The sequence below is a fragment of the Pelecanus crispus genome, chromosome 13 (assembly GCF_030463565.1).
Source record: "Pelecanus crispus isolate bPelCri1 chromosome 13, bPelCri1.pri, whole genome shotgun sequence".
NCBI lineage: Eukaryota > Metazoa > Chordata > Aves > Pelecaniformes > Pelecanidae > Pelecanus > Pelecanus crispus.
Window position 1 is genome coordinate 23,650,864 of NC_134655.1, and position 278,881 is coordinate 23,929,744.

The window sequence follows — 278,881 nt, forward strand, 5'->3', positions numbered from 1 at the left end:
TCTTCCGTTCTCCCCCCCCCCCGTTGTGCTCAGACGCGCCAGGGTGAAGGTTCCAGTGGGCAGCCCCAGAGCCAACCCTGCGCTCTGCCTGGTGAAAACTGGCGACTGAACGCACGCATCGGGCTTTTGGCACGGAACCCGACTGCCGAGGAGCCGAGAGGCACCTTGAACTCTCCACAGGGGACTGCAAATGCAACCTCAGCGTTCAATCTTAATCCTGCTTCAGAGCAGGAGCTCCGGGAAGCTCTCCCCTGCCTAGGGCAGCTCCCTCCCTGCCATTACTCGGAGGTAATTACCGGGGTGCTTGCGCAGCCCCTCGCGCTGAGCTCGTGACTGGCTGTGGGCTAACAGGAAAGAGCGGATTCTTTCCCAAGACACGTTCAAACCTTAGGTAGCTTAATTGACAACGCAGTAATGGGGCTTGTACTGGCCACCACAGTCCATTTCATCCTCCAGAACTGGAGGGACAGATGGGTAGTTACTGATTCCCGCTGGGAAAACAGGTCCAGCAACATCCATTTTTTTTCTTTTTTTTTTTTTTAAGCAACTTGCAGAATAGAGACCAAGAGTCACGAGCATCGGAGCAGCTTTAGTTTGTCAATGAATAACTCCCTGGCCAGGGAAGCAGACTGGCAGAGGTACTGCTTGACCTTTTGGAGCGACGGTACAGCCCCAGAACGCGCTGTGTTGTGTTAAGGCACGGCAGGTTACACCTGGGAAATGTTGAGAAATGTACTGTACAGCTCCTCTCCCCGAGCCTAACTCAGCCAGCTCGGTACAGGCAGCCGTGTGCTCCTGGCCCCATTCAGTCCTGGCGCTGAGCGGGGCCGGCGTGCTTGGATCCACACGGTCGCTTGATGAGAGAAAAGGCTACAAACCCAGAGATTTTCTTTAAAAGCTCCCCCCACCCCTTGTTGTAAACCACTGGATGAGCCTGCGCAGCACCACGTAACGTTCCTCCCTGCGGCGAGGCTAGCGGCATCCCTTCTCCGAACCGCCGTGCTCGCCCCTCTCCGCCTTCACTTCGGATGGCGGCGAGGGAGGAAGCGCGTTCTGCTCGGGGTCCGGCCAGGGGTTCATGTTTGCTTCGTGCTGCTGCTTCTGGGCAGGGTATTTCACACAGGCCTTGTGCGGTTTCTTTACCATCTGATCGGGAGCAGGGAAGCACAGCGGGGAAACAACCATGGAAGCTTAGGAAAGGTCTTGGCACATGTCTCATCTAACGCTCATCTAGGTGTTAACCTACTCTGTTTCTTTTCTGGCTGCGTAGGAGGGGCTCAGGGCCCACTACTGAGAAAGGTAGGAGGCCAATTTAACTCCTTGTGACCATCTTCTGCTTGCCCAGATCCCCTGACGATGCCAGCTGCTTTAGAAGAGTGAAACTGAAGTTCCTGTACAGAAATCCTTCATCCCTCTCCCGCTCCGGCAGCAGAGAGCCCTCCAGCACTGCTCTGCCACTCAGTTCAGGATCTCCGAAAGCTACTGAGCTTCAAGATCCTGCTCAGACAGGGTATGGACAGTGGGGGTCAGGCAGGTTCTCGCACAAGCAGAGACCAGAGTCATCGTGTTCTTCATAGCCCTCTAGCTTTGGAAACAAATCAGTCAGCTGTCAAGACTGCTAAGGCTGGCAGAATGTGACGCCACAGAGATGAGCCAAGGTGCCCACCCCAGCGCAGCGCCATGTCCTGTTCAAGACACCATCCCGGACTCCTACAGCCCGCAACCAACCCTAGGACAGCGTTTTGCCCTTAACGGGACCCTCCAGTTCCACGGATCGCTGTAATGGGAGGGCCTTCTAGCCCTGCCTGCTCTTCACTCACCCGAAGTTTGATGGAGAAGTTGGTAACGGTGCGATGCCCATCCTCAATGTGCCAGCACCGCAGTGTCACCACATCCCTGCTCTTCAAGGGCTTCGGACACTGCCCTAAACAAGGAGGAAAGAGTTGTTCCACCTGCCTGAACAGCATGTGGGGCCCATGGGGACGCGCAGCCACTCCAGAGGTTTCTGCTTGGCCCAAGCGTCCCCCTCTAGTTCACGGTGATCTCAGCAGCTCCTCCAAGCAGCACCGACCCCTCACCAGCCCAGCTGGTGCTAACTACCTCTTGTAGCAGAGGTCCCAAGCGCTGTCCTGTACCCGAACACCTCTCTCCTGCCAGGCAGCCCGGACGGGGTGGCCCCTCTGTTTAACACAACCCAAAACTTCTGTGGATGTGAGCCAGCCTCATCCCCTGTCCCCCTCAGGCCTCCGGCCCCCACTCACAGGCGTGGTAGCCCACATCAGCGTTGGCAGCCAGCTGGGTGACGTCGTGCACGTCGATGACGTTGGTGTCCTGCTCCCGGCGATGCTCGATGTTGTGCACCGTCTCCGCCAGCACATCGATGCGGCACTGCGGGGTGCGCTGACGGCTCGGGACACGTTCTCCCACCCCACGCCCTGCACCCCTCCCAGGAAGGGGGCCCCCCATGACCAGCAAGGCCGATCACAGCCTTCGGGTTCCCCAAATGCCTCGCGCCCGAGGGGAGGAAGGGGCTGGTGAGGGCATGGGGAAGGGGGACCCCCTACACCCCCTCGAGCAAGGGAGCAGTCACCAGCGCTCCCGCGGTGCCCCCACATCAGTGACAGCCCCTCGGCCAGGCAGGAGCAGGGCGAGGAAGGCAGGCAGGCACTGAGGGGAGGCGACCCAGCCCCCCACCACCCCAGGGACCCTCCGGTGCTGCCTCCTACCTTGAGGCTGACAGCAAGGCCATGGTTGTCACCTGTGGCCCCTGGTCTGCTTTAAAGCCCTTTTCTCGTTCCACTCCCAAAGCCACGCTCACACCCGGTAAGCTCGCCCTTCTTCCACCGCACCCTATGCGGGACAGACCCGTTCAACCTACGAGTAAAATAGGGAGAGGCAGCAGAAGGCCCCTCTCCAGCAGCACGACAGCGAAGGTGTTGGTGAAATAACTTTATTTAGTGTGATACACGGCTGTGGTCAGACAGTCCATATTCATATTAATAGTCACTTACTCGGCTAACAGCTAGGAGACAGCAGGGCCAGACACACACTCAATATTATACACATCCATAGAGAAGACAGCGGGAAGTGAACTATTTTATTTCACTAGTTACCCCCCCCCCGTTACTTAGGGTCTCCCCCTCCCTCCCCCCCGGTCCGTGACTCAGAACAACACGACAGCAGAGCAGCGCACACCTGCCTGTGAGAAGGGGACAGCAAAACCTGTGCTACGGCAGACACGGACACACCGACAAAAATCAGCAATTCCCACACGACAGGGGTATGTACAGAGGAAGGGGCTGAGCTTCCCGCCGGCGCTGGGACCCGGCTACGTCAGCTGGGACTGGGGGTAAAAGGGCGGGGGGGACACTCCAGTGAAATGGGAAACGACATCCCAGCTTCCTCCTGCAGGCCAGCTCACCCGGAGGGGAAGGGACAGGGCTCGGGGGTACAATGGGTCGGTCACCGGCAGCGAGGTGACTTGCCGCCAGTAAAGCAACGCGGGGACTGCCAGCTCCCGTGCCCCTTCCCCTCCCCTCGACGGGCCACAGGCTTCCAAGTGCGCACGCTGCGTCGGTGACCGGCGGGCACCCTGCTCGGGGAGCGTCACCAGCCCCCCGACGCTGTCGTCCCCACCCGTCACACTGCGGCCAGTCGCTCTCCCGCCCGCTAGCATCCCCCCCGTCAGCATGACATCGGCCAGGTGATGAAAAGAACAGTGAACGGCTTAGCGCCAGCCGACTGTTTTATTCTCCTCACTGTCAACAAACCTACAGACTTCTGGTTAGGACAGATGGATGAAAAACCCCCAGTAAAAACCTCTGAAAAGCTCCATTAACGTAATTAGAAACCAGGGGCAGGGAGAAGAGGAGGTATTTCCCAACCTCCAAGGTCGAGAAGCGACACCAAAATTCCCTTCAGCAGCATTCATGCCTCCGTCCCTCCTCTACCCAGGTCTGACAATAAATTCCTGCCGCTGCTCATCTCAGCTTTGGCAGTGTTACAGCTGAACACTGTTCCAAAAGTGAAATGGCTACCAGCCATCCCCCAGAAGTCTACTACAAAGGCAGAAGCAGCTACGTACGATTTCACCAAGCAGCAACCCTGGTATGAGAGCAGAACAGCTATCGCCGCCCTTCCGCCTGCTGTAGCTCTCCTGCTCCACGTGAAGAAGCTCCCAGTCTACGTGACGATGAACAGAGACTAGGAAAGGAGCCTGAACAGCATCCATGACTCCCAGGGCAGGTACTGCCCCTGTAGCCATGGATTTCGGGTAACTGTTTACTTTCGCTGTTGACAGACACGACCCAGGTCTCTACAAACCACCCCGAGGATCTCTCCCCACCCAGCCTCACGCTGCAAAGCTTCTGTGCCCTCTCCCTTCCCCACATCTGACCGCCAACACTCACCGAGCGCCAACGTCCTCTGGATGGGAAGATATTCCAACCGAGGAGGGCAGTCTGCGGGATGTCTCTGCTACACAAACGGGAGCAACAAGGCCAAAGCTATCAGAGTTTGGGGGTTTCCAGTGCTGTGTGTAACACGAGGGGCAAAACTCAGAAGTCGTGAGCAAGAGTTAGCCAAGATCATCCACAGAAAGGAGAAACCGAGGAGCTAATATTGTGTGTGCCCTGCAGGAAGCAAAAGCCTAGAAACATAACCTGTATTGTCCAAAAAGGCAAGGCCGAGTCAAACTGACTGGTTTAAAAGGAGCAGCCTTTCACCAGAGGAAGTGGGGATGCAAGACAAAGACAGGGCTGGAGTGGACAGGGAACTAGTTAAGATGCAAGGCAGTAAGGAAGGTGGAAAGCCCACCCCCAAGCTTTATTTTTGTCTTCCCTAACTTGGTGGCTTTTCCATTGCATTCACAAGATACATCTGAGCAGACAGGCTCAAGGTGGGGAACGGGGGGGAGAAGGAGAGGAAGAGAGAGAGAGAGTGTAAAGGGCACCACAGTGCCAAAGTGCAACAACATAAAAAAATAAAATAAAAGACAGGACACTCATTCTGCACTCAGGGCTCATACCATGCAGTAAGAGGGGCGGCCGGGGCTGCTCCCCACCAGTAAACAGGGAGTTCGCTCGCTTAGTAGATTGGTTTTTCAGCCCACAAAGTAGGGTTGCCTAGCCAATGAGCGGTGATGTTCTTCAGTGAGACTGGCCGGTTGGGGAATGTGCTGCTACAGAACAGGCCTGTTAGCAGGAGCACCCGCTCTCCGTTACTGGCTGCTCGGGAGGTTTCTCTAGTTTGATGTCAATCACTGCAGGAGACAAGTTAAGGAAATCACCCGGCTCCAGGAAAAATGAGGAGGAGAGAACAGAGAAAGGGCTCAGTATCTGGAAAGGTTGTTAGCTGTCCCTCCTTCATAAGGGTCGGTGTTTTAGCAGAGCAGAACACAGCTGGCCTGAACAGAATTAACTGCAAAAGCAGCCGACAGGGTCTGTCAAGGCCACTTAGAGGCTAGAGCCCAATCAGACAGGCCTGCACACAGACAGCCCTGTGTAAAAAGAGGAAAATATTACGGTATTTTAAAACTATGCAGATTTTATCCTAAGCTTAAGTGGAGAAAGCAAAACTTGTACTTGCCGTTTTAAGTAGTTGGGTACATTTATACCTAGACAACAAGCAGGGTCTTCAATTTATGCCCACAGGTAAGCACCACGCTATACTGGCTCTTTCAACTGTATCTCTGCAAAACCCCAGCAAGGCCCATCCCCACAATGTGCCAAAAAGTCAGAAAGCCCAACGTAAAAAAAGATAATTGCCAAATTCTGCGAGAACAGGAAAGTTACTGATGGGAAAAGCAAGGATACTGTCTTCTTTGCTCTTCTCTGGTGTGCTGTCCATCCCAGGTAAGGCAGCAGCCACGCGACGGAAAAGCTGAAAAGTAGCAATAGGTAAAGGTGAAGGTGTGTCAGAAAAAAAAAAAAATGCACGTTAAAAAAACCCAACATCGCTTTACAGCAGATCTTAGAGTCCGAATCATACAAACTTGTTATGTGGGTACTTTAGCAAGCAAAGCAATGATCAACAAATGCCATGAGAATTTTACCTAAGAAATTTAACGGGTTTTATTAAGGAAGTTATTTCAATGCCTACAAAACAGACAGTTTTATTTTCCTTGTTTCTGCTTGAACACAACATGGAATTCGTTAGTAACAGTCCTAGGGTCGCATAGAACAATTCCCTCCTGCACTCGGTAAGCATGTCATCTACCATTTCCAGCCTCAACTGCTTTTGCACACAGCAGTGCTACGGTGCACAACTCGGGATTTCTGATGAGCAACCTCACAAGAGTCCAAAGGTTTAAGAAGTTTATGGAATAACAGGTTTTACAGCCCAGCCTTTCAGTCCAGTCCTGCTGGAAAACAGCCATTTGTGAGCAGAACAGCTGGCTCAAGTGAGTTGCATTTAAGCTATTAGGGATGTGCTAGAGCTGGGAAGGACTATTGGAATCCCATAAAAACCAGACAATGGTTTTGCGTAATTTTTCAAGTCAATGCTTAGAGCTCCTCCTGCTGACATTAATGCAGCAGCTAAAGCAATACGGACACTGCTAGGCAGTCTGGTGAAAAGTGCTGCATAAAGGATCAGAGGAATCGCCAGCTAATGATGATTTTTCTCACAGTAGCTTGGCAAGGGCTTATCATCCACCCCTCCAAATTGTGTTACTTGGAAAATCAAGCCACTGAGGTACCAGCAAGGTGCTGCCGTTACCATCCTGTTAGTCACAGAAGTTCTCACTGCAAAACACCCATTAGGCAAATAAAGCAACAGTAAGTTAGAACCAAAGATTAAAGCCGATTCAATCCAGAAGAGCCAAAAGAAAAACAAAACCAAAGTCTCCTAATCCCATGGTGAGGTTCTCCTAACCAGCTGGAGCGCAGCAGGCTGGTAAGTACGCTTCCCAGCCGACACCGGTGGTACTTATGCTCCCTGCAGATCCCTGGACATTATGGCTGCCTTACTCCCCGAGTTCTGCCACGCTTCAGAATGATTCCTGAACTAGCGCAGAGTGGGATCACAAGCTTATTGCAAGAGGCAATGGGCACAAGCTGAAATACAATAAATTCTGTTTAAACTTAAGAAAAAAGTTTAAAGGGTTTTTTTGGGGTTTTTTGTTTGGTTTTTTTTTTTTGTATTAATAGTCAAACACTGCAACAGGTTGTCTGGAGAGATGGAGTCTCCATCCTTTGAGATATTCAAAACCCAACTGGAGTCAGCTCTGGGCAGCCTGCTCTGAGCGTGCGGGTTGCACTAGATGATCTCCAGAGATCCCTTCCAACCTCAACTATTCTAAGATTTTCCTCTGCGGCTTGCAACAGAAGCAGGAACTTTTACTCTAGTGCATCAGCATATGCAATTATCCCGACTGATGTCAACACCCATTTTAGAAAACAGCATTAACAAAAAACCTGTTAAAAGCAAAGGGAATGTACAAAATTACACTTGACTGGCTGCACAAAATAGCAGCATTCCTATCCCTCAGCACATTCTGGTTTTAGACTCTGCTTTCTTTCCAGGTACGTCTGCTTAGCTTTAAGAGGAAATCATTGACTTGACAGGAAAGGAGCTTCCACTAGATAAAGCAGCAGCCATCATCGGGCAAGAAGCTTTTCAGTGGTTGACAGTAAACAAGGCAAGCAAATATCTGATAGAACACGAATCCTAAGCAGAAGCTTAATCCTCCCACATACAGAGCAGTAAAGTACAGATTTCCTGTCTTTAGAACAGAACATTGTCTACCTGTTTCACATTGTATCCAGTCTTTGCACTGGTCTCAATAAACATCACATTCAGCTCTTTGGCTCTCTGTTCACCTTCTTCTGTAGTGATTTGCCTGGACAAAGATGCAAACAGAAGCAGAAAGACAGAAAGGAAGAACAGACAGGAAGAGTTAGAGACGTCTGTGGCTGAGACGCTCTTCAGCGGAGGGCCGCTTCACCACCCCTGACAAGAGCACACAGTCCACCAACAGAGACCTCAGGACCTCTCAGTCTTTAATTCCCCCAGGTCCTCCAGCTAAGAATGTAACAACCTCAGGTAAGTTACCCAGGGAATGCCTGGACTTAGGACTACTAATAACAGACGACCAGCACAGGAATAAGTTTGTGCAGTACGTTTGAGTCTCATTCACAGCATCCTCCAAGGAAGGAAGAATCCCCACATGCTGCACCCGATACAAAAAGCAGTTTCCCAAAGTCAACAGAAGGGAACTCTGTGAGGTGACAGAAAGATGTCGGAAAGGCTCCAGCAGCAAGTACAGTGCAACAGCGGGTGCTAGGCTGCTGCTTGCGAGCAAGCACCTGCAAACGCATCTCTGATCAACACCCTGTACATACCTGTTTCACCTTATACCCTGCTTTAGCACTGGTTTCAATATACATCATATTCAGTTCTTGGGCTTTTCTCTCACCCTTCTCTTTAGAAACCTGTCTACAGCAATGAGAACAAATCGCAGAAAAGAAAAACCAGAACAAAGAAAAATAGTCTAAAAATGATAAAAAGAAAACTGCAGGAAAAAACCAGCCACCACCTGAAGCAACATTAACAGGAAAGAAAAACTTAACAGGCTGCACCAAGTAAGAACAGCGCTATTTTTAGTTCAGCTTTTTGGCCTCAGAACTTCACTTGCATCATCACTTGGTTTTTACCATAGGATGAATGGCTTCCAATGTGCTGTATTCTATTTCAAAAAATGTGACCAAGCTCAGACTGATACTGTGGCTTTGTCCAGCCTTAAAAGGCCCAGTATTTCAGCCTAACACAAACCTAACTTCCTTCTAAAAGAAAGGCAAGGCAGCTTCTTTTACTGATACCTGGATATACACCACAGTTCCAAATTCTAGCCTAGACCAGGACTACTGTCACTTACATTAAACTTCTAAAATAAGAATTTCTAGTCCTACATGAACTTCAATCGTAGCTATGTTTCAAACAATTTTCTGGTATTTTTAATTCTTATGGCAGTGCTGGGCCAGCTGTCCTGCACACACACTCTACTTCACTTATGTATTCCAAGGCAGAAATCATCCCATTGGGTTTTCCAGTGCCACATGAAATTGGATTTTGATAGAAATTCAAAAGCCTCAAATCTAAACACCAGATTACTCAGTTAGGGAGCTGTGAGTATTTCGCACTCCCAGGAGGGCGTAAGATGTACTAAGTGGTCAACATCCAGAGCTGGTTCAAGTAGAACATCTCGGATTTTGCTCAGTTGCTTTTGTGAGCTGATCTCAGAGACCAGACTGATCTGAAGTCTTGCCACCTGGAATTCTTAATCCAAATCAGCTACAGGCATTTTTATCATCTTTCTGAAGCTCTGAGTACCAAGGTTTACCAATATTACCAAAGTGCAATGCACAGGACCCTTAGACTGGCCCCCTCACTGGAAGCAGGAAAAGCCAAACAGTTGTCAAGACTAAGGTGGTCTGTGGGGCGGACACAGAACACATTTCTTTAAGAATCATCAGTACGAAGCCCACATAGCGCCCAGCTGGAGCCTAACTTTATCCTTTTCCCCACTAACTCAAACCACTTGCCAGTATTAGAACTGTCTATGCTTTTCCTGCTAGGCATGGCAAACTAAAAACTAACAGCATGACTTGCACAGGGACAAAAAGCCTCTCCCGACACCGTACTGTGCAGCCAGGGATGCTGGCTATTGTCTCATACGAGCATTCGGACACCAAAACCACAAGGGAAAAAACACATCACAATACATTCTGCAGCAATACGTACACTGCAGGAGTGAGTAAAGCAAGGTTCAGAATTTAAAGTGTGATAGCATCCAACAATGAAACGGTCAGATCCCCGTTAGGCCCATCATCCCGAGAGAGAGAGTAAACAAACAGGCAGTTCAGATAGCAGTGCGAGATTTTTCTGAGAAAACATTTATGTTCCACCTGTAAGGCTTTTCAAGCTGTTATCTTTTGATCAGAAGTGTCTCGTGAACAGCCAAAGGATAAGGTTTTGATTTCATAAGACCTCATTTTGTTGCGAGATCCAGCTGTTTCCCAGTTCTGCCTTTTTGAGATGCTCTCTTTTGTATCAGGTAAAAATTCTCCATCACTTCAATGCTCCATACGTCCTATGACATACGAAGCACACATTTTAGAGTACCTGGTGTATGTGAAGATGGTTCAATTTAAAGTACTGGAACTGTAAGGAGCTGCATGGCTTACTCCATCTTCCCTTTGCCAACTACTACTGACAATAACCATGAAAATAAAAATCTTTCCTTATCCACACTCTTTCTGATGTCTTCAGAAAGAATGAAAGTCTCTGAAAATGTTAAACAAAATTTTTGCAGCATCAACAATCCAGAGAAGAATTTGAAATAGAAATGCAAAAGCGCGAGCCTGCGGTCTAAGCAAGCTATTACCTTGGTTATGTTGGTTGAAGTGGCATTGTAAGATTGAGAGTTTTAAAAGCAAAATGCTTTATGACATGTCCCAAAACATTAAGTCTGCGTGATTTTAAGACTCTAATTAACTTTTTACATCTCTCGGGGAAGTCTGCTTTTGCTCATCAAGTTTCCTCTCGCACATCCACAACATCACAGTTTGTGTTATGTATGATACGAAGCTTACGCTCGGAGGGAAACATTCTAGATTTATACTGTATAATCTCACACTGCATCTTGGAACAAGAAGAAACTTTCCTACAAATTTACAGCTGCATATCCAGAAAGCGTCATGTAAACAGGATTATTGAAAAAAAGGCAGATTTCCTTGCTTTTGCATGACATCTTTTTGGCTTTATCTCAGCATGAAAAGAAAAATCAGACAAAATACGCAATTGAGAAACATGGTATAGAGATACTTAGTTTAAGCACAAGGAATTTTTTTAGGTGTGTGGGTTTTTTTAAACCAAAAACTATTTGTAGAATAGCAAAATGGAGTAACTTTGCATATTCTGAAACCAGAAATCTGAATTTCGTGACAAGCTCTTTATGCTTCATTTAAGATCAACAATTGTTTTGAAGACAGACTAGCCGGCCAGTTCCTTGCTCTTACTGCTCAGGGCAGCAAGGCTGCCAGCTCCCCGCCATTACCTCTTGTCTGCCAGGTCAGTTTTGTTCCCCACCAACATGATGATGACGTCGCTTCCTCTCTCCGTCCGAACATCATCAATCCACTTGGAGGTTTGCTGGAAAGAATTCAAGTCTGTAGGGGAGAATCAAATGGGAGCGCTGAGGATAAAACTTCTTTTCAGAGCAGAAGAATGCTATGCTTGTACCCAGGTGCTTCTCCAAATCTCCCCACACCACATGTAAAGGACCCATAAATCGTTTTCTGCTCAGACAGAAAAACAGGGAGGGGAAAAACTGTTTCTGATGTTAGTCATCTTTTTGCAGAACTTTTGGTTGCAACATATTAGTTCCGCTTACATGTAGTATTTCAAATAATGAGACACCAAAGCATCACTCACTTGTAATGTCATAGACTACCACAGCAATAGTGGAGTCGCGGATGTAGCTGGGAATGAGACTGCGGAACCGCTCCTGGCCTGCTGTGTCCCAAAGCTGCAGCCGAACCTGCTGGTACCAGGCCAGGGAGAGCAGAGAGAAAAAGAGAGAGAGCAAGGGAGAAAAGAGAGGAGGAAACTGTCCTTTAGAGAAAAGGCCATTTCTAGAATTAACTGTACGCAGCTCAGTCTGAGAAGCTGAGGCTGACCTTGTAGTCTGGCCCCAAATATCCAAACACCACAGAGGCTGGCTTTTCTGACTCTGTTCATAGATAATGTGCTTTAATTACCTCCTTTGCTTGCCCAGGGATTCTGCTGTTTCCCCAGTCACAACCCCCCAAGGAGCTCTAGGTTACGGCTACTACCACCAGTCACTGCTGACAGCGGTAGCTAACAAGTAATACAGAGCTGGTCGTCCTGGTTAGACCAGGACTACATACGGGGTCTGCACAGGACTCCTAGCCTACAGCATCTCAGATCAAAGCTTTTTGGGCAATTCCCACATGACAGACATGCAATTCCCTCAGCCCAGACACCACATAGTAAACCAGCATCCGTTCTCCAGCACCAAGCATCCAGAAGATGGCAATGGGGATTTTCATGCAAGATTAAGGCAATCAATAACTTAAGTTCCAGCAGAAACAAAAGCTTCACGTGACACAAAGGGCATCGGGTTCGCCCTTTCAGACAAGCACAAGGGTCAGAAACAAGCACAAATGCTATGAGAGGTACAGTTTGATCTCCAGAACTATGCCCAAACACAAACTGACCTATTATATATGATAGCTCTAAGGTCTGGGACCTGCCTGTTTGAAACAGCAATGGTCAAAACATGCCCAACTACCACAACGCTAAACAACAGCTTTTCACAACTGGGAGTGATACCATTTCCTTCCAAGTCATTACCCCACACAGCTAGCTGTACAAATAGCGCTACGCTGCCAGAAAACAAGATCGCTACTGGCATTCTCAACAGGCACAAGTTTCACAGGAGGGCAGATCCTGGTTCCCAGCTTAATTACATGAATTGGTGAGATGTGCTCACAAAGCCACGTGTTCAGCAAGGAGGGAGAGCAGCTGCTTATGCACAGAGCAGCGGTTAATAAGGCAGCTTGCAGGAGACTGGCTACAAGGGAGAAAGCAGTTGCAGAAGGGCCAAAAATTGGCTTGTTTAGAAGAGAAACAGAAGCCGGGCAGAGCACAGGTCTGCAAAGTGTCTTGCTACAAGCAGATTCAAAACAACATCGTATCTACATCAGGGTATGTAGATCTGATGCCCCGGCGCTTAAGGAGATTAGGGCTTATAGTTAAAGCAATTAGCTCATGCTTCGTTATGAAGGCAGCCTTGATTACACTAGCAAAAGTCAGGGCTCTTCACTACCCCAGGAAACTCAGGGTGACAAACTCCAAGCACTTGGACAACATGACACCAGTGCTGGAAGATCAGATGGATAACGACAGCTTCTGGCTCTTGCTTCTAGACTTCACAACGAGCTTCCACACAGGCCCCAAGACATTGCTGCTACACCAGACTATTCACCCAGAAAGTCTACCAAGCTGGTGATTTAAACACTCCAACCTTCAGACTCACAGTCAAAAAGGCAACTAGAGGCAGGACCACAGAACTGGGGAAGAACGGGCCCTGGTAATGTTGTTGTAGTGAAGGCTAACGCTATTTGAGGGAAGGCCTTCAGCTAGCATGCAAGCACCATGCAGGCACCCCTGAAGTGACCTGAGAAAGTTAGCTCCAGTATTTCTGTGGCTTCTTGTTTCTAGAAGTCAAAGTTTGTGTGCACCCATTTTGCAGGGGAAGAGAAAATATAAATAACCCACTCAAATATGACAGCGTGCTAATAACCCTACCGGTCTGGAAAGATGAAAGGTCCTCAACCAAGAATTAACCCAGCCTCCTTAGAAACAAGGTAACTTGTTCAGGAAGGGGCCCAGGTTGCAGTACGGACTTTCACCATGGATCTCTCCACAGGCCACTTGCATTTCAAGATGCCCTGTAGATTAACAATCACTAAGCAATTTCTCTTTTTCTTCTCAGCCCACCACATGCTAGCTAACAGTTTCTCTCTGCTAGTTAAGAGTATCTTGGCTGGCACTTACGTATGTCCTAGGGGACTGGCCCTATTTTACGCTACCATGACCAGCATTCCCAAACACACCTACCACTAAAGACAATGCAAATATACAGCTCTTAAGAGTGGCAAAGGAAACTGTGTTTTCCTAATCCCACTAGTGCCCACCATCATCATGCCCTCAGAAGTACGGGAGTGTGTTCCTTCAATAACACAAGAAAACTAAAAGCCTCTCAGTCACCGAGAACAGAACAAAGAGCAGTAATGAAAAAAAAATGAAATTATCTGAAAAGATCAGACCATTACCAAGGCATGATGAGATCAGCTAGCACTTAATTATTTTTGACACCTCTGGAAGCTGTTAAGAACAGCCTAGACTGTGGTCAGATTTTTCCAGCAGCTTGGATAAACAGCATCCTGTACCTGCCACAACAGTGGGGAGAAAAGATGCCAACCGATGCAGCCTGCCATGCTGTCTCACCCAGATGTGTTCCCAGCACAGAGGCACCACGCATGCATCTCGGCACTCCTCAAACCCCAGACAGATCACTTCAGCTTTACATTAGTTTGCACCAAACCAGAAATCCTCCCAGAGCCAACTACTTCAGCTACAGAACTGGGAGAAAGACCATGTAATTACCTGCCCTCAATATGCAAGATAAATCATAGCAGAAGTTTACTACTTGTTAAGCACTTCTGTTAACTACAGCGAAACAAAGCCCTGGTCTGTAAAGCCTCACTTTAATCTAGAGTTTGTGACAGAATAAAGGTGGGCCAGAGGTTTTTCATCTGTGCTACGTTCTTTACTTAGGTTTTGTCCACATGGTGTTGGCTCACTGGTGTATATCCTGTCTAGATATTTATGCTGATACTTTAGCTTAACTGAAAAAGCCAGATCAAGTAGAATAAATAACAAGGAGTTATAATGAAATAATTGTATTCATATCTTTGTATCTTATACTAAAACATTCATGCCAAGAGCTACAAAGAATTTCCCTCTAAGCTTGTTTATTCTTTATAAATTACAGTAGTTACATCTCCTCTCTTTCAAAAGCTCTCCGGTTACTCACATGAATCACCAGCTCTCTTCTTCAATGAAACGGGAGTCTTGAATCCTTCTAAGTCGCTACATAGCTTTATTTAAATGAGCGTTTGACTGTTTCACCTACTCTGATAGTATTCCTTTGGCATTTGAAGCCGTTACTTGTATTACCTCACTAGTTATCCAGAAAGGAAAAAAAAATTCACTCTGAGGTTTAAAAAAAACCCCCACAAACCCAAACCAGGAAGAGTAAAAAGCTTTCCAAAGGCTACCAACCACCTTTCATTCCAATCAGCACAGACACACGAGAAGTCACAACCCCTACTCACCTACCTGCCAGTCCTCTGTGTATCACTTCCATAGTTTGAGCAGACCAGAGTTTTCCAGTTCCCCAGTTTCTGCATTATGGGATGGAGTTACCGTTGGTTGTGGGGGGAAGATGCTCTGCTATTTCCCCTCAGCTCACAAAACACCTACAGTCCTGGGGCCGACGGCCTATCTTAGCTCCTTTCGGGTAACACCACCACTTCCAATGCACAGAAGGTTCATGTTAAAAGCAAGGTCCCTGCAGACGCTCCGGCTCAATACCTACTTGTAACGTCAAAGACAATGACAGCCACAGCAGAGTCACGGATGTAGCTGGGAATGAGGCTGCGGAACCTCTCCTGGCCGGCTGTATCCCACAGCTGCAGCCTGATCTGGGAAACGGAAAAGTGTAGGGGAAGAGGGAAGGGGAAGAGCAGGAAAATGGAAAACAAAACCAAAACTCAAGTGAAATAAAAATTAAAGGAAAAAAATTGCGAGGCAAAAATAATGCAACAAAAGGAAAGTTAAAATGGAACAGAAACGTTGAAAGAGCCAACAATACTTCTAACCGCATCCTCACAGCGAGCTCAGCCTAGCACGCCTGAGAAACCTCCCTCCCTCCACAGACCCATTAATAACTTGCACACACGAACACGTTCTTCCATTTAATCACAAAACCAAGATATCCCTAAAATCCCTTCTCGCACCATCTGCTAAGGAGGGAAATAAGCATGCATACCTCAGCGCATCCTGCCACGTCAGAGCTCTGGCTATAGCGGCCACACAAGCAGCCTGCAGCCTACGGCTAGCTCGATGCGGTCCCTCCTAACCTAAGGACACATCACCCCGCTCCCGATGACTCCACTGAAAGCCTGGAGCCAAGTACTGAAACACAGTCGTGGGGTACAAGCCAGGACAGCAAACACCCTCTAGACTGGCTTATCTCGGGCTTAAATCCAACAAGTCTGGGAAGATATCGAGACACAGTAAAGGAAATACTACTCGGTCTTTCAAGAATGAGGTTGCAGCTGTAACACGGAACTGTCAGCCTGACTCTCGGGACTGGGGAGGGGGCTTCTCGTGGCCCCAGTTCACTTCGTGCCACAGCTCCCAACATACTGGGAGGAAACGTGCTGGAAATGGCACGCTTACAGTTGCCCTCTGTGGGAGGCTACAGGAGATGGTTTTGAAGAACCCAACTCCACATATATTTGTCCCTTCTGCTGGCCGGTATGTGCTACCCAGGCCATATTTAGAGCCAAGTGGTCTGGCACAGGCATAATTTCAGGATGTATTATTTGGTGTAAGGACGTATCAAATATGCCAAAGCATACGCCGCAGTTCGAGGCTTAGCATTCTTCATTTCAAGCACAGCAGTCAAAGCCTATTGAAAAACACAGCATTAGCTGTATCTGAGAAAGTATTTCAATATCTGAATTCTCCCAGCTTGCGTTTCTCCCTCCTCTTATCTACATTCAACACCTCTCTGTTATTTAAACAGGCTTTATGGGCTCTGTGGACCACTTACATAATCAGGAAAGCTAACAGCATATCCAACACTGGAAAGAAAACAGTATTTTCTGGATAGCAGGCCAGCGGGTGAATGACATCCTGACCTACACAACCACACGAAATCAAGACTACACTGCTGCAAACAGCGCACAAGCATTCCAACTTGCCTTCACAGGCACCAAGCAGAAATCCCAAGATCTTTTTCTTCTTCTGCCATGGCCAGTACCATTAAAAAGAGTTATCCAAGTAGTCTCTCCCGAACAAAGATTAAGCTAGGTCTTTTCTAATACTGAATCACTGGTAAGATGGCAGAGAAGCACTCAGGAAACTCACCACACGCACTGGGCTGAGATTTCTTCAGAAGCAACAGACCCAAAGCAACAGAAAGGAATTCCATGGCACCGCTGCCCCTTCCTCCCCGCAGCAGTTTCACACTTCTTAGCCAGCAGTAAGACCAGCAAAAAGGCAAGTACTAGCAAAACATGAACTAATGAAAAGACACATACTGAAAGACAGGAGAGGGAGCTGAGGGAACTCTTTATGCAAAAAGGAATCTCATGCAAGCTAAATCCAAAATTGCTTTATAACGGTACGTCAGAACCGTGTTACAAAAGGAGCCTTTCTATGAGGAGGAACTATGCCACCACTGGTAATCATGAATGACTTCAAGACTTGGAACCGCCTGGGGTCTGCTCAGACCCATTTACACTGACAATCTCAGAGGCAGAGCCGCAAATTCTGGGAGCAAACTACGCCTAAGGTACACATAGTAGACAGCCCATTCCCTGGGATACGGACATTAGCTTGCCCCAATTTTGCATGAAAGATTTTGACTTCATTCTAGAGATGTCGGATATTAACAAGTGTCAGGAAGAGGAGAGCGGGTCAGTGATTTGCTTCAACAAAGGCTGTTCCTCTGAAGGCTGCTGTGGGATTTCAGCAGCCATTGGAGAAACGGCCAGGCGAAACAGCACGCACAGCAACTGCTGCTCCCATGACTGCAGCTGCCATGCTATCACACAGATGCCTCACTTACCGTGCGATCTTCAAGATACATCGTTTTTGACAGGAAATCAATTCCAATGGTCGCCTGAAAAGAAGAAAAGCATTAGAAACTGCCACTTGCCTTCCAGCATCTGCAAGTCCGATCTTTCTATACAAACTCTCAAAAACGTTCACAAACTTATAATTAAGCCGTTGAAGTCATTCGCCTTCAATATAGTTCATAAAAACGAAGAAATCTGGATAGCTGCGCCGCCTTCATTTCACATCATTCTTCCAACACTTCTCAACTGCACAAGGACCTCCGAGTCTGGATTCTAGCCGCAGACATTCATGCATCCTAACACAGATCATAGCTGAACTGGCATCTTTCTGATCTACCGCAATTCAGTCTGGTAAGAAATATTAGACCCATTTACACTGACAATCCCAGAGGCAGAACCGCAAATTCTGGGAGCAAACTACGCCTAAGGTACACATAGCAGACAGCCCATTCCCCGGGACAGGGACATTAGCTTGCCCCAATTTTGCATGAAAGATTTTGACTTCATTCTAGAGATGTCGGATATTAACAAGTGTGAAAATATATTAGAAATATATTAGAAATAACCAAAAGGTAGAGCAAATGACATATATAAAAAGCAGGCAACTGTGCTGAAAGCTGAAAAGCAATGCTTATTCAGGACCTTCCAACAGAGAATGTGCTTCCTTTCCAGTGACATTCAGAAGCTTCATTCCCCAGGCAGTCCTTTCTGTAAATCTCCTTCCCCTCACGTTTCCATTGCTGTACAGCAATTCCAGTACAAAGACATTTAAAGTCATTTACTAAGTTAGATACGCTCCCAGGCACGTAAATCAAGCAGATGTCCTAGCCCACCATAACCTGGGAGGCAGGTTCCTGATGTAACAGAGTATTTTAGACGGATTATCTCCAGTCTTAACAAACACAGGCAGCATAACGCGTTCTGGAAGGTCTCCATCAGAGCGTGAACCATTTAACATTAGAAGAGACCACAACAGTCAATTTCTGTAGGTAGCACTTATTTCTGGGAGTCCTATTTTCTGCAGCCAGGACACAGTTTATAACAATTACAATAAGCAGACAAATCCACGAGAGCACCTTACAAAAGGCAGGAAAAGAAACACAGAAAGCACAAGAGGACCCAGTTCCAGTGCATGACTTGTCCTCAAAAGAAAACAATCTTCCCTTCCTTTTCCAACTTAAAATGACGCCAATCTAAAACAGTAACTCTTTCTGGCCTGAATTAAAAGAGAACGCTGCACTCTCATCCTCCTCCAAGATATTTGTTATTCCCTTGAAATAATGCTAAGTGCTTTTGATGCAACTAAGCCTTCCTCAAATCTTCAGGCCTCTTACACATCTTCAGCTTTTCACCTGCAGCCTCTTCATCCCTACCCTACTCTTTCCCTGCTGAGATTTCCCCAGCTTTTTTCTATCTATAGCATTTTAGTTGGAAAAAAAAAATAGTAGTAATTTAAAAAAAAAGATAAAGAGAAAATATACCATGCTGACTTCTTACAGATCTATCTATACACTCTGGACTCAGACGCCAGAGACCAAGAACTATCATAAGCACGTTCATATGTTATTCTTTCTCTCTGTTTCCTGAGGCTTCCATATCCATCCACAGGCATCCTGGCCATTCTCTCCTCTGTCAGCCAACCCTGTAAACCAGTGTTTCTCCCTGTCTTCCTCAAGCTTCTCACGTATCCAGACACGATCTAAACCTTGCTTCTTTTTTTGTACACTGTATTTCCTGACATCATACTAGATGCTTGGGCTTAATGATAAAGTCTCATCTCCATTTCGAGGCCCAGTACAACCTTACATATGATATTGAACTGGTATCTCATGGAGAAACGTGCTCACCCCTAATAGTTCTCACAGGCATATATTTTCATAACGGGGAATAGATTTATCCATATATATATATATATTAAAAAAAAAAAAAAAAGACAACTACCACATACCTGGTAAGTATTGTCAAAACTGTCATACATAAACCTGGTGATCAGAGAGGTCTTCCCAACTACAAAAGAAGAGAAAAATTACTTTCAAGCAGCAGTGGAAAAAAAATAGCCACTGCTTTGGGAGTGACATGCTGGTAGCGCTGATCATCATATGGAAGTTGCCAACCTAAGGCTATTTCCCTGCTTACAGCCTCATGTGAAACAACCAGCTAAGAAATTCATTCACAAAATGACAGAAGTACTTTAAGCCAAATCAATCTCAGTAGGTCAAAAATTAATCATGATGAAAACTTGGCCCTCAAAATTAGGTACAATGTGATGCATATGACAAAGAATTATTTGTTTGCTTTAAGCAAGCCATAAGTCTGCTTTGCTGCTCGTATTTTGCTACTTATGTAATCACCAAGTCTAGGACTTACAGGCATAAACATCAAACAAGATGCTATTTAGCTGCCTCTGGCTGCACAGCAAAGCAACACTCAAGACCTACATCCTTTCTTCATTACAGGATTTTTAGATAGAGAGTAAACTTCGGTGGCTCGCTTAAAAAATTTAAATTTATGTCTCCAAATATTATCAAGGGACAAAGCGCAGAACTGACAAGAAACAGGAACCAAAGACCAGATCTCCGATCCTCTCTCAAAGGAAGCCAAGAAAAATTCAAAGGACATGGATGGAAGAGAAGAGGGAAGAGGAAGACGTTGCCTAGAAAGGCTGTGAAATTGTGAATGCTGGAGAGGGTTAAAAACAGGTTAGAAAAACGTCTGTCAGCAGCAATGTTGGTCACGCCTTGGTAAGGCAGGGGAATTAGCTTCTGGAAATTCCTCCAACACCTACAGTTCTGGGACCGAAGAGGAGGAAAGCAGTAAGAGATTTAAAGAGAGCAATACAGCAAAGAATACCACAATTTGGAGAAAAAGATGCAACTCATCCTTACGTTATGAGGAAAGGGGTACAAAAGGGAGGCAGCTACCAGGTTGAAAAATAAAAATAAATGAAAATAGAAAGAAGATGGACGGGAGGCAAGGGCCACGCTGTCGGAACAGCGCTGCTTTGCCGTTTGTTTGCTCTCTCCAGCGTGTGCCGCACCCTCGGTGCGGACGCGGCCAGGACACGGGGGCCGGAGCCGCAGCCCGGGCGCCGCCGCATTCCCCGCAGCCGCCCGGCCCGGCCCGGCCGAGCCCCGCCAGCAGCGCGGCGGCGGGCGCACTGCGGGCCAGCCCCGGGCGGAGGCCCGGCCCCGGGCAGGCGGGCAGCCAGGCCCACCGGGCACGCAGACCGGCTCAGCGCCGGGCCCGGGCCTCCCCCGGCGGAGGCCGAGGGCCGGAGCGCGGCGGGGCCGCCCCTCCCTCGGGCGGGCACCCTCCGGCCGACGCCCCCCCGCGGGGGCCGCGGACGGCTCCTCACCGCCTCCCCCCCGCCCCCGGGGGCAGAACGGCTCCGCACCCCGCGGCCCTTCACGGATCCTCGCTCCCCGGGAGCCGGAGCGGCCCCTCGCCCCCCCCCCCCCACACCCCGGGGCCCTGACGGCTCCTCTCCGCCGCCGCCCCCCCCCCCGCCCCGCTCACCGCTCTGCTCGCCCAGGAAGACGAGCTTGAACTTCCGCAGCGGGTTCCCGAACTCGCCGCCGCTGCCGGGGGCGGACATGGCGGCGCGGGGAGGCCGAGCCGGAGCCGTGACTGAGGAGAAGGAGACACCACCGAGCGCCCACCGGCCCCGCCGCCGCGCCGCGCGTCACTTCCGCCGGCGTCACCGGCACGTCACTCCGCCCCACCTTCCGGGGCGGGCGGTTGCCATGGCGCCGGGCCGCCCCTCCGCGACCTGCAGCGGGGCGGGGGGGGGCGGGGGCCGGCCGGGAGCGGCCCCAGCGCCTCGCCCCGCCGAGGGCCCGGCTCTTCCCCGGCACCCCCGGCTCTGCCCCCGCACCCCCGGCTCTTCCCCGGCACCCCCGGCTCTGCCCCGGGCACCCCCGGCTCTGCCCCGGCACCCCCGGCTCTGCCCCGGGCACCCCCGGCTCTGCCCCCGCACCCCCGGCTTTGCCCCGGGTACCCCCGGCTTTGCCCCGGCACCCCCGGCTCTGCCCCCGCACCCCCGGCTCTGCCCCGGGCACCCCCGGCTCTGCCCCCGCACCCCCGGCTCTTCCCCGGGCACCCCCGGCTCTTCCCCGGCACCCCCGGCTTTGCCCCGGCACCCCCGGCTCTTCCCCGGCACCCCCGGCTCTGCCCGGGTACCCCCGGCTCTGCCCCGGCACCCCCAGCTCTGCCCCCGCACCCCCGGCTCTTCCCCGGCACCCCCGGCTCTGCCCCGGCACCCCCGGCTCTGCCCCGGGCACCCCCGGCTCTGCCCCCGCACCCCCGGCTTTGCCCCGGGTACCCCCGGCTTTGCCCCGGCACCCCCGGCTCTGCCCCCGCACCCCCGGCTCTGCCCCGGGCACCCCCGGCTCTGCCCCCGCACCCCCGGCTCTTCCCCGGCACACCCCGGCTCTGCCCCGGCACCCCCGGCTTTGCCCCGGGTACCCCCGGCTCTGCCCCGGCACACCCCGGCTCTGCCCCCGCACCCCCGGCTCTTCCCCGGGCACCCCCGGCTCTTCCCCGGCACCCCCGGCTCTGCCCCGGCACCCCCAGCTCTTCCCCGGCACCCCCGGCTCTTCCCCGGCACCCCCGGCTCTGCCTGGGCACCCCCGGCTCTGCCCGGGTACCCCCGGCTCTGCCCCGGCACCCCCGGCTCTGCCCGGGCACCCCCGGCACCGGGCACCGGCTGCCCGCTCCGTGCTCTCCCACAGCCCCCAGGGTGGGCCCCGCGCCCCGGCACCACCACACGGAGCCTGCAAGCGGGGGGCCACTGGGGCGGGTTTATTTATCACGGTGTCACAGAGCATTGCATCACGCAGGCAAATGGCAAACACGCTGGTGGCGGCGCTCGGCCGGCCTCCGGTGCACCCTCCCTGGCCCCTCGCTCGCACCCATGGGCGCAAGGAGGTGGGAGCACCGTCCCGCGCACAGGCCAGCTTTACCGGCACCGGCTGGCTCCCGCCACCGCAACCGGGGCTTGGAGCGGGTGCGAGGAGCCCGGGGGAGGATGGGGGACCTAGGGGAACACATGGCGCCGCGCGTAAAGGGCTGCGGTGTCTGCACCGCGTGCGGGACGGCGGGGAACATGCTACGGGCATCTACGGCCCAAACCGGGGCGCGTGGCACCGGTGGCTCTCCCTGCGAGCAGGCGGCAGGTTAGCTGTCCTCTTTGTCCGCCTCCTCCTTCTCATCTTCGTCGTCTTTCTCCCCCTTGAGTTTCTGGCGAGCGAATTCCTCGATGACGATGTCCTCGTCGCTGGAAGGGAAAGCAGAGCGTGGTGAGCCCGCGGGCCGGCTGCCCGGGCTGCGCCGCAGCGATGAGGGCGAAATCCCCGCTGCCGCCCGAACCCTGCTCCCGCTCGGGGACAACGGGGCGCTGGCCCCGTCACCCCACGCGCCGCGGGGAACAGTCACCGCGAGCCGCGGCCTGACCCGAGCACGCAGACCCAGGACAGAGCGCTGGCTCGACTGCGAGCGTGCGTGACCGGAGGAGCTGGGCTCTTGCCTGCAACTTTTGGCGTTTTTGAAGACAGTGCTTTGCATTGTCAAGGGAAAAAAGGGAAGGAAAAGAAATTAAAGTGGAGACAAAGAGATTAGTTACCTCCTTGCGAAAGGCGAGCGGCGGATGACATCAAGGGAGAGCCACAAAATGAAAAGTGGGGGGAAGAAAAACGGAAAAAGAGAGTCAGCAAGACCGATTCCAAAAGCTTGCGAATGTGAAACGACTTGGCAAAACCTACAGGGAGCGATGGTGGGGACAGGCCAAGAGATTTCTTCCTCTGGAAGTTTAAATAATCCTCCCTGAGCTGGGGAGCTGACAGGTTTTGGTGTGACAGCCTCGCAGTTGCAGCCCGAGTTTCCAGGCTCCAAATCCCAGTGCTCGTGTCCCGTTGCCGGGTGTAACCAGACACAAAAACAGCTTTTGGGGGCTTTGCAAGCCAGGGCCAGCTGCGGGGCTGGTTGGCGGCCGCGGCTGCCAGGCACGGCTGCCAGGAATGGGTTTGGCACGCTGCGGCTTCCCGGGGGGGAAGCAACCCCAGCTGTGGCTTCAGCTGGAATAAGCTCATGTGGTGGGAGGAGAAGCGGGCTCTGGCACTGGGGAGCGTGCGGGGGCACGGGGCTGCGACCGGGGCCGCTTCCAGCGGCCGAGGGACCTCAGCGCGGGGCGGACGGGGACCGGGGCCGCCGGGGACGTTGTGTCCAGCGGTGGCACTTGTGATGGGAGACGCAGCGCTGCTGGCTGCTTCCGAGGGACAAGGCGAGGTCTGGGCTTGCAGCAGGAGAGGCTGCTGTGTTTGCAGCAAGGGGAGTTGTAAAATAAGCCCTGGAAATTTGCAGAACACGTGCCGAGCCCAGCATTTGAATCCTCCCAGCCTGTGCCCCATGGAGGGTGTCATGCTGTCTGCCGTGACACAGGGGCTCAGGACTTTGAGGCCTGGATGACTTCATCCAAGGATGTAATCTCAAACTGGAACGGGGCATCACATCCATCTGCGATGGATCTGTATGGTTTATGTGTTACAGGAAATGCTGGCTTGAGGTACCAGGAAGCATGTCTTTACCTTGGCTTATCTGTAGTCCATTGATAAGCAAAGCACAGGGAGGCAAGGATTGAGAGAGACACACATGCAGGTTAATAAAGAAAGGACATTTCAACTAACATCTCTTAACGCTCAGGTGGTTTTTCTGGGAAGAGAGATGTTGAGATGGGTGGCAGCCAGTGCGTCACGGGGAGGAGAGCTGCTCCTGCGGCCGGCCGCAGACGGAGGATGGCTGCCGCGCGTCTGGAGCCCCTCTGCCCGCCCCACAGCCGGGGGTGCTGGGGCAGAGCGGGGCCCTTCGCACGGAGGCAGCTGCATCAGTGATGCTTTTAGCAGTTCCCTTCTGAATGGGGACTGCCTCTTCCTCCCCCGCGTTTCAGCAGCACCCCAGGCGCTACCTACCATCCGCAGGCTTCTGGTGCATCAGGATGACAGGCAGCTCGACGCCAACGTCGCTGGAAGGAAAAGTGCTTCTTTCAATAAACCTGACCAGCACCGCACTGTGCTCGGCCCTGCGGGCAGCTACCTCCTTAGAATCATAGAATCATCGAATTGTTTAGGTTGGAAAAGACCTTTAAGATCATCCAGTCCAACCATTAACCTCACACTACCAAGTCCACCACTAAACCAATTAAGGGGAGAGGAATAATTTCATGTTTCCTGGCTTGGTGGCTGGATTATTTTTTAATGAAAGTAAAACTAGGAATCACTAAGGTTGGAAAGGATCTCTAAGATCATCAGTCCAACCATCAACCCAACACCCCCATGCCCACTAAACCATGTCCCCAAGTGCCACCTCTGCCCGTTTTTTGAACCCCTCCAGGGATGGGGACTCCCCCACCTCTCTGGGCAGCCTCTTCCAATGCTTGACCACCCTTTCAGTAAAGAAATTTCTCCTAATATCCAATCTAAACCTCCCCTGGCGCAGCTTGGGGCCATTACCTCTCATCCTATCGCTTGTTACTCCTTACCTGGAAGTGAGATCCCCCAGGATGCTGCGGGAGAGAAGGGACAGAAATCAGACAAGGCAGAGGAGGGGAGGCGTTAGACTTTGCTTTGTAATAAGGTAGAAGATGATTTATAATAGGGGTGAAGGGCAGCGGTGATGGGGATGGAGGTGTGGGAGTCAGAGAGCAGCCCAGCACCCGGCCGCCCCACAGCCCGGGGGAGCAGGGCAGGGGCGAGGGGATCCGCGGCAGGAGTCCCTTCGTCATCTGCCCGGTGGTACAAGACCCCACAGCACGGTCCAAGGGGACGGTCCCCGCCGCCCGCGCCCACAGAGCCTCACCCTCCTCTGGACACCATCAGGTTGACCTTCACTTTGTAGGACACCAGGATGCCCAGCACCTCCTTGTCCATGCCGGGTCTCAGGCTAGGAGAAAGGCAGAGCAGAGCGGTGAGGCGGGCAGTGCTGCTCGCAGACCCCGTCCGCTCCCCCCACAGCAGCTCCCGGGGCTGTCTCCATGCCCCATTTTGTGTGGGGTGCCCTGGGGTGTAGCAGGAGAGGACAACACAGCGCGGCAGTACAAGAGAGGGGAGGGCAGGTCGCTTGGCTGAAGCCACAGCGCTGTTTCTGGAAGCCATTTGAGCTGCCTGAGCTGGGATTTACTCCTGAGACGAGACCCGAGGCAGCTCTGTGGAGGGATACAGGGGCTTTGGACGATGGTTGGGACTGGGAGGCTACATCTCCTATGAGATGGGAGGTGGCTCTGTGGCTGTCTCACAAAATCCCTGCATTTTCCAGCTGGATGGGGTGGGCACAGGAGGTGTGGGGGACCCTTGGTGGGAGCCCAGAGCACCCTGAGCAGCGGGAAGCTGTCGGAGAGGGGGGAAGGCACGGCTCCAGCCATGGTGGGCGGCGGGGGAAGCCCACCCGGCTCTTACATGGTGGTGGAGGCCAGGTTGGTGTCCTCGTGCTTGAGCTTGCCGTCAAGAGCGAGGCCTCGCTTCTCACGGTTGGCCGAGAGCATGGGAGTGACGGAATACGTTTTGGAGAAGGTGGAGTTGGCCGGCACGTTCTCGCTGGAAGGGGTGGGGGAGGAGAGCTCAGAGCCAGCACCAGCCTGGCGGGCGCTCAGCACCCACCGGGGACGCTCAGCATCGTGCCAGGCACCTGGGCAGAGCCAGACCCCCCCAGCCTGCCCTCCCCACGCAGCTGTCTGGGGCCTGTTTCCTCCTTTCGTTCTCTTATACAACCACTTCTTTTTTCTACCCCCCGCCTTTGCTGCAGCCCTCCTCGTTCTCAGGGGCACAGAGGCTGCGGCCGGCCTCAGAGATGCAAAGCGAGGAGAGGAAGCAGCCCGGGGCAGGCAGCTGCGCACCTTCCCCAGGGACCTTCCCAGCCGACAACACCAGCTTGCGCTGCGGGGCACGGTGTCCACAGCCTTCCCTCTCCTCTGCTTCCTCTGCATCTGCTCTTCTAACCCTGATATTTTTGCTGCCTGGTGTAAAACCGTCTTCCCCACCCCCTCTCCCCATCACTCTCCCCTCCTCCTCCTCCTTTCTCTTCCTCCCTCTGGCCGTGATGCCATGCCACCCCCAGCCCCTTTTCACTTACTTTATCTCCTCGGTGCACACAGTCTTCGTGTATTTATCCAGCGAATAGAGGACCACATCTGTGATCTGATCAACTGAGGAGAGACAGGAGGGCGCAGCGTTGCTGACGCGGCAGAGGCACGGGCACGCAGTCCCCATCTCCGACGGGGAGGCCGGGATGCGGTGGGTGCCGGGATGTGCCCCTCCTGCCCCCTCTCACCCGAGATCTTAATTTTTTTCACAATCTTGTTGGTAGTGTTGTTGATGTTGACGGTCACATTGATGGGGTCTCCGTGGTAGTAGACCTGCAGCGGGAAGAGGCTCAGTTACGTGACCGGGCATCCCGGTCCCCATCCCTGGGGATGCACGCGGTGGCACGAGCTGGGCGACAGCCCCCGTCCTGACCTCCTTATCCAGGGAGGCTTCCAGGTGCAGGGGCTTGTCGGACATCATGAACTGCCGGGTGGTCTCCGACTTTGGGGGTGGCCCCGACTGCAGGGGTGCAAACTGGATCTTGCGGATGATGAGACGCACCGAGTTCCTGCGGGGCGAGAGGTGGCGGTCACCCCCAGCCCCCCCGGCAGGATTGTGCTGACATGGCCTTCAAGGGGGACTCGTCGGCTGTCTTCAGGGACATCGCAGCGTCTCTAGCCAAAGGATGCAAGCTGCAGCCTGCTCGTAGGACGTGGTGAGTGCTGACATGGCGACCACTGCCCCTCCTTTGGGCAAAGTCCCCCATCCCAGTGTGGCACAGGCTGACGGCAGGTCCTCGGCCCGCCCCCTAAGCTGGCCACCCCAAAACCATCCGGTGGTTTGTTTCTAGGGCCATGGGGCAGGAAAGGGATCCCCTGCAAATACCTCTTGTGAATTTTCTCCTCCAGATTTTCAGCACAAAATCCTTTGACCTCGAAGTCCACGCCGCAGGCCTGGGGGGACACGTATGGTCACTAAACAGGAGGGGCTCAGAGCTGCCTGAGGTTTAGGTTCATTCCCCTCCTTCCTCCACGGCATCCCCGCAGACCCTGGTCCCAGCTCCAGCCACCCTTCCCCTCCAACCCTCACCCTGCGGGCCAAGTCCCCATGAAAGAGAAGCGGCTTTTGGTTTTGGCACCCCACAACTTAACCCCCTGCCAGAGGGAACGGGTCCAGGGGACACAGGCTGGGGACAGCAGCTCACCTTTCCCACATCATCTGGTCCCGGCTGGAGGGTGACCGAGCAGGGCAGGTTGGTGGCAATCTGGGCAGAACAGGAAAAGAGAGAGAAAAGTAAATAAAGAACGTGCCCAGAGAGGAGCCCCGGTGCGCACCACGGAGGCGTGCAGTCGGGAAGAGCTGAGCAGCCCCTACCTCGAAGGTGAAGGGGTAGGCATTCTCCCCAAGCTTCTTTGTCAGCTTCTCCTGCAAGGGAGTGAGGGTTTTGGGTGCCTGGTCTGGCACCGGCGGGAAGATCTGGGTGGTCAGGACATAGAGGTCCTTCCTGAAGGTCAACCCGATAACATCAAGGTCATCTCGGCCGTAGCGGAATGCGCAAGTCAACGTCACGTACACTGCAGCCGGATGGAAACGGAGAGGAGCAGGGTTAGGGGAAGGGTGAGATAAAGGGAGGGCAGGGGGTTGAGGAAAGAGGAAAGAAAGAAAAACTACTTCAGTAATTCTTTAGAAGTATGACTCTTATCAGGACCCAGACCTCAGACACCAAGTTAACATCGCATCGTGCTGCAAGGCACGGGTAGCTTCAGAGCCAGTGCCCCCGGTAGAAAAGACAAGAAGAAAGAGGCAGCTTTCCTCTCGGGTCAGCCACCGTGGCACTGATGTACAGCGAGCTGTAGATGACCCGTTGCAGTTTTAACCTGACTACAGTCCCACGTTGCTTGTGAGCTTTGGACTGGTTTCCATCCCTTCCCCTTATAACATGGGATTTTGTGTCTTAATACCTTTTCTGTCCTTTAGGTACTCGGGGTCGATCAGGCAGACGCCATCTGCAAACAAGCAGAGAAGAAGGGCCAGTGAACTCGGCTGCCCGGGAAGATCCTTGCAAAGATACAGCGCTTTTTAAGGTCAAATAATCCGCTCATCAGCTGGGAAGGTGACTGAGGGGAGCTGCCGGTCAGGGGGACGGCGATGCCTCCTCCAGCATCTCCACCGGCAGCGTGGGCAGGCTGTTTTGCAAAGGGACTTTGTCCCTTTCCCCACCATTTTTCTGTAAGGGTTTTTGCAGGAAAACAGGACATTTGCTCCTCTGGAGCTGCCCTTGCTCCTCCTGCTCCAGCGGGAAGCAGAGGCAAGCAGCCGCCGGCACAGGGACTGGTGTGCCTGGCCGCTCACTGCCCGTGTTTCCCCCTCCACGGCGGGCACGGCCCCACTCACCTACGGAGTCCACCGACTCCACATGATCCACGAAGTCTCTCCTCCCCAGGTAGATGGACAGCTGGAGGCAGCACACGGCGAAAGGAGAGAAGCAAACAGGTCAGTGTTTGCCATGGAACTGGCTGAAATTCTGAAATTTTCAAGCCCCGGGTGGTGTCGGGGGACTCGTTAACCCTGCTGTTAGCGTGCTGGACCAGGCATTGCATTTAAGGATTCATATAGGATTGGTTTTTTTTTTAAATTTCTATTTTGAAAAGCGAACCCTGTGGTGGTATCGTGGCAGGTATAGCAGGAATCAATCAGATTTCAAAGCAAAGGGAAACCCAGCCTGCGCCCCGTTCCATGGGCAGAGCCACCCCGGAGGAGCCCCGCAGCCCCTCCACGCTGGCACAGCCTGCACCTTGGGCTGACCCGCACCCAGGGACGGGTGCACGGTCCCGTCTCTGCGTGCACGGACTCACCTTGCCGTTGGGGCTGGTCTTCTTGAACACCCTGCAGAGGAAACACAGACAGTTGGGTTGGGAACGCCCTGGACCAGGCTGGATGCGACGCAGCCCGCTCCGGGCGCAGGCAGGGAGCAGGTGACTGTTCATCTGCCCGGGGCGAGGAGGGAGAGGGCTTCCCGGCAAGCATTGTGCATCTCCAAGAGCTACACCAGAGCGTGCACGGGATGTCCTGGCCTTGGGGAATGTGGTGTCCTGCAACTTCAGAGCCAAACCTGCCCCGTCTGGCTGCCCTGGGGGGTGTCATGCTCCTAAGCTCAAACTGTGACCATCAGGGAGGGAGTGCATTAGCTGGCTGCGTCTTACGGGCAAGTGAGAAACACCAACACGCAGAAAAAAAGAGAAGGTGCTTTGCTGGCCCCACAACGGCTTGCTCCATCTCGCTACGGCGAGCTCATGTACCCGCAGCGGGTGAGGGGAGCGGGGGGCTCACTTTCTCCTTCTGCTCCTGCCCCGCAGCGCCCTGCTCCATCCCAATTTAAAAAAAAAAAAAGAAAAAAAGACACTTACTTTGCTCCTTCTGCCATTTCAAGTCAGCGGCCGCGCAGGCGGGGATCTGCGGGGAGAGAAGGAGGGGAAATGCTGGGCGAGGCGGTGGGGAAGGGGCAGCCGCCGGCCGTTGCCAGCCAGCGGGACGGAATCATTCGCATCGCAGTGAACCGCAGGGCTGCAGCGCTGCTGGGCCTTTTGCCTTTGCAAAGCTCGGGGTTCAGCTGGGGCTCCCCAGCTTCGGGATGGGGCACAAGGCACGTGCTGGTGGCTGGCGACCCGGCGGGGCAGCCGAGCTGAGCAAGCCCCTTGCCCTCGGCCAAAAAAGCAGTGAAGAGGAGGTGGAAAAGGAAAAGGGAGAGCGATGCCCCAGGCAGGGCAGGCTTCAGAAAATAGAAAGCGGTGACTCCCAAGGGAGCGAGTTCAAGGCTGGGAAAGGCAAGAAAATGGACAAAAGGGCTTACGGAGTTTCAATTTTATGAATTTTTCTTGTTGCAGGAAATTGGCTGTCATGGCTTAATGGCAGGGACGGGCTCGTTCTGTCCCGTTGCTCACGGGAGGGCGATGAAACCACCGGCACAAAGGTCGAGGGCAACTTAACCGCCCCGCGGGCAGGGGGATCTCAGGGTGCACGGCCCCAACCCACCGCCCCTCCGTCCCCGTTCCCGGCCGGCAGTGCCAGAGCTGGCTCTGGGAGGGCAGCGCTGGCAGCCCTGCCTTCACGCTGGGAGCCTGCCTGGGGCTGCCCGGCCCTGCCAGACCGCTGCCTGCGCTTTGCTTGCTCAAGCCTGGCATCCAGAATTAAACCGTAAATATCGCGCTGATCACCAGCTGATTCGCCGGGAGATTAGATGGGATGAGCTCAGCTTCTTAAAGTTAGGCAGCTCCGACATTAGCAGAGCTTAAGCCCAGGCAGGATTTTAAGCCCCAGGGGCATGTGGGCAGAGTTGCCTCTTTATGCAACCTCAGGGATGCTGTGGAGAAAGAAGAAATTGATATGGGGGGAGGAGGTGATCCTCTTCCCTGTGGAAAATGAGGGATTAGTCCCAAACACAGGATCTTTGATGCCCTCAGGTGCTGCGGGATGTGAAGCTCGGGCATCCTCGCCCGCAGGGTTTCGTGGGCAGCAGCAAGAGAAGGCACGAAGGGAGCGGGAGCAGAGCGGTGCTGCGGGCTCGGCCCTCTCCAGAGCCTGGGAATTGGGGATGAGGCGATGAAGGGTGGAGGAGAGAAGAGCTGAGCTCCTCCTCTGCATCTCTCAAGCCCCAGAGAGGGGACTCGGACCCCTCCTGGCTTGGCTAAGCTCTCCCACGCTCCTACCCGACCCCCGCACCCGTGCCCTCTGGCTTGGCCACGCTGAAATCCTTTTGGCCCCATTTTTCCCCTTTCAGCCCCAAACCACCCTCCTTCCAGCCACAGTCCGGCACCAGCGTCCCTGCCCCCAAGTGTTTTACAAAACAGCAGAATCCGTGCCCCAAAGCACTGGCAGGGCCCAGGCAGCACTCACCTGGCCGGTGGATGGACAGACAGACGCCCTCCTCTTCCTCTCCCAGCGCGTCCCACTGCCACCCAGTCACTACGGGCTGCTCCCAGTCCTGCAGGTTCTTATATCCCGCCGGCGGTCCCTCCCCTGGCATCTGATCTCACCCGCTCGGCTTTGGCTGGAGATGCATAGAGTGCGTGTGTATGTGTGTGTTTGCACCACAGGAGAGGTACTTTCGGGAAGAATCCTATTAATTTATTAATTGGGAAGACACTTCATGAGTAAGAGTGGGCTATAAATACGGCTGCGGCTGGAGCCCTGAGAAAGCAGCTTATGGAGATTGGCAAAGCGGGCTTAGGAGCAAGGTGACGGTAATTGAGGTGGAAGCTCTGCTCCCGGTGGGCAGGGGCGTGGGCAGGGGCGCAGATTCCCACGGGGGCTCTACAGCTGCTCCCATGGCAAGTGGAGCCGGGCCAGCCTCGGGCACGAGGGCGGATGGAGATGGCAGAGGGGAGGGAGGGACCTGCCCGGTTTTATCCCTCCCTTACGCACTTTGCTGAACGGCTGACAGATGGACAGGAGGTGCAGGCAGCTTCTTGCATGGCCAAGGTGCCCATCTGGCTGGTCACCTAGAGGTGACCTGCTGTGGTCCAGGGCACACGGGACACCCTTGCCACAGGGATGCTGATGTACGAGATGATGGGGTGAAGGCGGACGTGAGGCTCGGGGCTGCTGCGGCAGCTCCCACACCAGGCTTCGCTCCCCCTAAAACAGGGGGGAAGGGCTGGCCACCCCTGGGTGGTGGGACACAGACCCACCACCATCCCTCAGCACCGCTGGGCAGTCTGCTCAGCCCCGCATCATTTCATAACGCCGTGGGCTGGCCTCGCCTGACCCAATTAGCACATCATTAATTCAAGGTTTGCTGCTGCAAATAGAAAACTGTTGAAAGCGCAGAATGGATTTGCCTTACAGCCGGCCGGGAGAGAAGCGCTCCCTGCTACTGTCCTTTCTTGGCCGCTGCCGGCGCACAGGATCCCCCTCCCGCAGGGGCAGCTCCGGGATGCCTGCATGGATGCTGTCTCCAGGTTGGGCACCCTCAGATCACAGACCCCAAGGAGAGCCCGGGGCAGCCTGCAAAGTGCTCCGGCAAGGCCCCACTCATCTTCCTCACCTCCAGCATCCCTGAAGCCCTTCCTTGCTCGGCCAGACCCTTTGCTTTGAGCACGCGCTTGGTTCTGGCTCAGCCCCCAGGGCTGAGCACAAGATCAGGATGTCCCCACTCACCGCTGTGCCTCCATCCCAGAGCTGCCAGCAGAATCCTCCCAGCACCCTGGCTCAGCACAACGACTTTCAACACCTGGGTACCAACCCCTCCCAAACGCAGCCCACCTGTGCCCCTGGCCCCATGGGCCACTGGGAGCCATCAGGAGCCAGTGGGAGCCACCACGGCACACCAGCCCCGCCAGCCCTGTCACCAGGGCTTTAGCTGTCAGCACACGTTGCCCGGGGCCGGGACTTGTGATCTCTTTAATTGCACACAGGAGAGCTGCTTAGTTTGCAGATTAGCGGGCGCTATTTCTGCCAAGGTCAGGGGGGACACGTGAACTGTGACCTTTCCACTGGTGAGTGCAAGAGGAGGAGGAGGAGGCAGCCCCACATGGACACCCGCTGCCCGGCCAGGGGGGCCAGGGGAGCAGCCGCCTCCAGCGCCGTGCCCAGGGCATCTAATCCCTAGCTCTCTCTTTGCCGCTCCTCGTTAGGCTCTTAATAATGCCTCTGAGACCGGCGTGGTTCACAAGGGCCATGGCCGTAGGGTCTGCAGAGCTTGGCGAGGATGGAGAGCAGATTTCATTAAGGGTGGCTTCAGCTCAGTTTAATCCCGACTGAGTGGATTCAGCCAGAGAGACCTTTCCCAGGTTGGGGGGAAGATATTTCCCCCCCCCCCAAGAAGGTGGTGAGACGGACAGACCACATCCCTTCCCGCGCTCACACCGTGCTCCGAACCAAGCACCGGGGAAGGAAGCTGGGGGATGCAGCGCCGTGTTAAAAATAATAGGGAAATGAGAGAGGGCTTCTTCCTTTTTCCTGTTTAATAAATGGCCAAAGGCTCCTCTCATCTGCCTCGTCCCACCCATCCCTCCTGGCCCATGTGCCGCAAGAAGCACAGCTCCGTCCGCCCCTTCCAGCGGGGCAGGACGCCGGCAGACGTGGGGCTGGTGGAGTGCGCGGGGGGCCGGCTTCATCCCTGTCCATGTCCTGCCTCCCTGGGGAATGGCCACGGGGCTTCCCACGTCCTCCCGCTTTGGTGCCCTGGGCCGCAAGGTCTGCCCTCCAAGGGGAGCCCGGGTGGAGCCGGAGCCACCCAGCAAGCTGACACCGGGCAACCCACATTGCCTTCCAAAATCCGACTGTCCCTAGGCGCCGGCGGCGCTCGCCGGGTGCCAGTGCCGCTGCATCTGGCAACGTCCCGGCTCAGCCCCCGGCACTGTGCACCGCAGCCGCCTTATGTAAACACCCGCAGCTGGCACCGCTGATGTCTCAAAGCCCCTCGGAGCTCCAGGTCTTCCTCCCCTGATCCGGATTAAGCGGCGCAGATGGCATTAATCCGAAGCCAGGCGCCTCCGTGGCTGCGGGGAATTATTACCACGCTGTTAAGTAATGGGAGGGGGCAGCGCTGGCAGGAGTGGGTCTCCGGCAGGATGGGGGTCTCCGGCAGGATGAGGGTCTCCAGCGGGATGGAGGTCTCCAGCCGCCGTCCCTGCATAGACCCGCCATCGCTGCACGTCCCCCATGGCGGGCGCTGGTGCCAAAATCAAGCGAGCTGCCCAACTTCTCGGTGTCCCCGGCCACAGGTTCCTCTCGAGGCCAGGAGCCCAGGAGGAAGCCTCGGCAGGGGCTTTTGGCAAGTCTGTGCCAGCGGGCTGGGGCATGCGGTGGTGTGGTCGGTCCCCTTGCGTTGGGCTCATGGGGGACGGCTCGTGACGCCAAGGGCGACAGACAGCCGGGAGCATGGCTCGGTATGGCACTCCATCCTCATCCTCATCCTCCTCTGCAGGAATCCACCATCCCACCTCCCCCCGGAGCAGCCCTGGTGCTCCCAGGCACCCTGGCAGCAGACGCTGGCTACCACTCATCTGTAATTAACTGGTGCTAATCACCCTAGCGCAGCTCAAACCAGCCACTTGCCCAGGCGGCCGCTGGCACGTGCACAGCCCGCTTGCGCTTGCCACGAGGAGCAAAACCTCTGGGTCTGTGCCTGGGAGCTGCCTGGTGCTGTTTGCAGCCAGGAAAAGCCTCCCACCTTCCCGACCCCCCTCCTGGGAGCTGCTGAACCCCGCTTCCCTTCTCAGGGCACCCACAGAGGGGGTGACACGAATAGGATTACGGGCACCCAGCTCGCTCAGCTGCCCGATGCCTGCTGCATCTCCGTCTCCTTGCAGCCGGCAGCAAACGGCAAAACTCAGCCCCGGTGCAGGCAGCAAGCTCCCCCCAGAGCAGGCAGCTCGGTTGCTGCCCGCAAGCTGCCCGCCTGCAAACGGGCAGTGGGGAGTGGGGTAGAGGCAGACCCCCTGCTCCAGGACTGCTCCTGCCTGCACCCGGCCATGCTCAGCCCTGCGTGGCCGCAGGCTTCCCCCCCGTAGCGGGGCTGGAGCGGGAGGAGGAGCGAGGAGGCTGGTCCTGGTGGCAGCGAGAGCAGAGCGTAGAGAAGGAGGAAGAGCACGGCGGCCGCCGCGGTGCCGAGCGAGCGGCACGGGACGCCGAGCGGGTGGGCCTGGCCGGTGGGGCCGGGGAGCGGGTGCAGCGGGGTGGGTGCTGCCTGACCCCACAGTGCCACCCCCGACGGGCAGCGTGTGCCAGGCAGGGCTGCCGGCGTGCCCTGCGGGAGGAAACCGAGAGCGGCTGGTGCAGCGTCGCGGCTCCGCTTCTGCTTGGCTGCACCCCGAAAGCTCATCTCGCTGCCCCCAGCACCCCACAAGAGCTGCAGGAGCCCCGCACCGTGTCTGCGAGGGACGGTGAGTGTGTCGGGTGAGGTCCGGGCCTCCGTGCGCCGCCGGGATGCCAGCACGGCCTGTCCTCGCTGTGCACCGGGGCAGGATGGTGGCCCCGGGACTGGGGCGGCAGCACGGGGTGATACGTTCGCTGATCTGCCCCTCTCTGCCTCCATGCACCCCGCAGGCTGGAGCCCCCTGCGATGAGGAGCGTCCGGACCCCCCGCCTCCCCCAGCCACCCCCCCGGTCCTGCTCCTGCCACGCTGCCTGGCCGCGGGGGACCCCTGTCCCCATGAGCATCACCTCGGTGGCCGCACATCACCTGCGGGGACCTCCGGCCGCCGGCTCTCTCGGGTACCGGGGGGCCGGTCCCCACACACTACCCCCAACTTCTCCTTCCCCAAGCGACTCTGTGGGCCAGCCGATGGCCAGCACCCACCGCTGAGCCCCGATGCGGGGCTGGGACGGGGACACAGCGCAGCCGGTGTCCCGCCACTTCGGAGGATGGCGGCAGCAAGCTGGTACCACCGGGACATCAGCCGGGTGGTGGCAGAGGAACTGCTGGCCAAGGCTGGGCGCGACGGCTGCTTCTTGGTGCGGGACAGCGAGTCGGTCTCGGGGGCATATGCCCTCTGCCTCCTGTGAGTCACCTGCCTGGTTTCTGCTCGCGGCTTCTCTCTCTTGTCCCTTGCTGGGGTCCCTCCGTCCCTCTCCCTGCTCCGGGCTCCAGGCACAGCAATCCTGGCACTGCCCCTCGGGCTGGCACTGCCGAAACCTTGTGGAAAAGCCTTCTGCAGGGATGCCGGTGGGGCACACAGGGTGCAAGCTCTCTGGGACGGGGGTTTTCGGGTGATCCCCGAGTCAGACCAGGGCAAAACCCCGTGTCCTTGGGAGCAGGCAGAAGGCTGGGCCAGCAGCCCTGCCCAGCACCAGGGCTGCTGAAGGGAGAACCCAAAATCCAGGGCATGCCAAGCCCTTTCGGGCTGCCCGCCATCCTGGCTCCGTGCACGGGAGCGGGAGAAGCTGACTCGCATCACCCTCCTTCTGCAAAAACAAACATCCCCTTTCCCTCCAACCCCCAACGCGGCCGCATCCGGACCGCGTCGCCCACTGTTAACATCTCAGATGCCGGGACTTCGGAGCTGCATCCCCTGCCGCCCACGGGGCCCCCTGCCACCTCCACACCCGGGACGGGGGTTTACAGCCCCCGAGGGCATTGCCGCTGGGGCTGCCTGCACCCTTCCTGCTGCCTGCACCCTTCCTGCAGCCGAGCGACACGTCTGCAGCGGGGAGCGTGCGGGGCGGTGCCTGTGCCTCGGTGGGTTTGGCAGGATGCCACCCCCTTCCCTACGGCTGGCCTGGCCCGGCGCGCGGGGCAAATTGCAAACACATGGTGCTGAGGGGTGCTGAGGGGCGCGGGGCACGCCGGGGCTTCAGCCAGGAGCCACCCTAGCTCTGCCAGCATCCCGGCACCGAGTCAGGGATCAGGGCGATGCCAGAGGGGACGGTGGCACAGGCAGGGATGTGCAGTGGCCTCGGAGCGAGCACGACCGTGCTGTCGCAGCCACGGGGAGCATGGTGCCGGGCTCTGTCTGGTCAAAACCCCTCGCTGCCACACGGAGCCACGGGGCTGTAGGTGCCCCAGCGAACGCTGGCAGAGACGTGGCCGAGCCCCTGGCGTGCCATGGCCGTGCCGTGGCCGTGCCCGCTGCAGGCAGGGTGCTGTTTGGAGGCAGGGGGATGCTGCACATCCTCCCCTGCAAACAGGTATAGACCCAGAGCTGAGGGTGATGCTTTTATTTTCAGAAGTGAGAGCTCAGTTCCTCTCTCTGCAGAGGGGACGGGGCGTTTGCATCAGGGCTGGGTGCCAGGCACCCACATGCCTGCAGTGTCATGGGGGGGGGGCATGATGGGGGACCCTCGTCTGCTCTCTCCCAGGTTCCAGCGGCACGTCCACACCTACCGCATCCTCCCTGATGACGAGGGGCTGCTCTCTGTGCAGGTGGGTGCAGCGGTGGGTGCCCAGAAGGCTGGGTGCCGCCGGGGTGCACTCCCCGCCCTGGCTATCCCCTCTGGGCACCGCGCCATGGGTGCCACCGGCTGCAAGCCGGGGCGCGGGCAGGATGCACGTGTGAAGGGTCTGGGGTGCTCGCCTCCCCCGCCGGCGCCCATGCAACACCCGGAGAGGTGGCTTCTGCCTGCCTTCCCCGGCACAGCAGTGCTGCGAGCGAGCCGTGCGGTTTGCTTTTTGCACGAGCTGCCTGCAGCGCCCGGCACGGCAGGATGCGAGCGTTTTGCAGCCGCCCCTTCGGCATGGGGCCGCCTGGGAAAGCTGCCTCCCCGCCAGCCCCATGGCTGCTGCCAGCCTGCCCGGCAAAACGCTTGTCCCCTTCCTGCCGCTGTCCCCTGCCCCAGCCTGGGGACACAGGCCCGATCCCCGTGACGTCTGTCCCCACGATTGTCCTGGCTGCCAGCTCGGCCTCGCTTCCCCTCTTTGGCGTCACTTCACGGCTTGTCCCTGTGCCCGGCTCTCTGCAGCCACCCCTTCTAACACCCTAAAAAGAGGATCCTGAGGGTCCCTAGGGAGCATCCCCATCCGCTGCCCGAGGCAGATGTCGCTGCGCTCCTCTCCTTGCTCTGCTGCCCTGCCAGGGGCCGGGGTGAGCTCCCCATGGGGCTGGCATCCAGCTGGCGCTTACAGCTCACCATGGGCACGTTTTGGGGGACAGACCCGTTCGACACGGCCAGCTGGTCTGCAGCCCGGCGGGGGGCTGCCTGGCATGCAGAGCTGGCAGAGCGGGGAGACGTGACAGTGCTTGCCCCCTCTCTGCCTCCCCAGACCATCCAGGGCATCCAGGCCAAATGCTTCCGCACCCTCCCCGACCTGATCGGCGCCTACCAGCAGCCCAACAACGGGCTGGTGACGCCACTGCTCTACCCCGTGCACCGGGCGAGGCAGGCGGCCGACGAGGACTCGGGTGAGCCGGGGAGGGGGCTGTGGGGACCGCACCAGGCTGAGAGCGGGGAGGGGGTCCCGCTGAGCTGGCTGTCCTCTGCCCACAGACGGGGAGGACGGCCGAGGCGGCGGGCATGCGGCGAGCGCGGTCCCGTCCGGGGGAGCCGGGGCGGGCGCATGGCTCAGCGCTCCCATCGCTGGCCGGACCCACATCTCGCAGCAGCTGCACCAGAGGCTGCAGGAGCAGGTCCACAGCAGGTAACACGCCCTTGCCCACTCGAGGCTGACAGAGGCGATGGGATGGGCATGGCCAACCCACCCCTGCGATGGTGGCATGCACCGGAGGGGGGATCTTTCCAAAAACACCCACCCGCCCTTGCAGCCCAGCCAGTGACTTCATGGGCTTCATGGCCGAGTACCTGAACCATCACCTGCAGCTGGACCTGGAGGCTCTGCGCCACGGGCATCCGCAGCTGCGCCATCTCAGCACCGCGCTGGTCACCGCTTGCCGGGCGCTGCACAGGCGAGTGGCCAGCCCCGGGGCCACCATCCCCGTCCCCTCTGTGGTGTCTGAGCATCGCCGCCGAGGCTGGGCGGATGCCTGCGCTGGCTCTCACCTGCTCCTCTCCTCCGCAGTGAGATCGACTTCACGCTGGCGGGTCTGGAGACGCTGGCCAGGGTGTTCGACCCCCCTGCGTCCCCTCGCAGCCCAGCCAGGGAGCAGGTGAGCCCCGAGCTGCCTGCGGGCGCCTTGTCACATCTGGCTGGGCACAGCTGGACTGCAGGGGAGGCGGTCGGGGCGGGTTTGGTGCCTGTTGGCACCCAAAGGTGCTGCATGCCCCGTGGTGCTGCCGGTCCCTGGGTGCTGTGTGCGCCAGGGTTCCAGCAGCTGGCAGAGGGGATCTGGCTCCCCGTGGCCCGGGGACAAGCAGGGACTCATGCCTGCACCCAGCCCAGGATGCAGCAGGGTGGGAAGCTGCTTCCCTTGCCAGACCCCAGGGACCCCCACCTCTTGGCGTGCAGCCTGGACCCACAGGGAGGAATCCACATGTCCAGTGCCGTCGCGCTGCTCCAAAAATGTCCGCCCTTCCCCTCAGGGTCTCCTCACCAGCGATCCAGACCTTGAGCTGCTCCTCAACAAGATATCTACCGTCAACCATCTCCTCTCTTCGCTGGAGAAAAAGGTGCCTGCCCCTGCCACGATGCCAGGCTGGGGAAGCCCGGATGGGTGCAGGGGGAGTGTGGTCACTGCTAACCACAGCCGCTGCCTGGCTCTGCTGGTGCCCCGGGCTGGGGAACCTCACTCTGCTCCAGCAAACCCCTCACCTAAAATTAAACCCCCTGGCAAAGCAAGCTGCTGGCGGTGGCACAGCCCCGGGGTGCCCCTCAGAGCAGGACAGACTGTACCCAGGGCTCGCAGTCAGCCCAGTGCCCCCAGACCGGTGCCCATCTCTCCGGCAGGTGCTGAAGTCGCTGCAGGAGACGGTGTCGAGGCACAACCTGGCGCTGCCCAACGTGGCAGCGGCCCCCCCCGCCAGCCGCCAAGCCCCTGGCCGTGCAGAGCTTCGAGGTGAGGTGGGGGGGTGCGGCGGGGCCCCGGCGTCGCTGCTCGGGCAGGGCAGGCACGGGGCCGACCCGGGAACCGCGTCCCCGTCTGCAGGTGAAGGTGGGCAAGTCGCAGCGGGCGTCCCTGACGGTGGACGTGGAGTCGGGCACGGTGGCCATCACCAAGCGGGGCAGCGGGTCGCCGGAGGAGACCATCCTGCAGGACAAAAGTAAGGGGCTGCTGCCCCCCCCGCCGGTGGTCAATGGGGTGCTGTGGGGCTGTGGGGGTCCCTGGCACAGGCCTTGATGCCAGGGTGGTGGGCTGCAGACCCGGTCGCATCCCCGAGCCCCCATCCCACGCTGCCTGCCGCCCCTATGGTGGGACGCGGGGGGCCACCAGTGCCCCTCTCACACCCAGCGTTCAGTCCTGCAGCTGATCAAATACCAGAGCATGCAGAGCAAGGTGAGGCTGGTGTACGACCGGGAGCCGCAGAGGAGCCTGAGCAGAGACTTCGTCTTCCCCAGCGCGCGGGTAAGTGGCACCGGCTGTGCTCACCGGGTGTCCTGGGGGAACACAGAGCGGTTACGTAGCAATGCAGCAAATGAGTGGTCTCAGGGTTGAGACCACCCCTGCAAGCCCGCTCCTTCGCCTGGGGGTGATGTCCCCCTGATCCCACCACCAGGACCTTCTGGGGTGCTGTGGCTCCCAGCTCCCCTTTGGGACCCTAAGACCCCCGTATCGTCCCGCAGAAGCGAGAGGCCTTTTGCCAGCTGCTGCAGCTGATGAAGATCCAGCACTCCAACCTGGACGAGCCTGACCTCATCTCGGTGTACATCGGGACATGGAACATGGGTAAGGGGCCAGGATAAGGTCGCATTGTCCTGGGAGGCTGTCATGGCTCGTCGTGAGCCTGGGTGGGTTTTGGGAGGTGAGGGCTGCAGGGAGCTGCCCCAGGAAACCTGAGGTCCGAGCTGGTCCTTGGTGGGAGGAGGAGGCTGGAGAAGACCCGAACCTGGCCACTTTTGGGTTTGTCTGTCCCATCATGATCCACTTGCCCGGAGGCTGTCAGGGAAACGGAGGAGCTGGGGTACTGGGAGGGTTTTGGGTGGTAGCAGTAAATCCCAGCATCAGTCTGGGATGCGCATGGGTGAACCATGGGGCTGGCATGATGATTCCCATCCCCAGCAGCTCCTGGAAATGTGTAGGGTCTGGGGTGGGAGAGGAGCTGGAGGACCCTTGCATGCTGTCCCCCCACCCCAGTGACCTGCTGTCCCCTGCCCGCAGGCAGCACGCCGCCGCCCCGCTCCCTCGCCTCCTGGCTGACCTCGAGGGGCTTGGGGCGCACGCAGGACGAGACCACTGCCTGCATCCCCCACGACATCTACGTTATCGGCACCCAGGAGAACTCCCTGGGCGACCGCGAGTGGGTCGAGTTCCTCCGCGCATCTCTGAAGACCCTGATGGCCATCGACTACCGAGTGGTAACGTCGGGGCGCAGCCCAGACCCCTCCGGCGGTGCCTGGGGAGGCACCCGGTGCTGAGCAGGCTAAAGACAACCCCCGGCAGTCTCAGGGGGCTGGTTGCCAGCAGCCATCGCCCCAGGGCTCTTACTCCCAAATCCAGGGTCCTCTCCCACCCTAAATGCAGCCCAGGGAACCTCCTATACCCCATGGGCTCCATGCAGGGAGTGCCCTCCCCAGGAGCCACCTTTTAGGGATGGGTTGGCTCACCTTGCTGCTTCTCCGCCCCACCGCAGGTCGCCCTGCAATGCCTCTGGAGCATCAAGATCGTGGTGCTGGTGAAGCCTGAGCACGAGCGGCGCATCAGCCACGTCCACACCTCCAGCGTCAAAACCGGGATCGCCAACACGCTGGGTAGGGATGGGGATGGGGGGGATGCCCCAGAGTGCAGGGGCAGCCTGGGGACCATCCCAGGATCTCTGGCCCCCACCCCAGAGCTCAGTGCTCACACATGCCTGCAGGGAACAAGGGAGCTGTGGGCGTCTCCTTCCTCTTCAACGGGACCTCCTTCGGCTTCGTCAACTGCCACCTGGCCTCCGGCAGCGAGAAGACCCACAGGTTATGGAGGGGCTCGGGGCAACAGGGCTGCCCTGGGGCAGGCGGGCGTCTCAGGGGGCTGGAGGAGCCCTGAGGGGCTGTCCCTGTCCCCCTCCTGTCCCCACCTGGCAGGGGCAGGGTGAGGATGAGGTGTCCCCAGGGTGGCTCACGGGGTGCTGCCCTCCCCGCCGCAGGCGTAACCAGAACTACAGTGACATCCTGCGTTCCCTGGTCCTGGGCGACAAGCGGCTCGGCGCCTTCGACCTCACCCTGCGCTTCACCCACCTCTTCTGGTTCGGGGACCTCAACTACCGCCTGGACATGGACGTGCAGGTGGGACCCTGCAGGCACCGTGGCTGGGGACGGCGGCACGCTGGCAGCAGCACCGGTGCAGCCGCGGGGGTGAGAGGAGCTGGGGCTCACTGTGCCTTCCTCCCCCGGCACAGGACATCCTTGCCCATATAACCAAGAAGGAGTTTGAAGCCCTCCTGGCTGTCGACCAGCTCAACCTGGAGAGGGAGAAGAACAAGGTGTTCCTGCGATTCAGTGAGTGCAGGGGCAAGGGCACTGCTCACCCCCACCAGGACAGTGGCACCCAGGGTCCCTGCAGAGCTTTGCCTGTGCCACCTCCAGCACACGGTGCTGCCCTGTCCCGGCACAGCCCTGCGCGAGGTGCTGAAAGCCTGCGGGACACCAACACGCACCATGAACCCCCCCTGGGGCAGGTCCCTGGGTTCTGCATCCCAAAAGCGTGCAAGCATGGGGACAGTCAGCGGGCCCAGGGGTGCCAGCCATCAGTGAGAGCCCTGGATGGGGACCATGACACCCCATGGAGCCTCTCCCTGGCTGGTTGCATCTCTGGGGACAGGCGGGGATGCTGGCCCCTATGCCACCTCCGTGTCTTGGTTCCCAGGCGAGGGTGACATCTCCTTCCCGCCCACGTACCGGTACGAGCGGGGCTCCCGGGACAGCTACATGTGGCAGAAGTTCAAGCCCACGGGGGTGAGTTCCCGGAGCCTCCCGCCGAGCTGCAGGACATCGCTGGGGGATGGGGACGGCAGGCTTGGACGGCGCTGGGCGGGCTGCACGGTGATGTGCAGCCCCCATGCCTTTGCCAGCCCGTTCCCTCCCCACGGGGGTCCGGGCAGAAGGGAGCTCACTTTCTGGGCTGCTTTTCTGGGCTGGGGGGGAGCCAGACCCGAGGGGGCACTGAAGCCAGCTGCTTTCCCCATTTTTAGATGAGGATCAACGTCCCCTCATGGTGCGACCGCATCCTGTGGAAGTCGCACCCGGAGACCCATGTGGTCTGTAACTCCTACGGTGAGTGAGACCCCAGGGCTGGGGGGACCCCGGGGTGGCCAGCGCTGCCCAGGACTCCAGGGCTTGGGGACCATCACCCACCTGCCCCCTCCCACCATCCAGGCTGCACCGACGACATCGTGACCAGCGACCACTCACCCGTCTTCGCCACGTTCGAGGTGGGAGTGACGTCGCAGTTCGTGCCCAAGAAGGGTAAGGGGTTGGGGTCTGTCACCCCCGGCACCCGGTTTGGGGCGAGCCCTGGCCATGGGTGCTCAGCCGGCGCCCACCGACCCGCTGGTGCCTGCCCGCAGCTCCCGGATCCGGCCCCGAGGCCCTGGCCTGCATCGAGTGGGAGAGCATCGAGGTGATCGTGAAAACCGCCAGCCGCAGCAAGTGCTACATCGAGTTTCACTCCTACTGCCTGGAGGGTGAGGTGGCCCTGCGGGGCCGGGGGGCTGGGGGAGTGCTGCGGGGGTGAGCCGGCCCCGGCTGGAGCTGTGCCCCCCGCTCTCCCCCGGCAGAAGCCCAGCGGAGCGGGGAGAACACGTCCCAGAGCTGTGACATCCCCGGCTTCCTCAAGCTGGGCTGGTCTGCGAAGCATCTGCCCGTGGTACGCACCAGGAAGCGGGGGGCAGAGGCTGCCCGCCCCCCCCCCCCCCCAGCCCTCAAGCATCCTCCTCTTCCCCATCCCTCCTGCTAGCTCCATACCCTGAGCCCCAAGGGGTGCCGGGGGCTGTCACCGTCCCCCACAGACCAGAGCCACCCCTGTGCCACCCTACCCTGCGGCAGCCCCCCTGAGCACCCCTCTCTCCGCATGCAGCTGAACCCCATCCTGCCAGACCTGGAGTACCTGGGGGACCAGCATCTGCTCCTCAGCATCAAGGGTGTGGAGAGCTGTGAGTCCTACGGTGCGTGCGGGACGGTGGCGGGTGTCCACCGTGGTGGCATGGTGGGTGCCAAACACAGCCCCCACAGGGCTCGGGTAGCAGCCTGCCGGGTGTAAGGTTTTGCAGCTGGAGCTTGGCAGAAGGGACCCTGGCACCCACCCCACTCTGGGGTGCTGCTACATACGGGGGGCTCTCCTGCCCCCCGAGCTGCCAGGGGGGGCTAACGCAGGCGTGCACTGTGCCTGCAGGCGAGTGCTGCATCGCCATGAGGTCAATGATCGGCAGCATGGCCCAGCAGTTCGAGACCTTCCTCTTCCACCGCGGTGAGGAGACAGGCTCCATGCGCGGCTGGATGAAGGTCCGGGTCCCCAAGGACCGGCACAGCACCCGCGAGAGGCTCTACGGTAAAGGCGGCCGCGCACCAGCCCCGCTCCATCGCCCTGGGCATGGCATGGCCGAGAGCTGCCCGTGCCCGTGCCGCCCTCCTGGAGCCCAGCCGTAGGCAGGGGCTGTGCGGTGCCCAGCGGGGAGAGGCCAGACTTCGGTGCCTTTGCAGAGTGGATCAGCTTCGAGGAGGAGGATGCCGAGCCGGCGGCAGACACCCCGACGTGCCCCAAGCCACCCTTGCAGCGCCTCAGGTACCCCAGCCGGGCTCAGCCCCGCCACCAGTGCCGGCCATGGGCGATGCTGAGCCCTCTCCCGCTGTGCTTTGCAGGAGCCGGCCCCGCAGCCTTCCAGAGCCGGCCGCTGGCTACACCAACCCAGCCTACTTCATCTTCGAGGGGGTCCCCAACACCTGGGTGCCGGCCCCCAGCGCCGGTGAAGCCCACGACAAGCAGGTGGATAACCCGGCCGGGGGCCAGCGGCGCCGGAGCCCCCTCGGATCACGGGTCCCTTCACCCTCAGAGAAAGAGCGGTGGGGCGGCTGGCCCCACTGTGTGCCCGGGGGCCTGTCCCCTGGGTACCCACTCAGCCCCCCCGGCATGGGCCGGCAGAAGAGACCCAAATCAGCCGTCCTGGCGAGGGACACAGCGGGGCTGGGCGACTGCTCGCTGACGGCGCTGCACATGGCCACCTGCCTGAGCCAGCTGGACCGGGTGCCCCCCGAGCGCGCAGGGGACGGCCAGAAAGCCCTGCTGCGCCAGACCCACAGCGCCCTGGAGCCACCCCCGCGGCCCTGCCGAGAGGTGCCGAAGTGTGCGCCGGATGCTTACCAGCACGGCCGCCCCAGAGAGGTACTGCTGCGGTTCCCGTGGGGTTCTGGAGCTCAGCTGGGAGGCTTGGGGAGCTGAGGAAGGGGAGGGGACCTCCTTTTGGCCACGGGGCCACCAGCAGACGCGGGGTCCCATCCCCATGGCTGTGCTCTGCCTGGTGGAGCCGTTATGGCGCAGGCAGTGGGATGCGTTGGAAGGTGGAGGAGCAGCAACGTGCCCGGTTCATGCGGGGTGAGGACGTGAAGGTGGGGACATCGTGGTCCTGGTGTGATGCTGCTGGCACGTGTCCTTGTTCTTCTTTCCCCAGTGGCCCTGCGACAGGGGTGAGCAGTCCCGCGGCGTTGGTGGGTGCCTGGGCCACCTCGGCTTGCAGCAGGATGTGGAAGGGCTGCAGGAGCACGGCTGGGACCACCTGGAGATCTTCAGGTACCCCCAGGCCCTGGAGCTCGGAAAGGGGGGCACCGTGCAGACCAGCTCTTGTGGCCCTAGGGTCCCTGGCAGAGCCCCACACCCCGGGGGGGAGGAGAGGTGAGCCCCAGGATGGGGCTGTGTCACGGCAGGGGAAGGAGCACATCAAGTCCCCAAATCTCCATGGATGCCTCGGGGCTACAAAGGCTCCCCGCTGCCTCTTGGTGGCTTGCCCAGCACATGCTCCCCCGTGCCCCACACGCAGAGACGTCACGGAACGGGACCTGCTGGAGGCTGGGCTGCTCAGCCCGACCCATCCCCGGCTTGTCCACGGCAAGCTCGGCGAGGGCACCACGGTGAGCCTGCCATGGAGACCTGACCTCGGACCCAGCGCCTAGAGCACCCATCCCTGCCACAGCACCCGCGCGTGCCCCCCTCTGTGGAGGGGTGGGCAGGGAGCTGCTGAGGAGGACCGGGCAGGCAGGCACCCAGGGCTGGACCTGTTGCCCTCACTCCCAACTTGTCTGGCCTCACCAGCAAGCGACTGGTCAGCTGGAAAGTCTCAGGAAGCTCCTGTGGCCATTGGGATGGACACTTTCGGGGTCTCACCACCTGTCTCCATCCTCCCTCCCCAAAGCGATGGAAGGACCGTGCTGAGTGCCACCAGCAAGGAGGGATGGGGACAGGGGAGATGTTGAGGCCACTTGGGAAGTGGGGACTGCCAGGTGCTTTGGACATCGAGGCTCAGCCTCTCCAGGTGGCTGACGTGCAGCCTGTGAGGGCACGGCAGCATCTGTGGCCAGCCCAGCCCTGCACACCCTCGTGCCTTCGGCCTCAGCGGCTGCTCCCTCCTCCCCGGGCTCAGCCCTGGTCGGACGACGTTCCCAGAGGACTTCTCCTACAGCAGCCGCTCCTGAGGCTGCGGCGCCGTTTCCTTACAAGATGCCCCTTGCTATCCCCATCCAGAATAAAATCTCAGGGACACTGGGGTGCATGTGTGCAACGCCTGGTTCTGTGCAGGGGCAAGGAGCGAGTGTGCCAAGCCGAGGTGAGCCAGGCAAGTCAGGCGGGGAGCACACCGGCTCCCGGTGCCCCGGCTGCTCCAGGGGCATTGCCCCCCGCCTCCCACGTTTAATCAGGGACCTTGCAAACCCCAACCCTCCAGGCTGCCCCTTACCTGGTGTCCCATGGGGCTCCCACGCAGGGCTGGGCTGGCTCTGCCCTCGGCGGGTGCCTGTGGTGGCACGGTTCCCCTCTGAGCGTGCCGGCTCTGCCTGCTCAGCCCTGCACACCGAGGGTCCCCGCGCTCTCCCGCTGTCGCTGAGCATCCCTGGCTGCCCTCGCACCTCTGCTCCCCTGAGCCGGCTCGCTTTTGGCCACGGTCCCCTGCATCTCGGGGTGCACCCGTTCACCCCTGGTGTGCCCTGTTCATTGCAACACTGACGTGTTTGCACAGCACCCACCCTTTGCCCAGCTGCACGCTCGCAAAGGAGTTAAATCCCCCAGACCAGCAACAGCTCTGCAGGTGGCGGGGACACACGCATCCCCCAAAACACAGGGACACACCAACCCAACCTGAGGTGGCCCCGTTTTTGGGGACACTATGCCCAGGCTGGCCTCAAGGTGGCAGTGGCCACCTTTGTCCCCAGGATTGCCCCGCAGGGTTGGGGTGCCAGCAGGGACCACTGCCGGGACCCACATGGCCCCAGTGGGGCAGGGAGGCTGCCCTGGGGTGGGCGAGGGGCCGTGGTCCCCACGGACAGGGGGCTGCGGTCCCCATGGACAAGGGGTATGGCCCCCGTGGTTGAGGAGCCGCGGTGCCCATGAGTGAGGAGCCGTGGTCCCCATGGCCAAGGGTCCTTGGCCCCCATGGGGAAAGGGCTGTGACCCCATGGGCGAGGCCCCCACGTCCCATGTCTGGGGGGGCTGCTGCGGGGGCTGCAGACGGCCCAAATCCTGCGAGGGCGATGGACGGGATGGAAGCGCAGCGGGGCTGAGCCCTGCGGGCAGCCCCTGGGGCGGGCAGGGATGCAGGCAGGGACACAGGCAGGGACGCCATGGGCTCCTGCCCCCGCCTCTGCCCGCCTCCAGCCCTGCCTCTCCCTGGCACTTTGCTCCCAAGCAGCGGGAGAGCGGGAGCGGGCACCGACGGCACAGCACGGCGAAGGGCAGCCTGCAGCCCCGCCAGCATGGCCCCCGGCCCCGCGGGGGACAGGCGCTCCCCGGGCGTCCCCCACTCCTGAGAGCTGCCCCAGCCCAGGACCACAGGTGAGCCGGGGCAGCCCACGCCTGGCACAGGGCAGCGGCCAGGACAGCCCCACCATGGCCGTGACACGGCCGTGCAAACCCAGCCGGGCTTTGGGGGGCCCCTGTGGGGAGCAGCTTTGGCCCCACGAGGGACAGAGGTGGGATCCCTGGGGCTGGATGGGTGTGGGGTGGGCATCTGCCAGTTCTCCCCATGCCTCCACCATCCCCAAATCCCTCCGTGCATCCTCCTCCCTAACACGCCACCACCTTCCTCCATCACCAAGGGCCTTCATCCTTCCTGGTGCGGCCACCTCTCCTTCATCTTCCCCTCCACCCCTCAAATCTCTGCCTCTTCGCAGGGCACTGCTGAGGTTTCGGGCTCCTGCCCTTCCCTGGGGAGGTGGAGGGACAGGGACAGCCCACCCAAGGGCGAAAGGAAACCTTCACCTCCCACCCCGCTGAGAAAAGGGGTCTCCTCGGAGCAGGGGACGTGGTGGGCAGCGAGGGAAGCGCCCGGCCCCGCTGGCATCCCCGGGGAGGAGGCTCTGGTGCCCAGGCAGCACAGGCGGGTCGTGCTTTCGCTGCTCTTGCAGCCGAAAGGAAGGATCGGAAAGAAATTAGGTCACACTCACCTTGTGCTGGGGCTTTGGCTGCGCAAACCACATGGCGATTAGGGACAAGGGTCCTTCTGCAGGATGTTTTGCATAATTTCCCCTTGTTTTGCAATTTCCAAGAGCTTAGGCGAGAAGAAAAGCCCTGTTTTTCCTGTGTTCCAGCAGCAGCTGGTCCCAGGCTCACCCAGCCCCGTGTCCCTCGGCAGCTGCTTGTTCCCCTCCAAAATCTGCTCTCCTGTCCCCTCTCTGAAGCTCCTGCCCACTACACCACAATCCCCAACCCCCCGATCCGTTCTGCCAGCGGGCAGGACTTTGGTTCGGGGGCAGAGGCTGCCTTCGGCACTGCCCCACTCATTCGTACCATTGGTGCCTTTCCAAAGCCCCTGTAACTCCCCAGGGCAGGCAGCCTCGGCCAGCTGCTGGGGCACCCCAACCCGGGGGCACCCCAGCCCCAACCTGGGGGCACCCCAGCCCCAACCTGGGGGCAGCCGCCAGCACCCATCGGGGCCGGTGCTGCCCGCGGGGCCAAAGGATGGGTTCAGGCTGGGCACGGCCGCGGGGCCAGGGCAGAGCTCCCGTTGCTGCGGCAAAGGGCCAAGGGCAGCACGTGGCCCCCGACACGTGGCCCTGTGGCCGGCCCCTGCCCCTTTCCCCTGGCAGATGGCTGTGCAGGTGTTTTGCAGGACCCCTCGCTGCTTCCCAGGGCGCGTGCAAGCACCAGCCCGCAGGCACCGTCCCAGGGGGATGTGCTCGCCACGGGCAAGGGATTCCCCAGCATCGCAGCCCTCGTGCATCCACAAAACGTGCTGGGCAGGAGCAGGAATCACCTCCCCAGCAACACATCCTTTCCCAGCAGTGCCTCCCGCTCCAGCAGCGAGCCCAAACGCTTGGCTCAGAGCTCACCGCGGCTGCGGTCGGTCCCTTCTTGAAAAGCCCACGCTGGAGGGGCCCGTGGCCAGGGAGAGCCTTGCTGGGGACAACAGCGAGGTGTAGGAACGAGCCCGGTGGTGACATGTCCTCAGGGTGGACCGGTGTGAATCAGTAATTTAAACCACTGATTTTGATTGTGACTAAGATGAGGAAACAGGAAACCTGTTGAGATAAAGCTTGCCAAATATCATCATCTTTTGCATTTTTCTTTTTTGCTGGTTATCCGCAAAGGAAGCTTGCTTAGGAACAGTTAAATCATGCCGCTTAGTGGTAACCGTGCACGGGCTTTATCAGCTGGCAGAAGCCACATATCTGCACTCTCCTCCAAGCAGCCCAGCACCGTGCTGGTGGGCTCTTTTTCCTTGTGCGTTTCTTACACCAGATTATTATTTTTTATTTATTGGCTTCTTCATATCCTAGTTGTTTGTTGACCTATGTCATGGACATTGGCTTTGGTCACTGAACCCTGCGGCACCTCTGGTCTGGTCAGGCTCAAGGCTTCAGGCTCACTCGCACTCAGAGATTAGAAGAGGAAAACAACTCTCCTGGTGCCTCGTGTCATCAGCAGTGTCACGGCTTGGGGAGACGCAGCCGCCGGGCTGGGACCAGCATGACCGGCGCAACGTTCCCTTCGGCAGAGCCAGCCCCACGGGACCACCACGCACCAGCGCTCGGAGGCTCAGGGTTTCCCACCAGCTGCTTTTTCCTCCTGGTTCTAGGAAAACAGAGCGAGTTCTTCCCACTGTTAATGTTTGATCAGGACCTGCCTGTTGCTCTCTGAACTCATCCCTGTAATAAAACCAGGCAGCTGCCCGTGCCACCTGCAGTGGGAAAGAAGCTGCAAGGTGTTTGATGTGAACCCAAAGCTGCAGCTCAGCCCACAACTCAAACAGAGTTGTGTTTGAGGTTGGAGGTGCGTGCAGCACGGTGGGGCCAGTCCGCGGCCACCCGCTTGCCCATCTGCCTGCTGAGTCATTTATGATCATCTCTGTAAAGTTGGGGACGTCTCTCCAGGGAGAAGATGGATCGCAGCTCAGCTGACCCCACGGATACACCCTACAGGATATTCCTGCCAACGGAGCTTGCCATGAGAAGCCATCAGGCTGCAAATCTTAGTGGCGAAGGCAAGGGGCAAACAGGAGGGGGATGATGAGGGAGCCAAGGGATGAAGGAGCCTGAGAGGATGCAGCCTTTTGCCTCGTACCACCACCGCCAGCATCCTGCAAACATGCATCATCTCCCTGAGCCCCGAGTCCTCCTCCGTCCTGGCGCCCATCACCTCCTGGGTGAGCTCTGGACTGACAGAAACTGGAGACACACCAGCGCTCCCTCTATCAGACGCGGTTTGGGCTACACCCTCACCTCTGCCCGCAGCACAGCAGGTGCTCCTGCTCCCAGGTTACTCATCCGAGCATCCATCCTTGCCAGCAGAAGCGGCCACTCCGAAATCGCTTCACCAGGGATGGTGGCGGGTGTGAAAGGGCCAAGGCACGGGCAGTCTTCGCCAGTCCCTTGCTGGACACCATGACGGTGGCAGAAGCTCCCTCTTCCCTCCGGAGCGGGCTCTGAACTGTAGCTGTCCTGAGAGGTGAACGCAGCCCTTGGACAGCTCGCCCTCGCACCTCAGCCCCGGGGTCCAAGTTGCCAGGAGGACGCAGATCCCAGCCTTTGATCCTAACAACGCGCGAGGGGAGACGTCCTGCCTGCCTCGTGAACTTGCACTGTCTTGGGCTGGGGCTTGGCTCCGGCGCAGCTCCTCTCCGCAGGCCTTAGATCATCCCTCTCCTACGGAGAATACCCGGCAGCTGGAGGCCCCTCAGCATCCAGGGACGCTCTCTCCCAAAGGCTCCTTTTACAGCCCCCCAAGGATTTCTCCGGGCCATAATATTCCCCTAGACAAGCCTTTCTTCTCCTCCCGCCTTTCTTCTGTCAAGAAGCCCTCTGGGACGAGCAGCATTGTCAGGATGGTGCCAATTAGGCTGAGCCGGCTTCCAAGAGGCTGCGCTGGCACCGGCCAGGGGCTGCTGTTGCTCATAAAGGTCTCATTGTTCAGCGCGCCGTGGGGCTGCTGGCCGGCGGGGCCGGCGCGGTCCTCTGTCTCAGGCACGCTTCCCGGCTCCACGCGGCGCTGGTGTCACTGCGCGCTGCTCAAAGGGATGATTAACGGGTGTCATTGCGGGGGCTACGACGGGGAGGATTTGTCAAGCCCCCCTCAGCTCCCTGCGAGGCCCGAACGCGCGAGCTGAGAAAAACCAGAGAACCATCAAAGTGGCCGGAGCTCCTGGAGGGGGGGAAAAATCTGGCATCTTTGGCTCCCTTCCACGCTTTGTGCCTGACAATGGTCAGGATCAACAACTAATGCGCTTTTATTAACTGCTCTCCTAGATCTGGCTCGGAGAACATGGCCACTTCAGTGAGGACGTTCCCAGTTGCCCTGTGGACACCAACGCCGGCTCCCTGGCCAGGAGGAAACACCACCGCGGAGACAAAGTGTGTCTTCAACGAGGAGTTCAAGTTCATCCTTCTGCCCGTCTCCTACAGCATTGTCTTCGTGGTGGGGCTGCCCCTCAACTCCTGGGCCCTGTGGATGTTCATCTCCAGGATGAGGCCTTGGAACGCCACCACCACCTACATGTTCAACCTGGCCGTCTCCGACACGCTCTATGTCCTCTCCCTCCCCACCCTGGTCTACTATTATGCCGACCGCAACAACTGGCCCTTTGGGAAATGGCTCTGCAAGGTCGTGCGCTTCCTCTTCTACGCTAATCTCTACAGCAGCATCCTCTTCCTGACGTGTATCAGCGTCCACCGCTACCTGGGCATCTGCCACCCCATCCGCTCCCTGAAGTGGGTGAACACCAAGCACGCCCGCATCATTTGTATGGGTGCCTGGCTTGTCGTCACCATCTGCCTCATACCCAACATCATTTTTGTCACCACCAGCTCCAAGGGCAACAGTACCCTGTGCCACGACACCACCAAGCCTGAGGATTTTGACCATTACGTGCACTACAGCTCCTCCGTCATGGCCCTCCTCTTCGGGGTCCCCTTCCTGGTGACTGTCCTGTGCTACTGCCTGATGGCCAAGAGACTCAGCAAGTCCAGCTTCTCCAGCCCCGGCCACCGAATGCCCTCCTACAAGAAGCGCTCCATCAAGATGATCATCGTCGTGCTCACTGTCTTTGCCATCTGCTTTGTGCCCTTCCACATCACCCGGACCATCTACTACACCTCCCGCTACGTCCAAGCTGACTGCCAGACCCTCAACATCATCAACCTCAGCTACAAGATCACGCGGCCCCTGGCCAGCATCAACAGCTGCCTCGACCCCATCTTGTACTTCATGGCTGGGGACAAGTACCGGGGTCGGCTGCGCCGGGGGCCAGCCCAGCGCCTCCAGCCCACACCCATGTGCAACCTGGCCCTGGTATCCCCCTCCATGGACAACGTCGCGGGTGGTAGCCACGCTGCCAGTGACACCCGAGGGACGGGGACAGCATGGAGTGGAGGCGGGTGCTGAGGGGCCAACGGGGGTTGCAGTAACCTCATCCCTGGTCTCCGCGAGTTGCAGCCCCTCCGGGCTCTGTGTGGGCACCCTGGCACCCCCAGGTCCCCAAACCTGACCTACCCCTGCCCAGCCTTTGCAGGGGCAGAGACCGCAGGGCTGAGGGCCGGTGGCCATGGGGCTTGTCCCAGCCCTGCCCCGGGATGCTGTGGGAGGAGGGTGCAGGTGCCGCTCTGCGCAGGACAGCCACCGGGCACCTGTGGGAATGGGAAGGATGCTGAGAAAGCCATTTTGGGGAGGCAGGCTGGCATCCCATCCCAGGGTGCTCCTGGGGCCATGTGGGGGCTGACAGGCCACTAAAGAGAAGGGACGCTGGTCCCTCCCTGGGCACGCACAGCCTGTCCAGTCTGCTCGACAGCAACGTGTGGGGACTGGACTGAACCTGGGGACGGAGCCGATGCTGGGCCTTCCGCGTGCCTGGCAGAGGCTCTCGGAGATGTCCCTGTCACACTGCTGGCCTTGGGAGAGGTGGGGAGGGACACGGCACGGGGCATTGCTGCCTGTCACCTGCCAATAAAGCCCCTTCCCCTTTCTCTCCACTCAGGCCTGTTTCTTCCCATAGCGGAAGGAAGAAGGACGAGATGCCCACCCTCACCCCAAAAAGCGTTTGAGAGCAGAGAAAAGCCACCCACCACCTTAGCGCCAGGGTTGGGGCTGGTTCAAAGGAAGGGGCCGGAGCGGTGATGCCCACGGTGATGGGAGAGTCCTTGGGAATCTGCCTTTATGGGTGTTTGCTTTCCAAACATTTACCCAGCCCTTTTGTTTGACCAAGCGTCAGCACAGAGAGGAGCAGACCAGAGATGGCTATCAGCGCTGTTGACTCTCCCACACTAGCCCGGGGCAGGGACAGGGTAGGGTTGTCCCCACCATGGGGGAGCCCCTGAAGGGGCTGCCCCCCCACGAGTCCCATCAACATATACCTAGGGAAGGGATGCCCATAGCATCATCGGGGTGCCACCCCCCAGCCATGGCACCACGCACGGCCACATCCCACCAGGAGCTGCCCAGGTCACCTGGGGAGGGAGAGGGCCCCAGGGATGCCACATCCCAGCCCCACATCCCCATCCCACCGGACAGTGGTACCCAGAGAGCCCCTCACTCACCACCGAGCCGAAAGCAGAGAGGAACGACAACCTCCCTCTAGGCCCAGTTAACCCAGTAAGAGCAGCTGCTGCTCCTCACCTCCCATTATATCCAACGTGGCCCAGGTGGACCCGGGAGCTGCTTGGTTGCACCTGAGTGTTGCACGGGTCCCCACCAAGCACGGCCCCAGCCCTGGAGGTGGGACGGCCAGGGAGGGGACACGGTTGGGAGTGCAGGGGTACGGCCGCGGTGCTGCCGATCCTGCCCCCCCAGCACACACAGGCAGCGGCGGGGGGTTGGAAATCTGTATTGGGTACAGAGGCGGCAGAAAAGGCTCATCTGGGGCCAGAGCAGTACCCACCCCTTGCCCAGGGCCACACGGTCCTGGCTGAGGCCACTTCCATGGGTCCCCAAGTCCGGGAGCGTCCCCCCTCCACCCCATGGGGGGATGTCTCCCCAGCCTGGTCTCACTCACCGTCGGGATGCCACCCCAAAAAGCCCATCTCATTCCCTCCTCCCATGACACCCCCTCCCTCAGCTCGTGATGTCCTGGTTATCTTGTGGGGACCGTGCCCATCGCTGGCCCCCAGCCTCGCACCAGCCCCCCCACATCAGCCCCACGTCCTCAGGGGACACCTGTGTCACCTGCAGCCCCTCCAAACCCCTTTCAAGGGAGACCCTTTCCCAATCTCCCTTCGCCCTCGCTTCCTCCTCTCCTCCCACCTCCCACTCAGGTTTTTTGGCCGGAGGAGCGGAGGGCCGGAGCGGGGACTGTCCCCCGTGTGTTCCCCATGCCGGGCTGGCTGAAATCCCCACCCACAAGAGCCAGCCGCCCTTGCGAGCCAGGATCTGGCCGCCGGCGCCGGCCGCGCTCAGAGGATGTGCAGCTCGTCTGTCTCCGACAGCCCATACTTGGTCTTGTTCTCGTTGAAGAGCTTGAGCAGGGAGCGGACGTACATCTCGTGGTACATGTCCACTGTCTCACAGCTCGGGTCCTCGATCTTGGGCACCGTCACCGGCTCTCCCACTGCCGGGAGGGGAGGAAGGTCAGGCCGGCAGCGCGGGGACGCACTCAGCTCACCGGGGACGTGAGCTGAGCGTTGCTTTCCAACGCCACCCATCGTGGGGTGTCATCTTCCTCCACCCCTCCACCTTTTGGGGGTCCCCTCCGCCCCGGCGGGCGATGCTCACCCACGGTGGTGATGGGTCTGGGGTAGGGGAGGAAGCCCCAGGACTGGACGGAGGTGAGACCCCGGCCATAGAAGACACAGGGAGCGAAGCCCATCATCTTCTGGAAGCGCTGCTGGATGCTCCTCATCCAGCTGCCCTCCTCGAAGACCACCTGTCGGAAGAGGTCGTTCTCCCCAAAGGAGAAGGAGGGGACGAGGTAGGCCCTGTGGTGGGGACAAGGTGGGTGGTGATGGGGTGCCGGGACCCTTGGACCCCCGCGGCGGTGGTGCCCGTGACCCACCCATGCTGCAGAGCCATGCGGATGAAGCCCTTGCGGTTCTTCAGGATGAGCGTGGTGACGCCGGGATGGCAGGAGAGCGACTCGGCCGCGCCGCCGATGACGATGGCCACCGCGTTGCCGGTGCCGTTCTTGGACAGCAGGTACCCGATGGCGCGGCGTGTCACCGGGCACAGGCCTGCGGCAGAACGGACCATGGGTGCGGTGGGACTGCCTGCCCGGGGGACGGGGACCCCGCGAGGGACCCCGCAAGGGACCGTGTGTGGTGGGACCACGCAAGGACCATGCAAGGGCCATGCAAGGGACAGTGCAAGGGCGCCCCCTGCTGCGGGAGAGCTCCCAGGGAGGGGTGGGGTCCCCCGGGCTGCCAGCCCTGCAGGCAGGGTGCAGGCAGGGCGCAGGCAGGGCGCAGGCAGGGCGCTGGTAAGGTGCGGACAGGGTACAAGCAAGGTGAGGGTGGGTGCAGGCAGGGCGCAGGCAGGGCGCAGGCAAAGTGAGGGTGGAGTTCAGGCAGGGTGCAGGCATGGTGCAGGCAGGGTGAGGGTGGAGTTCAGGCAGGGTGCAGGCAGGGTGCAGGCAGGGTGCAGGCAGGGTGCAGGCAGGGTGAGGGTGGAGTTGGCGCAGGCAGGGTGCAGGTAAGGTGCGGACAGGGTACAAGCAAGGTGAGGGTGGAGTTCAGGCAGGGTGCAGGCAAGGCGCAGGCAGGGCGCAGGCAAGGCGCAGGCAGGGCGCAGGCAAGGTGAGGGTGGAGTTCAGGCAGGGTGCAGGCAAGGCGCAGGCAGGGCGCAGGCAAGGTGAGGGTGGAGTTCAGGCAGGGTGCAGGCAGGGCACTGGCAAGGTGCAAGCAGGGCACAGGCAGGGCACAGGCAGGGCGCTGGCAGGAGTTCAGGCAGGGTGCAGGCAGGGTGAGGGTGGAGTTGGTGCAGGCAGGGTGCAGGCAGGGTGCAGGCAGCGCACCGCCCCTGCCCTGCCTGCTCCTGGGGAGCGCGGAGGCTGTCGCACCCAGGTTTCCCTCAGATGGGACGGGGGAGCCCCCCTGCCCGTGGGCATTGCCCCCTCCGTGCTCTGACCCTCCGTGGCAGCAGGCAGAGGTGGGCAGGAGCGGGACGGGCAGGGGGTGCGTCCCCGGGGCACCCACTTAGCTCAAGCCAGCACATCTGGCCGTGCCTGCGGGGCTGCCCACGAGGGCAGGGTGGGCAGGCAGCTGCCCATGGGCGCTCACCCCCGCTCATCAGGTACTCCCTGAAGACGGGCAGGCGAAAGTTGCCGGCCAGGGTGGTGAGGAAGGGCCGGATGCCCGGGAACATCTCCCCGAAGCCCGTCGAGCCCGTGATGAAGTTGCAGAAAGCGCCGACGCAGAGGATGCCGTGGGGGTGGGAGCCGATGATGTAGTTGTGGCTGGGGGACAGGTCATGCGTCTTCACCAGCTGCAGGGACATAACGGTGGCATGTCCTTTTGGGTGGTACCACATCCTTCTGGGTGGTGCCACGTCCTTTTGGGTGGTGCCACCACCGCCGCCTGCATGAACATCCCGTCCCGGCTCCCCATGCCGTACCTTCACAGGGAAATAATCCCGAAAGTGCTTCCATACGGGCCATCGCCGCAGGCACGGCAGCCTCCTGCCACCTGCAAACGGGGGATGGACCGCAGGAGATGATGCCCACCCCAGTGGGGAGCAGGACCGGCGGGAAACGCTCCCCACGGCCCTGCCGCATCCCTCTTCCCACCATGATGATGATGGGGGAGAGAAGAGAAGGAGCGGGTGGGATGTGGTGCTCCCCATTTGCCACGCTGGGACGGAGCCAGAGAAAGGGGGGGACCCCGCACCCCGTCCTGCTGCGAAGCTGGAGGAATTGGGGGCTCTGCCCATCCCCACCTTTCTCCGGCGTGTCCCAGTCGAAGATGATCCAGGCCAGATAGAGCGCGGAGATGGGCCAGAAGCTGGTGAACACCAGGTAGATGAGGAGCAGCAGGCTGACGGTTCCTGCGGGAGCCAGGGAGCGGGGTGAGCGGGCACAAGCCCACCCCGCCGGGACCCCCCGCAAGCCCCTACTCACCCAGTAAAAGGAAACTGAGCACCCACTGCAGGACGGAGAGGAGCTGGAGCCAGGAGCGGACGTCCCGCTGCGAGGGCCAGGGTGCTGCGAGCAGGGTGCGCAGGGCGGTCTGGATGCTGGCGCGGCTGCCTGCGGGGAGGGACACGGCACCCAGCCCAAAACAGCACGGGTTGTGCAAACGCTGTCCCAGCTAGCCGGCGGGCATCCCGGTCTGTGGTACCCGTGGCTGCCGGCGTTGGGTGCGGGGACAAGGCGGGAGGTAGGATGGGAAAGATGAAGCAGTTGGGCGAGGAGGGATGGGATGGGGGATGCGCATCCCCAGAGAGCTCCAGCCCATGGCAGGAGGTGGCCCTGGGCAACCTGAAGCCGCTCTGGGGCCAGCCCAGCTCTGAGCAGGGGGCAGCTGGCAGGCTGGGCACCCCTAAGCCCAAGCGTGAGCCCGGGCGCACCAGCAGAGCCAAGCGCAGCGGCATGTCTCGCACTGTGCTGAGCTCCCCGAAGGCCAGGACCTTTTCTGTGCCCTCCTCGGTGTGTTCAGGCTCACGGAGGATTTGGGGCTTTCTTGGGCAGCGCGGGGCAGCGTCTGCCCCCCGGCAAGCGCCAAGGACAGTGGCCAGGGGCCGAGCCAGGGTGGCCCAGGCTGGCAGTCCCCGCAGCCGTCCCTACCGAGCCTTGCCTCCCACGAGGGACAGTCCGGCAGCCCGTGGCCGCTCCGCTCCCCCTGCCGCCCCCTTCCCTCCAGCTGACCTTGGTGAACCATTAACCACCCCGGGCCGGGCGCCAGGATCCAAACTCCACGCACCGCCCCATCCCTCCTCCCCGAAAGGGTCCGGAGGCACCGGTCCCGCCAGCGCACCGCTCCCAGCCAAAGGTCTGCCGTGGCTGAGACCACCCGGCTACCTCTTGTGTCACAAGAGCCTTGTTTTCTTGGGAAAACCACCCCAAATCAGCATGCTGGCCCCACAGAAATGCTCAGGATGAGACAGGAGCAGAGCTGTCCCCATGGCTCCCCGGGCCAGGGACCCTGAGGTCCCCAGCAGGACCCTCGGGTGGGAGGCGAACCACCAAACCCCGGTTCGGGTGGCCGGTGGAGGTTCAACTCTTCCCGGCTCAATCCAACCCATGAATGGGACAACTGAAATAAATTAAACGCTGGAGCCATCACCAGCACTGAAGAATTGTCTTCTCTCTCCCCAAAGCAACGTGCCGTGCTTTAAGCGATCCCTCCCGCCTGTCCCCGCACGCCCAGCGAGGCATCCCCAAAAGCCCTGCCGCCCGCATGGCCCTGCCGTTCTCAACTTTCCAAAGCCCCCCCTTTTTTTTTTTTTTTCCTCCAGGGAAGATGCAGAGCTCTGCCCAGCAACTTTGTCCCTACCAAACAGCTGCTTTTTTTAGTTCCTTTTTCTAGCTCCCCCCCAAGCACTCCATGGATGTCCAGACCACAGACAGAAAAATGGAGAAACCCCAGGGGCTCTGCTGCCGGCCCCGTCCACGGCGACAGAACGCTCTTCAAACCCAGAAATTTGGACTCCGTGGCCCAGGGCAGCAAGGAAACACGAAGGGGAATTTGCAGCACTCTGGAGCATATTGCGGGAGTAACGTTAGCGAATGCATTGTCAGAAATTTCATTCCTGTTGAGCAACTGTATGTTTTCCTCTGGTGCTGCTAACCCCAAATTGCTCCGAACACCTCCCTTTCCCCTAAGCAGTCTAAAGCAGATAGACAATAGTGACAACAAACGCTAATTGCCCGACCAGTTCCTAGCATAGCCAGAGCATCAGAAACCATTCAAACACGCTTTGGAAATATCTTACCGCTAAGATTTTGGGAACAGGCTGCAATAATTGTTTTCATGGTGGCAAGGAGTTCTGCGCCAGACCCTCCTGGTTCAGCAGGTTAAAAGGCGAGTTTGGAAATACCGGAGGGCGATTGTGTATCCAGCCGCTTTAACCAGCTGATCCAAGGTAAACCGTCCGCCGCGCAGGGGAGCGGACCCGCTCCGACCCCAGCTTGCAGAGCAAAAAGAGCTGATGGTCCTTGCGAGGATGAGGAGTCACGGCGAGCGGTGAGGAGCTGCCATCGAGAAGGGCAGCTGCCGCTCCTCGGAAAGGCACCACTGCCGGCACTGGCAGCGGCTCGGCGGGGACCGCCTTCCCCTGGGAATGGTACCGTCCGCGCTTTGGGTATTTCACAAACCGCTGTCATGCTCTACCGGTGTGACTCCCCGCCAGAGCCGCCCGAAAACATCATCCCGAAGCTCCCGCTATGGGAACGCAGCCCGCCAGACGGGCCCTGACCCTCAGCCCCGGCGTGTCCAGCACCATCCCCTCCTCTTCCACCCCAACGAGGGGCATCGGGGTCAGCCAGCCCTGCCTGCTAGCCCAGGAGGACTGCAGTACTGCCTGGAGAGGACTGGGGGGAAAAAAAAACAGGAAGAAAAGGAAACGAGCATCACAAAAGCAGCACTGAGATGGGGCTTCAGGCCAACAGCCAAAGGAACAGTGAAAATCCACAGGAAAGGATTCACTAGGGCTACTTCTCAGGATTGTCCTCTCCGGAAGCACTCACTAGGAAGAGCTGGCTAACATCAGATGTACGAAAAGGATGAATACATGTATAGGGTTGCATGCGTTGTTAAAGTAAAAAACATGTTTCATAGGAGAGGTTTGGAACCCAGGAACCCACAAAAACTCATAATCTGCCATTGCGGATTGTAGAGACTCCGTATCTGGAAAAAAGGGCACAAGAGCATTCACAGATGTAGGTTCGGTAAGAGGAGCTGAGATTGCTACCTAAAACTCACCTAAGCTCTCCTGCAGCCTAGCTGGCCCCTTAGGTGTGCCTGAATCATGCTAATAGGAAGGAAAAAACCCCAAATTCTTTCAGAATCCCACTGTCCTGAGGTAGGGGAGCACTCTGCTGATGAGCCCGGCCACGCCAAATCAAGGACGGGAAATGCCCTGTGGCCTGCTCCAGGTAACACGCTGCCACGCACACAAGTAGCAGTGATGCTTTGTTTGGGTTTGGTTTTTTTTTTTTTTTTAATCCCAACATTTGTAACAGGTTTAGAACAACTGCAGTCACGGCTGCCAGCCCACGTTGGGCAACTCCAGAGCTTCCAGCTGTGATTCCTCGCTTTCTTCCCCAACAACACGCCTGCCGCATCAGCGCCAGGTACGGCAGACCAGCCATGCCCTCCCTTCTCAAGCAGTTCAGGATTAGTGCCAGCAGCTATTTAAACGAGCTTCCGAGGAATCCAGAAAAGGTTTTCACCCCTACAGGGTTATTCTGTAAATAGATTTCAAAGCACGCTGACAACCTGTGCACTACTTCGCTTTCGAATACGGCACCATTTGTCCCAGCATTGGCCCCACGAGAGGGTCTGGCATACACGCGTTGCGCGTTACGTTACGTATGCTACAGCCACGCAGCCCCCCCATTACGCTAAGCAAAAGGACAAAACGTTTCTATGAAGGCATTTGTACTATGCGTAGTATCAGCACTTCAAGACATGGCCCTCGAAACGCCCAATCTACTTCACACACAAAAAAAATCCCAAACACTTCAGTCTGCCCACTCGGGGAGGACCAGCGGGATGAGCCTGTGGAAAGGCCACTGCACACCCGGCTGCACACAGACCTCCCCGCTGAGGTGAACGCTGCACGGCAAGCTGGTGCATTCAGAAGCCCCGGCCCAAAAAACTGGTCATCTGACAGTGCCTATTTCCCATCCCCGACTCCCTTGGTTGCTGGAAACCAGCCTTACGGACTTGCTCTGGAAGAGCCTAGGAGGAAGAGCAAGGGATTTTCACAGCAAAAACTAGGCAGCGTAAGAGATTTTATTTTGCTTAAAATAGAGAGGAAAAAAATAAATACATCCACCCACAATACAAAGAGCAGTTTCTAAATTCATGTACTTTTCTTTCAAGGACTTCCTCTGACTGGGAGAACAGAGGCAGCCTGACCCCTCAGAAAGAGCTCCACCTGACAGGAGCTCTGGGGCAGCACCATACATGACCAGTGCACGCAGTCTGACACGTAACGTAAACCAAAGCAAACTGTCACGTTTACTCCTCCGACTCCGGCGCCTCCCAGAGAAGCCATGGATACCTCCGCATATGTACAGCGTATTTACTCCTCTATCTCCAGGACACAGGCAATTCTTACAGGATTTCCAGGCCCCACTCCCTCTGCAGCGAGAGCATCAGCCCACATTCTGCCGGTTGCCGTAGCCTCTCGGGTGTGTATCTTTCCAGTCATCCCAGTTGCGAGCTTTTTGAAGAGCTTCCTCATCATCCTCCTCCTCTTTTTTCTCCTGCTGCTGCTTCTGCAACTCTTCATCGGTTATACCTGCTGAAGGGCAAGAACAGGAGCGAGGGGCAGTAAGGCAGTGCAAGATCCCTAGGCAAGTTCTCAAATCAGAAGCCCTGCCAGGAGCTGGTCGCTAGCAACGCAGTTATTCGCACAGCCTAACGAAGTCTGGTCTTACTCTTCCTCAGCCAGCGCGTGTTTTACACCCTGAACACACCCCCACTCACCCTCTGCCTCAAGAGGAATTCTCTATCCCAATCTTTGCCTTCCCCCTCTGTACCTGGTGTTCGCTGAGGCGCGCTCTGACCAGACACGACTCCTTGCCTTCGGCGCTGCTCATACCAGTCATCCACGGTCATAGTAGGCAGGCCGGGATATCCAGCACCAAACACTCTACAGGAAGAGAGAGACAGCCAAAGGTGGCACTTTACATCGCTATGAATGAGCGGCAACATAGACAGCCATGCGCGGAACTACTGCCTAATCCGATCTGTACCAACAATATAAGGCATGTTATCAAGGAGGGCTTGAGAACAAACGTATCTCTACAGCCCGGGCCTTCAGCAAGAGACTTGCCAGTGACCCAGCCGTGACAGCATTTTTTTAAAGAGTTCATCCTGCTCGTTTGGAGAAGTCAGGGCCGTTCTAGTCCAAAGACCCTGAATCACTTCTCCAGTCCAAAGGAGAACACTCTGTGCTAGCACAGCTTGCCAAGGAGGCCCCTGGGAATGGAATTAGGCACGGCTCAGCTAAATAGATACATGGAAGGCTCAGGGCAAATAATGTCAAAAGCATGACAAGAAATCTGGCTCCTATCCCATTTTGTGCTTTAGCTGCCATATTCCTTGCAAGAATCAGACAGTGCCACAAAGTGCTCAGGTCTTGATACCCTGGGGAAAGCCTTATAGTTAAAAACTGTATTATCGTGCCTGATGATTCTCTGGTAGGTATCACATCTTCCCAGCCCCTAAGATCACTTATTTGAATTCACTGAAATCTTCCAGAGTTTACATTAGATTAAGAGGACCACATGTGCTTTTCACTGCTGGGCTTTTTATTTTAACAGTGAAGAACAATCCTGCTATAGCACATAGAGGTTAGAGGGGCAGATAAGCCTCGCCTCTCCACAGCTTACCAAACAGCAAGCACGTGGCCTATAAACTAACACAGTAATATTTGCTTAACACGATCTCTTCTGCCATCCCAACAGGAGGAAACAGCATTAGCCAAGACACTGCAGCATGCTGGCAACAGAAGAAATCAGAGAAAGTTCAAGAAATGCATTAGATGTTCCCCCCATCCCCTGCCCGGATGCACAACACACGCCATCTTGATGCGACACGCTGCCTGAAGGTAACAACTGGTTTTCTGCATTTGAAAGTGTATCTTAGGCTTGATGTGAGAACAGAGCACTGCCTCGTACTGTGTCTAAATAATTAGAAAACAACATACTTAGCCTGAGCAGCATCCCGGGTAAGAATGAAAGGTTTCAACGGAGCCCTGACTTGCTGAGAAGTACCGTGTCGTGGTGCTGAAGACTGAAGATGCAAACAACAGTCACAAGATAATCGTGTAGATGAGAATCCCCTTCTCTGTTTCCCACCCCCAACAAGTTATTGCAGGTCTTGTAGAAAAGAAATGCCTCTGCTGTCAGAGCAACATCCCAAGATGGACAATTCAGGCCTTAATCCACTTTAAATCATGAACTCCATCTGTGAGCTTCTACAAATCACTTCTCTCTGTGCCTCTGTTACACCCGCTCTGATCAAAGCAGAAAGCTGACAGAGCTAAACCAGATCAGCTCAGATCAAAGCATGAAATATAGCTTATTTTTCCCAGGGATCAAACGCAGTACATTCTGAAGCAAGTAGAGCTCATCATTCCCGATGATATCACCCAGGGCACTACAGAAGAGCAGAGTTCTGCAACACCAACAATGAACTGCACGAACCAGCTGTGCCAACAAAGCTAGCCTATGGTCTGTGTCAGCACATTAGGGGTTTTTATTTCTACACAGGCACTTTAGGCAAGTAACATAAAGCCCAGAAACACTATTCTGCAAAGGAACTGCAGGTCTACAAGAAGCTTTCAGAATGGGCATTTGTTTCTTTAACAACCGGACACTTGGTAGGCCAGAAGCGTAGGTCTGAAAGAAATCACAAGGGTCATCTTTTAATTTACAGATGTACTTAGTTCTTTAGAGTTCAGGGTCTGGCAGAACCCAGTACAGTGCAGAAAAGCCTCTGCACGCAGACTGGTTCAGCTCTGATACTCAATGCTGTAGCATTTCACAAGCCATGACTGTCTAGAACATGTGGTATCACTGGACAGTGACTAATCCAAAAATCAAACTACTACCTGTTCAGAATTAAACCAAACCCCACCTGCTTGTGCTGTGATTGAGCTAAATTTCAATCGAGGATTCATGGAATAAAACTTATGAAACTCTGCTATTGAATTCCCCTGAGGTTCATTTACCTGCAACAGTGTCTATCATCTGGTCTAACTATCTGCAGTCCACAGGACCTGCAGTGCAAGAGGGATCTCATACCTGTTTCGCTGTACCTCTGCTCCTCAGGATGACCATTTCTTGGTCAATACTCTCAATTTCCTCAAGGCTGGTGTTGATCCATTTCTGGATTTGTAGTACATAAAATTCCCGTATCTGATCTTCATCTGCTTGCCCGCTCTCCACAAAGGTTCTCATAGAAGCCAACCTGTTCTCCAGTTCTTTCTTCTGCTTATATCTGTCTCAAAGAGAACCAAAAAAAAAAAAAAAGAGAGGGAAAAAAGAGAGAACCAGGGAAGTTGTTGAGTCACCATCCCTGGAAGTATATAAAAGACATGTAGACGTGGCACTTAGGGATATGGTTTAGCGGTGGACTTGGCAGTGTTAGGTTAATGGTTGGACTCGATTTTAAAGGTCTTTTTCAACCTAAACGATTCTATGATTCTACAATGAGATCATTTAAGTAACCCTTCTCTAACACAGCCTAGACACAGTGTTTTCTAAAATAAACAATTTCCTATTTCTTGCAATTCAATCAAATGTGGTTAGAGAGCTACCTCCTGTCCCAATCCTTTTTGAACTGCTTTTCAGAGGTGACAGTTGCTGACCAGCGCTCATCAGGGCCTGCAAATCCCAGACATTCATAAAGCTCCTCATGTCTTTGACAAATTTCCTTCTGCGAGGAGAACCCACTCATTTAAGAACTGAGTAAGAGTCCTGCAGATGTAAAGCAGTGACTTACAGGAATGTACCCTTACAAAGTGAAGGAGCACTGGTGGCACCAGATCATACCGGTTGTCATTTACTGATGACCTCTAACGACACGTAAGCAAGAGGCAAAACGCCAAGCAGGGGGATCCATCTCCCCCCCTTCATCTGACTGACAACAGCAGGTTTTTGACAAATGAAAACTACAGAAATCAGAAGAGTTCCAATCTGCTTAAAAAAGGCTTTAAAAATGCACGGTTATATACATATATGCAGCACCAAAATCTTTTCCTCCCACCTTCCCCATCACTTCCATCCATCAACTCAAATTTAGACATTACACAGGATCTTTACCACTCCTTGTCAGTCGTTTAATATGATTTCACTTATTTAAAAAGAAAATTGTATATAAAAAGGAAGGTTGTGATGGTTTAGTGTTGTAATTTAAGTATCTCCTGTCTGTTAAAAGCAGCTTTAAGTAGACGGTCTAAATTTAGAGGCGCCTCTCTCAATTATTTTTTTCTTCTCCTAGAAGTTGAGCAATCCTTGAAAATTAAGCCTCCCAGGTAAAATTAGGCAAGTCTGGCAACACTAATCTCCTAAACAGGACTTTAACTCATCAGTTCCTTCACTGAGAAAACCAATATAATAGTTATTTTGAGTTGCTTCTATATGACACAAAGATATCAAGAAGTCACTTAAGAGGCAGATTAAAACACTTTTCCAATTTCTGCCTCGGGTGTTTTTGTGTGTGCATGTTGATTTTTAATATAATTTTGGCTTTCTGGATTTTTTGACCTTTTCATGAATTAGTTATTAAAGGGGGGAACCACCTATATAATAGACTTCCAGGCTAAATCTGTGTGTCCCACTTCCTTCAGTTATAGTGCCGCCTCAATAACAAACAGTAAGAACCAAGGATTAGAAACCTACGGGAGCCGAAAGGACAAGGAGCATACAAGAGTCGTTCTAAAAACCAAACCCGCCCACAAGTGCTCCACAGAGAACCCCCAAAACCACATCTTAACTGGCTGAGCTTCTGACTGCCCAGCCCTGTCCTGCAGGGAAGCAAACCACTCCATTCCCGTCTGGCTTTATGCTCCACAGCGGGATAAGTTCTCTTCAGTTGGCCGCTGCAATCCCAGCGTGCTCCCGGGGACGCCGCGGCGCGTGCTCATTCAGAGAGCAAGGCTAAAGGCAGCTTCACGCAGTCCATGCGTGTTACTGAAAGCAAACGCAATTGCAATGCCTCACCCTGATCAAGTACTAACCTGCTTGCGACAGAACTCACAATGCAGGCAACTCCCGTCGCTCTTCAAGCAGGAGTCACGGTACAGGCAAACACAAGCCCTCGGCGAGAGGGGAGTTCACTCGTAACCAAAGCCCTGACTGCAGCACCTACAAAACTCACTCGCGCTTGGGAGATGACGTGCAGCCCTGAGACCGCTGACAAGCAGCCTGTGCTGAAAAGGCTTTGCTGCGCTGACCCCAAAGGCCCCCGTGTGTTCTAGTGTCCCCAACCCGTCTCAGTTTAGGTTACTGTCTAGAATATAAATCATATTTTTGTATTCTTGCAATTTAAACAGCTCTTGAGCTCAGTTTGGGCCTCTTGGTGCTACCATAATAAGCAACAACTTGATTGTCAAAATCCCCAACTAAAACATGATAAAGAGGGATCAACCACTTTTTAAAGATTTGATAAGAACATTGGTAGCTAACTTCCAATGTGGGTGGCTTTACGCTGTTAGCAGCGATTAAAGAACTAATCATAGGAGCTTTCGTGCAGTTCTTCTTCAAAGACCAGAAACTAAAGGCACAAATACACCTCCCCAGTCTGTGCACAATCCAACACCATCAAATATTACGTGGTGCATAACTTAAAATGAATGCTTTATGGTCAAAGTATTCCAGTATCAAGGGAAGCAGTTCTTCCCCGACTTTAAAAAAAGTGGTTGAGGCCTCTTTGCCATGTCCTCCCTGACAGCCCTTGTCCGTACAATCTCGTGCTGCCCGAGGCTCTCCCCTTCTCTTAAACTGATTCCCAAAAGCCTTTAAAGAGCGCAAAGCAAGAGCCTACCTTTCGATTTTGGCTTGCCTACTCGATGCCATGGCCACCAGGCTGGGCTGGGCAGCAGCAGGGCCCCCCGGGGACGGGCTCCCGGCATCTTCCTCCCCCGGGGGGCTGGCGGGGGGCAGGTGGAAGCTGCCCAGCCCGTAGCTCCTGCAGAGCGTGAGGAAGCGCCAGAAATGGGCCCGAGCGCTCTCCAGGTGCTCCAGCCTCCTGCTCAGGTCGACCTGCTTCAGCGTCAGGGCCCCCAGCAAGGCGGGCAGCAGCAGGTACTTCAGGTCGGCCGAGGCGATCTCCTCCAGCTCCTCGTTCTCGCTGCAAGCAAGGGGAGAGATGAGCCGAGCCTTCCCCTTCCCGCTCCCGGCCAGGCCCAGCCCGCTCCGCGGTGGCTCGGAGGCCCGTGTGGAGGCGGCGGAAGGAACGGAGGAGCCTCGGAGGAGCCCCCCGGGGCCCAGGCCGGGGCCCAGGCCCGGGCCCTTCCCTCCCCTCCCCTCCCCTCCGCTCACCTGAACAGGTCCAGCTGCGCCACCATGGCGGCCGCCTGCTGCAGGGCGTCCAGCCCCTGCCGCACCTTATCCTGCACGGCTGGGGCCCCCGAGGACGGCTCGGCGCCGGTCTCCACCTCCTCCCAGAGCCGCCGGCCCGCCGCCAGCAGCTCCGCCAGCCGCGGCCCCGCACCGGCCCCCTCCGCCATGCTGGGCCGGGAAGGCGCCGCCGCGGAACCGCTTCCGGGTCGGCCGCCGGCGACCCCGCCCCTCCCGCCATCTTGGTGAGGGCAGGGCGGGCCGCCATCTTGGTACGGGCGGGCCGCCATCTTGGTAGGGCCTGAGGAGGCCTTCGCGGGCCCACCGGGACCCGGGCTCGCCCCTCCGCACCGAGCAGCGCCCGGGACCCCTGCGGCTGTCCTGGGCTCGCCCACACGAGGCTCGGCGGGGCCGTGGGCCCTCACGTGCATCCCGTGCTCCCAAAGCTCGTCCCCGTGGTTTCTGCCCGGTGCGGAGGCCTCCCCGCATGGTGCCAGGGAGCTCCCGGGGGAGGTGGCATTGAGCCTGTGCTGTTTTTGTTTATGGTTTATCCCATAAACGAGCAAAAATGAAGATAATGAGATAAATGGACAGAAAGCACGCGCCTCCTGCTCCAGAAAAAGGAGCTAGAGGGACGAGGAGGGCGTTAATGGCGCTGAAATTACTACGCTACCCTTAATTGGTTTAGCGATGACATTGAGCCTTGGGACACCGGCTGTGTTCGGTGTGGGCTTGTGCCGCACAGGGCTACGGCTGCGTAGCCTGGGACCTTCGTCTGGCAGACGATCCCGGCAGCACGCAGCGCACAGCCTGAACGCTCAGGAGCGTCGTGCTAGGTTTTGTTCTTTTAAGCACGGCGCCTTCCATTTCTTCTCTCTGTATTCTTGTTGTGACAAAAGTAAGAGAAGCAGCCCTTTTCATTCCTTTTTCATTTAGCTCCTAAGTCCCTTCTTACAATACCTCTGAAATTTGAACAGGCACACGTGTCCTGGTTTCGGCTGGGATAGAGTTAATTTTCTTCCTAGTAGCTGGCATAGTGCTGTGGTTTGGATTTAGGATGAGAAGAATGCTGATCACACGCTGATGGTTTAGTTGTTGCTCAGCACTGCTTATGCCAGTCAAGGACTTTTCAGCTTCCCATGCTTTGCCAGGGGCACAAGAAGCTGGGAGGGGGCACAGCCAGAACAGTTGATCCCAACTGACCAAAGGGCTGTTCCATACCATACGGCGTCATGGGCAGTATGGAAACTGGGGGTGTTGGCCGGGGGGCAGCGATCCCTGCTTGGGAACGGGCTGGGTATCAGTCGGTGGGTACACCGATACACACTTGCTTTGTATATCATTATTATTATATTGTTGTTATTACTACTACTATTGTACTTGCTTTTATTTCAATTATTAAACTGTTCTTATCTCACCCCAAGAGCGTTTCTCACTCTTACTCTTGCAATTCTCTCCCCGATCCCACCAGGGCAGGGGGAGTGGGTGAGCGGCTGCCTGGTGCTTAGTTGCTGGCTGGGGCTAAACCACGACAACAAGGCACGTAAGGGTTAAAGCCGGGCTTTTAGGAACTGATGTTGGTCCCTTAGAAACACAGGTAATTGACCTAGATGGGAGAAATTCATATGGCATAATAATAATTCCAGGCCGGCTGGAAGCACTCGGCCACCAAGAATGAGTCAGTTTACGATTACTCTGTTTGTTTTCTTCATACCTACGTGAGATAGCGCAATAAAAAGTTACTTATAAATAACAGAAGAGCAGTGGGGTTTAGGTTCCCGTTGTCTGTGCCCCGAGTACCCCGCGGTGGTGTCACTCTCCTGTCACCCTCCCTCCGTGTGACTGCTTTGCTCAGACTGCAAAGGCAGGCGCCGGTAGGGTCAGGTACATCAAGAGTTGACCGCGTCGCTCTGTGCTGTTCCTGCACGCCAGGTAGGAGGTGAAGAACAACGCTGTGTCTGGCGGTGGGAAAATTAATTAGTGTAATGACTGGAAGTGGAATGGGGCCAGGAATCTACAGCCCCTTGTTCCTCACTAGCAGAAGATGCTTTGGCATCTCCAACAATTGCAACTAGTTAGCTTTCATCAAGGCAATACCACTCTCAGTACAGTGTCTCACCCCTTCATATGTATTAGTTAAAAGCGACGGTAAAGCTATCACATCATCACCACCCCTAACCGCTAAGATCCAACATTTCAGCAGCACTTTAAAGAATCAGAGCAAAAGAGACTGCTAGAGTGAACTCCTCTGTTATCCTTTGTGTTACCCAAAGAGTCTCTGAGCAGTTGCCAGATCACCTTTCTATAGGATATCTGTTTAATCTTTAACAAACATCTCCTCAGGGCATTCTCCTTGGAGGCCTTCACCTCTCAGAGCAAGCCAGGCAGGTTCATAGGCTTGCTCTCCAAGTCACTGTGAATAGGCCAATGATGGAGCGTGGGATCTCAGCCCACCTCCCCTCCCCTTAGAACTGGGGGGTGGACGAGGCAGTTTTGACCCCGATTGTCAGAGGCAGCACAGGACAGGCCTTGAGCAGCACATTATCCCGGCCCACCAGGCAAGTTAGACCAAGAGAATAGGAAATCCGTGTGAGGCTCAGTTTCCTTTGAGATGGAGAGGGCTTTGCCTCTAAGAGCCAAGTGGGTTAGCTGGTTGGATGCTCCTGGATCTCCTTGCTAGAAGTTAATCAGCCTCCCTGTTTTTACCTGCTGTCCCAACTGGTCAAGAATAGGTTTCGGTTACACCATGGAGGCATGAAATCAGTCAGGGTTAGCGACCAGAATCACCCACAGTCCACTCTTCAGCTCCAGCGTAGCAAACTGCAAGTACCCGCACATGTTCTCCTCCTGCCTGAGGTCTGCCGGGCAGGACATGGTTTTTCGAGCTGCCCCTTCTAATTACAGAGCTAATGTTCTCAACACAAGGAAAAAAAGAAATGATTCTTTGGGCAGTATAATTACCCAGCAAGCCCCTATTCACACCACAATGAGCCTCAAGCTGGGGACTACAGGAATAGTAGCTGTGATTAGTCCCACCACATGTGAAAAGGGGGAGTTTCCAGAGCTTTGGCAAGCTGGGGCTTGATCTCTCCCGCTCCCCAGTTCTGCCAGGTGTCTCAGTGTGGTAGGTTTTCAGCATAAAGTCGCTGTCTAGGGCTCAGCTTCAGCTTCTGGAGGGTTCTTAACATTTCCACTTCCAGACATGAAGCGTGGCTGCGTGCTTTCCATTATACAGGTAGTAAAACCGACCGCCACGGTGTATTGCATTTAACTCACATGTGTAGAACATCTGGCTGTGCACATCCAGAAGGCCTGGCGGTGCTTCCCAGGAGCTCCAGAATGTTACATGTACATCCAGTCTTCCTGGAAGGTGTTACAGCTTCTGCATGTCATCCGACAGCACACGAGCACTGCTCCAGGCAGACTGAAGCATGCCTGGAAATTCCTTACTCCACCACACAGGACATGCATGGTGGTCACAGCTGACACCATACGCAAGCTGAGAAAGTCCTCAAAATCTGTATGGCCCCGGTTCCGGGTTGGTGGGAGGATGCTCCTGGAAAAGCCCAGTTGGATGGCAGCCCCAGAGTGGCTCACAGGCCCACGTCAGCTTCTGCTCTGGAGATCTGGAGAGGAGACTGTTCTGCAGGTCCCTCCCTGCTTTAACTCACTTTCTGACGGACCTTGGAGGCAGTCACCCCAGGGATGCACAAAGGGAAGGTGCTACTACTTAGTGATTCAACAAGAAGGCCACTGCATCTTCTCTGTAGTGGCAGAAAGGCGATTCGAAAAGCCCACCGTGAGCAGCCTCCAGGATGCTGCCCGCACGGACCGTGGATGAGTTTAAGCAAGCGAGAGGGAGAAATATGGGCTGGTGAAGGGAGACTAGGGTGCTCAGCAATGCCACCCTGCTCCTCCTGGCCTCTGCGGATGTGATGGGGATACCACAAACCTGCGGTATCTGGGACTTTTCCACTCTGATTGAGCAACTTGCTGAAATACAGGGTTCAGAGCTGGAAGGGATGCCAGCCTGCCCAGCCTAGGAGAAGGGATGGAGGTCTGCTTCCCCCTGGAACCTCACACAGCCATTGCTGCAACTGTCCTTCAAGCTATGCCCAAGGGCCCTCAGTCTGCAGCCTAGTTCCCCCTCTGGTCTTATGGCTGTTACTCACCTATGTTGATTTGTCCCTGTCCCTCAGCTGAAGATCCCCATAAGGATGACAAATAATAATAGGGATTGTCCTTAGGACATGATGATATTGCTGAACACCCCAGAAATAAAGGAGAACAGAGATGCAAGGGTTTTTCCTTAAGTACAAGCATTTACTCATGTTTGTGTCTTGCGGTGTGATAGTGTAGGCACCAACCGTCCCAAAGGTCAAAGCAACATCCCCCAAATATTTACATCAGTACAGATGTTGATCAACAGCTGAGCCCCCAGACAGCGGCCCCATCCCGTGCCGCCTTCTTGCTCTGGCTCAGCTTGCTTTGTGAAGAGCACAAGCAAAAAGCAGGTGGAAGTCCTGACCCATGGTCCTGTCCGAGCTGCGATCCAGGGCTGAACGGAAGAAATATCCCAACATGTTCTTGAACACAGAGTCATTCTTCCTCCAAAATGCTTGCTTGGTTACCGACAGCTTGTTTCCCTTGCTCAGATTATCCTCCTGGAATAAGTTCTGCAGCATCCCTCAATAAATAAAGAAATAAAAGGGGAAAAAATTGTCAGTGCTTTGGCAGCAAAGTCAAAAGAGTCCATGAAAATCACTCTCCTTTCTCCAGACTTCATTGTCTGCACAAGTCTAACCAGCAGGGAACGATCACATTCATACCAGTGTTACTCCTTTCAAGCCCAAATTAAAAATCGAGCAGTCACCAAGAGGAGGCTTTCCATAGCAAACCCCTTGCCTGGTTCTCACCACATTTCATGTAGAGGGATGGTTTTCTTCTGCGCGCAATCCATTTTTAGAGCCACCTCTCTCATGTCAGTTCACAGCTCCAGAAAGTGAAAGACTTCTGCCACGGCCGTGGAGAATTCAGCTCCAGGGAGTCTCATTTCCAGAGAGACAGATAAACAAAAAGCCACAAGACATCAGGAAAAATGGCTAATGACAGGAAAGTCAAAGAGGTAGATCCGTCACATTAGCAGTGAGCCTGGCGAGGGTTCGTGAAGGAGAGGGTAATGACAGCAGCCTACCGCAGTCTGGAGAGGACCGATTGTGAAAGCGGGGCAAAAGAAACGCATGAGGAAGTGTCTGAAGGGCTATGAAGCCACAATTGTTGCAGAGATGCTCTCACTTTCAGGGACACCGCTACTGTCCTTGCCCAGGTTTATGCAGGTCCTGAAGGGCCATCTGCCAGAGCTGGAGATGTTTGTGGTGGAAGCAAAGGTGTAGAGGGTTAGAGAAAAGCCCTCTTGCACCAATTTCTCTGGCAGAGGGTTGCACTGACTGGTGCTGGAAGCCACTGGAGGGTGATATCAGGGTCCAAGTTTTCCCATTTTTTACCTCAGAGGGAGCTTGTGCTAGCCCAGGTGGGGTGAAGGGGCTCCGTGTTCCCCTGGCACCTTCCTGCTGGCTTTTCTGCCCAAGCAGGGGCAGAGAGAGAAAAATGCATCTCATCAGGTGGATCCCCTCAACCCTTGGGACCAAGCACAGGGTTTATTCCCTCTGGATCCATCATCTGATGCCAACTGCCTTGCTCTGGCTCTTGGTCCATGGGAAATTCTTCCAGTGCAGCAGATCTCACCAGCCTTGTGAATCCAGGTGTGGGCCCAGATTACGACACCTCCCACTCTGAGCATTGTCACTTACCTGTCACCTCCCCACCATCGTCCTTCCTGCCAGCCTGACCCTTTGCACCCTTTGACTAATTACTGTGCTTTCCAATTTCCCGCAGGACACAAACAGAGCCCGAGGTCCTCACTGCTGATTGACCCCTCCGGTCCTTTCCCAGCTCTTCCCTGTTGAGCTTGCAGTCAAGATGCAAGGAGCAAGAGGAGGAGGAGGAGAGGACTCTGCATATTCAGCACTTGACCCTGCCTTTTCCCAGGCAGAAATTCAAATGGAACCTCTCTAGGAGGGGATCACGACATCTCCATGGGGCATTCCTAGCTATTGTGGCTCCTCTCCTCTACCCCAGGCTATGTGTGTTTGTAGTTACCAAATGCAAATCACATTTCCCACCCTCCTGGCTGAATCTCTCACTCCACCAGATCCTTCCCCTGTTTTTTTTCTAACACCAGCTCATTTTGCAATGCTCTGCAGAGTTCACAGCCCCTCCCGGTTTCACCTCCCTCTGATCTGGCAATGCGCAGATGATGGCTATAGGGAAGGTATTTAAGCAATCCTCCTAATTAAGTACCTGCACCACCTCTCAACTCAGCCTGGCTCTGGACACAGAAACTGCAGATATTTTACAGCCTGGCAGCTGAAGACTCCCTTTTCTGAGGAATGCCAGTGACTAACCCCTAATTGCATTTTAAAAGAAAAACTCAAGATAGCTTTTTGGCCTTCGGCAGCTGTGACCGAAGCCTTGCAGCTGTGGCTTTACTGTCACTCTGGGAAGGCTAGATGTCAGCAGCCAGATCAAGTCAATGGCACATTAACAACTGATAATGATAGTTAACTCACTTGGTTAACTGTGGGAGCATATGCTTCACCCCCAAGCATTTCAACTTCCAGCTCCCAGGCTTGTCTCAAACCACCTTTGACTCTCGGCTCTTACTGTTCATACAGAAACCTGGAGCACATTAAGTGGAGGGGATGGTTTACAATAAAAGCTCATGAATTGATTCCATGACCCAGCAGAGGCTATTGAAAATGATGGAATGAATATGGAAATGAGTAATCGTACAGCTGGACTCGGGGCTGGACGTGGCCAACTCCATTCAATGCAAACCACAAATAAACCCAGGCGCACGCAAAGCCACCAGAGTCTCAAGGTCATGGTGTGAGCTGCAGGAAATTGCCCTAGGATTTCCATCACGTTTACCTGTCCTCCTTGTGCTGCGGGTTCTCCTCAGCACCTGTGTATTTAGACTCATCCTTTCTCTCCAAAGGCTGCATAACCAGGAATCCCTTATCCCATGTAAGCGCTCAGCCAGCTCCCACACTAGGGGAAATGGGGTCCATCAGAGCTCCCTCCCCTGGCTCCCGACACACACGCTTGGCTAGTCCAGCCCATGTTCACAAGGATCAGAAAATAATCCCAGACTGCCTCAGTTTCCAGCCACCAGTGCTGAATCCCAGGAAGCCGGATTCCTTGCTGGCTTCCTTCCTCAGAAACCTGAGGAAGCGGGCGATAGAAACCTTCCGACAGGTTTTCCTTGTGTGCACAGTAGCTGAGGCTGACAGATATCTGTAATTAAAGGCAAACCTGGGCCAACGAGCAGCAGAAAGAGTTAAAACCGAACTGGTCCCCCGCTGCGTGTAAGGGTACGGACATGGGACTTTACGCTCTCCTTACAGCCTCGCTTTCTCTGTGGCCAGCTGAGGAGGAGATGGAGGAAGGAGGTTGTCCTAGGAAACATGTCACAGAAAGGTACAGGATAACACATTTATTTAAAAAACACACACCAGAATCCCACTTACATGAAGTATAGAGGCTAAAGGCTCGTTCTTATTTCCCAAGGGCCCTGAAGTCGTGTCCTCTCTCCAGGCCAGAGTGCCAGCACACCTGGTATTAAGGGGGTGGAAGGAGTGGTCTGAAGACCTTAGTGGTCTAGAAGAAGGAGCAGGAAGGACAAGCCATGAGTATGCCACGCGTTGAGTGGGCTTCTACCTCCAACCCAAGCCCAGAGGGCAGAAGCTGCAGTGCTGCCATGGCTGCCGCCTCAATACAAGGCTGCTAGGTGCAGTTTTGCCACGCTGCCCTGCTTTGCCAGCCCCTGGGACCGCTCCTGTCCCTAGGTCTGTGTGCCATCATCAGTCAAAGACGAAGGCTCGTTACTGTGAGAGCAGCGGCAGTCTCCGTGCAGGTCATGGGGAGGATTGATGAGTTCTGCCTCCTGGAGCGATAACTTGTTCTGCCTTTGTCCAGGCCTGCTCTTCGTTTCAGATGCTGCAAAGGGCACTGGACCAGTATTTGCCCCTGAGGAGGAACATTCAGTGGTGTTGGGTGAGCCCAGAGCAGAAACCTACCCCCAAAATAGCCGCCTGTGACCCCCTCACCTGAAGCAGCTTTCTTCCCCTGCAGCCTTCTCCCAATGGGCAACTCTCTACCCCCCTTCCCATCCATCACTCCTGGCTTTCAGGCCACTGTCAGAAACCTCCTGCAAAGAGACAATGGCAGCCCAGGGTCCCCATTCACCCCTGGAGAAAAGGGCCTGTGCATGCAGAGTGATAAATGGCTCGTCCCCAGCTGGAGACAGAGGGCTGGACGCTCCCGATCCGCTGCAGGAGGGCAGCCCTTTGTCTTGCTCTGGAGCGATGGAGCAGAGGTCGGCCCCCGGTCTTAGGCTTCCCGGCATCTCTCAGTTTGAGGTCTTCCGTGGTAATGCGAAAGTCCAGGCTTCCCGCATAGCCCCCTTCTTGCCGTAGCTCCGAGCATCCCTTGCGGTTGGCGTTCGGTCTCCAGCTGTGCCCCGGAGGAGACCAGCGCAAGAGTCCTCCCGCCTGCCGTGACGCCTCTGGCGTTATTTACAGACGTATCTCTCCACCTTCCGCCGACACTTCTTGCACACCACGTAGCAGCACCAGTGATACTTGCAGTGACACCTCTCCACCACCTCCTCCGTGTAGGCGTTGTAGCCGCGGCCGCAGCACATCAGGTTGCAACCGTCGCTGCCCACGGAGGTCTTGTTGCATTGCCTGTCAAGGGGAGGACGCACAAGCGGGAGCTGCAGGAGCATACCTGCCCACCCATGGCGATGGTGAGGACCACAGCTCTCTGCCCTGGCCTCCTCCCAGCGCTTACGTGCCCGTAGCAGGAGGCAGCGAGATGCAGGGGTCTGCTTGCAGACCGGGGCTGATGTCAGCTCACGTTACTATGGCAGTGTTTGAGCAGCCGTGGCTGAGGCTGGGCACGCTCGCTCTGTATCACGCCGGGGGCAGGAACTTCCCATGGAGAAGGAAAAGCGGATGGCTGGGACCGGGAACTTCTGCTACTGCTAAATCTAACAGGGATTGCAAGTCACAGCCCTGAGGCAGCCCTGGCTCAGCCTTCAGGCAAGGCTTCCCCATCCCTCTAAAAACTCCCCCCCGCCCTGCAATCGCTCCAGGAAGGAGACATCTGGGAAGCACCGCAGACTCCAAGGACTGCTGAACCGTTCTGGTTACTGGCAGGCAGCACCCAAAGGCTTGCAGGGAGAGATGGTATTTTCCTTTCTGACTCCTCAGTGGATGAATCCTGTCCTGGGGAGTGGAGCTGACAGACTCTCCGTGAGGGCTCTCCCTTGCCTTTACACCTGCATAGCTCTGTAAAAATAATATCTACCTTCCTGCCCTCCTTGGGACGTAAAGATGCAAAGATTTCGCATCAGTCCCTGTGCGAAATATCCCCCCTATCTAACGGGGTCCACCCATCCACAGCAGCTTCCCGGAGCATGCTCTCAAACCCAGCAGTACAGACACTCGTGGAACGGGAGGCTGAGCTAGAGCGTATTTGCAGCAGTTTCTTACCTATCCTGTGTCCCCAGAGACCCCAGGTGGAGATTCGGCGTGCAGTAGTCGGGAGAGCTGATGAGATAAACCAGATCCGTCTCTTGCATGGGCCTGACGTCCATGTCTTTGGGTATCAGCTGCTTCCTGGGCCCTACGAGCCGGTGGGTCACCTTGACGGCTGCCAGGTACTTGGACTTGAGGTCAGAGGCGATTTCGCCCAGGTTTGGCAGTCCCTTCCAACAGGTCTTCACGGAACAGGAGCCTGAAACACCGTGGCATTTACACTTGGTATCCAGGGAGTCACTCAGCACCTGCAGAAGACAGGAAAAGAGACAAGTTTGCTCCTGCTTTCTCCTGGTACCCGCCCTACCGAGTGATTTGCAAGAGCATCCATGGGAAGTTTTAAGAGATGAAAGAGCTCAGCTGCTTACTGCCACCTTTAAATGAATATAATGGGGCAATCAAGGACCCAGCCCTGCTTCATTCCCCTTGTGATAAGAACCTAACCCTTGGGGAACTCCCCGCTGGAGCTTGCAGTGGGGCTGGTGGCTTCCCTAGCCCCTGTGGGTGCAGGATGGCCACGTCCTCACCTGGGGAACAGGAGTGCATGAAAGCACAAACCCTGGGGAGCCCAGCTGGAGCGGGGCAGGACGGGCGTCTGCTCCCGTGGAAAAAAGTACTGGAAGTACTGGTGCGAAGTGGCAAACATCTTGCCCTGGTTGTGGAAAGGGTGTTTGGGGGAGGGTAGCAGCGGGGGATTTCTGCAAGCACACGCAACTCCACTTTAACCATTTAGTCGCCTCCTGACTTTAAGGACAGCATCCCAACAGCCCGGCCGGAGTTTACTGCCTTACATTAGGCACCTCAGCCCCCCGGGGTTCTGTAAGATGCGCTGGGCTGCAGCAGTCGTGGTGGGCACCGTACCCACCTGCCGCCCTGCCGCGTTGTTATGTAGATTCATGGCCTTGAGCGCTTGCGTCCCCAGCTTGCTGGATTTTAAGGGACTGTCAGCAAAAGCCGCGCCGAGCTGGAGGCCGTAGCGCAGGTTGTCCCCGCAGCCACCCCATCTGAAATCCGGCCCGGGGACCTCCGAGGGGACGGAGCCACAGGAGCAGAGAGGGAGCTCTCCTGAGGTGCAGGCTTGGGCGATGGAGTGCGTGACGGCGGCTGCAGCCAGGGCGTAGACAAAGGCGGATTCCCGGGTTCCTGGGAAGAAGAGGGGGAGATCTCCTTCCTCCCTGCCCAGCCAAACACTCCTCTCAAAGATCTCACAATGCAAATGAGGGATTTTTTTCCGTGCAACAGGATAAAACCAAGGCCCAGCGTTTTTCTCGCGCTGTATTTTTAACCTGTGCCACCCATTATATTATGCTGTCAGTACACAGCCTGCATCCCCACCTCTTCTCCATTTTTTCTGGAGCCTCTAGCCCCTGTTTTTGTTTGAAATGGAAGTTACTGCCCCTCATCTCCTGCAGATCTAAGCTGCATAGGGTTAACACCAGCGTAATGGCAGCAAGTTTCTCCAAAATTGACACCCATCAGCTGAGCAGCAGCACTGTATGTAAAGCGCTACCTGCCTGGAAAGTTACGTGGGGGAGAAAGAGGAGCACGAACGCAGCAGCTGAAGCAACCTTTACCTTTCAGCAGGTCAGGGCTAAAGGCTACGCGGAGCGGAAGGAGGAGCACAAACGCAGCGGACGAAGCAACCTTTACCTTTCAGCAGGTCAGGGCCAAAGCTGGGGGCACGCTGGATGGAGGAGCAGTTCCACCTCATGTCTGCAAAGGTCTTCTGGCAGACGCTTTTGGTCTGGTGGGCAGCCCGGACGATGCTGTGCATGACCTCCAGGTTCCTCCGGCACATCTGGAACTGGTCGGGCACCAGCCCGGCGAGCAGCCGGCAGTGGTGGCTTTCATTCCAGGCCACCCCGCTGCCACTCTCCGTCAGCCCGCTGCGGGGAGAGGATGGGTGTCAGCGGGGTGGGGGGGACCACAGGCACCCCTCCGGGGACCCAGCCAGAGAGGGGGAGCCCCAAAGGGGGGTACCGGGGAGGGGGTGCATCCCCCCGGGGCCACTACTCACAGCCACTGGATGGCCGCGGAGAGCCCCAGCTGGCACAGCAGCGTGGCGGCGGCGGTGGGGTGGCCCATGGCGGTGGGGTGGCCCATGGCCAGGACACCGGGGCTGGGACGGGGGCCACCGCCCCCTTTTATAGCCGCGGGCAGCGTAGTCCTGCCCCCCGGGGAGGGGAACAAAGGCGGTTTCGGTGCCATTCACAGCGGGTTAGAGCCGGGGAGGGGGGTGTGTGGGGGGGTATAGCTGCTGTTAGCTGTCAACATCTCCGAAACAGCACCTGGGAAGCGATTAAGAAATGACCCACTGCAGGATGGAGCTGGGGGCACCAGGTCCGGCACGTCGCCCCTCTAAGCGTTCGGCTGGCGCATACCCCTTCGTGCCCCCCGCGAGGCGTAGGGGTGCTGCGCACAACGGGACCCGACACCGTGGCGTTCTGCTTCGGCATCTTCGGGAGAGCTGTTGGATCGCAAAGCGAGTACGTGGCTCGGCTCAGCAGGTAACAACTCATCCCTGTAACTGGCTGGCAGGAATCAGAAAGGGACAGATTAGTAAAGGGTAGAAGGGGTTGATATTAATTTCTGTCTTTTTTTCTTATTTTCTTTGCAAGAAGCTTTAAAGAAAAAATACATTTTGTCCCAGAAAGAGTGAAAGCCGCAGCTGCCTGCCTCCTCTGCCTCCGGAGCCGTGCGAAGACAGCAAGGACTGCAATAACCAGGGCTCCAGATGTACATGAGTCAGCCAGGGGTGCGGACACTGGTCTCACCAGCCCGGAGAGGACCCAGCCAGAGGCTGTGCTGGGACTGAAGCTGACTGAACGTGGGGAAATCCTGCCCCTAGACACCGACTTTGCAGCTTCAACCCCTTTTCTTACAGGCAAACCCTCTTACTGACCCATCACCTCGGGCAGGGCACCAAGCAGCTACTAACGGGTTTTGTAACTGCAGAGGAAGAGGGTGAGCAGAAGGGGACACGTGGAAGGGCTCTCGCACGCAAGCGCATTTCAAAGTAATGGGGTTAAAGCAACCTCTCCCTGCTGCAGGAAGGTGCTGGGCTGCAGCGCGACGGCTCCCTCCTCTGCGCTCTGGGCCTGCCCATGCAAACTTGAGAAACAGCCCTAAAACTGAATGCGCCCATTAGAAAAACGTGGTCAGAGCGGGATCTAACTCGTCTCGGGGCTGTCTTTAGCTTGTCAGCGCTGCAAAGCCCAGCGTGTAGTTGGTGCAGGGCTTTCTGTCGCCTTCAGCACCCCAAAGCACACAGGGGCAGGAGGGGCAGCTAAAGGACTTTGCTTTGACTCTGTCGCTGGGCTTTCCAGATCAGGACTGATGCTTTGATGTGTACTGCTAATTCCAGGCTCCTGAAAACAGCGTAATCAGGTTCCACAGAAATTTGCCTCTCCAGGCCAAGAAAACGAGCTTAAAGTCCGCTGCTGTCTCACAGAGAGCCCAGAAGGGTGTTTGCCTGGTGCTGTGGGCAAACGGATGTGTGCACATCCGTGAGCTGGCACTGGGCACGGGTACCAGCTGCAGAAGTGCCCGTTTCATTGCAGGAACCAGATTACAGCTGGCAGAAATGATGCAGCCAGGGAAACGGTGCCTGCTTGGACAGGAGCTGGTTTGGTGTGACATTTCTGTGGCTTGCACATGCTTGTCACAAGGTATATTTTTCTGACTCTTTCCCTTCCGTAAATAGAAAACCAAAAGTGCAACCTTGCTGTTGTTAAGACCTTCAGGAAGCAGGTAGACTGATAGTTTCCCACAGTGGGAACTGACATTTGAGAGACAAGTCCAGCTGACACCAGCTTCTTTTGGAAACGGTCACAGGTTGAAGACTTGGGCTTTCACTTTCTCCCTCGCTGTGCAACGTCCCTTCTCCCTGGAAGGCGCTTTCCCTTTGCAGGACATAACGGGGGGGTTGGTTAGCATCCCCCCTGTGACCTCCCTTTGACTTGCTGTCATGTGCACTAAAACTAGGACACGCAGCTTGAATGGTTGACCTTCCCAAACTACTCCCTTGGGATGAAAAGGCCATGGTGCATTGTGCCGGAGCAACGGCCCATGAGGAAGGGTCCTGCTAGGAAAGCGCCGAGGTCACTCCCAAATCCCAAGCAGAGTTACAAGGGGCTTAATTAAAGGACAGAGAGAAAAGAGACGCTGTATTCAGTGTGCCTGGAATCGGCTGGCTCTGATCCCATTAACCTTCCTCTCCCTGATGCCTGTGGACTGACACCAAAGGGCTCCAAAGTTACAGCAAGCTCTTGTCAGCCGAGGAATGGTTTTTCAGCAGGAGTAGGAAAGATACAGGATAAAAGCAAATTTGCTGAGCTGCTCATCAGGGCGCACAGCTTGGATGTCTCTGCAGAGGGCACGTGGAGGCCAGCAAGCGCCATCCACAGATTTCTGCTTCGGAGTGGTCTGAGCATGGAGCCTGCCCTGCTCCGGACATTCCGCTGGCTGCATTGCCACTGGCTGAACATTGGCACTGTTGGGCTGGGACTCCCTGGTTTAGGGCAAGAGGAGCCTTTTCTCACTGCAGCTGGCACTTAGAAAATTATCCTTGAGTATTTCAGGGTGGGAAATGCTTTCCCAGCTGCGGAAAGTAGAGTCCCTGTTGGAGAGGGCAAGGGATAACCCAAGCCTATATTCCCTAAACACCAAACCCCATGGTTTTGGTTTCTGTCTCTAAAATGAGGACTAAGCTGATTAAAATAACCACAGTCTGCCTATTTTTATGGGGTAAAGTAGCAATAAGCACGCCTTCTCCTGCAGCACATTCTGCTCCCAACCCCTGCAGACCAAGCACCGGGGACAACAGAGTCCTCCAGCATCTGTGGGAGAGCGGGGCCGGTCCTGCCCCTCTGCTGCCCTCTCCAGCCCCAAATATTGCCCCGCGGAGGAAGAGGTGAGGGCAAGTCAGACGCTAGCTAGAGCGGTTTGTGATCCCCAGCTGTGGGATGGGTAACTCACAGCCTGCAGGGAGGTCGAGCAGAGGCATCTGGGCAGATTTCATCCATCCACAGGGACAATGGGATCTGCTGGCAACGCACCGACCGCCATGGGAAGGATGTTCTGCGGGAGTGGGCTCGCCTGGGAAAGCCTGCCAAGAGGAGATGAGGGAGTGTTGGGACACACCGTGCTGTTTCAGCCTGGGCAGTCCCCAGAGCATCTTTCACTCTCTAGGCTTCCTTATGGTCCCAGACACAATTCAAGCACCCTGAGCATTTCCACAATGCAATTCACTTCCCCCCCCTCATTTTTCTGAAAGCCCCTGGATTTTCAGCCCAACTCAGCTGCTCCCTCATCAGCCCAATCCCTCCTCCAGCATCCCTCCTATTTAAGAAAGCTGCGGTTTGTTTTGCTCCAGCGGTACCTGGGGCCTGGTGCCGCCGTCCCATGGAAGATCAAACTCTCTGGCTCCAATCCCAGGAGGCACGTGGCAGAGATGAACCTGGTCTCTGAGCCTGGTCCGCTTCTGCCGAGGGCTCTGCAATGAGGGAGAGTCCCTGCTAAGTCCCTGCCACGATGGATTTGCTTATAGACATCACAGGACCCTGAGGGTTGAGGTAGAAAAGCCCCAAGAAGCAGCACCCGCTGCTGGGACCGGATGCCCGTGCTGCGTGGGACAGGGTGCCAGCACCCTGGGGTGCCTGGGGCCCTGCCATATGACCAACAGCTTGGTGCTGCGAGACTCCTTAGGGCCTGGGGCAAAGCTGGGGTCCTTTGCCATCAAGTTATTGGCAAATAACTTGGTGCTTGGTGAGGCTGAAGTCAGACTGGTCTCACCACAGCGACATAGTTCAGCTTTCACCTTTCCTGACTCAGTTCAGTACCGCTGGACCTCACTGCGCTCTGGAAGTCCCTGATATTTCTTTGACGTGCCACCTTCCCAACGACGGCTTTTGCAGATCCTTCTCTTACCTTGACCCGCAATCAGATACGGTGTCCACACTTCTCCCTCTTGCTAGCCCAAGCGCTCCTTTCACTCTAACACTGAGGACTTTGATGTTATGAAATCACAGTCTCTGTAAGTTCCCTTTTCAGCCTTGGGGAATGGGGAAATGCCTTGGGCGCTGAGGGGGACATTGCGGGGAAATCTGAACAGCTTCTGGAGGGATTAGGAATTTTCTGACCAGGAAAAGCTGCTTTTTTTTCAGTGCTGGGAGGTGCCTGGGTGCTTTTCTGGGCATCATGTGCTCAGCGGGCAGAGGGAGGGCAGCAGTTCACCAAGCACGTGCAAGGCAGGAGCTGCCCAGCAAAGGCAATCCTGCGCGCTGGGCATGTCTAACCAGCCACCTCCTTCTCCAGACTCCAGCCAGAGGGATGCAGGGGCTCCCGGGGCTCCCAGTCCTTCCCAGTTACTGTCTGCCCTGGACTCCTTTGCGGCAGGTGCCCTGCATCCAGCCTGCCAGGAAGAGCTGCTTTGCCGGTTGTTGCTCCAAAGCGTCCCAGTGCCACATCTCTGCTGAAGGGCGAGGAGGTCTCAGTGGGAACGCAGGCTCTGCCGGAGATGCTAATCCTTCTGGTGTGATTTCTAACGTTATGTCATCAGCTGCCTGGAACAGCCCCACACCGCCCAAGAAAAAAAGTGACCATCAGCACAACTAGACCCTACGACAGAGGATTTCAGACAAGAGGGTCAGGAAGGTCAGCAGTCCCCTAATCTCCCCTGAACGGGACACAAAGGCGGGCAAAGTGCAAGCCCACCTCGGTGCAGGTGGAGGAAGGTCTAGGGTTGCTATCTAGGAGAAGCTGCTTTCCAGCTGGGTGGCCCCAGCACGTACCGGGGCAGGACTTTGCACTCCCCGCTGTTGAACACCCTCCTCCCCGCTGGCCGTAGGTGCCGTGGCATGCACACCACCAGCACCCGCTACAGCTGGTGCGGGCTGAGCTTCGGGAGATGGACAGCAGGGACGCCCCACCACCCGGGTGGGGCATGGAGCACTGTCCCGCCATTGCCCAAGCTGTTCGATCCAAAGGCGGACCTGAGCGGGGCTAGGGCTTCCAAACCAAAATGGACTCATCCCCGGCACAAGGGGCTGACCCCTTCTCTGCTCTGCGCAGTGTCAGGCCCAGAAAGGAGAGGGGATATTGCCACCTTCTGGCAGTGGTTTTGCTTTTAAGGGCCACCACCTCCCCTTTGGGTCCCTGGAGAACCTGCTTTCACCACGCTCCTGCCTGCCGTGTTGGTGCTGGCAACTCGCACGTTGCGGCACGGCACTTTTTTGCCCTATGAACCATATTGCTTTCAGGCAAACTCCTCAAGGTGTGGATGGCACCTTAGCCTGGGAGCTGGAGGATCTCAGATGGGTTGCCATAGCCAGTACCTACCGGGTCGGATGGTGGCTGGGAAGGCGAGAGCACCTGGGGTCCCAGGGGTTTTAGGAAAAGCCGTGAGCAAGAGTCAGGAAAAGCTGCTGGAGAGCAGGAATGCAGAGAGGACACTTGTGAGGATGGTTTGGCAGGTGGAGGCATCTCGTAGCTTCGCAGATACTGGGAGTCGTGATCAGCATTGGGGCAGAGGGGCTTCATACCACCCTGTCCCCTGCTTTTGGGATGCGAGGTCACCGTGGGAGCTGGGCAAGGGCACGAGAAGCCAATGCCAGCACAGGGAACGGTGTCCAGCGATTTCTGACGCCAATCTCCGGCTCCAGGGCCCCGTCTCCTACAAAAGGTGATTTTTACCAATCCCTCTTCACAGAAAAGTTTTGCAATGACTGAGTAGTAGGAAGAAAAAAAAAAAAAAAAAGGCTTCCTTTTAAAGCAAAAGCAACCCTTCATTTGATGTCAATTCCTCTTCTTAGCTCAATCCTTGAAACAACCGTAGGGTAAGTGCTAAAAATACCCCTTCCCCTTCCGTGTCAGGCTCTCTTGGGGAAGAATGAGGGCAGGAGGGGATTCCCAGCCCAGGAGAAAGGCTTTCCTTCCCCAGCCTGCGAGCCACCACGGGGAGAAGGTGCAGCCGTGCTGCTGGGGATTCGTCTGCGGGCGCTGAGCAGGGGGAAAGACCTGGGGGGAGCAGGCGAGGAGCTGGGAGCGACGCTGGAAAACATCACCCCCTGAGTGCTTGCCTGCCTGGTGTGGGCTGCCCTGGGGACACAGCCAGGAGGGGAAAGCTCAAGGACGAGCTCACAGGAGGGCAAGGAGAAGACCTGCTGCTGGGTCAGGGCTTGCCTGCACACAGAGCTTGCTCCTGGCATAAGGCTAATTACTGGAGGAACATTAAATAGTTGTCCTGGATGGCCAAAGGTTTGTGTGTGCCACTAATAAGACTCCCGTGAATGGTTTGTGAGCTGCATAAGCACACGGGGACCCCTCCCCAGGTACCATCCCAGTTTGCAGCGGCTTGCGGCTTCCAGGCTCAGGAGAGGCGGCTTCACGCGAGGACCTTCCAGGGGTTCCCCTGCCGTCAAGGCGCCCCATGTCCCCTCAAGCCCCTGGCAACCTCGGCGCTCCCCCACCCCACGCTCACCTACCGACCGACCGCGTGAGAAGCCACATCCTTTTGCCTGGAGGCTGTGACAGCGCCGGGCTGCGGTGACGCAGGCGGCGGTGGCACGCTGTCATGGGGCACCGGCGTCTTGGCAAGGAGGCAGGTCACGCTCCCCGGCCAGCTCCCGCCAAATCCCAGAGGTTGCGGAGGGGATCGGGCGCCTGGGAGCATCCCGTCCCCTCCGGAGGCTGGGGATGCTGGTGAGGGCCGCCCTGGGTGCTAGGTGACCGTCCTGCTGCAGAGGGCTGCTTTCCTTTAGCGAAACCGTTTTCCTTCCTCTTTCCGATGTAGTGATGGAGTCAGTGACCTCACCACAGGATGGATACTGAGAAGCTGCCTGGGGGCGACGGGGACCTGCAAGGACTTGTTCCTGCCAGCTGATCCCCTCCAGAGCCACGTACGCACGGTGCTGCCTTCCAGCTTCACCTGGCCCTGTGGCTTCCCCGCGAGGCTGCTCCCACGCATCTACCTAGAGACATCGCAAAGCTGGGACTGGGGACCGTGGCTCTGCACCTGCTTGTGGGCTCAAGCTGGAAGGAGAAGAGCACCCGGTGACACTGCACGAGCTGCTGCGACCAGGGCTGCCTGCAGCCACGGCGGCGTCCCGTCGCAGGCAGCGCACGCCAAGGCAGCCCAGAGCAGGCTCTGCAGCACGTCCCGTCCTCAGGGCCCCGGGACAGCTGCGCTGGGGGGATCCAGCTGCAGAACATGTGTCGGCATCTGCGCTCCCCCCGCAGCAACCCCGGGACAGCCCGGGCAAGCGATGCTGCAGAAGGCGGTACAGGACGTCGCAAGGCAGCGGAGACGCTGGGAGCTGCGTTCCCCATCTGCTCCCTGCCAGAGTCTCCTCTGGCTGGAGGTCTGCATGCTGGAGAGGCGGTGGCAGGTCCCAGCCTGGCCGGAGCCCCACCAGAGAGGAAGAAAGTGTCATGAATAACACGCCCGACCTCACTAGCTAGGCTAGAAATAGCTGCCAGGGGAGTTTTGTTGAGTCACGCAGAAGAGGCTGTGGCAGTGAGTGATAATGGAAAGCAGCGGCGGCACAGCCCTACGAATGGGAGGGACACGTGGGCCGATGGCCCGGAGGTGACACATGGGGATGAGCCACTGCCACCAGCCTCCTGCCCCGTCCCAAAGCCGCAGAGCAAATGCTGCATTAGCGAGGAGCACGTAAAAGGCACCCTGCCACGGGGAGCCAGGCTATGGCAAGAGGACAGTGGTTTATGAGATCAACCACATTTGGGAATACATATTGCAGCAATATCAGAAAAAAAAAAAGAAAAGAAACGATACCTTCAGCAGCCGTTCTGCTGCTGTCTGTGCGCTGAAGTGGACTTACCCGAGCTCTGCCGTTGGGCGAAACCTGGGGCAGGAGCTGCGGGGAGGAAAACAGCGTTCACGGCTATGACGGTTTCACGCCTTGCAGCAGCCTAGAGCACGTTGTCTGGCGTCATCTTGGAGCAGAGTTGGGGAGATTTGGGCTAACCTGTGGTCCGTCTAAATGCAGAGGATGAGGAGTGTTCTTCCCGCTCTGCCGGGCAGGGGCGGCTCGAGGAGCGATATCCGCCAGCCAGCGACCAGGAAATTCTCCAGCTCTTGAAGCAGATGAAGCTCTGGCTCTCATCTCCATGGAGAGAAAGGGAAAAAGGAAAAAAAAAAAAAAAAAAAAAAGTCCTCTAATTCAAGTTAGTTGCAGACAAGGTAATTTCCACATGAGTTAGCAGAACAGCTAGCTGGAAATTTTTGATAAAATCTATTTTTCTTTGAAAATGCAGATCCACTGAAATGTGAAGGTTTTCCACTGGAAAGAATGAGTTTTGCTGGATTTCTCAACTGGTTCTCTAGAAAATTTGTAAATGGTCACAATATTTCAACCACCACTGCTCTTTTTCAGACCAAAATTTATACTCCTGGTGTCTTACAGCTCGACATGAAAACGCAACATTTTTGGCATCATCCCTTTATTTGTTTCGACGTCAATATCCTACAGATCTTTTACCCTCATTTTGGATCAAGAAAAAGCTTGAGATGCCAAGACATCCCTGGGATAAGGAAACCATTTCCCCTAAACTGTGGGAAGCTCAGGCTGAGGAGCAACGCAGCACCTCGGACGTACCCCTCCCAAAAACACCAGCAGCACCGCAGCCGGGTTTCTCTTGACCTCGCGGGTCACTCGTGCTGGTTGCTGCTGACACAAAGCCTGGTCACACCGCATCGTCCCCCGTGCCAGGACCGAAAGCTGAAAGCATGCTGCTTTCCCCGTCGCTGGGAGAAGGGGGCATTGCCCTCGGCGCTGACATGGATTTAGTTCTTCTCGTAGTACCGGTGAGACCACACCCTGCAATCCCGTTCTTCTTTGAATCGGGAAAGCATGCAGACACCAAGAAAGATAATAACCCGACACACCATTTCCCTGGCTCAGTTTCTGTACCTTCTCAACCCTTCTTTGGCCTCAGGGGTTCTCCAGGATTTCTTTTCTCTTTTAAAGCTTACGTCCCCCTCCCCTGGGCTCTGGCAGCCCCTCCGACCCTTAGCACAGCCAGCAGCTCTCTTCCACCCCTCTTACCCTAAGCTTTATGTGCCTTTGGGAGCCTTCCCTGCAGGGTGAAACCAGCACCAGGATCCTTTCTCGTATTTTTCGTACATGCTTTAGCAGATGCTCTAATCCCGGAAGAAAGCTTCGGGCATCAGCAGCCCGCTGTCCCCAAGCACCGTCGTCCCCGCATGGGTCAGCCACCAGCTGCTGCTGCTGGTCCGCGGGGACACGACACGGCCTGCCTCAACAGCGCTGGATAAGCACGGCTTGGGAGCACTCGGGAAGCCCGGAGCAGCGCCTGGCACCGACCGAGCGCCCGGCAGCCCACGGCGTCCCCGAGCACCCAGCGGTACGCGGCGTCCCGCCGGTCACCCGGCTCCACGTGGCTGCAAGGCTCCAGCCCCCCGCGAGCCTTAGAGGGAGGAGGATGCTGGTGGGTGAAGCAGCAGCACAAAGGGCAGGACATCTTATGGCGACACGCACGGAAAGTACAGCCTGGGAGGGGGTTTAAATGAGGAACAGAGGCCACACAAAATGTACCAGAAACACCCACCAAAGGCAACAGCAGCATTTTGGGCTGCAGCCAGGCAGCCCCAAAGAGCGTCCCTGCAATGTCACCGAGCGCCCAGGATAGGGAAGGAGGCTGGCACGGCGTTAGGGACGGGCTGAAGCCGGGCTGAGCTCACCCACCTGCTGTCACGGTGCTTCATGGGCACGCAGGAAAGCTCGTCCCTGCCCCAGGGAGCCCGGGTGCCACCTGAGGACGGGGGACCCTGCTGAGGAGAAGCACAGAAGTGGCCAAGGCGGGCGCAGCGGCTCGTGGCACGCTGTGCTTCAGGCCCAGAGCCCAGCTGGTTGCATCTCCCCGGTGACATTAGCTGGGTCCCACGCTGGAGCAGGGGACGGAGCCAGGGAATGCCGGGCCGGGAGAGGATGATGGCTTGCAGTGGCGGTGGGAGGGTGGCTGGCACACACCGGGATTTTGGCGAACGAGAGGGACACGGGAGCAGGAGCGAAAAGGGGAAGGGCGCGTGTGGAAGCAGGCGATCCAGCAAACAGCCGCCCTCGAGCGGGAGGCTGGGTTTTCACCAGCAGCGTGGGCTGCCTGCCCCTTCCCAAGGTCCCTGCGGGGTGGTGACACGGAGCGCCAGGCTCCCCCGCCGTGCCCCGGGCACCGGCATGGCCGGTCGCTTGCCGTGACGAGGCACGGAGCGCCAGATCAAAGGGAAACTGAGGCGGGGATGGAAATGCGGGGCCGTCAAAGGCACTGGGGGTCCCTCGGGAGCTGGATGCCCAGCAAAGGCCAGGAAGCTGCAGCCTCAGCAGCAATATGGGCAGCACGGGGAAGGCATATATTTTACAGCAAAAATGCGCTTTGCTTCGCAGTAAAGCCACGATAAGCTTGAAAGGAAAAAAAAAAGGTTAAATACTTGGGATTTTAAGTGACTTCCAAGCCCTTTTGCTCTCACAGCCTCTAACCTAACAGGCATGTGGACAAGTAGGTGGCCCGGGCCAGCTGGGGACTTTCAAGGTGGCACCAAATAGATGTGAAATGTAAAAGGTTTCATTGCAGCCTTATTTTTATCCTTCCCCAGAGCTGGCCCCAACCCTTCAGGGCGTTCGTCGGGCACCTGGCTGCTATCATGGGGGGGTGCAGCCCTGCTCTGCCCTGGGAAGCTGGACACGTCGCAGCCGGGACAGCCGGCCGTTGCGTGCTTACCGGGAGCATCGCACCCGTCACACCGCGACAGCGGCCATCCCCCTTGGCACCTTCTCCCTAGCCCCACATTAAACGCTGGCTGTGCATGGACCCGCATGGTTCCAGAGGGTTCCAGATGCCCCAAGGCCCACGGCTCTGCCCGGCAGACCTGAGCAGCATCGCCCCTTCCCGCTGCCTGCCTGTCCCCGCGGGAGACAGCACTCACCCCCATGATGGAGAACGAGCTGCCCCTGCCGCCGGCGGCTCGGGAGGCCAGGCGCTGAGCGGGGAACATCCTGCACCCACCTCAAAAAGCCAGCAGCCCAGCGTCAGCCCGGGACAGCACAAGGCTGGTTCTCTCTCATTCTCGCCATCTCAATGGGTGAGGACAGCACAGATTTCCTTCCTGCACCCACAGCGGTACCCGGGGTCATTTGAAGCCCTGCCAACTCCACGGCGTCCTTCAGATGCCAGCTTGGCAGGAAAAGGCAGAAGAAGGGCACGTAGGATCCTGCAGAAATCCCTTCCTGGCACGGTGACCCGCCACCGCTGGGGCCAGCCCTCCAGCACAGCTCCCACCGGCACCGTTCCCTGCTGCTGCCCGCTCCTCGCAGCGCTGGGCTGGGGAATGCTGTCGGGAGCAGGAGCAGCTATTTAGCCGAGCTATTAAACCTACTTAAATGGCAGGTAGTGACTGCTGGGAAAGCTGTGAAACGCTCAGGTGGCACCAATGGAGGCAATTCCCTTTCCACACACAGCACGTGATGGGTTTGGGGAGCCGATCAATACAAGCAGCCCAGGCCTTGGTTTCTTGCCCTGGGTGATGAGAATGTGTGATGGCAGGGCAGAAAACCCACCCACAATTGCTGATAGCGTGATTAATTTCTTGCAGGGAACCGAGCAGATGGGGACACTGTCCTTCCCGAGAAGGAGAGGTGGCCCAGAGCCCTCCTCTGCCCAGCCCAGAGCTCAGCACCAACCACGCTCCCTTTATTTGGTTTGCAAAACACGCAGGATACCGGTGAGGGGAGGAGACCTAAAACGCAATAATATTATTAATATTATTAATAATAATTAGAGTTCTGACTGATCGCTACAGTTCCTGCTCCCCAGGGCTGGGCTACACTTTGGTGACGCTGTCTGGTGGCTCCTCTCTTTTGGGGCCGTGGGGGAAGACCCCCACCCTGTTGCTGTGGAGTCCCGCACACTCCGGCGACTTCTGCCCTTTCTTCAGAAGGCAGCAAGCGCCGGAGCTGAGAAAGAAAAGGCTCATCACGACCACGAGCAGAGCCAGAGAGCCGGTGCCCTTGGGACGTGGACAAAGCCACCAAGGACCGCTGGTTATCTTGGCTGAGAAGTTCCTGCTCTCGTCCTGGTAGGCGCAGAGGGCTTCGTCCAGGTCCCGCACGCCCACGCCGGCCGCCCGCAGCGTGTCCAGCCAGGCCAGCGAGCAACAGCTGAAGGGGTTTCCAGCGACAGACACCTCCTTCAAGCTGCGGGACCAGCTCGCCAGCGCCGGCTTTTCCAGCGTCAGCAGGTTGTTATTGCGAACGTCCAGGCTTTCCAGCGGGGAGCAGAAAAGTCCCGTGGGCAAAAGGCTCAAATTATTGCTCGAGAGGTCCAAGACTTTGAGTGTCCCCAAGCAGGGGAGCTCCGCCTTGCTGTCATCCATCTGGTTGCCCCTCAGAGAGAGTTTCTGCAGGGAGAACTCCAACCCCCCCAGGGCTTCCTTAGACACGAACAAGTCCTTGTTCCCCGACAGGTCTAGGGAGAGCAGCGAGGTCTGCTTGAAGGCGTAGGGTTGCAGCCTGGTAATGTTGTTCTTGCAAAGACTCAGATGCTTCAAGCGAGGCACGTTGTAGAAGGGGGTGCAGGTGCCTCCCGGGGTTGGCACGTGAGAGCCCCCTCCCAAATTCCCTCCCCGATCGCTCCCCTGGCTCTCGCAAGGCTGGAGGCTGTTGGAGCCCAGATCCATCGTTTCCAGCTGAGGCAGAGAATCGAAAAACCAGCGTGGCAGCACGTGGATGGCATTGCCGTGGAGGTCCAGCGAGCGCACGGAGAGGGTGGTGCGCTCCAGCGGCGTGGGCGAGCGGTCGCTGGGCTCCGTGCCGCCGGCGAGCGACTCCCCGGCTACGTCCTGGAGACAGTTCGTAGCCAGGCTGAGGCTGTGCAGAGAGCCCAGGCTGTGGAAGAAGGTAAATGGGAACAGCTGCAGCCGGTTATTGCTGAGATCCAAGTCAACGACATGCGTCAGCCCCGCCGTGGTATGCGAGGTCCTATTAAAGCTCGCCATCTCCTTGTAGTGCAGTGCAAACTCCCCCGGATGGTGTGAGCCTGGGAGCAGGGAAGCAATAAGGTTGTTGGAGAGGTTTAAGTGCGTGAGATAATGGGCTTTGGGGAGCTCTGGAAAATAGAGGAGTCTGTTATGGCTCAAGTCGAGCACTTGAAGCAGGTAGGGCTCCGCTCCCTCCTCCGAGACGAAGAGCTCCAGGGCGTTGTGGCTGAGATTTAAAACTCGCAGCTGTGTGAGGCTGAAGCCAGAGATACAGTGGAGGGAATTCAAAGCCAAGTTCACCACCTCCAGCTCTTCCAGAACCTCAAAAGCTCCCTCCTCGATTTCCATGACGTAGTTGTTACTGAGGTCGAGCTCGCGCAGCCGTGGCGTGCTCCAGAAGATTCCTGCTGGCAGCCTGGTCATCTTATTCCCAGAGAGATCGAGCACCCTCAGCCTGGTGAGGTTGCTGACGTACCAGCCTGCCATGTGGCTCTCCAGGTTATTTGCCGACAGGTCCAGGACCTCGATATTCCTGAGCAGGTGAAAGGCTCGCCCGTTAGCGAGGTAATTGCGGTCTAGGTGGTTCGATCCCAGGAGGAGCGAGCGCAGCTGGGGTAGCTGAGCCAGGGTCGTGGCTGACACAGCTTCCAGCTGGTTGAAGCACACGTCCAGGGACTCAAGCTGCCCAAACCCTGACATGTAGCTGCCCGATAGGTTTTGGATGAAGTTGTTGGAGAGCTCGAGGTACTTAACTCCTTGGCTAAGCTCCTTTGGAAACTTGCGTAGGCCAACTCCTTTGCAAGACACCTTCGTGGGGCTCTACAGAGAGAGAGGAGAAGCCATCAGCATGAGAGGGGCTACAAACCACAGCTCCAGCCAAGCCATCTGCTGTCCAAGATGGGCACGAGCAACACGGAAATGAGCACCGCTCCCCCTTTTCCCAGCCCCGGATGGGAAGGAGCCACACCACCTGACAGCCCTGCTCGGAGACAAGGAGCGTGTCCCCAGGGTTAAGGTGGGCTTTCCAAGACTCTGGCCGACACTGCCAAGTTGTTTCTGATGGCGCAAGGAGAAGGCTTATTCTCTGGCTGTCCTCCCATGCGTCCCAGCAAGCAAGACGGGCAAAAAAAGTAGCGTAAGCACTGAAGATGCAACGGGCTGGTGGGGCAAATCCAGCCTCTGGAGGGCACTGGGACTGGTCCAGAGCATCCCTGTCCTGCCTGGGCAGAGGAGGGGCACTGTCCTGGTGGGCTCCATCTTCCCTCTCTCCAAATTGGTTTCCTCTGCCAGTTTGGAGTTGGGAGCCTGGACTGCCTTGCTAACACCCCTGGCAGCTGTCTGAATCCCCGTGAGACCCTGCACTCCATCCTGCCTCTTAGCAAGCATCTCGAGCTGACAGCCCCAAGGCAGGGACTGCTGGAAGGTGCCACCGGCACGGCAGGGACACGGGAGCAGCTGGGTGCTAGGGACCGGCTAGCCGGAGCCCGGCTCGGAGACAGGAGAGCAGAGAGGGGATCGAAGCTGGGAAGTTTAAAGAGATGGAGGCTGGGGAGGAGACGCACCCCGCGCCGCGCAGAGGGATGCTGGCAGCCCCGCTTGGACCCAGCGATGCTGCTGGGGCCATCCCGGCCCAGGGGCTCCTCGGGAAGCAGCCTTACCTGCTGGCACGGCGTGGACCTGGGCCTCGCCTCCCCGTTAGACTGGGCTCTGAGAATAGACGGGAGCAGCCAGAGCAGCAAGCATCCTCTTTCAGCCAGCCGGTGTTCAAACAAGAGCATGTTGGGCTGCGGGCGCTGCCAGCCCTGACCCGCTCCTCCAGTGCTCTCTGGCAAGCTGGGCAGGAGCCAGGCTCTGTATAAATAGGCTTCAGGATGGTATGGGGGAAGGAGATAACGCATGTGGGTGTTCGTAGCTACGGAAGTGGGAAAAGAAAGACATAAGATTGCAGAGGGGGAAAAACAGTGCGCGAAGCCACAAGGAAGGGAAAGAGAAATGGCGGGGCGGGGAGGAGGCAGGGCTGCACCGGCGCTCAGGTGATCGGCTGGACCGACCACCGAAATCGAATGCCGGGAGGCAGAGGTGGTACTTGGGAAAGCCGCGAGGTTTGGGGGGGAGTTCCCCTGCTTGGACCTGCTCTTCCTCCAGCTTCCTCTGCCCTGTGCCAGGGCCAGGCTCTGCCCGGGGCCAGCTGATGCTGAGGACGCCAGGAGCCGTCCCGAGGCGGGGACCCAGCTCCTGGCCGCAGCCGCCGGGATCACCGCGGGACTCCCAGCACCTCCGGGGCCGCAGGTGAGCTCGCTGCATGAAGGCAGCACAAATTCCCCTCCCCGTGCCGCCGCAGCCCAGCCGAGGGGACTCTCTCGTGGCACTGGCCCCTCCCCGGGGTTTGCCACCCGTTAACCCGGCACCGCCAAGCCCACCACTAAACCATGTCCCTAAGTACCACATCTACGCGGCTTTTAAATACCCCCAGGGATGGGGACTCAACCACTTCCCCAGGCAGCCTGTTCCAGTGCTTGACAACCCTTTCTGTGAAGAAATTTCTCCTAATATCCAATCTAAACCTCCCCTGGCACAGCTTGAGCCCATTTCCTCTTCTATTGCTTGTTCCTTGGGAGAAGAGCCCAACACCCACCTTGCTACAACCTCCTTCCAGGCAGCGGTAGAGAACGGTAAGGTTTCTCCCTGTGCCGCCTAGTGCTGACACGCTCCCCGGGGACACGCTTTATGGGGTGTTCTGCAAAACGCACGCTTTTTGGGTTTTTGGCTCGCTGTGGGCAACTTCCTTCCCATCCGAAGGAGCTTCTGCAGGCTGCTGCACAGTTGCCCGAGGATGCGTTTTGCTGTAGTTTTAGCTGTAGGGCTATTGCTCTAGACCTAGTTGAGTGTGGCAGGAAAAAAGTAATTCTGTGTGTATATATAAAAATATATATATATGCATGCACACATACATACACATCTGGAAGATGCTGCAGCCTGGCTTCTGCTGCTGTTGTCCCTCGCCCTCCCGACAGCTGGCGCGGCGGGGAGCACTTGGTCACCTCTGGGATGCGGCTCAACCTTGAACCTGACCCCAATGTCAGCAGCCAGGCAGGGCACGCACGGCACTGGTGACACGAGCTGGGCTCACCCTGAAGGCCAGGGTCAGCGTTTGAGGCTGACGCCCTCCCTGCTAACCGCGGCGGACCTGGGCTGCGGCAGCAGCCGGGGCCAGAGGCAGCTGCGAGCGAACAGCCCGCCGTTGTTTTCGGAGGCGCGGTGAGGATCGCGCATCTGTGCAGATGTGAAATCCTGCAGACTCCAGCCAGGGAAACACCGACCTCTGGATGAACCTTCGACTCCAGCGTCCCTCGTCTCCCATCAGCAGCCGAGCGCGGAGCCCCGAAAGCGGAAGGCGGCGCAGGGGAGGAACCGCGCCATGCGAGTGCTCCAGCCTCCGACGCAGCCCCCGGCGCCGGCGCTGCCTCGCCCGGGGAACCCCGGCCCTCTCCTCCCTGCATCCCGAATTGCTGGGCACGGGTCCGCACAGCAGGCACAGCCGATGAAATCAGCTGAAAAGTCCCTGATTTTGATCAGGGACTTCTGCGGAGAATCCCTGGGCATTTGCATCCCAAAGCTGTGAACCCCCTTTGCAGGAGCCCCTGGCAGAGCGAGCCGGGTGCGGACCGAGAGCCGTCCAAGGCGCTCTGCAAATACCGAGAGGCTTTTCACGGACCGTGCCGAAGGCAGAGCGAACCACGCAGCGTGGACGGGAAGAGATTTGCTCCTGCACATCGCAGGGCATCCCGTGCTTCTTGTCACTCCCGGCCTCCAGGCTGGCTCCCAGCTCTCCGGAGCGGTCTGTTACAGCGCGAGATGCCTCGGTTCCCCCAAAGGGTTTCGCGTGAGAGGTCTCCAAAGGACCGGAGGAACGAGCAGCAGGACGGAGGCTTGGCAGAAAAGGGGATAAAGCCACTTAAAGGGGATAAAGCCACTTGCCCCACATCACAGCCGCACCACAGGGTGACAGACGCTCGTTCCCAGCCTGGGCGTTAAGGAAGCAGAAGAATATCTGGTTATCTAAGTACATCAAATCTATACATCTTTCCCACTAAGTACGGCGACAGCAACGCTGTTTTCTGTCGCCTTCCCCAACCGCAGAGAGCAGCGGGGAGTCGAAGGCAAACGCTGAGCAGCTCGGAGCCCGCCGAGGGGGCCGGTGCCTCTCGCATCAGCAGTGGTGGCCACCGCAGTTGCGTATCAAATGCTCCCCGACGGACAGAGGAGCTTTGCCTTTCAGCTGTGTCCCACCGCACAAGCGCAGTCAAAATACTTCCCACAGAAACTCCTGGTTTGGCTGGGGAAGGAAGTCCCACCCAGAACACCGAAATCAGGAAAAAGCTTTATTTGCAGAGAAAATATTGACAATTTACATAAACTTACATCCTAAATTATATACAGTATGTATATTTTATATACAGATAGTGTCTTGAATAAAGATGTCGAAGCACAAACCAGCAGCAGTGCATCACCGTGCAGCTCTAACAGGTAGCGGGGGGAGCCGTGTCTCTCGTCCCACAACCCTCCCGTTACGCTTTTGCTGGGCAGCCCGAGGGGCTTCCTTCCAGCCTGGGAGTGATGAACGCGGGGTGGGCGGGCGCGCGGGGGTCAGGCTTGCATGGGTGCAGCCACGAAGTTGTCCCTTTCCCCCAAAGCCTGAGCCACGACCGCCCGGGGCCAGGGCAGGTGCCACCAGCCCGCAGCGAGTGGGAAGGGCTCCCCGCGCTCTCACCGGGAAGAGGGGAAGAAACACGAACGAGCTAATGCGCTTTGCTCGTCTCCCTCCCAACGCAGCTCGGGTGCCCGTTTCTAAGCACCCGATGCTGCTCGGTCAGTGGAAGGACGATGCCAAGTCCCCAGATGGGGACAGTGGCGGCAAGGAGACCACGACCGCTTACCTGGGTGAGAAAGGTGCTGGAGGGAAGCAAAGGCCAGGCAGTTTTGCACAGGGAGCCGTGACCTAAAGCCTTTACTGAAGGGAATTCTTCCTTCAAAAGGGGCCCTGAACACAACAGCTGAGCTGGCTTCCCTAGAAATTGTCTCCGTAGAGGAGCTTGGGAGGGAGAAGGGTTTCAGATGCTGCATTATATACCGATTATCTGCTTGCTACATTGCTGCAGCTGGTGGCCAGCCGAAAGCCGGGCAGCAGAGCCAAGGCACGTAGGTAAGAGCAGAGCCAGCAAGAGCAGAGCCAGCAAGTACCACCGGAGAGGAAGACTGGCACACGGGAAGCCACTGGCGACTGCTTTCGTGTCCACCATCTCGGATACGCGGACGTTTGTCTATAAAGGAAGCACTTCCTTCTCAACCAGACTAGGAACCGAGATACATCAAAATCCAAAGACATCAGAGGGAAAGACTGGAGCAAGGCCCTGTTCCTGCTGGAGTTTGTTAAAACCTCCCACTTGCATCCTCCTCACGCTCCTCTGAGCTGCTTCCAGGCCTTGTCGGCTCCAGTGAAGGGGCAGAGGCACCAGAGATGGTGGGACACCAGCTAGAGAAGCATCACGCAGCAGCAGCTATGCTACAGCCTAGGTAACCTGCACTGTAATGCTTCATTAAAGAGAACTTGTTGCTAGAGAGGCCAAAGGGTTTCAAGTATAAAGACTCTCCATGGCTGCTACAGGAGTGGTGATCCGCCCGCTCATCCCAGGGATGAACACGGCTCTCGGTACCAAGGCCACCTGCAGTCAGGCATTCTCCGCTCTCCAACTCCACGTCCAACTCCAACTCCACGCCTCCAACTCGGCTACACTGAGCTCACGCTTCGGTGTAACGCGAGCATCAGAAAAAAGCCCATTAACACCTTCCGCGGCAGGAACCGCTCCCTTCCGCTCTCCTCCCGCATCCCAGGCACGTGCCAGAGAGGCAACCTGACCGCGATGCATGGGCCTTTTACAGAGAGAAGGGATTCTCCCTCTGCCTCCTCCTGCCCGCAGCCATGGTCAGGAGCAAATCCCAGATCCTGCCAGTGGGGGACAAGGAATGCAAACTCCATCCATCACGCTCTCCCAAGTCATTGCGTTATTTATGCTTGCCCCTAAGTCTTGCTGTTCAGGCTGTATTCTAAAGCAATTCTGTTAATGATTTGCTTAATGTTCTCACTATACACAGTTGTCCCGATTCATTCTTGTCAGAGGAACATGTCCTCCTTAATCCATTTTAAAGGAAATAAACCACAAAGGCTAGTTAAGTGCCTCTAAGGCTCTTGCTAGTCCAACATGTTAAGGCTAAAAAGGAGAACATATTGAAAAAGAAATAGCAGGCAATTTTTCATGCAGTTATTTTACAAACTGCACGCCTCCTGTGAATAGCGAGGCTGTAGCCAAAGCTGGGTGCCCCCAAGAAATATTTATCTCCCAATAACTGCAATACTTGGCAAGTGAGATCACTCGCTACGGATGGGGAAAAGCAGCGGAGCCAAGAATGCTTCAGCCAGGGTGGACCCTTCTGCGGTCAGATCGGTCGCTCCTGCGCGGCGCTGGGACACGTCCGCTCCCACGTCCCTGCAGGTGACCACGGCTGAGCCACCTCTGCTTGGAGACGGAGGTCAGCACCGAGACGTCGGTTCGGGACTTGCCCCGGTTGCTACATAGGCTGAAACTTCACTACCCAATTTAGTTTTTAAAAGAAAAAAACATGCTCTGAAAAGAAATCCAGTTTTAAAAAAAAAACAAACCAAAAAACCAACACCCAACACAACCAAGCACAAACCAAGGCACGACACAAAAGAGCAATTAGCGCTTCAGCCTCTTCCTCAGCTCGAGCACATCTTATAGCTTTAGGTCTCCCCAGCTGAGGGGAGGTAACGGGAGAGAGTTGCTCAAGAAGCCAAAAGAAACAATAGCGTCCCAGCTCTTCTATTAGTCACCAGAAATCGAGTTATGACTAGACTCAGCAGGGCTCAGAGAAAAGAAAAAGTGGTGACTTCATGCTGGACCAGACTTTTTAAATACAATTTTTTTTTTTTTTTTTTTTTTGCTAGAGACTCCGTCACCACTTATTAGAGCATTTTAGGTAGAAGGGTGCCAAAAGGAAAGGGGTGGGGGGAGGAAGGATAAAAACCACATCTAAAAGCAGGACAGTTGCTATTAAAACAGAAAAAAAAAAAAATTCCTGTTTGAATAATTTTATTCTTAAACATGACAAACTTCTTCAGAGTGTTTTCACAAGTACTTGTGTCTGCTCTACGCGGCTCGGTGAAGCCTGTAGAAATGTGTTCTGGTTTGCAAAATATTAATTAAAAAGACAAAAAAAACCCCAACAAAACACAAATTGCTGTAACAGCAGCAGTACTTTAAGGCAGCCCCCGTTAGGGCAAGGTATACCTCTGGGGTAATGGCAGGAGCTGAAAGTAGCAGAGGCTCTGGAACCGGGAATCGGCATTTTCTTTGGGACTTTGTGATTTCTGGAATGTGGAGGCAGTTTCCTATCTGCTAAGCCTGCTCTATTAAGTATTCACCTTCCTCTCGCACTTACTGCTTTTGCAGCCTGCTTCCAAGCGCTAGGTAGAGGCACTTCGCCGCCTTCGCTCGCACTCCTGAGGATGAATGTAAACACCACTGACCCTGTCTGATTCACCTCCCTTTGCATCCCGCGGCCGTTCCAGTTCAAACTGGGAAGGCAGAAACCCCAAACCCCCCTTTCTTGCTTTCGTTAGCGTGCAGAAGCAGGAGTGCCTGGATAGGGCGATTTTGACATTAGTCTGTCTTCTCCCGCTCCCGCCTGGGATGCTCTTGCTAGTGCAACATAAAAGCAGAGACCCACACCACTCTCAACAAGCCTCGTGTGAAGATCACAGAGCAGAATATCAGTGCAGTAATACTTGAAATACTGAGACAAGGCAGACACAACAGCCTTTCTTCCTCACAACGCTTTTTCAACTAGCTTTTTGATCCAAGTCTCCATGCAAGTCACAGAAGACAATTGTGCTTCCTGCATTCACATATAGGAATAAATAGCTCTGGATCAGTTTTCTTTATGGCCGGATTACAGAACCCCCTGAAATACTGATACGCTTATGAACAGCAGCACTGTGCAGTTCTGTGAGTATCCTTGGACATGCCAAGTTCATCTAGGATGCTGGCGCATCTCCTAGGCGTATGGCCCCAAAGAAAGTTGTGTGCTTGCTCATGTTGATGGAGATGTCAGCATGGACCATTTTCACAGCAATCTTCTGCCTGGCTTTGAGGAGGCAGACCCCAGCTGTATAGCAGGTATTGAAGTTGGTCTTGCCGGTCTCAATACTCCGAGTGCATTGCAGAAAGGGCTTTTCATCCACCACCACCTCATAGCTGGCAAAATCTGTGAAGTTTATGTAGTATACCTGATGTGAAGCAGGAAGAAGAAAGGTATTAGGGAGTGTATTTGTGCACATGGAACAAGTCCACATTCCTCTCAGTGCGTACATATCTGCTCCCTCCGCTAACGATCCCTTCCTTGGCCCCGGCACACCTGTACTCATGGGAGGTTGACTTGTTCGAGGCAGAAAGAACCTCAAGCCAACCAAATACGAGGAGACTCTGTATTCCACTTCGTACTAATACAAGCATGCAAGCATCCGTGAATCCGCGTATCTAAGGCTGAGCTACGAATCCTCGCTTTAGACCCTGCTTGTTAAAGGAAAAATTACAAACCTGCACAGGCCTAGTTACAAAAATGTGTAGACAGCCCTACCTGCTACAAACAGCTTTTCATCCAACAAACAAACAGAAATATTTTAACTGAAGTCCTCTTTCACTTACCTGGCCAGTCCTGTTTTCTGGGTCCCATGAGCCTCCTTTAGTGTTGACATCAAAAATGCCCTAAGATGTACTGGGAGTTGCCTTCTTTGTAACTGGACTTGAGGTGCTTTCAAAGGCATAAGCTATTACAAGGAAGACACTCTCCCAACCTCCACAGCTTGGAAGCAAAAGACCTTGGAGCGTTTGTACCGATTTAACTCTTAGACCTAGCACCTAACTCCCCGTGACTCCATTACTCGTTACTTAACCTCTCCCACACACTGCTTCTGAAGAACTGCGAGATGCGTGAGAAAGACCTGTCCAAAGTCAGTCCCAGGGAGCTGCTGCTTCCTGACAGAAGAAAACCAGCCATTTTGGATGCATCTGCTAATTCTTCTTAGTCTACACGCTGCGACCACAGAAGCTACACAAGACTGAGTCCCCTTTTTCCTTGGTGGACTACAAACGACAAAGGTTTCAGAGGCACAACGTTGTGGCCAGCAATTAGCATTAAGCACTCGGAGAAACAATCATACTTTGGCCCATGTGGAGTTTTTTTTTTCCTGTCCTCACCCAAACTGGACAGGTAACCAGTTCCACGGAAGAGCACCTAACTTGACAGCCACGGCCCACTTTATCTGATTTGGTACAGTCCCAGTAGGGCTGCCAATTGAATAGATGCAAATCATGAGCAGGAGGTTATTTTAGAAGCCTGGAGCAAGGTGGAAGTTGCTTAATTGTGGTTGTCACACAGAAACCCTCTTGTCTTGCTAAAATCTGTCCCAGAACCTGGACAGTTTTTCAGTCCGCAGGTGGGTGGACACCCCCCATGCTCTGGAAGGGGAGAGCTTCGGAGCTCATACTCCACACAGCTCAGCAATTCCGTTCAGAGATTTGCAAGACACTGGGAGTGGTGCGTTAAGTGACAGTCCCATCTCCTGCATTTCATTTGAATGGGGAGAGGAAATGATGTCTTAATTAGCTGTATACTAAATCATAATACAGTAATTTATTACTTTCTTTAGCCCTTTTTACAGAAGCAGGTCCGTACATCCATCGTCAGCGCCAACTAAAGCAGCAAGCTGAGCCATCCCGCTGCACAATGTGGTTGCTGGCGCATCATGTTGGTCTGAAGCTACACGAAGAAGGTGGAGGCAAAACAGAGTTACCTGGGCTGGAGTTTGGCCAAGCTACCCGGGCCGAGAGTCCTACGCTTACAAAGAGTGACATGGCTTTGCAATGATCACGAGTTGTCAGGGTTTGGGTCTTACATCTCTTTTAAAGGACAGAGCCTAGCGTCCTGCTGGGACCCTTGTTCTGCAAGGAGGTTTAGATGTGCTGGTGAATGACTGCACAGACAATGTGGAGGATTAAAAAAAAGGCATTGGTGGCATGTGGGATCTGGCTGGGCATCTGCGCATGCGTTTCAGTAACTAATCTCTTGCAGCTGGTGTCACGGCGAAACGTGTGACCTTGCACTTCGAAACTCTAACGTCTTCCTCCGACACACATCTCCTAGAGCACGAAGCGGTTAAAAGTACATACAAGTTCTTGGCATTTGCTAGTTGTCTGGAGCCCTCTCGTGGTTCATGCAAAGGCTTCCATTGGAACACAAGAATAGGAGTTAGGCCTAGGACCGTACTCACTTCTACCTGACTATAGATGAAGTATGTGCCGTCCACCAGTACCTCCAGCTCCCCACTGCGGGCATGCAGCTTAAACACCTTGGGGTTCATAGTGATGCGAGACCAGTCATTGAGGACTCCACCTGAAAGATCTCAGTATGAGAAAACGGCAGTCACTCAGTACCCGTCAGAATGAAAAGCGCAGGAGCACAGAAATACAGTGACATTGCAACGTTTCATACACAACAGCTGGCACAGGCTCAAGTTAAAAAGTCAAGTAACTCGGTTAAGAAAATCCCAGAATTAAAGACTACGGTGCGTTCGTTTGGACTCCTCTCTACAGCTCTAATTACACCATCACTTGCCGGTGGACGCTCATGTTGTTCAGTGCACGGCACAACTGATTTACATCTCTACTTGTCCTCATCAAAAGTGGTTCTTCTCATCCTTGAGAATAGGCCTATGGCCTTTTGTACTACACTACGTTCGTCCCCAGCGCTGGATACAGACTAGCTTGCCTCCTCCTGACGCTAAATTGAGCTTATTATCATATTTGAGTGTTGTACAGGCCTGAAAACATGTTCCCAGTATCATCCCCACTCCAGAGCAAAGATGCTCCGGCACATGCAAACCAATGCCAGTTACTATAAGGCATTTGCTAAGTTTTCTTAATTCACCTGAGAGGCCAGGGGCTGATTTTTCACACTGTTTTTGTACGTTCAGCCACAGATCACAAATGACTTATCGCAGCTGCAATTATAAAAGCATTTCTACAGCTCAGACCCCAGGCGCCTCCTGAAGAGCATCTGTGTGCGGCCCTTGTAAGAGCTTTGTTACTGGCGATCTCCCTGGTACCATGGAAGAAACTCTGCAGCAGAGGTAGGACCAGGATCCAATTCTCCAAGAAAGATCCTCAACTGACATTACCCAGCCCTTGGGACCGTTAAACCTCTTCCTCTACCTTCCACCTCATTCATTCCCCTCCCCACACCTCTCTGCCCAGTGTCCACACTAAACAAGGTGGAGCTTCAGCAGACGGTGTGCTGAAGACTACATCAACACGTACATCCTTGAGGACCACAGCAAGGCTAGGATGGGAACAGTGATTCCTGTCCTCGTGGGAATTGGACTACACGTGGCCAATCTGTCTGCCCCCCTCTCAGTGCTGCTGGGCAGGAAGATGTTCTTAGCCGTGCTGTCATGATACAGCCTTCACCCTCACTTTTATAGAATCACAGAATGCTTTGGGTGGGAAGGGACCTTTAGAGCCCACCCAGCCCAACCCCTGCAGTGCCAGGGACAGCTTTAACCGGCCCAGGGTGCTCAGAGCCCCGTCCAACCTGGCCTGGGATGTTCCCAGGGATGGGGCCTCCACCGCCTCTCTGGGCAACCCCTTCCAGTGCTTCACCGCCCTCAGTGTAAAACATTTCTTCCTTATATCCTTATATCCACTTTAAGCCTTGGGATCATTCCTAGAATAAAACTAGTCCTTGCAGCAAGAGAGCCAACAGTATTATGGAAAAAATTGTGTGCAACTACAAGACTAGACCATCTCTCAGGACACATATGTGCATGGAGGCCAACTTAGGGTTACACAGTCGATTTTAATTCTGGTATTCCTTGACTTCAACATTCTTGACTTTGTAACTAGCATTATTTTAACAAATGCTTTGTCATTACATTTCCTAGGTTTTTAAAAGGCAAAACAACAACAAAGTATGAAATTGCATCGCGTCACACCTCATTAACCCCTAACTGGGGTCCTCGGCACGGTCAGGGGTTTACAGACCCACCCTGCAGCCCTCCGGCACTGGAGCCAATGGAATAGCTGACAACACGAGTGGACCTCTGTTCTCTGGACGGGCCAACAAGCAGGTCCAGAGGACACACTTCGCTACGAGCCGAGGACAGAGCCGTTCTGCGTAGGTGCCTTGTTTTATCAAATACAACTCTTTTCCTCCCAGTCTTCATCTGCTTCTCAGCTCCCTGCCCCCAGTTGCAAACCAGCCAGGTTGTGTTTTCTGCTGGCTGTCAGCTGGACAGCATTAATGGCTCACAGCATCAGATTGTTCCTGAGCAGCAGGGAAGTACACTCAGAGGGCAATTCCCACTCTTAGGGAGTAGCGTACGCTCTGTAAACATACAGGCTTCCCATTAATAAAGGGATAATTACTTTTTGAACGTAAGCAAAACAGCATCTTTTCCCCTCGTATTGTTCTTAGGAACGGCTGGTTTCCTTTTTGTTTTGGGGAGCTTTCCCCCACCCTGCTGTAAGCATAATTCCCTAACCATAAGAAATTTCAGCTCCCACAGCTCACGTCTGCTGAAAGAGAGAAATTGCCTTTCAGCAGAAGCGCTGGTCAGCCCGCACCATCCCACGCGTGGGGCAGAAGTTGGTGGACAGGGGTCCTGCAGCCCTGTTGCTGCCGCGCCAATCCCTGGGAGCTGCAGCCCTCGAGCTCCGGGCCGGGGGGACGTGCACCGGGGCTGCTGCCCGCGCTCCCCGGGGAGCTGCGCGCGGTGACTCAGGCAGGGGACAAGGCAGCCAGCTCCGCTCCGGCACAGCCAGACGTCGTGAGCAGGGAGGCAGCAGCTAATGAATGAGACCCAGCTGTTGGCAAGGAGAGCAGGAACTCCAGCAGAAATTGGATAGGGATCCGGGGAGGAAGGAGGAGAGCAAAGAGCTGCGGGTGGACGCGAAATGGCTCGGCAGGACTTGAGCTTAAAGGCTGTCGGTGGGGGCAGAGATGCACAAGGGACCGCGGAGGCTGCGCGTGTGCGCCCTGCAGCGTAACGCGGGAGGAGCTAGCGGCCGCGCACCTCCGTGTCCTCACACTACAGCTGTGCCTTCTCCTGCCATAAATTACCGGGACAACTGGAGAAAAACACAGGCTAACGGGGCTGAGACAGGAAAAGGATGCACTGAGGGCTTAAAATAGAATAGAGTGGGAAAGAAGGCTGGCCAGCAAGGGGCTGAGAAAAACTGATGCTACGACAGCAGGTTGGAGGAGGCACATCACATAGCTGGAGGTCAAGGAGAACAGCCAACAGCAGGGGTAATCAGGGACAACCAGGGACCCGTGTTATAGGATGGACTTAGACCCAGATACGAGGCTACGGGTGCAGGATGGGCTCTTTTCAGTAACTGCCAATATCATGAGATCCTTACCATTCTTCACTTGGATTGCTGAGCCTTGGCCTTGAAGGTGGACCACAGCTGGCTGCAAACGAGATTACAGGGATTTAAAATTACTGGGAAACACTGCGTCATTTTACAGTAACTCGACACACCTCCACAGCACTGGTGACCAGTACAGAGGCATGACAGTACGCTGAAATCATTAATGCTTTTCATGAAAGAAAAAAAAAAAGATCAGAGCAGCTGACGACAACATGTTTAGGTACTGGAGAAAAGGTGAGAAGCCCAAGCCAGATTAACAGAGCTTTCTTTTGAGCAATAAAAAGGGTGAGCTCAGGCAGTCCCTCTGCGTAGCTATGATTTAGCACACGCAAGAAGGGGTGAGTTTTTTTTCAGAGCTATACCATCGAACACTAGCAAACATAGCCAGTAACATTTACAAAAATCCAGCAAAGCTGGGTTCTTTCCTTGAAAGATCAACCAACCTGGATGTCTCTGGAGCCGGCCTTGTCTGTGGAACCTGCAAAATACAATGTCACATCATTGGAGAGGAAGCTTGAAAGAGCTGCAGTAAACAGCCCTATAAATAAAACTTCTCTTACCCCATAATAACCATTAAAAGCCCATTTTTAGTAGAAGGAAGACAGTAACAGGGGTATGGGGTACAGCTGAATGTTAAAACGTACATAAACAAGAAAAAGAGTCACCCTACTTTTTCCTGTTTTATTCCTGCATTTCTGCCCAACATCATCAAAATTCCCCAACGTTATTCAACCAGTTTCCACTAGAAGGAAAAATTGCACAACCCTTTTCCTGATCGGTAGTGCCAACGAAGCCTCTTGGCTGCAAAGATTACAAGTTTCACTCTGCAGTAACTCAGGTCATTCATTGCATTCAAGCTCCATGCTGAAATCTCTTTTTTCCGAGAGCCAAATCTCTATTAAAGAGGAGATGCTTGTGGGCAGCGCTCTGGAGTGCTAAGGACCTCATGCTGCTCCTGGCCTCTGCTTTGGCAATTTCTGAGATATGAATGCAGAAGTCAACCAAGTTTTCCTTTGAGAGCCATTCGAGCTATAGGGTAGTAGTCCCGATTTCTCTGAAGATACATTTTTTAATGCTAGACTGTTCGTATATATATAGATAACAAACAGCTTCCACTAATCTGCATTTTAAAGAGTTATTAAATTCAGGGATTTTAACAAAATAATTGGCACATGGCTCTGCGGAGAAACAATATGGTGCAGATACAAAGAAACAAAGAAAAATGAAACCAAGAACTGCAGGAGAAAAATGTATTTTCTTCTGGCTGGTACAGGAGGCAAGTTGCCTCAGTTCATGAGGTTCCTGGGCCGGCTTAGCGGCCGTGCTAAGCGTCAGCCTTCCCGGTCCCGATGCAAAGCTAGGCTTTGCGTCAGCTTAGGAGGCATTAACACAAAGCCCGAGTCGCTGCCGGGAGGGGCCACCTTGCAGCCAGTTTGTGCACGCAGAAATCCGTCACCGGCAGACTTCAGTGGGACGCTTAAAAGCAACTTGAGGCTCCGCGGGTCCTTGCTGCTCTTTCTCTGCACCCTCTTGCGACAGGCACCGCAGCACCGCACCCTAAACCACCGCTGCTGGGCGCCTCTCACCCCCCGCGGGTGCAAGGGCGAGCCCGGGAACACCCGAATCCTACACAAGGGTGCCGCAGCGTCGCGTTCTACGCTGTCCTCAGATGGAAACCTGGAGCTTTTTTATTTATTGGTACAGCAGCGGTGCTGCCGGGGCATCTCCTGCGTCCCCCCGGCGTGCAGGGGCTCTGAGCAGAGGAGGGGACAAACCGGTTACCTGAGGGGCCCTGCAGTCCAGGCGGTCCCTGAGGGCCCGGCGGGCCAGGGGGGCCAGGTGGTCCCATGACGGTTGTGCCGGGAATCCCGGGGATGCCGGGAATGCCGGGGGGACCCTGGGGCCCAGGAGGACCTGGTGGCCCCTGGGGACCGTTGGGCCCTGGAGGGCCAGCCTTTTTACCTGAAAAATAGAAGGTCACACGTTAGCTTCTCCGCACACTGAGCATGGGATGGTCTTTTACCTACAGGAAAGCCCTGGGAACGAAGAAAGCGGAGGATTGGGGATGGCTCGTTGCTGGCTGGAGGGCAGGGACGAGGAGAGCACCCACCCAGCCGGGGTGGGGGTCCCGCAGCTCCGCACCATGAGGACAACGCTGCCGGCAGGGCAGAAGCAGGACATGGCCTTGCAGGCTCCTTCCAGGGTCCGTAATTACATGTAAATGAGGCACGTGGACTCTCCAAGGCCTCCCAAGAGATGGAGGCTCAGACGGTCTCTGCCGCAGAGCTCCGGCCGCAGCCGTCCCCCGGCCACCCTGCTCTCGGCACGGGGCGGGAGGTGCCGCAGCCCTGCAAGGCAGCGCGCCCGCGAGCCGTGCGCACCCCTCCGGCAAGGTTAGGGTGCTCCCTTTGGCCAACAGCACCCTGCAATGCCACACAGCGAGAGCTGGCGTACGATAAAGCCGAGACGAACCGCTCTGCAGTTTCTCAGTTTGCCCTTTTTTTTTTTTTTTTCCGATGGAAACCAGTTGCAATCTTTTCTACCTGCTGTATATGTATGTGTTAGAAGAGAACCCCCGTGGCTTGATCTCCTGCCTGAGGGTGCGAGGTGCCTCCAGAGGGCAGTTCGGAGCCGAACTTCAGCTCCTCTCCACCTGCTCCTGAGCACCCAGGGCCATGCAGGAGGCATCCCCAGGAAGCACAAAGTGGCACGTCTCGACGGTGCGATAAGGATGCTCGTCTCGACGGTGCAACGAGGATGCTCGTCTCGACGGTGCAACGAGGATGCACGTCTCGACGGTGCGATAAGGATGCACGTCTCGACGGTGCGATAAGGATGCACGTCTCGACGGTGCAACGAGGATGCACTTAACGGGCACAAAGGTCTTCCAGGCTACAATGCCTCCAAATAATTAAATGTGCATTTTGGGCTTTGGATGGAGGGGTAAGGGGAAGGCTAAGGCAATCAAGAGGATGAGAGCACCGAAGAATTGCCACCGTCCTCAAAACGCGCCTCATCACGCGGTCCCGGGAAGAGAAACCACACAACCATGTAAATAAAGACTCACATACAGGCGCATACACAGCGGACTGAAATAAGGCCTGCAGGGAAAGCCTGACCCGTGCTCTCCTGATTTTTCCAGATCTCCCTGATAGAAATTATGTTCTTTTGAGGTAGTTTTTAAAATGCAACGTCTTAACAGCTTTTATGCCAAAGAGCTCTATTAACTTAGCAAAATTCCTTCAATTGCTGAAACAAAGTCTGCTGCAGGACAGAATTAAACACTTTTTTAGATGACAGCAGCACTTAGGATATGAAATAACCAAATACAGGTTATAGGAATGGTTTCTGAGTACATTTATGTACTTGTTTCTCTGCTAAATATCCATCTTTGTCATTGAACAAAACTATAAGGAAAAACCCATCTATTTTAGTTAGCACAGAAGTGGAGATCTCTAGGCGGCCACTAGCCACGAACATGGGCACACGGAAATCAGCGTAGGACAACTGCGCGGTTCAGTTTCAATGTGCAGAAAACAAAGTTAAAGTAAGCGCGGGTGATCGAAGCAATACCGGTATCCTACGAAAACGGGGACAAATCGTTCGCAGCAGTATTTCTGCCCAGATTAGCAGCCGTGTCTGCAAATCTGAGCTGGCAACAAGCCAGCCTTCCTCTAATCCAGCAGCTCCCCTCCTCCTTGGGTTAATGACATGCTTTGGCAATTATCATCTTGCATCAAACCCCTTACCAATTTCCCCTAAAGCGCACTTACTAAACGCTTCTCATTCACCTCGCCTCCAATCTAGGCCATCCGAAGGATCATATGCAGCAAATCAGGAATCCTGCTGCTGTCACTCCTTGCTTTCCTTCCCAAGACGGATACGCATTACAGCTGGTTTAACTAATCTGTCTCAGAAATCTGGTCTGCTACTAAATGAGCTGCTAGTTTAGCAGTAAAACAATTGCACATAATTCTGATGCCGCACAGGGACACTTATTTTCTGCACGTTCCTGCTCCTTCAAGAAATTTCAACTACTTTTCTGTGTTAACGGAACCTCGCTTATTAACGTCGCAAGCCAAAAAATAGATATTCACTAAGTATAAAGCTCTCGATTCATCTTCTAACCGAGGGGACCCCAGCCCCAGCACGAGCAGCTCTCCGGGGAGGGTCTCCAGCACCCAAGTCCCGGCGTGCCAAGCCTCCGTCGTTACGCACATGCACTAGGCAGGCTCCAAAACTCAATGCAGGCAGAACCCGTACGTCTTCCTTGATCATCGTTCACCAAACAATACGCTCTAATTCTAAAAAAAATTAAATGTGACAATACCATAAAATTAAATGCTTTTCAGCAGCGCTACAGCTGTATATAATACAGCTCTATGAGATCCCCCTGCTACTCCAGAATTGCTATGAATACCACAGTCGTCGTTTGCTATTAGTTCGGCTGATTTAACATGGGTTTAGGGTTTCAGAGTTTTGTTAGGACAAGCTTCTCAAACATAAAATTTTATGCTGCTTTTGAGGGTAAATATAAACTAGGTTTCTAACTGTGGTCTGTCTCAACCTCTCAGCCGTAAATGTTGAGTTTCTATCCAAGGATTAAAAGCGATTTGATGTGCTATTGAAGTAGCACAGACACGCAAAGCTTGGCCGCTCTTGCTGCCGCAGGTCGCGACAGCGGGCTGGAGCCCAGGCCGTGTACCGGCACGTGCGGGAAGGTCTCTCGAGGGTCACAGCAAAGTGCTGAACAGCTCACTTTTCTGTTAATTAAACACACATTAGGTGCAATAGGTAGTAAGCAGAGAGTTGACATCGTGCCTGTCGGTGCTTTGCTGCATTGGCTTGGCCATGAGCACGTGCTGCATGTCGACGCCTGCACGAGCCCCTCCATACATCGAGCTCCCTGGGCTTCAGAGGCAGCGCAACCCCAAGTTGCACACAGTTACTGCATTACTCGTAACCTACAACTCGTTGCAAGCATGCACCGCAGTTTTTAAAATGTGCACAGAAGTGTTTTGATGGTTAGGAGGAGCCAAAATGGGTAATCTGACTGCGTTTCCCTGAAATCAGGGAACTCGGACCCTTTGACTTGCTCAAGTTCCTGGTAACAAGTAAGCGTATGACCGTAAGCATTGCCCAGGAGCTCTACACAAACAGGGACGGCATCAGGCACCCCACGGAAACACAGGGCTACCTCCCAAACAAGCCAAGGCACAACAACTCATCGATATGTGTTTTAAAAAATACCCAATTACCCATTGCAAACAGCCTGAGGCACATAAGAAAGTCAGACAAAACACCCGTGGGCTGACCGACACTATGAATGGACACAGAAAATAATACTTTTGAGATTAATACACAACCAGAAGTGAGATGCAGAGCGTATCTACGTTGACTTTGATGGGTCTGAAGGAGCCCCAACCTGCAGCAAGATGCACGGCAGGACAGGGATGAAAGCTAAAGCTCTTTTGGCAGAGATGGCCCGGCAAACAGCAAGCTGCTTGTGACCCAACTGGTCACTGGTACGTGACCCAACTCCACTCAACTATTTAATTATAGAATCTTCAGAAGGACTTCTATACAGTGTAATCAACCTCCTTGAGCTTTTAAGGAAGGCTTTAACATGCGCCTATGCTCCCCCACCGCCGCTGGGTCACGCAGTCCTGCCACGGCAACGCGGGAGCGGGAGAGCAGCCGGTGGTCTGCGTTGTGGGACCACGCGCCTCGCTGATCCCTGCCCTTCCCGGAGAGGGAACCTGTCGTTGGTTTCTCCTTTGTGTTGGCTGAAGAGAATTCATAGCTGGGTAACACAGGCACAGAAAGAAAAATTAAATTAAAACTCAAACTTACCCTTTTTCTTGTTTTTAACTGAACTTGGACCTACAAAGGAAAAAAAAAAGAAAACTAGTGAAATTCAGTGATTGGTTCATCTTAGAAAATCCCCACTGCCACCAAGACCCACCAACCCAGAGGGTGCCCCTCCAGAGCTAGAACAAAATTGGCAACAAAACTGGTAAACTGGTAGAATCATCGAATCGTTTAGGTTGGAAAAGCCCTTTAAGATCATCCAGTCCAACCATTAACCTAACACTACCAAGTCCACCACTAAACCAATCAAGGGGAGAGTAGCAACCCCACGCCTCCTGGCTTGGTGGCTGGATCATTTATAATGAAAGTAAAAACTAGGAATCATTAAGGTTGGAAAGGATCTCTAAGATCATCACTCCAACCATCAACCCAACACCCCCATGCCCACTAAACCACGTCCCAAAGTGCCACCTCTGCCCGTTTTTTGAACACTTCCAGGGATGGGGACTCCCCCACCTCTCTGGGCAGCCTGTTCCAATGGCTGACTACCCTTTCTGTGAAGACATTTTTCCTAATATCCAATCTAAAAGTTTGGAGTTTCTGTTTTCCACAAACAACTGCTGTGAAGGTATAACGATTTTACGGGGATCCGGATCTGCTTTACCCTCTCTCAAACTAGCAACCCATGGCTGGCGTAACACAAGTAGGTGAGTTTTGGTGGGCTCTCCAGGAGGGCATCCTTCCCTCTTTACTGCAAAGACGAGTTAAACCACCCGCTTGTGGCCAACGGCAAAGCTCGGGCGATGGATGCTCTTCAACCTTGAGCCAGAGCTTGACTCTCAGATACCAGCTTAGCTCCAGCTCCGCTGAACCCTGCTCAGAGTTCTGCCACACGCCTGAAGCCGCTGATGGAAGCACGGCACGTCAAACCTTCAGACAGCGGAAATCCTGAGACTCGGCAGAACCCGTTTAAAAATACGATCCCTACACAGCAGATTATTTTTCAAGTGGACGACGGGTGCATCTGTGGTCTGTGCAGCTATACGTGAATTTTCTCTGTTAGCTTGAAATCGCTAAGCTTAACGTTTAAAGCTGACACATTTTACTTCCTGATGAGGACAGGTTAGAAGAAGTTAGTGTGACTCAGCTCTCAGCTGAGAGCGGTAACCCGAATACTTGCGAGCCAAATTGTTTAAAAATAATAATAAAATACTAAAAAAAACAAAAGCAAAGAATGAGTATGAACTGGCTTATTGAAACAATGGGAATACAAGCAAGAAGTGAAAATATTTATAGCGAAGTTAAGAACCTACATGATTTTTTAAGCAGAAGCTGAAGTGTGAAACATGTTCCATTGCTTCCTCAAAAATTAATCAGGGATGGGAACGCACTGCAAAAATCCCCAAATATTCCCTCGCTGTTCATCAGTGAAATCCCTCTAAAAATCTGGGTTTAAACACACATCGAAGATTGAAATCACCTTTAACTGAGATACGCTTGTAATGAATGGAAGGTAACGAGGTTGCTTTCAGTCAGCACTGGTAGAGAAAGACAAATTACCAGTTAGTACAGCAGTGCCACATTCCCGTGGCTAGACGGAAAGATGCGAGAAGGACCAGGGAAACATGCCGTAACCTTAGTGATGCCTTTTCAACAGGAATATTAATTTGCCTGCATTATGCTGTTGGGTCATGGGAAAATTATGGGGTTATCTAATTTATTATTTCTGCTAATTTACTGGTTTTTTTACTAATGCATATATTCACAGTATTAAAATATGTAGATAGGACAAGACAGAGGTTTCGAACAGTGCCAGTCCCAGTATCTTGCACGGGAGCAACACGGAAGCCAACCAGCAGATGAACTCCAAAACCTTTTATGTTGGGCAAACACTGCCAGGCTCCTCTTCCTGCATTTTCTGAACTCCCGCGATGCAGAAGGAACCGCAATCACGCCGGCGATCTCCACCAGCCCTCATCTTAGGCATCAGCTAGTTAATAACATTTTCAGTGAAGAGAAAAAAATTGGCTGGGGGACGTCATTTAAAAAAACCCAACAGAACCAAACCAAACCAAACCCAAAACCCAACACAGCAAGCAAAATGTGAGTGCTGTGTATGTGTCTCTTCAGACCTCGGAGTCACGAGAGTTTATTTCATGTTATATATATCACACCATTAGCGCTATAACCAGAGTGAAAGTACAAATAGCTGCGGCGAGCCAAACACATTTGAAATGGATGGAACCAATTAGCTTCAAAGATGAATGGGAGGAATGAGAACCACATGCGATGTCAATGTTCACAGTCTATATTACAACACACGCATCTGTTCCAGGCACGGCAGAGAGAGATGTTACGGCTGTGCAAGTGAATCTTTTGACAAACACAAGAATACTTCTGACATGAAAAAAACACAATATTATTAGCCTTGGGAGCTTCTGAGTCTCTGGGGTTTGCATCTGTTCGTCTCCCAATAGGAGGGGGTGGATAATTTGATTGTAGCATAAGGTTCATCCGATACACCAGAAGACAGAATTTTCCTCATTTTTGCCCAAAACTGTAAACTCATCGGACCTTTCTCAATTTAGTTGAAAATGGGAACAAAGTCTCTTACTGAGTCTGGGAAGCAGAGCTCCGCCAAAATACCAGATCTGTTATTTCCTTCAGTACAAAAGGTGCCAAGGCACAAGCCTTGAAAACTTTACTTGATATACATTGTCCCAACACATACGTGCAGAGGAGGGGGGGAAAAAAAAAAAAATCCTTTCTGACATGCTTTTCTAAGGCCACACCCCAATATTTAAGCAATAAAGCCTGTTAAATGATGCAGTGGTTGAATGCATGTGACCCGCTGGTTATCTGTTAACTGATGGAGCAGGTCAAATACCTACAAGTTAGGCACGCGCATAAGTCTTTCCTAGAGTCTTCTCCTACACCGTTAATCCCACCTCGCCATCCCACTCCGGCGGAAAGGCTCCCAGGCTCAAAACCTTTCACACTACCCACATTTCTTTAGTGTAGTTTCATGGAGGCCATCAGAGGACTTGACTCCAACGAAGGTCTATGAGAAGATACTTTTTTTTCCACTCCAAGATGCAGACTACACTATGTTCCTGACAGTATCAAAAGCCTTATAAAAAAACAAGTTACAGGATATGTACTGCTGCTCTGGAGTCCACAAGACCTGCCATCTTCTTGTAGAAGGAAATTGGTTTGACTTGAAGAATTGTCCACCCATCAACGCTGTCTGCTGCTGCTGCTCTTGTGTCTGCTTTCAGGGGCTTCACTGCAGCGCGTTTGAGGATTTAGTCTAGTCCCAGTGGGATTTGAGAGCAACCTGACTGGTCAGCTGTTTCCCAGCACCTCTTTTCCCTTCCTTATAAAAACAACCTCGAGTTTGCTTTTCTGCACTTTTCTGACATCACCACTGTTCCTCATGAATTCCTTAAAGTATCTGTTATGACCTTGCTAGAGATCAAGCTCATGGTCTGGGCCACTGATATTAAACGCGACAGCTGCCCAAGCATAGCTATTTTTCTCCACATGTGCTTGCACTCGACTTTTGTACTTCTTCCTACCAACCCCACCTATCTCCCACCTCCTTTCCGCATGCTGTCTGCTCATGTTTGAGGTCAAACCAGACCCCAGACCAAGGGAAGTCCATCCCCTTCTACATTTCCTGTCTTTCATCTGAAATTACATTTATGCTTATGCTCTAATCCGTCCTTGAAGGAGCTGTCAGCTCTATTCAACCCTTCATTTTAGCTTTGCTTTGCAGAGGAAGGAAAGTTGACAAGAACTGTTAATACAGAAGACAACCAGGGTATCGGAGAGGACAGGCTGGATGGCTTTGAAGGATAATAAGCATGGAATGAGATTCAGTCATACAAAATGCATAGTCCTATAAATTATATATACGGAGGGAATAATAAACTGTTCTGCTGGATGGTGAAGCTCCTCTGATAAAGCTGTGGAGGACAATGTCTGCACATGCTGAGTTGCTGTCACACAGCCAGGAAAGGCAGAAATGCAATCCTAAAACAGATCAGTGGAAATACCTCTGGCAGACATAGGGCAATACTGATGAAAAACCTGGGAGTAATGCTGTCAATCGTGATAATCTACCTACAGAAAGATGAATATAAATGAGAACAATTTCACAGAAGGGCTCCTGGGAAGGTCAAGAAGTGGTCAAGCAGAGCTCGCCTAGCTGGCCATCAATGCAGGGAAAAGGATGAGAGTACCGCTGGGAAAGGGATGAGAACACCGCTGGGAAAGGCTACGGTGATGGGCATGGAGGGAGAAGACCTGTTAGGGCTTGAAGGACAGTGCTGGCATGTCCTCACATGTGCGAATTGCTCCCCAAGAGCATTAAGGTGGGAATGAGAAGGCTTCTCCTAACCTCCAGAAGGAGGAACATGGGTTTGGAGGGGGTCTTCCAGCTCAGAGCGAGCCCTCTGGTGTCACGGGTCACTGCTTAGAAGTCTCTCAAAAGTTCATCAGTCCCTTTGGAAAGTGGTGAGATTATTTTCTGTCGAACTACTAAAGCCATAGCTACCAAGCTACAAAGCAGGCTGCTAGCCTGACTTGAAACATTTATGCTAGCTACCTGATCTACTTCTAAAATTTATCATCTCTTTCACTGGATTTCCTGTAAGAAAAGCCCACCGACTCCTGCTGTAATAACTCAGGCCAGCTCTATCATCTGCCAGCTGAGTTTTTAATCACAGGCCGGGATTTCCCCAGCAAAGGTGTTAGAGCAGCAACGCTGCACGCCAGGCTTTTGAAAACCTTAGCTTTGAACAGCGCTCGAGACCTAGACTCCTCCAAAAGCTTATTTTCCACATCTGTTGGGAAAATAAAAGGGAATGATAACAGAAAAGGGGGAATATAAAACCAGCAAGAGCGGTAAACCTTGAAGGAAAGGCACAAGCAGGGAAATACAGCTCTGTATGGTACCAAAACGGCCACCCTGGAAGCCTTCTGCCTGCAGAGCCATCCAGCTGGGCGTCCGCAAGGGCAAGGCTCCAAGCAATGCCAAGTCACTCCTCCTAGCAGCAGCACTGTTGCCACGGGTTTTAGCACCGAGCCGCTCCAGATGCAAACTTCTCACCTAAGCTAAAGACAGCATTTGCAATAGATGAGTTTTTGTTGTGTCAAGCAGCAGCTGTGGCCCAGCAAGCAGCAGAAGACATCTAACCGTGCTTCAGGGAGCAGGTTCTAGCCCCCCCGCCAGCTCCTGCAGCCCTAGCATCTGCTGGATCGTTTCCAAGGGCTTCAGAAAAAAACCAGATGGTGATGCAACCCGAGGATATTACATATGACATGTTTTCTCTTATAGAGATTTATAGAGTTTACTTTTTCCCCCGCCGATTTTTCTTTCTGCATGCTACACACTGCTATGATTTACTATATATACACAAATATCAAAAACTTCTTTAGGACATATGCTGATATAAATAGTATATTAAAAAAACCCTGCATTCACTTATCAGTTATGTGTGAGGATTAACAAGAAATAGTTTAAATTCCTGCAAAACAGTTCAAACTGGTTTTATTGATGGGAACAGATCTTTGTAATTACGCTTATTTTATATAAAACCTATAAAAGGTTGACCATTCTAGAAATCAGTCAAACAAAGGAAAAGTAGGACCTAGGAAAGCTGCTGAACTTTCTCAAATTCTCAGCTGCCGAGAGCAGAACAAAGTCAACAAGTGCCACTACCGCATTCTAGCAGCATCCACATTCAACCCAGAACAAAGACGTCTACTGATGCCTTCAAGGTGTTCAAGCGTTTTTGGAAAGGTACACTGCAGCAACCACTGGGTCCTCTACAGGCTGTGCCAACCCATTTTCAGCATTCACTGCTTGCTCCTGGGGTTGTTAAGGCACCCCTTTCTATTTTCCTAGCACTAAATCCTCCAGAAACACCACATCGCTTCTCACTCATTCATAAAATAAGCATAAGGTGACCTGAAATCATTAAGTCTACAGCTACTTTCAAGACGAACACCTAATTTTGAAGACGAAAACAGAAGTGGGGAGTTCTATGTGATTTACCTAATAAGCACATTTTGAAAACTGTATCACCTTTGTGAACTAAAAAAAAAAAGAATTTTCCATCTTTTTCTTTGAAGTATGAGCTTCTGGGTGTGGTTGGAAGAAGAATACTAGATTTAATGATCACTGTTCTCAACAGCTATGGAAGTTGGTGTAAAGTATTTTTCCAAACCCTGCTAACCAGCTGGTTTAACAGAGACCACTTGCTAAATCTCAGACAAAGCTCTGAATACTGCCCAAATCCACCAGTAACTTCTGGAGAATAGACAGCTAACAGAATTTGAAATGAGTTCCTGGACATTAGTCAGGATACCATTTTTAATGGAGTTACTGAAAAATGTGACGGTGCTGGCCAAAATGAAATTATTCTCCATTTGCATGCAGGGATTTTTTCTTCAAGGATCCTGGATTCTCAATAAACACAATGCACAAAGGGAAGAGAAGAAACAGGAGCCGAGCACGACAACCAGGCTCTGCGGTGCAGCAGATGAGTGTCCCACGGCTCGAGTCCTGCTAACCCTCAGGTTACCATTCAACCCAACAACGCAGGTTGTCTCCATCTCTCATAGAAAGCTCTGGCCACCAAGTGCCCTCCAGCTGTGAAAATGTCCACCTCTCCTGGAGGAAGTTCTCTGCCACTTGGGGCTTCCTAAAAAAGAGGGGCAAAGTGGCTATTAAAATGCTACCTTTCCCGACCCACGCCTTGGAATTAACCAGTCCTGTCAACTTTCACAGACATTAAGACCAGAAGGAACCATTATGATGACCTAATATCAAAGAAGTCCTGCCCGTTAAGCCTTCCATCCATCCCTCTATCTCTATTTGACCAATACTAAGGGGCAGGGGGGGAAAGAAAAGCTCAGGTGTTACTTGAGATTTCAAGTGCTGAAGACTCTACTACCTTCTTTGATATAAGCTGTCTCAATTAATACTAAAAAACCTCCACTTTAGTCAAACCTCCGAAACTCAGTTGTTTCATTTATAGAACTGGTGTAATGATATTTACTTCGTTCACATGAGTATGAGATATGTAAGGCTTTTCAAATATTTTTAAGTGCGGCGTTATTAATGCCAGACTATGGTGGAGTTGGGGAAAGAAGGATGTTAGCTCCCAAACACATGCTTAATCTAGAACATGTGGTCTGGGGGGAGGTTTGGAACCAATATGTTTTCAACATTTTCAGGAAATTTGGTCTATCCAGATGAAAGCTTCTTGGACCCTACTGAAATATCAGTCAGCGATACAAATACTGAAACAAGATGAATTCTTTCCCTTCCCTGAAAAAGAAAGTGCTTCTTCACCAATTCCAGAGAAACAGGCAAGAGATCTTGAAGAGCAGCTTTGGTATTATTACTCCAGAATATTCAGAAAATAAGATAAATTATAGATTTAGGAAAATACCCCAGAAGTAAAATGCATTGTGCACTACTCAAAACTTCTGGCATGCCTCGCCAGAGTGGTTTTTCTTGGGGGATGGGATGAGGAAGGCAGGTCTTCTGCTAAGTGCGGAGGAACGATGCTGCCTGCGATTACAGGCAGAATGGCTGAATGCAAGTTAGGGACACGATGTCCCTGGTACAAGGCTAGTACTCATGTCAATAAATCCGAATATAGTGAATATATTACGTAACAGAACGGGAGCTCATTGTACAAAGCGTGGGAAGGATGAAACAGTGCTGCCTCGTACATTAATATGTAAGGCAGAGCCCAAGGCCGTTCAGTTGCTCCTCAACCACTATTGTTGCTTCTCTCCAGCATCTTCCTTCCACAGCTGTACCAAGAGTCGTGCCTGGAGGACATCCCAGCCTGCTGCTCTACCTTCACTGCACTTAAACTCTGTGCACAGTAGAAACACAAACCCTAAATTTCAGGAATCTCTGCCTACTGGTAGCCCTGTTGTACTCTGGAGTTACAGGCTGCCAAGATCCCAAGGCTGGCTTGGAGCCAATTTATAGCTGACACTTCTCCTGATACCCCACCCCTGTGCTGAATTAAACTGCCTAACGCTCAAAGCCAGTCTCCTCCAGCCTGAGAGATCAAGAAGAGTTTGCAGCTCATTTTGTACTCTTTTGAGGCACTCCCTTGGCTACATCCACTTTTTGAGGCTATTCTTCTTCTTTAAGCAATGTGTCTCCACATGTCTCCGAGGGAAGTATCCCGCACTGAGGTCTCCCCCGACACTTCTGGGACACTATGCTGCTTGGCCAGAGGGTCTGAGAAGAGCTTATGCATCAACACCAAAGGCTGAGAATCATTTATCTTGTGGTGAGTTAGGTATGAGAGTGGCTTTCTGCTGCCTCACTGCTCCTCTCCTCTGAGCAATCCGTCAAAGGACAAGCCTACATCCATGTGTCATCCAGATGATCAGATGCTGCTCCAGGAGCTCCATGGATCAGTAGTCTGCTCCCTCCCTATTCCTCTGATTGCATACACCAGACCCCAGTTCAAGCCTATCGGTCCAAAAACAAACGGAGGGAAAGTCACAGCTCATCCCTGCCCCTTCTCTTGAGCCCCTGGAGTGACACTGGATGCCAGAGAGCCACAATCTCTCTTCCTCAGACAGCTTCAGACTGTGTAAGATCTCATCATGTAACAGGTTTTTTTTGTTGTTGCCAAAGTTTTTTTTCTCTTGCCAATAGTCAGAGAGATTTTTCCCTGGTTTGACAATTAAAAACCAGGACTCTTTACATCAGGGAATAACTTGGTCAAGCTCATAAGGAATGGGAGGACAGTTAAATGCAAAAATACAGAGATACTGGCCAACAGCAACAGTAGGTTGCTATGTGCTTTATATTGATCTTTAATCATATTAAAGGGAAAAAAAGCCTTTAGCTACTGCAGTTCAAGATGATCAGAGCTGAAGTGTGAGCCAAAGAGGCAGACCTAAGAGACCATCAGTCAACAACCTGTCTCACGGGTCCAGGTAAAGGTACCTTGTTGAGCAACCACCCTCTGCCCCCGCTGGAGAGGGGGAAGGAGTAGGATGAATGTAATTGTTCTCATGCATTTACCACATTTTTCCACCTTAAAAAGGATGGCGTGACTCAGAGGTCATCAGCTGCTGTTTGAAGGGACCTGTGTTGGAGCACGTAGAGACCCACCAGCCCTGCATACCTCCTACGGGCTTTCTGGCACGAGGAACAACACAGGTGCGGGGTCATGGAAGAACCAGACTGGAACAGCAACCGTCCTTTAGAAGTCTGTCACCTCTGCTGTGGTCACCCCTGTCTGGTGTTGGTCCCGCTTTGGGGAAGAGGGCCGGATCCAGTCACCTCCTGGGGTCCCCCCCACCCTATGTTACTCCACGACCTCAGCTCTGCTTCTCCAACAGCCAGAGCTCTGCTGAAAATCACTGCTCGCTGCTTTCTCGAGTACAGCAGAGGTACCCTTACCGCAACAGGAATTTCCATCACTCTATATGACAAAGAACGACCGGCTGATTTATTTCCTCAGTCCCATCCAGATCCACTTTGGGATCGGTGGCAAGGTACCAGGACAGCCTACTGATAGCATGAAAGCTTTTAAAAAAAAATATCCAGTCTCCACTGAGTAGGTGCAAGCACACCATAGTGCAAATATGTTCATGAACAAAGACAAAATCCTGCTCCCAATTAACTACAGAGCCACTGTTGCTGGCAAAATAATATCGTGCTGCCTTCTCAAAAAGACAAAAATCCAATCAAACATAAATCTCCACCCTTCTTAACTCCGCTCCCACATAATCAGTCCCAGCCAAGTTCCTGGGGTTCACACCAGAACCTGTGGCCATCACATTTCATTTTCCGCACTCTCACTGGCTATGGAAGAAGAATACGATGTGCCTTTTGTTTTCCTTCAGGCATTTAGGTTGGATTCCAAATGCTGGATCTTTACAGCAGAGCTGACAAACAACATTACTACTTCTAATTCAAGTATCTCGAGGCTTTTGCTGGCTTGCTGGCTGGACTCATAAGGCTTATTTTCTATACACCACTGCACCCTATTGCTTACTTTATCAATACCACATATTTGAATTCAACAATTTAAAGTGTAGTATTACAGCTGTGTTTTTATTTTGTTTGTTTTATTCGGTTGTTGCTTAACACAAAACACTCTGACATTTTAAGTCATATCCCACTAAGATAAACAACTAACATATGTCATGAATTCCAGTAGAAATGATTCCCAAGTGGTGCTGCAGCAAGGTTTTAACCAAGTGTACGAAAGGCTCTCTTAAATTGTTTGCTGGATGTTTCAAGTGCACTCTTCCCTACCACAGCTATCCATAAGGAATCAAGGGCAGGTGGGAGGAAATCTCTTCGACTATCTCATCCCTGCCGAACCTTACATGTTTTTCTTCCTCCCGTACGTAATTCTGCCTAATCGGATGGAAAACCGCTCTAGCGTTGAACAGCTGCCTGTAAACAGACGGTTTAATCACATGGAACAGCATGGGATCTATATCCAAAGGCATATCTGTGTGCACAAACAGGTACTTATGTTTGTATGAATCTGAAAAGGGGTCTGAAGGAAACCCAAGAGAGACCCCACCGCTCCTTGGGAAGCCAAAACCAAGTCCCTGCAGCAGTCATGACGCAGTGAAGTGTTGCCTGGCTCAGCCAACTCTTGAGTTTTTCCATTCACAGCATTTCAAACAGATTAACGGACTTCACCAAATCCTGCTCGTATTAACGAGATCAGTTACAAATCCAACAATGTTGCTATACATCACGGCCAACAGAGCCCTAATGAAAACATCCAACTGCCGTGCCCCATTCACAACTTGCTCCCCAAAGAGTTTCCCGGTGGTGGTGGCATCCGGCTTCGTGCAACAGCACTTTTCCTATGGCTAATGTATCTGGCCTACTCTAACCGAGCAGATTTTTAATGAGTGCCCAGACAGGCCACAACTGAAGACAACTTCACAATTCCCACCACCAGCGCGGCAGCTCTGGGTTTGCCTATTCAGTTCTGCCCTGGCCCCTACAGACAGAAAAATAAGCTTATTCAGCCCAAGATCTGCAGAAGGCAGTTATCCCGTCGTCGCTGCGGCAGGACCCTGAGCCTGGACTGCCATACCTGGCCATTCGGAAAGGTGGACCTGATCCAGCTCAGCACCAGCTCCTCAGCTTTTGTGCTAGAGCTGATCTGCAACCAGATAGGCTTGGAGCATGTGCTAAGCAAACTTGTGTCTGCCTGCAAAATACTCTGTGGATGTGGCTAGAGAGCCAGTTTATTCACAGAAATCAAAGCTCAGCTGCAAATACTTCAGTACGACAGACAATAGAGCCTCTCATACTGTGGGAAAGAAATCACCAGCTACTAGTCGAGTTCAGCATTTACAACGTTTGGTGCACGGCATCCATAGTTCAGATGCACACATAGTTCAGATGCAATTGCATTCCTGCCCGGCTGGAACATCTGTTCTCCTCTCACTAGTCCTGTCCGTGTTTTGTAACAGAAGAAACTATCTGAGATTACTGAACTTCAGTATTTGACCCGAGGCGTTATGAAAAGCCCTGGTTTTCAGAAGTGGAATTCATACAGAATCACCAGTCACTTCTAATAACAGTCCCTGCTTAACATGCAGCTGTAAAAAAAGCTTAAAAGTTTAGTTCAAGTTTCAGCAAAGCCTACTGAAGAACACACCGTATGCTCAGCACTAAGAATCCACCAGCACAACTCTGAAACCCACCCAAAAGTGGAATCAGCGCAAGCATCTGAAAATGCAACCAAGGCAAGATTCTGACCAGAGAATTCCTTCTCAAGCCATCTGAATATCCTCTGCATCTCCAAACCTTTCAGTGGTCATCCCACCACCTCATCCGAACCAGATGGGAGGTACCAGGGAGGACAAACACACACCACCAGCGCAGCTCTACGGATGGAACAAATCAACAGCACCTCATCACGGCTTCCTAAGTATTAAGAATAATGAAGCAGGGTTTCTTTGGAACAACCCAGGGCACAGCTGGAAGGGCTGGTGAAGAAGACAGGAGGCAAACGGAGGTTGTGTATGGATCAGGACATGTCAACCATTACATGGTGAGCCCCGTGACCTGGAACAATTCCTCATCATGGCCACCACACAATTAGGCTTGTACCTCTCCCAGCAAGTTAACTGCTTTTAATATTTAAGATCCAATTGGGACAGCAACATACCAGAGTTCAGTGAAGAATTCTGGACTCCACCAGTTTGCAGACCTTGGCTCCTTCTTGCTGGCTGCTAAAGCACATCCTCATGAGAGTATCACCCTCAACGCATCCTGCAGGAGTGAACGTCACCACTCAGGCTTTCAGCATCACGCACTTTCTAGGTACAGAAAGTGACTCCAAAATCTTTAAGCTGAAAAAGCGTTTTGGCTCAAGCCTAGATGTTAACACCTCTGCTTTCCCAACGCGTTCGGGCTACGCGGAGCTTCTATCAAATTATGCCCTGCTTGGGTATCTACCATATCATGCTGCTGGATGACAAACAACTGCCTATGGATTTCCCAGACAGGCTTCAGCAAAAATTGTTAATGGACACTGCAGCGAATTTGACCTCAGAGTCATTTCAGTATTAAAAAACTGAATTCAGAGTAGTTTGAACCAAGGATACGCTGAAAATGTTGCAGCTGTCTAAAAATGTATTCTCTTAAAAGTTATACCTAGAGCCAGAAGAACCCCTTTACTATCATCTTCACCTTTGCTTTCACTTGCTTCCAGAAATGACGTGGTCTTAATCTACCATCGCTGTAACAGAGCTGAAACCAGGACCTAAACGTTATTCTGGGTTCTTATACAGTTGTTAAGCTTCTCTGGATCCGTCTCAGTGGAAACGTTGGTTAGAAATGAGCACAGACACAAGACCGTGGTCTGAAGCAGTTAGCTTCCTATATTTTAACTTAGTCACCTGTATTTTTATCAGTGTGTCCTGGAGGCAGAGAAGTGCCTGGGGTATAAGACCTTACACAGTGAGCCTGCCTTATTATAATAACCAGAGGTATAGCATGTAGGTAAGGATCTGTAAATGAGCTGTAGTCTTAATTTTACCATAGTAATAACATGTGCTGACAGCAACGTCACAGGAAAGGGATGGAGATTGTCCACAAAGACTCAGACATCATCTTAATTCCTCCCTTCTCCCATTTTGGGTGAAATCACAGAGAAATTCTGGGGGAAATCAGTAAGTGCAAGCACTTTGTGGTGAGCCTTTCTTTCGGGACGGTCCCCTGCGCTCCAGTATCCAGGAAATGTTCTGTATTTACTGAGTGCTCATCACCATGGTTTCGGAGCACAATAAGGCTCTATCGCCCTTCATACATCTGCGTTTCTGGGAATGCCTGGGCTTTGGGGAATTGCACGGGGCCGACACAAAGGCACCGATTGTTCTGGAGGCAGAGGGATGAACCTGCCCTTTCCAAAGGAGAGGAAGCCAGCAGGAAAAGTCGCTATTGTGATCTGGATATTAAAAAAAAATAAAAAATAATAATAAAAAAAAGGCCTATTGCATCGTCAGCGCCGCCCGGTCGGGAGGGGGGGACGGGGACGGCCGAGATGCGGCACCTGCGGGACCGGGGGCTGCCGGGGGGGACGGAGGGAGCCAGGCACCCGCAGCCGGGCTCTGGCATCAGCTCCCTGCTAAACCATCCTAAAACCATCCTAAAACCACGCACGAATACTAACAAGGTGAAACACTGAACCCACGTAGCTGGCACGTCACTTCCAAAGCTCCAGGTAGAAGCAGGGATCGAGACGAGCTTCTGCTCTCCCAGAATTTAATTTTCATTTCAACAAAAGCCATTTGCAGCGCTGAAACCCATGAGTTCTCATCAAGGACTTTCCTCGGCAGTAAGGACTGCCAAAGTAGTAGGAACCAAATTGTTGTCAGCTTAAGGACAGCCATCTGCTCAGCCTCTTCCCAGCTGCCATGCTCCAAATCAAAGAATGGGTAACAATCACTTATGTTTCTCACCAAGCTCAATATGAAAAAATCTAGGAAGGAAAAAAAAAAAAACAAACCCCAAACCAAAAAGCAAAAACCAAACAAACCAGGAAAGCAGCACGGCAGGGATCTAACTGGGAACAGAGATGAAAGTAGGAGAAAAAGAAACTAGTTTGTTTTTTTTTTTTTTTTAAAAACAGTGTTTTTTAAAGAGTCCTATTGACATCTGCTTTGTAAATGCTCTGTCATTATTTATAACCTCAAGAGCACAGAATTGTCTCTGTAGTTACAACCATGCTACTCCCATATTTTGGCTTTGTTAGCAAAGAGCCAGCAGCATTTTTACTGGTGCTCTGGGAATAGAGATCTAACATTTCTTACACAGTTTATTTAAAAGTGGACTAATTTAACATTCTTGATGGTTCCTTTTAGCACAACTGTTGCTAATTACCAGCTCCGGAATGATTTGTTAATCTGGGAGCAACAGCGGTTCCACAGCAGCATAAATACACCAAGATGAAAAGGAAGGAGGGGAAAAAGAGAAAAATAAAAGAAGAGACATTGGAGAGGGTCAAGTTTGAGCGAACTAAAGCAAATTAAGTGACAGGTGGAGTCGGTAACACGGAGTAGAAAGTACACCATAAAACGGAGCTGTAAAGGGGATAATCTTGGGCCTTGAGAAGTAGGGGGGGAAAAAAAAAAGTGGCAATTTTTAAAGCTGGGCAAGTGTTGGTTTTGGTGGCACGGACAGGAAGCCGGCTTGAGAGATGATCTGTGCTCCTCGGGCTGGGGACGGGCATCAGCCTGGCATTAACCCGCGGCAGAGCAAGGCTGGCGGGGCAGCGAGCGGAGAGGGCAGCGGGGCAGGCACCTCGCCCCAGGACACCGCCTCGGCTTGCTGAACTGGTTCCAGGGCACTGCGCGTGGCGGGACGCAAACTAAAATCAAGCAGACACGGTCATAAAACAAGACGAGCGGGTAGGAGGACTGAAGCCGGAGTCCTCAAAGGAGCCCTTGAAATACTGGAGTCGTGTTTGGAAGTGACAGGATCCAACCGATAGCCCTGCGCTACTGCGCACAATTTTTCCCGGGGTTTTTCAGCAAGCAGCAACGCGGCGCCGAAGCAGCTTCGCTGCTCGTGGCCTCCCACGTCCCATCCCGGTGGCTCCGTGCTCTGGGCACGGCCGCGGCTGTCACCCTCCTCCCGCCCCGCGGGACCAGCTCTGACCTGTCTCAAACCCACCTTTTTCACAGCAAAAGACTTGAAAGCAAATTTTCCTAAAAGAAAAAAATTTTTAGGGAATGAACCGTGCTGTCTTTGACATTTACAGATCATCCAAGCCGTCCCGTTGTTGGTACCAAGATGAGGACTCGAACAGCCGTGGAAGGGGACTGAGCAGCCTCCCTCCAACCATGGCTTCCACACTTGGATCACTTTGGTCTTTCACTGCATGTGTGAAAGGACTTGAAAGTTCATAAAATTAATTCCAGACAAATATTAGCGAGGCCTCAAGTGGAAAGCACATCTCCTTCCTTCTGGGAATTTATAGTTCATCCACTTTTATCTTCTGGAGGCTCTTTGGAGATCAAAGATTTGATCAACTTTCCCTTCACAAAACTCATGAAGAAAACAGTGTTATCAGTACCGTGACATTATTTTATTTATTTTTTTTTAATGATTCATTGCCCTTTTCTAAAAAGTAAGATTCCTTCACGTGGGTCTAAAACAAACAGCACAAGTTACACAAGAAAGCTATTCTGTTTGTTTATTGATTTAATGGTTGTTACAAGGTCAGTCCCTACCCTGACGGCTTGCATTTGTTAAATACCGCTCTACCTAATAAAACCGAGATGGCCAAACACTAAGTAACTGCTTGCCAACATACCCCACCTTGCTAATGTCACTAGGAAAACGGCCTGTCACTCGGGCAATCTTCCCCATCCCCATCACCCTATGGGGTCAAACCCCCTAATTTACAAAAAGACAAACGTTACCGGTGGAAGCGTGCTACGTTTCTGGAGTGACTCAACTCTTGACGCATTCAAGGAGCATGAAGGAAATCTGGGAAAGGAGCGCAAGCTATAAAAGTACAACATGTTTTCACCCGGGCACAAGGATGATGAGAAAAACCCTCACTATTCCACCGACTTCCAGCATCTATTTCTCACCGTGCAGCGATTTTCTGCACATCTGGCAACAGAAAGGCAGCACTTAGGCAGCCTAATGGACTAGGCTAATTCCACCGAACATCTGCCTGCAGCACTCCATTTACACCGCTCGCATACAGTGGGAACTTGCTACTTACACAAGCGACTTGCGAAGGCACTGGAATAGATTTTCAAGGAGTTGGTGCAAAAGGACTTGGATCCTGCCTGAGCCATCTGAGCATCAGAGCGACACCGGCTCTAAAGATGATGGACCACATTTCGCTGGAATCACTCAGGGAGTCTGTACCAAATGCATCATACTTGTCAGCGTTTTGGGGAGGAGGAATCTGGGGAGTTTCACGAAGCTCTTTCTTGGAGCAGAGCCACAGGGAAACGCTGTGAAACTGCGAAGGCTGCAGGGGAGATGGGAAACTCATGGAGCCAGGGAGCTGGAGAGGAAAACTAACGATAGCCGATGGGTTTATAAAGCGGTCAGGACTTGGCCTTAGCCGGCACCAAGCCACGCACAGACCACTACTCCGCTATTTCTTTCCCTGCTTTCCCTGGCATCCAGTCCCCTTCTCTTCTCCATATAAAAAGGGACCTGTGCTTTTCTGCAGTAGGAAAGCGCGGGAGCTCTTCCAGGAGCTCGACACGGGAAGCGGTCCTCGTGTCGCAGCGTGGTTGGACAATCATGAAAAGACAGCACTGGAAATAAAATTCCTCACACTGAAATCAGGCAGGATTCAAGCTGGGGGAAGGGACTGAAGGTGAAGTTAGTTTTAATCGTTTTGGTATTTATTACTTCAGTTCTCAACAAGTGTTGAGAGTGGTTTTGGTGCAATAAAGATGTCGCAGTACTTACCTTAAGTTATGCCCTACCTAAGGATTTTGGCGCTGTTCTTAGAAGAACAAAAAAGGTGACATTACGTGACCTCGAGCATGAAATATAATTTCGGCAGGGTTCATTTTCCATTTTAAAGCACCCTTCAGACGCCCAGGGGCTTTAGAAGACACCTGCCGCGTGAAGAGCCAGCCGTTTGGCACGCGGAGCGGCTCCCGGCGAGCCCCTGGGAATCACCACCACATCCGAGGGGTTGCACGCCATCAGCCGCCCAAGGGACGTGCTCCGGGTCGCCTGCCTCCCCGTGCCTTCCGTACGGTGCTCTCGGCTGCCGTGACCCCGCTGTGCGAGCGGCTTCAAAACCCCAGCGCTGTATCTCGTGCATCAGGGAGGGCTGCAAGGCTGCTCCTTCCCAGTCTTCCAGGCAGAAGGCTTTATCTAATTCTGGCCGTACCTCCCAGACCGTACCTACAACCAGTCGCTGCGGTCCCTCACCCTGCAAAGCCATAACCGACCCACGCAGCCCGGCTCCTGCTCCCACCGCCGCATCCTCAGCGCCTTCGCAGCCATCATCAGGAACGGCCTCCGTCTCCCAGAACTCCCCACATTAAAGATGAAAATGCTTTAAGGAAAACCCCTATCCGACAGTAGCAGGTTGTAATGTTAAGTACTCGCATAAGGCACGCGTATGATACCACCGATCGTGGTACGGCCCATCCCATCACGGAGCGGGAGATGGGACCATCCACGTAGCAGAGGCGCGTTGCCAGACGCCAAGCCCAAAACCAGCCAGAAGGTCTGAAATGAAGAGACCCGACACAAGAGAAGGGCTTCGGCATCTGAGCGTAGCAGAGCAGGACACGTGGAGGTGGATGCTCTCGCCAAGGGACGGTGACGGCAAAGGGAAGCAGCGGCTGCTGCTCCGCGGACCACGAGGACAGGCAGCGCTGCCGCACCGGGGAGGTCTCGGGCTACCACCCGGCACCAGGGCCATCGAGGAAGCCCGACGCCCCTGGGGTTTGTATCACACATACTCGTTTTTATATTTATCAAATCACAGATATATAACTATTTTTTTTTTTAACCCTACGCTCTCTTAATACAAGCTCTGTACAACTCCGGCTTCCCTTCACACCGGCTCTGAACCCAGCCGAGACCCTCCGCTGCACTGAGAAACCCCGTTAGAACCCAGTCACCATTTTGTGATGCAGATGTTCGAGCTGTTTGTTAGACTACGAATAGCTACTTGATGATTTTAAGCAGACACAGGTGTACAGAACAACAAATATAGGTAGATAAGTACAAATTATAGCCTTAAATGAGCACAGAGCCTCACTATTAGAGAAGAAGAGTCAAAGATGAAATTACTAAGCAGCGTTAATTTGCACAAAATCACTAGACCTACAGTTGCAGAAACCAGAACTACTGGAATTCCTCATCTGGAAGGCAATCAAAATAAGATAGAAACTATTAAAAGCCACAGATGCCAATTCTTTTCCCCCCACATACAGAATTCTGTACTGTGATCATAACCGTGACCTGAAAAAAAGACGACAGTCTTCTGCTCGTCTGTGCGAAGACGAGAAGCGCAGCGGCGAGGAATAAAGCAGGACTCACCGTCTGGCCCTTCGCTGCCTTTACTCCTTTTATTTCGACGGACGCGTCTACCTTCTTCTCCAACGTGCAGCTTTTCTTCAGGGTGAAAGAAGTTCAGCAAGGCCAGCTGGAAGAGGAAGGACAAGTTTAAGCATCTTTGGCAAGGACGGCTTAGCCGAGCAGAGAGATGGGAGCCTGAACGCTAAATCCTTTCCATCAGGGATAGCTCTGCTGAGCCGAGGGGGAGATGCGAGATGGCTGCTCATGGATGCCCAGCTCATCCCAAGGGGAACGGCAAGGAGCTGCATCCCTTTGGATGCAGTCTAGGACTTGGGAAAACTCAACCTGAAGGGTTTCGGCAGGGAGAAGCATCCCCCCGGGGCATGGGGGGCCGCAGGGACAGGGACGCAGGCGGCGTCAGGGGAGATCTATAGCTGGAAATAATCAAATGCCCCAAATGCCGATGCGATCATTTCTAATTATTCTCTGCAAAACTTGCTCAATCCTGCAGCTCTTTCATGAGTATTACTCACTGCCAGTAAGTTTTTCCTCTCTCAAGCTCTCTTCTGCAAGCCTCATTAGCTACTGAGATTCAAAGGTCTTCAGGGACCTTTAAATCCAATTCCGTCTACCACATAAATTAACACTTTAAACCTAGAGCAAGGACATCTTTATAACATGATTTATGCCAAGAGGCAAAAAAAAAAAAATATGTAGCAACCTCTTATTCATGAAAAAATAGTTGCTGCATTAAAAACTCTTTGACAGTTATTAAATCAGCATCCCTACCCAGAAACTGAAATTTTGGTTTAGAAACTTCACCCGTCCTCCCAGCTACCCCAGGGCGCGGCGGCTCATCGCCAGCGGCATTTCCCCCAGGTATTTCCACTCTCTAAAATGAGGGATTTCACAAAAGATTAATCAGGAGCCGAACACCTTGTTCTGTGTGTTACCGCACCCGCCAACAACCTGGGCTGCTCTGACCAGGATGGGGTTTTCTTTACGCTGAAGAAACCCGATCACAGTTATTTAAGCCATAAATACACGCACAAGCCAAAGACAGCCTAAGACAAGAAGGAAGAGGCTTCAAAAAAGCCGCAGCAAAGGTTATCGAGCGCGTTATTGTTCTGAGAACAAAACCTGTGGCATCAAAAGCACCTTTGAAATAGCAGAGAAGAATAAACGCCTTCCATCAATGGCTAGTTAAAAGAGTGGCTCGTTAAGCTGCAGGCCATAAAAGTCCCTATCAAAAGTAATAATCGTTAAAGATCCCTTTGCTTTTGCCATGCCCCGGGGCTCTCGCCTCCCCTCTCCCACCCGTTGGGGTGCAGGGGGGTGCACCCCTCCGCTCCACGCACGAACGCCTGCTCCTGACTTACTTCCCACGCACGCACCCTTCTTCCAGCCTCAGAGCATCCCATTCCTGCTTCCTAATGAGCAGCCGCTGGATTTTCCATTTGCATCTTGCTTTACTCCAACGAGCCCCACTGCAGTCTCATGAACGGGATTTGGGAAACCAAAAGGCTTCCCCCCTGCAAGAAACCCCAAAGGGCTTCCCAAATCCCCAAGCTGTTGTTATTTATTTCCGCCTGCGCGCAGGCAGGTCTCCGTTTACCGCAATCCCTGATTTTTTTTCTCATTGCAAGGATGTTGTGTCCGAAAGGACCCCGAAACGCTGCGGGATGGCCTGGGGCCAGCTCCTCGCAGCCTCACCACACACAGTTACACTCGTAGAAGTACCTAAAAAGCAACGACAAGTGAAAGCTGGCACTTATTTACCTAGGGAAGGACCAGTCGCAGCGTTGGATGGAGAACTGAAGGCTCTCATTTACAGCAAATCTTAGTAAATGGAGGGAACGAGGGGCACAGGTCTCCTCTGCCCATCTTCCCTCGCCTCCCGCATCCCAGCACGCTGACCCAGACGCGGGCACAGGAGCAGGATGCTCCCGCGGGCACCGCCGGTACCTTCCCCTACACAACAAAGCAGGGCAAGGGATGAGCAAAAAGTGAAGGGTTTTGTTCTAAACCATTTATTTAAACCAAGTGGAAACATGGCAGAAGTAATTGAAGGAACAAATTGCATTATAATTCAGGTTAAAACTTCAATGAAGTAACCAGCGCTGCTTTTGAATGCTGTTGTTACTTGGCGCTCTCATTTGAGCTTTACAAAACACGACTAAATAAAAGCACTGAAAACGAAGCGGTGGGGAACCAGCCCGTTAAGATGTGCAGCTTCCCACCCCAAATAACCCTGCTGACTTTGGCCAAGCGACACACGAGCTGCTCCCAGCGCGGAGGCTAAACCCAACATTTTTCATCTTGAGGCGATTTCGTAATGGCACAACCCTAATTGTGTCAAAACAAACAGGTTTCCTTTCCCTGCTATTACAAATACAATTTTAACACGACGTCCACAATTTAGAAAAGCTGCAGCATAACGTTAAGCTCGCCCCAAGCCACCTCCTTCTCCACATCTGGGCACTGTCACACAGATTCATGCTAAATATGCTGGGGTCATGTTTCCAGAAGCCACCTCCGCAGCGCTGCCACCGGGCAGGTCCCGCGGCATGGCACTGCGTGCTGTCACTGGAATTGCCACAGGCACCAATGCCTTGTGCCACCCGCGTCACCCACAGCACCTTCCACACCCCCTCTCATCCTTGGAAGAGGCTCTTCAGATCATGAATGTGGTGTACAAAGCTATTTTTTTTTCAGCTGGGAGAACATAGATTCAACATTGCTGAGCTTTTTTTTTTTTTTTTTTTTTTTTAAATAAAGACAATTGCTCAAACCTTCATAGGATCACAGAATGGTTTGGGTTGGAAGGGACCTTTAAAGTCCATCTAATCCATCCCCCCATGGGCAGGGTCATCTTCCAGTAGGTCAGGTTGCTCAAAGCCCCGTCCAACCTGACCTTGAACACTTCCAATGATGGGGCATCCACAACTTCTCTGGGCAACCTGTTTCAGCATCTCACCACTCTCATGATAAAAAGTTTCTTCCTTATGTTCAGTCTAAACCAGTTCAAAACCCTGGCCCCTAGTCCTGTCACCACAGGCCTTTTTACCAAGTCTCTCTCCATCCCTCTTATAAGCCCCTTTATATATTGAAGGGCCGCAAGAAGGTCTCCCTGGAGCCTCCTCTTCTCCAGGCTGAACAGCCCCAACTCCTACACTGTTCTCAGCCAGGTTTTATTCTTCTATCACGATTATCGCTGATCAGTCAGAAAAACACTAAATATTGGCTAAACGTAACCCACCCATTAAACACTGTCTTTCTAGTAAGACCAAGTCAGAAAGAGAAATGGCAGTGAGGGTAAATGACCGAAACCTACATTTTACTTAGAAAAAAACCCAATAAAAATAGCTTGTGACAGCAATCATGACCACGCCAGCTACGAGCACACGCTGCTTGGAGACCAGCCCCCACAAAACAAGCTCTCCTGAAGAAGTAACGCACCAGTCCTCCACGCTTAGCCTGGTAAGGGGCACAACTGGTGTGAGCAAAAAGATAGAGAGAGGAGCTTATCCTAGGGAGCGCTTCCATAGCACTTTAATTATGGGAGCAATGGCGTTTAACCTACGGTGACCGGCGTACGGGGTTCAAAGAGGTCCACCTCTGGATGGAGGGAGCTGCTCAGGATCGCTCTCCGGAGCTCAGTGGCAGGGCAAAGGATGGCCAAGCTGCTTGCTGGGTGCAGCGCATCGCTGAGCCCCGCTCGGCTGCGAGCTCCCATGCCGATGAAGGCGAAGTTTCTCTCCGATGACTCAAGGGGTCCGTTGTTCCAGCGGCCGCAGCTGCGGGAGGTCGGGGGATGCTCGGCCGCCGGGTCAGCCCATCAAGGGCTGCACTGTCCGGCTGGGGACCGGCGGCTGGCACAGCTGCGCCGGAGGGAAGAGCAAGCGATGCTTTTTCCATTCACCACCCCCTGAGATACGATTAATACATTCACTCGCAGTTCTTGGATTCTTCAGCTTTTGGTCTGGACATAAGGTGCGTGTTGTTGTGCCTTAAACTTGCTTACTCCCTGTTCTTTGGTGTGGCCGCAACGAGAGGATTTGCAGAGCAGAATGAGCAGATGTTTGCCACCCATCTAGCAAAATATGATGCAGCCACACAGACAGATGCAAAAGGAGAAATAACCTTCAGCGAAATGCTGCTGGCTGGACACTAGTGCAGCATTACGACATGGAGGTCGCAGAGAGCAACGCTTATGTCTGAAAAACACGCTGAGTGGCAAGGACGGCTTCTGCAGGCTCCCTCCCGGTGTGGGGAGCAAAGCAGGAGGCTGGGCAGGTGTCTTGGTCAACCCACGGGGGCCATTCCCATGGCTGAACACTTCCCAGCATTTTAAAAACACCCAGAAACATTTTACACACGTAGCAGTTGCACCCTTTTAGGAAAACGTGGAGCGAACACACTTGCAGGGCTTGAACGGGCACTTGCCTGCTCGGCTCGGGTGCCCCACGCTCGTCCCCCTGATCGCGGCTCATGATTTGCAGGTGCAAGACCTGGATCTTTGCTGGGTTTGGGAGACGAGATGCTGGAGCTGGCGGAGCAGGACCACGAGCATGGGTGGTCCCAGCCCAGGGGATGATGAGGTGGGGTGCGGTGCTGTGCAAACACATCTGCGGCGGCCGAGCCCCCTGCACCAGCAAGGCAGCCAGAGCAGGGCAGGGCTTCGCTGGAGCACCCCAGCTGCACCATCCACCCCTTCTGGGGAGGTCTAACAGAAATTACTGCCCTGGTCCATCATTTCACTGAAACTCCTCATCCTCCAAGTCATGGAGAATTGATTCTCTCAGCCTCTGCGCTTCTAGAGTGAGAGTATTTTTGAGCAGCCCAGCAAGCACATACCTGCTCCCAAAATCAAATCGTGTTTTCGCTGTAGTTACGCAACAGAAAAGTTTGGAACAATCGCCATTTCCCTCCTCCCCCAATCTAAAGCCCTCAAATTACCTTAATTTTAGAAACACCATGTAAACCCATTACGACTCCATACTTTTAATCAAGAAAATCACTATAGGATGCAAAAAGGTCAAAAAGCCAAGAGAGAAAAACATCCCAGGGGAAACAATATCTCAAAATAACCTGTGAAACAATAGTAAAGGCATGCCTCACCAGAATGAATCCGTTCTACCTTGGTTTCTCTCAGCAAAATAAAGAAAAACAAAGGCTCGCATACAAAAGCAGTGATTTTCTCTGCAGCCACATGCAGAACCCGCTCTGGAAATGCCGAACAAAGCTGCGCTGGGCTGTCAAGGGAGCACGGTGGGAACCCCTGAAATAACGGAGCCTGCAGTCACTCAGAAACTCATATGGTTTGTAAGGACAAACGTTCCACACTCTAGAGAACTAAGAATAAAGAGACGTATATAGATATACGGTTTACTTTTCTTTAAGGTACCATAAAATAGGAAGCTTTCTTCAAGCTATGAAACCCAAATGTACCACGGAGTTATGGCTGGATATACAAACCATGTGCAATAAGAAAAGCAGTGCTGGGACGCTGAAATAACTGTTAAGGTTTGCCCATTTAATTGCATCCCTCTGCAAATGCCTTAAATAACGCACATCCCTCAGAAACACTTCATAGGAATGAAGATCCCCGGGACACCAAGGGAATGTATTTCCAACAGTCAAACAGCTTGAAAGTGAGAGAAGTGGAAAAATATAACCCAACCTATGCAATTATGCGCAAAAGGCGTATTTTTTTCCTTAAGCAAAGCCAAGTTGGTAGGAAGAACTAGCTCCTTCTGTATCTTCTTCCTGATTAACAGCAGAATTGGAAAAGCATGCAAGCGTTCAGGTGCACAAGCCCTTTTCAGTAAAAAGTGCATTCTTGCAAAGTCTTTCAGAGCATATTTACCACTAACAAAACCCTCCGGGACTCCTCTGCAGGATATATTACAAAGTTGGCTGCCAATTAATCACGAGAAAGCTAGACCAGCCAGCTTTAGACCTAATCGATAAAACCCACGCTCTCCTCCAGCACAATATCTTAAAGCACCAGAGAAAAAAAGCATGAAAATCATCCTCTTGCATTATTGTTTAATGGTATTGTTAAAGTCAAATTCCCTCATCGTTTGCAATTTTGGAGATCATCAGTGTGAGAAGGCTAATAACAAGCCTAAGCTCCGTAGAGGCATTCTTTGCAAGCAATACTGTTGTTTTTCTGGCGCTCTGAAGTTCAGCCATCGGAGGTTGCGGTTCAGAGTAGCAGCTACTTGAATATCAGCCCCATTGTCCTCCATCAGAAATTTGCCTCTGGTAACACGTGGTGCAAAAAAAAAAAAAAGTAGATTATTTATTTTCAAACAGACTAGAAAGAAGCTTGGGGAGTAGCTTGGCTTTATTGAAAAAAAAAACCCATTCAACATATTTTAAGCCTTCTTTTTGTCATCATTACTTTTTCCTCATAAAAATGCAAGAAGCAAGAGAGTAAACAATTCCCATTTCAACATGACAAGAATTTATACACAATGTCTTGTCTGCAAGACAAACCATAGCCCTGAATGCAAAACTCTTGTAATGCGATATATGCCATCAGCCAGAACCTGGACAGAGATAGCCATGGAGAGAGTCAAGATTATACTTTCTATAAGCCGTAATTCTCATAACCCATATTCCTCCCTCAAACCCGGTGTTTTCAGCCCAGCTCAGCTGCGTGCATCCTTTCCAGAACTCTGGAGTAGGTTACATACCATCCCCTGCAAACCCCTCCAAAAGCTTTTTTTCTGTGTGAAAGCTCAAGTATGGTCCTCCCCTTCAAGACTGCCCATAAGTCTTCTCGACCCTATTGCTTCATCACTCTCATCACTCCATCACTCCTCTGCTCCCGACACCAGCCACATCCCCGCTCTCGCCAGCTATTCTCCCTGAAGCCTACGAGGTCCCAAGGGCATGAACCATCAGCTTCGAGTTGATACGAAACCCACCACAATTCCCCTTCGTTCTGATCTGCACGCAAGGATCCTTGCTGAGGCTTTCAGACCCAACAGTGATCTTTAAAAGCTTTTTTCCACCCAAAGCTATGAGGCAAAGCAATTCTATAATCTAGAGAATAAAAGCACCAGTGATGCTAAGGAGCTTATCCAAAGCCAGGTGGGAAGTTTGGGTGGAAGGGGAGACTGAGCTATGCCTCTGGGCGGGAGCTGTAACAGCAGAGCCACCTCTGTCCCAGTACTCAGGAGGAGCTTCATAACGAGTGACGACCAAGGAGCCAAGAAAGCATTTGACCATTAGAAAACAGAAATGACCTTGGTCTCCTAAGATGGAGGTGGACCAGGTAACGCCAAGTAACGTCACGGACCAGTGGCACTGCACCAGCTACCGCCAGCAGGAAGGAACGCCCGCCTCGGTAAATCTACGGCCCTTAACACGCCACCACCGCTTTTAAGAAGCGGATTTGAGCAGCTTTCGATCTACTGAGCATTTCTGTCCTTGGGTTGAAAAGCCTTTCCAAAGAGGACTGCACAATCCCAGTTTTCAGAAGGCCAGTGAGTCATGCTCCCGGGTCTTCTAGGCACTGCGGTAACAGAAAATCATTAGAGAACAATAAAAGAGGAGGGAGCATATTTTCCTAAGTTTTTATTGGTATTTTAACTTCATTACCCAGGAAAGCCACTGTATTTTTCAGCACAGAACATTAAATCCGATTGCCAGTTATCAGTTCAAGCCTCATTACAAAGCAACAAACAGAGTGAATTAACTGCCATTGGAGGGTATAGCGCAACTCTTCAACTTGCCTTCAGAACTGAACCCTTCCCAGAAACTTTCTTCTCCCTTCCTCCTTTTCATGTGTCACCGAGCTTTCAGTAGTGGTCCTAGATCTACAACAGCGGTCAGCTTTCCACATACTGCAAACTCCCACAGTTACAGCTACCAAGCTTTTACTGCCACAATTGATAACCTGTCCCAACGAAGGGAAACCAGAACACAGATTAAATACTTTAAATTTTCATCTGAACTTCAGTAGTAAAATGGCTAGATCAAACTAACACACCAAATGCCACAGAAACAAGCCTATCTTTAAAACAAAAGCATTTTCTTCTCCTACCAAAAGACCCTCAAAATTAGGAGCAGGTCCCTCTCTTAACATCTACTACAGGCAGCAAATTCCAGCAACGCAGGCAGAAAGGCAAGTTAAAGGTGTACACCGATTAAGCTACTAGTGAAACTGCCCAGCTCATGATACAAGACGTTACCCCCCACCATGAAATGCCTCACCACATATTTCCAACAATACAATGCTGTCTCATGGTGGTTTCTCCAACTACGTCAAGTCTAGAGGCTTGGACAGCTGATCAAGCCAGCTTCTGCGCATTCCATACATTTAGCTTAGTTCGGTATGCAATGTACCGTATTTATATTTCCACCACTGACTCATTTCTACTTTTCCAACTGTTAACTTGTTCTTTGTGAAGGATCAGATCAGCATCAGCTCTACTCCTTCCATAGAATTCTGTGGCAATCATAGACCACACACAGACACAAAAAGAAGCTTTCATAGCAACGCGCTTTAAACCCTCCAGGCTGAACCCCAGCAACTGCAGCCCACTGGACAGCAAGGCACAAGGTATGCTCTTCCAGCCCCTGGTTTCGGTGGTCCTACCGGGCAACATGACTTTCTGCTGACTTGCCAAGTCTTTTCTGGTGACCGCTCTGTCTTGGCCTGGGGGTACACAACCTTTATTATCCAGGCTATGGCTGCTCTTCCATGTTTTCAGCTGCTGGTATGTGACTTCAGCCTAGAGGGAGAGTTTTACCCATGCAAAAACCTCAGCCACAGTCATTAAAGCACGAGCTCCACAGATGCTGCTGAGGAGACAAAACTTGAGGCTCAAGTGAGAGCTGCAGGCTAAATCCAAGATGAAAGCAGTTCTGGGCCAACACTGATAGCGAGTCACACTGGAGAATAACTGCTCGCGATATTATTTTCACAATTTCCCTCAGCAGCCACATCTGGGCTGGGAGTCAAGGGCACGAGAGGTGCCAACATCCACTGTACAACGTCTCCTACTTCCACCGGGAAGCAGGGAGTGCTGACCATGGGTGCAGGTCTTCACACATGGATGACTACCCAAGGATTTCACCCTGGCACGCCGAAAACTCAACCATAGGAGAACAGACTCCAATGAACAGCTCCATGAATAGTGGTGTTTTCTGCACTTTTTTAAAAAAAGAATAGGAAATAGAAGTGTAAGGGAAGGGAAAACCTGATCCAACTGAATATACCACTTGCTTTTTACTTTCTATCGACTTGTGGAACCTGAAGCAAATGCACTTAAACCCTGACAAGTAAGAACACGGCAGAGGCAGCAGGCAGATGGATTTGCTTTTCACGGGAGAAGGGAAGAGCGTAACTTCGGAGCGAAGGAAGGGTTCTGGCATTCCTTCAGCACAGGCAAAACAACCCATACAAGCCCGAGAAACACAGCTCCTGTCATAAAACTCCATATAAAATTTGTTTCTAGCATAGAATAGAGCCAGGTACACAGTCCAAATCCCTGGGTTACACATACATCACAACTTTAATTGACTTTGTAGGAGCACCGAAATAGCTAAATTTGATACCAAACCAGCACCATCTCAAGCCTACAAGACCGTGATTTGGTCTATAAGGTTGTTTGCGGAAATGCTTGTCTCAAGACACCCTTCTGTGGAGCTGCCTTGGTCTGGAGGTGAGCTGGTGCCTCCCGTGAGGACGTTGGACGGAGGTGTGATGCCGCTGGTGCTGCGGGCAGAGACAACCTCAGCAGCACGTACGCTACGTACGGCACAGAGCAAGGGCTGAGGTTTCCAATTTGTTACACCTGTTGCCACTGAAAGGGAATGCTAAAAACACAACCCAGATGTGAGGTGGAACAAGGTCAAAGCTGAATTTAACACCATATATGAAGACACCTGTAGTAAATTTTTTAATGGCAGCAAGAGTAAGAGATTCCTGCTGCTGGCTTCCCTGTCCGGGGCACAGCAGACCTGCAGGAACTGAGCACTTTGCTGGGAACACACTGGTTAAAACGCTGAAAAGTATCAATGTCAGTGCAAGGTAAGGAACTTAAATCAGTTCCTTTCCTCTCCCAAGGAAATCAAATTTAGCTGTGAACCAGCGCCAGACAGAGATCTGCTGTCTATTAGCATGAATTCTCAGTTTTTCACATTTTAATTAGCCTTCATAGTCTTTTTCAGTCCCATTTTCAGCCAGCTGGGCTATGTCCCCCTCCATATGGAGGTCACGGTTTCTTCTCCTGCATACCAACAGCAATTCTTTTCTTATTTTAGTATGTATGTTAGGAAAGCATTTGTGCACTTCTAAAAAGCACTGTGCACGCTTGCTTTGGGGGGAAACCCTGTAAGCTGAAGTGACTCAATATTAGCCATATTTTCTCTTTTTGCCTGTTTCTCCATCTGTGCCATTGCTCATGCTTTCTCATGACCTGGATCTTCTCCAGTACACCCAGGGTACACAAGGTCAATAGCACAATCCTCCTCGAAGCCGTAACACCTCTTAAAAAAACCCTCCTGAAATCAGGCACTGCTCCAGCAAAGAGCTTCAGGGCTCTGCTGCTCTACTTGGAGTACCTCTGTTGCCCTGTGCAATAAAGACCTGGGTTCTCTCCAGCCTGCAAAGGCTCGCCCTCAACCACCCTTGGGTCTCCTCCTGAGGAGGAAGTTTCCCTTCGCTGTGTTTAAAAACATTTTTAAGAATACCTGGCATGTTCTGTTAGCCGTGACAGAAACACTGATCTCATCTGGCTTCCACAACCAATATAACATGAACCGTACCGAGCCGGAGAGACCATTCCCAGAAGATGCCGCTGGGCCACTCTCCACTGAGTGCTTCTCTTCTATCCAACGCCTTCAACTTGCACCACTTTCAGATGTTTCTTATGAGACAGGAGCACTACAGTCCCAACATCTGAGACAGCTGAGAAGAACAGCTTCTTGAATGAATAGCCATCTCTTTTTTGAACGCCATCTCCAAAGCAGACATACGCTCAAGGCGATAAAGCTACCTCTTCTTGCAAGAGGTGACCAAACAGCAGAAGAGACGCAACCAAATCCTGCCCTGGAGCTTTCCATTGAGAATATGGCTGCAGTGCCCAAATTTATGACATTGGACTAGATGACCTTTAAAGGTCCCTTCCAACCCAAACCTTTCTATGACTCTATTTTCAGTTCTCTAGTATTTGTCCTTTTATCTTTTGAAATTCTACATAAACCCATTGCTTGAGACGGGACCAGTTACATCGAAGAACAGGTTTGGACTCACTCACTGAGATGACTCCTACAGTAGAAAGTTACAAGAGAACATCTGTCAGACACTGGAACTGATCCTTTTGCTGCAAACTTAATTCTGCCCTTGCTATCAGACATCCACTCCTACCTTTTTTTTTTGGAAATCGTAAAAAACCGTCATAATTTTGAAATCTTTTTGTTATAAACTGTTCAGACAGATGAAGTTTTAAAAATGTTTTTCCTTGCTCCGTAACAAAACAAAGCCTTCCTGTTAGAGTGCATTTTTCCTTTCAGCAGAAGAGTTTTAAAAATCCTATTTTCTAAATCTGGATGTTAAAATTGGCCTTCAGCTATGATTAATTTTTATGACATTTTATTGGAAGGAGAAAAACGGAAGGGAAGGAAACAGGAGGAGGGAATCAAGTAGTCCAAATCAAATAGTATTACCATTAAAAGAAAAACAAGTCCGCTGTAAATCTAACACCTATGAAATAATGCATCCAATACAAAGATAAAAAGTCCGCTGCAGCAACGGGGAAATAACCTCAATCAAATTATTGCACATGCATTGAAAAGAGTTTCCATATTCAAGCCCTCGACAAAAAAGCCAGAAAGCCAAGAATAAACCAATGCCTACTTTTCAGCTGCCGATTCCCGTCGTTCCCCTTAATCGCAGGGGTTAGGCAGCGGCACCGCGGTGTGCCCGGACCTGCCGAGCCGGCACACAGCTGGCACATCAGACAGTTCACAACCTTGGACTTGAATTGCTTTTATAAAGATATCTGCTTAGACGGCGAAGGCTTTAATGCCAATTCCCGTACCTGCAGGAACGCGCGATATTGTGGTGGGAGACGGCGGCTGCCAGTTTCATTCTATAAAATTAATCTGTTCAAATAAATTATGCTTTGTTGCCTAATTAATCAGATCCACTGCAATTAGTGTCAAAAGAGACTATGATCTCATACAAACAGGATTAAAAGCTCTGAAAGCGCTCGTTTTGTTCCAGGGCACGGCGATGCAAGCAAGTCACCGCAAGGCAGAGCCGGGGCGTGGTGCCGCGGCGTGCCAGCGACGCTCCTGCGTGTGGGAATTGCAAAACACCCTATCCCGCAAGGAAAGTGCCCGCTGGCACAGTGCAAACCGGGACTCGTCGGAAGCAAAGAGGACACAGCATGGGAATGGGGGAAGGAGGGAAAATCCCTTCAAGTCCCTGCTCCAGAAAGCAGGGAGCACCGAGGTACGGCTCAGCACATGGCACCTGGGAAGCAAGCTGCCTCCAGATAAACATAATTCTTGCCAAAAATTGAAATTATGCTGCTGTTTAGTTCCCTCCTGGCTTGGCTTCCCCTGGCTGCGTTAGCTCAGCCGGCAGTAGTTGTCTCCTCTGGAAGCGGAGACACCCGGAGCACGCTCCCACGGCCCCGGCAGCCGCCGAAATCACCGGCATGAGGAGAAAGAAAAAAAATACCCCGCAGCACTTCACGTGTGGCTCCTTCAAGAGGTAAAGCCTACGGCAGCCTGACCTCGTCTGCCCGCTCTGCCATCCCACCGCCCCTCCCAGCTTGCTCTGTGTTAGTTTGGCAGCTGAGGGAGCAAGAGGTGGCACACAGGAACGCCTGGAAATTCAGAGTACAACAGGAGGGATATATGACCATCCGCTGGAAATAGCATTTCCTTCCTTTTGCTGCCGAGCACCTTCCCTTCAGTAACTCTGATGGTTCTGCAAAGGCAGAGGCTGTGCTTGCCGGATTGCCGTGCCGGCAGCCGGCACCGCCCGGTAAAGTGCCGCAGAGACCGACCGAGGGAATACGCTGGGTCTACGCAGGGACTTTGTAAACCACCATTTCGCACGCAGTGGAACATCAGAAAACCGAGCTTTGGAGGAGCTAATGGTGTCTGGCCGATCGGAACGAGAAACACCAGGATGTGCTGTAGAAATGGAAACTACGGGAAAAGAGCTGGGAGGAATTCAGGAATTTGAATTTTCCATAAGACGCTATCTCACGCAGTTGGTCCCGAATACTGGCAACGTGCACATCCCCAGCCATATCCTAGGCTGCGCTTCGGGGCTGCCAAAAAACCCGGCTCCGCTTGCTGGTGTAAGGACCAGACGGATTCATAATCAGAAAAACATTCTCCATTTACTCTCTACATGGAAGCAAGAGGACTGCTGGCACTCGAACTAAAACTGCCCCAAAGCGCCCCGTCGGCCGAGCGGCCGTCCATCGAGGAGGAGGTGCGGCTGGCACAGTACTAGCAAGTGCATTTTGAAGCTCAGCAGAGGAATTACATTATCTTTTCAGCAAACGACCCTCAATTACGCCACTCGGCCTCCAGCTGCAGGCAAGAGACACAGCAGCACTAGACAAGAAAGGAGAGGTGTTAGCTTTGTGCAAGCCAAGCCTTTCTGTTTCAGACTTTGATGTGATGAACTAGAGAGCATGTCTTTCAAGCAGGCGAGAGCAGCGACAGCAAGATGCTGCACACAGCAGCAGTCAGCGCAGCGTCTCATGCCGTGAGGGTCCATACGTCGTCAGACCATCCAGATGTTTCCATCCAGCAAGCCAGGCCAGCTGCTGCACAGCTGCCTCCAGTCAGGCCATGTTAGCTCTTGTGCGAGCGCAGCGCTGGGGAAGCGCTCGCTCGCGCCTCGCTTACAGGTTCTTACTTTCTGATGCAGAAACAAAGCGCTTTTGTACTTTCCTACTAGTTTGTTGAGACGACTTAAAGTATTTAAGTATTCTTTTAAGCCGGTGGATACTGCTTGTGCCGCTGCAGTAGCTGCTTTCTGCATCGTATGGACACTGCAAACCAAGGCACTGAAAGGTTAAGTGACCTTCTGAAGGTTAAAAAGAGTCAGAAAAAAAAAAGATTTCATAAACAGTTCTGCCCATGCCCAGTTCCTAAAATGAGGACTAAGCTGGCTCGTAAGAGTTGCAAGCCGGCTCTCAAGTCTTTCTGAAATACTGCTTACCCCCAGCTTACTCCCAATCATTTAAAGTTCAAAACTCAATCCTAAGCGCACATACAGTGCTCCCAACCTGCTCCTCTGAAGCCGACCCCGCCGACTCTTCCCTAGGAAAAGATAAATCTTGCCACACTCTCTTTTTTTTTTACAATCATTCATTTTATCATTCACCTCTTCTTTTTACCCAGAAAACTGTGGGCTACCAGATACGGAAGAGGCAAGTCTTCCTGTATCAAGCCATGCTGATGTCATGTCCCGTGTCCTGCTGGCAGTGAGGCTTCGGAGGCAGATACAGATATATAGATGGATATATATAGCTATATACGTATCTCGGGCACCCCCAGCTCCGAGCCCTGGGCACCTGAGCTGGGCTCTGAATGTGCCAAGCCATAGGAGCGGGCAAGCACGCCGAGGAATGAATCGAAGCGTGGGGCCACTGGAGAGCATCTCCGAGGCTCCCGTGGCCGGAGCCCTCCTGCCTCCCAGCCGCTGCCCACCTGGCTCCGCTCCCCGGCCACATCGGAGCAACACACGGCGAACAACCTGCTCCAGCACATCTGGGGACCCGCCGCGGCCGATGCCGACTTGCCGTATCCCATCCGCGGAGGTGCAGGTTTACCGTTCCCAGCAAACCATGGCGGGCACGTTGATGCCAGCAGAACTCCTGGACTGCCGGAGCTGGCTGGCAGCTTTTTGCCTGATTTCTGGCACTGGGGAACAGGCAACAAGCTCGGCAGCAGAGGATGGGGAATTGGCCACCATGTCCCATGGATCTCCAACACGCACCTTGGTGTGGCACATGGACTGGGGGTCTCACCCGGGCACTCTGCATGCTTGCTGTTGACGGGAAACAGTGCCGTAGCAGAGGAAAATTAGGAAAACAACCCACTCCTGCAACCAGGGAGTATTTTCCTACTTTTCTGGGTGAGATGAAAAGCTACATGGCTTCGGGCTCAGTATAAGAAAAAAAAAAAAATACTCTTTACAGACAGAATTTTGCAACTTCTCCAAATGTCACCCTAGGTCACACTTTGCCCGTGATGGGGACGCAAAACCTGAGCAAAACGCCAAAGTCTGTGCAGCCCCACGCGTGCACGGAGCAGCCCTACGCACGCACCCGCAGCACTGCCAGCACGCGAGCGCGGACAAGGACAGGCAGCAACGTGTGCTAAAGAAGGACCCATAAACCTTCTGAAGGCTTGAAACTGAAGAAGGATGGAAACTGTTTACTTTTTGCCAGGAAAAAAGTATCAAATATATCCTCACTGGATTTTTCAGACAGTTTGCTTTGGTTTTGTTTGTTGTATTTTTTTTTTTTTTTCTAGAGCTGGAACTGGCTTTCTAAATCATCCTAGACAGACAAAGAAATAGGGACATCACAGTGATTCAATACCCAAACAAAAATTACTCCACTGGCCAAGTTTTGCTACAAATTAAGTGTACTGAAGCCTTTATTTTTCCCATAGTACACACTGAATCTGCTAAGAACTGGACACGGTGCAGCCAGGCACACTGACTGCGAAGCCCAAGAGAGGTCAAGGGCAGGATCTGGCTAAAATCCCATTCCTGAGGAGCAATGGCACCGGTGACCGGCTGGAACCACCACGCCTGGGTCACCCTGGAGCTCTTGGGACGATCTCGGTGTCAGGATGTTTTATTCCCTTGACCCTCGGGATCAGCCAAACTGGGAAAGGCTCCCACACGCCCCCAAAGGAAAGGGATATTTTACCGTAACCTTAAATAAACAAAAAGCAGAGGAGACAAGATGCTGCTGGGAACTATAAAGGGCAATTGTAAACAGAAAGGCAGATAAAGCAGATGGGTGTTTTAAATGATCATTTGCACCGGAGCACAACGCATGGGACACGTCCCCGCGCCTGCAGGGAATGAATTCACTGCAGCCAGGAACCACGTTATGTGGTCAAATTTCAATTTATAAGCATTACCTTCTTACCCTGAAAAAGCCAGGACAGTAGAAATGAGTAATATTGCAACGAGAAACCCAAATGACTGAGGATCCCCATATGGAGAGAAGGATGCTGGAAACCCTGACGCAAGGATCTTAAGATCCTAAGGTGAGAAATGCTTTTGGTTTTAATTACCAGAGAGATCTGACACCAATACCCAAAAGGAGATGGAGCTGCCTGGTCTGGATCAAATGCAGACTCAGTTCTGGCCCTCCTGAGCTTTTCACGCACACAGAGAACAATTTGATGTTTTATTAGCAGCCTGGAGAAGCGCGAGGTTGAGACGGAAAGCAGAGAAAACACAGCCAGCGTGAGGACCCAGCCTCTTGTGCTAGATCTTATTGTCCTTACTTAAAAAAACGAAAAACCCCATAAACAGAAAAGCAAAGAATAGAAACTACCAATAAAAACAGCCCTATAAAACGGATTATTTTGGAATTACACCATCATTTAGATGATGATATTTTGGGAGCAGCAATCCACAGGATTCACGCACCTCGAGAGCATCGCTCCCGCTCCCCCGGCGGCACCTTCAGCCACAGCTCAGCAGCTGAATTTTTTTAATTTAAAAAATTAAAACTGCCATGTTACTGAGGCTCGGGGTCTTCTCTGGTCCCTCGTTCCTAGCTTTCTCCGCAGGACCGGTGAAATCCATCTGCCAAACCCGCAGAGGCATCGCCGCAGCACCAGGCAAGGTAAATATTTAACTAGAGCGGGGTTAACCTTTCTAAAACATAACCCTGCTTCTTCCCATGAACTGCAGCTGACTGCGCTTTGTTGCCACTCTGCATTTCAACAACCGATTGCCCAGCCCAGCCCGCATTTGATTTGAATCCCATTTCGAAGGAGTGACCTCCAAGTGTCCTACGGAAGAACAAACCCACCGAGGAGTTAAGACGGGGGCTTTAGCGTGCCAGGCAATGTCTTGAGGCTCAGGTGTCAGGGCAATCCCAAAAGGAGGACGCAGGATATAAAAAGCCGGCCTGCCTACGCGCTGTGCCAAACCCGGGCTGATCTCGCCTCTGGTCTCCAGGCCGGGCGTTCCTGCCGAGAAGCTACGGCAGCCCCGGCGTGGAGAGGAGAGCAGGATGCCGAGACGCTGCGACACCATGGAGAGAAACAGGGACTGTGTCAGAGCCGCAGCTGGCTCTGCCCCGAGGCGCACGGAAGGGTGGACGGGCACCTCGCGTGACGCCGGGTGACGCCCGTGGGCTGCCCAGACGCAGGTTTGCTCAGCCAAGCTCTGACCGCAGGAGAGCGGAGGAAAGCGGGAAAGCCAGCGTCCTCGGGGCAGCTGAGGAGGAGGAAAGGAAACGCTCCCTTTGCACCGACTGCTGCCAAAGAGAGGGTGGTCAAGTTTTTAAGATGTGAGCGCACGAAGACCCTGTGGGGTCTCCAGCTTCGGGGGGGCTTTGCAGTGCAGCTCCCCAGGGAGGCCAGAGCTGCCCGTACCTCTGAAACGGGTGCGACGGGGGCTCAAGCCTTCATCTGCCGCCTCCCTTGCCACAGCAACCCCTCGAGCTCAGCGAAAAGGGAACACTAAAAACATCCTAACGCTAACGCTAATGTCACGACCGATACCGATGACATCCAGCAGCCTACCAAAACACCCAAGACATAGAATCATGGAATCACAGAACGCTTTGGGTGGGAAGGGCCCTTCAGAGCCCACCCAGCCCAGCCCCTGCAGTGCCAGGGACAGCTTTAACCAGCCCAGGGTGCTCAGAGCCCCGTCCAACCTGGCCTGGGATGTTCCCAGGGATGGGGCCTCCACCGCCTCTCTGGGCAACCCCTTCCAGTGCCTCACCACCCTCAGTGTAAACAATTTCTTCCTTATAGCCAGTCTAAATCTACTCTTCTTTAGTTTAAATCCATTACTCCTTGTCCTGTCACAACAGGCCTGGCTAAAAAGCTTGCCCCCATCCTTATCGCTCTCTACAACTCCCCGACAGGAGGTTGTGGTGAGGTGGGTGTTGGGCTCTTCTCCCAAGTAGTTAGTGATAGGATGAGAGGAAATGGGCTCAAGCTGCGCCAGGGGAGGTTTAGGTTGGAAATTAGGAAAAATTTCTTTACGGAAAGGGTGGTCAAGCATTGGAACAGGCTGCCCAGATTGGTGGGGGAGTCCCCATCCCTGGAAGTGTTCAAAAAACGGGCAGACGTGGCACTTTGGGACATGGTTCAGTCTGGTCTACCCTTGATTGGTTTAGTGTGGGCTTGGTAGTGTAGGTTAATGGTTGGACTGGGTGATCTTAAAGGGCTTTTCCAACCTAAACGATTCGATGATTCTATTCTATGATTCCTACAGGCCCCTGTCAGCGCTGCCAGGCCGCACTCAGGCCTCCCCGCAGCCCCCTCCTCTCCAGGCTGAGCACCCCCAGCTCCCCCAGCCCGGCCCCGCAGCAGAGGGGCTCCGGCCCTCGGGGCATTTCTGTGGCCTCCCCTGGCCCCGCTCCAGCAGCTCCGTGTCCTTGTGCCGAGGGCCCCGAGCTGGGCGCAGGGCCGCAGGCGAGGATGCCCAGGAAGGCAGGAGGAGACCGCGTTGCTTCGGATCAGAGGCGCAATCAAGTAACGGATGCACACACGGGACTAACTCCGATACACTTAGCAATACCAGAACACGCCGGACCCCCAGAAGGGCAGGTTTACTGCTGTGCTCGGCTGTGCTCGGTGAGGAGCCTCTGCCTACAGCCCCGGAGACCGCGGGGCTGGGTGCGACACGGGAGCGCTTCGCCAGGACAGCGACACGGGCAGAGCCCCTGCAGCGTACGCGTGATCTTAGTTACGGAAACTCAGAAAAACTAATGAACGGCCCCGCCTCGTTACCAGATGCTCGCACAGGTCACTCGGCAGGGAGAGCAGAAAGTCAGACAACTGTACGCAGCAAGGTCAACATTCAAAAGGAGAAGAAAGCCAAGCCCTCTTCCAACTTTTAGAGCCAAGGAAAAAAGAGAAAAGGAGAAAGAGCATCTGAAAGGGGTGAAATACAGCACCCCAGAAGCACAAATGTAAACCCCAACATAAGGTCAGCTAACTGCTACGAAACCAATTATGCTCCGACTGAACGTGCAAACCGCCCCGCACCTCCTGGACTTGCTTTCTTCTGGGATGCTGTCAGCTTTCCGTTAAAAAAACTGAGAGGATGGATTTATAAAACAGCTCTTTCTGTGCAGACACGATATCCAGCAGCATGCCCCAACACCTACCCCTTCGGTCCTGCTTTATCATCTCACCCACACCCCTTAAGTGGCTTTGTCAGACACCTGAGTGTTGACATATCCCGTTCTGCAGAATTATGCAAAATGGAAAGCAACAAAAGGTTGGGCTGCGCATGTTTCGGTGGATTAGCTGCTATCATCCTTCTAGCCAGGAGCAGTACTTGTACTGTGTGTTTATCACAATAATACCCTTGCGCATGCATTAAGCAGAATACCAAGAAAAAGTCAGCAACAGTTTAAAGCACCACAACAGTCGTTGCTCTTGCGCTACCCACTGAGCTAGGAGATGCACACGTTTTCATTAAGACCTTCTCATAAATGCTTAAGTTCAAGTGAAAAAGCAAGCAATCGCCACTTACTGCACGCAGAGCAGTAAATAAATCAAGGCGGGGGAACATGCAAGCAGGCAATGGTGGAAGCTGCTCTCCCACTTTGCCTCTAGCTTAGCATCTCCAAGCTTTGCCTCTAGCTTAGCATCTCCAAGCTTTGCTTCTAGCTTAGCATCTCCAAGCTTTGCCTCCAGCTTAGCATCTCCAAGCTTTGCCTCCAGCTTAGCATCTCCAAGCTTTGCCTCCAGCTTAGCATCTCCAAGCTTTGCCTCTAGCTTAGCATCTCCAAGCTTTGCCTCTAGCTTAGCATCTCCAAGCTTTGCCTCCAGCTTAGCATCTCCAAGCTTTGCCTCCAGCTTAGCATCTCCAAGCTTTGCCTCCAGCTTAGCATCTCCAAGCTTTGCCTCCAGCTTAGCATCTCCAAGCTTTGCCTCCAGCTTAGCATCTCCAAGCTTTGCCTCCAGCTTAGCATCTCCAAGCTTTGCCTCCAGCTTAGCATATCCAAGTCAGCTGCCAGCGTACCTCACAGGGCCTCAGCTGTGCTGCAGTTAAAGGTTCGGCCACGTCCCAGCACCCCTTCTCGACGCCAGTGTCAGACCGTATCTTGGAAGATCAGTTATTTACTGGCAAGAAGATTTGGAGACGCATCGTTACATGGTACTGGAGTCTTTCCCTCGATACGGTCGGGCTAGTCAACACCTCCCGCCATAACCAGACCAGGAAACCTCCGAGCAGGGGGGAAAAAAAAAAAAAAAAGCAATCGAGTTGGAGAACTATCATTCACGGGTACGACTGGGCTATGAATAATGTGGGATAATACCCTTAATAGCTGCTCTGCTCCCCACCTCTGTCTGCCCAGGCATGCACCGAGGCACGAGCTGCTCGCCACGGGCTGCCGAGCACAGGCTTCAGCTGAGGCTGCGAAATCTTGGGCAGCGTTCAGCTGCCCAAAAAAAACCCCAAAAACCCCACCAAACCCCCCTAACTCTCACAACATTGCTCCTAACTTGCTATTTCTAAATAACAGTGCGGCTAGAGAAAGCCAGAGTGCCTAACAGCACATAGCGAGAGAATCTGCTCTTAAAAAAAAACCTATCAGAAAAACATTTTTCAAAGTCCTGTGCCTCTGATGCGTGCTGCCAGCTTGCCGTGTTACCAAACCCTTCTAGTTTTAAAAAAGAAAACGAAAACCAAAACACAGTTATCAAACTCTAGGCATTAAATCCTGTGCCTTCACTAATTTCACATCTTTTCTTCACAACTGATTAGGAGAATTAAACTGCAAAGCCGAGAACAGGGCCCTCCGTGGTCCATTACACTAAAAAGCAAAACCAAACAAAATGAGAGGGGAAAAAAGCTTTATTCCTGCCTCACAATCGGTAGTTTGGGCATGACAAATCCCTCTTCAAACAGGGATTTTGTTGTAGCAACAGAAAAGCGCTCTGTCAGCAGACAGTGTCGCAGCTAGCGAGATGTTCTTGCTCCTTCTTTCCAGTTTATCCTGAGTAAACAACTGCTGCAAAATTAATTCTGATTTTGTGGAGCAAACGCTCAGAAGCTCCATTACCCAACGTCTGAAGGGCTGGCTTTCTCCTCACAAATCAACCAAAAAAAAGACTTAAACAAGACACAAAACATGAGCTTTTTGTATAGCTTGGGGTCGTCTTTGTCTTTCTTCTGGTAGAGGGACAATGCTCATCTCAAGCGTATTGGGTGGCTGGGGCACGCAGAGATAAAATAGAGAGGCAAGGAAATATTTCATTGTAATGAACATAAAAATAAAAATTAAAAAAAATCAGTATTAGGAGGAAAGAAAACAGGCTCATGCAAACATAAGTACAGGACAGTTCTGTTGAGGAATCGGCAAGTGCCTCGCCATCAGAGCCTCTATTCGCAGGACCCCGTACAGCAATTTTGGGGGTGAGAAGGAATTCCATATTGCATTTAAACAATTTTAACTAACACCCGCCCATTGGCAGATCTACAGGCTCATGGCTCACTTTTCAGCGGGGACGAGGGAGCGATGCAATTGCAAGCATCGTTTCAAACGGTTGTAGCAAAAAGTACGCACATGGGTTTGAAATGCATTTCGCCAGCTTGAAGTCATATGTTGCAAAAGAGACTTTACAATATAATCTGGAGAAAGAACAGCACAAACACAGTGCCTACATAAGCAAAGAGCCTTGGGGGGGAAAAAAAAAAAGAAGAAAGGTTACCAAATACTCTGGCAAGGTTTGAAAGAGATTCCATATCAGCTGACAATCTTTCCAGATTAACACAGATAACGCACCGATACTTGAACTTTTAAAGATTTGTTTTGCAAATAGTGAGAAGCAGCCGTTGGATGGAGGAGCAACATGAGCTTGATCTAAAAATAAAAATACTTAAAAAGAGAGAGAGCAAACCAACATGGAAAACTACCTGCTGCAGAGCGACAGAAACTTTTCTTTTTAAAAAAAAAAAAAAAAATCTAGTCTGTGCGTGACCTGCCTGTGAAAATATGATTTCCATCACCGTTCCTCGAGGTATTGGTGCACGCTAGCCAGGGCCCGTGGCTGGCACCTTTGCTGCCTGGCTCCTCCTGTGCAGCCCAGGAGGCAGGGCACGCAGGGCACGCAGGGCATGCAGGGCACGCAGGGCTCTTCTGCCTGCTGCTGGAGACAAGAAAGAGAAGCGGCAAGGCGCAGGCAGCCGCTCGCCGGAACACATCTGCACTTAGCGCAAGTGAGTGTTAAAGGTTGCAGAGCTGTAGCTGAGCAGAGACGATGAAGCAGCACCGTGCAGAGATCTGGGAGATTAGTGTCTAGCGCTAATTGCAAATTAGTCATATGTATTTAAGAGCGTATTTGCGTCCATTCTGCCTCGGTAACGGCAGTTACCGTAGCTCAGATACACACAGTGCCATACGGCTGCATTAGCCGCATTCACTTCTTGAGGGTTCTGCCAATTCTTTGCATTTTGACCACATAAACTCACTTTTTTCTAACGCTGTCTGTTAACCATACACCTGGCGCATAAAAAAAAAGCAACCCGGGACCGCTCCTTTTCCCCCCGGGGCTAGCGTTTGCCTTGTGGCTGCCATCTCACGCCTTCGTGGATGTAGGAGATTTGCGCAAAATAAAAAAGTCAGCGTCCCTTCGAAGCCACCCACCAGCCCCAGCCCCTGGCAGGCAAAGGCAGCGTCCTCCCCGCGCAGCGCTGGGGGAGAGACGCAAGGAGGGGGTCGCAAAAAACCTGCCGATGAAATGCGCTGCAAGGATTAAAAGAAGCACGAGAAGAAAACGGCAGCCATAAAAAAAAAAAAAAAAAAGCAGCAATTAACAGCGTTAAATGAATCAAACCATCACGACAGTGGCTGGGACCGTACTTGCCCCCTTGCCTCGGAGGCCACCAGCTCATCTTAAACGATCCAACATACTTCTGTGGTCTTCTGCTTGCTTTTAGTTCAGTTCCTCTCAGTTTTTCACGTTCTCTACACAGGCAGGTCCTTGCCGGTGGTTTTCACCCTGATACAGGAGGGATTTTGGGAGGAAATGCCATTTTAAGGCTATCAAACTGCCCAGGAAACCTGCAAAGGCCTGAAACGTCCAATCCACTTCTTCAGTACCTGAATTTTCATCCTACTCGTAGCTTCTCAGACACAAACCTGCTGCCAAACATCCTCTGCAGCAATGCCCCACTAAATAGGTTTTGAACAAATACCCTCAGCTTTGCAGAGCATTTCCCTGCGGCTGCAAATTTACCCTCCAAACCCCAACCTTCCTGGGCAGCTCAGCATCAGAGAAGACCCGAGGAGAGACAGAGACACGCTACACCCTACCTTTTTTGTTTTATTTTTATTTTTTTGACTACCATAACTTTCTGCCAGACAGACTGGAGCAGTCCCCGAGAGGTCTATAAGCTGTAAATCATGGCAGCCCCGACCCTGGGGAACACGTACTCGCCCATTAATCTCTGCAGCAGCTCAATACCAACACATGGACAACTCAGAGCCTTGGTCCCAGACGGTACAAATTAGTTCTAACTATGCAAATCACAGCCATAAAACAAAGAAATTCAAAACAATAGAAGAGAATCCAAACCTTACCAAGAGACCATTTTCTTGCAATATAATTTTTTGTCAAGCTTGCTCCATAAATCAAGAGCAGAAACGGCCTGGGTTTGATGACTTCATTTGAGGATGAACATGTCGAGGCCTCTTCTAGTGCAAAAAAGACTTTTCCAGAATCACCTTATGTGCTCTGAAGCAGGAGGAGATTTACCAATCACAGGCACGCGTTCGCAGGAGTCCCTGCGCCCTACAACCTGGGAGCAGAGCGGGGACGGCGCAATTCCCACCCCCTTTGCTCAGGGACCAGTTGCAATTGAAAAGGCTGATTTTCCAAACCATGTTTCACATCTCCACGGAACAGCCTGCCCATACCCGGCATGCTGGGCAGGAGGAAGATGCCCGCCGTCCTGCCTGAGGACAGGCAGCGTCGGAGAGGGAGAAGTGGCAAAAAAAATAAACCACAACCTCAAAACAACCCACCACCCTTTTCCATTTATCCCGATAGGACTGTTAACCTGAAGCACTGGAGCAAAACGCTCCCACGTTCAGCTAAGACGAGATGCGGCCCCGGACGACGTGCTGCTCTCGGGCGGTGTGCCGCTGGGGTACCGCAGCGATGCATCCCCCCGAGCAGAAACGCGGCAGCGCGCGGTGCTCCGTGCCAGCTCTGTGCCACCTGACCACCTCGAGGCCACCGCCGCAGGCCCCCGGGGCTGAGAGGAAAGGCACGACATGGGGCTGGCATCCAGCGACCGCGCTGGGCGAGATCCCGCTCCGCAACGCGATGTAGCACCTTGCCGCCGCGCGCAGATCTTAGCCGGCAACATCTCGATCCCACTCCATACGAACACCCCTCCAAAATAGCTGCTAGAGCGTGGAAAAATGAAACCGGTGGCTCTGAAAAGCCAAGTCACCGTCCTGCCTGCACGCGTCCTGCCGGCAGCAGCTGATGCAGGTTTTCGGGGCACGCACCTCTCCCACCCGAAACGGTTAAGTTCCACTTCGACGGCCTTCTGTAAGTGAAAGCTGGGCTCTTCCTCAAGCCGCTCTGGCAGTTTGGGATGCCTTTTTTTCATTAAATCACTCGTTCCGAGTTGAGAGCTTTCTGTAAATTTAATTTGAGCTAATCACTTTCTTGCCAAAGGAGAAAAAGGAGAAAAACAAATCAAAGGTTTATTTTAATGCTATTGAATTCAATGCCTGTAAATTTAATTTCTATCTGTACTTTTGTTAAACATTTTACAGTGTTAATTACAACAAGCAATGCAAATTAGTCTTCCAGTGTAATAAAAGGCCTGTTATAACAGATAATAAATAGCTTTGAACCATAAGCTCATTAAGATGCTGTTGAAGTGCGTGCTCTGACTCACAGGTTAAGATCAAAATCTTCATCCCAAAACCAGGATGAGGATCTTTGCGGCAACTACAAGCTGCAAGCGCTGACGCAGAAGATCACATTCTTTCCAAAGGAAGATCCTGGAGCAAGCGGACGGTCTGAAACCAAAGACATGGAAACCAAAAACCTCAACGTCTGGACTTAGGACTCTGACTAAACCATGTTAGACAGGTACCATGAAATGCTACTCGGTATTTCTTCTTATCCATGACCATTTAAATGCCAAGCGTGGTGCAATAAGGTCTCACCTTAACCTGCTCTCAACCTGCAGCCCAAGGGAGAAATACTGACCGAGGAGGGGCAGGAGGGATGGAGAGACGTGCAAGGGTGCATGTGACAGCTCCGAACTCCAGCTCCTGGCCGGCGACCGCCGGGAGGGAAGGGCTTTGCCGAAACCCTGCCAAGCACCTGATGCCAGCCGGTAGCACCCGGTGCCAGGCACACATTCCCTGGCTGAGGCACCCAGGCACGGGGCAGCAGCAGAGATCTGAAACAGTTCTGTCTTTATGAGACCTGGGAGAGATTCAGCAGACCTGGATGCCAAGCCGAGCAGCAAAGTTTTGCTTGCTGGACTCCGTGCTGACTGTGGGATAGCAACAGGATGCACAGGATTTTGAGGACATCTGGTTGATCCTCCCCTCGTGATCCAAAAGCCTGAGAAAGATGCAGGTTGCCTGCCAACGCGCTTACATGCCTGATATACTGTTGACACCAAGCCAGAAAAGACTTACCACTACCAACAAGGAGCAGGTGATGGCTGCTATGATTTGCTGATATGAAATACAGCAGTGCTGCTGCCAGCCAGGGCTTGCACGGGACGCTGGTTTATCCCAGGGAAAACCGGCCGGCAGCCCTGCGCTGTTGCACGCAGATGCCCGCACATCCCACAGGGGTGCGTGAATGTCCTCCCACCCAAGGCCACCACATCCCAAGAGGCAGATCTGAGCCCTCAACCTGCAGAGGAGCTGCTGCAGCCGTGCACCGGGACGGAGACGTGGCGAGATCTGAAAAGGCACGCGCCTAAACATAGTCAGCGAACAAGAGGAAAAACTCTTTCTCGCAGCTAAGAAACGAGACAGCGATGTGAACGCAAGCAGCTTGCTGGTCAGCAGGACGCTAGCCATGTTCTCTGGACCTCACCATCCTTAACCACCTCCAAACCAGTTGGGGCTGACCAAGCACCAGCACCAAGACCCTGCCGGTGCTCCTTCTCTCCTGCCTTTCGGAAGGACACCAGTCCCAACGCCAGACGCGATCGGCCCGCTGGTCCTCACGGCACCTCTCATGGGACCAGGGGTGACGCAGCCTCAGCCCGAGCAACGTCCCCTTCCTCCGCGCCGTGCTCGGGGTGGTTCACCCAGAAGAGGAGGGTGTGGATCTTCTCCTTCCCGACGGCTCCCAGCGGGCTGGACAGCAAGATCACCAGCTTGCTTTCTGCTGGACGGAGGTAGGAAGGCTGTGTGTTTGTCCACGCTGAGCTGGTGCTCCAAATAGCTTTGACGCTTATACTTTGGTCCTAAGGGGAATTATAACGCCCCATTTAGTGAGGAGGGTAAGCAGTTAAAAAAAAAATACTGTGAATCAAGAAAGCCTAGCCTTAAATACCATCACTGGCTGTTCTATGGATTCAAGCCACGTCCTACCTAAGGCAAGAGATCTTTAGAGAACAGTGCTATAATCAATATTAAAGAAGTGCCTTTTGCTGAAATGCCAATGCTTTGCTAGCGAGTGCTGCTGCCTGGTCTCTGCTTTCCTGCCTGCTGCAGCTCAAGCGTTGGGTGAAAGGGGGATTTACCGCAGAGAAGAGACCACCGCTTGCAGTCTTTTCGGTCACCGGCTCCCTACCTACTTTCCTCAACCAAGACAAGAAATCCTGGGCAAACCACCACCAACTGCTCTGCTCTCACACGGCCACAAAGAAAGCAGATTTTACAACCACACATCTGGCACATCAATGGCTTTCCTTGATTCCTTCTGCATGGTACAAATGACATCAACTCATTGATCTCATAAGTTAATACGGATTTCAAAATAAAACACGCAGGCAGGTGTTCTCCTCTGCAGTTGGCCTTTTGTCTCTGTTTTAAATGCAAGAACAGCTAACGAGAGCTTTAGGGGAATCACACAGGTCTGGCTGGAGGTGGTGGGACCGTGTCTCAGCACACCGGGCTGCGTTTCAGGAGATCTGGATTCAAAATGCTGGCTCAGCCACAAGCCTCTGGTGCAAACTGTGGCCAGCGAGGCTCCTCTGCACCGACATCGTCCATCTATGAACCGGGCTGACACTGTCCCCAACCCAACCGCTCTCCTCCTGCTCTGCAGAGCTCTTGCAAGGACAAAGTCCACCCACATTGCAAACATGACTCGAAACCAAAAGCAAAGCCTGTATTTGCAGCTAAAACGGAAGAGCCTTGACCAGATTCTCTAGGTATACAAAATAATCACAACGTGCAAGAAAGAGGAAGGAGCTGAGGCTTGGAGAGACAAAGAAAATGAGGCCAAACCCCAAGAAAAAGCAATGTTTAAAAGCGAGGTGCACAGCAAAGGGCAGCGTTGTGCCCTTTTGGGGCCATACAAAAGGTCCGAAGAAGGCTGGGCCGGTTCAACCCAAGGGTGCAGGGAGAGGCGAGACGCCTGTAGCTCACAGTTCTGGAAACATAAGCCTCATTTATTCTTCCTGGAAAAGTAAGGGCAACTAGAGAGAGATCTGGTAGGTTTACGCTATAAAAAGAGAATGGCACAACACAGACGAGAAGGAATTTTCCATTCAGAATTAATTTGTTTTCATTAACACCCAATTCCATTGCTCACTATTAGAAGAAAAGCTCTTTTGTTAAAATTTCTAGGGGCTGAAAAGGCCAATGAAGGGCTGAAAATGCTCCTCCCCATAACAATGGATTCGCTACATGAGACTGCCCACCAAAGTAAGTAATATCAGGCTTCAGATTCCTGATACTTCTCTGGTTAGAAAGTGTAGGGAAGCCACTTAAAAGCAGAGTTTGGTCTCCTCCTGCCATGAACAGCCAAGTTATTTTGTCTTCACGATAGGAATCCCACAAGCCCCAGGGAAAGCAGCAGCCATACAGGGATACGAGCATCTTCATTAATAAGCTCCTTCCATAGTTTAATTATTGGCATGTAAAGAGAAAAGCGTAACCCAGCTAAGGTGTTGGAACAAGGAAGGAAATCCAGTAGAATCGGATTAATATAGAAATAAACAGCAAGGTGACTCTGCCCTTCTTCCCTAAAGACTAACATCCAAAAAAGTGAAGTGAAACAAATGCTGAGACAGCCCCGTAGGTAAAAAGAGGAATAAAAGTCACTTACCAGGCTGCAAAAGAAGGGCTTTTTTGGAAACTAGTCTATGTTTTACAGATAAGACATTTAATATTGTAATCTCTTTCTACAGAGTTGAGCAAAACTCTGGGAATACAGACTCAATTGCAAATATTTACTCCCGATAAAGATATTCAAACAAGCGAAAGGAGATTTCACAGAGGAGTAAAATTCAGCAGAGCTGGAGGACGCGGCTTAGTAAAGCTCTAGAAAACTGCACGCAAAATACTATGAGCCTGCCTATTTCTGGGTATCACGAACTACTTCCTTTTGGCTCCCTACGCCCGTTTAAAGCCCTTTCATGGTGGATACGAGAGTTTTGCAGTAATTTCCAGCCAAGTTGGTACAAACTCTCACGCAGCTGCTGTGCGAGCCCCGGTCCGGCAGCGCCGCTGCGCCATCCCGGCTCGGGCTTCGGCACCCACGACTTGAGAAAGGCACGAAGGGCTTGCACCCCCTTCCCCAGCCATCGCGGCTGGCAGCGGCAGGCTGGAGCGGGGCTGGAGCAGCCCCGGCTTTTGCAGTTGATGGGTCTGCAGCTGCGGAGCACTCGGAAATCCGCCCTGAGGGCCGGGATGGCCCCACCACTACCTGGGCAGAAAGGGGATCCCGACGGCAGCGTCCCACCAGCTGCCTGTGTTTCAACATCGAGGCGTCTTTATAAGTAAAAAGAAGTGAATGGCCCCAAAACTCAGGTCCTGGTGGTTTCACAGACGGATGGAAGCGGACAAGGGATGGAGATCCCGGCAGCGAGGACACGCCGAGACAGGCGGAGAAGGGAGCAGGAGGGATGGATGCCACCTCAGCACAGCTATGGGCAAAAAAGACCAAGGACACGATACGGACCGTTTTACCATCACCCATGCTACAGCGACCGCCAGCAACTGCACGGGGCAGCCCGGGAAGGGCTCTCACGCCTCTCGCAGCGCAGCCCGAGCGCTGGCGGGGATGGAAAGCTCCGTTTCCAACGCAGGCTGCAGCAGCCAAGCCTGGGCATGGGAATGTGCCTGCCTGCGGCTGCCTGCCTTCCCCAGTCTGCTGCCTCAGCCCTTCCTGCAGCTCTGCTCCCAGCAGCGGGCTCGGACAGGAGCAAAGGATGAACTTTACCGGCATCACGGATGATAAAAGACGAAACAAAGAGGAATAAAGGTGACACGTCAGTTCCCAGGTTGAGCAACGGCCTGCACGAGTCTGCAGCTACCACAAGACTCGTGAACGCGAGATGCAGCAACGCAGAGACTCGAGGCACTCGGCTGCCTGCAAAGAGCCTGAAAATAACGCCAGGCTGGGCAATGCAAAGCCTCAGTGAGGCAGCCCTCGACCCTGCGGTGCACCCTGCCACCCCATCTCGGAGATGCCAGGCAGCTGGAGATTCCCCCGCGAGGTGGGGAGCATCGGCCGCCCCGGGAAGGCGGCTGAGAAAGGACAGGGACATATATGAAACGTTTCCTGGAGCGGCCGCGGAGACAGCCGGCTTTGCTGGAGACCGTGTTTCCACATCGCCCCACAGCTACGAGCGCTCGCGCAGCCCAGTCACGTCTGGCAGCCCGGCGCGAGCTGGCAGTGCCGGCTCCCTCCGCACCCCGGCTTTGGGGGGGCACCCGCCGCCCCCCGACCCGCCGGGCACCCCCGGAAAGCTGACGGGCACCGAGCTCCCTCCTCTGCTCCCTCCAGCTCGGCAGGTTCCAAATATACGTGCACTTAGCTGCTGCCCTGCTGTACGGCCCAAATTCCGCTTTGTTAGGGTTTTTGGGTTGGGTGTTTTTTTTTTTTTTTATACTATGTTTAAAGTTGAATACTGTTCCAAAGTTTCCTTGTTTCATGTCATTGTTTGTTACTGTGTTTGAAAGTTGGCACATATTTGTTCAATTAAAGATTTATTTGCACTATTTGTTGAATAAAGATTATTCTTGCTAAAAGCTAAATAAAGTTTCATAAAAACTCACACATCCCATAAACAAAATACAATGTCCTTTCCAAAAAATCGTTGCACAAAACATTTCAAAATCACTCAATTCATTATACAATAAATCCACACACAAAATAACAAGACCTTGCCAGAATACATAATAAAATCTCATTACAACACTTTCAGACCCGAGCTTCAAAGCGGGAACACAAAGCCTCCATGAACCCCTTGGCCTTGAAAATTGCCGACGGCGTGGCCGGAGAGGCTCCCCGGTACCTCCTGAAAGCCTCCGCACCTCCAGCAGCACCCATGGGTGCCAGCTCGCTGCCTCTCGGCCGCTACCGCCGGCGGCCCCAGTCCCCGTCCCCCCCACCCCTGCCCGGGGCTGCTGGGCGCAGCCCATCGCCATTGTGCGGCTCCTCATGGCTGCAGCGGAGATGCTCTCTCATGGCCTGAGCATCACATAAAAGCGCTCGCAAACCACAGAAACAGAAGGCGAGCAGGGCTTCCAGCAGCATAAGGAGGAGTCAGCACAATTGCCACACGAGCCCCGAAAGCAGAGCTCCACTCTTCATTAAAGCAACAGGCGGAGTTTCTAAAAACCACGGATCCTTCCAGAGCCCAGCACATTAATAATCAGGTTGATGACGGTTACGAGCTGGCTTTCCAAAGCCCAGCTAGTTGAGGGGAAAGAAAAAAAAAAAAAAAGCCAAAAAAAAAAGCCAAAAAAAAAAAGCCCTTTAAGTTTGCGATGAGGTTTGGGGCAGAACGCCGTGTTGCAATACGCTCAGGGAATCCCAGCCATGCAAAAGCATCCCCTGTGCCCCCGGACTCGGCGACAGCCCTCGGCACCGACTGCAAAGCAAAATGGCAGCCCCGGCCGGTTTGCTCACACCTGGCCAAACGCTAACATCGAACGCGGCAAACGCGCAGGCAGCGACGGCCCCGTGCGCCGGCACCCCGAGGGCACCTCGACCCACCGCAGAAGACGACAGCGGCGTTTGCTACCCAACTGCCAGCGCCACGCCAAAACTAGTTTCAGCTAAAACGTCTCCGACCCCAAAAGCAAGAAGCCACGCTGCGAAAGCTGTGCCGCCGCACGCGGTGCCGCCCTGCACGGGTGCGACGCTGCCGTGTCCCCAGGCCAGCTCGCGGCACGTGCACGGGTCCCTGTCCCCGAGCAATCGTCGCCATCCCAGTGCACGGCAACACCCGGCTGTGCCGGCTGTCAAAAACGGCCCGGCTCATTTACAGCTCCCCTCAATTCTCCCCATCAAGCAGAATTTGGAAGTTGGAGTTTGTTTTTTTTTTTTCCCCCCCCTTAATTTTAAGTGCCATAAGAAAAGCTCCCCAGCGCGCAGGGCTCCGCAGAAGGGCGAGCACCGTGCACCAGCTGCACCGTGCTCCCTCCGGCAGAAATCCGGAGCTTGATGGATGCACTTACCTACTCCCCTCTGAGCAACAGCTGTCCATGTGGATTCAGTTATTTCGGAGCAGCTACTCCGAAACGGCGCTCGCGAGAAACCCCCTGCGCAGAGAAGCCCTCGGCAAATATCAAAGAGCGAAGAAAGATATGACGGATCACGGAAGGCGATGGCAATGCCCAACACTTGCCTATAGCTGGGTGTGACAGAGCTCTCGGGCTCAGCTCAGCAAGGAAAACTCTGGAATAATGCTAGGAAGACCCTGCTGAGAGGGATGAGGCTATGGAAGAGCTTTCCAAGAAACATGGAAGCAGAGTTGGCTCTGCTGCCCGAACAGCGGAGGGGAAATTAAGCAGCGGAACGCAGACCACAGCGGTGACCCCCGTCTCCCGACAAGCCAGGTGCTGGCGCGCACGCCTCCCGTCACCTTGAGACGCTCCTTTCCTTCGGCAAAAGAAACTCCCGGAGACGGCGCCAGGGGCGGGGGGACAGGGGACCCACGGGACCCACGCCGCCGGAGGACGCAGACCCCCGGAACGGCGCTTGGCGAGAAGAGCGGAGACGGACTGCGCGAAGGCCACCCCCGGCCCGAAGCAGGGGTTAAAAGCTGGGTTTTTTTTCCTGCCATTTCAAGCACATAATCACTTGCATTAGTTGCTAGAGACGCCTCCCTCCCAATTCTTCGCTGAATATATTGTCTCACCAGGCAGAGGAATATGAACTCATCGTGGTTTCCCAACCCTGACCAGGGGCTCTGCGAGCTACTGGCAATACATATAATAAGTTATTATGCAAATAAAAACTGGACTCAGCCAAGTGAAATATGCTGGCTCTTAAAGTCCCATCTGCATCACAGCAAGGATCTCAATGAACTTTAAAATACTTATTGTCACCACAATAGGCAATATTATATTCTAGTTTGGATCTGTTCCTTCAGAGCATTAGCTCTCATTTGTAGATATTTTTAGATTTTCCTATCCCACTCCTCATTATGAAACACTGAGCTGCAGATTGATTTATTTCTTAAAAGCAAGTTGCTGTCTTCCCAATAACAGATTTAACAAATTTGTTCCACCTGTTCAGTTATGCTTCCAATGTCTTTTTTGTGGTTTCATTGAAGTTTTTTTTAATCCAAACCTCAAAGACTCTAAACTCAGCATTAAAAGACAAGCTCAGCATCATCACTACCACTCACAATTCAAATGCTGCTCCAAATTACTGCAAGCTTTCATTTGTAAGTCGATACAGACAGCAAGATTATTAAGCTTAATGGCTGTGGGCGCAAACACACGCTCTTCGGAGGGCATTCTGTAAATCCTACCTCTGCAGCGCGCGGAGGCTCGCTGCATTATCCCCAGCGCCTTCCTCCCGTCACCTCGGCTAACCTTAGCCGCCGATCACAAATCGAGAGCTATTAAAAAAAAAAAAAAATTACATAATCCTATTCATCAGACTCCCTCAAGCCCAGGGTTTTTTCATCGCTTTACCGCACCGGCGCGGGTCAGACACCGGGGTGGGGAGCTCTGGGAAAGGCAACGGCGTACGGGAGACCTCTCGGTCCGGAGGTGATGGATACAGAGCCATAAACACCCCCTTTAATTCCAAGGTGCACGGCTGTGATCCTGGGACTTGAAAGAAAAGCTTGGTGCTGGGATATTTCATTAACGTAATGACAAGCAGCTTTCTTGCACACCCAGCTCACTGAGGAACTTTACGGGTTAATATTAATAACAGCAGATGTACGGTCATCTTACCAGCAAGCAGTCGCCCTCACGGTAACTCCTCGTAACTAGAACGTTAATTAGCGTTCTCAAACCTCTACGGCCAGGCCAGATAGCTGCCGATTCTGAAACAGCGTGAAATAAAAGCAGGGAATGGCAGGAAAATCCAATGCTTTCAGCCTTCAGGTAAGACCAAAACCCCATCCCGATAATCATTAACCGTAAGATTAATTATCTTGGGTTTTTTTTTTTATTTTCAAAGTTGAATCTAGGGAATTCTCTGCTATCAGGTATCACTACAGCCAAGAGCCTCAAATAATTACAGGAAATACTCAGCCTTTTGGACAACAGGAATGCACAAAGTAACAAAAGACGGCACAAAATTAGAACGTGATAGAAGCACTCATTCTTCAACATCCAAGAGACATCCCATGTGAACGGAAAGAAGCAGTTTACCAACAGCTGAATTACTTCATAATAGGCCAATTCTCTCTGCAGCACTCCCCAGGCTCACCGGTCCCAGCTCCATCACGCCAACTACACGGACCGGCTGCACCCCTGGGCCAGCCCCACGTCTCCAGCGCATCGCTCCAGCCCCAGCCCGGACCACGCGCTGCTTCACCGAGCACTCCAAACTTGGTTGCCGTTCTCCCCATCTGCCTTATTATCTTTTTCCCTCCAGGCCTGTTGGTTAACGCCTTGCCTGCAGGTCTGCTGGTTGGGTCCTCAAGCAGGTAATGATGCCAGCAACGACGTGCCAAGAGAAGACCAGCTGGCAGGTCTTCTCCTGCGCCAGCCGTGCTGTAGGGGAACAGGTCACCTGAAAGCAAACACACCCAGGATGAAACCCGTACCGAGCACCCACGATGAGACCCGTACCAAGCATGCACCACCCTGGCCAGGGTCAGAAGCAGCGCGATGCCTTACAGCGGTGCCGGTGGGAAGTGTCTTTGGGGGAGTCTTCAAGAGAAGACGCTCACCAACATCGGGGTGGTTTTAACCATCGTCAATGAACGAAGAGCCCCTCCTGATGGCTCAAGCTCCAGAACGAGGGAGTTCCACCCTGGCAGCAGCAGAAGGGAGATGGGGTGCCAAGGGCACCAGGGCACTGACAAATTTACCCTTGAATTGAAGAAACAGGACTTGGCTGCTGCTCCAAAAGACCCAACGGACGACTCCTAAAACAGTTCATTTGCTTAAACAATAACCTATTTTCATGTAGCCTTAATTCACAAATGACCATGTAAGAAGTCCAAGTCTTAGAAGAATGAGTTTAGACTTCCAAAACCATTCCTCAGCAAATATTTTAGAAGCAACATTTAACGGCAGCAATTTATTGGCAGAACATGTAAGTGCACAGGTGTGCACAAGAGTGGGCCAAAGAATTCTGCTTAATTTATGTGTGAACAGTTATATTATGGAGATATCACAAGGAAAAAAAGAAAACTAGGATCCTGTAAGAAATAACCCAGGTCTTTTCAATCTGGAAATGTTGGCACTGTGCAATGACAGCAGAAACCTGAGAATAATCTTCTTCATTCTTAGCATGAGACTGGGAAAAAGCAAAATATTTTTATTCACCAAAGGGATCCTCAAAGTGGAAAACATACACAGTGCCATGTTTCCAACTGGGTAGCATGAAAATTTAAAACTTAATCCAATTTTAACCTGAAGCCACTTTTTAAGAATATCTGAGGCTTGTTATTATCAAATAATAATACTTGAGTAATACTTGAGAGGTGTGAGATCGAACCAAGGCTTGCCTCTGTGCTCCTCAAAGACCCATGACCCAACCTCTCTCTAAATAATTTTCCAAAGAAAAAGTTTTGTTCCCCTTGCAGCTATTTACACAGACAGACAAGTGCTCCAAAAGCTAAAGCAAGGGCCCTGCAAAGCTCTCCTTCAGCAGCACGGGGACACGGTCAGACCCAGCACGGCATGCGAGGCTGCACCTCATCTCAGGTCCTTTGGTCCAAAGCAAAATTGGTTTGGATTTTCTGCCAAAAAAAGGGAAAAATCTCTACAAAGCCTTGCTGCACTAACAGAAAAAGTCTGATTTTTCGGGGGGTGGATGTAGCCTGAGGGTGAACCAAAAGCTGACTGCGGTAAATACCAACTCCCGCTGAAAGTCATTTTGTCGAGGTCTTGGAGAAAGCAGACAAGAGAAGAATAGCAAAAGGGAAACCCTGCCACAGACATACACTTTGCACATGCACTCACTTGCTTTTATCCAACAATTAAAGCAGGAGACGTTCCTCTCCAGCCGCCGCTCGGCGTAGCCATTACCGATTGAGTGACAGCTTTACAGGCCTGAAAGCTATTTTGTGTAGGGAATCAACAGCGCGACACAGCCCGCGCAGTCCAGACACGAGCCCTGAACGCCGAATGGTACACAGAGCTGTCAACATACTTCACTGATATAATCAACTGAAAACGTATAGAGCTGCCTGGAAAAAATATCCACCCCGCCAGATTACATGCTCTGCTGTCTCCAACTGAATAAAAACAGTTTTGAAGCGTGCCAAAGTTTGAGAACTTTCAAAATACTAGTTACTTGCTGCAAACCAGATCCAGGCTGGCCAGAGGAGCAGCAGGTAGTACCATGCTGTTGATAAAGAGAGAAGCGTACCCACAAAAGTAGGCAAACCTGGAAAAGGTGGGCAACGTCCAAAAGATTTAGCAGCTCCACCAAGAAGCCAACTTGTCTTCCTTTCCTTTTTTTAAGTGCTTATTTTGCTCAGAGGTTCACTCAAAGAGAGAAAAGCCACCCGCCTAGGGGGTCTCAAAACCATAGTCTGCATCAAGGCTCAGCACAGGCTACTGCAGCCCCCCTCAGAACTACCCCTCAGGCCACCACAGAGGGTGAACCCCCCAACGACACTGCTGGACCTCTATCCAGTCTTGCAGGTGGAGCTGGCAACCCAACCTGCAACGCTGCCATCGTTCCCACCCAATACTCAATCCATTGCTTCTTGACTTTCTTCAACAAGATGCTGGAAGAAGCAGTAAAGTCCAACACGTCACTGAAGCCCCCTTACCAACAAAGCCCAACTCTGCTGGTCTCCTGCAGACGTAGCAATGGCACTTCCTAAACAGATCGACACGTCTCTCTTCCCCGTAGACAATGACCCTGGCAGATCATGCTGGAAAAAAACTTTTGCAGATGAAGAGCCCAAACTCAGCCCAACCCAACCACCACTTCATTACCTCTGAAACGAGTGGCACAATTCATCGTACCTAAAGCTAAAATTGAGCTCTATGCAAGACTGTTCATCCTTCCTGCAACTCAAGCTGTCAAACACATCTTCACTAGCTTTTAGTCAACCTACATCAATACAGCTTCCTACACCAGCTCTTCCTAAATCGCTCGTCTTAAGGCGTGAAAGCCATTAGTGCACCAAGCCCAGCTGCATCAACCAACCCAAGAGCCACCGCAACAGCAGCCGCCTGGGACGTGGGACCAACAGGGCATCCCTTACAACATGGACAACCTTTTCAATCTCCAAACCGCTGGCAAGCGCCATCAAATTTCCCCACAAATGTCCAAGACATTCAAACCCAGAGTACCGGCCTTAAAAAAAAAAAACCTAAAAGCCAGAAAACTCCCCCAAGAAATTGCCCTGGGTTGTGTCAAAGCTGTTGCATTGCAGGCACCCATCAGCCTGACACGTACCGACACGAGAGCCCACAGGCGAACCGACAAAACGAACCGCGGGGCTGTCCAGCTCACCCCGTGTATTCTCTTGCTCTTTGTCAGACCTTTTCCCGAAGCACAATTCATCTGTGTTTTTCCTTCACAACCAAGCTTTTTACTAGCATGAACCTTTAATTTGGGTCCATTTTGGGGCAAGACCAAAAATAAAGACCAGGGAAGAAGAATTTCTGGAACAGCAGTAACTCCAGCTCAATTTTGGAGACGCAAGGCATATTTCACGTTAAGATGTCATTAACTAACATTTAATGCTAACAGTGTCATTTGCCCTTCAGCTAGAAGAAAGGCATGTAAGCAACCCTAACTAAACTGAAATTTCCCCATTGCAAAGCATTTCTGCCAGGAATCACAATCTGAGTGTCATGTTTCTTATGCCCTTCTTTGTACAATAACCCTCCGAGTCCACGCTTCGAGACAATGTTTTATTACTCGGTATTATACGTGCCAGCGTTAGCAGAGCATCCCGGACGTCTTTCGGACCAGTGCCCTCCTGTATCATGCAAATGAGTATTGAAAGAAAGGGGAACAGCTGGGTCAGCACGAGTTACCGCTTTATAACCTCAACTACGACTATTGGTTTTTCACAGCAGAAAATTCATTACAAATGCAGTTTTGGTTAATTCTCCACACAAGCAGGAGGAGGAGGACAGGCGGGGTAGCAGGCAAATGCGTGGCGTGGCGGCCCACCTCCTCCCAGCAGGATTTACGACCAACCCGAGCCCCGGCACGAGGCGATGCCGTGAAGCCCAGGCGGGGCGGGTGGAAAGCCGGCTTTTTGGGTGACATTGCCGCAGCACCCGTCCCCGCAGGACGGGCAGCACAAGCTGTTCCCCTCCGCCCTGCCGCCCTTTCCAAGCTCAACCTTTTACTGTCCAAAACAAACGTTTGCTTTTAGTTGTTGCTAAACCGCTGCTGTGCCTGCCTTTAACAGCCTCACGGACTGAAGTTACAAAGCATAACACGAAAACTTCCAACCCCAGTGCTTTCAAAACTTTGTTTTATGAACTATCTAACTACACTTGGCCTCACTCTAATTAACCGCTACATGCCAAGTAGTCAAACAAAGAGCAAAAATCATTTGTTACCTTGAAGCGGCATCTGCTCACAAAAACCTACAGCGGTTTTTTTTGTTGCTATTGTTCTCGAGGTTTAGGCTTTTTGAGAAAGCGTACTTAACGATAACGAAATTGCTAGGTAAATATGTCAGCGAGACCTTCCCTGTCAGCCCTAGCCTTGGGGTGTGATTTCTGCTCACGACATAAAAATTTTTGCTATTTGCCAGATTTCAGATAGCGAAGCTGGATCCCTGGAAGATACCTAGCGTTGCTTTTGTACACCCGCAGCAGGGATATTTAACTGCTTCAGTACCGGATCCAGACAAGCAGCTTGAAGCCACACAGGACCTTCACCAGGACCTGACCAAAAGTTTAACTGCCCCAGCCACCCCCCTCAACTATCGTTATCGGAATTACCACTTATAAAATTGGGTTTCCAGCATCTTCAGGCGTGGGAAGAAGAAATGGTTTTGAGTCAGGAGGGAGCAGCAGCAGAGCAGCTCATGGTCTGCGAGGCGGGGGGGCACCAGCCCAGGGGGGTTCTGGAGGGTTTCTTCCGAGCCCAACTGCAGCCACCTGCATGCAACTGGGCTCAGAAGCCCAAAAGTCTTCATTAAACGGGAACGAGCTAGTTAGTATGTCAGCCAAAATCCCGCCTTGAATACTTTGGGCCAATATTTAGGCACCAGAGGACAACTCCTCAAGGTTTGCTCAGCTTGACGTCACCCTCACCTCCGCAACGGGTTTGCAGAGGGACCCAATGGCCCTCGCATGGGGCTGTCGCCGGCCGGAGCGGGCTGCAAGGACGGAGGGAAGGGCACGGGGCTTTGCCGAGTGAGGGGAAGCATCGCTATGCACCGAGACACCCTAACTTCTGCATTGCTGCCCAACAGCCCCTTTTTTTTTTTCCGAAAAGCAAGAGAAAAGCAGACTGGCAGAGTAGGGAGGAAAGAGTTGACAGCTATTTGCTGCATCTAGCGTAATTTTCTTTGGCAAATCCAGCCTGTTGTTAGAAATGTGCGCCAGACGCCTGGATCGGCAGAGCTGAGCCTGCAGGAGCAACGCTTTGTATTTAACACTTGAAGACCTCAACTTCCGAGAGCTCATCCTACCATTTCATACCAGCCAGCGCACGAAGACAGCACATATGGAACCGACTAAGACGCTTGATGCAGCGCCTATAAATTGTCCAAGCCTCGCAGCCGCACATAAGAGTGCTAACAACAACTGTGCAGTACACATTTGTTTGAAGTCGGATCCTGCTTTTATTAGGGGCGTGCTGCTTTCCTCTTCAGAGCGGTGCACCGGCTGCTGCTCCCCGCTACGTGACTTCGCCGCCGGCTGGGACATTTGCAGCGAGGGGCAATGCCAAGGGAGCAGGGTGCATGGTTCCCAGCCCGGCTCCCGGTGCGGAGCACCCTGCACCAGTGGTGCAGGGCTCCCTGCCGCCGCCTGCTGCTGGTGCCGAGCCCAAAATGAGGAACAGCCCCCACGCCGGCACGCACAGGCGACGTGCGGGACACAGCCCAGAGCTTTGGGGTGCTTGATTCGATACGGGGTCTCTAGGGATCAAAAATGCCAGCGTCCGTATGAGTCCTGAGCACAAGAGGCGCTCTCCATCTCCCAAGGAAAAGCCACCCCACGAGCAAAAGGTTTGGTATTTCTCATCGATCTGGTGTCTCGCCAGCCACGGAGGCCAAGGGCAGCTGAGCAAGAATTAGCGCTGAGCCTCCACAGGCCTGGCTAAAGGCTTTGGTTGAAGGACTTTTCCTGCACGCATTCCCTTTTCCTACTTTGAACAAGATCTCAGCATCACTACTACCGAGGAACGAGTCTGAATCCTACCACTGCATCTGTAAAAGCAAAGAACCGCTGCAAAGCCCAGCCGTGGCTTATTGAATCTTCTGCTAAAGAAAAACGAGAGAAAACTCATTCATGAAAACGTACATAGCCTAGAAGAGAAGCGTGCAGAAGGAAAGAGGTTTGTGTGTTTTCTTTCAAGAAGGGCAGGTCTCCATCCTCCCGTGAGCTTTGCTACCCGAACACCGTGTTCGCTAGCAGCATTCCTGGGATTTCCCACGCTTGCAGTAAAGCAGAAATAAGCAAAACCAAACCAAAACCCTACCAAACCCTCCAAAACCCCAAGCAATCCCAGGACAGTGCTCGGGTGATGTACGTTTTCCCCAGGAGAATACTTCAACACCAACAGAAGCAGCACCAGAGCAAAGCGATTTGGGGTTACTCAGTCTCACACAGCAGGACAACTCAAGTTTTCTTTCTCCTTCAAAAAAATAAAAAGAAAACCCCAAAAAAGCCTGAAGTACCAGCCAGCAGATATGCAGCTTCTGGCTGTGCTGGTGACTACCAGCCAGGCAAGAGCTCTCACATATAGTTGATTTAAGCCTCCAAACCTGCTTCTAACCCCGTCTACTCAAAGCGTGGCCACCTTCCCCGTGCCTGCGGCTAACAGCTGCTCAGCAGCGAGCCCCGGGACGGCGCTGCGAGCCCCCGGGATGCTCTGCTCTCCTCAGGCAGGTGGCTGACCAACAGCCCCTGCCCAGGAACGCCCCGGGATGCCCGTCCCTTGCTTTAAAAAAAACGCCTGGGTATCTCCATTTTTTCCTAGCAGTTACGGCAGCAGCAGGATTTAATCCCACTGGGGTGATCCTGCACATCCAGCTCATTTCAGTGCGGCTAGCGATAGGACAAGAGGAGGTGGCCTCAAGCTGTGCCAGGGGAGGTTTAGGTTGGATATTAGGAAAAATTTCTTCATGGAAAGGGTGGTCAAGCATTGGAACAGGCTGCCCAGAGAGGTGGGGGAGTCCCCATCCCTGGAGGGGTTCAAAAAACGGGCAGAGGTGGCACTTTGGGACATGGTTTAGTGGGCATGGGGGTGTTGGGTTGATGGTTGGAGTGATGATCTTAGAGATCCTTTCCAACCTTAGTGATTCCTAGTTTTTACTTTCATTAAAAATAATCCAGCCACCAAGCCAGGAAACATGAAATTGCTGTTCTACCCTTAACTGGTTTAGTGGTGGACTTGGTAGTGTTAGGTCAATGGTTGGACTGGATGATCTTAAAGGTCTTTTCCAACCTAAATTATTTGATGATTCTATGATCACTGCCACATCAGAAACATTTTCCTGCAGAAGTGCCTTGGAAGCTCTGGTACATGAGCCTTGCTGGGGAAAACCCCTTTTTCCCCCCATTTACCTGCTCTTCGCTACCACCAAAGCCTGGAAAACTGTAGCAACGCTGCAAAAATCACCCATCCCTAGATCTGAGCTCAAATCTTTCACCTGCAGTTCACCCGTATGTTTGGGCTTTCAAAATGAAGTTCCACAGCCTGCAAACCAAGAGGGGCTTTGGGAAGGGATGAAGATGGGTCCGCAGCCACCGAAGAGGACCGGCGGCACGACGATCCCGCTGCGCTGCCAGGGGAGCTGGAATTAAAGCACGGCATCGCCAGTAAGCCAGCCGCACTTTCCAGGTAAGCTCATCCCATTGAAGAATACCAAGTTCTGCGCAGTCCGGGCAAGTGTGCATGAGCCATATTCGGAGTCAAAGCAACTCCTTTCAACGACAGAAGAAATAGGTGAAAGCTCCAAGCCAGCGATAAAGACGTTGCTAAAAAGAAGACACAATAATCCTTTAAAAATGACAATCGACGTCTTTAAACTTTACCTTCCCCCACACGCAGAAGAGGTCTCCTTGCCATCTTCAGAAGAGAAAATCTCCCTGGATTTGTTCCGATGACACAGAGGGAATTCAGCTCCGGCGGGGAGCCGGCGAGCAGGGCTTCCCCTCGCCCCAGCGGAGACCGGATCGCCCGGCTTCCCAGCAAGAGCCAACGCCGCAAACTCAGCAAGCACCAACAAGCCCACCCGTAGCTCAGAGGCAGCCAACGTGCTAATTTAGTTCATTATCACTAAAAAGATAGTAACAGCTGCAGTTAAAAACCAACTTTTTTTTTTTTTTTAACACGTTTTCATCCTGCCCTCTAGAAACACCTCATCAGCTGCACATCCAGCAACTCCTATTTCGATCTTATTTTTTCCGCTGTAGGGCATGTTTTATGGGAAAGCATAAGAATTAAAGCCTTCCAGGCAGAAACACCATCCCTCCTAACTCCTGCAACCCCAGGTTTCTCAACGCCTGATGAAAATCCGGGTGAAGCACACTGACAGGCAGCATGGCAGCACCCTGCAACTGCAGGAAAAAATAAAAATAAAAATCTCATTTTTGAGTCTGAACTGTTTAGTCCTCTCAGTGTCACAGCAGGTTAGCAACAGTTCCAGCTATCAGCTTTAAACGATTTATCCTATTTTCCCATCCCATGGGAAAATTAAAAAAAAAAAAAAAAAGTGCTGGTTAAAGTTAGCAGTCGCTCAGCAACTTATTTGCAAAGTTGAAGGAAATAATTGCTCCAAAATTATTTCCTGCATTAATTTCACCGAGCCCAGCACACGGAGAAGACTGGAAGGATCACGCGAAGTCTGTTTAGGCCATTAGCGCCCGCCCCACGCGGCGGCCGCAGCCCCACGCTTCCCTGGGAAACCCGGGAAAAGCCGCTGCCGCTTCACGGATGAGAAGATAAAAGGAAGAAGCCAAAGATTTTTTTTTTTTTTTTTTCCTGCTGGATAAGGTACACTGCATTTATGTCTTCTTGCCCCTAAGGCTAATCAGGTATTTGCTGTGTCTCTGGATGCGTGATGTTATTTTATCTTCCCTAAGCAGCCAACGCAGCCTCAATGCCTGTTTTCTTGCTCCAGCACAGGACCTGCTATCAAGAGCGTTGGTCTCATCTTTTCTCCTGTTGCAAGCACTTAGTATTTTGATTTTTTTTTTTTAAACACAGAAAAAAAACCCCACATGTGCAGACCTATAGAGAAATGCTGATTGTAACAGGGCTCACTGTCCCGCGGCTCGCTGCTGACTGTAATGGAGATAGAATCATCGAATCGTTTGGGTTGGAAAAGCCCTTTAAGATCATCCAGTCCAACCATCAACCTACACTGCCAAGTCCACACTAAACCAATCCAGGGTAGACTGAACCATGTCCCAAAGTGCCATGTTTGCCCATTTTTTGAACCCCTCCAGGGATGGGGACTCCCCCACCTCTCTGGGCAGCCTGTTCCAATGCTTGACTACGCCTTCCATGAAGAAATCTTTCCTAATTTCCAACCTAAACCTCCCCTGGACAACATCAAATAAAACAACTGAAAAACCAAAAGGCATCTCGCATGTTAGCATTTCTACCAAGAGGCATCTCGCATGTTAGCATTTCTACCAAGAGGCATCTCGCATGTTAGCATTTCTACGTGCAAGCCATCTCGCATTTTAGCATTTCTACGTGCAAGCCATCTCACATTTTAGCATTTCTACCAAAAGCCATCTCGCATTTTAGCATTTCTACGTGCAAGCCATCTTGCATTTTAGCTTTTCTACCAAGAGCCATCTCGCATTTTAGCATTTCTACCAAGAGCCATCTCGCATTTTAGCATTTCTACCAAGAGCCATCTCGCATTTTAGCATTTCTACCAAAAGCCATCTCGCATTTTAGCATTTCTACGTGCAAGCCTCGCTCCTGGGCACGGCGCTGGTGGCGGAGGGCCTCTTGCTAAGGGAGCACCCGGCCACGGGCTGCAAGGGAGCGGAGGGTGCATTGCACTCCTTTGAAGTCAGAAGCGGAAAACGGAGAAGGGACGAGGCAACAGAAAGCTGACTGAGGAGCGTGATGAGGTTTACGCCCAGGGAGCATCACGGACTGTGCAGGACTATCATGGGGAAACCAGAAAAGCCACGAGACATCCCAGAGCAGGGCCAGGAGCACCAGTGCTGGGGGAGCACGGAGCCGGGGCCACCTTGGCCACGGCGGAGACCACAACCCCGACACAGCAGCTCCCCGGCTCTTCCACCCGTACGGAATTTACAATTCGAGAGCTGTTACACGCTCTGAGGTGGATTTTACCTCAAGTGCTGGCTTAAAGAAGCTTTCTCGCTGTCCTCCCCCTTCCGCCTTGTTATGTGCCTCAAGAGAGATTTAAGACACAGAGGTAAAATGAATTGCAAAGAGGGATTAAAGGCAGCCGGACAAAGGCCGCGCAGGGAGGGCTGGGGCCGCGCCAGCCCTGCATGGCCACCGGGGATGGGCCATTTAACCCTGCTCTGTCACCAAGGGGCTGCTGCCCGCAGGAGGCGAAACCAGCGGAGAAACCAAGGGGCTGGTCTTGCAAAGCCGCGGTGGCCGGCACTTCCGCGCTTTGGGCCGGCAGCTCGACGTTGGCGCAAGTTTAGCCCACGGCTGGCCCACAGCGCAGGCAGCGTTGTGCCGGACTGCAGGGAGGGCGAGCCTTCCCCCGGCCTCTTCTCCCTCACCGCACCAGGAACTGGCCAGCAGCTTTGCCAGCCTTTGCCATCGCAGTCCTGCTGCAACGCCGCACCATGCAATGAAGCCATGCAACGCAGCAGCGCGCGGCGACCGCAGCCCCGCGCAATGCAACGCCTTGCCGCACAACGCAATGCCTGCTGCAACACCACGTCGAGCGACGCCCGCCACGGCAATGCCATGCTGCTGCAAAGCCATGCAACGCAATGCCGTGCCACTGCAAAGCCATGCAATGCCACCCACGCTGCTTCGCGCTCGCCGCTGCAAAGCCATGCGACACAAGGCCACTCCATGCAAAGCCCGCTGCTGCAAAGCCATGCAACGCAACCCCATGCCATGCAACGCCTGCTGCTGCAAAGCCATGCAACGCCTGCTGCTGCAAAGCCATGCAACGCAACCCCATGTCATGTCTACTGCTGCAAAGCCATGCAATGCCTGTCACAGTGTCATGCCATGCAATGCCTGCTGCTGCAAAGCCTGCAATGCCTGTCACAGTGTCATGCCATGCAATGCCTGCTGCCGCAAAGCCATGCGACGCAACCCCATGTTATGCCTGCTGCTGCAAAGCCATGCAACGGAACCCCACGCCGTGCAATGCCTGCTGCCGCAAAGCCACGCAATACAACCCCACGCCGTGCAACACTCGCTGCCCCAAAGCCACGCGATGCAACCCCACGTCATGCAACGCCTGCTGCTGCAACGCCACGCGATGCAACCCCACGTCATGCGACGCCCGCTGCCGCAACGCCACGCGATGCAACCCCACGTCATGCGACGCCCGCTGCCGCAACGCCACGCGATGCAACCCCACGTCATGCGACGCCCGCTGCCGCAACGCCACGCGATGCAACCCCACGTCATGCGACGCCCGCTGCCGCAACGCCACGCGATGCAATCCCACGCCATGCAAAGCCACGCGATGCAACCCCATGCCACACGATGCAACCCCGCGCCGCGCGATGCCCGCTGCCGCAAAACCACACCATGCAACCCCGCGCTGCGCGATACAACCCCACGCCACGCAACACGCACCGCAGCGTCACGCCACGCAATGCCCACGGCTGCAGAGCCATGCAAGGTGCCGCCCGCTGCCGGCGCAGCTCCTGAACAGGCCCCACGCTCTTCTCAACGCATTTAGGTGCCCTGCATGAATCCAACCGAGAAGAAAGCGCCGGCGGCAGGGGTTGAGCTTCGCGCGGTGTTCTCGCTCCTTACCACGCGCAGGCAGGAGGCAGAGCGCGCGGAGCCAAATCGCTTGCGGATTGACGCAGCATTTCGAGGTGCTGCGCTGTTGCTCCTGCTGCGAGAGCCATTTCTGAGGAAGCGCCGAGAGCCTGGAGAACGCCGAGAGCCGCAGCCGAGGTGCGGCTTCAGCAGGAGGATGCTGGCACTCGCCATTTGGAATGCATTACGGCGCTGGCATTTCATCAATACGATCTTGCATATTTAGTACTTTGCACTTACAACAGAATTTTATTTGGGCTTACGGAAAGAGCTCATTTTAATATCCACCCATCTGTGAGTAATTATTGCTGTTATAGTAGCGTTCAGGCCCAACTGGCATCAGCACCATCAGCACACAAAACCAGCGCGTTTCCCCAAGCGTTTAACAAGAGAGCGCTTACAACTGCAGCGTGTAAAAGTCTAGGCAAGGGCTTTATTCTCCTCTCCTATAAAGACCGTTAACTATTTTTAAATTGCATCCAAATCTCACTGTAATTTTGTACTTGTGCACAGTGCATTCTGACAGATTACACATCTTCAGAGACACACTTGCCACTTACTCATTGCACCGAGTTGACTCGGCGCTTTACATTCACAAAAAAAACCCCTCAGCCTCTCGCATACGGGTTACCTTTCGCAGCCAGACACCTCTAAAAATAACATCCTCGCAAAGTGTTGAAAGATATTAAAATATAAAGCCATTAACATATTATAAGACTGGAATGAGCGCTTCGCATGCTCTGAAGCGCTCAGGGTTTGGCTTCCAGTCAAGAAAAATATATTGGATTAGTATGAAAGCAAAATTAGGATAGTGTGCAGTTTAATTAGCATTACAAGATACTACATGTGTATGGAAGAGCGGAGAAGATTTATAGTATTATGTGGTAAGAAAAATAACGTTAAAAGGCTAGAATAATATCGGTTTGATAAAGCACTATGTACTATGAGGTTAAGTGAAAGATAACTTCAGAACGCCGCCGAGCGTTCTTGAAAAACACAGGTTTGAGCGTTTGCCAGTTGGTTCATCTAAAAACTGCGGAAAAAACCCTGCAACTTTGGTCACGTGTCGGTCAAACACTTACTTTGGCAACAACAACCTTCTCCATCAAGGAATTCGATAAAAGCTGATAAAAAGTCCGGAGCCCTCGCACAAAGTTGCGGCATCTACCCTTCCCAGAATCAGCAGAAAATAAAAATAAAAGGCAAGACACCGGCAAGCTCAGCTCCGGAAGGGGAAGACAGGGCAGAGCCCGCGACAGCCGGGAGGGAAGGAAGCACCGTGCTCCGGAGAGCGGCGGAGCGACGGGCGCCCCGGTCGGCTGCACGCTCGCTCCTTCGCTGCGTTCATTCTCTATCACGCGCGCTTCGTGCGCACCACTCCGCTCCGCCACCCGCATCCGCTCCGCCCGCGTTATTCCTCTGTTATTCACATTTTTCTGGTTTCCGACAAGACATCAGCATCCCCCCGTGCCTTCGTGAGCGGAAACCTGCCCTGCTCTCCTTCCCGCGCATCGCCCCACCAATTACACACTTACCCACGCCCTGCTTTCCCTCCGCCCTTGGCCAGAAAAATTGCTCTTTCCTTTTGCGCTCCTGCAGTTATTTTCCAAAATGGGTTGGGTCCCCCTGCAGCTGCATCCAGGAGCACCCCAAGCTCGCAGGGGAGCACCCGAGCTCGCAGGGGAGCACCCTGAGCACCCCAAGCTCGCAGGGGAGCGCCCCGAGCTCGCAGGGGAGCGCCCCGAGCACCCCAAGCTCGCAGGGGAGTGCCCCGAGCTCGCAGGGGAGCGCCCTGAGCACCCCGAGCTTGCAGGGGAGCGCCCTGAGCACCCCGAGCTCACAGGGGAGCACCCGAGCACACAGGGGAGCGCCCTGAGCACCCCGAGCTTGCAGGGGAGCGCCCTGAGCACCCCGAGCTCACAGGGGAGCACCCGAGCACACAGGGGAGCGCCCCGAGCACCCCAAGCTCGCAGGGGAGCGCCCCGAGCATGCAGGGGAGCACCCTGAGCACCCCAAGCTCGCAGGGGAGCGCCCGAGCTCGCAGGGGAGCGCCCCAAGCTCGCAGGGGAGCGCCCCAAGCGCCCCAAGCACGCAGGGGAGCGCCCCGAGTGCCCCAAGCTCGCAGGGGAGCGCCCCGAGCATGCAGGGGAGCGCCCTGAGCACCCCAAGCTCACAGGGGAGCACCCAAGCTCGCAGGGGAGCACCCTGAGCACCCCGAGCTCGCAGGGGAGCGCCCCGAGCTCGCAGGGGAGCGCCCCGAGCACCCCAAGCTCGCAGGGGAGTGCCCCAAGCTCGCAGGGGAGCGCCCCAAGCACCCCGAGCTTGCAGGGGAGCGCCCTGAGCACCCCAAGCTCACAGGGGCACCCGAGCACACAGGGGAGCGCCCCGAGCACCCCAAGCTGGCAGGGGAGCGCCCCGAGCATGCAGGGGAGCACCCCGAGTGCCCCAAGCTCACAGGGGAGCACCCCAAGCACGCAGGGGAACGCCCCGAGCACCCCAAGCTCACAGGGGAGCGCCCCGAGCTCGCAGGGGAGTGCCCCGAGCACCCCGAGCTCGCAGGGGAGCACCCCAAGCTCGCAGGGGAGCGCCCCGAGCACCCCAAGCTCGCAGGGGAGCGCCCAGCGGCCACGGAGCCGGGCTGCCCGCGCTCTCCCCGGGTCCTGCCGCTGGCCGATAACCCGCCTGATGTTGACACAAGCTTTGAGACAGCAGTTGCAAAATACATTTCATATTTTCCAACCGCTGCTTCTCTCCTAGACGTGACATTCTTTCTTTTTTTACCTGTTCGCTATTCTCGCCAGCATCGCCAGCGCTTTGAGGGTTTCCCCGGCGAGACGTGCCCTCAGCCGACCTGTGCTCGGAGACCCCAGAGCCGCCGCTATTTCTTTTTTTTTTTTTTTTTTTTTTTTTCCCCCTCGCTGACAGTTTCCCCCTTTCCAAAGGGGAATTCCTAAGCTCCAGCCCTCGCAGCCGAGCACCTCGGGAGCGGTGACGTCCCACGGCGTACGCCACGGCGCCCGCCTCACCTGCTCGGCGTAACGAGGCGGAACAAAACGCACCGGAGCGGCGCCGTAAATCTCCGTAACGAAGCCGGAGGTGCCCGAAGCAGCGCGGTCTCAGCAGCGGGGCCCCCGGCACCGCGCCAGCCGGGCAGCTCCCGCCCGGCCAAAGGAGACGGACGGTTCCTCCGCACGCCAGGAGTCAAACCTACGGCACAGGCACGGATGCGCCCCAAACCCTCCGGGCGAAGCTCACGCCGCCCATCGTTTTCCAACGAAGGCGGCAGAGCTGGCCGCCGCGGCCGTCCTCCCCGCGCTCCGCACCGTTCTCGTTTGAAAAGGCGGCGCTCCGGATCCGTGCCAGGTCTCGCACAGAATATCCACAGGCGTAGTAGCAGAAATAGGCTTTCTGTTTGATATCGGGCAACCCCGCTGCAGCCCCCCGCTCCCCCGCGCAGACCCCAAACCTCACGCAGCCTCAGGAACGTCATCCTCTCCGTCGAGGGACGTGAGCGAAGGTTACCGGAGCCCCGATGCGTTACAGGGTAGGATGGCCCTGCAGAGGGACCTGGACAGGCTGGACCGATGGGCTGAGGCCAACTGTATGAGGTTCAACAAGGCCAAGTGCCGGGTCCTGCACTTTGGTCACAACAACCCCATGTAATGCTACAGGCTTGGGGAGGAGTGGCTGGAAAGCTGCCTGGCTGAAAAGGATCTGGGGGTGTTAGTAGACAGCCGGCTGAACATGAGCCAGCAGTGTGCCCAGGTGGCCAAGAAGGCCAACAGCATCCTGGCTTGTATCAGGAATGCTGTGGCCAGCAGGAGCAGGGAGGTGATTGTCCCCCTGTACTCGGCACTGGTGAGGCCGCACCTGGAATGCTGTGTCCAGTTTTGGGCCCCTCACTACAAGAAAGACATTGAGGTGCTGGAGCGTGTCCAGAGGCGGGCAACGAAGCTGGTGAAGGGTCTGGAGAACAAGTCTTATGAGGAGCGGCTGAGGGAACTGGGGTTGTTTAGCCTGGAAAAGAGGAGGCTGAGGGGAGACCTTATCGCTCTCTACAACTACCTGAAAGGAGGTTGTAGTGAGGTGGGTGTTGGTCTCTTCTCCCAAGTAGCTAGCGATAGGACAAGAGGAAATGGGCTTAAGCTGCGCCAGGGGAGGTTTAGACTGGAAATTAGGAAAAATTTCTTTACGGAAAGGGTGGTCAGGCATTGGAACAGGCTGCCCAGAGAGGTGGTGGAGTCACCATCCCTGGAGGCGTTTAAAAAACGGGTAGATGTGGCACTTCGGGATATGGTTTAGTCTGGTCTGCCCTTGATTAGTCTAGAGTGGGCTTGGTAGTGTAGGTTAATGGTTGGACTGGATGATCTTAAAGGTCTTTTCCAACCTAAAGGATTCTATGATTCTATGATTCTACAGCCCGGATAACGCGCTGCGAAGGTTACCGAAGCCCCGATGCGTTACAGCCTGGATAACGCGCTGCGAAGGTTACCGGAGCCCCGATGCGTTACAGCCCGGATAACGCGCTGCGAAGGTTACCGGAGCCCCGATGCGTTACAGCCCGGATAACGCGCTGCGAAGGTTACCGGAGCCCCGATGCGTTACAGCCTGGATAACGCGCTGCGAAGGTTACCGGAGCCCCGATGCATTACAGCCCGGATAACGCGCTGCAAAGGTTACTGGAGCCCCGATGCGTTACAGCCCGGATAACGCGCTGCGGTCTGCCTTTATTGCCCTGTAAGAGCTTCCTCCAGCTACAGCCAAGACCGCCAAGCGCAATCCAAGGGAAAACCCACCGTGAAACGCATCCCAAAACACTGCTTTCCTTCTGCGCCACGGAGCCGGTTTCCATAACCCGAGATCAGAAGTCACGAGATCCCAAAGCGCGAGCCCTGAACAGGTATTTCGAGGTTTGTGCCCCGCAGGCAGGCTGCTGTCAGGGGAGGCTAACGCTGGAGAAGCGTCTCCAACGAGACGCTCCGCTGAAAGCTTGCGGCGCGCTGTCGGGTCTCGGCGCTTCCCCGGTCCATCACGCGCCGGTGCAGCCCCCCCCGGCTCGGGATGTGGGAACCGGAGATGGGGATGAGCGTGCATGGATGAGCTGCAGGTGCGCTCGGGGAGGGAGAAGCCTCTGGAGCAGCTTTAATGCCTTTGTGACCCTTTGACAGCACGTTGTGCAAAGCGCGCCCCAACGCCGCCTTTCACTCCGGAGCTGGAATTGAGAAGAAAGGGCAAAATAATCGCAATTTCACATTAGCAAGGTGTCGTGGTTCAGCCCCAGGCAGCAGCTCAGCACCACGCAGCCATCGCTCACTGCCCCTGCCCCGATGGGATGGGGGAGAGAATCGGAGGAGTAAGAGTGAGAAACACTCCTGGGCTGAGATAAGAACAGTTTAATAACTGAAATAAAATAAAGTAAAATAATAATAATAACAATATAATAATAATAGCAATAATAATATCCAAAGCAAGTGCTGCACAATGCAATTGCTCACCACCCGCCGACCGATGCCCAGCCAGTTCCTGAGCAGCGATCGCTGCTCCCCGGCCAACCCCCCCAGTTTCTATACTGCCCATGACGCCGTATGGTATGGAATAGCCCTTGGGGCAGTTGGGATCAACTCTTCTGGCTGTGCCCCCTCCCAGCTCCTTGTGCCCCTGGCAGAGCATGGGAAGCTGAAAAGTCCTTGACTGGCATAAGCAGCACTGAGCAACAACTAAAAACATCAGTGTGTTATCAGCGTTATTCTCCTACTAACTCCAAAACACAGCACTGTGCCAGCTCCTAGGAAGAAAATTAACTCTATCCCAGCCAAAACCAGGAGACTCCCCTTCAAGTGCAGCCAGTTATTCATTTTTACTAAAGATAACAAAAAGCAGGGTGCACAGGCTAAGTTGCACGCTCCCACTGTATTCATCCACGACTACAAGCAAAACGTTACCTCGCCTCTAAAGCTTTATTCCTATAATTCCCTTATCAAACGGGCAAGCAGGCTCTTAGAAGGCAGATCTAAATGAGCAGGGTCGCGTACGGCCCAGCGCGTGCTGGAACAGGAGGGCCCTGACTTGCTGCTCCAGGAGACGGAGGGATACAGGTGGGAAAGGGAAAAGCAGCGGGTAAACGAGCAATTATTTTATACACGTTGCTTCGGTGGGATTGCAAATACCGGCAGGAACGCAATGATATGGCCAGCAAGGGCGATGCAAGGGCGACTCGGAAGCGGGGACGTCCCTCGTTGAGAAGGGAAGAGGTGGCGAGCGGCGAGGACGATGCCTTTGGCGTCGATGAAGAGGAAGGACGGCAACCAAATTCCCGCTCCGCGCGCGTTTTCGGATGACTCGGCAGCGCTGAAGCCTGTCTCAGGGCACTCGCGAGGGCTTCGCCCAGCGCTGGCCAAACCCAAGTTTTTGCAGAAACCGTGGCGCGCCGTGGCCATGCTCGGAGAAGGAGGGCGGGAACGATGCCCTGCAAAGGCTTGAATTTTTTTGACAACAAAACGCGATCTAGTTGAGGCATAAAACTATTTTAACGAGCGGTACGCAGCGCCCTGCTGCTTGTTCTCCGCGAGCGGAGCCATTAGCGAAGCGCCTGCCAAGCGCTAACGAACGCACCGACAGAATCACTTTTGTATTCCGCGGCGCGTCCACCCGAAGGGATTATTTTGGTTTTATACCATCAGTCGAGGCTAGATGTACCACCACCCCTCCCCAAACCCGCTATCGCACCTCGGAGGGCCGGCGATGGAGGAGCCGCTGAATTAAAGCCGCGTTAACAAACTTCTCATCTCCACGCCAGACCGGCGATGCAACGCCCCGCAGCTTCTGGGAGAAAGATGTGAGCTACAGTGCCTCAACCTTTGCCATGAAAAATTGCCCTTGTATCTTAAATGAGTTACATATTCGAATACCCCTGTAAGATAGGGAAGCGGGGCGTTATCGAGCTGCCAAATCTCACTCCTGTCATGAGGTCATTTCTGGCCCGCGGCCAGGCGAGATTTCTGCCAAAATCTTGGTTGCTGACCATCACTCCCCATCCTTCCCCCCCCCGCTCCTCTCCCTCTTGCCTCGGGTCAGGAAGGGGAAGAGAGGAAAAAAAAAAAAAAAGGGTCAGGGAAAGGAATATTTTTTTTGTTTTCAAATCAGCTCGTACAATCGCAATACACGCGGTCATTACTTGGCCTCTTGACTGAAAATATTTTGCAAAGCTAATTTGGCCCCTTTACTGAAAATATTTTGCAAAGCTAAACACCGCGGAAGGGCCGCTCTGGGGGGCTCAGGGCACCGCGCTTATTGGGACGCGGGGTCCCCCCAACGCACCCCGACTCTGACCGCTCCCTGGCAGGTCCCCGGGAGAGCGCTGCCGTCGATCGGGTCTCTTCAAATCATTATTTAGGAATTTCGGCTTCATTTACCTAAGCATCTGTCAATACCCGCGCACGGGACCGCGCTTTGGATTTACCAGCGGCGCGGCGCGGCTGCTACAGGTTGGAAGGCGGCTTGGAACCCCCCGAAGGGTTTAACACTGCCGATATGGACTTTTTAAATGATGCTGTTTGCAAATACCTCGTTTCATCGCTTTAATCACAGAAGGGATATAGTCAGGGCCCCCCAGGACACAGAAGGTTTTCGCCGCACATAGACTCGAGCGAATGGCAAGGCAGACAAGGCAGCGAGAAGCAGGAGAGGAACGCTACTACAAATAATCTTAATTACACGCTGTCACAGCACCAGTTTGCAAACAGAGCGCCTTCGGTGCCAGCAGTTCGGCTGCAAGCTGCCCGCTGCCCGTGAAGCTCAGCGTTTCGCGTGCCCTTACTACAAGGAAACTTTCTCTCGCAACCAACTGCTTCAATATGTCCAAAAGAATTTTTCATCTTACGCCCGACAGGCCAGATGTAAAATAAAGAAATAATTAGCATTACCTTATCTGGAGTATGTCAGCTGTAGCGAGCGACGCTTGGATCTTCGTATGCATCCAGAGACAAATTATCTAGCGCTGTAATTTATGAATGCCTCAACTATTTATCCCGGTATTTCATTATGCATTCGCTGGAAAGAAGACCTCTGAAGACTAAACAGATCCAGCACGATAACACGAAAGGAACTTCAGCCGCATGCTATTACAAGACAACCTAAGAATTCCAACACAACGCTCCGACTCACTTTATGTTGATGCCGCTTAAGTACCGAAGGGGGGGGGGGGGGGGAGGAAAAAAAAAAAAAAAGAAAGTGATGACCAGATAGCATGGGTTCTCTGCGGTTCAACGCTCAGATTTTATGATCGGAAGCTGCAGAATCCAAATACCCGCTGGAAGGCGCGAGCCCGGCTTTCCCGGGAGCAGCCGAGGCCAGCGCGGCGGAACGGCTGCCCGCTGCCAAGTGGGAGGAAGAGTTTCCAAACTCGCAGCTTTATCAAAGCTATTTCTGTCCCGGGCTCCCCCCCACGCATCGATAACCAGCAAGGCGAGGGCTGCCGGGGCGCGGCGGCAGGGCTTGGCGTCTCCGCTCCCCCCTCCCCCCGAACACCGGGACCCCCGCCGGGACCCCCCGGCAAAGCCACCCGGCATCTTCGGAGAGCGGGCCGTCCGCTCGCGAGGCTCGAAGGGGAGGAAACTCCTTCCTCTAGCTTATCCCGCTCGCAGCGAGGTTTCGTGCCTGGAAAAAATGAGCTAAGTTTGCGAGCGGAGGCCCCAGCTCCGCTCCTGCTCTCCCGGAGGCTTTCGGGATGGGGCGAGCCCCTCCGGGCACCACCGCTCCCATGGGCTCCATGCACCAGCGAGGAAAATTGGAGGCAGAAGCCAACCTGTCCCGCACGGCTCAGACTCCGGAGCTGCTGGGGCGGAGGGGGGGACATCACCCAAAAAGGCTGATGCATCTTGGTTGCGGGGCAGGGTAGGGAGGGGGAAAAATCCAAATAATCCAAACCACCCCAGGAGGAGGGAGGCAGGCGCGGGGCGCGCAGGGAGCGGGATTTCCTCCGCAAAAAACGAGGAGCGGGTTTCCAGCGGAGCTGTGCGGGGCTCCGCAGCCGCAGCATCGCCCGCCCGGGGGCTGCGGGGGCACCCGGGGCCGCCCCGGGCACACGCACGGCGCTCGGCGAGGCCGGGCTGTCGGGAGCGGGGCCGATACGGCGGGGCTGTCACGACAGGCGAGCGGCAGGTGGAGCGGCAGCCCCTGCGAGACCCCCGCGGCACCGGCTCCGCTTTGCAGCGCCGTCCTCTGCAGAAGGAACTCCCGCGGCGCGGGCTGCGGGCTTTTTTTTTTTTTTTTTTTTCCAATTTTTTCGAAATAAACGCAAGTTGGGGGGGGGGGGTGTTAAAAAACCACACACGGGGGGGGGGGGGGGGGAGTGGGTTAAAAAAGCGCCTGGGGGAGCGGGACGGCCCGAAACAGCGGGCGGAGGGATGGAGCAACCCCACCGGGACCCCCCCGGGGCTGCGCGGGGACCGCGGGGCTCCGGGACAAGTGCGGGGCCGCCCGGCCGGGACCCCCCGCGGCGGGGACCCCCCCCTCCCAGCCGGGACCCCCCCCCCGCACCCACCTGCTGGCGCCGCTCCGCGCCCTCGGCGGGCCGCTGCGGCCGAGCGGCTGCGGGGGAGCCCGGCGCTGCCGCCGTCCCGTCCCGGCGCGGCGGGGCGGCGGGCTGCGGGCCGCGGTCGCGGCGCAGCTCGGAGCGCAGCTCCAGGTAGCAGCCCAGCGTCAGGACGTGCAGCGCCAGCGACAGCGCGAAGAAGCCGAGGAAGAGCCGCCAGCTGCCGCCGCCGCCGCAAGCGCAGCCGCCGCGGGGCGCCGCCGCCGCCGCCTCCCTGCGCTCCGCACCCATGGCCGGCGGTACGGAGCGGCCAGGCGCCCGGCCGCTACTGCTCCATGCTCGGCCGTGCCCCGCCGCGCCGTGCCGTGCCGGGCCGGGCCGCCGCGGGGCTGCGCCGCCGGGACGCCCCAGCGCCCCGCCAGGGGGCGGGGCTGCGCCGGGGGCGGGGCCGGGGCGGGCGGGGGCGGGGCCGAGCCGCGGCGGGGCCACGCCCCCCGGGCGGGCGGGCGGGCAGAGAGCGGTGGGGTTACGCAATTGTGGCGTCATGGCGCGATAGAGCGGTGGAGTCACGGAACCGTGGAATCACGGAATCGTGGAATCGTGGAATCGTGGAATCACGGAATCGTGGAATCACGGAATCATAGAATGATAGAATCATGGAATCACAAAATCATGGAATCATGGAATCATAGAATGATAGAATCATGGAATCACGGACTCACAGAATCACGGAATCATGGAATCACGGAATCACGGAATCATAGCATCACAGAATCATAGAATGATAGAATCATGGAATCACAAAATCATGGAATCACGGAAATCACAGAATCATGGAATCATAGAATGATAGAATCATGGAATCACAGAATCATGGAATCATAGAATGATAGAATCATGGAATCACAAAATCATGGAATCATGGAATCATAGAATGATAGAATCATGGAATCACGGACTCACAGAATCACGGAATCATGGAATCGCGGAATCACAGAATCACGGAATCATAGCATCACAGAATCATAGAATGATAGAATCATGGAATCACAAAATCATGGAATCACGGAAATCACAGAATCATGGAATCATAGAATGATAGAATCATGGAATCACGGACTCACAGAATCACGGAATCATGGAATCACGGAATCACAGAATCACGGAATCATAGCATCACAGAATCATAGAATGATAGAATGATAGAATCACAAAATCATGGAATCATGGAATCACAGAATCACGGAATCATAGCATCACAGAATCATAGAATGATAGAATGATAGAATCACAAAATCATGGAATCATGGAATGACAGAATCATGGAATCATAGAATGATAGAATCATGGAATCATAGAGTCATGGAATCATAGAACGATAAAATGATAGAATCACAGAATCATAGAATAATGGAATAATAGAATGATAGAATCATGGAATCATAGAATCACAGAATCATAGAATCATTTAGGTTGGAAAAGCACTTTAAGATCATCCAGTCCAACCGTTAACCTAACACTACCAAGTCCACCACTAAACCAGCTAAGGATAGAGTCATAATTTCATGTTTCCTGGCTTGGTGGCTGGATATGATAGAATCATGGAATCATAGAGTCATGGAATCATGAAATCATAGAATCATGGAATCATAGAATGCTTCGGGTTGGAAGGGACCTTTAAGATCATCCAGTCCAACCATTAACCTAACGCTGCCAAGTCCACCGCTAAACCAATTAAGGGGAGAGTAATAATTAATTTCATGTAGTAGTGGAGGCCCCATCCCTGGAACCATCCCAGGCCAGGTTGGACGGGGCTCTGAGCACCCTGCTCTGGTTAAAGCTGTCCCTGCCACTGCAGGGGTTGGGCTGGGTGGGCTCTAAAGGTCCCTTCCCACCCAAACCATTCCATGATTCTATTATAGAGGCCACATGGCTTGGCTAAATATCCCCAAAACATTGCAAATAATCAAGTAATTTTTAGCACCCAGAAGGCGAGATGGAAAGGAGGACAGCTAACGGGGATCTGTTGAGGGTGACCTTGTCAGGCCAATCTGGTGACCACCTCAGCGCCCAGGTCGCTCCCCCGTGCAGCCTTTATTTCGTCCGCCCATCACGCGCCGCCGGGCGGAGGCGCGGCTCCTTGGCATGAGATGCGTCGGATGCCGAGAGCTCCCAGGGGCTGGGGCGCATGTGCAGGAGCAGGGCCCGTGGAGGGCTACGAGACGCCCAGGCGCAGCCCCTGCGCGCCGTACGCCACGTCTCCCGCTCGGAGGCATCCCCGGCCAGCCGGCAGCGAGCACTCGGCCAGTCAGCCATCCCCCGGACTGGCCCAGCACCCCCGGCTCGTCCAGCATCGTCTTTGCTCTTTGCTTTAAGCAAATAGAGCGAAAGGTTACAGACCGAAGCCGAAAATAACGGGCTGGGCGGTCGCTCGGCGCAGGTTATACATCACTAGCGTTGGAAGCGAGCTAGACAAGGGTGGAAACCGAGAGCTCGTCTCGTAGGAAGGGCAGTTTGCTGCAGCCCCCCCGGGACCGTAAACACCTGAGAGTGCGGTCACGGTAGGCAAATAGTCTCTCAAAATGAGTTTCGCTGCCAGGCGGCTGCGCGCGCGGAGGATTTTCTGCGATGAGAAATCAGAGCAGGATTTTTGAGAGCGGGCAACAAAGACGCGCAAAGCCCAGGGCTCAGCGGCGGGCTTCGGTTCCGCAGTCACCGCTTGGAAGGCGAGGGCAGCCGAGTGCTGGGTGCTCAGCAGGTTTTTTGGAACTTTTTGGGGCATCAGTAGTTGCCTTCTCCAGCTTTTAGAATCATAGAATCGTTTAGGTTGGCAAAGCCCTTTAAGATCATCCAGTCCAACCATTAACCTACACTGCCAAGTCCACACTAAACCAATCAAGGGTAGACCAGACTGAACCATGTCCCAAAGTGCCACCTCTGCCCGTTTTTTGAACACTTCCAGGGATGGGGACTCCCCCACCTCTCTGGGCAGCCTGTTCCAATTCTTGACAACCCTTTCCGTAAAGAAATTTTTCCTAATTTCCAACCTAAACCTCCCCTGGCACAGCTTGAGCCCATTTCCTCTCGTCCTATCTATTCTAAGGTTTCATTCCGACTGCTAGAAACACACTGAAGGTGGAAAGCAGCTCGGGCAAAAGTTAACCGGGAAGAAGTGTGGGTTTTGAGGGGGAAGGCTGTGAACTTCAAGAAAGCAGGCTTGAATAAACCATGAGTTTGGGTATACATCCCTCAGAGAACGAAGGGCGGGGGAAGGCATCCGGGGAGTTGCCGGTTCCTTATTGGAATTACAGTAATGGCACATCTGCAGACCATCCCAATGCAGAAGCGAGGTAGAAAGAATAGCATGAGATCAGCTTGGTCACCTCGAACACAATAAGGAACACACGCAGAAAGTATAAATCAGACCCGTCCCGAATACCGAGCGTAAAAGAATAGCGTGAGCATGTGGGGACGGAGCTGGAAGGAGCAAGGCTCCGGCCGCGGGGCGCGCGAGGACGGGCAGCAAGCGGCCATAAGGCAACATCAACGAGCGTGTCAGTAAACAAGGAGAGGAAAACCAGGTGGTTCTTCGCAGCGAGGAGGAACACGGACAGCAGAAGTGGAAGCGAACAGAAGGGTTGGGACTATTTTAGTGAGAAATCATATTTAAAAAAAGAAAAAAAAACGTTCACGTTTCAGGCAGGCAACTGCTAACACCAGCGACAGGTAAGAGTAGGGAAGGGAAGGTGGGGTAGAGGTAGAAACATTAGGATTTTTGCAAGTTAGCTGGGCCTAACAAAGATTAGAAGTCATTAGGGGTTATCACTGGGAATTCGTGGAGTCAGGGAGAGCTTAAAAGACCGGGTGAGGACAAATAAAATTATAATTATAAAATTATAGTTATAAAATTATAATTACAAAATTATAATTACAAAATTATAAGATTATAGAGGCCACACGGCTTGGCTAAATATCCCCAAAACATTGCAAATAACCAAGGTGTTCGTTAGCGCCCGGAGGGCGGGATGGAAGGGTGGAGAGCTAACGGGATCTGCTGAGGGTGACCGTGCCAGGCCAATGTGGTGACCTCCCTGGTGACTGGGTCCAGCAAAGCTGGCATTGGCCTTATCTTGATTTCCAGCCATGCCCTGAGATTCCTGCTGCTGAGCGGTTCGCTCCTCTGAGTCACCGTACGGTCCCACCAGCGCCCGGCGCTTGCAAGAGCCGGCGCGGGAGGAAGGCAGGAATCGGCGGCTGAGCGGGGGAGCCTCCTTCCATGAGCATCTGCACCGCGGGGAGCGGTTTAGCGATGGTTTAGTCAAGGAAGCAGCACATCAAAAGGAGCTCTGCCAAGCCTTCGCTGGTTCTATTACCAATCAGCGTTTTCACTCGATAATGAAATAGGGAGCAAGATGAGTAAGTTCCTGTATGATGCCTACATGACACAGCTGCAAGGAAGTTCGACTGCGTGTTAGAAGTTATCTTAACAAATTGGAGGGGTGGCCTGGAGAAAAATAGGATACACTTTGACAGCATTAAAAAAAAAAAGAAGAGCGCAAAAGGTCTTAACGCAAGCAGGAAGGAGCGGCGGAGGCTGCAGAGGGTGAGGCAGGAGTGGCTAGGTGGCACTGCTGAGGAGCACTTCCAGCTGGTCCTAGCGCATCGGGTAATGCAGAGCAGATCCTCGGCGCTGGAGAAGCAAGCCCCGAGAGGGAACGTTCCACGTAGCGTCAGATCTGTGGGAAGGGTAGCCGCGGCGAGGACCGTCACCTAGCAAATCCCCCGGGCTCAGGAGTTCTGGGTGAGCGATGGCAGCCAAGCTTCCCTGGGACATTAGAGCCGTGCCATGGGAAGGTCTTGCGTGCCCCGTGGTGCCCGGGACGTGCCGCATGGTGCCCGGAACGTGCCCCGTGGTGCCCGGGATGTGCCCCGTGGTGCCCGGGACGTGCCCCGTGGTGCCCGGGACGTGCCCCGTGGCGCCCGGGACGTGCCCCGTGAGCCCACCTGGAAGCACCTTGTGCTGTCCGGGCTGGACCTGGGGACTTGGCTGCTCCCCTGCAGGTCTGTGTTCCCGGGCTCCGTCATCCCGTGGGCAGGGCGAGTTTTACACGAGGCTGTCCTTTCCAGGAGAAAGCCTTCCAAGTCCTGGAACAGATTGCCTGGGAATTTGTGGGGTCTTTGTCACTCAATATTTCATAGATTACAGCTATAAAGAATACTATACTTGCTGTTTATCCTGCCTTTGGGGAGGAGGATGAACTAGATGACCTCTTCGTAGTCCTTGCTAGCCTTATTTTCCTGCAATAGGGTTTTTTTCCTTAAGTTCTGTGTAATAGTCAAGAAATTATATGAGAGTCTCTGTTTTCATTTAAGAAATGTTTCCCTAATATTTGCGAAGAAAAAAATGGAAGCATTACCACTGCTAACCCTAACAACTCAAGAGCAAAAAGCAAATAAAAACAAATGAACCCTCTGGACAAAATTCTGTAATTATTTTAGGACAATTTGTAATTATTTGAATGCTTAGGGTTGTTACTGATTTTAAAGATCGAGATCCAAATTATTCAAAAACAATCGTACATTGACCTACTCAGACTTGCAATAGCCTAGTTCCATTTCCAAGAGTGATTTCTGCTACTTTTAAGGTAAATGTTAGAGGTCAGGTAAGCCCAGAAGCCCCCGAAATACTTTGTACCGTGTATGTTCACAGGGTCTTCAAGACAGGCCCGTATTGCGAACGTCGTGGGTCCAAGCTGCGCGGCTGGGTCAATTGGTCATTAATATTAACTGTTCCTAAGAAGCGAGCTCACCGCTTCTGCTCGGATCTCATCAGGGACGTTTGCCAAATCCTCGAGACGAGGTACGTCTGCCTCCTAGAGTGGATCGTCGCACGGCGTCCCACCAATTAAAAAAGAAATTCCATCTGAAGACATAATTAATATATGTTACAATTAATACGTGTCATCCCAGGCCTGAGAGAGGTCCTCACGCATTGACCGTGTGGCACCGGTCAAGCCCCACAAACGGAGGCGTTTTACGCTGTTTCTCCGGTATTTTATTTTAATTTCTCTCGCGCTAAGCGTTGCTGCCAGCTTCGGGCTTCGGTGGGAGCGCACGGTGGAGAGCCCTCCCTGCCACAGATGTTTCCTTCCTGGACCAGGACTCCTCTTTCTCTGCTGAACGCAACCGGTGCCCTTTATTTTGCAAGTTTTGTCCCCTTTTACTATGTCGTACCTGATAAACTTCCTTATATGGATGAAGAACCTCAAAGGTTTGAGTTGCCTTCTGCAGCCCAGCCTCACCGCTCCAAGGAGTCCCGGTCCAGGAGGGGCAGGAGCCAGGAGACAGAGAAGCCTCGTGCTCCTAACAGCTGCAGAAATGACACAGATTCATAACGCTTCGGATGGGCTGATCAAAGGCAGGGTCCACAATAGGAAAATAAAGAACAGTTCTTACTAATCAGAAAATAACATTACTTCTTTCACAAGAAAGAGGTCCCCCCACCCAAATCTTGCCTCTTTATAGCTGCTGGAGTTTATTGGGTCCAGCTGCCCTTGCTTTTCTTGCTCACGAACAATGGACAGAAATCTAGGAAAAAAGGAAATATTCCAAAAATAAAGGTATTGTTCCCTCCAGCGCGACGGAGTCCTCTGGAGGGTGGGCAGAGGCTGAAGAGAAGAACCCACAGAGGCCAGGGGACTTTTTCTCTTGATGCCTCAACTTGCTGGTTTTTCCAGCACGACAGCGCAAGGCAGCCTTCCCATGCAAGCAGGATTTAACCAAAGGTGGGAGGGGAACTTGCTATGGCAGCCTCGTCACTTTAGAAGAGCTCCTTTTCTTTTGGGATGGGTAAAACTCTCTCAGCATAACACAGGGCGCTTTATGGCAGCTCCAAGTGCCAGCTGCTATGCATATTGAAGGGATCGGTGAATCTCTTCGAAGGATGTTGTAAAGAAGATTTTTAGCCCATTTCCCATTTACATTTTGGCAACAGCTGTAATATTTGCAGCAGCTATGGAGTAGGTTTTAACATGTGTGACCTAAAAGCTTTGGAATTCATGACTTTCCTTTGAGGAAAGCTCCACTAAATTGCAGGAAAGCCATCTCTCTCACTCTCTTGGTGATGTTAGCAACAACGTTAATGCAATAAAGTCTCCTGAAACCTGAAGTCATGGCGTACTGACAGCATGTCCTCAGATACGTTTATAAGCCCTTAGGGCAAAGGATCCCGACTCCTACAAAGCCTCCATACATCGCTGCAATTACCAGTACCGTTCCTCAGCGAGAGCCGAGATGTTTCATATGGTCTGGTTTGCTTAAGATTGTCTTTCATTAACTACGAGCTCTGCCTGTGCAGTAAAGGTAGTTATTTGTGTCTGGCCGCTTCTACAGGGGCACGGCTTGAAAGATACGTTCACATTGCAAGAGCAACACGCGCTAAGCAATCGCACTCGTGGGATGCCTCTTTCCTGGCTCTGTCTGCGACTCTTCTGAGATTTTCCCTCTCTCAGGCCACTCACTCTCTGCTCATTCGGCTGTCCCTCCCATCTTACCCCATGAATTCTTACAGCTGTCATTTAAAATGATGCCTGCCGAGATTCTTCTCATCCCTCTCCTCAAACGCTCCTGCACCGGGATCATCCCATTCCCCCCACTTGACCATCAGGCACCGTAACAGGCTTCGGCGAGATGTGCGAGACGGAGGATGATTAGAAAACACTCGATATCCCAGTGTCAGCTGAACAGCCACTGCATTTTAAGCCTGAATTATTTTTTTTTTCCTCCTCATACGCACTAGGCAGCGTTTACAGAGCGCAGCGTGCACAGCATCGCTCGAGGGTCCATTTTACATCATTAAACATGAAAAAAGGAAAAGCAAAACCTACCGCTACGTATTGACAGAAAAAAGGAAAAGCAAAACCTACCACTACGTATTGACAGAAAAAAGGAAAAGCAAAAGCTACCACTACGTATTGACAGACATGTTTTCCTTTGAGGTGCACTAATAATTGTCAACAAGCCCTAATAAAAACAAAAAGCATTACATATGCTTGTGTCCTTTTTACAGACAGAAAAAAAAAAATGGGTCTATTGACTCCCACCGTGCTTATTGTCACATGTTCTTCCCCCTGTGCTGCTGACTTCTAAGAATTAGCAGCACGTTGACATCTAGCTTTCCCATATAGACAAGCCTTTGCTTTGCTTTCTGTTTTAAAGGAAGATGGCGGCCTTGTTGCTTAGCCAGCTTTGCTATTTCATTTCATTGCAGAGCATACGAGGAGGAGGTTTGGCCAAAGAAGGCTACGTTAAGCCTAAACACAGCTTCTTCTAGGGAGGGTAACTAGGATGTTGCTCTTGGTTCTGTTGTATGTTTATTTATATGTTATTTGGTGATAATGAAAAGCAAATGTCAGGAATCTATTCAGTTCTTAAACTTTTATAGACTTATTGTCTTTATTTTCAACTGTGCAACCGTCTCTCAGCCTCCCCCTCCCTCAGACACATGGAAGTGCAGTCGGTGACCAGCGTCAGCTGTGCTCTTACTCATCCTGGCTGGAACAATGATATTCCACACCACGTTATACAACCTCCCCGGTACTCGCTGCCTCATCGCCCCCAACCCTTCGGCTCCCCACAGCCCAGGTTTCTCGGGCAGCGGAGGAGCCTTCCAAGTTATTGTCCTGGAGCGCCAGTTTCGGGATTCGCTGTTGCCAATGAAAGAGGATATGGCCTTTGCCTCAAGGAATATATGTCTTATACGAAAGACAGCCTTTCAGACAGCCCAGAGTCTGTTTTGCCCCCGGCTTGTACCGGTAATGCTCAGTCACCAGCAGCCCGTGTGACAACAGGGAGGAGGAGGAGGAGGGAGCTGCGCCCTTCGGCTAATGCTTCGCTTGACCGGAGGCCCGAGAGGAGGGTGCTCCTCTGCTCTGCCCGTTGCCAGAGGACGGCAGGAGCTTCCCCAGGCCCCAGCATTTCGGGCGCAGACGTTTGCCTGATCTCTCCACCGGGGAGCACGGCTCCGGCTTTGCTGCTCCCCTCTCCCCAGGTGCTCCTCGGGGGGAAAGAAGCCGTCCTGCAGAGCCACGCTCCCTCCGTCCGGGTGGGAGACCCCCAAAGCATGCCCCTTCCCACCTAAACCCAACGCGGCGACTGCCTTCAAAGCAGAAGCAGATGGGTCTTGCAGCATGCCGTGCCCATAGCGGGACTCAAGCTGTGGCCCCGCACCATCTGCAAGTGATTTCGGTCATTTGATATTTGTCTCTGCTAATGCACGGCACAAATTACCTCTTTGGAGAGGCAATCCTGATTAAATTATTATCCACAGAATTTAAATCTCTAAAGCAAGAGAAGCAGAAGCCGGAGAGGCTGAAATACGCACACACGCCACAAGCCGAGGGCAGGGACACCTCCTCTCTGGCTGGAGATGCTACGGCCACGAAACCAGGAATACAACTTGCTCTGCAGGGACGAGTCCACGCACAAAATACAGCACTGTGTCGGTGGAGTTAATTCTAAATTATATAAGCTCAATTTCCGCGAAGAACATGAGCTCAGGCACTACCCTGTGCTCACGTCTCTCCACCGATACGGGCCAGCCTGTGCAAGGCTCTTGCCAGCCCCGCTGTACTCCGCTCTCCTGGCCTGACAGCCCCATCCTATAGCTCAACGTACCTGAAGGTTTGGTACTCACCTGAGTAAGCCTACCTGCTTTCTGCGCCTCGAAGGAAAGCCAGACTTTTCTTGCACCGCTGCAGTTCCTCAGGGTGTTCCTAGGCGTCCATCAGGACAGCAGCTGTGACACGGCTCTTACCGAGCTTTGCTCCGGGACGCAGTGGCTTTGGGGTGCCTGTCCTGGGTTCGGCTGGGATAGAGTTAATTTTCTTCCTAGTAGCAGGCACAGTGCTGTGGTTTGGATTTAGGATGAGAAGAATGTTGATAACACGCTGATGGTTTAGTTGTTGCTCAGTGCTGCTCATGCCAGTCAAGGACTTTTCAGCTTCCCATGCTCTGCCAGGGGCACAAGAAGCTGGGAGGGGGCACAGCCAGAAGAGTTGATCCCAACTGCCCCAAGGGCTATTCCATACCATACGGCGTCATGGGCAGTATGGAAACTGGGGGGGTTGGCCGGGGAGCAGTGATCGCTGCTCGGGAACTGGCTGGGCATCGGTCGGCGGGTGGGGAGCAATTGCATTGGGCATCACTTGCTTTGGATATTGTTATTATTATATTGTTGTTATTATCATTACTATTTTACTTCATTTCAATTATTAAACTGTTCTTATCTCAGCCCAGGAGTGTTTCTCACTCTCACTCCTCTGATTCTCTCCCCCATCACTGCAGGGGCGGCGAGCGAGCGGCTGCGTGGTGCTGAGCTCCGACAGTGCCCCAAGGGAATCGACCGACGTCCCACCTCCTCCTCGCTAACCCCTTCTCGCAGAGCGGGGGCTCGCAGGACCGATGGCCATGGGCTCGCACGCGGTCAGCACGCGAAGCACCATCGCTCGTTACGAGGGAAGCGTTGCGGGCTGCGGTGCCTCTCCTCTGTCAGCTGGTGGGATTGGCACGCCAGCCCATCGCTCGTTACGAGGGAAGCGTTGCGGGCTGCGGTGCCTCTCCTCCGTCAGCCGGTGGGATTGGCACGCCAGCCCGTCTGCCCTCCGGAACCACCCCTGGAGCCGCCAGCCCCGGGTCCTTGCAAGGAGCGCTCATCCTGCCCTTCCTCAGGCCTGCAGCTTCCACACCTCCGAGGCACTACGTGTATAGACTGATGGTGCTTCGTTATTAGCATTAAGAAGCCCAGGGTCTTGAGGAGGCCTCAGCTCTGCCCTCCTTCCTAGGGCAGCTTGAGTTCTGGTGCAGGAACACGCCACGTCTCTCCGGTCACAGCTGCACAGGCGACGCAGGCTGCCGTAAGCAGCAATTCTGAGCTAAGCAGAAAAAAAAGAAAAAAATGAAACGTTATTGAAGAAAAACAAAAAATGGAAAATCAGCCAGATTGCAGTGTAGATTTAGCAGCAGGGTGACCAGCGTGTCCTCGTGCCTGATGCACACAGGCGTCCCCGTGAATGCGCTGCCGCCCAGCAGCGGTTCCTCGGCGGCCGGTGCAAAGTGCAGCGCCAAACCCAGCGCAGCGCCAAACCCAGCGCAGCCCTCGTGCAGCCACACTCTGCTCCCCAAGCCCGCCCGGCAAATAGAGCTGCAGGGTGGGAAGCCAGTGGAGCGAAGCCCCTCGGCTCCAGCGTTCCTGAAGGCCAAGTGTTTCTCTCTGCCCACCAAAGCTGTGCCTGCAAAGGTGCCGGCGGGGAAGAGAGGTCAGTAGCTATTGGGAGCCAGGGACCAGAGTCTTCCCGCATAGTTTTGGGCTAAACTTGAACTTTTAGGCAACTCAGATAAGGTAGGGCGAGCCCAGGGTAAAGAACTGAAGCCCTGGCTTTGAAAAGGGTAAATCCGAGGAATTTATATCAAAGCAGGAGCGGTCATAAGGAGGACATATGGAACTGTCTTTTTCTGCTCACTTCTTAAGTTATTGGAAACGAGGCCCTGATCCAGCTACGGGACCTCCACATAAGGGGCTTAGTTTCCAGGTGACCTGGGATTTCAGTGATTTGCAACCTCGAGACTGTTAATATTATGTGACAGCAATAACCAGGGGAAGGAAAACCCGAGTGTTTTTTCTTAGATGCGTCCCAGCAGTCGCAGATTTAAGCGAGGAGAAAGATCAGAAGGCTCAGATGTAATATCCTATAGTAACACAGCCTTAAACCAGCAATTTCCTCTGCGGAGCCCGCGTCGGATCAAGGCTTGATAAAGCGCACCATCTGAGCATTGATTAGAGGATTTGGAAAGGGGCAGTAGCCATTTGTTATGGTATGGAATAGTAACAATTAAATTGCTTATTACAAAGGCATATTTCAAACGGTGAACAGATACAGCTCTAATGTGTGCCATTTGCCTTCATCTCCTATTACAGGTCCAGCAGTCATGGCTCCATCGGCTCTGGATTGCTAGCTTTGGGGAACACTGCATTTCTAGGCTAAACCAGCCAATATAAACATGTGTGTTTCATCTCAGAATTAAAAAAAAAAAAAGAAAAGATTGAAAAATAGCAAGCCATGTAATTTTTGAAAGGAGTAATCCATTTGTGATTTTAAATAACATACTTTTTGATGTGAAGGCCAGTTTCTCTGGACCAATTGGATGAAGACATCTGCTTTATTTCAAAAAAGATCTGACGAGGTAAGACTTGACAGTTCTTTGTGGAAATCTTTGCTATCTCCTTTGTATATCTAAATTACATTTATTGATATACAATGTTGACGTTTTTGTAATACTTCTAAATCTCATAACCTTCTGTTTCAAATTCACAGTCTTCTACCACTTAAGCTATTATTATTTTTACCAGTCCCAAGGGTGTGCTAGAGTCTCTTTGGTACAAATTAGAAAGGCTTTTATGAAAAACTTACAGTTTATATAAAAGAGGTTCTCTCTTTGGCTTCCTAACTCTACCATACCCAATGCCAACGTAGTGACAGTTTCTAGCGTAGACTCACCCAGAATGGGTCTCCGTGGCATCCGGCGTTTTAGCACTGATGCTAGGCTTGTTCACAGCTAGGCTCGGAGAATCTGAAGCGGTGTTAGAAACAGTAGCAGTTTTCCGCAAGAAAAAAGCATCAAATGCTGACAAGCTTGTGAACACAAATATGTCAGGGGATCTTCTGACAGCAAGACTTTCTTCCGAGCTGGTTGCAGGCTTACCTGTGGCTTTACTGTAGGCTGGGTGCTAACCCGGGCTTAGCACCAAGCGGTGGGAGAAATGTTTTGTGGGGGGGAAGAGAGAGCACTAACTGGTTTTGCAAGGAACAAATGCTGGGGTAGCAATGACCACATGATCCTTGCGTAGAGAAGGTGTGGGTCTACCTCAGTTAGTTTTGGAGCAACGATCAAGTCAGAGGAAAGAAGGCTGAGTGAGAGAGGAGGGTGGTGGGAAGAGGCTGAGAAAGGCTGGAGGAAGAGAAGTGTGAGAACTTCCTAGAGCAAGCCTTGGAAGAGGTGGTAGACCAAATGTGATGGGTAGCTAGGAAGCCTGAGAGAGACGGAGGCTAGAATCCTAGCTGTCACATATGTGGGACTCATTTGCTACTAAAAACATGAACGGGACTGGTAGGGAAGAGGAAACCAGGGCATGAATGAGGTGACATGCCACAGATAATACAAGGACAACCTCTCCCCAACGTGGCATCGCATGCAGCAATTCCTGTAACTTGGTTCGGGTCTCTATCTTGATGTTTCCACATTAGGATGAGGAAGTTTGATGTCATTTGGCATCCCTTGGATTTAATCAGGTCTGTGATCTTTGCTTGCACTGAACACTTCCCTCTCCAAAGGAAAACCAGATCCTACACACTTTTCCTTACAGGAAGCTGCCCAAAGGGCAGTGGAAGGGATGGATCCGTGTTGGATAGCACTAGATAAACACACACGGCATCCTGGCCATGCCATGCAGCACATCTGTGCTGCTCCCCTAACACAACACCAAATTCACCTCCAGAATCTCCTTCTGTGAAGCCTCACCTTCACCAGCTGACGACTCTCAATTGCTCTCACCAGGAGAACATTTTCTCAATGTACAACTGATTTCCTAACAGGGATGAGATGTTTGTGGAGGACAGAAACAGGACACTGATCTGAGGGGTCATGGCTGGAATGGGGCTGCAAGAGGGAAGACTCCTTGGGGCCCAAGAAGAGCAGGGGGCTTGACAGGGAATAAAAACCAACAGCAGACTTCTTTTTGGATAATACGGTTGGACTGGAAATAACTCATAACCAAGCATTTCCCACTTGCCAGATCTATTTGCTCCTTAGGCCAACAGGAGGAGGATAATGTCCAGTCCTTCCCAAACAGCCTACAACATCCAGCCGAATCTTACCTAGCCTCCTCTGCCACTATTTAAAGAGAAGTCCCCAGGATGGAACCAGCACGCTCCTGCTGACCACCACCAGATCTTCTCAGCAGTTGGGGATCTGCCCTTCTGTAGGCTCCAGGAACACAATAACCAAGGTCATCCCACTCCCAGTACTTCACTCTCAGGCTTTTGAATTTAATCCCCCCCCCCCCCCCCCCCCAATACTGGGACCTACATTTTCACCTGATGTGGCTTCATTAACAGGGCTTTTGAATAAAATCCTGGCTCAGGGCAAGCTCACAAGAGAGGAAGATCATCCAAGTCCCATGTGGCACCAGCAACACCTTCTTCTATGCCTGACCCTCTCCCCGAAATATGCATATCTATGAATATAGATGAAAAAGGCACTCCTACTGGCTTCATGTAGAGGCAGAAAACACTCCCCTTCCCAGCCCTTTCCCATCAAGGGGCTTCACTTTAACACAAATAAAGCTGAATTGATAAAGACACTGATGTTTTTAGTGGAGGAAACACATCAGTATGACCTTGGTCTTCCTCAGTTACCAAAACAGATCTAACAGAATGACACAGACCATCGTGCAGTGTCAAGGTCACGATGCAAAGTGGGCAAAGGAGAGACCAGGGAAAGCAGAGCAAGAAAGTACTCACACAGCAAAATTAATCTGGCTCATAGCATCTAACATATAAAACTGTATAAACCCACCTTCTACAGCCCATCCAGGCAACTCCTGCTCTGCTATGGCAAGGGGGTTGGTAATGAAAAATAAATCGTAAGCTCTTACTTAATGCAGATTTTAGACAAAAAGAAGAGAACAAAGGAGTCCTCCAGGCAAAAAATGTGGGAAATTACGATCGTTAATAATTTCTTCAGCTCTTAACTACAAGGTTTTCATCAGCTTTCTGAGGCGGCATCACACAAACTTTCTAGTCACAAAATCCATAAACCCACAAAAAAAAAAATACCTGTTTGATCACATAAAAATAAATTAAGAACTCCTTGCCAACATCAGGGCGCTCCGATGGAGGAACATAGAGACTTTGAAAGGCCCAGAAACATCCTTGAGCTTCCTGGTAGGCAGAAAGCAGCCTGAAACTGCGTTCTTACGGAGCAGAGTAGGAAGGACAGTAAAACACAGTTTGTCTCTCACGTGTTCAAATGTTGGTGTGAAAAACGAGGCCTTCACGCACGTTTTTAGATCCACGCTAACAAATTGCCAGATTTTCATGAGTCCCGAGTACTCCTGTGCCCAGGTAAGATGGAGAAGCTTCCGGAGCTCTGAAATTGTTGAGAAATACAATTACTCAGTTAGCACGATTTCTGGATGCCCGTGCTTAAAAATGATACTTTTTTTGATAAACCAGAATGCAGACCCTTGTGTGCCATCTATTAAACTACAGAAATAAATATAGAAACAGAGGGAACTCCCAGTTCACATCCAGAAGAGATGATGTTAGAAATCCAGACCCCACCCATGATTTCAGCATCTGGAGAGTCCCGTCTTGCACCTCAGAACATTTCCAAGCCCGGCGTTTGATTCGGGTCTGCAGCGCTTTGTATTGTTTTCTCAGGGGTGCAGCATTTTCCATGCTCTTTCCAGCAGAAATATTTTCACGCTGCCCGTTTCAGTTTTTATGGAGTCACAAGGCAAATTTACAGCTGAGAAATTCCTCTCTCACTCCACACCGCCTTCCAGCTTTAATGTCCACAGGCCTATAGGCATGAAAATTTATATCCTCTTAACTCACATCAACTTTAAATGGCTGCTTATGAAATCCCTAGGAACTAGCACATTCCTGGGAGGATTTTTGGCTGCTGCATCAGCTTGGGCACCATGTAGCCACCGAGACCCTTCCCTGCGCTTTGCCCAGCGCTCATTGCGAGCTCAGGAACAGCATCGCTCCCCCCGAGGCTGGGCAGGCATGCGTCTTCTTGCCCCCTTCTCCAGCCCCATAAGTCTTGGCTTCTTTTTATACGGTCTCCAAGCCCCAACAGGAGCTGCCCTCTTTCAGGGCATCCTGGAGGCAGGGAGATGGGGCACACTCATGGTACCGCTCTTCCCGGCAAGGCAGCGATGGAGGGGAGAGATGATCAGGGTCTGTTAAACCAGGAGGGGCCTGGGGAACACAGGATGTTATCTCAGACAAGAGGATACAGGCATCGAAAGGAGCTGCCAAGAGCAAATACCATCTCAAGCACGCAACATGGCACTCCAGCAGTCACTGCCACAGGAAGGGGGATACCAGGGGAATTAGCTGGCTCCAAGAACGCGGCTGCACAAACTCAGCAGTTAAACATCAATCCAGAGCTGTTACATAAAGAGATACCAGGAGACCCCTTGTATTTGGCTCAGAAATCCCATTAATTGCATATTGAGAGATGGGTATTTCAGGAGCACGCTTGCCCTGCTCCTACACAGCTTCCCTAAGCATCTGCCACAGCAGCACAGCCTGCACCCAGAGCCTGACCCAGCTACAGTGGCTCCCAGCAAGCAGCTCAAGGTGCATCTCCCACCCTTTGGCTGGGTTCTCCCTCCACAGGTCCACTTTCTCCCACCACAGGTCCACTTTGAAAGGCTTTGTAGCTCATCACCACCACCTACCCGTTGCCGAGTGCAGCAGAGACGGCAGCCGGTGCTTTCTCATCGCCGCAGCGGGAGGTTGGTAGCGATGAACGACGGCACATGGCTTGCTGGGACCCATCCTGCCAGCGGTGCTCCTAAAGGAAAAAGCGATTCCTAAATACTGAGAAATCCAATGCCTTCTGCATCCTGAGATGATTTAGCAGCTCAAGCCCTTTGCAGGACCCTTATATGTAGTTTCTAGAGCCCAGCTGAGGCCCAGAGCTGCTCAAATTGGGGCAGTTCAGGACACACCCATGAGGAACCACTATTGAAAGCAAGTGGAGGGGCCCCCAGATGTTGGGAAACACCTGAGCGGGATTTAAGTGCCTTCAGCAGGATATGTGTGAACCTGAGACACCTGAGCGCTATTCGGGAGATGGCCTCTGGTACATGCTTTGCTGTTTGTCGGTGGGGCTAAGCGGGATCCCCTCTATGCAAATAATAAGAGACTCCCCTGGGTCTGCTTGCTCGCCACCATGCTTTGAAGTTAGAAGTTCATGTTCACGCTTTGTCCTGGAAACCATCTTGGCTTTGCCTTAATTTTACACTTTGGCGGCACCAGAACGTGGTACTCTCTGAAAATCAAAACAACAGGCTGGAACGGAGCAGGGCAAAAGGATTTTAGGACAAAGGACCCTGCTGTCCCTGGTTTGCAATGGCAATGGTTCTGTGTGGCATCCGCACCGTGCCCTCGCTTCCCTACCAAAGCTGTGAAGGTCACCTGAGAAATTTGGTGGGAATTCACACAGTTACTGCTGCTGGACACCTTGCGAGAAGTTGTAGGTGACTTAACGTGACTTAAGAAACCAGTGAGCAGCATGGTTTCAGTTGAAAATGGGCTGGATAACGTTGGTCTCTGGTTGCCCAAACTGGGAGTAGCAGCGTGCCCCTGGCAACCGCCTGTCCCGGTATCCCGTGTCCCGGTATCCCGACCCTCCTGCTGCTGGGTTTGGTGGACAAAGAGACGGTATCCCGACCCTCCTGCCGCTGGTTTGGTGGACAAAGAGACAACCGGGCGGTTCTATCAATGAAACGGCTGCCTCTGAAAGGAGGTGCGATGCCATCTTCTACCCGGCTAGCGGATACCCCGAGCCAGGCGCTGTGGAAATTAAAATCAGGCACCGACCCATCTGCTGCCGCTAACGGCCCCGGGAAGAAGCGCGCGTGTACCTGCGTCCACGTGTGAAGAGGTGCGCGGGCTGCCGGCAGCCCCGGGACGCTTTGGATTTTACAGCTGAAGGGCTGAATGTGGATATCGGCTCCGCGTGGGGCAACGGAGAGAGAAGAGCCGGAGGCGTCCCTGCAGAGGGGAAAGGGGACGGTGCAGCAGCAGGAACCCTGCGCCCAGCCCAGCCGGCGCCCGCGGCCCCGGCCCCGCACCCGAGCACAGCCCTTCCAGCACAGCACCCGCTCTGGGCCAGCTCCTCTCTTCGAGGAGCGTAAATATTTTTTTGGTTTTTCTTTTTTCTTTCTGAGCCACGAAGGAAACCCGTCTCCTGTAGACGCTTTGGTTTGGGCAGAGAGGAACGAGAACCTTGTGAGAGGGCAGAAAACGCCGCCTGCGGTTCCAGCCGTGATCGATCCCGCTAATTACTTACGCCCCCAGCCCCTCGCGCGGTTACGAACGCGGCACCCGCTCCCCGGCCGCGCTCGCCGTGTCTCCCCTCCTGCACCCACCGCTGCTTCTTCCCTGCCCGGGTTTCACAGCAGAGCCGATGCCTCCCGGCGCCCTCCCCCTCGCATTTGCCTTCTGCACCGATCTGCTTTTTGAAAAAATGACTTCTACCTCCCTCCGTCCCATTCCGCTCCTTTTTTTGCTCTCTTTTCCTCGTCTTCTTTCCAAAGTGGGAATTTTCAGCTCGGGGTAGGAATGGCCAAAGTGTAAATTCAGAGTTTTATTACATGGCCTTTTGCAGCCTGGCATGCAGCATTCAATTTGGAGCGGAGTGTCCTAGCTCTGTTGCATGCCGAGATCTGTTGTCCAGATGAATTAATTCCAGATTATATGTGGGTGTGGACTTCAGCTGGGCAAAATTTGGATACCCTGGTTTAGTCATTATTCTCTGATGAATCTCTTGGTGACAGTCTTTGCCCCTATTGTTCTGAGGTGAGCCCCATGGCAAAAAATGTGAAGGCAAGAAACAAAAGAATATAAAGAAAGGTTACGAAATCAAATTCAGTAAGGCAGGGTTATTGTCCCTCCATTCTGCCTCTTCTGTCCTCCATTTGAGATTGGGTTTTGCAGGGGAAAAAACCACCCGTAGGACAGCCGGAGCGAGTTTGCAGGGCAGGTTCTGGCGGGGAGCGGGGGCCGGCAGCCCGTCCCACCGCCTCTCCCGGGATGGCGAGCAGCACGCCGGGACCTACGCGGCCCAAGTTAAACCGCAGAGAAAGGGAGGAGGAAGTTATCATCAATTCTTAACATTTTATTTCTTTACTGGGTTAAACAAGGAGCGGAGAAAACCTCTGCCCCAAAATACAACAGAACTGAAAGCATTACAGGTACAGAGACTATTGAACACAGAGAGTAGTAGGATAATATTTTTAATACAACTGAATTATAGCATGGTTTTGTGTTTTTGTTGGGTTTTTTTGTTTGTTTTCTGTCAAACCATTTTGGAAAATAAATGTAATAGGAACTAGTGCAAAAAAGTTCTAAACATGAAGCACAGTGTATAAAATGGCATAAGAAAACTGTCCCCTCGAGGACACAGTCACTTTCTTATGACAGAGGGGAGAAAGAGAAACAGAAGGGGGGTGGGAACAGAGAGGGAAGGTCCGGGAGGCAGAGGAAGAAAGCTGGAAAGAAAGAGAAACCGGGCAGGGGGATTAGAAAGAATATTTTGACTTCAGCAGTATGGTTTGTTTTGTTTTTCACCTCGCCACCACGTACTGTAAAAGGACCTTTTTTTTTTTTTTTTTTTTTTTTTTTCTTTTTTGTAGGTCTGAGCTCTGTAACCACCGACATTTCACAAGCACTTGAGAAGGGTTCGGTCACAAGCAGCCTGGTCACCCACCCGGGCAAAGCCACGGCACCGGGGGTGCAGGGAAAAAAATTTTCCCCCCCACGCCCCTCGCGCTGCCGGCGCGCCGGGACCCCCCAGCCCGGCCCTCGCCGGCGGCAGAGGCGCAGAGAGACCTCGCCTCGGCTGCCAGGAACAGCATCTCCCGCGCCGCGAACGGAGCAGGGCGAGAGGGCAAGGCCGCTGCCTTTGGGGCTGCCTTCGCTACCCACCCTTGAAACGGTGCTCGGCGAACCGCGGGCGCTGGCTTTCCTCGCCTTGCGGCATCCCTGCCGGACCGGCGCGTTGGATTTCTTCCCGATTCAGACTCCCGTGAAGGCGTGGGAGCATCCCCGGCTTTGAAGGCATCCCGTAACGGCCATGTCTGAACGCGTCGGAGGCTAGAAGAAGCCGGATTCGTTTTGGTTGGGAAAAGAAAAGAGCTTGGGTAGAGGGATGGCTGCGGGCTCCCAGTGCCGACCGAGGGAAGCCGACGTGCTTCCTCCCGGGCAGCAGCACCTCGGCGGCCAGTTCCCAAGGGAAACGTGCCCGGGCCGTTCCCAAGGTGTGTTGTCCGGGACTGAAACCGTGCTGGTAAGAAAGGCAGCTCTCCAGTTTGCTTTCACCGCGGAGCCGCTCAGCCTACTGCCCCCAAGAAATTGGCTGGATGCTATTTTAAGTAGAGCTGGTTGGAATTCCTTACAAATTGCTATTCTCTCCGAATCCACTGCCACCAGTTCCAACTGTGCGAGCAGAAAAAGTGTGATTGATTTTTTTTTTTTCGCTTTATTTTTTGAAAATGAAAGGTTTTGTGGGAAAGGGCTGTTCTTGATACATTTCTCAATTTGAAAAAAAATCGGTCATAATTATCATATGGCTTGTTTTGACAAATTTCAAAATAAAAAAAAAAAACCCTCTCTGGCTTGAAATGTCTTTTTGTTTTGCAACTCCAGCACGTACAGTTCCCAAATAGGTTTAAAAATGGTAAAACCAAACCCAAATTTCATAAGCCAAACCTAATTTTGGGGTGGTTTTGTTTGGTATTTTTTTTTTTTGAGTCTCACTTTACAACAAGCGAAGCTGCCGACTTCCTGGGCTGAAAAAGGATCATCATAAAATGCTAACGAGACTGGAAACCACTCCTGACCCGGTTGCGAATAAAAGTGCTAGATAGGCGATCTGTGAGAAGAGCGGTGTTCGGGGGCTGAGAGCTTTGGTAAAATCCCGACAACTTTTAAAAGGAAATTTTTTTTTTTTTTTTTAATCATCCCTATTTGAAAATTATTTATGTTTGGCATACGGCCACAGCGTTTCCTTTGCTCCCTCCGTGCCAGGCGGGCAGAAGGCCAGGTCCCTTTGGGAACTGCCCCGGAGCAGCTGAGGGCGGTGGGGTCCCTCGCAGGGTCTCTGCTCGGCGCGACCCGGGGCGGGGGCAAATCCCCTCCTTCCCCTGCGCCAGCGGGACCAGCGCCTGCGGAGGCAGCGGCTGCGCGTCCCGCACGGGCCGAGCTGCAGCGGGGAACGCGTGGGGACCCCCCCAAGGACCAGCGAGCCCCGCCTTGGGGAGCGAGCCCCGGTTTTGGGAGGATGCTCTTCCCCGCTCAGCCGTGGGGAGCGCGGGGGGTGCTGGCTTCGTTGTTTGAGATGGAGCCTGGGGGCCGGCGCTGCAGGAACGGCGCAAACCACCTGGATTTTCGGCACTCGGGTCTCTCTGGGCTGGCACGCAGAGCACAAGCAGAGCAGGCTTTCCCCGCCGCCCTCCCTGCGGCGGTGCGCAGGACGGGAGGCAGTCGCCCAAAGAGAACACCCGAAAAGAGCTGCTGAAAAGCTTCACTCCTAAAATAAAACTAAATGATGCGTGGAGCTGCCGTGACCCAGGAGCCCTAAACGGGCTGTCCTGCGGGGAGAAGGGGCGAGCACGGGGTTTCCTAACGTTCCTCTGTCGCCGCACCGGGATGCCCAAGAGCCGGCCTTCATGGGATAAAGCAAATGGTTACTAACGCGCCGCCTAAACGTCAGACGCTGGCCCTCCTCACCTTTCCAGTAGCACTTAAGAGAGACGGATACCCCCACGGACGGGAAGCCGCAGGGCAGCTCGAAAAGTCTGTAAACAAAATTGTCCGCCACATCGCATAGATTTTAGCAGGGATTTTTGCGCAATCCGAGTGTGTTTCTGTCCTGATTTTGTCTCTACCAATTTCTATAGGCATTCCTTTCTGGGGTGGTAGCGAGGTAGCACATTGTAATTTATCACAAGCCGCTGCATGACTTTTTGAGGGCAGAGCCTTCGGTCGCAAGGCTGAGCAGGAGGCAGTGCCACCGGCAGCGCCAACGGCCCCGCGCCGCGCCGCAAACCCCTGCCTCCCCTGCAAACGCGGCGCGGGGAGACCTCGCCGGCCAGAGGGGATGCAGAGAGCTCGGCAACGGGAAGCCTTCACCGCATCGCCGAGGAGGATCCTGCCCCGGGAGCAGCAGATATCAGGGATTTTCTTTTTTTTTCTTTTTTTAAACGCGGGCAGAGGAACCGTCTCCCAGCATCGCCTGCAGTCCTGAGTGGCAGTGAATGAACTGCCCTGACATCTCCTATTGAAGCAAAGCAAAATGTGTTGAACAAAAACCATTTCAAGATGTTTTCTGAGTGTTGCCAAGTTACTCAACATGTTCTGCTTTAGTTGTCAAATGCTTTCAAAGTGATTTCCCTAACTCAGAGCACGAATGGTGAGGGCTCTCCCTGGGAATCTTTTGCCTGGGGCTACCATGGATCTGTATCTTCATAAGAAAAAGGCTCAACTAATGATTAATCTTCACCAGAGGAAGCAGGGCCTTTCTTTGGGATTTTTCTTCAGTTATTTTTAATTAATTTGTACAACTGGCAGTTACATTAAAGTGCAAAGCCCAGGACTAACGCTCCAGACGGGCAGGACCTGGCTACCTTTTCCCCCGCAGCCCCCGCTCCCGCATCCGGACCCTCGGGGCCAGCATCGCCCACGGGGCAGAGCGAGCCTCTTGCCAGGGAGGGCAGGGAGGAATCGCAGCTTTCCAACGGGCATTTTTCTCGGAGCGGAGAGAAGTTTATCCACTGAAGGAAAGGTTGGGCTTTACATGTTAATCCCAATGCGTGGCGCCTTCTTTGGGGAGAAGAAATAAGATAATTGAATGAAAAGGAGAAAGCACCTTGGTTTTAACTTCCCGGTAGGATAAATCCTGGTGTTTTCCAAGGTCCCAGGTGGCTGCAGGAGCAGCCCTGGTCCCAGGGCCGCGTTGGGCACCGGAGGGGCCGGGGCTGAAGCGTACCCGCACGCACGGGGCAAAGAAACCCTTTCCCTCCTTACCGCAGGCACATTCACTCCACGTTTTAATAAAAATAACATCAGCGGCATTAACTGAGACGACGTTAACGTCTCCTTTCTGGACCTTCCTCTCACATAGCAAAGAGAAAGCTAATATGGATGGAGGATTATTAAGGTTGTAATGTCAGACCAAAGAGAAGATTTTTATCCGACGGCCTTATAATGATGGACTGCGACGTACACCGCTTCCAGCTGCTCCGTCCTGTTCTGTGAACAGCCTAGTCTGGATTCATTTAACGAGATTGGCAAAGTGTTGAATACAGCATATGGTGCCCTAAAACCACAGAACTTATTGACAGCAGCCCAGACTCGCTAAATAAAAGAACTCCTTCCAAAAGCCTTGGTCTGTGAAGACTCAGCACTTTCCTCCCAGTCACACTAGGTAAAATCCCTGCCAGCGCGGCTCCGCACCCCATGCGCTCCCCCTGCCCGTGGACCCGGCATCCTCCCCGCCGACCCGGCACGTTATCCTCACGTGAACACCTCCCGGGAAGCCGCAGCTTGGAAAATGTGCGGATCTCCTCCGGCTACGTCGTAACTGCCCTGCAGAGCCTCCCCGCTCCCCGGCCACCGAGGCTGATGCAACTACACCTCCCCAGTAATCCCACCAAATGCCCCCGTTTTGAAACGGCTCAGCTGTCAGAGCATCCACCGGGATGCAGTGCGGTCTCCCTGCCTCCCGAGATGAAGCTCATCGGCTGACGTTACGGAAGGTGAAGCCATTTGTCACAGCTCCCAGGTTATCCCAGCAAAACCCCGCCAGCCTCCCCTACCCCCCGAAGGTAACTCGGGCTGTTTGACCCCGCTCCCGCAGCTCTGCGGAAATCACCCGTCACAAAACCCCCGCGCTCGGTGCCACCAGAAACTGCCCGAGCCTGGACCGACACCGATGCCCTGGTCCATCGCTCTGCTCGCCGGCGGTGCAGAAGAGCTCCAAGGCGGGCAGACGGGCACGGCACCCCTCCAGAACGGCATTTGCACCGGATTCACGCAGGCGCTGCAGAAGAGCCAGCCCGTAGCACCGCGCCGGCCGCGAGCGCGCAGGCTCGGGCGCTGCTCGGCGTCTCACCAGCAGACAATGAATAGGGCCAGTGACTCAGGGCCACTTGCTGACGCACCACACTGGGCTATTCTTCTCTCTCTAGATGAGTCGCTCGAAGATTGGATGCAGCCTATCTCTGAGAGAGGCGCCTGGAATTAGCTTAACTCTTGGCAGTACATGAAAAATCTAATTTCCTTAAGAAGGAACTGGATCCGGCTGTCTCGAGGCAGGCACAGGACTGTGCTCCCTCCCTCGGCCTGGCTGTATGCTTCTGCTCGTCATCAAAGCAGCTACGCAACTCATTTCTTAGCGGCAGAGCAAACGGAGGAGTCGGCTCCCTATTTGCTGAACTGTTGCACATCCAAGTCCTCAGACTGGCGTAAACCAGCCTGAAAGCACACGGATGCTGTGAGGAATAGTCAAACGAGAACGGTCCTACCTTTTCTGGGTAGCAACAGCACGGAAATCTGCTGGGGAAACACTCTCTGCATCTTGCGTGAGCACCGCCTCTCCTAGCCCCGCCACCAAGCAGGTTCACAGGCTTTGTGTCTGCGGGACTTTGGTAACAGGCACCTGGTAACGTGTAAACATCACCCCAAAGCTCTGAGATTCCAGTCAAAGCAGAAATCAAACGTTCAGCTGCTTCTCAGAGCCTCTTTGGTGTGGAAATGGGCTGGAAAGGTCAGGAAACCTGTCCTTCCCAGGAGATGCCCCGTACTGCCTTCTTCCAGCCGGGTTGGAAGTAGCTTGGCTCACGGGGCTCTGCTTGGGTTTGCTTCACCTCCACAGACCAGACACCACAAAACCCTTACAGCCCTCAACTCTGTGACTTCCCGGACCCTCGCAGGGATCGGGGATCGGTTTGAGACGCAGCAGGACATTCCCCCTGCTCCCCGCCTGCCTCCCAGCAGGGCTGCAGCGATCCACCCCGGGCTCTGCCGCAGGCTCCCCGTCCCGAGGCAGCCTGGGAACATCACGCGTCCTCCGCAGGCAGCGACCGGGTTCGCATCCATATCGCGACCATCCAGGACGTTTTGCAGCCGACTCGTGCTAAAACGCACCCTTCCTCCTTCCCCTCGCCCACACCCGGAATGAACTTTTCTTGTCTCTGGTGCCTGGCCCGCAGGGGCAGCGCCGCTCCCCCACGCACCACCTCGCAGCATTCCTGCTGGGAACAGTTCCTGGTGGGTGGGTGGAGAATTTGGGAGTTTTCTAGGAAAGCGGGATCTGATGGCTGTTTAGGGGGCTGAATCCCTGGATACGCTGAGATCAGGTTAAAAAACAAGAAAACAAGTGAGCCAAATGAGGCTGCACCAGCCAGCACCTTGCCCGGCTGAGTCCAGCTGTCCCAGCTGGGCTCCTAGAAATTTTCTGATCTGGGGGGCATCCATGGATAGAAAGTATTCACAAAAACTCTCTTCTCCAGCTGGGCTTTATTAGCGCCTCTTTTTTGTGTGGGAGACTCTCCCTACAAGCCAGATTTCTCCAGCCCTTTTGCCCAGTCCTTCTGCCATCCCGTCGATGATTTGTAGCTGGGAAGCACGGAAGGATGCCTTCCGACGCCCTGCATCCAATTATTACCATGCGCGACCCCACTCCCTCGCTTAGCCTGTGCGCTGCCGGAGTCACATCTCCCTAACTCCTCTCGGAGACCAGCCGCTCCAGTCAGGAAAGAAAGCAAAAAAGGTTAAACCAAATCATCAGGACCCTTGGCAAAGTGGGATGCGGGAATGCTGGGGATGTCCCACCTGCCTCCGTGCCTCCTCCCTCCCTCTCCACCTCCTTGCACAGAGGAGCAGGAGAGGCAAGGCTGGAGGAGCGGGTCGGGGACGTAACGAGACGAACCCCGAGTAGTACCACAGTGCAGCATAACAGCGTCCCACTCCTGTCCCCCAAATCCCATCGGCGAGGGGAATGCCACGCTGAGGACGCCGCACCCCGGGAGGATGGTTCTGCCTCGAGCTGGTGGGTTATTCCCCTGGGAAGGGAGGCGGGGGGCAAGGCTGTGCCAAGAGGTGCTGCCTCCCTGCCTGCCTGGCCCTTCGGGATTTACAGACCGAGGAGGAAAAGAAACGGGCTGACTGTCAAACCCTTGGCATGTCGCTGGCAGCTAAGGCGCGGGAGCCCAAGGCACTCACGGCCGGGAGATGCGTGGCAGTCCCGGGGGACACCTCTTCCGAAGGGACCCCCTCCCCTCCGCTCCCCCCGCCCCCCGTGCCATACCTTCCTGCGCCGGCGCCTCGGCGAGGCCGGGCACGCCGTGCTGCCCGGCTGCTACTGACCGAACCCTTCTCAAAGCCGAGTCCCGCAGCCCTGTGCGCATTAGAGACTCTTCATCACGGGGATGCCCCGCGGCGAGCAGCTCTTGGGGGTATGTGCGGGGGTGTGTGTGTGTGCGTCACCCCCAATCCCGTGCCTCCCATTGGAGGAATAGCATGTGCCCCCCTTAGTGGAAAAAGATCTGGCGTTCTTCTTGGAGGTCGGCTTTCCCCTCCGCGTCACTCGTCCCGTGCCACGCTCTCCTCCAGGGCGGGCAGGGCCTCCAGGCTGAGCCCTCCGCCGGCCGCCCCGCTGCCGCCGTGCACGCTCGAGAAGGACACCATGGTGTGGAGAAGCATCAGGACCAGCACGCACAGTCTGATCCTGCTGCTGCCGAGGCGAGACCCTGCGGAGACCGGCAGCAAGGATGGGGAGCGGGGCTGGTAGTGGTAGTGGTGGTGGTGGTAGAGGTGGTAGTGGTTCTGCCGCTGGTGATGGAGGTGGGGGTCGTGGCGGTGGAAATGGAGGGATTCTGACGCTGTGGATTTGGGGGATGTGTTGTCGTTGCTGTCTGGGGGGTGGTCGCAGGAGTCCCATTGCACCTCGCAGCACTTGGCCTCCTCGTCAGGCAGCTGGTTCTCCAGCAGCCCTGCGGGAAGGAAGCAGAGGAAGAGGAGGGGGTCAGCAGGAGACCGCGGATGGGGCTGCAGAGGGACCGAGCCCCGGTGCCTGCCAGCCACGCGCTGCGGCACCGGCAGAGCCTGAGAACCGCGACGCCCGGAGACCCCCGCGACCGGCCCCGGCGGGGCTGCGAGCCCGCGCGGACCAGCGTGCAGGCAGAGACCGTAGCCCTGGGACGCGTGCAGGACACCCCAAACGCTGCTTGTAGCGGTTAAAAGTCCTGGCCCTACTTTAATCCCGTCACCTTCAGCCCCTTACATGCTCGCTTTAGCTTTCAGTTAGAGGGAGGGCTTTCATTCCCTGCACCAAGCTGTGGGCTGTGGCCGTGTCTCTATTAACCACTTACACCTCACCCCCCGATGGCCACGTTTCGGCAGCTGGGCAGTGCTTCACGCGCTTCCACGCTGCACCTCCTCCCTTCTCTGCCCCAAAAAGCCTTCAAAATCCAGCGCGCCGCTTGCGAAATGTGGCAGGGCTCATCAGCACCCACCCCTGCCCCATCTCCCCGTCCCCCCCGGGGTGTGTGGGGGCCCGGCCCCGCTCCCCGGACCTCCTTACCCGTACAGATGAAGCCAGGCAAACCTCCATAGATCAGCTCGTCATTGTCCGGTAACACAAACGGGCACCTGGTCTGCACCTCCAGGCAGTATTGCTTGCATGGGATCCGGTGTCGGCACTGTTGTTGGGTCACGTTGAAATACTCGGAGCACAGCCAGGCCTTGTAGACAGCCTAGGGGAAGCCACCGAGAGGGACATGTCACCTCCCCAAACGCCGGGGCAGCCGAAGCATCGCACGGGGTGAGAGGGGAAGGGAGAGCTCCCAGCTCATGCGAGAAACCTGTGTCAGTACATGGGGGTCGCTTACTGAACTCACCCATCAATTAAAATAAAGCCCTGAGGCACTGGGACTGTGGAACTCATCTAACAAAGTAAATCCACCACAAAAATAAAGCTAATTAACCACATGGACTAGCGCCTGCTACAGACAGACACTGCGACAGACCGCGGTGGCTCTGCCAAGACCGGTGGCCCAACAGCTTGGTCCCTCATGCGAAAAATTCAAGCCCCACTTATCGCCAGTCCCAGAGCATCCTCCTCCTCCCCGAGACGCCCCGCCGCTCCCCCGGGGCAGGGGAGGGATTTAGCCCCCTCTGAAGCACTTTGGTCCCCATCAGCTCTGAGCACGGGACAGCAGAACAGACCCCGGGCTGATCTTTATCGGCAATTTCCGAAGGTCTCTGCCTGCTGGAAAAGCTGCCGGCCAGAAGCAGGCGGGCACCGCCGGGACGCAGCGCACGCAGCCGCCGCAGCCTCAGGCTTGTCCCTCTCTGCCACCAAACATCACCTTCCTCACCCATCTACCTGGTTCTGGGGGAGATTCCCAATTCATAGAAATCTGGCGCTTTTTGCCGTGCCGTTTCTTTTGGCTCAAACGGGCAGACCTCGGGGGGAACACATTCATTTTACGGGCATATTTTGGCACTGGAATGTACCAAACAGCGGTCCAGATGCCCCCACGCGCTCCGCTTGCCTTTCCGCTGGGTAGAGCTGCGCTTGGCAACGTTTCCAAAAGCAAAAGCAAGCCGGGGGTTCACCTGCGACTGCAGATGCAAGGCTGTGCCACAACCCCTGCCTCTCCAGCCTGTCCAGTCCCTGGTCCCCCTCCCTCGGGTCCACCACCACGGACAAAGGAGCCTTCATCTGCAGCTGTCCGGGAGGACCTTCCTCCGCAGAAACCAGCTCTTGAACGGAAAGCAGAGGCGGAGGTTCCCTTCCACCCCCTGTGCGTTCGTGCCCATCGCAGCCGGCCGGGCACAGCCCAGATGGCTTCAGTTAAGACCGTATCTCCCGCATCCCCCTCTATCTCCTGAGCATCAGGCATGGGTGGAAATCGTTTGTCTTCGCTCGCTGTAAAAGGGAGGGAGATCTCTCATTTCTCATGGTCAGCAGTCATTCCTCAGCCTGCAAGAAACCCACGACACCGCTGGGAAGAGCAGCACGCTCCGCGGCGCTTCCAGCTCATCTATGAATATATCTAGGCACGAGCGACAGAGTTAAGGTCATGTTAACGACCACATCCAACTTCCTTTGAAACCAACTAGAAAGGACTCCCCGTGATTCAAAGGGAATGAATTTCCCTCCTCGGCGTGCTTGGAGAAAACCCTGTGCTCCTCCTTCCAGCTGCATTTTTATTTTCCGGAGGCTTTAAAAACATCACTTCTTTGTTTCCCCATGTTTCCATAGATCCTTATCATCGTTTGTTTGGACCATGGTAGTGTCTCAGGATTAAAGCTGGTTGGGAAATTCTTGGCAAGTTATTTTAGTTTCTTTATTTTTTTCCTGGAAAATGCCAAATCATGAAAACCAGAATTTTCATGGAAGCATGTTAGTTTTGGTGAAACTTTCATCACACAAAGTTTAATCGGGACCAGGCCACAACATATGGAGCAAGCCTTTCGGAGCAGTCAATAGCCCTGTGGTCAGGGCTTTCAGCTGGGATGTGGGAAATTCAGTCCTGCTTTTTCTCCCTGGCCCACTGGATGTTAATTACTTAGACAAAGTGGAACAGCTCCAGAGAAGGGACTGACTCTGCAATCGGACTGTGAGGACACAACCGGGAGGGAGAACTTCGAGGTTCGGATCCGCATCTGCCTGAGCTGATTCCCCCCGGCGCCGAGGAGGAGGAGGGATGACGGGCAGGGAGCGCACAGCCCCTGCTCCAGAGATGCCACAACCCCAGCCGCAACGCGCGTCCTCCCCGCTGGCCTCCGCTCCCTCGGGGACAGCGTCAGGAGCATGGGGACAGTGGGACAGCGAGGAGGGCACGGAAGGACCCTTCAGCGGGGTGGCACATGATGCTCCATGAGCGCGATGAGCTTTCCTCCTTCAGAAAGCATCTATCGTTGCTCTCCATGGGACCTCAACGGGACGTAAAGGAGGGTTTGGGACCTCAACGGGATGTAAAGGAGTGTTTGGGACCTCAGTGGGACGTAAAGGAGGGTTTGGGACCTCAACAGGACATAAAGGAGGGTTTGGGACCTCAATGGGATGTAAAGGAGGGTTTGGGACCTCAACGGGACGTAAAGGAGGGTTTGGGACCTCAATGGGACGTAAAGGAGGGTTTGGGACCTCAATGGGACGTAAAGGAGGGTTTGGGACCTCAATGGGATGTAAAGGAGGGTTTGGGACCTCAATGGGACGTAAAGGAGGGTTTGGGACCTCAATGGGATGTAAAGGAGGGTTTGGGACCTCAATGGGATGTAAGGGCGGGTTAGGGACCCCAGTGGACAGTGACACCTTACGATAGATAGGACGGAGAACCAGAAGGTATAAAACGGGCTTCAAACCATCCACCGACTGGCCAGGACTCAGCCAGATGGGACACATCCTTACTGTGGTCCGAGGACTCGGCAAGCCCCTGCCTCGACACGACGCTGTTATTTACACACGACGACAGACGCATGCATAATCTGGAGCAAACCGGAGAGGTCCCTGCCTGAAAGAGCTTGCAGCTGCATGGACACGCTACGCGATAGCCCGAAACACGGGGATGCCTCTGGGAGGGACGTACCAAGGACGGCGACCGAGCCACGCAGCCCCAGGAGAGCGGGCAGTTGTCCCGCAGGCAGCCGTCCTGCAGGCAGGAGCATCCCGCAGGCAGCTGTCCCTCAGGCAGCTGTCCCTCAGGCAGGAGCATCCTGCACGCAGGAGCATCCCGCACGCAGGGGCTCCATCTCACCAGGCTGAAGGCGATGCCTTCCCCTTCTCCCTGTTAGAGAGCGCGGGCAGCCCACCGCAGCCCACCGCAGCCCACCGGGCCGGGCAGGCAGCGGGCAGGCACACGGACCTGCCCCCAGCAAGCGCTCCCACGGAAATTGCTATGAAACTCTTTTTCCAACGAGTTTTTAGGTCTATTGAAGATTTAATGCATTTGGGGCGGGGTGAATTTCCTTAATTTCAATCTTCTAAAAATTAGTTATTATCTTAATTATTAGTACTTATCCAAGTTAGTTATTTGGGCTGCTTTTAATAGGCAACAGAGAGAGGGCATCTGGAGGAGAACACATCCCCCTGAAGCCCCAGAGCACCAGAGAGGTGGGGGAGTCCCCATCCCTGGAAGTGTTCAAAAAATGGGCAGAGGTGGCACTTGGGGACATGGTTTAGTGGGCATGGGGGTGTTGGGATGATGGTTGGACTGATGATCTTAGAGATCCTTTCCAACCTTAATGATTCCTAGTTTTATGTTCATTAAAAAACAGTCCAGCCACCAAGCCAGGAAACATGAAATTGCTGCTCTCCCCTTAACTGGTTTGGTGGTGGACTTGGCAGTGTGAGGTTAATGGTTGGACTGGATGATCTTAAAGCTCTTTTCCAACCTAAACGATTCGATGATTCCATGATTCTATAAGCACCCAGCAGCGAGGGGCTGGAGGTGCTGCTCTCTTCCCCCGCTGACTGTAGAGGATTTCTGACCGCTAGTGCCGACTGGCCGCTTGCATTTGAAATGGCTGAAGTTGGGTGGGATGAAGTCTCCCCCAAGTCATAAAGTTTTCGGGATTAAAAACGGGTTGCGTTAACTACACCACAAGCAGCCTGCAAATTTAAACAAGAATTAAGATATGTGCCAGGAAAAGATAACTCGCCCCGCACTTTTTGTGATGAATCACTCGGGCTTTTTCTACGCGACGTCTGCCAGTCACACAGCACCGGCGGTGCCCTGCCACTTAAGTCTCCCCCCTGCACACGCTCTTCGGCGCTCCACGGTAACGACCAAGAAATAGCAAAGAAGGTGAAGCGCATCGTTTACGTACAGCTCGCAGCCTCAGATTCGCTCACAGAAATTCTGCTGCCAACGCTAAGCGACAGCGCATGCAACCGCAGACCCCAGCACCCACCCGCAAACGGCTCACCGACGGGAAAGGGCTGGAAATCTGCAACGTGAGTTGGGAAAATGCTCTGCGGGAAAACAGCACGGTGCCCAGGGCCAGCAGCGGGCGCTCCCCTCCCCGGGGCGAGCAGCGGTGCGAGGCTGCTGCTCCATGCTTCCCCGGGGCCCCAACGCTTCGCCAAGGGTGCCAAGGGGACGCAGAAGCGCTGCATGCGAGCGAACAGCGATGTCTGCAGGCCAACCGCTCCCTAGGGACAAGGTCACCCATCCTCCCGGCCGGCAGCCCCAGGGGACCTCCCCAAAGCCCAGCGCAGCCTGCACGGACCCAGGCGGGTGCCGCTGGTGTGCCCGGCCCCGTCTGCCAGCCCCGAGGGTGCGGGTGGAAGGACCAGAGGGGACGCACCGAGCCCATCCCTCCCGCTCACCCTGTTCTCCAGCCCCTCGTCTGGCTCAGCGTTAAACACCTCCGTCAGCGGGACTTCCTCGCGTTTCCCGAGGAGGTTGTTTTACCGCTGAAAGCACTTATCTCGCTGCCTACAAGTTTTCCTTCATACTTGGCCTACATTTTTCCATCCAAAAGTTCATTCCCTTCAATCATTCCATAAACCATCCCTCTCCCTCCTCTGTGTTTACACATTTCTAATATTTGCCGATGTATCACGCTCCCCATTTAGTCATAACTTCGGCGAGCTCGACTGATTTACTCTCTCGCATTTCCTGCGCGTCTCCCTCCCAGCCCTTTCACCCCCCCGACTCTCCCCCGTGCTGCTTCCCAGGCCCCGCTCGCACCCACGGCTCCCGCCTGGGGCCACGCCGGCTGCCCTGGCAGGGGACGGTGGCTGTCACCTGCGCTGTCCCGGCTCCGGCTTTGGGCTGCAGCAACCACGGTTCGGCCCCGCAGGCGGAGGGGGCGGCCGGCGCAGGAGACTCCGGAGGAGTCTCCAGTAGGCAGGAGCTCGGGCTCGTCCTGCTTTCATAGAATCATCGAATCGTTTAGGTTGGAAAAGCCCTTTAAGATCATCCAATCCAACCATTAACCTAACACTGCCATGTCCAACACTAAACCAGTTAAGGGGAGAGTAGCAATTTCCTGCGGAAACACAGCTCGCACAAGCAGACTCCGCGTGGATCTGCACGTTTTCCGCCTAAAATGTTTCTTGTTGACTCCTATCAGGGAAGTTTGGCAGAGGGTTGGGGTCTCAGACAACGACATTCCCGTGAACTTAATGAAAATACTGAGCGAAAGGCTGCAAAGAGCTGGTGATACCTCAGTCAGCGCAGAGGGCAGAGGAAGGTGCTCTCGCCTAGAAACTGCAACCAGGCACCAGGATTTTCCGGCTGCCTTCCTGGTTCCCTTTCCTTTCCAGGGCACCCACCTGCCCAGAGGGAAGCACCGGAGCCGTGCGGCTGCCCCGGCCGTCGCCTTGCCGAGCTGTGGGTCCTCCGGGACCTCCTCCTGCAGCTCTGCGCGATGGAAACTGCCCACGTCTGTTCAAAAATAAAGGCAGGGAAGGTGTGCGGGTGCACCAGGGCTGGCAGCCACCCCACGCCCGCGGGATGAGGCTGAGGTGCGGGAGATCTCCGGGAGACACCAGCGTCGGCAGAGATCAGCGCTACAGGCAAGGAGCAAACTCCCCAGGATGCTCAAGCGGCAGCCTCACGGCTTTGGGGTTTTGATCTCTCTCAGCTTACCCCACGCAACCTGCTTTCCCTGGCCGTTGTAAAGGACGTGCGAGAATTTAGGACAAGAAGAAATGTATTCTCCGCTTCAATGGGGAAAGCTCGCTGTTTTCCATCCTTGCCCTTTATGGTTTCTTCAGGAAGTGAGTTTGGTTGCAATCAGTGTATCTTCCATTCTGTGTTTGCTTTTGGCCGATCTCCAGCCTGGCCAAGTAAATATAAGTGACCTGAACTCCAAAAAGCTCTATTTTGGTGCCCTCTTCCTGCATTTTTAGCTCAGAGGACTGGCTAGATGACTCCAAGAAAGCACAAGGAGTTTTGCTGCCTTGGGGAAGGGGCCAACTTCAGACACCCGATTTACATGTGAGGAGGAGGACAGGCTAGCTATCTGCACCTGAATTTTGCAGGCGTGCCGAAATACCCCATCATAAAAAACATTAAAATCAATAAAATGAATTGGCTTTCCAACAGCTACCTAATTAAGCTACCTGTCTGCTCACACTTCCACCAATATCTGAAAGTAGCAGGCAGAGGGACGGCCTTTTCACAGGCGCTTCTGTGCCAAATTGAGTTCCGCGCTGCCTGCACCTCTCCCGCTGCCTGCACCTCTCCCGCTGCCTCCTGCCAGTACCAGGATAGCGTCCCCCATCAAACAGCTCCTCCAGAGTCTTTCTGCGTTCTTAGTACTTCTGCACAAAATAACGTACTCATTTTTTAAAGTAATTTGGCCATTTCAATGCCAATCCAGTCGCTGCCAGTATTTTGTAAACACTGGCATTGCCTGTTGAACCACCCCAGCTCAATTTCGGGAGAACCAAGGGGCGGGGATGGAGCAGCATCCTCGGGATGCAACACCTTTGCAGAGGATGCAGTGCTTGGGATAGTCTGGACGCCCACCGGGACCACCAGCTGTAATTAACCCAACGAGCTGCCATCTTCCCATGAGAGCAGGAATCAATGCTTGGGAGGTTTCCCCCAGGAAAATTCTAATGGCACAGGGTGCCCGGCCCAGCCGCAACGAGCCCTTCTCTGTAATTAGGGGCCGGGGCAGCACCCCCAGCCCAGCACCCGCTGCTCTGGAAGGGCGATTTGCAGACCAGAGGGCTAGGAGGGTAACGAGGGTGGAGAGGGAAGCAGGAAGCCTTCCCCTAGAAAATAATCTCATTCTGCACAGAAAAGGCAAGACTTGATGCTCGCCCTCTGCCAACCTCAGGCCAGAGCAAGGTGGGGATTTCCCCCATCTACCCGCCCCGGCACGGCACGGCGCTGCCGGCCGATCCCCCGACCCGCGCCGCTCCCGCCGAGGGGACGCCCAAGGAGAGCGGAGCTGCTGACAGGCAGTAATAAGCGGTTACACCAGGTGCAGGCAAATTGGATGCTTTGAGAAACCGGCTGCGAGTTTATAGCTTGGCAAAGCTGCCCGGGGCTGTATTTAATTGCAATAATATTGGGCTCTGCTGAGCAATCTGAGGAAGCGCTGGGGTCAGCTCTGGAAGGAGACCCAGGAGCGTGCTCGGGCGGGTGGCTGGGGGGTCACGCTGGAAGCTGCCGAGCTCCGCTGTCACGACTCTCCTCCTCCTCCTCCTCCTTGCTGAGGCCACGAGTGCTCGACCTGGCTGCAGCTGCGCGGGGCCGGGGTGACGCACGAGCATCCCACGAGCCCCTGCCCGCCCCATCAGCGCCGGGGAACCTGCCTGAAACTCTCCTCCCAAAACCACCCCCTTCACCTGGCACCCGCGGGGAGCTCGCTCACGTCTCGCTCATCGGCACGCCGTGCGTGCCCAGCCACCAGCTTCCAGGTGGGCCGAGAGGAGAAATCCCTGTCTGCCCCTGCCAGACCCCCCCGGCCGAGAGCTGCCCTCTCTGCTCCCGGAGCGGTTCCTGGGACTCACATTTCCATCATGGCCCGAGATGAGCATCTGGAGCGGCTGCGCCTCATTAATCTTGGACACAGGGAAATGAGTACTGCTAATGAGCCGCTCCGGCATCTCTCCAAGCTCTGGCACATCAGGATGCAGCGCGGGAAGCGGGACGCGCAGAGGGGGAGAGAAGAGCCCCCTCGGATGGCAGAGGATTAAGGGAACGCTAACGGCCACGGCCGGCCAGGAGGAGTCACAAACACAAGCTGCAATGTCCAATTACCATTGTATTCAATTACTGCCGCCTGCAATTCTGACATTAACAATGTTGAGCTTTTTAAACGGCTTTTTTTTTTTTTTTTTTTAATTAGCCTTGCTATAGGCTGTTCTAACATCATATCTGTAACAGCTGGTTTTTTGGTAACTTCTTTGATAGTTCTGGAGCTGCGTTATCCCCTCCTCGCCACATTCACATGCTCTGGTTTTGGAGGGGGGGACACGGAACCAACCCAACCCCAAAACCCAACAACTGTCTGCGATTATTCTTTTTTTTTTTTTTTTTTTTTTTATATAACGTTGACTTGTGCTTGGCGATGACAGCGCTGGAGCCGCGGATCCTCCGTTTCACAACCGGGGGAGGCGAGGACCGGGGCGCCTCTGCCCATTGTACCCCGGCACCGTAGGGCACGGAGGGGAGTCAGCGTCTGCGGCTCCGGGCACTGTGACGAAGGCTGCCAGCGGGAACGGCGTGGGATGGGGACGGGCGCTCGGTGGGAACGGGGCCGGACGCAGGCGGGCTGCGGGGTGCTGGGAACAGCCCCAGCGCGAACCCCGGCTGCTTGCCAGAGCCGGTGTTCCTCAATTATCGCTGGAAACGCCGTGCCGTGTCGTTCGACCGGCATCCCGCCCGCTGGGGCTGGCTGGCACGTGCCCGTGGTGGGCTCTCCGCTACCCTGCAGCCCACCCATCTCCAGGGTTTGTTCTCCCGTTATTTTTCTGCTAGCCATCCCGCGCACAATGCCAGTTTGCATCCCCGCTCGTCACCCCGGCGCTGCGACCGCACGGCGTGCCGGGGCAGAACGGGCGCAGGGGAGGCTGTGCCGGGTCCGGCACCGATCAGTCTTGTCCTCGGGGAGGGTCCTGGGCAGGGGAACCCCCCCCCGTGCTCCCCAGCCACAGATGCTCACCCACATCCCGGGACCAGACCCACGTCCCTTTGACCTCACTGATGAAGTCACTCCCAAATTACTCAGAAGCAACGTAAGTCAGAGCTACCCACTCACACCACCTTAGTGACTTCATGAAGCGGCTCATAATTTTTTAGCATTTTAGTTTTAATTCCCAGTTCTTGGATTAAAGAAACTATCTGAATGCCCCTTCTTTTATAGGAGGAAAAGAAAAAAAAAAAGCCCCCCAAAATACCCCCGCCTCCAAGCTACTGAAAACAAGTTTGAGACACACACAACTCCCTAAGCACTTAATTTCAAAATTAAGAGAAAACAGCTGTCAAGCATGACCTCATAGAATCATAGAATAGAATCATCGAATTGTTTAGGTTGGAAAAGACCTTTAAGATCATCCAGTCCAACCATCAACCTAACGCTACCAAGCCCACCACTAAACCAGTTAAGGGTAGAACAGCAATTTCATGTTTCCTGGCTTGGTGGCTGGATTATTTTTAATGAAAGCAAAAACCAGGAATCACTAAGGTTGGAAAGGATCTCTAAGATCATCAGTCCAACATCACCCCAACACCCCCATGCCCACTAAACCATGTCCCAAAGTGCCACCTCTGCCCGTTTTTTGAACCCCTCCAGGGATGGGCACTCCCCCACCTCTCTGGGCAGCCTGGTCCAATGCTTGACCACTCTTTCCGTGAAGAAATTTCTCCTAATATCCAATCTAAACCTCCCTTGGAGCAGCTTGAGCCCATGCACCTCATACACCTCATACACTCAAAGCCCAGGTAACAATCCTAATGCACTAAAGTTCATGATATCGGGTAGCTCGACACACGCCTTGGGAACACCTGGAGCGGGCAAAGGACAGGAGAACAAGCATCTCAACCTGGCTCTGCAAACACACGCACACCTTCAACACCCACGGGCATGCCGGAGCAGGGGCGGGCACCGGTCAGCAACGCCAGCTCCCAGCCCGGGGACGCTACCAGGGGACGGGCACCACGTTTATCGGCTCATTTCTTTGCTAATCTGCTCATTGCAACGGAGGGCTGCTGCGTGCAGAGGCCAGGGAAAAGCCTGGTCTCCTCCCAGCAGATGCAACTCTCGCCTTGGAACAAACCCAGAAGGAATAGTCCGCAATCATGGTTTGCACCAAAACGGGAAGCATCCCCTGGAATAGCGGCACTTCGGACACCGGACAGCCCTCAGCAGCACTGCGGCCGGGAGCGCGCCGAGGAGACGCGGCACTTGGCATCCCAGCGCGGCTGTGTGGCTGCATCTATCTATTACACGGCAAGCAAGAACAAAAAATAATCACACTGATTAACGTGACAGCTGGACAAACGGAAAGGCGGCGACCCCTGCCAAGCCCCCTCGCTTTCCACAGCCAGTACCCATGTGCGTGCGAGTCGCGGGTCCCCCCGTTTCCCTGCACCCTTCAGCACAACACCCAGTACAGGTTCTGGCTGCGGCGCAGGGTCTCAGCACCCGGTGTAGGAGCCGGCACTGCAGCCGCAGCGACACGGGGTGCAGGGGCAGAGCTGCGGGACCCGGGGCCACCGGGCAGGCAGCGCTGCCTGCTCCCTGCCCACGTTTGTTTTTTTGTTTTTTTGGTTTTTTTCCACGGTGTCCCCACGGCCATCGGGACCCAGACAGGTCTTACCCCCATGGTCCAGGCGCCTGCCTGCAGCCACCCAGCCCTGCACGACCGCTCCTGTGGCCCCCAGCCCACTGCAGTAGGCTTCTGATACCGTATCGCTGCTTGCAAACATTACAATTCCCACGAAATAATATTTTCATGTCACTATCAAACTCCACCTTGGGACAGATGCATCCTTCCTCCAAGGGAGGATGACGATGGGGTGGAAGCGCTCTGCTCGCTGCTGCCCGCAGAGCCCAGCTCTCGCTCCAGCGTACGTGATGTCGGTGGTGTGTTCAGCGCCCCGGGTCCGTCCCCTCTATTCGCCCTGTGATTTCTTCTGGCAGTGACTACCCGTGCTTGGACAGTGTCTAGTACAATGTGGCCCCAGTCTTGGTGGGCTGCCTGCAGGCGCTGCTGTAAAACAAATGTATTGAATCCAAACAAAATGCACATGGAGCCTGCTCCTTCTGGAAGTGCCTTGGAAGGAAGGACTGGGCCCCATTGTGCTACGGGCTGCACAACACCAGCAGTAGACAGTCTCTGTCCTGAGAAACGTCTGATGCACACAAGCCCGAGAGCGCAGTAAAGGCAGAAAGGACCGGCACTCCCACGCTGAGCCCGCCGAGCGACGGGGGCAACAGTAAATCCAGACCGCTGCTTTATGCTCTCCTTTAAAGACGGGTTTTGGCTGGGGTTTAGAGAGAAGACCAGCTCGGCGGGAAGGCGAGGCCAGGACGGGCGCGTGAAGGTATGCCTGGGAAGGGGATGGACACCAGGACAGCTCGGTCACCCAGCCAGCGCTTGCTGGGGATGTGCCAAGTCCTCCCTCCCAAAAAACACCCCCGTTACTGTGCAGCCAGGAATGTATTTCAGCAGGTCGCCGGAGCCCCAGCCCTTCCCTCTCTCCTGCCGCAGGGGTGCGATGCCACTGCCATGCTCCAGCACCAAGCTCACCGTCCATGCCTGGGCACGGGAACCCGGCGCTCTGTGTTCGCAGCCAGGCTGCACGCCTGCACCGGCACTAAGCCTTCGGCCTCCCAGAAAAGCTCCTGACACGGCACTTTTTCATGGGAAGGCCGGTGGGAAGCAGATGGGGCAGAGCCCCATCACCGGTGTGCAGGAGCTGGGAGCGTTTCTGCGCTGGCCCCTGGCAGAGCGGGGCCGGGAGCGTGGGATGCCGTGGAGGGGGGCGTCAAGGCAGCGACAAAACCTGAATAACCCAGTTAACAGAGGATGAGCGGCTCCAGCGACCCACCGACAGACTGGTCAGGTGTCGTGACAAGACAACGATGAGAAATGAAAGTTCTCCCGAGCAGGCAGCCCAGGGCCACGGGAGGCTGGAGCAGCTCCAGCGACACAGACGCGGGCTGCAGGAATAACCAAAGAACCGCTCCTTAACAGCCCCCCAGCCCACGGGCCTGCCTGGCTGCCTTGCTGAGGGCGCCGAACTAAACACCAACGCCAAGAGATGGCGAGAGCAGAAGGAAGAGCAGCAGAAGGCAAGAAAAAGCCAAGCAGAGGCTGGGAGAGCAGCATTTCACTCCAGTGCGGCACTTTTTAAGCAGCTATAACTGAACGGTGGCTCAAGCTACAAAAACAAGGAGAAAATGGGGATGTTGCTGGGGGAAGCATCCAGTCCGGAGCGCTGCTCTCCTGCAGGCACCTGTCGGGAGCACGGCTGCAGGAAGAGGGAACCCAGAAAACCATTAACCAGCATCCTAAAAATGCAGACAACCATTAACCAGCATCCTAAAAATAACTCCGGGGGGTTTCAGAGCGCCTCAGAAGGTGGGAGGGCTCGGCGAGGCAGGCAGGAGCGCTGCTCGCCAGCGGTGATTTCTTTGCGGTAGTTGCACAAGCCGGCACGGCTCCCTAAAGACGCGTGCCCATCGCTCACCGGCGAGCCCCTCGGTGAGGCTGCAGGTAACCGGTGGGTTAGTTAGCAGCCTAGTCTGCTAGCAGCCCAATTAGTTAAGAAGCAATTAAAGACCGCTATGGAGCTGAGGATGAACACGATCGAGTCGGGACAGAGGGGAAGTCAGGTCCCTGCAATCTATTAGCACTGCTTGAGGAATTCACTCCCATTAGATACTGCTGCAGCCAGGAGCTTAGCAGGATTCAAAAGTAGATTAAACATTTATACAGATAATGAGAACATCCTGTTACATCAGATAGGATATAAAAAAAAATAAAGGCTAGACACTTCAGTGCCACGAGTCATAAATTACCCACCAGCTGACGGGGGCGAGGAAGAAGTTTCTCCAGCAGAGCGGGCGCACCTACCCTCCAAGGAAGCATCGTTTTTGGGAGGGTGCGAGCACCCAGCCCAGCAAGGGCTACGCTGGGGCATCACGACAGGGCTGCCTTTGCAACCCATGCATGTGGAAGGGCCCGATCCTGCCCGCTGCCGGGAGCCCCTTGTTCTCACTCAAGCGCTTAAACGGCACACAGCAACCCGTGAGGTCTCATTTTGTACGAACGGGAACGCGACACGGCACAGGGTCTAAGGCGCACCCCGCAGCGGGAGGAACCCGGCCGGCCTCGTGCCGTGGATTTGATGATCTTAAAGGTCTTTTCCAACCTAAACGATTCTATGCTTGGTGCTCCTTAGGGAGCAGGGTGAGCAGCAGGACCTGGCCCGTCCCAGCTCCCTCACGCAGCAAAGAGCAGGCAGACAGGAGCGTCCCGCCTCTGCCGCCCGGCTCCCAGGCACCTTGCGGGGTCAGAGGGAGGTGCACGGCCTCCCACGCTGATGCTGGGGTTGTTTAGGCAGCTGCAAGGGCCTGTTACACTTAACTTGTGTGCAGAGGTCCTTTAAATGCAGCAAAAGATGATTTCCTAGATGCTTATCACCACTCCTGGCAGCTTCTACTGATGGAGGCAACGGGACTGGACACAGCTCGTGTCAGATCTGAGAGGTGGAACCTCTTTTTTTATCCCTGGCCAAACACCGCTTGCAGAAATGTCCCCCTCCTTTCCAGGTGGGGCTTTAAGGTACCCAGGGAGGTGGGGAAGAACCTAGGATGACTCTCGGTCTCCCTTGTGAGCAGCAGGCAGATGCTCCTGGCCGGCATCGCTCCTCCTCAGGCAGCGAGCCTCAAGGGATGCGCTCCTGCGGGGAAGCTCCATCCCTGCTGCCCTCCCCTGGCGCAAGCCCAGGACGGGCTGGGGCTCTCCTCCCCTCTCCACAAAGCTGCCACAAGCGCAGCTGCACGCCTGCTCGCTCCCCCCGCGCCAGCCCTGCCCGCCGGCTGCCTGCGCCTCGCAGGCCAGGAGCCAGGACGCAGGCAAGCCCCGTGGGCTCCCGCGGCCGCTGCTGCCTGCCAGAGCCTTGAAAACAGCCAGCACCCGGAGCCCTGGGTGCGGGAGGGCAGGCAGCGAGTCGCAGGGAGCGTGCTGCAAGACAAAGGGGTGAGCGAAGGGGTCGGCATCCTCAGTAACGCTAACACGCAGAGACGTGACCTTCCAAAGCACGGTACGAAGGTTAATTATCCTCCGCAGAGTGGAAGTGCTGCCCCTGCGTTTCCACGAGCAAGAAGCGTCCAGATTGCTGCCCCGTGCCCTGGGCTCATCGCTGCCCCAGCACCGTGCTCCGAGCCAGCCCTCCGTCCCGGCAGCTACTGCTGGTCCCTGACAATCTCGTTTTAACAGGAGAGCACTGAACGATGACGAACAGGTAACGCATCACAGCAAATAAATGCTGCTCTTGAGTACGTACGCAGAGCCTTCCATGGATGCTGCTTCGCCAGCTGTGCTGCAGAGGCAACAGGGGAACACTGGGCAAAGTTCATAAACGCCATTGAGTCAAATACCTTGATCATTGCAAGCACCTCCTCAGATATATTTTCCACGTCCCCAAACAGCTCGGTATTGGGCTGCAACGCTCCAAGTGCTTCCAACCCCAGGTGTTCCAGCGAGCAGGTTTGCTTTGGGTTCCCTGGGCTTAGGGAACAGCAGCTCTGCAGCCCTCTTAAGAGAAATGCCCTCATGCAGAGTCACTGGGCCATTGCAAAGATCCAAATAACTTAAGGTTGTATAGATCCAAACCACGCACCTGCAATTCACCTAGAAACTAAGCAGCAGGCAGCAAAAATCACAGGATTTTGGTGTTGCACGTGCCCTGCCTGCACAAGCATCCTTCCTCAACAGGCAGGCAGATGCACTCCCTGGACACAGAGATTTCCAATCCCCGCCGGTCCCGTGGGAAGCAGGGCCAGGCTGAGGGGGGACGATGGAAGCACTGGATACGTTACAAAATTTTGCCAAACGCAAACAACAAACGGCAATTCTACAGATGGCGTTTCTGCTAGCAACCATGCCCTGAAGAACCCCAGGGATTAAACACGGATCTGGAGACGGCATCCAGGAGCGAAACCCGCCCACAGCACCAGGCAGCCAGTGCAGGCAGCCAGCAAACACGCGGCGCTTCCCCACCCCAGCAACACCTCTCCCGTCACCTACCCGTGCCCGCTCCCGCTGAGCACCCTGAGCAATTGGGTGCGACCAGGAGGAGCAGGGGTGCCCGGACACCTCAGAGACCTTTGGGATAGAGGTGGGAGCGGGGACTGCTGGGAACATCTCAGACATACCCTCAGAGAGCTCTGCAAACCGAGCCAGCACCCGCACACCCGGATATCCCCTCTCCCCACGCTGGGAGCTGCAGACCCGTTAGCAGCAGCACGCACATGGCAAGGGGGAGAGGGCAGCTGCGGCTTGTGAATCGTCCCCAACACCTGACCCTGCTTGCCCCGGGCTCAGCCAGGGCTGCCAGACCCTGCCTGCACCTCCTGCCCAGCCAGGCCTCAAAGAGCCGGGACCGCCCCAGGCGTGGGGAAGACGCATGGGAAGAGGCGGCTGCGGGTGAGGACTTCTCCCTACCTCCACGAGCATCTCCCGCCCCGGTTTGCAGAGGCAGGGCTGTGCAGTGGGCGAGCTGCCGAAGTGGTGGTTGGTAACGTGGCTGCCTGGGAATGTTCTGGCTAAAGGTTTTTTCCCCTTTTTCAAAATGCCAGTTCTTGGAAACTGAAGCATGCCCTGGGAAGACAGTAGCTCAGAGATGCTTCCCCGGTCTCAAATGGAAATTCTACTGAAATCAGGTAGAGGGGCCCCAGGAGAGAGGGTGGAGGGGGCCCGAGGGGCTTCCCTGGGGCTTCCCCCCAGGGAAACCAGGACCTGCCCCAACCCATCCCCAGCAGCCACCAGAACCAGGGGCTTTGGGGATGACGCTGGGGACCCTGTCGTGAGGAATAAACCATCCAGAGCAGAGCTGCCATCTAACCTTGGGCTGGCAGTAGCTGCTCTGTATCCTCAGGCATGAGGACTTATCTCCTTTTACAGCTTACTCCTTGGTTATGGGGTCATTCTTACTCTCCACCATCCAGCTCCATGGAAGATGATGCTGAAGGCTAGGAGCGGATCAAGGAGAGACACGGTCTGGAGGGGGTTGAACTCTGCACTCTTATTACGTTAAACACAAAAATACAGCTCTCGCTCCCCCCATACTGCTCACCCCCCACTGCCCTTCCCAAACCGCGCCTGTTCAGAAGCTTCCGAGAAAAATCTCCGCTCGTTTCCTCTCCCTCCATAACAACCAGCAGCGGAGAGCACTGGGACCGGCACAGCGTGGTGCTTGCAGCACGAGGTGCACCAGGCTCCCGTTCTGGGGAAACGCAGGCGCCAGCACGGTCCTGGCCAGGAGAGCCCTGTCCCTGCCACCGGCGCCGGGTCCAGTCCCCCCTCTCCAGCTCCCCTCGCCGCCGCACCATCCCTTCGCCCTCCCGCCCCTCCGCAGCCTCCGTCCACCAGAACTGCTGCAGAAGCTGCCACGCGGGGGTAAGATGTCAGCCAAGATGCCAAATACGTGTATCTCTTACTCCCGAGGGGATAAGTGGGGCAGGCAGCGTTTCCTTCTCCAGCCGGGACCAGGAGCACGAGGATGCTCACGCAGGCAGGGCTCTGGAAAGCCAAAAACGTGCCCGGCGATGCCGTTTCACGCTGCCTTTTTTAACACAACGGCCCCATCAGCGGAGTTTGGGGGAGCCCACGCTGGCTGCATGCACCCAGTGCCGCTCCTCCCTCTGACACCCCAGGAGCGCGGCTGGGAGAGAGGCCCCAGGGAGAAGCCAAGAGCAAAAGCCAAGCGGGGAAGAGGAGCGAGGCCGAAGCGGTCGAGCCTCCCCAGGCAGGCAGCTGCCGGCTCTGCCCGCGGGAGCTGGGGCTGCAGGCAGCGTGGACAGATGGCTACTTCTCGCCCAAGCAGCCTCCGTGTCTCATTCACAGATTTGCTGTCCCTGAGTCATTGCCCTTCAAACGACAGCGGAGCCGAGCTTCCTTTGCACGGAGCCAAGCATGAGTCGCATCCTAATGGCATGCTGGTGACAGCAGGAATAGCCCCTGGCAGCCAGGTATATCCTGCACTCCTGCCTGCCCGCTGCCTTGCCGGGCAGCTCTGGAGCTGGGCAGCAGAGGAAAAGCTCCGTGGGGCATCTGTAGGGCCAGGCCTGGGACTGTGGGGTGTTTTGACGAGACCCCGCTGCGTCCTGGGGTGCAGAGGGGCTGGGGTTGCTGCGTTCGGTCCTCAGGGATCCCATGTGCCAAGCCCTGCCGTGGTGCCCGGGGTCTCTGGCTGTGCGTGATCCCTGCCGTGCACAAAAGGCTCCTGTCCTGATGCAAAAGATGCCCATCTCTGGACAGGGAACACATTTAGATTGGATATTAGGAGAAATTTCTTCACGGAAAGAGTGGTCAGCATTGGAACAGGCTGCCCAGAGAGGTGGGGGAGTCCCCATCCCTGGAGGTGTTCAAAAAACGGGCAGAGGTGGCACTTGGGGACATGGTTTAGTGGGCATGGGGGTGCTGGGTTGATGGTTGGACTGATGATCTTAGAGATCCTTTCCAACCTTAATGATTCCTAGTTTTACTTTCATGAAAAAATAATCCAGCCACCAAGCCAGGAAACATGAAATCAATTATTACTCTCCCCTTAACTGGTTTAGTGGTGGACTTGGCAGTGTTAGGTTAATGGTTGGACTGGAGGATCTTAAAGGTCTTTTCCAACCTGAATGAGTCTATGATTCTATGAAACCCTTTGCGTGGGCAGCTCCAGCGATGCCCTGGGTTCAAGCAGACACCGTGCGCGTCCTCTTCCACCTCCCGGCGCCTGGCTGTGGGGAGGGTGCTGCCTCCTCTGCCCCGGCAGCGCAGGGATGCTTGCACGGCTGGCAGTCGGCGTGACCCAGCAGATCCCTTTGTCCGTGGGGACAGCACGTGTCGCTGCCTGTTATGAAAAGCAGTGTCACAAGCCGGCCCCGATCCGGGCCACCCCAGGCAGCCTGTGGCAATGGATTTGTACAGCAGGAGGGGACCGGGGAGGGGTTGGGTCATTCTACCAGGTCACACGTTTTGCCGCTACCGTCGCACGCGCTGCTGAGCTCACCGCCTCCTCTCAGAGCCTGCCCGCATCCAACAGGACCGCGGCACGCCGGATGCTTTCCAAAAGGCATCGCTAGCTGCTGAAGCATCGCACCGCGCCTCTGCCGCCGGAGCTGAGCCTGCTTCTCCACGGAGCTCGTTCCGCCCCGCTGGTGAAGCCCCCAGGCACACCGTGCTCCCAGGGACGGGCACGCGCGGAGAGGAAGCCGGGCTCGCGCGCATCCAGCACCGGCGGCAGCAGGCACAGCCAGCAGCACGTGGGCACGGGAACAGGCGCCGGTGCCTGCGTCACTTGTAGCTGCTCGGTGACAGTTTGATGGAGACAGATCTCTCGCCCTCCCTCGCGCTCTTCCCTGCACCATTTGCCAACCTGCCTGTTGCTGCACGGAGACTTGCTGCCTTTATAAACTTCTACATTTTTTTTTTCCTTAAGCACCACCGACAGACGTTAACAGGCGAGGACTAATAGACAGCCAGCCCAAAGCAGGCAGCCAAACACCACCAAAATTAGCAGTAAATCCCCCCCGCATTCACACCACCACCCAACAGCCCAGCCCGAGCGCTGGGGGGGGAGCACCCCACGGCCGCTGCCCCCACCCCAGGCTGCTTCGGCCCCCAGCCCACCGCACACCCCCAGGCATCTTGAGAAGTCTCGACCCCAAGCAAAGCTCGGGACTGTCCGAGCATCCCCCTTCCCTCCTGGCTCACAAAAGCTCAGGACTGTCCGAGCATCCCCTGTCCCTCCTGGCTCGCAAAAGCCTGGGACTGTCTGAGCATCCCCCTTCCCTCCTGGCTCGCAAAAGCTCGGGACTGTCCGAGCATCCCCCGTCCCTCCTGGCTCGCAGCGCTCCCACGCGTCCCGGGCACTCCTGGAGTGTTTCTGACACCTTGATGCTTTCTCTTTTTTTTTTTTTAAACTACAGAGAAAACTCCTTTCATCAGTCAGTTTTTGGTTCTTCCGGTTTTTGATCTTTGATTTCTGTTTTCAAGCATCTAGGTGGCACCCGACACGAGGCGCAGGAATTGGGCTGTGCCAGAGGCTGTGGCTGCAGTAACTGCACGCCTAAAGCCACCTGTTCCTTTTGTTCAAATTCTTTATAGAACTTAATCACATCTTTGTGCAGGGCTGAAAAAAATTACGTTTGCTTATATGGAATTAGTGTGTAACGTGGAGCTGCGCACTCGGCTAAGCTCGTGCGTGTGGTCTTGCTAAAGTTGCCAAATTATGTCCTGCGCTGATCCACTGGAATTAGTCTGGAATTTATTCTGGAACTTTTTTTCGCCTCATGAAATGCCAAGTAAAGCTCCACCTCACCGGCCAGGCTTGTTCCTGAGGAAAAGCTCCGGGTGCAGACACCAGGGTTGCCTGAGTGCTTGGGAGCACCCACGAGGCCACGAATGCTGCGAGAGGGGTCCGGGCACCCAGCCCTGCAGTCACCCATCGGCGGATTCACTGCAAGCTGCGATGTTAATGTAACTCCACCCTGAACTTCATGGTTTTTTTTAAAAAAAAAAGATTTTGGTGAAGCACTTTAGCTGTGGGTCTCAAGGGACCTGCTCTCTGCGTGCGGGTCTCCGTGCAAGGAGCCATCCGGGCTCGGAGCCAGAGTGCACCAGGCTGAGCAGCATTTTAGATAAGCCCGGCCCAAACAAACGCAACTCGGGTTGCTTTTGTGAAGGTAAAACGCTGCTTTGGTTCCCCCAAGAGGCGTCCCTGGCACCGGGATGTCCCCAAGATGTGGCCCTCCCAAAGCGCGCAGCCCCAGCGTGCTTGGGTTTCCAGAAATGCCCCGCAGAGCGGGATGCTCAGAGACACCCATCGCTGATGCTGTTTCTGGCTAAACAAGAGCAAGAAAACAGGACCCCCGGAGGGTGTTGGACCCGGGCACCGCAGATTCGCTCCCCAGCTGCTCAGCGCGGGCCGTGCCAGGCGCGATGCCGCGGCACCTTGCAGTGGGGACCGACCTCTGTCTCTCACCGCGTCGCCTGCGCACCCGCAGCGGGGAAACACCGGCACGTCGCGAGAGCCTCGGGACTGAAATCCTGCCAAGCTACCTACCGGAGAGCCCACCTGGGGGAACGGGAAAACCAGAGGTGCAGAAACAGATCTGGCCAGGGCCGCAGCGGGATTCAACAGCCACTGGCCCACGCGTGCAGAGAAACCTTGGTAATCTAATAGAATTTGAGATGCTACAGGTCCTGTCCAGCCTCGCCTTCCCACCAGCGCTCTGTTACCAGCCCCGGCCCTGCAGCTCCTGGCTGTCAGTCCTTCTCTCTCCACAGCTTTGTTTCTTGCAACCTAATGAGTCCTTAATTCGGCAGGCTTTGTCCCATAGATCTTGATTTGCCCTAGTACCGGCGGGAGCGTGCACTTTCAGTAGAGCTCTCCGTAGCGGCTGCTGGTGAGGGAGACAGCACACACAGTGCTCTGCCCGTACAGAAGCAAACCTCCCGTCTGCCGGGGGCTGAGCTGGAGCAACGCTGCTTTTTGCCTGTTCAGAAAGACAGAAAAAAAGGCGCAAACCAGCCATAAGCATCCCGCAGGGCATCGCTTTGGAGGGAGAGGGATTTCTTCCTACACTAAGTCCTGCCAAGCCTGAGCCGACGGCTCGTGTGCTGCAAGGGCTGCCGCTGCCCCGCTTTTCCCGAGGGACGTTCAGCTGCAACGTCCACGTCCCGGGGCAGCGAGCTCATCAAGCGCTTTTTGAAGGATGCTACCAACGTGTCACCACAACCGCTCAGTGCACCAAGTTCATCGTGTCTTGCAGCGACCAAGGGTACAAGTCACGCAGGAAGAGAGGAGATGGAGGTGGCAGGCAGATGCTCCCGACTCATTTAATGAATTCTCCCTCTTACAGGCAGGAAAAAACCAAGTATTTTCCGCCTCTTTTATGTACATCACCACTAACTAGCACCCTGACCCCAGCAGCTGGCACTCAGGTCTTCTTCACTGCAAGAGGCAAAACGCATTTCAGAAGACGGATGGACCTCATGGACCTGCTTCATCCTCTCCCTCCCCTGTCCGCGCGGTGCCGGGGGACCCACCCGCGAGGGGCTGCGAGAGCCAGCCTCCACGAAACCCCACCAAACGTAAAATGCAAGCAAACAATAAACCCGAGAAATGCGTTTTCACGTTTCACTGCCTCTCAGCCATAGGGATTTTTGGTGTCAGCTGTAGGAGTAATGAGTAAAACATTTTCGGAGTATGATTCGGAAGCTGTCGGTGCTGCACGGGACTAACAACGCATGCAGAAAGTGGGATCTGCCCGGGAATTATTTCCAAGCAGAAAATCAAAAGGCCTAGGAGAACAGTACAGCAATGAGTAATCTAAGCAGCTGAATTACACAGAGACCCCACCATTTCACAGCATTTCTATCTCCCACAGCTCCCGGAGAGATTTTGGCCCAGCCTTCCCCGAGTGCTCCCCTGCGCTCCGGGCACAGACGGATCCGGGGTTTGGATACTCAGGACGCTGCTCGCCCCCCCGCCCCGCAGCACCTGCCTTTCCCCCGCCGAGCACGGTGCCCCGAAACCGGGGTCAGCCCCCGGGATGATTTACAAACAGGGAACGACGGGACTCGTGTGTCCCTGTTCTTCCTGAGACCCGCAGCGCTCAGCTCTTTCCAAGTTTTTAACTCGGGGCCAAACCTGCTGCCGTAAGAGGGAACCGGCTGCTCCGGCGAGGCTTTTGTTGTTGTTTAAAAGCAGATGCAATAAAGAGCCAAAATCACCGGGGTGATTCGGCTGCTGAAGAGCTCCGTGTGTGCTGTTTATCGAGCCGCGCTGCTCCTTGGGGATGAAATTGGGGGGGGGGGGGGGGGGGGATACGTGGCTCTGCAGAGGGAAGCTGTGTGCAGGTAAGCTGGAGCTGCTTTGCTTCCCTGCCTTCATTTTTCCAGCCGCTATTATGGAATAGGAAGGATGTGAATGGGAGGCAGCCACGTGGCACGGGAGCCCTGCTCCCACGGCGAGCGCGGTCCCCTGCCCCACATACTCCCCCAGCCCCAGAAATATTATTTAAATCCTCTTTACCCAGCTACAGGGGTCTCTGCAGCCAGAGTCCTGCCACTAGGATTTTTGCGGGAGCCTCTCATGCCGGTTACGTTACGCTCTTATGTTTTCCTCCGCTCCTATTTTGCTGTCATTTGCTCTGTTGTGACCATCGAGCGGCAGCTCTCCGCTGTCGCTTACAAGCGGGTATTCACATGAGCGGCGTGCAGCCACGAGTCACATCAGAAAATGCAGTATTATTCAGCATTTGGATAGGAGTTACAAATTCAGGCCGATTTAAAAATCCCGCCAGCCAGATTTTTCCAACGCAAGGAGCAACTGCAGCCCCCGCTGAAGTCCAAGGGACTCAAAATCGGGCCAAAGCTGGCTCGTCACCAGCACACCGGATGAGTTTGCCGTTAGCCTCGTTTCACAAATGGGGAACAGCCACCGAGAGGGTGAGGTTGAGGCTCGCAGCCGCGCAAGTCTAAAGTAAGGCACCTAAATACATATTGAAGCACCTTAAATAAGCGGCCTGATTTTCACGAGAGACTGAAACGAGCGGGAGCGGCGAGGGCTCGGGTCGGTGCGCGCAGACTCGGGCACCTGCGCTGGAAATTTCCTCGTGGGTAGCCCGGGTGAGCGCGTACAGGTTGGGCTCCTGCCACTCGCACCCTCCTGTTGCTTCCCAAATGCCGCCTGTGAAATTGCAAAGCTGGCGCTCGCAGAGGCTCTACGGACGCAACCGCCAACGTGGCACGGAGCGAGCGAGGAGGTGCGCGCCTCGCCGCTACCTCCAGCGCCGCGTCTTCTAAGCTCGCTTCCTGTGTTCTCATCAAAGATGTTAAGACCCCGGGACACTTAAGACTCAATCTAAACACGGCTCTGTTTCTAGATGCTTTACAGTCCATGGGCACATCTCCTTGCCCAAGACCCAAAGGTAATGATTATTTTCTTATCTCCATTTGCTTCTCTCTCCAGGTCTCTATACCGGCGAGCACAAGCAAGTCAGACTCGGCAGCGACAGACACTAAGCCTGAAGCGAGGGCGTCTGTACGCTCTACCGGGCACGGCACGGGAAGACCTTGCGTCTGCCGGGCCCCCCGCGAGCGGGAGCAGCGCAACGGCAGGGAGCCCCAAATCCCTTCGTTCACTGCGGAAGCGGAGCGGCAGGACCAAACCGCTCAGTGCAGGCTGAATACTATGTACCTTTGAAACCGCAGGGGGAATTTGGGCAAGCAGATTGTAATTACCTGGCCTGGCACCGGCCCAGCACACCAGCACGAGCTCCTTTCCAAAACCGGCTCCTTACAAAAGCGATGCGGAAACGTGGGCCTGAGAGCGGCGGCCAGGATCTCGCCGTCGTGCCCTTGACGAAAGACACCGCTGCGCCCCAGTGCTGCTCCCGCGCTCTCGCAGGGGACAAGCGCCGCGCCGAGAGCCACCCGCGCCACCACCACAGCCCCAAGCGTCCCTCAAAACTCTCCCAGAAGAGCAGCGGCCAAGCCCCCTCCTGTCACCGGGGGATGCTCTGCCACCGTCCCTCCGGGGACGATGCCATAGCACACCCCGCTGCCTCTCCCCCAAGACACGGCTCCGGGAAAGGCAAAGCAGGTTTAATTATCAAGACCGTTATGCTTCCCGGAAGCGATGTCCGGAGGGAGCGTGCACAGGTGAGCCGGGCAGCTCGGAGCAGGCAGAGGCTGGAGGAGCCGCGGCGCCGGGGCTGGTGAGAGGGCAGGGGAGCGCCCAGCAGAACCGCGCCGGGCTCCGGACGGAGATGTGACCACGGCTCTCGTTTTGGAGAGGAGACGGCACTGTGCTGAGGCTCGAGCTGACTGACGCTGGGGGAGGCAAGCCATTCGCTTTGGGAACACGGACCGTGCCCTGGCGCTGGGGACGGTCAGTGACGCTGTGGGGCGAACGCCGAGGGGGAGGCGCATCCCGGCACCCCCAGCCCACCTCCCCGGGGAGAAGGAGCGGAAGGGCTGGAAAAGAGCTCCTGCGTGCGGGGAAGGGGCTCCGGCACCGTGGTTCATCTCAGGTCACCGCTTGTCTACACACCTCGGCTTAACGATGGCCGGGCAGAGCCCCGGGCTGCCCCAGCCCCGTGCAGCACCGCTCCGCAGCGGCAGCGGCAGGCCAGAGGCAGCGGTGAGGGACCCCCCACCTGCCCTGCTCGGCCTGCGTGCGCACGGGTGTTCGTGCGTGCGTACCTGTAAAGGGGCGCGGGTGAGGCTGGCGGGGAGCGGGGTGTCGGGAGGCTGCGGACGGGCGCGAAGGGACGGGTGAGCGCACGCACACCCGGGCCAAGCCCCGCTCTGCTCTCGTGCTCCCACCACCCCGTCCCAGCTGCCCCGAGGGCTCGGGACCCGTCCCGCCGGCACTGCCCCGAGCTGGGGCTCGGGGGGGCTGAGGGAGACCCCCAGCCCGCGGGCAGGCGGGCGGGCCGGAGGGCCGCAAGCCCCCTCCCGCAGCCGGGACCCGCGGGGCTCGGCGGGACGGCGCGCAGCCGGCCCCGGGCCGCCCCCGGCGAGACCCCCCCCGGCGCACCCCCCTCCTACCTTGCAGTCCGTCAGGCAGGATCTGACCGAGTACTCTTCCGATTGCAAGTACTTCTCCAGCAAGAGGTCGAACTCCTCGTATTTTTCCTGAGCGTGTTGGTCCAGCCGCTGGTACGCCTGGACGCAGCTGCTGCAGGCCTCCCCGCCCAGCGCCCCGGCCGCCGCCACCACCAAGTCCACCATCAGGTTGTCCACGCTGCAGTCCAGGCCGTCCGGGCCGGCCATCTCCCGCAGCAGGTCCCAGATCGTGTAAGTATCACAAAAGGAGAGGTTGAAGTTCCTAAAGTAAGCCTGCAGGAAGGTCCTCTTGGAGGAGGGAGAGGCGAAGAAGGGGGCGGCGGCGGGGGGCGAGCGGAGGGGCGCGCCGGCCGGGGAGCCCCGCGGCCGCTGCAGGGCCTGCAGCCGGGCGCAGGCCGAGTCCAGGTCGCCGCGGGCGGCGGGGCAGGGGCCGGGGGCCCGGCTGAGGTTGCCGAGCAGGGCCTCGCAGCTGCCGCCCGCCGGCTCGGCCGCCAGCAGGGCCCGCGGCCCGCGGCTCCGCGCCCGCCCGGCGCCGCTCCGCTCCCGCGCCCGCAGCTTGGCCCCGGCGCAGAGCCACAGATGGTCGGAGAGGAGGACGGTGAAGAAGAGGAGCGAGGCCAGCGACAGGCGCCATTTCTGCGCCCGCTCGGGGTCGGCCACCGGCTTGTCGCTGCGGCGCGGCGCGCAGCACACGGCCCCGCCGGCGGCACCCCCGCGGGGGTACATCCAGGCGCCGCGGATCATGCTGCGGGGGCGGCGGCGGCGGCGGCGCCGGGCGGCGGCGGCGGCGGGGAGCGCCGCGCTGCCGCCGCTGTCACCTGCGGCCGCCGCGCCGCGCCGCCGCCATGCCCGCGCCCCCGCCTACAGGCCGCCGCCGGCCCGGCCCCGCCGCCGCCGCCCCCCGCCCCGGAGCGCCGCCCGCCGCCCGGGGGCATGCCCCGGCCCCGCTCACTCGGCTTTCCGCCTCCCCGTCGGCCGCGCCGGCTCGCCGGCCCCGCCGCCGGGCCCCATGGCCCCTCAGTCCGTCGCCATCTTCGGCCGCGCCGCCAACACCTTGAGGAGCCGCGCGGCCCTGCGCCTGCGCGCCCGCCCCCCCCGCCCCGCCGCCGCCCCGCTCCCGGCCCCGCTCCCGGCCCCGGGCACCGGCAGGTGCCGTGGTGCTGAAGGACAGCTCCGCCCCGCCGCCGGCCAGCGGGACGCGGGTGCCCTCCGCCCCGCCCCGGCTCGCCCCGCAAAGAGCCCCCGCCAACCCCGCTTGGGCGGCGGCGCGGTCCGGAGGGGCAGCGAAGCCAAGAGGACGCCGGCTTGCAGGGAATGGCGCCTCGTCGCGTCCCAAAGCCCGCTGGCACCCCGTTCGGCGTTTCTTGGGCTAGTTAAACGAGAGCCTGTTAGCCTACCGGCAGCGCAAAATAAACCAGAGCTCTGCAGCGGGAAATCCCGCTGTAAGCAGAGCCCCGAGGCTCCTTCCCCACACACGAAGCCATCCTCACCCTCGGGCGCTAACCTGGCTGTGGGAACTGGTTCAAGTGTTCCTATTTAGAATATTTCTGGGGTTTTCATCAAGCTCTGTCCCAAAGTGAACCAACCCCTCCATGCCGCCCAGCTGTGCCGACCGCCCTTCAGCAGCACAGGTGCTGGAGCCGCTTGTCCGGGCTCCCGCAGGCCGGCCCGGGCGGGATCCTGCACGCACCGGGAAAGTCACCGGAGGCTCCGTCCTTCTCCCGTTTGCCAGCCTGACCTGCGAGGAGAGCGAGCCCCGCGGGAAAGGGGAGCTCACGGCGTTTGGGCATCCGCAGGGTGGCCGCCGTCACGGCCGGTGCTCAGAGCATCGCTCCAACGCGAGCGCACCATGCGGAAATCCTCCTGCCCGCTGCGCTCCCGCTCCCAAATGCCCAGGCCCGGGCCAGCAGATGAGGATTTTGCTTTCCTACGGCCACCGCTCCTGTTTAAAGCCACCCTCCTCTCTGGGGTGGCAGGGGCCACCGGCCTCTCTCTGCGACAGCGAGGGCAGGGCTGCTTGGCATCTTGGGGGCCGCGCAGCTGGAGCTGAACGCCCACCCCCCCTGCCGCCCAGCACGCCTGGAACCAAGAGCGCACTCATCACGAAGGCCAACGAGTCTGAGCTGCAGACACTCCAGCAGCTAGCTGTGCTCCAGCTGAGGCACTGAGGTGAGAAAATACCTGGTGTAGAGCCAGGAGAGGTTTTACAGCCGGAACGAACAAATGTCGAACATCACTGAAAGTGATATAAGGAAAACTGCAACCCAGGCTGGAGGCTGAGCTTGTGAGCTGTGGCACAGACACCTGCGGCTCCCAGAGCACAGGGCAGATTCCCTCTGGCTCTTCCACCTCATCCCTTCCTGCCCCTCCAGCATGCCGCAGCCCGGCTGGGGAGGAGATGCTGGAATAACGGAGCGCGCTGTTCCTGCAGATCTGGGGTTTCGCCGGTGGGGTTCCTCTCCTGGGACTGCCAGCGCCCGCCTTGTACGCACAGCATCACACCAAGGGTTGGGGCACTGGCACCGTTATTCCAGAAATAAATACAAACCGCTCTTCCTCTGCATTTGCAATGAAACGACTCTGGTACCTCAGGCACAAATGCCTCGCCGTCTCGTGTGTGGCTCGGCAGCAGCTCCGGCGACCGCGCCGTGCGGGCAGAGCTCACCAGGGTGCCAGCGGTGGGCGGGAAGCACAAGGCTGTGACCGCAGCAACGCCTTGCTGCTGGGAATGCAGCCCCAGCCTGCCTGGCAGAGCCGGGCATCCTGCTTTCTGATGGGATACCGAGGCACTAGGTACTTAGGGAAAAATTCAAGCAGTCTGAGCATACTCAGTACGAGCTCTGGGCACGCTGTCAGGGATCTCAGCTCCCTAAGCTGTGCTGCCTAGCCAAGAGGCAGCAGCCTCAGGACTCCAGATCAGTCTTGAACACTCCTCACAGGCTGTGTTCCCCGGGGGCTTTCACCTCCCCATGGTGAGGTCCTGCTGTTCTAGCCCGGAGGGGTTTAAGTTTTACGCTGTGCAAATCCAAACTGGCTCAGGGAGAGCACTGCGGGCAGGAGGCCAGCAGTATAGCACGTTGCCAGGCCTGAAAAGAGCTAACGGAGGGATAACAGAGCCCCTCAAACCCCCGCATACCCCGTTGTGTCTCTGACACCGGGCCCCGCTGTCCTTCGGCGCTGGCTGCCGGCGGCAGCTCCTTCCCCTCCGCTGCTTTGCATGCCGGAGCTGGGAGGCTCAGCGCAGGAAGGGACACGACGCCCCACGTTCCCAGCAGTGGGCTTAGTGGCCACTGCTAAGGGCTAGCTGGCTCCCCGGGAGGCCCAGTGCTTTAGGTGCTATTTGTGGCAGCAGAGGGGATCTTCTTTTCCTTCCCTCTTCAGTGGGGAGCTGCTCTTTAAGCCTCTTTCAAGCCTTTTCTCTCTTATTTCTTGCATTTCTCCCCGGAGCCCCACTGTTCCAATCCTATTCCCGCTTCTTCCCCAGCCAGAGGACTCTGCTTTCTTCCCGCCCCTGCACTCCCGGTCCTTTCCATGGGTGCTCGTGGGCTGAATGCAACCAGAAGGACGGGCGGCATGGGGAGGGCTTCGTGGGGAGCCCACCCATGCGGGCACACGCTGCAAGAGCGAGGTCAGCCCCGGCCTCAGCTTCCCTGCGTGCTCATGCAGGGCTTGGACGGGAGCTCGTCGCTCCCATTCCCGTTGGGAGCCGTTCTCACCGCCGAGCCCGTACCCTGCCCGGCATCACCCGGCCACGATAGGGTTGCACAAACACTGCCCTGTTTGGTGAAGGGCTCCGTTTCCAGGGTGCAGCGCTATTTCCACCCAGGAGTTTCCCCTTGCTGAGAAAACATTAACCACTCCTGCCACTCCCTGCTCTCGCATTGCAAAACCGGCAGTGTACACACGGCCCTTCAGGAGAGAACGGGTTCGTTTGCTCAGCCTTCCCCGAGTTTCTCTCCATTTACTGCTGCTGCTGGTATTCAAAGGGCAGTGTGGTTTATTGACGTTTTGCTTACACCAAGCAGAGATGCGTGGGCCAGCTCCCAGGACCAGGGTTCCTTCGGTGGGAGAGGCGGCTCTGGGCTGGCCTCTGCCCCAGCGCTCAGGAGGCTTCCCTGGGGAGATTTGGAGACAGTTCCCATCATTACCTGATGCTAATCAGCTAGCTGACTAATGAGGCAGACCCTCGCGTGGGGGTAAGCCAGCGAGGAAGTCGCCACCAGCATAAGGCCAGCGTTTTCTTACCGCGTGCTGCAGCTGACGAGGCTTAGCCCGGTCTTTGCGAAGGGCTCTCCACGATGGGCTCTCGATGCTCTGCTGGGAAAAGCAAATTATTAACCACAACAGGAGGGGTGCCAGGCACCAGAAGAAGGGGTGAGGAGGAGGACCCCGAGCTCCAAGCAGCTATCAGAGGCACCAGGGCACACGCATCCCCAGGCACGGTCAGAGCACCTTGAAGAGACCCCAAGGGCTGACAGGGTGGGGTGGAGGGAGGGATGGTTGCACCGGGCCTGTGCGTGCACCCACGTCACCCTGCTATCACGCGGCTTTTGGCAGGCACACGGATGCAACCGCCTCTGCACCCAGCCGGCATTTGGGAAGTGCCACTCCAAACTGGCCCCGGGTACCCAGGGTGCAGGGAAACCTTTGCTTTCTGTGGTTCAAGTCAGCTGGAGGTGAAACACAGCCCGGCTGCCTGCCTTGGGGCCCCCAAGAGAAGAGCGTAGACCAGGGCACACAGCCTCGTGTGCCCCAGCTCCTGCGAGAGCCCTTCTTTGGTGCGGTCCCAGAGGAAAGCCTGGACTTGGGACGTCACCGCCAGCCCCTGCCTCGTGGGGCAGAGGAAGGACCCACGGTCAGAGGAACCACGGGGACGGCAGTCCTGCCCGATGCCTCAGTCCAGGAGCCGTCCTGGCCATGCTCGTCCCCGTGCATCCTGCAGCCGAGGCTCCGAGCTGCAGGGCTCTGTCCTCACCTCCTGCCAGGGCTCAGCATAGGGCAGCTGGGCTCAGGCTTGTGTTCACACGCGTGTGTGTGCACTCTCCCACCCGGACCCCTGCCCTCCCTGCCCAGTGCTGCTCTGCAGCCCCCTCCCTTTCCTCCTCATCTGCCTGCAGGCGCCAATGTCTGCCTCGGAGTCACTGAAATCCCACCCTGAAGCACAGACCCTGTGCTCCCGCTGGAGCCTGGCAGCGGGAGATGCTTCACCCACCGTAGGAGCGTTACACGCGCCGAGCTGCAATAAGCCTCATGTTGTGATCGCTGTCCTGGTTTCAGCTGGGATAGAGTTAATTTTCTTCCTAGGAGCAGGCATAGTGCTGTGGTTTGGATTTAGTAGGAGAAGAATGCTGATAACACGCTGATGTTTTTAGTTGTTGCTGAGTACTACTTATGCCAGTCAAGGACTTTTTCAGCTTCCCATGCTCTGCCAGGTGCACAAGAAACTGGGAGAGGGCACAGCCAGAACAGTTGATCCAAACTGCCCCAAGGGCCATTCCATACCATACGGCGTCATGGGCAGTATAGAAACTGGGGGGGGGGTGGCCAGGGAGCAACGATCGCTGCTTGGGAACTGGCTGGGCATCGGTCGGCGGGTGGTGAGCAATTGCATTGGGCATCACTTGCTTTGGATATCATTATTATCATTATTATACTGTTACTATTATCATTACTATTTTACTTTATTTCAGTTATTAAACTGTTCTTATCTCAGCCCAGGAGTGTTTCTCACTCTTACTCCTCCAATTCTCTCCCCCATCCCATCGGGGTAGGGGCAGTGAGCGATGGCTGCGTGGTGCTGAGCTGCTGCCTGGGGCTAAACCGCGACAATCGCGCATCTTGTTTGCGACGCAGCGACAGACCTAGCAAGCCCTGCTGCTCACCAGCTCCCAGCCAGGAGGGAGGCGAGGGACCCTGCAGCTGCGGCGGGCACTGCTGGGGTTTCGGGGAATCTCCCAAGGGATGCTCCCAGCGCAGGATGGTTTGCCGCAGCCAGAAGGCAGCTGAGGTTGCTTCATGCAGAGAGAGGCCCCCAAAGCTCCGCAGCCACAGCAGCCCTTGCTCTGGGAGCAAGTAAATCAAGTGCAATCTGATATAACAGGTAGAAGGTGGGGAAGAAGTGGCTGTACAACTTGGCCCTTCCTACAGCGAGGCTGGGAAAGGCAGGGAAGCCGTGCCTTGGTGCCCAGAGTTTGCTCATTTTGGTGTCAGGCCTCGGTAGTCCCCTGCCCAACGTTGCCCATGGGACCCACTGGTGCCAGGCTGCCAGGGGATGGCTGCCTGCAGGGAGAGGGGCTCGGGGAGCCCCTCTCCAGGGGGGACCCCACGATCTCGCCCCGCCAGCGCTGTTCCCATTCACAAATCCTCATCCCCGGGCTGGCTCCGTGCCCTCCCGACCTCGGTGGCCCTTGTGCAGCGCCGCTTGGCCGCGTTTCTAGACATACCCGGGATGATGTCAACAGCATCCAGCCCTGCTTCTATACGGCCCTCCTGGGAAAGCCTTCAGACCGCAGAGCCGAGTTGCTGGCCAGACCTGCCAGGCTCCCGGCTCCTCGGGCAAGGGCTCCTATTGCTTCAGCTCCCAAACAATGGGTGGTGGCGGGGGCTCTCAGCTAGCCTCCAGGCCACGGGCTGCTTTCCCCATCAGGTCCCACGGCTGAGGCCGCCACGTCACCTCTCGGCGCAGCCCTGTGCGCGGGGACCCGCGGCGCACGGCCCCGAAGGAAGCTGCCTCGCCCCCCTTCCTGGGAACAGCCATATTCGCATCCCGCTCTTCCCAGGGAAGAAGGGAGCTGCTGGGTGCGGGTTGCAGCCGGCCATGAGGGAGCCCACGGGCTCCCAGCACCACCAGTGCTCCCAGAATGGGGGCTGTAATGGTGGCACCTTAACGAGAGGCTGTGCCAGCGGTGAGAGGGGCTCACCAGCTGCCCGAGACCTCCTACACTTGCGTCGTGCCCGAGCAGTGCTGCAGCAGGCTGGGGAGGGTACGGCGGAGCTCCCTGTCTCCTCATTACCTGCCTCATCCCCTGCCCTCTCGCTGGGTCCTTTCCTTGCATCACTGATGAGGGAGGATTTAATTTTGGTTTCTGTCCTCTATTTGCAGCAGAAAGGCCATTCTGACCCTCGCCAGAGCCTCTCCCCTCTGCCTGCCCCACAGCTTTGCTGGGAGCCTTTTGGCCCAGCAGCCTGGAGCCCCTCGCACCCAGCTCTGCCCGCTGCAAGATGGGACCCTCCGCCCAGCCTGTCCCAGCCGCCCGCCCTGCAGCCCGGGCATCGGGGAGTGAAGCAGCCAGCCTGGCCCCAGAGCGGTCTCTCCAGAAGGAAGGAGTGGGGATGGACAGAGAGCACGGACCTCATTGCCCTCCCGCTGCTACTGCCCTCAGAGCAGGTGCCTCCTGCGGGTCCTCCCTGGGCGAAGCCCAATCCGCGTCCATCCCACGCCGGGTCCCGCTGCCCTGCACCCCAGTACGGGTCAGGGATCCCCACCTCAGAGGGGAGCGGGGCTGGGGTGGGATGCAGCACCCTCTGCTCTCCCCACAGACCTCCACCCCATGCCTTTCCCATTCCTTCCCTGATGTTTCTTACCTCCTCCTGGAAGAGACCTGGGCGCATACGCTTCACCAGGGCTCCTATGCTTTCCCTACCAGTGCAAGAAGTCTCCGATTCCTGTCCTGTTTCAGGCTCCATCACCCCGTGCTCCACGTGCTCCCCCGTGGCCCTCTGCCCCTTGCCCCCCACCCTCGGCTGCAGTCAGGCCCCGGATCCAAGGGGTCAGGAGAGCCGTGGCAAAGGTGGCACGGACGGCATGCCACGCTGGCAGGGCAGCTGCCCAGCCAGGGGCAGCCGCTGCAGCTGCCGGGCAGAGCTCCCCTGGCCCCGGCTGGCTGCAGCCCCATGCTGCTTCCAGCTGTGAGCGCTCAGAGCGAGGGAGGGGAGCAGGGAGAGGGTTTTACAGCCCACAAAAGCAGATGTTGCTAATTGAGCCTTTGAGCTGGATGCCAAGCCATGGCATGGAGGCTCTGCCCGGGTTTCAGAACCACTGCCAGGTCGCTGGCTTTGAAGACGGTGGGGGTGGGAGAGGGGGCTGGCGAGGGGGAAGCCGTGCATGCGTATCAGATTCGGCACACAGCCCGAAGCCAGGCTGAGACACCCGTGCCTCTGCGCCGGCGGCCGCTGGGGCCAGGAAGCTCATCCCGCCGGAGCAAAGGAGCCCTGGAGCGAGGGTCCCTGCATCTGCTCCTGGCTGGGCCAGGACAGGTTAATGCCTCGGCGCAGGAGGGAAGGTGGTACCTGCAGACACTGGTGGCTGTTCATTTCCCTTTTATTTTCTTTGATGGTTAAAGCTGAAGAAGCCCTCGTTAGCAATGGCAGGTCCTGGAGCTGCCTAGGAAAGTGTCCTGGTTTCAGCTGGGATAGAGTTAATTTTCTTCCTAGGAGCAGGCATAGTGCTGTGGTTTGGATTTAGTAGGAGAATAATGCTGATAACACACTGATGTTTAGTTGCTGCTCAGCACTGCTTATGCCAGTCAAGGACTTTTCAGCTTCCCATGCTCTGCCAGGGGCATAAGAAGCTGGGAGGGGGCACAGCCAGAAGAGTTGATCCCAACTGCCCCAAGGGCCATTCCATACCATCCGGCGTCATGGGCAGTATGGAAACTGGGGGGGTTGGCCGGGGAGCAGCGATCGCTGCTGGGAACTGGCTGGGCATCGGTCGGCGGGTGGTGAGCAACTGCATTGTGCATCACTTGCTTTGTATATCATTATTATTATTATCATTATTATACTGTTACTATTATCATTACTATTTTACCTATTCTACTTTATTTCAATTATTAAACTGTTCTTATCTCAGCCCAGGAGTGTTTCTCACTCTCACTCCTCCGATTCTCTCCCCCATCCCATTGGGGTAGGGGGAGCGAGCGAGCAGCTGCGTGGTGCTGAGCTGCTGCCTGGGGCTGAACCCCGACAGAAAGAGAGAGGATCTGAAGACCTGGCTCGATCAGAGCACCCTTCCCGTCAGCCTGGGTGCTCGCCAGCAGCCACAGCCTCCGACCAGCTGGTTTCCTGACCGCAGAGCCATCCCTGGCTCCCCGAGCCCTCCCGGTTCCCTTGCCTCACCTTTCTGGCCACGCTTGGTTAGAGCCCAGGTTTGTTTCAGCGGTGCCCAGCCCTGGCCGGGGAGCTGGCTGTGTTGCTGCCGCCGGTCCCTCGCCTGTCCCAGCTGAGCCATGGGGCGACGCGGGCGCAGGCGGCCTGGCAGTGCCAGCCGCTGGCCCATCCACCGGGCCAGCTCCTGCATTTGTCTGCAAGAAGCTCTCGCCGCAGCATCTCCCTGCTCGCTCCGAGCACATCATCTTTGCCTCAAGCAGGTCCGCTACCGGCACAGCACCCGGCTCCTTTTTTTGGGGCCCCCGAGGCGGGCAGCGCAGCAGGCAGGCGCCTGAATTTTCTAAGGCAGCCTCTGCAAAAGCACTTTTGAGCGCCTCAGGATTGCACCCCAGGGGACTGCCAGCCGTACTGTGGGTCAGGGCGGGGGGAGGACACCCCCCCCCCCCCCCCGCAAGCGGGCAGCACGAGCCCGGGGGAGCGGGCAGCACGAGCCCTCGCGCCCCGGGCAGCACGAGCCATCCCCGCCGCTCTGCTGCCCCCCCGCGGGCCGCCGCCGAGCAGCGGGGCCGGGGCTCGGTGGGGCCCCCGGGACCCCCCCTCCACCCACCCAGGGCCGCTCCCCGCGCCACGGGGTGCCCGCCGCCCCCCGCGCTAAGGCGCATCTCCGTGCCCTGCGCGGCTTTGCACACGCGTGTGCAACCGCGGGGCACGCGTGTGCCAGCAGCTGAGCAGGGGCTCCAGGCGTGTGCAACCCTGGGGCACACGCATGCAACCCTGGGGCACACGCATGCAGGCAGCTGAGCAGTGGCTCCAGGCACATGCAACCCTGGGACACGCGTGTGCCAGCAGCTGAGCAGGGGCTCCAGGCGTGTGCAACCCCCCGGCACGCGTGTGCAACCCCCCAGCACACGTGTGCCAACAGTTGGGCAGGGGCTCCAGGCGTGTGCAACCCTCCAGCACGCGTGTGCAACCCCCCGGCACACGTGTGCCAGCAGCTGAGCAGGGGCTCCAAGCATGTGCAACCCTGGGGCACACGCATGCAACCCTGGGGCACACGCATGCAGGCAGCTGAGCAGTGGCTTCAGGCACATGCAACCCTGGGACACACGTGTGCCAGCAGCTGAGCAGGGGCTCCAGGCGTGTGCAACCCTGGGGCACACGCATGCAACCCTGGGGCACACGCATGCAGGCAGCTGAGCAGTGGCTCCAGGCACATGCAACCCTGGGACACGCGTGTGCCAGCAGCTGAGCAGGGGCTCCAGGCGTGTGCAACCCTGGGGCACACGCATGCAACCCTGGGGCACACGCATGCAGGCAGCTGAGCAGTGGCTCCAGGCACATGCAACCCTGGGACACGCGTGTGCCAGCAGCTGAGCAGGGGCTCCAGGCGTGTGCAACCCCCTGGCACGCGTGTGCAACCCCCCAGCACACGTGTGCCAACAGTTGGGCAGTGGCTCCAGGCGTGTGCAACCCTCCAGCACGCGTGTGCAACCCCCCGGCACACGTGTGCCAGCAGCTGAGCAGGGGCTCCAAGCATGTGCAACCCTGGGGCACACGCATGCAACCCTGGGGCACACGCATGCAGGCAGCTGAGCAGTGGCTTCAGGCACATGCAACCCTGGGACACGCGTGTGCCAGCAGCTGAGCAGGGGCTCCAGGCGTGTGCAACCCTGGGGCACACGCATGCAACCCTGGGGCACACGCATGCAGGCAGCTGAGCAGTGGCTCCAGGCACATGCAACCCTGGGACACGCGTGTGCCAGCAGCTGAGCAGGGGCTCCAGGCGTGTGCAACCCTGGGGCACACGCATGCAACCCTGGGGCACACGCATGCAGGCAGCTGAGCAGTGGCTCCAGGCACATGCAACCCTGGGACACGCGTGTGCCAGCAGCTGAGCAGGGGCTCCAGGCGTGTGCAACCCTGGGGCACACGCATGCAACCCTGGGGCACACGCATGCAGGCAGCTGAGCAGTGGCTCCAGGCACATGCAACCCTGGGACACGCGTGTGCCAGCAGCTGAGCAGGGGCTCCAGGCGTGTGCAACCCTGGGGCACACGCATGCAACCCTGGGGCACACGCATGCAGGCAGCTGAGCAGTGGCTCCAGGCACATGCAACCCTGGGACACGCGTGTGCCAGCAGCTGAGCAGGGGCTCCAGGCGTGTGCAACCCTGGGGCACACGCATGCAACCCTGGGGCACACGCATGCAGGCAGCTGAGCAGTGGCTCCAGGCACATGCAACCCTGGGACACGCGTGTGCCAGCAGCTGAGCAGGGGCTCCAGGCGTGTGCAACCCTGGGGCACACGCATGCAACCCTGGGGCACACGCATGCAGGCAGCTGAGCAGTGGCTCCAGGCACATGCAACCCTGGGACACGCGTGTGCCAGCAGCTGAGCAGGGGCTCCAGGCGTGTGCAACCCTGGGGCACACGCATGCAACCCTGGGGCACACGCATGCAGGCAGCTGAGCAGTGGCTTCAGGCACATGCAACCCTGGGACACGCGTGTGCCAGCAGCTGAGCAGGGGCTCCAGGCGTGTGCAACCCTGGGGCACACGCATGCAGGCAGCTGAGCAGTGGCTTCAGGCACATGCAACCCTGGGACACGCGTGTGCCAGCAGCTGAGCAGGGGCTCCAGGCGTGTGCAACCCTGGGGCACACGCATGCAACCCTGGGGCACACGCATGCAGGCAGCTGAGCAGTGGCTCCAGGCACATGCAACCCTGGGACATGCGTGTGCCAGCAGCTGAGCAGGGGCTCCAGGTGTGTGCAACCCCCTGGCACGCGTGTGCAACCCCCCAGCACACATGTGCCAACAGCTGGGCAGGGGCTCCAGGCGTGTGCAACCCTCCAGCACGCGTGTGCAACCCCCTGGCACACGTGTGCCAGCAGCTGAGCAGGGGCTCCAGGCGTGTGCAACCCTGGGGCACACGCATGCAACCCTGGGGCACACGCATGCAGGCAGCTGAGCAGTGGCTTCAGGCACATGCAACCCTGGGACACGCGTGTGCCAGCAGCTGAGCAGGGGCTCCAGGCATGTGCAACCCTGGTGCTCATGTGTGCTGGCAGCTGAGCAGGGACTCCAGGCACACACTGCATGTGTAGGTCTGTGCAGCACGCCCAGGCCACACATCAGGCCACGCACCACGCCTGGGCCACGCACGCTTCCTCACACGCGTGTGCAGGCAGTGCTGCAGCACGGCCCTGCCTCTCTGCCCCCTGCTCACTAACACGCCCGCGCTATTTTTTCGGTTTTTCCTTTGCCTCGAAGGCTGCCGCCTGCGTCCCACACCAACTCCCACTCGCAGTGCGTCCAGGGGTCCCCCTCCTCTGGGGCGGGGGGTCCCCCCCGCTGCATCCCCAGGCTGCCTGTCCTCTGCCCTGGCTGCTCTGGAAAGCCAGAGCCTTTGCCCCGCGCTACGGTGTCTTTTTGGTTCCAATTTAATAAAAGACAAGGGGTGCTGGGGAAATGCTCCCAGGAGAAGCACTAGAAACAAGGCTTTCCCGCAGGGCAGGAGGACTTCATCAGGAGCCGGGCTGAGGGATGGAGACAGCTGTGGTGAAAAAAAACTCTGAGCAGGGAGGGAAAGGGGGGATGAGTGAAGAGGGGAGCCCAAGGTGCTGCAAGAGGGAAGGGAGGGCAGGAAGAAAGCACCCTCACCTCTCGGGAGAGCCCCCAGGCTGGCCCAGCCCTGCGGCCACGCAGGGGAGGATTAATCTCTGCAGCGAGCATCCTACACAGGAGCAGCTCACCCTTCCCACCCGGCCAAGCGCAGCCCCCTGCAGAAGCCCCAAGCAGCTGCTCTGTCCTGGTTTCGGCTGGGATAGAATTAATTTTCTTCCTAGGAGCAGGCATAGTGCTGTGGTTTGGATTTAGTAGGAGAAGAATGCTGATAACACGCTGATGGTTTAGTTGCTGCTCAGCACTGCTTATGCCAGGCAAGGACTTTTCAGCTTCCCATGCTCTGCCAGGGGCACAAGAAGCTGGGAGGGGGCACAGCCAGGAGAGTTGATCCCAACTGCCCCAAGGGCCATTCCATACCATCCGGCATCATGGGCAGTATGGAAACTGGGGGGGTTGGCCGGGGAGCAGCGATCGCTGCTGGGAACTGGCTGGGCATCAGTCGGCGGGTGGTGAGCAATTGCATTGGGCATCCCTTGCTTTGGATATTATTATTGCTATTATTATTATATTGTTATTATTATTATTTTACTTTATTTTATTTCAATTATTAAACTGTTGTTATCTCAGCCCAGGAGTGTTTCTCACTCTTACTCCTCCAATTCTCTCCCCCATCCCATCGGGGCAGGGGCAGTGGGCGAGCGGCTGCGTGGTGCTGAGCTGCTGCCTGGGGCTGAGCCACGACATGCTCCCACTAAAATAACCAACGCTGCTGAAACCCGCAGCCACCACCCCGGGACAGCCAGGAGGGACGCGGTGCGGTGGGAGAGCAGGGGCAGCGTGGGTGCCCCAGGCAGGCCCCAAACCAGCCCAGAGCACCCAGTCCAGTGCGGTGAAGGGCGCGGGGCTCGCGCCCATCCCCACGGCTCAGGGCTGGCTCTCCATCTGCGCAGCGATGGCAGCGGCGATGGAGCCTGCCTCACGCCCTCCGCCCCAGCGGGGACAGGGCGGGTGTCACCTCCATGGGGCTGGAGCGCAGCTAAGGCTGCGGGAGCCCAGCCCCCTGCCCCAAAACCCTGCCAGGGAGCATGGGGGGGGGCTGCTCCCCGAGGACAGGCAAGCGGGGAGCCAGGGGTGACCCCAGCACAGGCAGCACCCCCACCCGCAGGGTGCAACCCCCCCCGGCGCCGGCAGAGCCAGGTGCTGGCAACACAGCTCACCCCATGGGCAGCCCCAGCGAGCACCGAGCCGGGTCCGGCGTCCATCCAGGTGGGAGCGAAGGGATGCAGGGCGGGATGCAGGGCGGGATGCAGGGCGGGATGCAGGGCGGGATGCAGGGCGGGATGCAGGGCTGCACCGCGGCCCCAAAGCCCCCAGGGGCAAAGGCAGGGCTGGAGGGGAGCCACCATGGGCACCCATGGTCCCACCCCAGGGACAAGCTGCCTGCACGGCTGAGGTCCATCCCGGAGGAGGACCAGACGGGCATGCCCACGCCCAGGGAAGGAAGGGGCTGATGGCTCCAGCCTGAGCTTAAATGGAGCCGTGGAGAGCCCCAGGTGAGGCTGCTCAGGGCCTGGCAGCCCCGTCCCACCGCCCCCGCCCTCTCCACTCCCCCCTCTCTCTTTGTCTCCATTCCCCATCCATGCGCCTGTGCCGGCTCCCCGGGCACCGTGCGGGTGGATGCTGCGACCCTCTGCACACCCGTCGGTGGTGGTGAAATAAAAAAAGCGTCCCCCCCCCCCACCCAAAAAAAAAATTGGGAGGCAGAGATGGGTTGGAGGACAAAAAAGATTGGAGGCTGGAAAAAAGCAGGAAAAAAAGTAGGATTGCCAAGCAAAAGTGGGGGGTTAAAAAAAAAAAGCGGTGGCCAAAAAAGTTGGAGGTGGAGCAAATCATAGGGGGAGATGGAGGCTGAGGCTGAAAGAGTCTGGTGAAGAGTGGAGGCTGAAGAAGAGTGGGAGGCTGAGTAAAGAAGGCAGAGGGCCAGAAAAGATTGGAGATGGAGCAAACAAGGAGGGGTGGAAGAGAAGTGGAGGCTGAAAATGAGGAGGAGGCTGGAAAGGAGGGGGAGTCGAAAAGAAGATTGGAGACAGAGAAAAAGTAGAGGCTGAAAAGGAGTGCAAAATGAAAACAGGGTGGGGGGTCAGGAAAAAGAGAGGATGCAAAACTGTAGGAGGCCAAGAAAGGCTGGCAGGGGGAAAGAAATTAAAACGCTGGAAAGGGTAGGAGGTGAAAATTAAGTAGGAGGCTGAAGGAAAAGTAGAGGCCAAAAAAAAAAGTGGAGGCCAAAAAGGGGTGGGAGGCCGAAAAGGGGTGGGAGGCTGGAGGGCAAGTGGAGGCCAGAAACGAGTGGAGGCTGAAAAGTGTGGGAGGCTGGAGGGCAAGTGGAGGCCAGAAACGAGTGGAGGCCGAAAAGGGGTGGGAGGCCGAAAAGGGGTGGGAGGCTGGAGGGCAAGTAGAGGCCAGAAACGAGTGGAGGCCGAAAAGGGGTGGGAGGCTGGAGGGCAAGTAGAGGCCAGAAACGAGTGGAGGCTGAAAAGTGTGGGAGGCTGGAGGGCAAGTGGAGGCCAGAAATGAGTGGAGGCCAAAAAGGGGTGGGAGGCCGAAAAGGGGTGGGAGGCTGGAGGGCAAGTAGAGGCCAGGAAAAAGTGGAGGCCAAAAAGGGGTGGGAGGCCGAAAAGGGGTGGGAGGCTGGAGGGCAAGTAGAGGCCAGAAGAGAGTGGAGGCCGAAAAGGGGTGGGAGGCCGAAAAAGGGGTGGGAGGCTGGAGGGCAAGTAGAGGCCAGAAACAAGTGGAGGCTGAAAAGTGTGGGAGGCTGGAGGGCAAGTGGAGGCCAGAAACGAGTGGAGGCCGAAAAGGGGTGGGAGGCCAAAAAGGGTGGGAGGCTGGAGGGCAAGTGGAGGCCAGAAACGAGTGGAGGCCGAAAAGGGGTGGGAGGCTGGAGGGCAAGTAGAGGCCAGAAACGAGTGGAGGCTGAAAAGTGTGGGAGGCTGGAGGGCAAGTGGAGGCCAGAAATGAGTGGAGGCCAAAAAGGGGTGGGAGGCCGAAAAGGGGTGGGAGGCTGGAGGGCAAGTAGAGGCCAGGAAAAAGTGGAGGCCAAAAAGGGGTGGGAGGCCGAAAAGGGGTGGGAGGCTGGAGGGCAAGTAGAGGCCAGAAGAGAGTGGAGGCCGAAAAGGGGTGGGAGGCCGAAAAAGGGGTGGGAGGCTGGAGGGCAAGTAGAGGCCAGAAACAAGTGGAGGCTGAAAAGTGTGGGAGGCTGGAGGGCAAGTGGAGGCCAGAAATGAGTGGAGGCCGAAAAGGGGTGGGAGGCCAAAAAGGGTGGGAGGCTGGAGGGCAAGTGGAGGCCAGAAACGAGTGGAGGCCGAAAAGGGGTGGGAGGCTGGAGGGCAAGTAGAGGCCAGAAACGAGTGGAGGCTGAAAAGTGTGGGAGGCTGGAGGGCAAGTGGAGGCCAGAAATGAGTGGAGGCCAAAAAGGGGTGGGAGGCCGAAAAGGGGTGGGAGGCTGGAGGGCAAGTAGAGGCCAGGAAAAAGTGGAGGCCAAAAAGGGGTGGGAGGCCGAAAAGGGGTGGGAGGCTGGAGGGCAAGTAGAGGCCAGAAGAGAGTGGAGGCCGAAAAGGGGTGGGAGGCTGGGGGGCAAGTAGAGGCCAGAAACGAGTGGAGGCTGAAAAGTGTTGGGAGGCAGAAAAAGTGTGGGAGGCTGGAGGGCAAGTAGAGGCCAGAAACGAGTAGAGGCCAAAAAGGGGTGGGAGGCCGAAAAAGGGGTGGGAGGCTGGAGGGCAAGTAGAGGCCAGAAACGAGTGGAGGCTGAAAAGTGTGGGAGGCCGAAAAAGGGGTGGGAGGCTGGAGGGCAAGTAGAGGCCAGAAACAAGTGGAGGCTGAAAAGTGTGGGAGGCTGGAGGGCAAGTGGAGGCCAGAAACGAGTGGAGGCCGAAAAGGGGTGGGAGGCCGAAAAAGGGGTGGGAGGCTGGAGGGCAAGTAGAGGCCAGAAAAAAGTGGAGGCCAAAAAGGGGTGGGAGGCCAAAAAGGGGTGGGAGGCTGGAGGGCAAGTAGAGGCCAGAAACGAGTGGAGGCCGAAAAGGGGTGGGAGGCTGGAGGGCAAGTAGAGGCCAGAAGAGAGTGGAGGCTGAAAAGGGGTGGGAGGCTGGAGGGCAAGTGGAGGCCAGAAACGAGTGGAGGCCGAAAAGGGGTGGGAGGCCAAAAAAGGGGTGGGAGGCTGGAGGGCAAGTAGAGGCCAGAAACGAGTGGAGGCTGAAAAGTGTGGGAGGCTGGAGGGCAAGTGGAGGCCAGAAACGAGTGGAGGCCGAAAAGGGGTGGGAGGCCGAAAAGGGGTGGGAGGCTGGAGGGCAAGTAGAGGCCAGAAGAGAGTGGAGGCCGAAAAGTGTTGGGAGGCTGAAGAGGGGTGGGAGGCTGGAGGGCAAGTGGAGGCCAGAAACGAGTGGAGGCTGAAAAGTGTGGGAGGCTGGAGGGCAAGTAGAGGCCAGAAACGAGTGGAGGCTGAAAAGTGTGGGAGGCTGGAGGGCAAGTGGAGGCCAGAAACGAGTGGAGGCCGAAAAGGGGTGGGAGGCCGAAAAGGGGTGGGAGGCTGGAGGGCAAGTAGAGGCCAGAAGAGAGTGGAGGCCGAAAAGGGGTGGGAGGCCAAAAAGGGGTGGGAGGCTGGAGGGCAAGTAGAGGCCAGAAACGAGTGGAGGCTGAAAAGGGGTGGGAGGCCAAGAAAATTCTGCAACAAAATGGAGTCTGAGTCTGAAAGAGTCTGACGAAGAGGGGAAGCCACGGAAGAATGGGCAGCTGCATACGATCGGGAGCGTAAAGAAAAAGTGGCGACCCTTAAAAAGAGGGGAGGCTAATGAAAAGCCGCGGCCAAAACAGGGCAGAAGGCCAAGGGGGAGTGGGAGCGAGGGGAAAAAAAGCGAAGGGCAAAGAGTGGGATGGTCAATAAATGGCGGAGCCCCCCAAAAAATGTCAGAGGTTGACAGGGAGTGGGAGGCTGAAAAGTGGGAAGTGGTCTTGGTGGGGCAGGGCTCCCTCCATGCCCTGCCTTGCCTTGCCCTGCTCTGTCTTGCCTTGCCCTGCCCTGCCCTGCCTTGCCTTCCTGCCCTGCCCTGCCTCTCCTTGCCCTGCTCTGTCTTGCCCTGCCTCTCCTTGCCCTGCCTCTCCTTGCCCTGCCTCTCCTTGCCCTGCCTCTCCTTGCCCTGCCTCTCCTTGCCTTCCTGCCCTACCTTTCCTGCTGGGCCATGGCCCCTGGCTCCGTGTCATGGAGCCGGGCGTGCACTAGAGGACAGCCGAGCTCCATGCAAGCAGCCCGGGCAGGAGCTTCTGCAACCCCTGCCCTGCCTGCCAGCACCCTGCTCTGCCTGCCAGCACCCCGAGCACCCTGCGCTGCCTGGGAGCACTCTGTAATCCCCGAACACCCTGCCCAGGAGCATCCCCGCAGCCCCGAGCATCCCTGCCAGCCCTCAGCATCCCCGCAGCCCCGAGCATCCCTGCCAGCCCTCAGCATCCCTGCAGCCCCGAGCATCCCTGCAGCCCCGAGCATCCCTGCCAGCCCTCAGCATCCCTGCAGCCCCAAGCATCCCTGCCAGCCCTCAGCATCCCCGCAGCCCCGAGCATCCCTGCCAGCCCTCAGCATCCCTGCAGCCCTCAGCATCCCTGCAGCCCCGAGCATCCCTGCCAGCCCTCAGCATCCCTGCAGCCCCGAGCATCCCTGCAGCCCCAAGCATCCCTGCCAGCCCTCAGCATCCCCACAGCCCCGAGCATCCCCACAGCCCCAAGCATCCATGCAGCCCAGAGCATCCCTGCCAGCCCTCAGCATCCCTGCAGCCCCGAGCATCCCTGCAGCCCCAAGCATCCCTGCCAGCCCTCAGCATCCCCGCAGCCCCGAGCATCCCCACAGCCCCAAGCATCCATGCAGCCCCGAGCATCCCTGCCAGCCCTCAGCATCCCTTCAGCCCCGAGCATCCCCGCAGCCCCAAGCATCCCTGCAGCCCCGAGCATCCCTGCCAGCCCTCAGCGTCCCTGCAGCCCCAAGCATCCCTGCAGCCCTGAGCATCCCTGCCAGCCCTCAGCATCCCTTCAGCCCTAAGCATCCCTGCAGCCCCGAGCATCCCTGCCAGCCCTCAGCATCCCTGCAGCCCTCAGCATCCCTGCAGCCCCGAGCATCCCCGCAGCCCCGAGCATCCCTGCCAGCCCTCAGCATCCCTGCAGCCCAGACAACCCCTGGCAGCCCCAGGCACCCCGGCAGCACCCCCGGCAGCACCCCTGGCAGCACCCCTGCAGCCCCCAGCATCCCCCTGCCCCAAGCAGTCTCCCGCCAGGCTCGCAGGAGGCTGATGGGCCTGGGGCCGCTTGCTAAAAGCCTGCTGAGCAAGTCAGGGCAAAGGTGAAATCAGGGGGGATTTGGTACTCCTGCTTGTGCTTGGGGTTTAGAGATCCTTTACTTAAGCTTTATTTAAATCCAGAACTGGGAGCGTGCCTTCGGGGGAAGCGGTTGCGAAGGTTCCCACTCCTGGCTCTGCCCCGGAGCTGATGCGGTTGCATAGTAAATATGGGAAATGTTTCCGTTCTCCTCACTTTCAGGTCAGATGGGGTGGGGACCTCTGCGAGCCAGGGAGCTGCAGCAGGCCCTGCTGCCAGGAGCTGCCGCTTGCATTAAAGTGAAGGCAGGAGAAAAGGATGTGGGGAAATCCCAGCTGCGGTGGTGTGGCGGGCATGCAGCCCGCACCGGGGGTCCCCGCAGCCAGCCCTCGCTGAGCTGCAGCCTGTCCCCGCAGAAGCGGCTCGGGAGCCAGCTCTGCCGCCCGGATCCCGGCTAGAGCCGGAAAGCTTTTCCTCATGTTTAACCTCCGCCTCACCCCATCCTCCACGTGGACGCAGGCAGCCGTGTCCTCCCACGCCAGCGCGAGCCCGTCCTCTTCCCGCACGCCCGTCACGTCCTCTGCTGCTCTTGTCCCCAGGTTGCGCAGGGGATGGGTCCCTGGCCCCGCTCGCGCTGCCCTCCCGGGCATCTCCTTCCAAGGGGTGTCTGCTCATCCGCTCCTTCCTGCAAGGAAAGAGCAGAAGCCGGACCCGCTGTATGGGCACCTCTTTAAGATGGCTCCTTGGGGCTGGGACAGGCAGCACCGCCTCAGCGCCTGCACCCACCACGCGGCGTGGGAGGCCGGCTGTCCCCAGCCCACGCTGCCACCCGTGCTGGGGGCTCAGGACTGCCGTGGGGTCCGGCCGCCGCCCTGCCCGCAGGCGCGGGGCCAGGGGCACGCGGCCGCCCAGGCAGCACATCCTCGCCAGCTTGGCGCGGGGACCACCACGGGGCGGGCAGGGCGGGGGGGTCGGGGTGCATGGACGCTGCTCGGGGTGAGCGCGGCAGCTGTGTTTACTTTCCATGTGCTGGAGGGAACAACAAGGGGTTGGTTGTTTTTTTTTTTCATTTTATTATTTAATTTTATTTTTTTGAGGCTTTGTGTGTCCTTCACCAGCCAGAAACCATCATGTAAACATCCTGCCTTTTCACCAGGAGGAGGGAGAGCGTGGTGATGGAGGTGTCCTGCCTCCCTCTCCGCAGGGCTGCGCTTCTTGCACACACACATGCACTCCCACACCCACCCATCACAGGGCAAGGTGGCCCAGGAGGGTGCTGAGAACCCCCCCAGCTCAGTGTGGTCTCTGTGGCGGTGGGGCCGGGCCGGTGAAGGGTGCGCAGGTGACCCCACACATCCCCAGGAAAGCAGGAGATGCCGGAGCAGCATCCCGCTGCTGGCGCCAGCCCCGAGCGCAGCACCCGACAGCCGAATACCCTGCAAAAAGAGGTTCGTGCCCTCCTTGCGGGCAGGGGCTGCCCAGGCTGGCTGGAGGGAGAGGAGATGGTGTCGGGGTGGTTTTGGGCAGTACCTCTCCGGGGGAAGAGCGAGGGGAATGTCCTGGGAGCGGCTCGTCCTGTGAATTGAATCCCAATGAGCAGGCACTCCTGCCTAGGCAGTTTCCCCCAGTCCCTAGATAGGAAAGGGGTCTCTAGCCCTGGGGGGTCTGAGGGGGACTTTGGAGTTTTAGCCTGGAGAAGAGGAGGCTGAGGGGAGACCTCATCGCTCTCTGCAACTGCCTGACAGGAGGGGGCAGTGAGGGGGGTGTCTTCTCCCAAGTAACAAGCAATAGGATGAGAGGAGATGGCCCCAAGCTGCACCAGGGGAGCACATTTAGATTGGATATTAGGAAAAATTTCTTTACTGAAAGGGTGGTCAAGCATTGGAACAGGCTGCCCAGAGAGGTGGGGGAGTCCCCATCCCTGGAGGGGTTCAAAAAATGGGCAGAGGTGGCACTTTGGGACATGGTTTAGTGGGCATGGGGGTGTTGGGTTGATGGTTGGACTGATGATCTTAGAGATCCTTTCCAACCTTAGTGATTCCTAGTTTTACTTTCATTAAAAAATAATCCAGCCACCAAGCCAGGAAACATGGAATTATTCCTCTCCCCTTGATTGGTTTAGTGGTGGACTTGGTAGTGTTAGGTTGATGGTTGGACTGATGATCTTAGAGATCCTTTCCAACCTTAGTGATTCCTAGTTTTACTTTCATTAAAAAATAATCCAGCCACCAAGCCAGGAAACATGGAATTATTCCTCTCCCCTTGATTGGTTTAGTGGTGGACTTGGTAGTGTTAGGTTGATGGTTGGACTGGATGATCTTAAAGGTCTTTTCCAACCTCAACGATTCGATGATTCTATGGAGGTCATCAGGAGCATTGCCTCGTTGCACAGCTCTGCCTCCCTCCATCCATTGGGAACACCCTGGGTGCGCAGGGCTGCTGCCTCCTCGCTGCGCTCCCGACACCCGGCGCACCTCCCCTGCGCAGTGGAGCCGGGGCAGCGGCCCCGCATCACCGCCTGCGTGCCCGGTCCCGGTCGCTCCCGGGGTGGGGGACAGGAGGGATGCAGGGGGACACGGGGCAGGCGGCTGCAGCGCTGGTGGCAGATGTCTCCGCAAGAATGCAGTCAATGGCTTCGTAAAGATTTGTGCAGCCTTGTGCTGTGCCGTTGCAGGAGGCAAAAGGAAGGCCCTCAGCACACACCGCCGCTGCCAAGGCTTAATCAGCAGGTTTGTTCCAAGTTGTGGCCAGCCTGATTAATCCAGGCTGTCTCGGCTGGGATGCTGATTTCAGAGCCTGCTGCTGAGAGCAAATTTCTGGCTATTATGCACAGAAAATTGTTCAGGTTCTGGCTGAATTATCGGTGTCCAGGGAAACGGAGCAATACCTCGCTGGGACCGATGCTAATGGCTTGCGGTGGTGCCGTGCCCCTTCGTGGGTGTCAGAAGGGCTCAGGGGGCCTGGGACAAACCCCGCGGCTTGGAGGCGCGTGGGTCCTGCGCTGTGTCGGCTGGGAGAGATGGGACCCACTGCTGGCCCAGAGCGTCGTCCTCTCCAGCAAGGAGGAGAGGAAGGATCTGACTTTGCAGGAAACATTGCCCTCCCGACCCCAGCGCTCGGGCCAGCTGCTGACTCGTTTAACATCATCCCCTTCTTGGCCAAGGAAGCTTGGAAGAGCGCGCTCAGGCAACGCCGGAGCCCAGCTGCCTTCGCTCCTCGCAGCCCGGAGAAGGGCAGAGGCCATGCGTGCCGCCCCGGGGCTGGGCGAGGACGGGGCTTTGCTGAATTCGGTGCCCGCTGCCGAGCCTGCGCCCCGGGAGCGGTGCTCCGGAGCGTTCACGGCGATGCCAGCGCTTGGGGGTGATGCCGTGGTAGCAGAGCACCCTCGGTTCGGGCGGGCGGCGCGCGGGAGCATCCTCAGCAAAGCACCCGGGGGCAGCCCCGTGGCGGGGGGCCGGGACGAGGGCTGTGGGGCTGTCCAGCCGCCGGTGAGGCCGTCCAGCCGCCGGCGGGGCCGGGACTGCAGCCCCAGCGCCCGGGCAAGGCTTGGCGGCGGCGGCGGCAGCTTTGCTTTGTTTACTCTGCAACTTTGGCTATGGCTGGAGTTTGTTAAGGGGTCAGGCTGATTGGGTTGTTTTCCTGTACTTTACAATTTCCTATGTGGTACTTTAATAGACGTTAGGGCGCCTACAGCTACAGAGAGGCACTTTATTTTATTTTAGAAATGGAAGGAAATAAAGAAATAAATGCACCCAGGCATCGCCTCCCCCTCCCCGGCCGCCTCGCTCACTCGCTATCTCTCTGCAGTCCCTCACCGGCTTCCTCTGGCTCGGGGGAACCTCGTTTAAACCAACCACAATATATTTTTAACAAGGACTGTTAATTAGCCCCGGCCCCAGCCCGCTGCGCATGGCTTCCTCGAAGCCGGGCTGGGGCTCTTTGGAGCAGCGCGGAGGCTCAGTGGTGGCTCTTTCCTCCGTGCAAACACCAGGATCCTGATAAACACCAGCTCTAAGCTCTTCCCTAGAGGAGGCTCCTCCGGGAATGGTTTTGCTGGGATCTTGCGGAGGAGCCCGGGAGGAATGGGGAGGACCCCAGGCACGACGCTGGTGCACCCCCGGGGCACGCGGTGCTCTCCCCTCCGCCTCTGCGCGTTCGAGCCGGGATGGCTGCGACCTGGCAGCGCCAGCCCCGTGCCCGTGCCCCCGCCCTCGGCCCTGCTGCCCGCTGCTCTGCCCCGACTCGAAGCCATCGCCGGGTCCGCAGCTCCAGCAGCGGAGGTGATGCTGCTGTGACGGACCGACTGGCCAAGCCAAACGAAAACCATCGCTGCCAGTACAAACTCACGCTGGTACAAACTGCGGGCGTGAGCAGGAGGGAGATGGATCCCGGGAAGCTGCGCGCCCCGCACCAAATCGCCCCGCCGCACCCACTGGCACCCTGCTCGGGGGCGCGGGCAGCAGCCGCCCCGGGGACCTGCCGCTGGCACTTGTTTTTGCGCAAAACAGTGGGGCTGGTGTGTTGATAAGGTGCCAGCCGTGCCTTTCTCTGGGCCTTTCCCTGCTCTCCCAAGCCCCAAGGGCAAACATTCCTGGCATATTTGTCATGTTCGGCTCAATACAGCATCCTTCAGAAAAGGAAAAAAAAAAAAAAATCAAATAAAAGAAAATCCGGTTCTTCCACTGCTCCCTTTAGCGTTCTTTTACACTTAAGCTTTTTAATTCCAGCTCTGAATAACACTCTTTATGGGGAGGCCTGAAAAGCTGTAGCCTTCGCGCAGCCGGTGCAGGGTGGAGGGTGAGCGCGGCCGGGCTGCCGGGGGGTGCGGGGGGACCCCGGCTGTTGCCCCCGCTCCTGGCACCCACAGGGACCCTGCTGCCATCCGGCCCTGCGGCGCGGGGAGCGGGGAGCTGGAGGGGCCATGGGGCTGCTGCTGACGTGGGAAGGGTGGCACTGGCTGGCCTTAGACGAGACCTGGCGAGCAGGGACTGGTAAATAAAAGGGTTTCACACGCGCGTTTTTATTGAGGTAAGCCAAAAGGCGCCTGGATCCCAAGGATGCCCTGTGGTGCCCGGAGTGCTGAGCCCACCGCGCTGGGCTGGGGCGGTGGCACCGGACCTGTCACCCATGGCCGACCGCTGGTGGTCTCCTCTTCGCCTTTCCACTTTTCCATCCCGCTCCCCTCTCCCCTCCTCGCCTGCCGCCCTCCTTTTGTGCCCTGAAAACGCCATCCCGCACGTTTATAAACATCGGTTTTCGAGGCTGGGGCTTTGGCAGCAGGTGAGCTTCCATGGCTCAGGGCATCGGTGGCATCTCCAAGTCCCGGATTAAATGGCCCTTTCTGGCCGCCCGCTCCCTGGCAGCCCATGCACGCAGCCCGCTTGCCCTGCCCTGCCGCGCGGGCACTCCCCGGTGCTGCCCGTGCCGTGGCTTGCCGAGCGCCGGGGCTGCCTGCTCCTTTTCAAAGGACACCTGGGTACGGGGGCGAGCAGCACGCGGCTTCAGAGAGCTCTCCGAGCTTGGGAAAAAGCCTCCGAGGCTCTTCCCCAGCTGCTTGCCTCCCCGAGACTGGTGGATTAGACCACGCCGCTGGCACGCTGCCTCCCCGCCGCGCTCGACACCACCTCTGCAGCGGACACGCACAAGCCTGGGCGCTGCCGGGAGGGCAGGCTGGGCTGGGGACCGCGGCACGTGGGATGGGCCCCGGCGCGGCTGCCCCCCGTGCGTGGGGGTCTGGGAGAGGGCGACGGGGTGGGCGAGGGGGGCGGCCGGGAAGGGGCACGGGCAGAGCCCCGCTCCCCGCATGCAGCTGGCTGCGATGTGCTGCCGGACCCCAGTGATGCTCGCTTCTTTCCCACTCCCTCCCCCTCGCCAGCCCCCCCGAGGAAAATGATGTTTTTGGAGAAGAATGAAAGGAAAGCCGGGGAACACTCGCTGTGCTAATTCTGTCAGGGAGCCAAGAAATATGAAGCGTCCCTTTGTTTTTTTGAGCCATTATCCTCCGCGATTTGGCTTTTTGTATCTCCGTGCGTGTAAAACTAGTCATTATATCCCCCCTTATCTGCGGGGAGCGCGCTGCCTCCTCTCCACGCTTCCCTGCTCTCCCACCCCTCTCGTCTCATCCACCTCCCAGGCAGCACCGGCTGCGTCGCACTGGGCATCCAAGCCCAGCTCTCCCGGCCCTTGCTGCGTAGCGAATCAGAAGGATGCAGAGCATCCCTAAAATCGGTCCTGAGCAGAGGCGTTTGCTCGCAGCAGTTTCTAACCTGAGCATTGCAGCTGTTTCCCCATAGCCATCGCCTGCAGCACCCCCGGCATCTCCCTGGGAGGGGTCCCCCTCACCCCAGCCCTAGCCCAAATTGACCTGTCGGGTAACTTAGAGCAGCCTCTGGGCTGGTCCGTCCTGCGCCAGGTGCCTGCGGCTCCATCAGCCTGTCCCCAAAATGCCCACTGCCAGGCTCATCCCGGCCGCAGAGCAACCAAAGGCCCCCCTAAAGCTGCTCTGCCGCCGGGGAGGGCGTGGGAGCTCTGCCACCAGCGGCTCCAGTGCAGCGTGGAGCAAGGGGAGCGGGGCCACCCGCCCTGGCCTTGGCCGGGGGCTGCCCCAGCCGCCCTCTGCCCTCGCTGCTTTACAGGGAGTTTACCCCACCCTGGGTTTTATGGCTGTTCAAACACATGAAGCTGCCGCACGCTCCGCCCGCCCGAGCCCAAAGCCCTGCGGAGGAAGAGCGGCTGCATCCCGGCCGTGCCCCTGCTCCTGCGCTCCCCCACACCCCACGCACCCCGCTGCCCGCAGCCTGGCCCCGCACGGGCTCCGCGACATCGTGCAACGCCAGCCCTTGGCAGCGGCAAGGAGTGCCGGGTGTCCTGGTCCTGCTTTGCAATTTTGCCTCCCGAGGCTTTGTTTGATGGGGGAAGCTCCCCGCTTCCCCACACGCACCGCGATTTCCCGCAGCTGATTTTGTGTGTGTGTGTGTCCCTGCCCCTAGCAGAGGAGACGGGGACGGGGCTGGCAAAGGCTCTGCAACAGCCCGAGAGTGTTCCCCCTCCTTCAGCTGCCCCCGCGCTTGGCTCTCCATCACAGGACTCCTTCCGCAGCACCTTGGTGAGCCAAACTCCCTGAGACCCCGCTTATCTCTTTGCAGGGCTGGCGGATTTTACGAGGGGCTTTTCTTTAAGATGCAGAGCAAATCTGTTGCTTATGCGGAGGCCGGTGCGCGGCAGGTACAGCCCTGGCTGGTGGCATGGGTTCGGGGTCCTCTGCACGACGCTACCAGCGTAAAATGTGACGTTGGAAATAGCTGCCAGCTAAAAACACGCCTGGGTTTGCTGGCTGAAGGATCCGAGCAACACTCCTGCATTTAGCAGCCCTCGCATCCATCCTTCTCCCACGGCAGGGGCTGGAGACCTCCACGTGCACAGAGATCGCGGCAGCGAGCGAGCCGGAGAGCTCTGTGCATCCCGGTGCAGAGTTCAGCTGCGGGGTTTCAGCCAGGGAATCCACAGCGGGATAAACAAGGCTGTGCTCCTCCGGCCGCCCGTACGCCCGGCTCCGGAGAGCATCGCAGAGCCCCGCTCCCCGCATCCCTCCTCCAGCTGCAGCTGCCTCCGGTTTGCAGAGGGTCTGGGCAGGCCGGCAAACACCACTGGCGGTCCGTAAACAGGCTGCGGCCGAACAGGACATGAGCGATTGCATCCGTCCCTGGGCTGCGCCAAGGCCGGCGCTGCCGGCGCACAGGCACGGAGCTTCCCGGGGGGACCGGGGAACCGGGCTGGGTGCCAGCGGGGCTGGGGGGTGCTGAGCCCCCGCTGGGTCTCAGGGCAGAGCAGGCGGCCGCAGCATCCTGCTCCTGCGGTCCCACACCCGCCGAGTCCCCCCCGCGCAGGGGGGCGTGCAGATGCTTTGCCTTCGCTGCGCACGCAGCCAGGACGGTTTGCCTCCGTTTTTCTCGCAAAGAAAGGCTGGACAGCAGCAGCTGCAAAAGCTGCTGGTGAAAACCAAGAAACCTGTGGCTGAAACTTGATTTTCATATCTGTCTGAAGGTGCTTTGTACGTGCTTGGAGCTGGTGATGCTGTGCCAGCGCTCATGGGAGCCGCTGCGATTCTGGGAGAATTCAGTGGCAATTATACGGGACTTTTTGTCCCAAAGACGGCAAGCGGCTGGCGTAATGCTGACGGAGGAGCCCTGCAACTTGCTCTCGGGCGACCTGCAGCAGGCAGTGAAACCCACATGGTATCGTGATGGCTGGGAAGAGCCGAAGCCCCCGCCCAAGGCGATGCAAGGCTCATGCAAAACCGAGACAAAAATTAACCTGCTTGTCGAATGAGCTTCCCGCACGATGAGGGCATGAGCAGAGCTCTGCAAGCTAGGGAGGGGGAGACAGCAGCGCCGGGGGGTGCAGGGGGGTCTGGGTGCTATGGGGCAGGGCTGGCTGCAGCGAGCAGGCAGGGCTGCACCCCACACACCCCGCATCTGCACCCCACACACCCCGCATCTGCACCCCACACACCCCGCATCTGCACAAGGCGACCGATTTTCTTATCAGAAAGGAGCTGGCGAAGGCCCCAGGGCCAGCGAACCGCTTCAGCTCAAATAAACGAGCTGACAGCTCCGTGGGACGGGGGTCTCCTGGCAGAGGGCAGCGGAGGGACGAGCCAGCCGCTCGGGTTTTGGCTGCTTCTCGGGAACGTCTTTGCCTGAAGGCTTTAATGGCAAACACAAATGTGTGCGCCTAGGTGTAAGCCAAGGAGCCTGTGCCAGGTCTTGCTACCTACTTAATACCTGGGGCCTGTTCAATTATGACGACTCCCTCCTGGGTAATGAATATTTTTAGCACTCTGCTATAGTGATTTTAGTGCCCGGAGAGGCCGGTTCCTGGCCGGCCTCAGAAGGCGGTGCTGGGGCTGCTTATGTTATTCCAAGGATGTCTTCCACTATACAGATCCCCAGGGACATACAGAATATCCTGATCTCTTTCTCTTTTGTTTTTTTTTTTTTAAACTTTCTCTGATGTAAGCGGAAATAAATCTGCTGCTTTGGAAGCGGGGGAAACTGCCGGTCCCCTCGCTGCTTCGGCATTGGGCTCAGAGCTTGGACAAAGGGCAGATCTGTCCCTCCTCGCCCCCTCCGGAGCCTGGGGCCGAAGAAAAGGTCCGTGCTGAGAGCAGAAAGGGGGGCTCACCCCTATCCTCTGGTCTGCGCGAGGGGCTCCATCTGGAAGCACTAAGGACGGAGGGGAAACTGAGTTTCTAATATTGTGTTTGGCTGCAATCTTGTTGTAGCGACTGCTGTTAATGCAAATCCCGTGTTGATTTTCTCCAGCTCACTTAGCTCGGTCGCAAGGCAAAAAGCAGGATTTCTCTCCAGCTGGAGCCAGGAGACAGGGCTGCGGAGGATGGGGGGGGGGGGTGTTCAGGCGGGGGCAAGGGCATCGGGGTGAAGTCGTCCCCGGCTTCACCCACGCGCTACCCCGGCAGCATGGGGAGGAGCCCACCGCGGCTGCCTCGTGCCCCCCAGCCATCGCTCTGCTGGATTTGCCGGGCTCGGGAAAGCATATTCCCAAAATTGCTGGCAGTCGCTGCGTCCGGGGGATGAACACCCACCCCGTACCCCGAGAAAGAGACGGGATGGCCTGAGCTGCAGGCTGCACCCGAGGAAGGGTTTCTGAGCTGTATCCCGCTCAGCGGGCACCTGCTCCCTTCCGAGGATTCTGCTTTATTTATCACCCTTAGAGGACTTTTTTTTTTCTTGCAGGCTTAAATAGAAATACGGGACGGTCGATGACTCCTGAAGAGAAGCATTGAGAACGAGCACGGGCAGCTCGCCATGAGCACCCGCAGCCATTCAAATCTGCTTTTCCAAAAGCAATCCGTAGCTCAGTCACCTGTTGATTAATACCACGGCTCCGTGAGCCTGCGAGCCTCTCGGGTGATATCTCCCCGAGTCGCTTGAGTTACTCTCCTCTAATTCCTCGGCAGAGGCGAGCGGAGCTGATGCCACTGGCAGCTCCGCGCAGAGGGATGCTTCCTGCTGGCCGGGGTTCGGGGGGACGCATCGCTGCCGCGTGGGCGATCACTTGAAGATGCTTTTGGGTGGGAGGTGGCTGGGTGCGACCGAGCATCTGTCCGCGCCGTGCTGAGGAGGGCACACGTGGCAGCCCCGGGGTCACCTCTCGCCTTGGACTGAGCTCTGGAGAACTTCAGCCAGGAATGAGAAAAATACATCTGACGTGGGGAGTGAGCACCGACACCTCTCTTCAACCATGGTCTGGAGCTGCTGATCCCGGGTGAGGGTTTTCCGGCTCTCAGAGGGACCCGTGCCGCGTGTAGCTGCCCCGCAGCCTCCCCTCCCCACACTGGGGGTAGGGGCAGGGTCAGCAGGTGACAATTTGAGCAAAAACTGATCCCATTCCAGGTTCTTGAAGTCATTTTGCTTTTGTAATGTGCTAATTCCTGGGCCCAGAGAATAATTGATTCCAGATCCTAGAGCATTTTTGCAGGAGGGCAATGGAACTTGGCAGCCCTTCCCACCTCCGGCGTGAGCGGCGTGGGGAACCTGCAGCTGCGGCGGGACCGCGTCAGGGCTCCTGCTGCGGGAAGGAGGGCGGTGGGGAGGGCATCGGCTCCCCACACCGCCCCGGCGCTCGGTCCTGCCCGCGGCACAGCCAGAGCGGCCGTGGGTGGCCGTCGTGCACGCCACGCCGCCCGATCTGCCCGCTGTGACTGCGGGGTGCACCCCCCTACTGCACCCCCCTACTGATCCTACCCACCCTCGCTGGCTGCTGCACGTGTCCCCCGCCGCGGGGGACATCTGCTCATGCTTTGCTCTTCCCCCCAGCTCTCCGGGCCGGAGGCACAGCTTCAATCTTTCCAAGAGTTCAGGAAGGTCAAAGACTTTTTCCAATGGTTCCCATTGGGCTGCGTCTTCCCCGGATTGCATCAAGGCGAGAGACCCGGCATTATCCGCTGCATCCGACCCCGCGGTTAGCTCATTCCTTGGCCAGGACGTTTCCATCCCAGTTGGATTTCTTCACCCATCTGCCGCTCCCGCAGCACACAGATCCCAGGGGGCTGCCTTGGGATCTGCCCTCCCGGACTCCCCCAGCCAGAGCATCTGCAGTGTCGGGGGGAACGCTCCGCTCCCCCCGTCCCCCGCCAAGGCATCGGTGCCGGGGGGTCCCCACAGCCCCCACAGCCCTGCTCTGCCCCGCCGCAGGGCTGGGCTGCGGAGCCAGTGGAGATGCACAGGGCTGCTCGTCCCGCAGCATCGCCTGCGGCTCGTCCCCTGCACGTCCCCAGGGATGTCCCGTTCCCCCAGGCAGGGTGGAGGGACGAATGGCCATGGCTGGGAAAAGAGAGATGGGACTGACTGCGTGACAAAACCCATGCCCGCAGCCCCTGGGTGGCTGCTGAATACCACCGCATCTCTCCTGCACCTTCCCTCCGCATGACCGGGCAGCAGGGACATGCCACCCAACATCTGGTGCTTTCCTGGCTCCAAGAGGCGGGGAGAGGTGGGTGCCCTACTGCAGCCCCTACCTGCTATCGGCACCCGCCGTGCATCCTCAAGTAAGGTGCTGTGCACCCGCAGCGCGTCCTCCCCGGGCTGCAGGCTGCGACCTGGCCCCATGCTGCAGTCCAGGGGTGATGGGGGGGAGATATCGGCGGGGGGAGCCAGGCCCGCAGCACTCAGAGCCCAAGGGGAGCCTCCGTGCAGCCAGGAGCTTTTCTGGTGAAGACTGCACTCGAGCAGAGTCAGCTTACGTTTATTTTTTCCTCTAATAAAAAACTAATAAAGGAGAAAATGAAAAAATAATTTTCTGGAATTTGACTGTGTCTGCCCAGTTTCCTTCGTCCGATCCGCAGGGGTGCGGATGTGCCGGCGTGCGAGACGCAGGTCATTGCAGTGTGGGTGCTGCAGTGCAGGGCATTGCATCCCTTTCCCCTTCCCCTTCTTCCTCTTCTTCCCCTTCTTCCCCTTTTTCCCCTTCCCCTTTTCCCCTTTCCTGCTGCCCAGGCCCTCCCTCCCGCAGAGGGATGGGGTCAGCGCACGGTGCCGTGCCGGAGCCCGGTGCCACAGGCTGCCCGTCCCACCTGCGGACCCTCTTCCCCGCTGCCCGCCCCGGTGCCTCCTGCCCGCGCTGCCCGCGCTGCCACCGGCACCATCGCCGCAGCCACCGGCACCCCTTCGCAGGGGACGAACCTCCCTTGCGCCTCCCTTGTTGTTGTTTTGGGCTTTGTCTCTCTCTAAGAAAACCGCCCGGTGTAAATCTCTGCAAAGGGCCCATCCTGCGTTATTTATGCTCGCAGCGGGACTCTTCATGCTCTTTTATCCTGCCTGTTTAATACGAACCAGAGATTTTTTTGGCTTAAAAAAGTCTGCTGTGTTCCCGCTCCTTCCCCCAGCCAGCCCCACTCCTCGGACATTCAGATAAGGGGAAGATTTATACGGGCGAGGAGGGAGGCAGTGAGCAGGGGGTTAAGAGAGAGTCGCTTTTGGGGGTTCTTTGAAGATAAATTTAACTTGTTCTTATCTGGGCTTCGTGCACTCAAGAAAATGTTAACGCTGGGGAGGCTGGCCGCGGCTGGAGAAGGTGGGGGCTGGTTTTAATCTTTAGCCTGTTCCATTTTGGGTTCATTATAGCAACATTCATCACTCCGACCAGGTAAATAACTCCGGTCCTCGCTATTGCCCAGCGCGGCAGCGGGAGCGCTCGGGGATGCTGGCAGATAAACGTGGGCTCTCCTGCCCCGGGCGGTTAACGGGGTGGTGCCGGAGAAGCCGTAAGCACTCGCAGGATGCGCTTTTATTTCACATCTCAGCTATTAAGGGGGTGGCGGGTGGGATGGGGGGTGCACGGCGCTCGCGGCCCATGGGGCACTAATCGAACACACACCCCTGCGTCCGGTGACGGTGGCCGGGAGCACGGCCCCGGCCCCGCAGCTGGGGCTAATGAGCAGCGGGGCTCATTAGTGACCCACGCGCTCGCGGCGCAGGACGGCCGGGCTCGCCCGAGCTTGGCGCCAGGGGTTATTAACGCGCTGCCAGCTGGGGTGACGCGGGAGGTGCTGGGGGGATCCCGTCGGCAGGAGCGGGGACGTTTTACAGACCGGCTTGCTGGGAGCTTGACACTTGCCTTCTCCAAAGCCGTGAGGCTGCCTTTGCCTGCAGGGTCTCTGCCCGGAGCTCGGGGCTTCTCCCGGTGCAGAAGCGCCCCAACACCTTCAGGGGAGCACACGCTCGCGGGGTGACCTGAGCAGCGCTGGCGATACCCGGGGTGATACCCGGGGCGAGCCATGCTCACCGCCCTGGGCAACCAGCAGCACGTCCGGGCAGAGGCTGCAAGTGCTTTTTTGGTTTTTTTCCCCACACAGTTTCTTGCGGTAGGAATTTTCTGGCCAGAAGGCTAAAGGTTTTAGCAAAGGAGGGACATGTGCAAGCAAGGAAGGGGCAAGGAAAAGAGGGCATGTGTGTGCATAGGAAACATTTACCTCCTCGCTGCCTGGCCTCTAAGAAAAGGTAGACACGGGTTTGCTTTCCTCCTGTTCCCGCAGGTCGCATCCCTTCCCAGGAGCCTGCCTGGCACCCAGGGACCACCCCGAGCCCAGCGCCGCGGGGTCCCGGGGCCCCAGCCCGGGCAGTCCCCCCGCGCAGCATCGCGGCTGCGTGTCACTGCAAAGGCCACTTCCCCCGGCTGGGTGGGACGGGTTGGTGCCTGACCCGTGACCCCGGTGTCAGCACGTATTAACGATCCCCTCATGCCTGGCTGGGGAGCGAGCACCCGGCCGGAGGAGGAATTCGCTGCCTTTGGGGAGGCAAAGAGCATCCCTGCGCTGCTGCACCGGGGACGGGCACCCGCAGCTCCCGCAGCGCTCTGCTCCTGGCCCCTCCGAGCCGAGGGCTGGCTCCTATCTCTGATCCCCATCACTAATTTATGTTCCGGGGGCTTCGGCTGCCGGAGCTGCTTTAATTCATGGGAGGAGGGAGGGCAGGTCCCTTCAGCCCGGCCGTATATCTGCCTGGGGTTATCGAGGAGTTCAGCCCCGCTATCGCAGCCCTATAAAGGGCTGAGCATCGCCGCGGCCGTGCCCTCTCCTGCCAGGGTCCCTCTCATCGCCCCGATGCGCTCCAGGCTCGTCACCTCCCTCCCCAGGGTCGCTGGTGGTTAACCCGACGCAGGGGTGCGGGGCACAGCTTTCGGGGCAGGAGCACGTGCTTCTGCACCGGGGACACGGGGAGGGAAAGGGTCCCCGGCAGCACCGGGGCTGGGCAGGGGTCCTGGTGGTTTTGCTTCCCAGCTGAGGTTTTCTATGATGCCTTCATTGCCCCTTTGGCACAAGGGCTATTTAACGATGCTCCAACTAGCAACAGCTGGTTAAAACCAGCCACAAGTGTTTAAAATCTAAATAGAAAGGACAAATGGTGAAAAGAAAAGCTGAGGTGGAAAGGGATGAAATAAATGACTTTCCTAAGGCCATACCAGCAGGTCTAGAAGGCGAATCCGTATCTTATCCGCAGAGCAATGATGTTTTCCATGTGCCTTGTGCTCTCTCTGTGCAGAGGGCTGGGTGGAAAGCACATAGGAAACCATTTCCTCTTCTTTTCACTCCCCCTCAAAGGTAAATGCCGCGCAGAGCAGAAGCGATTCATCAGGCTGAGGACCTGTATTTATGTTTCAATCAACTGGAAATGAGTAAGTACCTGGGTAACAGGAGTGGGTATTTTGCATCTGGCTGTTGAAAGGTCCGGGACCCTGGGGGTCTCTTTGCTTCTCCTGATATATGGAGGCTGCGTGTTCAGATGCTGGCCAGTGTCAGCCCCTCTCCACCTGGGAAGGAGATGGGGGCACCTTCCTGGAGCTGGTGTTGGCTTGCCGGAGCATCGCCCCGGGTGCGTGCGAAGGGAGAGCAAAGGCGTCCCCCCGCTCTTGCTCCCAGCACCCCGTCCATCAAGGCAGCGTGTGTCCTTTGGAGTCGAATCCCTGGTGAGGCTGGAAAAGCGCCGTGTCCCTACACCTAAGCGTTCAAAAAACGGGCAGAGGTGGCACTTGGGGACATGGTTTAGTCTCGTCTACCCTTGATTGGCTTAGAGTAGACTTGGTAGTGTAGGTTAATGGTTGGACTGGATGATCTTAAAGGTCTTTTCCAGCCTAAATGATTCTAGGATTCTATGATTCTAATGCGCTCACCAGTCACTTTGTTCTCCAAATCCTTTGCTCCAGCGCTGGAGGCTGCTGCCTCCCGCTGCCCTGCCTGACCCCCGCTGCCTGAGCAGGCTGGGGCACTGGGGATCCCCGACGGGGGGGGTCTGTGCGTCCTGGCCCCACGGTGCCGAAGGACACGCTCCTCTGCAGGGACCCTCTCCCACCCACCAGCATCCCACCAAGCGAGGCCCCGCGCTCTAACCGGGAGGAGACACGACCATCCCAGCGCCCAGCAATGCCGCAGGCGGGACCTCGGCAGTGGCTTTTGGTGGCGGCGGCAGCGCTCGGGCAGGGTGCAGGCAGCGATGCCGGCAGCCACCACGCTTTGGGCAAGGCAGAGTCCTTGAGCGCCAGCGGGGAGGACGCGGGAAGCCCGAGCCCAGCCGGAGAGCGGCGAGCGCGGCACGGCTGCAACCGCAGCTCTGCCGGCAGAGAAGGGATACGGGGAAGGGAAAGGCATGCAAAAGGCAGGAGCCCGCAGGGACGTGAGCTAAAAAGGCTCCTTTCAGCATCGAGAAACCCAGCTTGCCTGAAGGCAAGAGAAAGGAGCAGAAAATATGGTAGGTCAGTTGTAAGATGTGGCTTAGGGGGGATGCGGTGGGACTGAGGCGAGGGTAGGGAACAAAGTCCTCTTGCACATCAGAGGGAGAAGGACTGCAAGGGAATTTGTGCATCCAGGAGAAAGCCACAGGCAATAAAAGAAAAAATGAAGGAGGGAAGGACACTGCAGAGGAGAGAGAGGATTCCTCTGCCCCGGACTCCTTCAGAGCGCACGTACGTGCGACGGCGACGCCGGCGAGCCCATCCGCAGGCAGGGGCGAGGGAGCTGCTGCTGCCGAAGAGGGCTCCCGAAATCACGGCACATCAGAGAGCACCAAGGACGGCCAGCCTCCTCCAGGACTCCAGAAGGATGAAGCAGTTCAGCTGCTAGACTAAATAGCTGGGGCTGGGAACTGGCCAAGGAAAAAAAAATTTTCTATTAAAAATGCCGATTCATCAACTTTGTCGTGAACAGATCAGCACTGTTTTCTTTTTTCACTGCAAAAAAGAGAAAAACTCTGCAAATTACTGAATGTTTAGCCCTTTTTCTGTTTCAAAAATCCTGAAATTAAAGTTAATGATAGGAAAACATATTTAAAAATAAATGGCCGTCATGACTGAAACAAAAGCTTATGAAAATATGGGGAGAGCACGTTTTGATCGTTCTGAGCTCTTCTTTGCAATTATTTCCCCTTCCCCCACACCTTTTTTTTTTTTTTTATGAGATATGACATGCTCACTGCCCAGCTCTACAGCTTGTGGCTGGATTTGGATGGAGAGGGGCGAGAGGAGCCCTGGTGCAGGGGGAGCAGCCGAGCCCCCGAGGATGGGGCCGGGGACCGGGAATTCTCCTGCACGGAGCCGTCCAGGGAAGCTCTGCCCCAGCAGCAGCAGCAAAGCGCTGCGAGGGAGGATGCTCACGAAGGACGGATGCTGGCGCGTCGCCTTGGGCGGCTCGAGCCGTGAGGTGGCAATTTTAGCTGCACCCCTTGACCCGTTTCAAGCCAACATTGAAGCCATTTGGTATTCTGCCCCCATGACTTTTCAGAGAGGGATTACAAAGTCTTTGAGGCGTTACTGGGTGCTAAAGTTATAATGAATAACGTTTTAATTAAACTTGCGGTCCCTAAAAAAAAAAAAAACCCTCAGTGAAAGATTGGAGAAAATACTGCAGAGGAAATATCTCCCGTACAAAGAGTGAGGCTGTGTGAAACCAGTAATGGGTCTAGCAGAAGTTCTCTCCATTGGATATAAAGTGAGAAAAGATGTCTTAATTGCTAATCCAGAGAAATTCAGAGCAATAGCCGAAATGTCCCCTCCCCAGCACGAAGCGGATCTGCAGAGGATTCTCGGAAATATTAATCACGGGACAAATTCATTATAAACATATAGGTGAACCCAAAGACTTGAGGCGCTTCGCAAGGCTCCTCTGGAAAAGGTATTTTTAGTGGAGGAGAGGAAGCTGAAAGAGGCGTTTGAGCAGCTCCGAGCAGTGATTGCTCCTGGGTGACCACGCTGGTGGCTGCGCAGGGCTGGCCTGAAGGAAGAGCAACGATGGCATTTCCCGGCCGCCGCGGCATTGCTGTTGCAGCACGGGGACCGCGCTGCCCTGAACGGCAGAGACCCTGCTGCAACTCTGCATCCCGGGGTGCTCAGGGCAGCAGAAGAGAAGCTAGCAGGGTTCCGGACTTGGGGAGTGGGTGGATGCACGGCTGGCTGTGCCACCGCCCAGGAGAAGACCGCAGGGCTGTGAAACATCCCTTACAAGAAGACACAAGTGCCTCGTCTCTGCTGTCCCATGCAAGGGAGGGCATGTCCCTGCAGGGCCCGGGCTGCTGGGATGGCAGCGTGCCATGCGTGCACACCTTGGGTGCAGCACCGGCCTCCACCCGGAGATGGACATGGTTTAGTGGGCATGGGGGTGTTGGGTTGATGGTTGGACTGATGGTCTTGAGGTCCTTTCCAACCTTAATGATTCCTAGTTTTTACTTGCATTAAAAAAGAATCCAGCCACCAAGCCAGGAAACATGAAATTATTACTTGACCCTTAATTGGTTTATGGTGGACTTGGCAGTGTTGGGTTAATGGTTGGACTGGATGATCTTAAAGGGCTTTTCCAACCTCAACGATTCCATGATTCTATGCCAGGGAAGGGGGCTGTGCCATGGGGGAGAGGGCAGCAGGAAGAGGGGCAGGGAAACTCCGGTGGGGAACCTGCCAGGGCACAGGGACACGAGCCCAGCGGTCCCGCACAGCACTGAGGGCCATTTCGGTGGCAGTGGCAGCAGCCGGCAAGAAGCTGCAGTCCCCGTGGGAGTGGGGTGGGTCCCAGAGGTTCCGTCCTCCCCGAGTTGGGGTGCTCCCTCCTGCAGCCCCATATTTGAGGCTGGTTTCCCACCGCAGGCTGTGCCGCGGCCCCCAGCAGCAGCATGAGCCGGGAACGCCGTGCCCCATGGCAGCGCTGCCGGCAGCGAGAGCAGAGTAACCCACGGCATTTTGGCATCTGCTCCCAGGCTCAGCCCGGAGTCCCGGCAGGGCCCCAGGCGGTGAGAAAGGGGGAGCAGAGCACCGAGAGCAGCTTCACCCCCATCCACCGGGCTTGGGGCTCCGCGTGCCAGCTGCAAGCCTGCCCACCTTTGGTGACAAACCGTCCTTTTTGCTGGGATTTCAGCCTCTCTGGGGAGCTGACGGTGCAGCTGTGGGTGCCTGGCAGCACCTGCAACCCAGGGTCGCAGACCCCCCGGTGCCACGGTCCCGTGGCAGGGCAGCGGGCAGCGGTCCGACACTGCAGGCAGGATCCTGCCTCACCGACCCACTCGCTCGGCAGCGACGACCGGACACCGAAGCAGAGCCAGGCTGGGGTCTTGTTTTCCCATCTTCGCAGCGCTGCTGGCGGGGGGCCAGGGAAGCCCCCCCCGTGCCCTGAACCGTGTCTGGAAGCACTTGCACAGCCCCATCTGGGAGGGGGGCGGCCGGGCACCCGAGAGGACGCGCGGGGCTGGGGAGAGAAGGGGCGATGAGCGGAGCAGCATGTGTGGTGGGGACGCACGATTTAGCGCAGCCGTCCTTCCTGCACCGCTGCTGACAAGGCCCCGACCCGCGGGGGAGACGTGCGCGGCGGAGACCCGATGTCGGGGAGATTCATGGGGCTGCAAAGCCGATTAAACCGCCCCGCTCGGTGAGCGGGGAAGCGGCCATGCCCTGGCCCCAGGCAGGCACCCACGCGGGACCAGGCTTATTTTGGTGCAGGGCTGTGAAACACGGGCACCACTGGACTTTGCTCCTGAACTGGGTGGATGCAGCAGGGGGGACGCAGAGTCCCTCTCGTCCTCGCAGCTCCTGGGACCCCGGTGCCCCAGAAAAATGCCCCTTGCTCCGGCACCCGCGTTGATCCCCTGGTGACGCTGCTGCAGTACTCGTGCTGCCCGACGTGCGAAGCGTGAAGCCAGGGTCTGGCCTCTCCAGGGCAGCTGATGAGCTTTGCAGGTGCACTTGCCTGGCATGAGCCCGATGCGATCACCTGATGCCGAGTGAGCAGGGAGCTGTGGCAGCAATGGGGAGAGCACCAGAAACCCCTGAACTGGGTAAATGGGGGGCATCCTGCAGCACCCAGCCACGGGTATGTGGCAGCAGCCGCTTTCTCTGCCCTCTCAGGGCACCCAGCTGTTGCAATTAGCTGTCGCAGTTTGGAAAAGCAGCTTTTTTCACGGGGCTGACGTCTACAGCCAAACGCGCAGAGCTGCAGCCACTGCTCCCAGCAGACCTGGGTGTGCAAGAGCCCGCTGTGTAAGGGCACAGCAGGAGAAGGTCCCCATGGAGCATCCCAAGGGGAGGACCTGATTGAAGGGGGGTGGGTGGGATACCCCCGCATCGGCGTGGCTCTGGGTGCAGGACTGTCCCCGCAGCGTTGCGCCAAGCGCTGCCCTCGTGCATTGAACCGGGGAGGCTGAGAGGAGCAGGCAAAGGTCTTGATCAAAGACAGGTCACTCTTGTAAACACACCCGAAGCCACCCCACCGCTCCCCTTCCCACGGAGCATCTGCCGGGTAATGTCTTTCAGGTGTCCCCGAAGCGCGTCTTGGGGGCGGGGGGGGGTGTTCAAAGGGAGGGCGAGGGCTCCACGTGCAAAGGGTGCGGCGGCGCTGGGGCAGGGGGACACAGGAGGCTGCAGCATCTGGACGGGATAAAGGGTGATGTTAAACAAGCCCATCCTCTGTGGGACTGCCACACGCAGGCCTCCCCGCCTTGCACCGGGCAGATGTTGATGTTGAAACGTCCTTTTTGTCAGTCCTGACATGGAAGAGCTTGGGTGGAGAAAGTGAAAGTTCAAAAATGAAAAGTTTGGTTTTTCCTTTTCCCTATTTCACTCCAAGAAACAACTTCCCCTTCTCCCCCCCCCCCCCCCCCCGCCTCAATTTCAACAAAAGACTCTGAAAACACACCGTTTTCCATCTTTCTTGCATGTGGGGGAGTCGTTGGCTGTTTTATGACCCGTCCCACCCCCCCGTTTTACCTCACCCCTTTTGTTCGACTGAGTCACAGGTGCCCATGGAAGCCCTGCCAGCGCCAAGGCGGAAACGGCGCGATGGCGTTATCGCTTAACGAGTTACCCCACGTCGGCAGGGCTGCGGCACGGCCCCGAGCTGGCGGAGCCCGCAGCGAGCATGAGGTAAAGGAGGAGATGAAAGAGATTTCATCGCCCGGGATGGAAGCGAACATGTTTCGCCCCATGTTCGCCCCGGCCGCCAACGCTCAGATGCTGCAGCTGGGCTGGCCTGGGGTAAACACAAGGAAAGAGCCCACGGCAAGGGGCACCCGGCGCAGCCGAGGGCACGACGCGGATAACCGGGATGGAGCTGGGGCGCTGCTGGTTGGTGCCGGTCCCGCTTGGCTGGCGCAGACTTTGGCTGCTCCGGCATCCCAGGGCGATGGGGCTGATCTCAGAGCAAACACCTGCAGGGCTCGGCGCAGGGAAAACAAAGGCGAGGGGTGGGTTGGAGGGAGAGGGGCTTGGCGGGTCACCCGGCCTCCTTATCTCCCGCGACTGTTTGCTCCAAGATTGAGTCAGAGCCTGCAAGATGCAAAAGTCCAAGGAAAGCCAGCCCGGAGGAGGCCGGGTCGGGATGATGAGGGGACTCTCCCCCTTCCCACCGCAGGATTGCTGGGCACCGCCACCGAGGGCTGGCGTTTAAAGTCCAGGCGGATTGCTGGCGTGATTTACGGCTCGTTATCCTTCGGCGCGAGAGTCGGTTAATGAGCAATGAGGGGCTGGGCAGGCTGCAGGGGCCATGTGAGGAGGGGGCAGGCGGGGCGCACCCATGGGAGCCCGCGGGCAAGGGGCTTCTCCCCCGAGCAAACGCCGGCAGCTGCCTGCGCGGGGGGAGCAGGCAGGGGTAAGGCCATCCCGAGCTGCCACCCTCAGCCAGCGGACGGGGCACGGGCACGGCAGCGGGGTGGGCAGGCTGGCAGGATATTCCCCCCCACCAGTCCCCAAACCTGGCCAAAACCAGCCAGGACATGGTAAAATCTGGGCGAGAGGGAAGCAGCTCTGCTTGGCCGCCCGTGTCCAGCTACTTTCTGTTTGCAGTCCAACAGCTGGGGAGAGGGTCTCACCCCAAACCTGGGTGCTGGAGCAAGGAGGATGGGATGAGGCTGCTCCCTGCACCCCCCAGCCGGGAGCTGCCTCTGACCCACCCTTCCTGACTTGGGCACAGAGCGGCATAAACATTAACAGGTAAAAAAAAATATATAACTAACCCTGTGCTGAAACTCAAGCACTCCCCAGGGGGAGGGAGGGGAGAGCAAAGGCGAGCAAGGTCAGCCTCTTGGCAATGCCTCCGGAGGGTGCTGCGGGGAGCGCGGGGTACGGCCGTGCCTCCACACCGCTCCCCCCGCCTTGAGGACACCCCAAAACCCTGCCAGTCCCCAGGGCAGGAGAGGGGCCGGGCAGCCCCTGCCTGACCCCCAGCCCTCCTGCAGGACCGTGTGCCTGAGCACCTGCAT

At 55.3% G+C, this 278,881-nt stretch overlaps 10 protein-coding genes across 15 annotated transcripts; 2 read left to right on the forward strand and 8 right to left on the reverse strand.

Moving 5' to 3' along the window:
• Positions 1-3,644: 3,644 nt before the first annotated feature.
• RAB41 (RAB41, member RAS oncogene family) lies at positions 3,645-21,054 on the reverse strand. 4 transcript variants are annotated; one of them, XM_075720425.1, is made up of 8 exons: positions 20,976-21,054; positions 19,408-19,466; positions 17,450-17,503; positions 11,434-11,539; positions 11,057-11,168; positions 7,747-7,840; positions 5,814-5,880; positions 3,645-5,260 (listed from the first exon to the last, which is right to left on the reverse strand). In XM_075720425.1, the coding sequence occupies exons 1-8, from the start codon at positions 21,052-21,054 to the stop codon at positions 5,196-5,198; spliced, it is 636 nt and encodes a 211-aa protein (XP_075576540.1). In that variant the 3' UTR covers positions 3,645-5,195. The 4 variants fall into 4 exon arrangements, with proteins under 4 accessions (XP_075576540.1, XP_075576541.1, XP_075576543.1 ...); XM_075720426.1 differs by lacking the exon at positions 11,434-11,539 and adding an exon at positions 15,188-15,293; XM_075720428.1 differs by lacking the exon at positions 20,976-21,054 and adding an exon at positions 15,188-15,293 and having other exon boundaries at positions 19,408-19,459.
• A 1,580-nt stretch (positions 21,055-22,634) lies between these two features.
• On the reverse strand, positions 22,635-29,951 carry ARR3 (arrestin 3). The gene is made up of 17 exons (XM_075720548.1): positions 29,935-29,951; positions 29,383-29,413; positions 28,922-28,982; positions 28,489-28,533; positions 27,902-28,101; positions 27,732-27,791; positions 27,413-27,480; positions 26,960-27,095; positions 26,775-26,859; positions 26,577-26,649; positions 25,904-26,041; positions 25,308-25,391; positions 24,991-25,014; positions 24,422-24,474; positions 24,041-24,050; positions 23,080-23,082; positions 22,635-22,734 (listed from the first exon to the last, which is right to left on the reverse strand). Exons 1-17 carry the CDS (start codon positions 29,949-29,951, stop codon positions 22,635-22,637), a joined length of 1,188 nt encoding a protein of 395 aa, XP_075576663.1.
• Positions 29,952-35,893: 5,942 nt separating this feature from the next.
• Positions 35,894-45,883, forward strand: LOC142594815 (phosphatidylinositol 3,4,5-trisphosphate 5-phosphatase 2-like). Its single transcript, XM_075720490.1, is given in 28 exon segments — positions 35,894-36,030; positions 37,328-37,391; positions 38,229-38,367; positions 38,453-38,603; positions 38,728-38,868; positions 38,982-39,098; positions 39,298-39,313; positions 39,443-39,529; positions 39,807-39,872; positions 39,874-39,915; positions 40,006-40,120; positions 40,316-40,422; positions 40,641-40,743; positions 41,176-41,372; positions 41,648-41,765; positions 41,873-41,969; positions 42,143-42,281; positions 42,395-42,494; positions 42,862-42,950; positions 43,187-43,268; positions 43,371-43,460; positions 43,562-43,678; positions 43,772-43,860; positions 44,071-44,158; positions 44,386-44,541; positions 44,694-44,775; positions 44,853-45,372; positions 45,659-45,883. Coding segments are annotated over 28 exon segments (3,474 nt in total).
• A 6,068-nt stretch (positions 45,884-51,951) lies between these two features.
• Positions 51,952-53,070, forward strand: P2RY4 (pyrimidinergic receptor P2Y4). Its single transcript, XM_009487802.2, has one exon. The coding sequence runs from the start codon at positions 51,952-51,954 to the stop codon at positions 53,068-53,070; it is 1,119 nt and encodes a 372-aa protein (XP_009486077.2).
• Positions 53,071-55,070: 2,000 nt separating this feature from the next.
• Positions 55,071-59,578, reverse strand: LOC104034730 (diacylglycerol O-acyltransferase 2-like). Its single transcript, XM_075720564.1, has 8 exons — positions 59,539-59,578; positions 57,725-57,853; positions 57,544-57,651; positions 57,223-57,293; positions 56,889-57,093; positions 55,670-55,844; positions 55,390-55,592; positions 55,071-55,225 (listed from the first exon to the last, which is right to left on the reverse strand). Exons 1-8 carry the CDS (start codon positions 59,576-59,578, stop codon positions 55,071-55,073), a joined length of 1,086 nt encoding a protein of 361 aa, XP_075576679.1.
• Positions 59,579-61,557: 1,979 nt separating this feature from the next.
• On the reverse strand, positions 61,558-68,013 carry IGBP1 (immunoglobulin binding protein 1). 3 transcript variants are annotated; one of them, XM_075720522.1, is made up of 6 exons: positions 67,826-68,013; positions 67,329-67,634; positions 64,586-64,781; positions 63,487-63,572; positions 62,315-62,427; positions 61,558-62,073 (listed from the first exon to the last, which is right to left on the reverse strand). In XM_075720522.1, exons 1-6 carry the CDS (start codon positions 68,011-68,013, stop codon positions 61,928-61,930), a joined length of 1,035 nt encoding a protein of 344 aa, XP_075576637.1. In that variant the 3' UTR covers positions 61,558-61,927. The 3 variants fall into 3 exon arrangements, with proteins under 3 accessions (XP_075576637.1, XP_075576636.1, XP_075576638.1); XM_075720521.1 differs by having other exon boundaries at positions 61,558-62,076; XM_075720523.1 differs by lacking the exons at positions 61,558-62,073; positions 62,315-62,427 and having other exon boundaries at positions 63,538-64,180.
• An 8,462-nt stretch (positions 68,014-76,475) lies between these two features.
• LOC104029001 (protein Wnt-11b) lies at positions 76,476-79,590 on the reverse strand. The gene is made up of 5 exons (XM_075720703.1): positions 79,523-79,590; positions 79,156-79,391; positions 78,371-78,648; positions 77,461-77,753; positions 76,476-76,650 (listed from the first exon to the last, which is right to left on the reverse strand). The coding sequence occupies exons 1-5, from the start codon at positions 79,588-79,590 to the stop codon at positions 76,476-76,478; spliced, it is 1,050 nt and encodes a 349-aa protein (XP_075576818.1).
• An 11,744-nt stretch (positions 79,591-91,334) lies between these two features.
• Positions 91,335-94,316, reverse strand: LOC104036377 (transforming growth factor beta activator LRRC32-like). Its single transcript, XM_075720710.1, has 2 exons — positions 94,174-94,316; positions 91,335-93,334 (listed from the first exon to the last, which is right to left on the reverse strand). Exons 1-2 carry the CDS (start codon positions 94,291-94,293, stop codon positions 91,361-91,363), a joined length of 2,094 nt encoding a protein of 697 aa, XP_075576825.1. The 5' UTR covers positions 94,294-94,316; the 3' UTR covers positions 91,335-91,360.
• Positions 94,317-100,628: 6,312 nt separating this feature from the next.
• Positions 100,629-186,209, reverse strand: EDA (ectodysplasin A). The gene is made up of 8 exons (XM_075720759.1): positions 185,928-186,209; positions 130,472-130,577; positions 111,937-111,966; positions 107,866-108,045; positions 106,527-106,561; positions 106,072-106,123; positions 102,930-103,054; positions 100,629-100,880 (listed from the first exon to the last, which is right to left on the reverse strand). Exons 1-8 carry the CDS (start codon positions 186,207-186,209, stop codon positions 100,629-100,631), a joined length of 1,062 nt encoding a protein of 353 aa, XP_075576874.1.
• A 26,150-nt stretch (positions 186,210-212,359) lies between these two features.
• NALF2 (NALCN channel auxiliary factor 2) lies at positions 212,360-238,799 on the reverse strand. Its single transcript, XM_075720808.1, has 3 exons — positions 238,038-238,799; positions 213,360-213,531; positions 212,360-212,769 (listed from the first exon to the last, which is right to left on the reverse strand). The coding sequence occupies exons 1-3, from the start codon at positions 238,797-238,799 to the stop codon at positions 212,360-212,362; spliced, it is 1,344 nt and encodes a 447-aa protein (XP_075576923.1).
• Positions 238,800-278,881: the final 40,082 nt, after the last annotated feature.

Excerpts from the sequence above, each read along its gene's own strand:
- RAB41 (XM_075720425.1), bottom strand. The coding sequence starts at position 21,054 with ATGTCCGCCCCCGGCAGCGGCGGCGAGTTCGGGAACCCGCTGCGGAAG. Across the intron at positions 17,504-19,407 it reads GTTTTGACAATACTTACCAG|GCGACCATTGGAATTGATTT; the intron begins GTATGTGGTAGT and ends TCTTCTTTTCAG. Across the intron at positions 11,169-11,433 it reads GGTAGTCTATGACATTACAA|ACTTGAATTCTTTCCAGCAA; the intron begins GTGAGTGATGCT and ends TCTCCCCTACAG.
- ARR3 (XM_075720548.1), bottom strand. Across the intron at positions 26,860-26,959 it reads AAGCCTCCCTGGATAAGGAG|GTCTACTACCACGGAGACCC; the intron begins GTCAGGACGGGG and ends TTCCCGCTGCAG. Across the intron at positions 24,475-24,990 it reads CTGGGGGATCTCACTTCCAG|CGACGTTGGCGTCGAGCTGC; the intron begins GTAAGGAGTAAC and ends TTTTCCTTCCAG.
- P2RY4 (XM_009487802.2), top strand. The coding sequence starts at position 51,952 with ATGGCCACTTCAGTGAGGACGTTCCCAGTTGCCCTGTGGACACCAACG.
- LOC104034730 (XM_075720564.1), bottom strand. The coding sequence starts at position 59,578 with ATGAAAACAATTATTGCAGCCTGTTCCCAAAATCTTAGCG. Across the intron at positions 57,854-59,538 it reads CTGTTCCCAAAATCTTAGCG|GCAGCCGCGCCAGCATCCAG; the intron begins GTAAGATATTTC and ends CCCTCCCCGCAG. Across the intron at positions 57,294-57,543 it reads CTGGGACACGCCGGAGAAAG|GTGGCAGGAGGCTGCCGTGC; the intron begins GTGGGGATGGGC and ends CCCCGTTTGCAG.
- IGBP1 (XM_075720521.1), bottom strand. The coding sequence starts at position 68,013 with ATGGCGGAGGGGGCCGGTGCGGGGCCGCGGCTGGCGGAGCTGCTGGCG. Across the intron at positions 67,635-67,825 it reads GCGCAGCTGGACCTGTTCAG|CGAGAACGAGGAGCTGGAGG; the intron begins GTGAGCGGAGGG and ends CCTTGCTTGCAG. Across the intron at positions 62,077-62,314 it reads CGCGCCTCAGCGAACACCAG|CAGGTATAACCGATGAAGAG; the intron begins GTACAGAGGGGG and ends CTTGCCCTTCAG.
- LOC104029001 (XM_075720703.1), bottom strand. The coding sequence starts at position 79,590 with ATGGGCCACCCCACCGCCGCCGCCACGCTGCTGTGCCAGCTGGGGCTC. Across the intron at positions 79,392-79,522 it reads TCCGCGGCCATCCAGTGGCT|CGGGCTGACGGAGAGTGGCA; the intron begins GTGAGTAGTGGC and ends CTCTCCCCGCAG. Across the intron at positions 77,754-78,370 it reads ACAACGCGGCAGGGCGGCAG|GTGCTGAGTGACTCCCTGGA; the intron begins GTGGGTACGGTG and ends TGTCTTCTGCAG.
- LOC104036377 (XM_075720710.1), bottom strand. The coding sequence starts at position 94,293 with ATGCTCTTGTTTGAACACCGGCTGGCTGAAAGAGGATGCTTGCTGCTC. Across the intron at positions 93,335-94,173 it reads GGTCCACGCCGTGCCAGCAG|AGCCCCACGAAGGTGTCTTG; the intron begins GTAAGGCTGCTT and ends CTCTCTCTGTAG.
- EDA (XM_075720759.1), bottom strand. The coding sequence starts at position 186,209 with ATGGGTGCGGAGCGCAGGGAGGCGGCGGCGGCGGCGCCCCGCGGCGGC. Across the intron at positions 130,578-185,927 it reads GCGCGGAGCGGCGCCAGCAG|CTGGCCTTGCTGAACTTCTT; the intron begins GTGGGTGCGGGG and ends TTCCTCTTCCAG. Across the intron at positions 100,881-102,929 it reads CATACTTCATCTATAGTCAG|GTATACTACATAAACTTCAC; the intron begins GTAGAAGTGAGT and ends GCTTCACATCAG.
- NALF2 (XM_075720808.1), bottom strand. The coding sequence starts at position 238,799 with ATGATCCGCGGCGCCTGGATGTACCCCCGCGGGGGTGCCGCCGGCGGG. Across the intron at positions 213,532-238,037 it reads CCTGCCTGACGGACTGCAAG|GCTGTCTACAAGGCCTGGCT; the intron begins GTAGGAGGGGGG and ends GGCTTCCCCTAG. Across the intron at positions 212,770-213,359 it reads GCCTGGCTTCATCTGTACGG|GGCTGCTGGAGAACCAGCTG; the intron begins GTAAGGAGGTCC and ends TCCTTCCCGCAG.